We start from the raw sequence: 233,010 nt of genomic DNA on the forward strand, positions 1-233,010 counted from the left end.
TTATAGTGAGATTAATAACTAATCTCTGTTGTTGTTGCATCACTCTTGCACCAGTTTAAACAGATTGGATGGTTTATACCCCAGGAATAATAGAAGTGAATGGGTGTGTATGAAGTGTTTCTGAATCTGCTCTGGTAACAGAGGGAAGAAGTGTAACTGAGATGCTTTATAGAGTGGATAATAATTAAATCAGTTGGCTACTTAATTTAGTATTGAGTGATGATTTAAATTAACTCTGCACAGAAAAAATGTTGTGTGCTTCAGTCAATACCCATCAAACTGTCTCGCATAACCTAGGTACAGTAGGAAAGCACACATAAGCCATATGGTTTCAAAACAACAAATACTTGAGGTGTACATAAGGGGGAACTTTAATTGCATGTATACAATACTATGAATGAAGGATGAATTAAGGGAAGTTGAGCTGAGGGAAGTTTGAGAATGGGTCATGTAGGATATTTGGAGACTAAACTAAATAGCTAGGGGGCTGGCATAGGATGGCTGTCTGGTACCTGCCCTGGGGTGGAAGTCAGTACCCTGAGTCTGTGCCCTGGGGTGACAGGGCACAGTGCCAGTAGCCACCACCAGGGGGCTCTCTTCGCCACCCATCGTATGTCTCCACCTCCCCCTCTCAGCTTTGGGCTCATGCTATGCATGGTCAGATAATGACATGCATTTTTCATATGTGTAACGTGAATTACGTGTCTTGCATATTTCAGCGATCTACTGCGAGGCTCGTCTGTTTTCACCTCAGTGCACAGGGTGGACTGAATTATTCAGGGCTTAGAAATCCCCTGTACCCCCTACACCACTCTTCCATACTGACAAATGTACTCCAGTGAAGAATGTATGGAAGAAATGATACTCCTTGTTAATTAGGTTTGGCTGCTCTATTATTAGCACGGCCGACTTCCAGATGTTCACTCTGAGTGTGGAAAGCTGTACTGAACATTGAACATGGATTGAATAAGAATGTGGGATATAACTAATAGCTTTCTTTTTGATATAACACTGATGTCACTTCCCTAATTCTCTCTATTGACTAACTACAATCAGAGTCACTAGAACATGTAAACACAATTTTTCTGAAGCTGAATTAATATTGGGAAGAACTTCACTCATATTGCCCAGAAGAGCCATTGCATTTCTATGAGAGGGTTGCTTACATTCAATTTTATCTAGCTACAGAACACATTGATGGAATCTGCAGACATACAGTGAATGGTAAATGGACTGCATTTATATAGCGCTTTTATCCAAAGCGCTTTACAATTGATGCCTCTCATTCACCCATTCACAAACACACTCACACACCAATGGTGAAAGGCTGCCATGCAAGGTACCAGTCAGCTCGTTGGGAGCAATTAGGGGTTAGGTGTCTTGCTCAGGGACACTTCGACATGCCCAGGGCGGGGGATCGAACCGGCAACCCTCCAACTGCCAGACAACCGCTCTTACCTCCTGAGCTATGTCGCCCCCAGTGCAACACTAAGCCTGGTTCAATCATAATATAAACATCACATTCCTCAATTATCATATAATTGTAACAATTAGATTTTTAAGCTAAGAAGACATTTCATGTCTCTTTTGCTCATTGGTATATGACGTGGATTTCAGGAAAACGAATATTTGAAACAGCACATCTTTACAATACATAAAATGGAAACATTTAATTGAATATTGTGTCAAAACTACAATAGTACATTTCAAACAAGGTAAAAGCTTTTGTAATCCCTCACTTCCATAACCGCACACTTTGTAATTAGTCTGACGGGGTGAAAAAACGCTATAACATTACATCTGTGAGAAATTGGCTCAAATTTCTGATTAAATTCCACTTATCCATTTTAATGATTGCAGATTTGAAGATTTTCTGTCTCCTGTGATTTCAGTTCGCATTCCTGCATCCTTTGTGTGTGTGTATGTGTGTGTGTGTGCATGTCAGTGTGTGTGAGAGAGAGAGAGAGTGTGCATGCGCATGCTTGTGGTTGAGAGACCGTGTGTGTTCAGCCAGCTCTTTTCTCTCGACCACCCCCCCCCTCTGTCCTGTGTTCTGAATAGCGATGAGGGCGTCCTATTCAAGGCACTGGAGGTGTCAACTCTTGCCTCTCCCAGCCCCTGATTCCCCTGCATTTTGGATGTGTTCCTTTCTCGATGGTGCGGGTGAAGGGAGGGGGAGTTTGGGGTGAACAATGAGCCCCCTTTCCTTGTCCTTGTAGGTTCTATTGATGCTGAGAATGTTGGCACTCCACTCAGGCTCTCACAGTGCCGTGTGGGAACGGCCCTTCGCTCGGGCTCGGTGTACAGAGCTCGGAGGGGAGGGGCATCATGCAAACGAGGCTAGCTGGAAATGCAGATGTAGGGATCGGGAAGGACCAAGGTGAATCAAATCCCTATACATTAGCACTCAATGTTCAATGCACAGGTTCTCTGGCAGTACACCAAGGAGATGTGTGTATATGTGTACATATTTGTGTATGTGACTATATGTTTATACTCATGAGGGAATTGCTGTCTGCCTCCTGTGATGGTAGTTTTTCCTTTCACTTAAATTCATCATCATTTAATCATCAGGAATAATAAAGCCGAAGGAACATCATCCAGGACAGGAATGTAAGGACAAACTTTGGTATCTGTTAGAATAAAAAAAAATCTGAGGCACACCCTGGAGGAAGCACCTTTCAGGTTCAGGTACATGAAGGACAATTAAAATGATGTTTAATATGCCAGGCACTTTGATTCAATCCATCTAATAATTTGCCATACTGAAGACACCTAACATGCTCCATGCCCTGAACTGGTAAATGGACCACCCAGCTCATGGGAAGAGAATCCAGAGGAAGGACACATTTTTATTTACCCTCAGCCACGTATGCTTTATGGGGTTGTTGTGCAGAGACCCCATAGTTGTGGGAGATGAGGATAACATGGCCACCTGCCATTTGTCTAGGTACTGGAGCCCAGTCTGTTGCCCACAAAGCGGATTATAGCCCTCTCACCTAAATACAGGGCTCTGACACCCAGTCCCACTCACAGGAAGGCATGGAGGCTAGACATGTTGTGCCAGATGGCACAGATGTCTTGAGAAGACACAGAATACGTCAGTTTGGCAGAGGGTACACTAACACACAACATCCAAAGGAGTCTCTAATGGCAACTAAGACATGGAATATCTTGTCAATAGACTCCACCCTCCCTGGAAATTGTGTGGCACTGGTTAGCCAGGTCTGGCCTGGCATGGTCAGGATTTGATTGTGACAGCGGCTTGGTGTTCCCTGTCTTCTGAGACATGCGGACTCAAGGCACAGTCCCTTAAATATCCGTGAAGCTATCTGTGAAGCACGCACACACATACATGCACGCATACTCGGATACACACAAACACAGACACACATTATAAACCAAAACGATTTTTTCAATACAGTCTCCGCTTAGACCAGCATCAAAAAAGCACTGGAGTGGTGGACCGAGCGTGCGCACAAGAGAGCTCCAATAGACTCAGCTGAATAGCAATTTATTGAAAGAAAAAACCCTGGGAGGGGATACTGAGGTTGGGGGGAGAGTGGGACTGTGGGAGCACAATTATATTTTCCCCTCACAGGCTCTCACAGGCAAGATCGCATCACTGGCAAGGAAGAAATTTTATATTCCTTGGTGAAGGCGCAACGCTAAACGCCCTGCTCGCGCTTAGTCAGCTGTGGAGCTGTCCGCCCGCGTGTGCGCGTGTTTGACTGTTATTCGGCGGCAATGGGACCGTAGGAGATCGAGTTCCTGTGAATATAGAGGAGTAACTAAGCAAATAAACAGGACAAGAACAAATCTCTCAACGCGGAGTAACTATGGAGAAACGCCAAGAACAAAATTCGTAACGTGGTGGAAACCACAAAAAGGATTTACCACTTGGAATATTTATAGTCCGGTCGCCTTTATTCAGAATATACCTTTTTTTCAAGAGAGATTTTTTAGTATTTTGGAACAACAGTAGGCGCAAGTATGGGCAGGGAGACACAATTTTGTTCAGGATGCTGGAGATGGGTGATGCTGTCCAGTTTTCTCGTTCTGCACTTGATTCCTTTGTATGCACATGGTAAGAGAACTTGGTTTAATTACAAACTACAAATATCCATGGATGTTGCACCAACACTTGCAAACCCAGATGAACAAAACATAATGTATTATAGTCAGTTAATATTGTACTGTCAAATCCGATTTTTGCAGTCCGCCGGTTCAGTATCACAGAGCTCCATACTATTGATAGAGCGCTTCCCTGGAATCATGCCGTCAGATGTAGGTTAAACGCCGTGCAGGGATTTTAAGCTTATCTTGGCGATGTTTTTCTTTGTTTTAATTTTCAGTTGTAGGTGACGTTGGAAATGCAACAGTGTCACGTCGAATCTGACACACGATATTCACTGTGTTAAGTTAAAGAACGATATGATGTCGTTTTAAATGTATGTATAATGCAGTCAAGTAAACCTGCTAGGTAGCCTGTATTTAACCACACGTTGGCACGGTTGCGTTGTGAAATCCAGTTGCCCATAGACAAGCGCTTAGCCAATAACAATTGCCGATAGGTAACGGTGGGGAAACGAGAAAGGCAGCGAGCTGATGCAGTGATTGCTCTCCCCTGGAGCAGCTGCGGTCTCTATAGCAATGATGGGGCGACACAAAAGCGGGATTAGGGCAGCGGTACTGTGTTGAATTATTCATGCTCATGTCTACACTGACATTCTCATACAGCGGCTTTCACACGAGCTTTGAACGAGGCTTTCATGTGGGTGTTACAACAGCAAAATTGTATGTTTCCCTCTTTAACATTTTGCGCGTGGCTAAACGGATGTTTTCTCACAGCCACCGCAAATGTTCTGCAACGAATTATTCCAGCGGCATTACCATTGTCAGATATTTTCTGGAATCATTAGGGGGTTTTGATTTATCTGTTAAAATTATGTTAAAATAAATTATTCGCCGTCAAAGGCACCAAATGTCGTTGCACTGGTTACACTTCTTTTGTTACATCAGTGATTACTGTCCTGGCAGACCAGTCACAGATTACTCTTTTTATCTGCCATTTACCGATGATGCAGCTTTGCAATTAGGGTTACTTCGTTATAGGCAGACATTCCGACAGTGCATCCTGGTCTCGGAATATCAACACACACCAACAAAGCCGAGGCTTGACAATTTTACACGTTGACATCTCTACAATAAAAAGCTGCTCGCTGAAGCCCTTAAGATTCCTGTCGAATTGCCCACTAGGTTGTACTCTCGCCTTTGCGGGTTGGTGCGCTCTGATCCAACCGGCTCCAAGCTCCATTTCTGCACATCGCCGCCCAGCAACAGGATGGCTGGGCGTGTATGAGTGAAGGAAAGAGAGCGCGAGCCCAAGATTCATGGGCGCGCACATACATGGGCATGTCTGAATCGCCAAGACTATGCATAGAGAAGGCTAGATTCACATTTTCCCTACAAATGTATTCCACACAAAATTCTGACTGAGCCTACTTCTGCAATCTTGCAACAACAAAAAAGGTCACTGGGGAAGCTTCCCTGCTGTACAGTTTATACTGCATGGTAGAATCAGACAGGTGATAGTTTAACATATACATTCCAATTTTGTGATTATTGGCCTGTTATTTTTAGGATGGCAATTACAACATAGTCAAATTTATATAGCCTACCATTCCTTCACTTGCTGATATGTCTCTTGGGTGTGGTGTACAATGATGTAATTTCTGTCTCAGAGTTGGGGTGCAACTCATTAACCTCATTTGCAATTTATGTTTAGACAAAGATGTGCTTGTGAAGTCGTGACTTTGGTTGTGTGTTTGAGGTCAAAGATCTCAGTAGTCATACCAGCCTGTTGTTATGTAATTAAACTCAGGTTTGGTGTTTGTTACAGTATTTTTTATCTCACATAATTTTTTAGCTTCCATTTCTTCTTTCTCACAAATTCCTCCATTACATTTGTTGTAGTGGCAGGCAAGCTGAATCCAGAAATTCTCAGTACTGAAGATTTCAATTGCTGGTCCTGATCTCCTTCTTCTATTGTTATGCCTTCTGGACATGGGAGCGAGTTGAAGAGGGACCTGGGTTGTCCCACCAGACATGCTTTGGTGTCATTTCTTATGGTATGGCTAAGCCCTCTCAGTGATACAGTGCTGTTCTGAAGTGGCAGATTGATTGGTTGACTTGGAAGGTGGTGAACTCTGTTGATGTGAATTGAGAGACATTGTCTGTAGTAATTATGCTTGGTAGACCCCAATGGCCAAAGAAGTTACTTAGGCTGCTGACAATGGTTATAGTGGTCACTAACCTCAATGCCATGGATTCAGGCTATATGGAGTGGAGGTTGTGGAACACAAGGAGGCAACGTGAGATGTCCACATCCACTGGCCAGCCATCCTTGATGAAGGACCATAAGTTTGAGAGCAGTTCGAGAGCATCCTGGAGAGCATCGTGTTCTGATGCTTCCCAAAGTGCTGATACTGAAACCATGACACTGGGTGGGCCTTGGAGCATGTGAACCCAGCTCTCATTCATGTCTGCAGCCAACCCCACATCGTCACAGGCTGAGTGGCTCGCAACAGCAGGTTGGGCTTTACATTCTCCCAAACTTGTGTGAAATCAAGACTGAAGTTGAATCCGTTCAGGCAGTCCACCCACCTGAACTGTCTCACTAGTTTGTGTCCTGAACCCTGTGAGGCATGGGGTGGTGAGAACCGTATGATCAGTCTGTGGTGTGAACAGTCTGCCATAGAAGAACATGTGCTATTGCTCTCAGGACAACACACAAGCAAGCACCTCTGCCTCCCACCAAACATTTATACTCAACTGGTGTTAATGCTGAAGATGCAAAAGTCACTGAGTCTATGAATGTCTGACAAAACCACTCGAAAGGCCACACCTGAAGTGCCACAGGTAACCAGCATTGGTGCTGCAAGGCTGAAGTGGCCAGAGTGTGGGAAGGGGTATGAGCTGCTGCTTCATTATAACTACTGAGTGGTGGCCTGTTTGTCTGTTGAGTAGGTCTACTGGGTGCTCTTCTTCAGCAGCTGTCTCTAATGAGCATAACTGGTTGCAAGTGGGAGGAACCCGAAGAAGTTATTTGTCATTCCAAGGAAAGAGACCAGCTACATTCAAATTACCAGGTCACCTACTGCGGTCAGCTGTCATTAACCTCCTGAGGGTCGTTGATCCTCTGCTTCAAGACAATGCAACAGGAGAGCCCTCTTTCTTTAGTCTTTTTTCCACTGTTTCATACAGTTCCAGGGCTAGTACATAAGGTTTGAAAGACTCCGGCCAATGTTTCCAGGGAATAAATGGTGACTTGGCACTGGAAGGAATGGGCCTGGTGGTGGAAAAAAGAACTCAGCCATCCTCATTTGTCAGAAATGTTATATATGTAATTAAGCTCGGGTTTGGTGTTTGTGAGCCACAGTTTTTCTCTTTCTCTAGAATCAGTCATTACATTACATTTCAGATCCCCCAATAACCAATCAGCTCACAGAAATGTGCTGATCATTCAACATACATTAAAAAAATACAATATCACACAGCCCTTCATAAATTCACATATTATCCTTGGGGGTTGTATTAATTTGTTGAGAAAAATCCCTGTCTCCAGCAGTATATTGAATAGTTTTCATAATGGTTAATATTACCCCTGCATTAACTCTGTAGGCAATCAATAAACAATCAATGTGCACCATCTGTTCTTCCACTGTCTGGGAGCACATAGGGAAGTGCATGTGTAGTTATACAGTGGTTTATTTTATGAGGTAATGCTAGTGGATCTCACCCGTGTTTATATAATAAAAATGACATGTTCACATAATGGCGATTGCCACATGAGAGACAGCCATGATGCCCTAGCCAGTGTGAGGGTTTGGTCACTGATGTTTTGGGCTCTCTGAGGCACAGCTATATCCTTTCAGCCCTCTTAGATGCTATCTCTGTGATAACAGCAGGAACAAGTTCAAAGCACACTCACCTCACCCTCAACATTTAATTTTACTGGATTTTAGCAATGTAATAATGCAGGTCAGTGTTTTATATGGATTTGGGCATGCTAAAATAATACTTTTTTTACCACAACTTTCATATATCTCACAAATCATATATATTGTGTGCCCATGACACCAGTCTGAATGGGCACCATCACTATGGTTAATGTTTCTAGCATTTGTCTTATTACCTATTTGTTATGTGGCAGCACAGTTACTTTCAAGGGGATACCTGGGTCCACATTGAGTCACAAGACATTTTCTTTAACGCTGCTAAATAGATTTACCTATGCTTAACTAGTTTTTACACATTGGCCCCTTTTGAAGCTAGAAGTGCAGTCAAGTCCTTTTCTCAGTGATACAACAGCAAACTTCCTCTAGGCACTTCAGCTTACAACCCTTTGGCCTGAGTTTGATTCCTTGACTGCACTACTTCACCATCCGTCTCTGATCTGTCCACTCTGCCCTGCAAATTACATCATAATAACAAATTAATCTGTTCTCAATTAGCCTGTCTTATAAATGCAGTAACTGCCTCCTTCTGGCAAAGAAAATGACCTCTGTTAGCTTATAAACTTCAGAGGAAAAACAATAGGTAATAATATTATGGACAAATTAAGTTGGCCTACACTACCCTTCTTCCACTTGGATGCCTGTTGCGCTTTCCCTTTAAAAAAAAGTAATTTCACATTAGGCTAATTAATTAGATGAGAGTTGACAGTACACATGCTTGTTGATTTGGAGATGCTGAATAGCACCAGAGGAATAATGAAAAAGGAATGGATGAAGTGAAATGAGTGAACAGCAGTAAATCAAAAGGACTGAGCACTACTGTGGTTACAGTCATCACTGAAATGTAGCTGAGAGTCCAAAGTGCCCTCACAGGTTCACAGGTTTGGAAATGTACTTCTTCCAATCACAGGAAAACTGTGATTATCATGTAGGGTTGTCATTAATCAGTCTCTTTGTGTATGATGTAATCAGTGTAAATGGAGAGCCCACAAAGACATGCCATGCAGGTTTTGTGTGTGGATAAGTGCGGTTATGGTCTGATCCATGGTCTACTTATACTTTGGTACCCGTTCAACCTCTGTTTGGGACAAGGCCCACATTGTTCTTATCACATTTTCCTAACCCCCATTCAACCTAAAGTTTGGAAATTTATGAAAATTTTTTAGGTGGAATCCATCTCTCTGACCCCCTACCCATATTCAGTTTCTAGCCTATACTTGCCTGGCCCAGCCCATTCTTTCTATACAATGTGACCGAGTGCGATATAGCACAGTGAATAGCATAGTGCCTCTCTGGTAGCAATGCTGCACTGATGCCTACACAGTGTGAGCTGGTCTGTTCCCATGGCAACTCCTCCCACCTCCATTCCACCACCTGTTGATTGGTGAAATGGGAGGACTTGTGCCAGGGAGAGGAAGATGGTGGGTGGAAATCAATGGTGAAGAATAGCAGAGTAAATGTGAAAGGGGACATATGCACCTCCATATAAATCTGGACATGAATTTACGTTGTGCCATATGCAAAAAAAAAAAAAAAGGAATGAAATAGCAATAAATGTGAACAGGATTAAATGTGCAGCTCTCTGCTTGTGTATTTATAAAAATGTGTGTATTGATGTGCATGTCTTTTGACGAGGAGATGTGAGGAGAAGCTTGTGCTGTTTGTGTGTGGAAGTGAGATGACATCATGATCAAATCTCTCTCAGTCTTTACATTGAAGTCGAGGGTTAACAGATGCAGACGCTTTACTCACTCTCTATTCTGCCCGTGTGCCTGGGGCATTGCTAATCCCTCATTCCTTTAGCCTCAAGCACTAACACAATGAGCTCCTTTCCCCAGATTGATGACATTGACTGTCAGTATCATTTTAGCATATCTGCTCTCTGCATTATAGATAAGAGCAGTGGTGCAATATTCTTGGTTTAAGCACCATAGGCAGGGCTTTAATACAATGAAGCCCCTACCAGCCTCAGGACTTTGGAACTGATCTGCCACTGACTATGCACTTCACTGTGCTCACTTGTATTTATTACTTGCATTTCTGCTCTCCTGGGCAAGCCCTCCCAGTAATTATTGAATGAGTAACACTGCCACATTAACTGTCAATAACAAATCATTTCCTGACAGTAGATTTTCATTCCTGCCTCATCTTTAAGTGCCGCATACAATACAGTATATTTACTGCCCACGGCAGACAAACTGTATGCTGTAAATGTGGTAAGGGAGGTTGATGGCATCTGCCCAGAAGCTTTTCACATTACAAGGAGCCTCAAAAGAGGACAATGCTCCTTTCTCCTCCGTGTGTGTCTGTCTGTGAGTCCACATGTCAATGCAAAGCCATATGAAACTATGACCCAACCAAGAGATTTGGCCCCAATGTGTGTATTCTATCTGGGCGATGTCACAACCCCAGATTTATTATTTTTGGACTGGCCTAGCACGACTCCATTGACTGGAGGCTAATGATACTTTTTGAAATATTATAACATAAGGCTGGTTTGTCATGTCAGGCATACATCCAAGTCTTAACTGACGAAATACATTAAATAGTTTGAAAATGGTGAAAAGTGTAATGGTCCTGTAATGGCCCTGTAATTAAATAATTGTCTTATCCCTGAGAAATATTTGGCCCTATTAATCATAATTCATAATTGATGGTTCAAACTGCTCAGGATGGGGCATGATTACTGTAAATGTTTTGGTCTCCACGGCTACAAACCTCTCCAAAATGCTTAGTGATGAAACGGGTTGACTAGGCAATAAATTCTGGTATTTAATTTTTTTTCATTGATATTTAAATAGCTATTATGTATTATAATAAATAGGTTTATTGCAGACAGCATAGACTGAAAATGTTAAAAGCTTTACTGGGACAAATTCAAGGTTAATGTTCAGAAATGTGATCCATTTCATATCTAAAATACCAAAGAATGTCATAATACAAAGCATAATACCCATAAAATCATTTTCATTTTTATTATCAGTTCACTTATTTGTTGAAGGGGTTTGTTTTATGACTACTACAAGATATGAAGAGGACCATGTTGATAAGATCCAGTCTGAGGCCAGAAAATTGATCTTAACTTTTAGCAAAACTCAATTATCCCCTTTTTTTTTGTTGCATTAGAAATAGGAGGGGGATGACTGAGCAATGTTGTGACTTGCTGCAGATGGGACTTTCGCATGAACTCCATTTTCCTGGAACTTAAGGCTATCCCAAAAGCAAAAAGCTTTCTGAGCAGGAAATCCAAACTCAGAATTTGGCTATGTGATATGTAACGTGAATTCTTTTTGCATCAACAGAACTACCACGTATTGAAAGGGAATATTATCAATCCCCAATCCCCCATCTCCCCGCACCCCATTTTTGCTTTGAAACTAATGTCTTTACCTAACTTTGACCTCGGTGTTTCTGTGTCCCTTCTAAAAATCTCAGAAATATTTCACAGACCCTTCCAAGAAACATTTTTTACTGCCACTCGCATATTTATTACATGCTTTCATTTCCCTAAATAGCAAAAAGGCATTCCATTTCATTCCAAATTACTCTTTTGTGTTCTTTACCCAGTTTGCCCACTCAAAACAGATGAATTTTACCTTGGAATTAGTGAATATAACTATTGTTTCCATTGCTTCCGCTGTAATCCTCTGCTGAGTTCTAAGTGTGCTGATGCGTTATTGAGAAAGTTAAATTGTCTGCATACAGAATTATGGGCTTCCTGCACAGTCTTGGCTCATACTTCAAACAAGGTTTCTCCAAAATATGAATCTTAACTGGCTAAAAAGGCTACTAGTCAATCTGAAGAATAACCAATTTGAATCTGCACAATGTTTGCAGCTAAATCTGCTACTCCTTTATTATATTTTTTGTCCTGATATTTTAACTATTGGGAAGTTAGAAAACTGTTATTTTAATATTTATTTAATTGGGTGTGTTATAGGAAACTTAGCAGAGAAAATGTAATACTGTAAATAACTAAATACAGTATTTATGTTTACTGGTGCAAATGTATCATTCATTGTTAACAGGTTCAGGCTCAGTCCTTTCAGCATCAACTAAGCCAAGTTTTTGAACTTTGCTTGGCCCTAATAAAGCTTAAAATCACAAAAAAATGTTATTACATTTAAAAATGGATATATGGAAACCTTGCAGGAATCCATTGTAGGCAAACAGCATAGTTTGTATTGTCATATCCATTCCAACAAGAATACAGTTGAATGTTAATCTTCATCTTCTGTTTTTAATTTTTAGTCAATCTTGCAAATAAAATATCCCACTGCTGAAATGTATCTCTTATCAATCTTGATTAGGTGATTTTTGGTTTCATAGGAACAGGCATGGTTGTCCATGTACCCTGCAACCGTGTGTCTGACTGTCATTCATACGTCATGAGAGGCAGAAACACGAACAGCTGCTCACCTGGCTGAATACTGTAAAGATTTTGCTCATTCTATCCCTGTGGCAACTGATACAATCCCCATGGCTTTATCTCTAAATCCTAATCTTAATCCCAGTTTCTTGCCTGTGAAGTGCATTAGTAAATTGTAATAATCCTAGGCTTGCAAGAGGCTGTGGATAGAAACTGGGGAAACCAACACAAGTGCATATGATCTGAGACAAAAGGAGCTTAGATTTATTTATTTGTTTTTGTTCTTTTTTGCTTTGTCTTAAGTTTCATCCTTGTCTGGCCTTCATTTTAAATTAGGGTAATAAATGAATTGAGTTTCACTTTTCACTCCTGACATGGAATTATTGGAGGCGTAGGGAGTGGGTGGGGTGGGATTTGGAGGAGGGCCACTCGAGAGGTTTGGGATTGTTTCACCATCTCCAGCTTCGATATCAGTAGTTGAAGGAATTACTAGCAGCAGTTTAGAAAACAAGACAATTATTAATGCTAAATAAAGCTCTAATAACTGTATTAACCAATGCTTGGCTTCCATTTTGTAAAAACTTAACACAATCTGTGTGATGGGAGTTGAGACCTCACGCTGACCGGAATTTGTTTGTTCGTAGGGAACTCCTTTGGGGCCAATGGCACAGAGACGGACAACAAGGTGAATGTGTCCTCACCATTAAACAGGGAGGACGAGCAGATGGCTGGAGTCACAGGGTCCATCAGCCCCGTTTCCCTCCCCGTGAGAGCTGAACGCAAGCCAAGGGGGGGAGAGGAGCTGGGAAGCGGCATGCTGGGAGAGGGTATCGCCCCTGGGGGCAATGGCCATGAGATCAGCCTGGATTCAGCGGAAAACGACCACCTACTTAACGTGGGGTCTGAGGGCATGGGTTCCAACCTACCTACCCTACCTGCACCCCGCGGACCAGCTGACGTACATCTGGATTTCAAGGATGACAAAGACCAACTGCCGCACACTGATCCTCCCTGGCAGAGGGCCAAAGAACACCAGGAAGTCACTGTGTTCGATCTGGACCGTCAACCACACAGCCCCACACCCAGCCTGCCCCACTTCCAACCTGATGCCTTCACTGTGGACTTCTTTGACCCTGCCTCACGCCGTCGGAACCTGGACCTGTCCGACACAGGTGCCCACGAGCTACAGGGAGGCAACCCCAACTCCTGGGAGCTGCCTGAAGGCTATGAGTACACCACCAATTACGAGAACAGCTACTCCACCATCGAGAACCAGTACACCACCGTCGAAAGGCGGGATGAGTCCGTCATGCGCTTCGCAACTGCACCTCCCTCGGTGCACTTTAACCCCCGCCGCCCTGACATCAAGCTGCCAAGTGGGTCTGCTGAGGATGAGGAACCCCCTGCTGCCCCGGGAGTGGTGGATGCTACCAATGGGTCTCTCTGTCGCCAGGGCTACGTGCGCCACAATGCCACCTGCCGCTCTGTCTGTGATTTCTTTCCGAGCTACTGCTTCAATGGGGGTCAGTGCTATCTGGTGGAGGGGGCAGGAGTCTTCTGCAGGTAAGATCAAGCAAGCAGGGAGAGGATTCTTTCCAAATATATCTATACCAGACCATGTCTATAACAGACATCTACTTTAACTTGTGTTTAAATGCTTCCTTCTCCAGACATATATCCAAATGCATTACAGCCAATAGGTAATATAGCAAACTTCTTTAAATATATATAAAGTTTGCAGAAAAAATTGCGAACAATTGTAATTTTATATATTTGGGTGAGGGAGAAAAATGAATGCCCTTGGAAAAATTCAGAAAGATTTCCATCATGACAAGTCACTGGAAAAACTATAATGGGCGGGGCCGAATTCCATCACAATTCTTGTGCTCTGGTTTTCTGATCAATATTTGGTGGCTTTGGGACTTTATATGCAAAGTTGTTCTGCCACCCCAGGCCGCCACTCTACATTGTTGAATATTAAGGGGGGCACACACCGGATGTCGTTCAGCCCGTTTATTAAAGGTGCTAAAATAACAAAATGAGGCAACATACGTGGCACGGCACTGTTCACCTGAAGCAATAAAAAGGGCTACAATAAATGACAGTTTGCAAAGCTGACATATGCTAAGCCAGCAGTAGAAAGCATTAGGAAGCTTGTCATAATAAAGCTGGAAAGAACAGACATTTTTATAGAGTATTGGTGGTGAGAGAATGAGGGAGAGGAGAAGAAGACACTTAGGAAGGCAAGGAGAAATATATGGTTTCATTGACATTTACGAGAGCTGATACAGATATTCTCCACATCTACACATTTCAGTAAATTATCTGACAACAATATCATGCTTGTCTCTTGTTCATTTATTAACATCATTTGTTGCTTTTCTAAGCAACGCATCAATAGAGAAACTACCTGCTTGACTTGTCATTTTAATGGAATAAAGACAGAAGTAGCCTATGTGGGTCTGAGAAATATATTTGCAGTATCACCAGTTCTACCAGTGCTTAAATGCAATTAAACTTTAGCCAACTTGAGCCTGTTTGATCTAAATGTGGAATCAAACACGGCAAAGCCTGCTAGCTAGCAATATAATTAACAATAGTGCACATTTTAGTTTTGTTAGCAGTGTTGATGTGTCTAGTGGTGGGTTTGGTTGTCATTTTTTGGTGATTTCACCATGGTTTCTGGTCTAATCTGCCATTGTGCTCCTGTATTCACACTATGGATACCATCCATGTTCCCCACCTCATCTTTTTTCTGAATTCTTTTTGTGCTGCTATGAGTGCAAATAGTGGCTTAGTGACAAAAGAATAATTCAGTATGAAATGTTAATAGTAAAATTTCATATTATATAAAAGAAGAGTTTTTAACATGTTACTTGTGACCCACCTGAATCCCTCCAACCACCCATAAATATATCCCAACCCACAGGTTCAGGAACCGCAGTACTGTAGGAACCATACCTCAGCCAGAGAGGCCCACATCACAGTTTTTCCCTAAAACAAGTATTAGCTTGATTCTATGCACTGATGGGGTGCAACCATCATCATCCATTAGGTCAAACTTGGGCATATTGGAAATGACTTCCACTTTTGTTGCATACATTGCAACTCCCTTGACTGACGATGTGATAATCTGTAAGCATTAAACAGCTTACTGCTCTGTTTGTGTGAATACCAGAACGTCATCTAAGTAACAGAGTAAACTGCTGCAATTTATATCACCAAATATACTTAACATTTTCCTCATGAACAAGGCAGGGCTATTGCAGAGTACCTGTGTCATCCTGTTATATTTGTGTAATCCTAAAGGAGTGGAAAACACTGTATATTTCTTGTCTTCTTCGCATTTCGGGAGATTATAAAAGCCAAAAGTCAAATCCACAGTGCTAAAGTAAGTATTGCCCCCGAGTGCAGCTAGGCAGTTGGACTTGTGTGGGAGTGGATGCACATCGTTGATGGTTCTCGTGTTTCACCATTAGAAGCCTGTGCATATTCTGAGCCCTCTATCCTGTTTCCATACAGCCACTAACCTACATTTCCACTAGAACCTGCCTTAGTTCCTGCACTGGAGGCATCTTCAGTCAGGAAGCCCAAAATGGACGTTTATCTGTCAGTCTATTTCAGTGTACAAAACCCTTGGCTTCACCACAGTCAAATAAGTGTTTTAAAAACACAACTTGGTAATCTGTCAGTAACTGCACTAGACCTAGCTTAGTTGAACTACTACTACTGACTCTGCAAGACTCTATATCAATATCCCCTAACTTCAGGGTCATCATCTGTACATCGTTTGCCTAGCAGCAGTGTCCCTGAGGGTTCACATGCTTTTTGACATGAGCCCTGGAAAGCAGTGAAATCTACTGTCAGACACAGAGACATGTCGGCCAGTTAGCTATTTCTTTTCAATGTGATGGGCTTCTTAGTTGGATTGAGCACCTTCATGGGGGAACAGCGGTCTCCCCACATTGGCGTGACCACCCTCCTCATTAAAACATTCTGTGGCATGGACCTTGATGTGGTGGGCCCAATAATCACTGTACTCCTAGGTGGCATAAGAACCCTACTGGGCAGACTGTCCCAAACTAAATACTCTTGTTTTGGAAATAAAGTGACTGATTGGGTTAATTTTACTGTGCCAACTTGCTTGGGCATCTCCCCACCCCACCAACGTGCTAGACTTGCCATCGTGTTGAGACACTGTTCACACTCTGGAGATGGTTGTGGATTTTCATGAGCTATCTCTCTCCAGTAGTCATCACTGGTTTTCATCCATTGTATCAGCTAATTGATCACATTGGGACCAATGATGAGATCATCACCCTGACCTGGTACTACTAAAACAGAAACAATGCAGTCCATGGCTGCACTTTCTAGGAGTTCTGAAACACCATCTGATAATCGACTGACATAGCGCAAGATTTGTTCACTGATCATTCTTCCAAATTTTCATAATCTCCTTTGAGGGTTAGCCTACACTACATTTCCAAAAGTATTTTGGGCACCTGAATATCATCACCCATATGTTCTTGTTGAACATCTCGTTCCAAACCCATGGGGATTCATAAGCTGGACCCTCCTTTGCAGCTGTAATAGCCCCCACTCCTCTGGCTCACAGTCGGCAATCCAATTCATTACAGAGGTGTTTGATGGGGTAGAGGTCAGGGCTCTGTGCAGGCCAGTCAAGTTCTTCCCCACCAAACTCAGCAATCCATTTCTTTATGGACCTTACTTTGTACATGGGGGCATTGTAATACTGCAAGACAAATTAATTCTACAGGTGAACGTGTTAGCCACACTTCGAGCCATTGATTTAGACAAAGGTGAAGCTAATTAAGGGTTATTGTTTTCCTACTTAACCATTGTTCTGCAGTTCTGGTTTACCTCCTGATGAAGACCATGTGGCCAAAATCCATTGGGATATCTTATTGTTTCTATTTTGAACCTGTCAATGAAATAAATGCATTTTAACTCCAAATAGGCAGAGTGCCTTGGTTCCTGTTTTGTTTTTTGGAACATAGTGAGGTACTGTGGTTAGCTGTAGACAGTTTAAGGCTCTGCTGCAGGGATAATAAAATCTGTTCCTGTAAATTCTTTCCCTGTAATCAGGGATTTGTTTAGACTTGGGACACCAGGTGAGTCGAATCTCTGACCAATCAGTGAAACAAATCAAACAATTGACTATCAGATAGAAAAAGCAGTGTGCCTTGTGGGCCTTGAGGACCAGATTTAAGTATCTAGGCCCTGCTCTGCTGTGTGTGCCCAGTGAGTGAGCAGATCTCCTGGTCAGAGAAGAGCACCCATCCCCATTGTCTGGCTGTAACCCATTGGGTTAAAATAGCTCAGAGTTGTGGTGGTCAGGTATATTCCAGGAGGGCTTGTTTACTGATTTGCTTATCTGAATATATGAATTCATTAACAACTGCAGTTTAATTATAGCATTATAAAAATACGAGCTGTAGTCATAGCTCTTTTGCTGTTACAATCTGTCTGTAAATGTCTCTTGGGGTTATGCACTCTTTCTTGTGTTTCTCTTCCATCCTCTCCCTGTCTTTGTCTCAGTTTTTTTGTTGCACCCTTGAAAAGAAGGGACAAAGACACAAGCAACCCAGAAAGTCTCTCGCTTATTTCTTTTTTTGTCCCCATATGTCTCTTTCTTGCTCTATCTGTCCAGTAACTCTTTCTCTATTATTCCCCTCTCTCTTTGACTACAGTGTTTACAGAAAAACAATCCTAGTGCCAGTGCTCAGTAAAATAGCACATGCTTACACAGGAGAAAGCTTACACAAAGCACAGCATCTGCACAAGGATGTTAAAGTGCACCTCACATACTCTTCTGTGCCCCAGATGTGTGTTTGTGTATGCATGTGCCTACCTTTGTTTGTGTCTGTATTGTGTGTGCCTGTGTGTGTGCGTGTGTGCATGTGTGTGTGTGTGTGTGTGTTAAAATTTTATTCTGGTTGAGAGGGCTCCAGGAGAGAGTTTTTCATTAGTGATGTTTAACCAACGCTTTAACTAATTAAAGCATCTTTAGCTAATGCTGTTACACATTCCAGGGCCAACATAAATAAACAAACTTTAACACTCATAAAAAATAACCCATGGCTTCTTGCTGTGCCTTTTTCCCAGCTAACACCATCACATGCAGTGAAAAACATTTTTATTCCACCCAAAACCTTTTTCCTTTTTTTCTTATTTTCTAGGGAAGGGGGGTGAAAAATTAAATCTCCAGGACGTTTTGGAAACAAAAGCAGCGTCGAGTGAACGAAGCTAAAGCTTCTTAGGAGACAGAATGAGAGTGACTCAGACATTCCCCGATCTGTCAGTATGGAAATACACTGTGTCAGCCAGGTTGTGTGTGTGTGTGTGTCTGTGTGTCTGTGTGAGTGTGTGTACGACTATGTGTGTGAGTGAGAGAAAGTATATGTTTGTGTGTGGTTGTTAGTTATAAAGAGTGATGGTGTGAATAATGCAGAAGTCGCAGACAGCTTGTTGTAGTTAAAACAAGTTTTGGGCAGTGTAGCAGTGAGATACTGCCTGTCCCAGCCCAGTGAAATCCATCTCCAAATGAACACAGTAAATCACAAGTACCATTGGCCAGAAGAGTAGAGGCATGTCCCTTTCTTCCAATGATAACTTTCAGCTTTCAAAATACTTGCACTACGTTTGCACTCTTAAATTCCACCCGGCGGCCTGCTCAGTTTTACTGTATTTATGTATTATTTAGTTGATACTATTCAGAAATATATGTGTTCTTTTCTTGGTTGAACATTAACACATCAGTGCTGTCAGACCAGCTTCTCACACAGTGTTATATAGTGTCACATAAACCAACTCGATACATAATGTCACATAAGTAGTATGTATGTAGTATGTGACATTCCCATCATGAACAGATCACTCAACAGGGCAGATACGGTACCCAGAATGTGAGTCTTACAGTGTGATACTGATTTGTTATTCATTGCAGCATTGCTGCAGGGCAGCCAATGGCTGCTGTGGAACCAATCTGAATGTGGTGACGTCACAGCCTGTACTAGACAGCTAATGCTTGTTTTAGGAAAAAACTGTGATGTGGGCCTCTCTGGCTGAGGTGTGTTTCCTACAGTACTGCGGTTCCTGAACCTGTGGGTTGGGATATATTTATGGGTGGTTGGAGGGATTCAGGTGGGTCACAAGTAACATGTTAAAAACTCTTCCTTTATATAATATTCCTGTTATCAGTACTTCATAAGTAGTACACTATATAGTTCTGCCACTGGGTGGTGGAGCACACATTGTTAAGTTATTCCTGTATGTCTGCTTACCCAGTAAATAGAATGGACATGGGTGTACTGTAAGTAGATGATGCCTGTTGTAATGCATGGCCATGAGACAAGGGACAAATATTTTAGGGTGGATTTGACAAACATCTAGGATGATGGTGATATGGACTGCCCCATTTCTTTTATGTTCGAGTTCATTTCAGGCTGCTAGCTTATGGCGCCATGGCTAAACACACATTATGGAATGGTTAATGAACTTTAATAGCCAGTGTTTACACTGCCCCCTTCAGTACCTTAGTGGTATGAGAGTTGTTTCCTCAATCTTCATTTTGCACCTACTACATTCAGTTCCAAGTTTGTTATGACACTTACTGGAAACTCAAAAAATTGCTACATTACTGCAATTTTGCCAAACCTTTTTGTATGGACTGTGGATAAGCGCCTCTGCTAGATTATTACATTTAAATGAATAGCAGTGTAATCTTCATAAATTAGGACTAATGGAAGAAGCAAGATAGCACATGCATAGTTACAGACCATAAGCAGGTAACTGAGGCACAATACAGCATTTAAAATTGTGTTCATACATTTTTAAAATTTTATATTGCATTAATGTTGTAAATACAGCCTAATGCATAATTATTTTCATGATTATTTGCCTTACCTTTGATAAATATATATTTTTGTCATGTCTGTTTTTTACTTAAATATGAGTACAAAATAATAAAAGTGAGGGACATTGCAGAGAGCAGCATGTGCTAGAATGGTATAGCTAAGAACACACACACATACACACGTGCGCTTACACACACACACGCGCGCACACACACACACATTGTTCAGCAGACAGCTCACAGTCTTTGCAGTGCTTTGAATTCTGTGACCTGGTGACAAGAATTTTTTCTGAAGAGAAATGGGCTTGTTTTCACTGAGACAGATTGCAGACACCTTTCTGCCAGACCTATGGAGTCTAGTCCAGCCAAAAGCCTGTTGTTTCCGGCACAGCAGAGACACAGAAAGAATGAGACTCAGAATTTTAAACACATCTGGGAGGGTGACTCCCTCTGTCTCCATAACCACTGTTGTCAGTTCTGACTGATGGGAGTTTAGACTGGTTCTGACAATATTCCAAGGCCGGTCCCGCCTTCCTGGCATGACGATTGCTAAATGTGTATGTGTGTATGCGTGTGTGTGTGTGTGTGTGTGTGTGTGTTCAGAAACTGGGAGGTTTGAGAGACCATGCCCTATTCAAATATAACTGAACACAATTTTTCAAAAATGGGAGAGCGGTAGATGGTAATGGTGAACCCAATTGCTTGAGCTGCCAACAGAAATCTGATGTTTAGAATATACTACATACGATACAAATCATGTGAGTGTGAGTCTTGGAAATGGACACTGCAACACCAGGCTTAGCTCAAGACATAGCTGGTGCCTGTCAGCTTCAGTCTCCTCTTCCATCTGCCCGCACAAATCCCTTTGGCTTTTGACTACAGTCACTTGCATCTGGTTCTCAGTCCTCCTGGTTTAGTCAGGCAGCCACCCTAATTGGTCTAAGATGAGACTTTATTTCTTTTGCATATTCTGCTTTTTTATGAGAAGATGGGAAGGAATGGTGTCCAGGATAGTTTATTTCCCCACTGTTAAAGATGATAGACTGTGGTCCTCCAGGACCGGGATTGTGAGGTGTATTCATCCAAAGCTGGTCTTGAATTGACTCGCTCTCTAAAATGGCTATGCAAACTTGAGACAGCACTGTAGTACCTATTGTGTCCAGGGTAGTTTCCCTTTGAAGCCACTGTAAAGGACCTCTAAGGAAATACATTATTTCTTGGACATTACTTACTTTCTTTGCAGGTATCCTATTTGAAACAAGAGTTACAAATCTGCTGTATTTGTGTGGGCTGGTGGGATTCTCTCTGACAGTGTGTTAGAGAGCTGGGTTACTCAGGGGAACTGTGGTCACAACAACCAATGGGGTGTTTGGGTTGGAGAGTTCTCACAGTCTGAATTTTCATATGTTTTCATCCTCTTCCTCTATCTTCTTTTCCTATCCCTCTCTTCCTGTTTCTCTCCCACAGGTGTAACGTCCAGGACTACATCTGGCACAAGGGCTCCAGGTGTGAGTCCGTTATCACGGAGTTCCAGGTGATGTGCATCGCCATCGGAGGAGCAGCACTCATGGTGCTGCTGCTCTTCATGATCACCGTTTGCTTTGCCAAGAAGCTGCACCTGCTCAAGACCGAGAACAGCAAGCTGCGCAAACGCAGGTGAGGGACAGCAGGGGGAATGGGCCAGGGAGAGGGAGAGCTGGACTTTAGAATCATGTTGAGAAACGAAGAGAGAGCAAAGGAAAGACAGACGAAGGCAAAGTAAGAATGAGAGACAGGGAGAGAGAGAAAAAAGAGAGAGAGAGAAAGAGAAGGGTGAGTAAGAGATTGAGAGATATAAAGAAAATAATAAAATTGTATGTATAAATTGAAGGAGAGGGGGTGAAATGTGGATGAGTCAAAGAGTAAGAAGCAGTGGTAGCATGTGAGTTTTCCTTTAAATTGATTGTTGGTCTTGATTTGTGTGCCAGAGTGAGGCAGAATTAACTGATGGGAGGAAGATGGCAGCAGTGTTGTGTTAGTGTTATGAGTGTATGTGTGTGTGTGTGTGTGTGTGTTTGTAGGGGTCCCAAGCACCCCTAAATGTGACACCAGCATGTCTGGAGATGATATTGATAATGATGATGTGACAGAAAAAAATGGGAAGGTTGCAGGACGAACACACAATCCCATGATACAGTCCATCTCTCAACACAATGATGTCATCAACTCCTCCTGAAAGTAGGGCAGTCTGACAGGTGGGGGTAGAGTGGGGCAGGGGGGCGGGGGGGTTGGTTGACCTACATATAGCTGTGTGACTCTGGGGGTGTGGGGTGGGGGCAGGGTTTCCAGGCGGGATTTGAACTGACAGTGCAGAAAGCACTGCCAGAGAAAATCGGGGAAGCGAAGGGAAAATATGAAAGAGAATACTAAGGAGAGTAAAATGGAAGGACGAGATAGCGAAAGGGAAAATACAGCCCAGAAGTGATGCTAGTCTGCACTTTTCTTCTCAATCAAAGCCGGAAACACACTAATTGTAATGAACATTGGTTTTTACCTGCCAATGCTGTGCAAGGGTAAAACTGCTGGCTTGTAATCTTACCTAGCATTTCTGAATAGGCAGAGGTATGACTGTTTCTGCTGCCCTCTGTCTGCTTCTGAGGATGCAGAATTTTGGTTTGTTCTTTAGGCAGAATAGGGGGCCCATGGAGGACTGCTTTTGATCAGACACAGGTTGCAGAATTTTATAACCAACACATCAGCATGAAACTGGCAGGAAGAGGAGGAGGAGGAGGAGTAGCAGGAGTTGGAGGAGGATGATGGGGGAGTAGGAAAGGAGGAACATGGAAACTCATGATAGAGCTGTGTGTGTGTGTGCGCGTGTGTGTGTGTGTGTGTGTGTGTGTGTGTGTGTGTGTGTGTGGGTGTGGGTGTGTGTGTGTCTGTGTGTGTGTGTGTGTGCGTGTGTGTGTGTGTGTGTGTGCGCGTGTGTGTGTGTCTGTGTGTGTGTGTGTGTGTGTGTGCGTGCGCGTGTGTCCGTGTGTGTGTGTGTGTGTGTGTCTGTGTGTGTGTGAATCAGCCCTGCCAAAGGGGTCTTTGAATACATTGGCCGCCCACTGCTCCATCTGCTGTGGATAATTGCAGCCGGCTGCGCAGTCCGAGCGCGCATAAGCTGCTGCTTCAGAGAGCTGAAAGAAGTGCAATTATGGCCTTTCACACTGGGGAAGAGGGGAGGGGGAGGGGGAGAGAGAGAGAGAGAGAGAGAGAGAGAGAGAGAGATAGAGAGAGAGAGAGAGTGAGAGAGAGAGAGAGAGAGATCTTTATTAAGCCTTCTCAAATTATGAAAGCTGTTGTACAAGAGCTCTCTGTCACGTGAACACACACACGAACGTACACACATGCATGCATGAACACACAGGCGCGCAGGCACGCACACATACACACACACACACACACACACCTCCGCACACACACACACACACACACACACACACACACACACAGTGTTAGGAATACGCCACAGTTGAGAATATACAGGGACAGAAGTCTCTGTGCTCTGAGCTTGCCATACGAAAGCAACAAAGAAAGCTTCCAGTTCAGTAAACTCAGACTGAAGTGACTTCTAAGCATGATTTAGCTGCAGTGGCCATGTGTCCACCCTACCTGCATTAGCACTCTATAAAGAGCTGCATACCTCAGCCGTATACAGTAATTCTGTATGAAGTGAATGGCTACAAACTGTTCTGTAAGCACTGCTACACCTGTTTTATAAAGAGCAACTTTTGATTTAGTTGATATATGTCCATTTGCCACAAAATGTTCTACAACCAAGCATAAGCACATACACACACACACACACAATTCACATATATGCATTCCATGCTAAATACTGCAACAATGTATAATCTACTACTGTGAACTATAACAATATGGATCCAGTGTTTGCCAGCATCAATCCATGAAGTTGATTTTTCATTCAAGACAACTATCAACGAGTTTCTTGCTGTATGAAGTCACTTTGTCATCATTTTAAGTCATTTTTACAATTATCATTCTGGCATTCAGCTAAAGTAGTGACCAAATTATTATTGTTGTGGCACATGTTCTGTTTTATCTTTACTGTTCTCAGTGTGACTGGGACTTCAGTGGTGCACTGGGTATATCAATCCATTGCCATGTCAAATCCAACTGCTTTTAAAATAATTACTAGTACAAACAGCCCATCCATTGCCATTTGGGGATGATAAGATTGGTGTTTTTAAGTTCCCCCTCTGCTATTCCCTTCCTCCCCCATACTCTTCCACAGGAGATGGAAAGGAGAGCCAGACTCACAGCCAGGGAAGGCTAATTGGAAGGCGCTCTCTCTGCTCGTTAGCGATGCTTTGATTAGCCAATCATGCTGATGATTAAATATTTATCTTTGAGCCAGACTGTGCAGTGATTACACTGCAGAGGGGAGGAATGGGGAGGGGCCGAAGGGCTTTGGTTAAGGGGGAGTGGCTAAACAAGCAACACAGCATTCAGCCAACAGCTATATTCCCCAGATGTATTGGAATGAGAGCAAACAGTGAAGACAGATGTAGATGAATACTCTGGCTCTTGGTCCCTGATGCTGCCACAGGGCTCAATGAAAGCATTTGGAACTCTTACAAATATGTCCTATAGGACTGGCTCTGACTATAAAGCTGGGACATCTTACTGTCTGCCTAGGTCATGTTGGGTGTTCTGTAGGACATTTTTGCAAGGCTGGAGATGGGGCAGGATGGCAAGTACTGAGAGACACAGCATCCTGGTACAGAACACACATCTGAGCAAAGCAGTCTGTCTAGACTTGTGATCTGCCGTGCTGTATCACAGTGGGGTTCTGTGTGTCTGTCTATAAATTGAGGTGCTGGATTCACACTAATGCTTCTCTCTCTTGATTTTTTCTCTTCTCTTTACCTTTCTTTCCCTGTTTTTGTTCCCCACACCTCGTTTCTTGCTCCTTTACTCCCACGGTACTCCTGTTCTTCATTCTAACTTCCCTCCCTCCTTTCCATTTTTATCATTCCATATACTTTTAATGATCTCCGGTTCTTATACCCTTCTCCTTGTCATCAAAAATGGCACCTTTTCTGTTTTTGCATAACCCCCTCTTTGGACACCTCCCTTTCTGCCATTCTTTTCCTCTTTTGCCCTTCTTTCACCATCCATCTACACATGTTGTTTTTCTGTCATCACTTCCCCACCTCTTCCTTCTGTTTTTCTCATTTTTTGTCTATCCTCTACTATTTCCCTCTCCTCTTCCCCTTCTTCCACTCCTCCCCCCCACTCCCCCCACAGCAGTAAGTACAGGCCTCCGTCGGAGCAGCACAATGATAATTTCTCTCTGTCCACCATCGCTGAGGGCTCCCACCCAAATGTAAGGAAACTTTGTGACACCCCGCCTACCCTTCCTCATGCGCGTGCTTTGGCTTACTATGATAACATTATATGTCAGGTAACGTTCCTCTTGTCTCTCTCTCCCCTTCCTGCATGGGTCTTACGCTTACCATGGGGGAGGGAGGGTTCTCTCATGGGACAAGCTTTCCATGACAACCGTCTCAATAAAATGAGACAGTGCCACCGCAAGATATAATAGGAAAAACACCTACTTTATTCTGCAGTTCAACTGGATATCTGGTTTCATTTTGATGTGAACGTTTCTATGGGGTTGCATTTGGTCATATTTCAAGTGGACGGAGTGTTGGGAATACACTTTCACCATCATCAAAGTGTCCCAAGGTCACTCAGAAAAAGCTCAGGTATTTTCCAGCACAGTCTGCACATTCCAAGTCCAAAATTCCTGGCCTACCCCCCTGGGCCTTACTACAGCCTATTCTGTCTTGTCTCATCCTGTTGACCGGGACTCACTGCAGCCAGTCTATAGCAGCAGATTACTGAGATTTTTCCCTAAATGCTGTGTTTAGGAACCTAAATATATGTACCCATAAGGCAAACCACTTGTCTACTCTTGACTCAAGACATCTGCCCAGGGCAGGGAACACTCCTCAAGGTGAATACAGTCCAGTCTGGCCTCAGCAGGGATGAGAAATCTATTGACTCTGCTGGAGTAGATCAATACCGAGGCAGACATTTGCACATTGCAGTCAACACTCTCTGTAACAGGAGAGGGATTAAGACTCATCAGAGAACCATGGAACAGATAGAGCTTCCTGCTGCTTCTGTTACTGGGGCAACCAGCTCCTGCTAGCTCGACCCTGAGAGAACCGCCCGCCCCCCCCCCCCCTTCTCCTTCTCTTCCTTTTTCCTTTTTTGATCACCTTTGCATTGTTCGGTCACTGCATGCTTGACTGCTCGCATGTGCCCCCATTGGTCATGTGTGGCACTGCAGCATGTTTGTCACGCTGCTGCTATACTGTATCTGTGTGTTTCATGTGTTTATCCTGATAAACAGTTTTGTGATGGGCAGTGAGGGTGTTGTTAATTTGAGTTGTTTGTGGGGGTGGGGTGTGGACGCTGTGTGAAAAATGTAACGTTACAGGAAAAATCCTGGTGGCTGGCCGTTCAGGATAAACATCTGAGATGCAGCACCTCACTGCTCCCGGAGGGGGCGGAAGAGAGCACGCAGTCTAACAGCATCACAAGGCACAATATAACACTCTCTGTAGAGCTAACTTGGACGTTGTCCCCTTGGGTGGGATACGCCTGCCAGGTCTGGTACAACCACTTCAGAACTTGATTGGGCCATGGTGCCCAATCAAAGGAGAGGTGGAGAAAGATTCACTGACCACAATATCTCTGTTCTGCTCAGTTCCCATGATATCAGTCTAGCAGAGTATTTTGTAATATTCCTGAGTATATATGATATTTTTTATCGTCATTTGGATCTCTGCATATCAGACATCATTTTATAATTTCCTGCTCAACAGAAAACACTCATAAAATCTCAGTGTGTTGACATAAGTCTGTAAGTACACAGCCACTCAACGCCAACACTAACACCAATCAGAGCACCACTACCAATAATCTCATGTCGCTTTAACCCTCATTGAAATAGGCTAACACAAAGAAAGATGTAGCGCCGCTCATTCATGTCATTAAGCATTAAGCCATTACATTCAGTGGCTGTGTCTATCATAGGAATGCTGAAAACAGACCCATTCCCAGTAAAGGGCATTATTATGTGAACAGTGATCTGGCCTCGCCCAGCAGGAGTAAATAGTTGCAGACCTGTATCCATTCAGGTTTCAGGACTACCAAGATATCTCAAAAGCGAACATGGTGCAGCCAGATACCACCCTATTGCAGACCATTTCTGAATGAACGGTAAACCGAAAACAGAAATGCTGGTAAAAAGGCTATTTATTGTGCCCACAGTAATTCCCATGATATGGAAATGAGCTGGGAATCAACTGGCTCACTGTAGTGGGTGAGGCGAGGGTGTCTTTTCAGGATGAGCTGGTGAGCGGTGGTTCAGAGCCCCCGCTTCCTCTCCTTTGGTGCTCCCACCCATCGTCTCTCTCTCTCCTTCTCTCTGCCTGTTTAAATATGTTTTTATCTCTGAGGACTATAACCCTTTCCCAACCCCCCCCACCCCCACCCAGAAAACCATGAGCAGATACACCTGGGAGTGTAAGACCAAAGAGGAACCCGAGTGTGAGGTAAGCAGATCTGCAGATGACGCCCCCTCCCCCTGTCCACCCCTCGCAGTACTTGGGCAACATTGTCCCGTTACCTTGTCAACCAACTGACCCCAAGAACCAACACGTGGACCCACCCCTCCACCCCCAGCTTCCCTGTGCAGTGGTGCAGTCCATTTCCTGTTTACTGCAGGTGTAATCAATTTCAGGTTCATCCTTAAACATGCAGTCTGAAATCTAATGAGTTACAATAACTAGTTAAGATGCATAACCAGTGGAAGGCAGAAAATATAAATCATTTTGAATCATGCAAATTATTACTGTTGCCCACCAAGGGTTTAACTGGCAGGCAAAATACCTTACTTATGATTTTAAAAAGATACAAGTTCATTAGTGAAATCTTTATACATTTCTCCACTATCACAAGTGATACTCTCATTAATCATTTGCTGTAATATGAAAAGTCAAGTTGATGGGTTTACAAATGGCATCTTTTCTGGATGCTGCAATTCCTTAAAGAAAAAAAGAAAGAAACGCATGACAGGGCCCTCCTGAGATTGTAGACTTCTGCTTATTTGCTTGTGAATTTTTTTGAACAAACCCTGAAAAAACCATGCCTGATTCAAGTGCTGAGGGCTCGGATATTGATTGTCCTGTCAGCTCAAGGGTGAGTGGGAGGCTGGACCCTGGGAAGGTGCTGATATAAATGAAGTGCTGGCACTGGAGACGCTATCTTTTAAGATAACTGGCTAGTTTGTGTCCATCAGCATCTCTGCTTACCCGTAAGAGCACAATTTATGCTGATTGTCATGGATTGATGCAGTGTTGGCAACTGAATTAAACCACCTAGATCCAGCCAACCGTCATATGTCCCATAGGTCCCATATCTCAGGATTAAATGCATGCTTTAAAAGTGCACACAACAGTAGAGATGTGAGCACATTGCAGAATGTGAATATACATATACAATCAATACACAACTGAAGCAGTTTGCCACCATAAGGCATTTCGGTTCCTGTTTGTATTGACCCCTTAGAGTCAGTTGGCCCTTTCCCACTAGGTTGTAGGAACTATCCGCAACAGGAACTACATGGCTCCTGGAAACACTGTTGTGTTTGCTTTCCACTGCATCTTGAGAACAGTGAAGATTATGCAAAGTGGGAGGAAGTGACAGGAAAAAAGCAACAGTTACATATAAGATGTATTGTTGTCTTTATCTATTTTTTGTAGTCCTGCTTCAGTTTTGAAATGTTTACTCTTTTGGTAGACCTTGTCCTTTAGGGCTATATTGCATTATTGAATCAGTACAAGATGGAGCTTAGGGATGGCTCATTCTTTCAGGGCACCATACTGCGGTGCATGGATGAGCTTCATGGCCTCGGATTGAATCCGGACTTTGCCATTGCCGACTTTGGCCTAAGAAACATGTCAGCACTTGTTCATCTGACCATTCATCTTCCTGTCAGGAGGAAGCTGATGAAGAGGTTGGAAGAAGCATTTGATCATAAATTTGCAAGGTCCAATGGTATTGGGTGCTTTTGTTTAAAATATCACACTGGGATGAAATGTATTCCTACCTGTGCTGCGCTGACAGTCACAGAAGAGCTAAGACTCCAGAACCGATTTTGCGGTGTAGAACATTAAATGGGCCATATCACTGTGTAACTGGACACTGCCTCTGCTACTAGAGCGGAGCTAGATCAGTATTTCTATGGAAAGTACACATAATATGACCAAAATGCAATATGTATTGATTCCTCTGACCTTCTATTAGATGCACAAAAACATCTTTATTAAAGGGAAATAGACGTGTTCCATGCTCCTTTTGTCTGGTCCTGATTGACGGGCTGTTCTGTGCTGAGCCATGTTGTGCTGTGCCAGTGAAGTTCCTTCTGTATTGACTCCAACAACCTTCCATAATGTTCATCTCTGCCATCCCGTCCACAGACCTCCTCCCTGCACCCACCCGCCATTCATCCATCCAACACGTTTGCGCATACAGACGCACACAGACACACACACAGTCACTCGCACACAATCACTTGTGCAGTTGGTGACAAATTTACACTGACTCATAATGTGGTCCATTTGAGTCCCATGCCTTTTTGTTTAAACGTATATTTCTAAAATTAATTTCTTGAGTGTGATGAACTCAAACTCATCTACCATTCAGCAGAAAACTACAGCTCATTATTTCCATGCATTCCAGCAGTTCTTACAACTTGCATTGATGCTCAATCAAAACATTAAATGTTATTGCTTTGGCCCAAGAAAGTCACACCAACCACCTACATTTTAGTACCTCTTTAAATCTGACTAATTAAAATCTAATCTAATTTGCCTTTGAATTAATGACTGCTGAAACAATATTTGGAGAACTTTATTACATTTTTTAACATCAGCAGCCATTGTCTGGCCCTAGCACATACATAATGGCATATAATATGAGTCAGTAACTATTATTATGTGATACACCAGGCTGTGAAAGCTTTAGAGCACATTCAGTTCACAAGACCATACCGGAGAGTTGAAAGGTGCAACACAGTAAAAAAGGACAAATTATCCGTGTTCAAATAAACTACTGTCAATCAAAAGAAAAAGGATCAGGTAGCCCTGTATAAGATGCATTGAGAAAAGTACAGTATTTATCAAGCAGCAGATCACGCAGTGAAAAGAGAAGGAGAGAGACATACTCATTGCCATCTTCCCCTTGATTCCTAATGACTTTGCTGTGTTATTGGGAAAACAGAAGTACTCCCCTCACCCCCACCCTTCTCCAATAAAAGAAAAAAAATTGAAATAAGAAAAGATGCTGAAACACACATTTTCCAGTTTCACGTCGATGGAGGAAAAGAAGCTCCTTATCCTGTAGCCAAAGAGGTCGGTTACACCCACATCCTGCCTGAAGTCACAATCTAGCCATCGCCAAATGGGGTAAATCTGCTCCTGTTTACTACAACTATTCAAAATGAAGGGAACACACCATTAATTCAGCAGCAGCCAGCCCACAGGGCTCCTGTCATACTGTGTGCATTTGATTGCTCTCCTGAGCTGAACGAGAACCATTAGCATGTGATAAAGGCATTTGTATCCTGCTGCAGTGGGAACAGATGACAAATGGATGAACTTGAGATGTCACATGTGCATTTTGGCTCCTTGGCAGGAGAACGCAAGAAGAAGCTGCTTTCATTCCATTGCCTTGTTGTAAAACTGCAAACTTTACAGGCATAAGAGGCTAACCTGGGAGAACTGCTGCCAAGAAACATACACTTGCTCCTACTGTTTTGATTATATGGCAGTGATTTGAAAAGTTGTTTCATCATTACATCACTAATGAGGCTGCCATATTAATTCCAGGTGTTACTGTACTGAGGCTTGCTACAAAGCAGTGCAATGTTTTTCTCACTCCCACAAGAACATTGAACAAGGCAGGAGGGACAGGTCTGAGAAAGGGGGCTGTATTGGGGCCCTGAGGGGTTGTGTATTGCTGGGGGGGAGGCTGCATGCATGCATGAGTTTGAGGGGTGGGGGGAGGGTCTTCTGATGCAGCCCCTTTAACTCTGTCTGTCCGTTGCATGTGGTCAGTTGGTCAGTGACCACGTAGACTTCAATAAGGAAACCATGATTTAAATTCTATGATGAAGGGACTGTTTAATAAGGATTGTAATACATACCCAGAATCAGTCTGTTTTCACAGGGATGTTCTTCATTTTGTGCTGGGCTGCAGTCAGCACAGAGCAGCTTCAGAGGGAGATGGAGATCAGAAAAACTAGCCACTGTGGCTATGTTCCATATGAGCTCTCAATACAAAAAGGCAGTGTCTAACATAGGTATTCTCAGTCACTTTAACCAAACTGAAGTGTGTATGTATTAAAACATACACTTTAAGTGGGCAAGCCAATGGATTGTATGACCACGATGCAGTATGTATTGAATTGTATGACCTTGTATTTGATGCACAAGAACCATCTTTATAAAAGGCAACATTTTTTTTATCTATTCATAGTAATACATTTTTTTTACATCATTAAAATTTGTATATGGTATAGCAACAGCCTCATTTGGTTTGGGTCATGATCATGGGTGGGTATGTGGTCCTTCCAGCGCCTGTGATCAGAATTTGGTGTGTGAGTGTGACGCTAACAGGCTGTCGTCCTGCAGGATGATCCTAACGCCCAGAACAAACTGGAGGACCCAGTGAAGTCCCCCCCGCCCAAGGAGGACGAGCCCCTGAACATCCAGAACTCGCTCACCCCCAAACATGAGAACAACAAGGCGGCGTGCGAGGAGAACTCCTCGGAGGTAAATTCACTACAGAACAACATGATGTAATGCCACAATCCGCCACACGCGGGCGCCTCCGCCCTGCCCCCACCCCAACCTGTCCCCGCCCCTTCGCTGCCGTCTACATCACTGTCACCACTCCCGATCAGCGCCACAGCAGAAACACTCAACAGATCCTCCCCCCCCCACACACACACACCTACTTATGTCCTGCCCTAGTCCAACCCCCTCCTAGTCCCCACAAGCCCAGCCCCGCCCTGTCGCCCTCCCCTGCCTTACTGAATAACGGCATGCGTTGGTGTATTTTGTACAAAAGAAAAAGATTTACGGGAAAAAAGTTACAAAACAAAAGCTACTGAGAGGTTTTGATGTTTGTTTGACTAATTCAGTGAGTATGTATAAATATATGAAAAAAATGCTTGGATTGATATAAAAACACAATGTGTCTTCGTTTTCATTGATGTGATTTCTAATCCTTTGATGTATTTGGGTTTTTTTTGTACTTTTTGGGAATATGGAATACAAACAGAAAAAAAATCAGACTGTTGTTGAAATAAACCTTTTTAACATTAAAGATGCAGTTCTTGTGTGTTCCTGGTCTATTCTGCTCCTCCTTCCCTTTCTCTCTTTATCTCTCTGATTAGTATTTGAAGCTATGGACTGCTTTGAGATATCGCTCCTTCCAACAAATACACACACGCACACACGCACTCTTCTGAAGCCAGTTCACATACGTGTAACTTCAGCTGCAATGTGAATGGAGTTACATTGTTTATCCAGAAGTATGTCATTGAATGATCATGAGTAATTATAATAATATTAATAATGATCACAATAATAATAATAATAATAATATCTTGTGTATGACCTGATGACTGGTACATATCTCAAAGCCCACCGAGACTGATTGTCGGGTGGTATGTGTGTGTGTCATTGTGGCCACAGTCTGGTTGTGTGCGTGTATGTGTCTGTTCGCTGCTGCTAGAGGTGCCCTGTTGATGTCACAGACATGCTCAGTTAGTAGTAGTTAGTAGAACGCTAGGCCTTTGTTCACTTACAGATGCAGATAGATATGTACTCGTGCTATGACTCTTTCTTATATAACCACCAGGAGCACAGCGGCCTGCTTTATATGCATTGCCTCCCACCCCTGACCTTTTTCCCTACATCCCTCCCCATCCCTTCACACCTTCATGGTATGAGGCCAATAGCACTCTCATCTAGAGGTTGCCCTATTGGTGAGTGACAGCCTAATACAGCCTTCTGCCATCTGAGTTAATGAAATCTGTTATAAAAAGTAAACATATGATGGTGTGCTTCTGTAAATCAGCACTTTCTCTCATCTTTTATTCCCTATTTAACTGGTTACCTTGTAAATTCTGACCGTAGTCCTTGTATTGTGATTTGTATCGACCTGTTGCACAGACAGGCATATGGGCACGGCTGTGCACATGGGGCACAGTGTGAGCTGAAGGACTGTATTTAAATCTTCAGCACCCTGGACAGCGGGCGCACTGACTGGACAGCACAGTGCTGGACACTGCCACATGCTCTGTCTGCAATGAAAGTATTCTCTCATTGCCTTTTTTGAAATGAGGTGTCTTGCCACTCAGTGCATGTGAGATTTAATAACCTCCCGAGACGAGGGCGAAAAACAATGTTGTATTTTATTGGTAAAGTACTTTTCTATTTTACGTCCTCTACACAGAACAACAGGCTTCAGCTTAGTAGAATGCAGTATATGATTCTGGAGCTTAAAACCAGAATCATATACTGCATGGGACAAAAATGGCTTTTAGAAGGATAAGTACTCTTAAAACATCTCTTGTTCACGTGAAGAAAACTACCACATGTGCTATATTTAATTTAGTCTTATTTGGAAAGTGATTTAGCATCCAACATGAAAAATATTGTGATTAATTTAATTAACTGTGTCATTGCCTTCAGAAAGAAACTGAGTTCCCAGTTAAGCTGTGTCTCGCCAAAATACACTGAGGAAAATCCCACTGTTGAGCTTGAGGGTGTATTTCTACCCTGGATCTCACCAGCTTTCATCCACACTCCTTCACCAATAGAAACCCACCTGCCTGCATGTCTCCCGCCTCTCTCTGTCCTCATCGTTGCCTGATAGTCTAGTCACCCATGATTTTCCACACACTCAGAAAACAAGTAGACTCCCATGCTCCCACGTCTGGTTATTCACCCCTCACGCTCACGCTTATACTCACACATACCCGGCCATTCTCCCAGTCTTCCATGCTCACACATGACCTGTCGCTAGTGCCCGCCCCTCAAGACTGCACATGTCAGGTCACTTACCTTTCATTTCTGCACGGGCTTACTTGTTCACCTTTCTCTCGTGCTCATATACACAATGTGAAGCCAAAAGCTGTGCCCCTGTCACTCACAGTCTTCCCGCTCAGCACGCTCTCAAATGTTCACGCCCACTCTCTGGCCTGTGCACTATTACCCATGAACCCGCACTCGGCTCAAGCCGCAGCCACACAGGCCCATGCTTTTTTACTCCAGCCTTCCCAGCACACGCAATATGCAATACACTAACTTACTGTGAGCATTTCCTTCAAGGAATTACCATTTCAGTTGATATTATAGGTTTTTATATTTTATATTTTGTTTAATGTGTTTTTGTGATGCTGTAAAATGCTTAGCAACCGCATGTATGATGTGAGCAGAGCTAGTCTTTGTTTCGCTGAGAGAACTGATATGTTGAGAGGACTGGAATAAGATTTGTTCTGTCATTGTATTGTTTCTGCCTTTGATCCCTTTGACAGTTGAAACAATGAGCTCTGGTGCTTTGAACATGCCTCCTACAGAAGCCTGTATGTGGACTATGCTGCATTCTGCTTCCCTTGCCAGGGAGCCTCCCTCCCCACAAACAAACACATGCACATGCACACGCACATGCACACACACGCAGACACACACACACACACACACACATACACACAGAAAACATTCACCACCACCACAATCTATCCCTGAGAGGAAAGCAGTGATGAATATCAATTCAATATCAATTACCTCTCTCACTCTCTCTCTCTCTCTCACGTACACACACACACACACAAACACACATACATGATCTTGTACTCTCTCTTTTCCTCTCTCTCTTGTTCTCTCTCTCTTTTGCTTGCCATCTCCCCATGTTTTTGTCTGTCTATCTTTGTCGCTTCTTGCTGACCCTGCGTTGCCAGCGCACCAGGAGGTCAGGTTTGGTATGTCCCTTATTGTGTCATTATGTGCTTTCTAATGGGGGACACCACCATCTTCACATGACTGTGACAGAGGGGCTCTGTTAGTCCTGGGGTTCTGAGTGGAATGGCAATGGGGGGCTGGGGTAGCTCAAGACCATCTCCACACAGTTTGCATGGTCTCTCATTATAAACATTCCTCTAAATTGAATTTCTGAAGCCCTGTGGGATACCATGGTAACTATGCCTGTGAAAATGGCAGCACCCAAGACTGAACGCACAGGCACTGAGCAAAATGAATATGAAGTAAACATTAGCTGCAGTGGGATGTGTTTGCCCTTAAATTAGCATCAGCAGGCGATATTTGTGATTTAATTAGCTGCAGCATTGTGTTCATGCAGGAGCATCATGATGCAGTGAAAAAAGAAGCCAGAGATATGTGGTAATGCTTGTGGCGTTGGTAAATCTTTGCAACAGGATGAAAACAGTATATGTATCTGAGAATTTGTTATTCTCCAATGCATTCATTTTCATAAACTGTATAAACATCCAATTAAAAAGATAAATAAATAAATAAAAAACAGCAGCAATGTTGCCAGTGCAAAACCATTTAATGAAGGGAAAAGCTGTATAAATCCTCTTATTTAACTGTGCAAATCCTCTTATTTAACTGTATAAATCCTGTTAGTTTATGAGATGGCTGTCAAATAATGAGTTATAAATTAGTTATTTTACATGATTTTTACGGTGTTTTGAAAAGATTTTGCCATAAGAATTGTTGTTTACAGTGTAGTCATTACATTACTCTATTACAATCATGCTATTCACTGTACAACAAGCATTATACATAATCTTGGTACCCCTGTAATGCTCAATAAGTATTGATCATGGATATTACATCTTTTAAGTTACAGCAAGATAGATAGCAATGGATGCAGAGTATAGCCAGCTGTTAATGACATTTGGTAATACATGTTTGGAAAGCAAGGCAATGTTCTCTCTTAGCAGTCACAAAAATACATGCACACAATTCTACAAAATAATTAACAAATAAACAAAATAGATCTACTTCCAAAACATAGTGAATTCAATGCAATGCACTTAGCTGGAGTATAAACCTCAGGTTTAAACCTCTAGATCACAGAACGGCATAACAACCAAAGCAGTGATCCAAAGCTGTGGAATAAGAATGTGTTGTTCCAGTTGAAATGCAGTTGTGTGGGCTAGAGATTTAAACCTGAGGTTTAAACTCCAGCTAAGTACACTGCAATTGACCCGGTGACCCAACAGAGGGCCCTGTTCCTCGCTGCACAGCCTACAAATTGGCTCAGTTCTTGGCTATGAGTTTAGTTGTGTGAGGGCAGTGGGGCAGCCTGCCATCACTGTATAAATGTGATTAATATTTGCAGGAGAGGCAGGCTTGTGCCAGTGAAACTGCATGGTGGGCAGTCTCTTTAAAAGGACCCAGCAGCTGCCTCAGTGCCCTGCCGTGTGGGGTCACTTACTTCTTTCTTTCCCTCCCCTTTTGCTCCTTCTTTCTGACAGCACACCTGGAGAGCTTAAAGTCTTTCTCACTTTGATACACATCTAACCTCTGCCCATCTCTATGTCTCAAACCCTCATCTCGCCCCACCAGTCCATATCAGTACTTTCTGTCTCCCCCTCTCTCTCCCTATTTTTATCTCCCGCTCACCTTCTGTCTATCTGTGGCTTTGTCTTCGCAATTCTCTCTCATGCCCGACCTGTTTCTCTCTCCCCCTTTCTCTCTCTCTCTCTATCTCTCTCTCTCTCGCACACACACACACACGCCACACACTAACTACAGTAGGACTGTTGTCATAGCAACCCTACCTGATGCTGCCAGCCACAGTCATTGTGAAGAAGAATATTCCCACTCTTTCTCTGAGCCTGAATGCGGGGTTATGCTTCCTAACTCCCTCATACCCCCATAAAAGGCATACATATGTGCCTTAACCTAGTGGCGATATGATGATTCGAGAACCATATTCTTTTTGAGTGCTTAAGCTGCTATATTAAAGGAATATCAATTGTGCAATATCTCAAACACATGTACGGTATATTTCATCATAAAGCGTTTTATGTATTTTTAAGTTTAGCTTCATATAAGTGAATATTAAATTTGATCATGAACCTGAACTGATGATTACTCAGTGTTTCTTTTTCCCATTGGCCTGACAGGCAGTAGGACTTGATAAAACTGACTGAAACGTAACACCCTTAGTGTATGAATGTTGGTAATATCTCATCCATATCATAATGCTTCGGGAGTTCTTTCCCTTAGCTTCTGTTTATCTTCAGCAAGGCAGCAGCTCCCATGGGCACAAGGCTTCTATCTGCCAATAGGAGTGAGGCGTGGTCAGTGAAATGAGCGGCCAGTCAGAGGAGTGGCATGACAGCATTCTGCCACGGGAAGCTCTGCGTGTGGAGATTTGGTCTCTCTGCTACCATTGGCTAGGAATGTGGTGGAACGATAGCGTTTGGATTTTACTGAGAGCCTCATGATTGGTTGAGTGGGGTTTGCAGGCACACACAAATACACACACATGCAGACACACGCACACACACACACACACACTCTGCCTCACCTTCAAACAGTCACACTAGAAGTCTGAGAAACCATTACTACAGCTGGGGACTGCACAGTGAGAAAGAAAATAAATTGGTAGAATTGAACAGACTATTGCAACCAAATTCATTCTGAGGAATGCTGACAATTATTAATGAATCCTCTCAGATGTAAATTTTGGGAACAACTGCTGCACTATAGTAAGTGATTTCCCATTCCCATGGTAACGTTCTTTTGCACACTCTGGCATCTCCCTTTGCTGTCTCTGCCCCTACATGAAACCACAGCATAATGCAATGGCACTATGGAGGGATACAGAGCAGGGATACTTACATGTTCCATCAGGGTGGAGTACAGACTCAGTTAGGCGTGGATGTGACTTTACAAAAATAGAGAACAAGCCTTTGCACGTGTGTGTTTGTGTGTGTGTGTGTGCGAGCTTGTGCAGATGTGCTGTTCTTTGCAGGGAGGGGTAACTGTCGAAGTGGAGGAGCGACTCCTAAAACACAGCAGTAAGAAGCCCCCTGCCTCCTCAGCGCTCGACCATGACGCATGCTTCCACAGACACCACTACTCCTCACCAGAGCTGGGGCGGAGGGGCAGGGCAGACAGCCAATTGGAACAGCGGGACGTCCCTCCACGGCAGGTGGGCAGCCCCATCAGCACCCGCTCCCTGCCTACCCTGCCCACCAAAATGACTCGGCCTCGAGGGGGCAAAGCATACACTTTCTGACTTGTGCTTTCCCCCATCTCCCTGACTAGAATACTCTGAAACCAGACTGATGCACTGGAAAACACTGATATAGCAAAAAGATTGATGATTTCATTGGCTGAGACACTGCAAAATACTGATTGATAAACAGCACTACTTACTGACTGCCTGTAATATGCTTATATATGTCTGCATCATACCGAATGAAGTATTGTACTGTACTTTACAGATACTGTTACTATATATCCCCTGACATATTTATGATGTTCTGACAGTTAGACTATGATATATTGACTGATGCAATTCACTGTGATTTATTACCCAGACTCAATTGATACACTGTAACATGATGGAAAGCAAATTGTGGTTTACTGACTGATGAACTTACATACTGGCAGATAAACCATAATATACTGACTGATGCACTTTAACATAATAGCAAATAAACTGTAATATACTTGCTGATATAATGAATTCATATAAATAGTCCTACTCTGGCTGATGCTGATGTATTATAAATTACGATCCTGTTGATCCAAAACAAGTGGACCAACTCATTAGCCACAAATAGGGTAGTCCAGACAGCAATGTACTGAGTGGCATAATAAGACTATAAAACATAACAATCTTAATGGCTCTCTATGAGTGCAGGCTGGGTGGTGGTTTCAGGTGTAAGCTCTGGCTATGTCATAAGCCAGACAGGAAGTCCACCTCATCCCACCAGGGTTAAGATGTGTTTAAGTCGGCCAGGGTTTCTTGTCTACTGCTGCCTTAGTTCCACCCAATAGTGGCTTTTTGTGTCTGCCCTCTCCAGTGCTGCTATGCGGACCACAGGGTGTAAAACATTTCCTAGATTGCGGGTGTGTGCACTGGAGGAGTGCACGTCCATCAGCTACAGTGCTCATAGCATGTATGTGTGGGTGAGACAGTGAAGAGAGGCAAACCATAATGCTGAATTACTTTGACCTGACAATTAAGGGTACCTACACCACGATATCACTGTGAATGTGGCATAATATATTATGAGAAATCAAATATCTGGCTACATAGAAACTACAAGATATATATAATATTTTGACAAACTTTAATATACTATATGTATTGACCTGAGAGAGATGGTGATAGGATATATGAATATGGTGGTTAAACAACAGTTACTCATGCTAAGGAATGGCCACATTCCTAGACAATCTGTGTGCAAAAGCTTTCTGATGTTCATAATCTTGTAATGCTATTTACTTGAAATAAACTTATAAACTTCCTTCATCTTCAAAGGGGTTTTACTGTTGTACTTGCCGTTCATCACAAGGAGAAAGGTCTTTGAAAGGGAAAGGAAACAGAATAGCGTAAGGAGCTGCATGGAGAAAGAAAGGGCAAGGGAGTAGTACTCACCACAGAAATCAGTTAACTAGTAATCTTGAAAAAATGTAGCAAGTGTAGCATTTAAAAATATTGTTTCCCTCTCATTTGAAAGTGTGTGTGTCTATGTGAATTACATAAGCATACTGTGTGCATTTGTATGTGATTGTATGCAGACTGTGTGAGCCTATGTGTGTATGTGTGAATGTAAGTAAGTAGACTGTGTGTGTGTGTGTGTGTGTGTGTGAATGCTTGTGTGCATGCGTGTGTGTGTGACCACTTTTGGCATTTCCGTGAGAACTCTGTGTGTGTGTTAAAGTTGAAAATACATAACTTTATTTAAAGTTGAAATAAGGACCACTGGAAATTAGACAATGAAATACAATTGTAGGCAAACATGCAGATTCAGCAAACTCCTGGCAGTTGAGTGAGCAGTGAGGTTCAGTGGAACAGTAGTGAGGAATGGAGGTCACTGACTGCCACAGTTTGGCTGTGTGACCCAGATTTTCTGAGCAGTGAAGTGCAAGACTGATGCATACATAGTGTGTGCATATGATTACCTATGGCACTGACAATTAATTGTGCTTCTGAATCAAGGTATACTGCTGATGAAAACAGTATTAAAGATCCTGGGGGGAGCTGTTATTGTTGCACAATTGAGAGAAAACAGGCCAGTGGAATAGATTTGCATCGTAAATTAATTAAAATGACTTTGCATGCATGTGTTCTGCAGAGAGGCAGTGGACATCTTTTTTTAAGCCACTTTATTTACACAATAGTCTGTCAGACCTTGATGTAATTTCATCTGCATTTAATTCCATGTGAAATCAACTGAGTCTGGATATCTCAGACTTGAACTTCAAAACGAGATCATTTACAGTGAAAATAATATAATTAACATTACATTAACATTCCATACCATGTGTAGAATACAATAACAGCCTTCACGCAGAATACAATAACAGTCCTTCACACTTGTAGTAAACCAATAAACACCAGCCTGTGTGATATTCATGTATGCTTGTACAATGCATACATAGACATCTGCATTTACGGGGCACTGTGCCAAACATATATATAAGTCAGAGCTATATGTGACCCCCTCTCTCTCTCCCCCCCATACCCATTGCCCCCTGGTCTCCCCATGTGTGAGCAAGGTGGTGCATGGCTGTCACAGAGAAAGGTCCGGGTGGTCTCCCTGGCTGCAGGGCACTGGGCCCTTTTGTGACACAGGGATTTAATTACCATGCACCATTAGCCATCCTGAGGTACAAAGACACTGGCCCGATCTGGGAAAGACATATGCTATTGGCAGGGACGAGAAGCAAGCGAAGAGGCTTATTGCTGAGAGAAACCTCAACCATCACCCCAGCTCTCACAAACCCAGAAACATCGCCGCTAACTCAGCCTGCTATTGTCAAGCTTTGAAAGCTGGCCAAACATGGCAAGGAGATGGAAAAACACCATAATTCAGGATTAAACATTCTTCACACGGGCACTTCCGAGTCTGGAAAGCTCTTAAGTTAAAATGAACCATGCTAGCCCAGACAATTTTATTTGGGGCCACCAATCTTGAATGCTGAAAAGAACAGCAAGACAACTCCCTGTTTATTATACAACTGGAGTGAGCCTGAGGGATGTAGGCAAAGACAATCAAAAACAGGAGGCATTTCATGGGAAAAGCTGAAGCCAAACCAACAGGGATCTTAGGTGTCCTCTGGTGGCAATATAGTGTACTACAGTTTGGGAGGGGCCTGAACATTCAAATCGGTTACACAAGCTATTTTTGGCACATGGTTGTGTATTGGATTTGTTTTGTTTTTAAAAGGTTTTTTTTTTGGGAAAATCAGGAGCCAGATTCATTCACTCAATCATGATGATTCTATTAATATATCATAACATAATGACGAGAACAGGCAATTCAGCCCAACAATGCTTAAATTAGCTTGGCTACAGGCCCAAAACTGCTACAGTAGCTCTTAAAAAATAAATAAATAAAAATAATGCATGACTTTTAGAAAAATTGACACCCTAATTGACATCATACTTCATATGGTTTGAAAAAAATGTAACTGACAAATATGATATTTAGGTTGGATATCTTACCATATGAGATAACTGTTAAATAAACTGTTTTCTTTAACAAAATGAGAAAGGAGCCATGATTAAGCTAAACAAAAACAAAAAAACATGACAAAAAATATGAAACTGATTATATCTGTAATATTTATTTTAAGGTTGTAGCTTACAGTCTTTAGTGTATGGTCTAGTTTCAATCTAATTCAGAAATTGATCCAAAAATATCCCTACAGAAAACAATGTGATGTAAGTGGGTATACATTACAGAGACAGAGTTGAGAAGTAGCACAGGCATACTGAGGGATGATCCATCACTGTTCTGGTTTCCATGTGTTTGCATGCTCAGAAAATGTACAGCTGACTCGTTTCTATGAAATATATGGAAGCTTGAGGAGGTACCATTGTCCTCTGATACGCTCTCCCCGTCCCACAAACGTTGGTGCTGTGCAACCACTTTCACATTCCCCACAAAGAGAACAAACATCTCATTTGCATCAAGGAAGAAGTGAAGTGACAGAATGCAAAGGAAGTGGGGGTATTTGGCCCCCTCTCTGCTTTACAGACCCCTCTTTGTGTGTTCTCTACTCAGCCCTCTCTGCCAAAACCCTGTCCTCCCCTCCATCTCCCATCTCATGTCATTACCCCCCTCCTTATGTTGACAGCCTTGAACAGTTAACCTGGTAATGCAGCAGTAAATGCAGGAAAGTCACAAGGGTCTAATCACAGCCACCTGTTCCTATCACTCTTGTTATCATTCATATTCTCAGTCCCTCTCTTCTCCCTCTCCTCTGATTGGCTCTTGCTCTCCTGCAGCACTGTCCTGTCACACTGTGTTGTCTATACTGTGGATGAATACATAATAGCTTTGAAGTGAATGTTTTGGAGGACTGCACATTCTTCAGCTGGAGTGCCCCTTGGATGCATATTGAATATCAGTCAACTGAGGTAAATGCCAATCCCAAATTGTAGAAAATTGTTACAAAATTGTTTCATAAAAACACTCCATCAGATTTAATATTGAAAACACATGCCCCAGCCATGGCACTATATGCGCCATATTTCTGCTGTATATAAACACAGATTTCCCCAGAATTACTGAAAAAAACCAATTGACTGTTTCTCTGGTACTATTTTACAAATGTAGTTCAATTCAAATCTGCCCTTGATGGGCTCATGGATCTCAAGCAAACAGTATTGGAAAGCTACTAAGATAATTATTATTATTATTGCTGCTATTACATTATACTATTGCATATTCCACTATTAAACCGTTGCTGCATGCAGAGATCTATGTCTGCTTCAGGTGTTCAGTGATTGCTACAACAATGTAACAAGCACTAACACACTCAAAAAAAAACCGAACATTGTTCACATGTTGGTGACGCTGTTGCCCCCTGCTGGTGATCCTTTGCTGCTCACTCGCTCTTCTCTCTCCCAGTGATTTCGAGTCCTGCCTTGATGAGCTGATGATGCCTGAAGGCTTCCACCTGCCTGACCCTATACAAGCTGTGGTACTGCTTAAGAAATGGCTGCTCCTGGTGTGTTGCAAATAGAGCTGGGAGCTTGGTTGCTGGTGTGTAACTGAGCTCAGCCGGGTCTGAGGTATTTATTGTTAACCTTTAATTTAAACTGTGACCAAACTTCTTGGCAGGCTCTTGTTTCTTCTTTTTAAAAATATAATTAGGAGTCAGCCAAGATAGTATGTGCAAGACTTTTTGTTTCTTTTTTTTTGTTCCAGTAAGTCAGATCTCTTCTCTCTGCTCTCAGCAAGCCTCAGCGTAGTTTTTTTCTATTCGTTTTAGGTCACTTTGTTATGTTTACATTTCTGTTTGAATGTAAAAATAAACCTGCCATTTGTTTCTGGTTGCACTCAGTGCATTTCTTAATTTTAAATTGAGCAAGTTAACTGTTTGTCATATAGGGCAAACTTCCTGGTTATTGCTAAACTTGTGAGTATCAGGGGTCACATAACACATACAACGCTTCATTCAACAAGTAACTTTATTGAGATACCCCAAGACGACAGAAGTTACAATTTGCTAATCTGAGTTGTATCTGGAATGCGTGTTTGGGACCTGCTTTGGTCCCTCATGAACAGGCTCACACGATGGTGCCAGAAAGACAGGAATCACTGAAGGAATCCAGACAGCTTTGCCCGGGAGTGGTGAGCTTTCAGCATCAGCTTAAAATGATCTTTTTGGGGAAGAAAATAAAGACAAAAGATTGTCAGAAGGGAAAGTAATAGGAAAATAAAAACAATAAAACCGCACATGGTTTTTCACTTGGCCATCAAACAAAACTGTTCATACGAATTAAGATTAGGATTCACATTAGTATCCTACTCATACCATCCTCATACATCTGGGGCCTGTATCACGAAGCAGAATTAGTGAGTTAGCTCGATGACCGCAGTGAGTAAAACCCAGAACAGCTATTTTTAGTTTGATCCATGTTCCAGATTTGGGAGGGTTCTGGGTTTTACTCCATGCAGTTATCCAGCTATCTCAGTCATCCTGCTTTGTGATACAGGCCCCTGTTCTTGGTGTTTTATTTCGTCAGAACCTATTTGGTAAATCATGCAGTTGTGCATGCATTTTTACACCAGGCCGGCCAGTGGAGGATGGGCTCCCCTTCCATAGCCAGGTTCCTCTCAAGAATTCTTCCCATTGGGGATTTTTTTCTCACCACCATTTAAGGGTTTTCTCCCCACTGCAAGTTTTTTTTACCTCATGTACTTGCTATTTGTGAGTTGAGGCCTGGTGTTTTTTCTGTTTGTTCTTTTTGCTCTGTCGCTTACCTTGCTACTCTGTAAAGTGTCTTTGTGAATGTTCTCTGTAAAAAGCACTATACAAATAAAATTGAATTGAATTGAACTGCATTGGGTGGGGACATAAGGGCACGGCTAAACTTGCAAATATCAGTAGGTTTTAAATCATAAAGGTATCTGCAGCTACCTGCATGGGTGCTGCTTGCATGGGAAAACAAACACACCTATCACATCCTTTCGAGATGTGCAAGTGAATGTTCAATTAAAATTTGCAAGGATGGATTTTTATTGCCCCAAATCTCTTTTGGTTGGCAGTGTTTTGGGCCATTGCCATTGAATGCAGCTCTGATCATTTGTAGTGAGACAAGGAGACTTGATTTGGCCTGGCCCCCAACAAGGAGGAGCTGTACTGTACTCCTCCTATTGTAATTCCAGGTTTGATACAGATGGTGAAGCTGCCTCCTGTTAAGTGCTATGTTTTTTTTTTTTGTTTTATTCTTGCATTACATTCACAGAGTCACATTCCAATCACTTATTTTATCCATCCTAGTCTCCTCAGTCCTCAAGAGGCTTAGGAATTGGTCTGCCATCTTTAAAGACATTCCAATCCGTTAAATGCTCCTAGGAGCAGCAAGGAGACAGGAGGTGCCTGGAGGATGCTTCACCGAGGGTACACGAGCGCAGCCTTTGAGTCTTTTTTCAGAACACGTGACATATAAATGATCCACCAGCGGATCCAGCCCTCCACATCTGTCTGTAATTGACGTGGCTTCATACTGATGCTTGGCTGAACAAGGGCATTCTATTGGTTATAACATATTGCCTTGATTTCTCCATCCTCGTATCTCATCCTTGCATCTCTTCCTCGCATCCTCCATTGGGTGGAGCTAAGATGCGAGGAAAGGACGCAAGGAAGAGATGCACGGAGTGAAAATAACCCTTTGTATGTCAGCTGTTATTGCTGCTGTCATACTGTCATGCGATCTAATGGTGAGTTTGTAACATATTTGTGACTCTTGAGGAATAACAAACAGGTAGGTTAAGTAGTAGTTAAAATAGTGTCATTAGAACAGCAAGTGGGACTATGTGGAAGACAGAATACCTGGTGAGCGCATCTCCAATAAATTTGAGGGGCCTGGGGCGGGTAGTCCCCTGTAAGGAGCCTGCCGATCATAGTCAGCCAGCTGCTCGGTTCTGCTCATTCCTCGAGAGGGCTTCATGGTGTCCAGCCTCTTCAGGAGAGCCTGAGGACGAAATACATCCATACCTTCACAAGCACATGTCAGAACATTAAAGCATGTAGAAGCTGTTTGCTGGTACGTCCAAGGAATGTACAACCTGTATGTGCTTCAGGTAACAAGTAATACTTTCATTCACTTCTTATTCACCAATACCTTACAAAAATATCTTTTTAATTTCATGAATTTCCACACTGTCAGTGTGTGTGGGAAGTGAATAATCCAGCTCCACAAAGGCTCATGCCAAACATGCTGAGGCCTGCGCGTCGGTTCATTCTCAACTCAATCTAAAGCAATTAAAGGATGAATTATGATGGTACAACCCCTTGTGCTTACATTGAAACTGCTTTGTGTTTCAGATCTTATTAATATGTGTACAGACAGCACAAGATAAGAACCACTGTCTGGGAGAATAATGAATGTAACCAACTTCTAGCAATCAGTTCAAAAGTGCGTTGAATACAGTACTCATGAAAGGCAGAGAATAATATTTTCTTGGGCCATGTTCAGTTACCCCGATCCAAGAACAGAGAGCATGGAGCCACAAGACTGGGTACAATGTCCTGGTTAACACAATGCACAATAATGGAGAATTTCATTTGAAACAAATTTAACTACACTGTGGTAATGACTCTCCTTAATCAGTATTTTCTAGGGTATGTGTGCATACATTTATGCATGCCTGCACACCATAAAGAAGCAGTAGGCTATAATGCATTGCTTACTTACCTATTTCCAATGTGTAACCTTATAACTGTTCCAAATTATTACACAAGCCTGATAAACATTATTCAGAAATCGTGAATTCTATTTATAACTGAAAATAACGAGAAAAGTCCAGTTTAAAACAACAGCGTTTAACTAGTATTGAATTTGAATAATTTCTGTTGCCAATAGGCCCGACGTTACGTAAATACACGCCACCCTTGGTAAAATGAACCATATTAGGACAGTTTGCATGGTCCGTCCCGCATTGTCTCTGGATCTTACCATAGCCTACTGGGTTAGCTTATAAGGTTATTTTGTGTCAGCATTGGCCTATTGTAGTTTTAAAAACACATTTGATGATGATGATGATGATGATGATGATGATGATAATATTAATAATAATAATAATAATAATAATAATAATAATAATAATGGACAGAAACAAGCAAACAGAAAAACGACTGAAGCATCCCACTGTGAGGACTAGTAGCCAGTTACCGTTTAGCAAGTGAATAAGACACAATTGCCCTCTTGCCCTCTGGCAATTTTCCAATTGGAGTATGCCTACTTTCGCCTACTCATAGGCTGTTACAATAACTGGAATACGTAACAAAATCCATTTCCAATCCAATGCCTAACCTACACAACCCATCAAAACATCAATGCCAAATATAGCATCAAAAAACCGTTTTACTGAATACCCAAATGAATATCGCCTTAGGCCTACCTGGTTCTCCCTGTCAATTCTCTCCATTTCACGTTTCCTATTGACTGCGCTGTGATAGAGGCGTGTAATGCTGGGCTCGGGGCGTTGTGACCTCTCTTTTGCTTTAGCCTGTTGCTCTTGTTCTCTTGCATTCATATCATCGTCTTCTTTTCCTTCATCGTTGCTGTCAAAAAACTGCTCTGTCTCTCCATCCTGATCTTTGTTGGGAATGGCTGCCTGCCCGGCAGCGTCTGAGTCCGTAGACCTAAAAATAAAACATTACTTCAGTTGGTAGCCTATTAGATGGTTATTGTACCGCATTAACTAATAACAACATCTCACTGCTAAATCAACTTCATACCACTTTTTGTTGCATCTAGACGAGCCTACTATAAATATAACCCATGCAGGCAATAGCGGTCATGGGGTGGCCATGGAAATTTATTTTATCTTTCAAATTATTGTGATGACTCACACGGAGGAGACAGTGGGATTAGGAAAACAGCATGCCATCGTAGTTCGTGTAATCAATCATCCGACTCTGCGCTGGCTACTTCATAAATATATATTATGCACGGCGCTATCATTGTGACGCCACAGCTATCTTGACAATAAGTCGTCAGGTACATTTTTTATGTTTTCCTTGAAACACCTATTTAGAATGTTTGCGGGTAGGGAATTTCATAACAACTCGAATTACAGCGAATATGTCATAATGGAGCACTTATAGAACATGCAAGCTTAAATTATCTCGTAGGCCTACTTGCTTTCTTTCCCCGCTACGTTCTGTGTAAAAACTTAAGTTATACAACTTCGTTTTAGAAACAACTACATGTGAATACACGTTTCACACTACTTGGGCTAACAACAATATTTCCAAGGATAGCCCACTGAGACAACAACAATATTATCATTATATAATATTATGAGCATAATAATAATAGTAAAGAATCATCATTTTAACCCTAATAGCTCAGCATATCAATTTTCATCATAACTTAAAATATCAGTTAGTCTTACATTGCTGAGCCTTCCAGCCCCACAAAATAGGTTTATGATATTATGGCATATTGGCAAATAGTTCGGATATTACTCTGAAGTAGTAGGCTACTAGTTAGTCTGCTTGAACTCTAAGGGTTTAATTTCATTCAGTATTCAGATGCTGAATGTTATGTTTTAGCTTTCATATCTAAGGGGCCAAGGAAGACTATTTCTGTTTCAAATGTAAAGTGAAGTTTATGCTACACAATATGAAACACTGTTTATTTATTTATTTATTTATTTATTTATTTATTTATTTATTTATTTATTTATTTATTTATTTATTTATTTATTTATTCGTTTGTTTGAAGCACACAGCAGCCATGTAAGATCACGTTATAAACATTTATAATTTTTCTCAATTTGAAAGACATTTGGGGTACTATAAACCTCGGGTTGGAGTGCTTGCCACATAGGGCAATATCGAAATAGCTTGAATATTTGATACATGGACCGTTAAGCTTTTTTGGATGATCGCTTTAGCCAGAATTCACGGTTTAAAAACTACTTTTATTTTGGCAGTTGCGTAGGAAATTGCACCGGAAGTCTATTGCCTGGCTTGGAACTACTGCTCGAGGAGCTAGCAAACAAGCTCTGCCACATGGGTTTTGGAAAGAGTGAGACATAATTTGTTATGATAACAATTTATCGATCGTCTTGTGATATTCAAAACTTTTGTGGGATTCATTCTACTTTCTACCGCCCCAAACGCAGACCTCACACAGACCGTGAACGCGATGGCCACACAAGACCGTAAAAACGCTGTAACGTTACTCTGACCATGAGTAAGCATCATATTTGCAGTCAGCTTAGATTCACGAATCGTAATGTGAATCGATTTTTTGTCATTTATTTATATTAGCTTGCTGGCCTAGTACTTGAAGTAGCACTACGGTTAAGTCTGATAGCTCGACAGCTGGCGAATTCCACGTGCGTTAATGGTGATTGCAATATTATTTTTTTCAGCTTCAAAGTTTTATTTTGGACAGACCATCTTCGCCAAGTGGCGTCATCAGCAAGATGTTTTCCGAGCTGGATAGCATCCTTAATATCAGTCCGGAGAATTTCCCGCAGGTAACTACATGGCTAGCTCGTGCCTAGCCACTGGGGTTAGCTAGCTTGCTACGGTTTCCAGGTCGGGTGTTTGAGATGGACGTGCGTTGTTTGCGTTTATTAGCTGCACTAATATTGTTTTTGTGGCTCGGTAAAATTGTATTTATATATTTTTTCAGACGGAGTTTACTCTTGTATCTGACAGAAAAGCGGATGCATCGTTTCTCATTCACTACTTCCTTTCTTTCTATTTGCGAGGTGAGTGAGTTAGAAAAAGGACTCCCACTAGTGTTTTTACAAAATATATTAGTTGATAGAACGTTTTATGAAACAAGTGCAATGCTTAACATGCTCCACAAGCACAGGACTAATTGCACAGGAAATTGACAAATTATGGCAGACCTTATTTAAATGCAGGTCTTTAACAGTCAGGTTGTAATTAATACGTGTGTGCATTTATTTCAGCGGGCTGTAAGGTGTGTTTCCTTGGGCTTGTGCAGTCCTTCAGTCACTATAGTGCTGTCAGCCAGAGATTGGTAAGTACAGTACCAAATGCATCGTAATTTGTCTGTGTGTATGTGTGTGTTAATTTTGTGTGCTTGTGTCCAGGGTGTCAGTCTTATCCAAGCCAGGGAGAAAGGGCAGCTGGTGTTCCTGGAGGGGCTAAAGGGTGCTTTGGCAGTTCTACTAGAGGAGAAGCCCAACCCTTCAGCACAAACACTGGGCTTCCTCAGGTATCACTGACTACTCAAAACAGTTGTGATCAATCTTTCAGCGCTGTTTAGTTGATTCTTTTGCCTGGTTTGTGTACAGCCACTGGTCAGGCTCTACTTTATTTTGCATTGGCCACAATGTGTTTCTATGTCTCTCATCAGTGTCTCTTGGTTGGTTTGCTTTGTGATATGCAATATGACACACTGTGCTGTGCCCCCAGTCCTACTTGATTTTTTTTCTCCCTGTCTTGTTTTATCCCCTACATCCTGTCTCTTCCTTCCCACCTCTCTTCTCCTCCAGGTCTCCACATACTGGCTTGCGGGGACTGTATGAGTTTGTACAAGAATCTTTAATGACAAAGGGTGAAGAGGGAAAATGGGGCCCACCTGTGCTGATTGTAGATGACCTGACAGTGTTCCTGAGTCTTGGTGTAAGAGTGGGAGCGGTACTGGACTTCACACACTATTGCAGAGCTTTTGTGTGCTCCAAGCTGCAGGTGATTGACCTATGGACTGTATAGATTTGTGACTGCAGTACTTATACATAGACTAACAGATTTTACTACACATACTGAAATTAGTACATTTGCAGTAGCCTGCCCAGATACTCTGTAGATGCACACAGAAACCATGATAATTCACTATCCATAAGTTGTGTAGCAACAGTGAGCAGCTCACAGACCTAGCTTGCACATTATCAATTTTACCAGTACTTGTACATAGCCACTGATGAACACCCATAGATTAACGCATGCATAGACAAACTCTCTGTCTTCTGAATAGGTAAAATTGTATTTATTTTTGGAAGCTTAGGGAATTTTCACAGAATTATTAGCTTAAGATATGTATGATGTGTACAAGACTGAGATCTACATGATATTATTATGGAGAAATGACAATGAATTTGTTGTTCTCATAATGATATGTCTGTAATCTGTCTGTAAAATATGGTTTGTCTATCCAGGGCAATGTGGTGATGCTAATTAGAGGTGAGGAGGAGGAAGGTGATGAGGAAGGCTCGGAATTACTGTTGAAGGGCCTCACTCACCAGTGCAGCCTGGCGCTGCGAGTGGAAGGGCTCCCTACTGGCTACTGCAGAGATATCCATGGGCAGGTTAGTGAGTGAGTGTGGAAATGTGTGTGTCTAACAAATATTTTTAAATATGTGTTCACTCACTTCAAGTTTCTAATCAGTAAGAAAACGGCCAGTTTGCCATGTTTTTACATTTTTCCAGATTTTTTTTTTCTGTAAAAATGTTGGGTGAAATTACGTGAGTGAATTTTGTGGAACAATCGCATTGAAGAAACATATTTCCAGTTTCTCTATATGAGAACTACAGAAAGCAAGAAAATTGTGAATGATTATTACGCCGAGCGACCAGGTATAAATTGTAAAATAACCTGAGACTGTGGGTTCTGCCCCAGATGGAGGTGTTCCGGCGGGTCAGTGGAAGTTGTGTTGGAGGGCTGAAGACTCACAAGAACCTCTTCCAGTTCAAGGTCCATGACAAGGGCGCATCCTTCTTTGCCCGGGGCACCTCCAGTGCTGTGCTCTGATTCCCCAACCACAATGGTCCTCCTCCAGAGACCCAACAGCCTGGCTATGACCAGTGCTGGAGGGTAACAGGGACATGTGCTTCCCTGGACACACACACGCACGCACACACAAGATGGCCTTGGATGCTCTGAGAAGAATGCCAGTCCAGTGGCAACAAGTATCTGATAAAAGATACTTTGCCTTCACAAACGTGGAATTATATTGTCAAGAGTTCATTGCCAGGAGGGCTGACTTATTTGTGACAGCTCACTTGTGATATGTTTGCATATGTATGCACATTGGCAGATTTAATTTTTTTAAATGTAATTCAAACTGGTAAATGTTTTATGGAGTAAGGATACCATGCAGGTGAAGGCATTACAGAAGCATAATCAGCATAGTGAAAGTACACTTAATGTGGTATATAATGCAGTATTTAGGCAGAAAACTCCCTCTTTATATTGTATGAAGCTCTTGGAAATGGAGGACTGCAATACAGCAGATACTCAAACACAAACATCCACCTCTCAGGTTACAAACGAAAAAAAGCAGCAGTCTAAGGTACATAATAAATGCCAGGACCAGTGGACTCTTTATTGTATCTGCTTTAATAAATGTGTTTTGCTAAACATCATTGTGTGGAGCAGTGGTTGGAGGTGAATCAGCTGACTTAACACGGGGTGGGAGGGGCGTGGTGTGACTGGGGAAGGTCCACTACTTAATTTATAATAATCCATTAATTCTTACCCATCAAAGTAAACATGAAATAAATGTTGTGTTTATTATTAAAGTCTGATTACTGGTTAGGGAGGTTGTGTCAAAGGTAATAACTGCAAGTGGTAATTAACAGAGTTGAAGAATGCTACAATTATGAATTTGCAAGCTGTAAGGACATATTGGATGAATGGTACAAAGATTTTTGGTTTCTGTCCCAAAATTTGACATGGTATTCCCTATCTTAGAGGTCACCATAAAGACAGGTTTCATGATGATCACCCGATTGCTAAGCTGGTCACATGCCCACTGACAACTGATTGGCTGATGGCTATTAGATATTAGATATGGTAGATCTCATTGTACATCCAGTGGGAGACTGACACCAAGACACTGACACCATAGCATGCAAAGTTTCAGCTTGATTGTTCAAGCAATTGTGGAGTTTGAGGCATTGTAGTCCATCGAAATTAGCATGCTACCTCAGAGGCAGCCATTGCATATGTATTCCAGGTTTTGTGATTGGACAAATCATTCATGTGTTACAGCTGTTTTAGGAAAAATGACCATGCCCACAACAATTGATTTGAATACAGTGGACATTGTTTTGAAAGTTCAACATTGTTTTGATAATTATTTAATTTCAGACTCCACAGATCCTTTCAAGCCTAATTTGGTAATGCTCAGCTTAATGGCCTTGCACTAGTTTGCGAAAGTAGTGTTTTTAAAAATGCTATATTCAGTCTTACAGTTCAAGTTTGTTTTTTGTCAGGAGGGACAACGACTGACATTGGGTTCAAGTCAAACAGTGCAGGAGTTATGATTGTTTAATTGCTTACCATCAGATAACAGAAGAAAATTGTGTTATATCGCCACCTATTGGTGAAATTGCACCTAATGTTCAGAGCCGTCACGCCCAAAGGGTTCTTTTAGCTTTTTACAGTAGAATGGTTCAGAATTTCAAAAATCAATTGAATAGCCATTATCAGGATACTCCCAAGTTTGAGCCAAATTTGGTGAAGATGGGACAATATTTATGTTACAAAAATTTTTTAAATGGCAGAAAATGTAATATGGCACAAATTAAATTGGGAGTATACCTTTTGTTTGGCATGAGCCAAGGATCTGGCGACAAAAGAATTTTAATTGTAGACCACGTTCAGGAATTATGGGCCAAAATTTAAGTGGTTGCGTTGTAGTGGAGGAGGAGGAGGAGGAGGAGGGGGGACGGGGGCGGGGGCGCGGGCGCATAGAGGCCGAAGAGTTCCCATTTCCTTTATTCTAACTGAGAGAGGTTAAATCGTTTTATATCATGTTTTGTATAATGAATCAACCTCACTAGTACCAATTAGGCTAAAATGTGTCAAAAAGAAGAATTATAAAAGAAAAGCATAGGACTAAGTGTTACAGTTCATTTTTGTCTCTTAAATGTCTTTCTTTCATTCTTGTGTGTGAGGGTTTGTGTCTGAGCTTGTAGTTGTGAATTTTAAGGCTTGATTTCAATTTAAAATTCTGTTCCTACTTTTTTGAGCTACAGACGAATTGAATGAACCTTACCATACCATATTTGTATTTTAAATAATTGTTAGGGGGGACCGCATTTTGTAAGTTTGGAGAGTTGTGCGAACCCATTTTCATCTAAAATAACGCTATAGGGATAATAGCCGACACCAATCTACCATTTCCAGCAGAGGCCGCCATATGACCGATCTTAGTGTTTGTGACATGGGGTGAGAGGTCGAAGTGGAGAGGTCTGTCCCCGGGATTTCACGCTGCTGTGTGTAGTGCTTTTATGACACAGTAGCGGAGGGACCCTCCAGTTGCACTGAAGTGCGGAAAGAACTGTAATAAATCCGCAAAAATACCAACTGGGTAGTAGGATCCGCGTTAACCGAGGGCCGGGAGAGGAGCAGTTAGGTGAGTGGATGGACGACTGTGGTTCCTGGATGTTCTGTTTAAGTTTGGAATGATTGCTGTCGAGCTGAGTTAGCTAGCTAGCTCGACAGCTAGCTATCCCCGGGTTTGTGCTTCAGGCCCCGGACTCATATTCATTTGCCAAGCACTTGTCGCACTGTAATAATGCTGGTGGCGCCCGGAAAGTGGCTGAATTGATATAGAGATGTTGTGTTTGGGTAGGGGTTTCTCGTGCTGGTTTTTGAGAGATTAAAGGGCATCGTGCATGGTAAAGAGGGTGAATAGCCGACATTAGCTTGTTAGCCACAGTGCGACTGGACGAGCGCGTTCCAATGAGTATATTTCAGCTAATTTGCTTTGACAAGTAGGAGACAAGCGATACTGTGTCTCCATAGCTACCGAGCCGTCTACTCTATATGCATCTTATTTGCTAGCTACCTAGCTAGCCACATTACCGTCGTAGAGACACCAATTTTGACATAAAGCTAGCTAGAAATCTACAACAACACACAAAAACGTTTTTAATGTCGAAGTATTGCTGCTGGCTCAGCAGAGGCAAGCTATAAGCGTGTTGGGACTTTTGGCTGTCAGTGTCACTTGATATCACAATAAAACCACTTAAAAGTTTAGATATAGTTCAGCTCAGAATTTAGCTGCCTTCAATGTTACCTAATAAGTTATCTAGCAAGTAAAACAGAATTGTAGCGTGTTATGGCTAGCTACTACGCAGATGTCCATGCTTTGCTTACTAGCCAACTAGACTGGAGTGTTAACCAGACTACCTACATTAGTTATACTAGATGATGCTAGCCAAATAGGCTAGCGGCTTCTCGGGACAACAACGTTAGTCTAATCCTGTTTTTGCGACGGTTTGCTACAAATTACAAAATATGTTGACTAAGTTAGCTAATAGTGCTGGATTTATGGTACTCTTTCATGAACGTCGTTAGTTAACTCGTCGTTGAGCAACGGTGTTCCGTAGTTAGCTCGCTAGCTAATACGTTGCAGTGCAGCGGTGTTGCAGCGATGTTGCATCACGGCCAGTGGCGTGCGTTCATCATCTAGTGGTACTGTCCGTGCGTTTTCTTAACGCTTATAGGCGTGGATCACAGTGGAGATTCTTACTTTTCATGTTCTTGACCTTTCACACCATAGCGCAAACCGAGGTATTGATTTATCCATTGGTATGTGTGTAGTCTTTGCTTCTGCCGTGATCTCGCAGTGTTCAGGCGGTCAGGATACACGCATGGATGGTGTTCCGACTTTGTTAGCGAGGGTGGTTAGTTGTCCGGACGGAAGCCACGTCATAAGCAATTCGATACATAACTTAGTTCAAATCATTTGGAAGTTCTTAGATCAACCATGGCCATGCCATTGTTCGAATTTATTTCTGGGTAGCGTATCTTACGTTTCCTGCTCTTTCACCGCAGGTTTCCTGTGTTGTCAGCCTGATAGTTTTTTGTGTATGTCATGATGATATTCATTCACGTCATGACATACACAAAAAAACTATCAGGCTGACAAGATAAGAAACCTGCAGTGACAGAACAGGAAACGTAAGATACGCTACCCAGAAATAAATTCGACGCAAAGACCAAAAAGTTGTATGACCTGCAGCCCTTAGTGGCTTACAGTATTTGGTGGGTGCAGTTTAAAGGTGTATTTTGTCTTTACATTACATTTTATCCGAAGTGACATATTATTAGTGCGTACTGATTATCATTGGAACAACTATGGAACACAGGTCCAACAAGTGAAAATTCTCATAAAGTGTCTGTTATCCATAGCCATGAACGACAAGTGTAGTTCACACAGTAAGCATGTGTCTGTCCATTATCCTAGGCGAAACGATAAAAAGGGGATTTCATTCATTCAAAATATAGCCTAGTCATGTTAGTTAACCATTAGCCTCATGTTTTTAAAACAAGAGAAGTAATTTATTCTTTTTCAGGATCTTGGAGAAGGTAGCTAAGTTCCTCCTAAGAGCAAATACAACAGGTGACCCAGCTGCCATTTTGGGCTGTTAATTAGTTTTTTTTTTGTTTTTTTTTGCAAATCTTATAACACTGATTTGTGCTTAGTGATGCTTGTTGGCCTGATCCATCACTGCAGCAGCCCCTGTTTGTTCAGGAGACCATAGACTGGCATGTGCACCTTCTGAAATTCCCTCACTCTGCCTCTGGGCTATGGAGCTGCTGCATCAGAGCACTGTGCAGCTGATGGAGGCAGATTGCAGTGCGGCTGCTCAAGCAGAGCAGTAGCTGGTGAGAAATGAAGTAGGCGTTGCACTTCCAATTGAAATATTCACTGCCCTGGAGCCACTGTGGAGTATCGTACATCGTCTCATGGCATGTCCAGCTGCAGTTGGTGCTGGCGTAAGTTCAGTACGAACTGCAAACTGTAAATGTAGTGTATTAAGCATTCTGAACTGTATTCCCTTCCCCATTTAATAATTAAGTAAATCATGACACAGATATGACTGCCCCCACATTTAATATTCCTGTAAATCCCAGTTTTGCACCCAGAAATTAAAAAAAGTGTTTTATTTGGTTGTCACAACATTGAATTTGTTGGGATAGAATAAAAGTGAGCCCTTGGTCATGTAGTTTGAGTGGAAGCACCTTTATTACATAGTGCACACAGCATAGTCCAGCACTGATGGGTTAGATGAACTACATCTCCGAGCCAGTGGTGTTCTATTCTGGCTAAAAGAGAGACTACCTCAGTGACCCTGTATGTCTAATCTGCAACTGAAGATCCAGCTCTTTCTGTGGTCAGCATGATGGCAAAGAGAAAACCAGGGCAGAAGCTGCTGATGGGTTCTGCTCCTGCTGTCCAAGCCAGCCATTGGCTCAGTCACACTGTCTCACTGGACAATGAATGCTTCCTGGCTCTGCAAACAAAACGAGTGTCCTTTTCTTTGTTTTAGGTGCTCATGGTTTGGCATCCCATAATTGACAAAGGAGAGCAAACTAACCCTGAGGCTGAAATGTTGCAGTGCTGAGTTTCGCAATATCTGGTCTGCTGGGTGTAGAGTGTGTGGGTGGGTTGGGTGGGGGGAGGGGAGGGGGGGGGGGCAGCGGTTGGATCACAGCTAAGTGTAGGAATGTCAGGGAGACTTATGGTGTTGGGTGGAGGTTGGGGTGGGGCCTGTAAGGGGTTGGTTGATGGGGGGTGGTCTCGGGGTATCTGGGAAAAGTAACCTATTATCCCATCTTAAGCAAGCCTCCTGGATGTGTGTGAGTTTTAGCACGTGCCTGCTTGGTGTCTCAGCTTGCAGAGGCTCACTAGAGTTGTGAGGTGTTGAGTGATCAATGCAATGCCTGTCTGGCACTGAGCAGGGTGCAGTATGTTCCTCAGGCTGCTGAGAGCCTAAGCTTCCTCAGCCGGGTGGCAGGGGAGGGAGAGTCCCGTTTCCAACCAGCCACTGCTGGAGCCAAGCCCTGTTTGCACCGCCCTGACCAGATCAATCCTGGATTAGCTCACTGACACAGACATTGAGCACTTGCCAAATCGCGGCCTCTTAGTAACCCCTCAAAGCACACACAGAGAAATGCGATACCAAAACCTCTTTTGCAGGTGCTTTTGTGACACTTATGGGCCGTGGAGACGTATCCTAGCAAGTCCACGCCCACCTGGGACAGAGGGAACGTCCATGTAGGGAGGGAGTGTAAAAAGAGAGTCCATCGTACTTTCCGATGTGACAGAGACCATGTTATAAACCAATATTTCAATTGGAATGGGAATCATCACTTGGTTTTTGATGTGGACCCAGGAGCGGTGAACGAATTGCAAAGTCCTGCACCCACAGACTCCAGTAGACCCGCTGCAGCTGCTGTCTTTGTCCTCCGGCTGTTCTGTGAAGGTGGTAGGCCTACGTGTTTTATAGTCAGTGGCGCGCTGCTGCCTCTGTTTCTCTGAGGTGATTTGGACTCGGAGAGGAATGTTCTGCTCCTCTCCTGAGCAGCTCTGCGCATTCGCAGATGCAGCCAGCTGACAAAAGGCCTCTGTCTGAACCGCGCACTGCCAATAAAGCCTGTAAAAGCCTGCGCTCTCGGGGATATTAATAGGCCTTAGGAACTAAGTCCAAATTCCCTAAAAAGACGAGGCAGATGATGTCCCATTGGCCGTTGAGAAAGTTGGGAATGCTGGGATGGAGCTGCAGTCTCTCGAGGTATGCATTTGGAAAAAAGAGAGCTTGATTCTGTGGGATAGCTTTGTTGAAAACCTCTTTAGTCATACCCTGTCTGGAAAAGGGCCCAGCCTCCTCTATAAAGCATAATTGATCGAGTTACGTAAACAGCCCGGCTGCTCTGCTGGGCGTGTTTGGTGCTGTGTTGCCCTTGAGGTCTGTTGTCCTGAAGTCTTTGCACTATCGCATTGTAGTGTTGAGGCATAAGTGGCATGTTCATGTTACAGTTGATTATTATCTCACGTTATGTCTCCCGTTTGTGTCCTTTTTGTCACATAGTGTTTTTCTAGCTTGAGTTTGTTTTTACCGTGTTGCAGTTCTGTTTGCTGGCCTGCACTGTGCTGCTGTGTTTTCCTTGTTATTTTACAGTCTTATGCTTTGCTTTGTGCTGTGATGTGTTCTGTTGCCCGTTAGCTACATTTTATTGCCCATCTTTGGGTCATGTTTCAATGTGCTATTGTATTCGCACTGCATTGGGGTCTGCTGTTTTGCACTTAGTGTAATTTTGTTGGGTCCCTGAGTAACAGTGCTTTGTATCGTGTTACATTGCATTGGGTTATGTTGCATTGCCATCGGCTGGCTGAGTTGCGATGCATTGTATCGTGTTTAAAGGCCAAACCCCACTCCTCGTGAGACACCCATCTTCAGTGTTGAATTTTGTTTTGCGCATTTACATGCACGTGCGTGCGAGACGAACGCCCTGACCTCCCCCGTCCGCACACAGATCCCTGGATGCCCCCCGGTGCCTCTCCCTCGGCCGCGCGGTGCCCCCGCCTGATGGCAGCCAGCTGACCCCGCCCCCGAGGATGACGGTTCGAGAGAAGCTGCGTCAGAAGATCTCCGCTGGCTTCTACAGGCACGGCCTGCTGTGCGCCTCCTACCCCGTCCCCATCATCGTCTTCACCGCGGTGTGCATCCTGACCTGCTGGTGAGTAGCGCGTGCGATTTGCTGTGTCACCCTTTTCAGCGTGGACGCCTTTCTTCCAGCCCCAAACCCCACGGCCAGAAATCTTGGTTCTGCTCTGAACGTGACACCTGGTTTGCAGTTGAAGTCGTAATGCCGAAGGTCTGTGGGAAGCAGCAGGCGGCGCGTGGGTGGGGCGTGGCTGGATTTGCGGTCGAGAATAGCGGCTGTGCTTCCCGCTCCTGGAGAGCAGGGTCTGGCTGCCGGACCATGACTAAAGCGTAGCACGCCGCTGCGATAAACAGATGGTCAGAAGCCCCTCCCCCACTTCCCTGCTGAACAGAGGGGAGATCAGAGAATTCTGGAGACCCTAGACCATTAATCATTGGGACGAAGCAGGAAAATTGCCCCTGAAGCGGTCGTTTATATTTATTTAAGAAAAGAGGGCTGGGTGGGGGTGGTTGGGACTGTAGGGTCAGCGGTCGGGCTAACCTTGAGATCCTGTACAGCGGCACAGTTGGATGAAGTAGACCTTTGGTCATGAATCAATGCAAGGTTTCACCTGCCAACATCAAACAGGCCGTACGATGGCATAGATGGAAAGTAGGAAAAAGGAATAAAGCGCGCATACATTTCATTGCATTCGTACTACAAGGACGCTGCGCTTGGTCAGTTTGTGAAAGAGCACTAAAAATGCAGCGCAGGCAAATGCCTGTGAGAAAGTGACCCTGAGAAAATGACCTGGGACTGCTGTCATTTTGGACTGCCTGGAGGAAGGTCTCCTATGCGAACAAAACCCGCTTTTGTAAAGTCACACACTGACCTGAACGCAGTCTGTGAAATGGAGGTCATTTGAAACTATTTAGTCATTTAGAAACCCTGATAATTTGTAGACGCAGCTATGAATGCACAATTTTGTAGGCAAAAATAAAACATTAGAAATGCTTAGAAATTTCCATGACATGCTCACTATTGACATTTAATGTTCAAATAACTCACTTTGTTGCTAGTTAAATAATAGACTACTTTGGGTTCCTTCCCCTCCATTAATCAGAAACTATTATCCTTTTTCTGCATCCCCTTGGTTGACAGAAAGACAGGAAAACATTAATGTCTGCATTGCATTTAGTATGTGTGCTATTTTAATTGTTTGTTGCCCCATTGCTTGTTGTCTGGGGCAGAATACGGCTGGTTACTGTAGATGGGTGTTGTAAGCGCTAACACTGTAACTATACGCTTTACCTGCTGCATGGCCCTAGGGAATAATGAGCTGTTAGTCTGGAGGAAGGGACGTGCCACATCTTTCTGCGCCGTGATTTAGGAGTCCCTCCGGGTAGCAAAGTCGGTCCTTCTGCCCATCTAATAAAAGAATGCAGTAAGTCATACAGTAAATCACGCACAGTGGAACATGAAATCAGCCTCCGTTACCTTACCCCTCCTGCTGGGATGAAATGGTACGGTCTTTTGGGTTTAAGCTATTAAAAGAGCTAGATCAACCCCTTGAGAGGGGGTGCCGCATGTGTTAATACAGGATCTCAGGGAGGCCTGCAGTTGCTCGTGTTGTCTGTTCCCTCCCTCTGCCTCTCTTGTCTACCTTTCTTTTTAGGAGGTAAGAGAAGCCACGCCCCTGGAATGTGGTCTGTGGAGTCCCATTAAGCCTCATCACTTCAGTGTATGATGCAACTCCTGTAACTGCCTGCAAACTGTGGAATATTTCCTTTAAATTCAAGTTGTCATCATACAAAATGCTATTTTGAATTGATGAAAATCCTATTTCTGTTAACCATTTTATATATTATTATTATTTATATATGAAATTATATTCATAAAAAGCATAAATGAAAACAGCTACTTATGGTTCATTCTCATTCACTGAGCTGTGAAGTCCTGTGGAATTTTTATCTTGGGTCACGTATGGTGCACTAAATTCATTCAGAAGACTTCATATTTATTTTCTCAACACTGAGAACATGTGGATGCAACTGCAGGCTAATTCTGATTGGTCCTGTTCAGTATGTGCATTTTCATTGGTTGACTTTGCCCAAGTTCAGGGAAATTGCTATATATCTATGCTGCTGTTGTGATCAGGTGATTTCAGGCATTGATGTAGTCTTTGTGTCTGAGATGAGAGGAAGCCCGTGGTAAGCTTGCCCTTTGTGGAATGGGTGGCTGTTTGCTGTGTGCTGACACTGAGGGAGTTCTGATGAAGGAATGGTGATTCTTCATGGGGCTGTTTGTTTAGGTCTCCTGTAAAATGAACTTCTTCCAGTCTGGTTTTGACGAGCAGGGGGAGGTTTCCCACGTTTCGGGGTCTATATTCATGCTCTAGATCCAGAGACTGGTCTATGGTGTCAGCATTGGCACGCCATTCCCCTCCCCTGGGCTGGTGGCTGAGGAGTGGCGAGGGGGGAATGCGGGACTGAAAATATTCAAAAATCATTTGACAATGCAGCACTGTGCTTACGCCATCTTACTTTTCACGCTGTTTGTTGATGGTACGATTGTCACCGTTCATAAATGGCATTGATACATTCATGAGACGTTTTTCTACATGCTTCTTTGAGCCTTCGGTTGATCTGATAGCTGTATAACTGTTGAAATCGCTTTTCTGTTGCTCCGTGCACCGCAAAGAAAAGCTGGGGCAAGTAGTAAAGCAGGGCTGTCCATCATCTGGATGAGCAGGGCCAAATTGCACACCTGCACAGTGCTCTTCTGCAGTGTTTGGTTATGCATGTCTGAACTTTATTCGGATCATAAAACATGATTTAGTACTGAGCAGCCCTTTCCTCGGTTCGTGCCAGAGCAAAGTTTGGTTTTCTAAGCACAGCGGGACACGGTCGGATACGCATGGTGCCTGTTCTGCACCGCGAACCAGGGCTGTTTCATTATTGATCTGCCAGGCAGCACTTCCTCTGTCTAAAAATCCTGTTCCGCACTGCCAGGCCCTGATTTCCCAGCATGCCGTTTGCAGCTGATGTCCCTCATGGGGCCAGCTGGCCCCGTGATGTGAGGAATGGAGGTTAGTTGGGTTGTGGTGGGGATGGGGGTGGGGGAGGGGTGTGGAATCGGGTCCTCATCACCAGTTTGTGCTCGTGGCCCTGCACACAGCTACCGTATCGTATTGGACGTACACGTTTCTGGAAAGGGAGAGAAAATCATTCTTGCTGGAGGTAACGTTTTACTCTTCCTCTTTTTTTCTCCTCTCCTCATTCCTTTTTTGCTTCCTGTCCCCTTCTCTTCCCTTTCCTCCCTTCCCCCCCCTCTGGCAGTTACCCCCTGCTGAAGCTGCCTCTGCCTGGGACGGGGCCAGTGGAGTTCACCACAGGTGTGCGAGACTACGCTGTCCCATCCCATGAGTCCCAGGGAGACCTCGGGGAGCGTCCAGAGTGGGTAAGCACACACCGCACTCTACAGTACACTATGCACTGTCAACACCCCCAGGCACATTTATAGAATACTGCCAAGGCCAATCTCACCAGTCAGATCAGAGAAGGTGATCTGATGCAAATGATCATGATAGTCTCACTAATGGGAGGGAGGGGCAGGTCTAGTGATTGACACAGGTGTATTCTTCCACCTAGCTAGGGTTGTGCTGGTGTTAACAAAAGAGCTATATCTTAATGGAAGGTGCTGACCCCTAATGGGGAGTAAAGTTTGCATGTCTCATGTCCGCTTGGTAGAATAGCGGTTTGCTAAAAGAATGGAGCGCCCAGTCATTTCACAGATTACACTGAAACAAACCACCTTCCTCTAGCCCCTGCGGTTAACCCGCTTCCCCCCCTGTCCTTCCTCCCCAACAGTATCGGGGCCCCCCGGTGGCCTATATCCAGCAGGTCCTGGTCAAGGCAGCCGTCTCCCCCTGGGACAGCAAGCTGGTTCCAGTCGATGCCTTCCGCTCCCCGCTGGGGCGCGTGTTCACCCTGCTGGAGGAGATCCGCGACCACGTGCACTCGGACGGGTAGGGCAGCCGCCGCACCTGGCCACCCGGCGCGCTCGGCACGCCGCGGACACGCCCTCTGCCCCGCGGCGCTCCTGTTACAATCTGCGGAGTCAAACACTGATGATTTGTGGGAAGCTGTCACTTTAGATGTAGTTAATGCTTGAGGACCAGTGCGTTAGAATTACATTAGTGAAGCACTGCTGATGTCAGCACCCTGCATTCACCGTCACTGAGCCTGAGTGCTGACCTGTCGCTCTTCCACCTGTCACCTCCACCCCCCTCTCTTACTTTTCTTTCTCTGTCTCACACCTACTTTCTGGTCTGTCACTTTTCTTCCTCTCCCTCTCTCCCCTTCTCCATGCTCCTCTCCTGTGCTGCAGTACCGGAGTCCGAAGCCTGGAGGCGCTCTGCCTGCAGGTGACGGATCTGTTGCCAGGGTTACGGCGCATGCAGGCCGTTTTGCCGGAGCACGGCTGCTTGCTGGTCTCTCCCGGAAACTACTGGCAGAACCAGCGGGAGCTGTTTGACTCAGACCCCGACCTCCTGAAGACCGTCCACCAGCATGAACCCAAGGGCCTGCACACCTCCGCCACACTGAGAGGTGAGAGAGAGAGAGAGAGAGAGAGGTGAGAGAGTGAGAGAGAGAGAGAGAGGGAGAGAGTGAGAGTGAGAGTAGGCATAAAGGAACTGGTGGTGGAAGTGAAACTGGAGCAGGTTCCTGTGGTAGTAGCCATTCATTATTGTGAACAAAACCCCAAAGCCACACAGCCTAACTGCATATTTATGGAATCCTGTTTGTTTCTCTAGCTGGGATTTGATTGGTGCGGAAGTGACCCTTTTGATTGCTGCAGGCTGGCTGTCCTATTTGTGTGCGCGTGTCTGTTCTAGTTTGTGTTTAACTCCATTGACTTGTTCATTGATGTTTCAGACCTGCTGTTTGGCGTCCCGGGGAAACTCAGTCTCTACAGCAGAAAGAGGGTGGTCACCTACACCATCACCATTGCACTCAGCAGCTACGACGCCAGGTCAGCACCCACCACATTGGCAGTAGTGTGGCCAATCACATGCTGCCATTTTAGTGCCTGCAATCCTCCTTTTGCCTTCCTCTCTCCCTCTGCCTGTGCACCGATTTGGAGGTAACGGCGCCTGTGTGCTGATTGGCCTTGTAAAAAGTTGCTGTGCGATATTAGCCGGCTTCACGGACCCGTTCCCCCTCCGGCAGGTTCCTGGGCAGCCTGCGGTCCCGTCTGAAACAGCTGCACCCCTCGGCCAACTGCAGCCTGCGTGAGGACCACATGGTGCACGTGCACTTCAAAGAGGAGATCGGCATCGCGGAGCTCATCCCCCTGGTCACCACCTACATCATCCTGTTCGCGTACATCTACTTCTCCACGCGTACGATCCCTCCGCTCTCCCCTTCGGGACCCCAGCCGTCCTGCAGTAACGCAGCTCTCCCCACATCTCTCCTTTTCCCCTCCTTCACTCGCTCCCTCGCTCCATCAGAGCTCCTTTGAATGCATCAGCGTCTCTGTCTGCCTTTCTGATTTCTTCTCTCCCTCTCTCCGTCAGTCCTTTTCACCTCACTTTACCTCCCTTCGCACCCCTCTCTCCTCCTCACCCTCCTCTCATGCATATTCCCTAACCCTCAGCTGCCGTGTCCCTCCCTCTTTCTCTCTGTCCCTCCTTTTCACTCTCTTTATCCTTCACTCAGAGCCAGTGTCTGAAAAGGCCTCATTCTCCCTCACGCTCACACCACAGTCAGCCGGCCACACATTCTTACAGCACTGGCTCGCTGTCCTTTTGTTCTTTCTGTCCCCCTCTTCATCTTTCTGCTTTTCCTCTTTTCTGCCCTTTTCTCTCTCTCTCTCTCCCTGTCTGTGCGGCTGCATTTCTCCCTCGGGTAAAATTTGGACCTGGGGCGGCCTGCTTTCCTGGGTGATGGGGGCCCACCTGGCTGTGGTGCCGGGTACCCCCCGCAGCGGGCTCCAGTCGCCCGGGGAGCCGTGTGAAAAGGGCCGGCCATGCCAAGCGGAAGATTAGGCAGCGCGCTCCCGTTCGGATTGTACCCTGTCCAAGGCTGTACGAGTCTGGCCAAGGGATTAGCTAGAGAACGGGATATTCACCAGCAAGAATTTTTACAGATAAGACCACAGAGTTGCCAGAACAAAGTTTCACACCCAAATTCTTGTGTGTGTGTGTGTGTGTGCGCGCACGTACGTGTGTGCACGAACGTACTGTAACACACTGTCTGTCTTCTCTACCGCAGGGAAGATTGACATGGTGAAATCCAAATGGGGTCTGGCCCTTGCTGCCGTGGTAACGGTGCTCAGCTCTCTCCTCATGTCCGTGGGGCTGTGCACCCTCTTTGGCCTGACGCCCACGCTGAATGGGGGGTAAGAGCCGCACTCCCACCCGTACAGGCTGGCACACTGTGGTGGTGTTGGTGGGGGTGGAGGGTGGGTGGGGTCAGAGAGGACGCAGTCTAAGACTGTGAAAGCACCCTGGGAAAATGCTCCCATATCCAGCACTAGCTGTACAGATTACATTCACAAACCAAAGTCCGAGGTTCTAACCCCTCAGGCACCCCCCAGTCTGTCGTGCGATATTACGCCCCTCCCTTCTGCACTCGAATCACAGCTGTCTGGGATTATTAGCCCACATTTCATGCTTCATTAATTTCAAACTGGTTTTTCTGCTTCGGTATTGACCTGCCGCTGTACGGGTTAATGGGCTGTGTGAGTGGCGGGTTAATGTCTAACCGGGGTTAATGGGGCACTGTGCGAGGGGGCGTGGCTTACTGTGGCGGAGCAGAGGATGCAGGGACGGGAGGCTCCTGGGCAGCCGCAGGCCTGTAGACTGTGCACACACACAGACGGTGCTGTCGCAGGCCTGTAGACTGTGCACACACAGAGCGGTGCTGTCGGCCTGTACGGCACAGCGGTGCTGTCTCAGCCAGACTGTGCACACACCAGAGACGGTGCTGTCTCAGGCCTGTAGACTGTGCACACACAGAACGGGCTGTTCAGCGTGACTGTGCAAACAAGAGTGCTGTCGCAGGCCTGTAGACTGTGCACACACAGAACGGTGCGTCCAGCCTGAGCGTGCACACACAGAGCTGTTGTCGCAGGCCTGTAGACTGTGCACACACACGACGTGCTGTCCAGCTGTAGCTGTGCACCACGGTGCTGTCGCAGGCCTGTAGACTGTGCACACACACAGAGGCGGTGCTGTCGCAGGCCTCTAGACTGTGCACACACAGAGACGGTGCTGTCTCAGGCCTGTAGACTGTGCACACACAAGAGGCGTCGCAGCGGACTGACCCACGACGGTGCTGTCTCAGGCCTGTAGACTGTGCACACACAGAGACGGTGCTGTCGCAGGCCTGTAGACTGTGCACACACACAGACGGTGCTGTCTCAGGCCTGTAGACTGTGCACACACACAGACGGTGCTGTCGCAGGCCTGTAGACTGTGCACACACACAGACGGTGCTGTTGCAGGCTCACCTCACACACAGGTTCAGAGCCAGGGTCCAGCAGGCTGGCTGACTGCAGATGACCAGCAGACACTGACACACATGCACACACAGGGCTTCTCTCTTCAGATAAATGTGTGTTATCTGTTCTCTACGTGTCTGCTGCAATAATGTACTGACATGGGCTCTGTTATGCAAAATAACATTGTAATGTGTTCAAAGTGTAGATTTTGATTATCTCTGACTGTGACCTAATTGTTCTATTGTTCTCTCGCTCTCTCTTTCTCACTCTCTCAGGGAGATCTTCCCCTATCTGGTGGTTGTTATTGGGCTGGAGAATGTGTTAGTCCTCACCAAGTCGGTGGTGTCGACTCCTGTGGACCTGGAGGTCAAACTGCGCATTGCCCAAGGTGAGCAGGTGTTGGTGCTATGTAGACGGGCCTTCAGATACAGGGATTGTTATAATCACCAGCGCCATGTCCCATGATGCACTGCTCTCTCTGCAGGCCTGAGCAACGAGAGTTGGTCCATCATGAAGAACATGGCCACCGAGCTGGGCATCATCCTCATTGGCTACTTCACTCTCGTGCCTGCCATCCAGGTATTGAACGCACACACACACCCACACACACACTCACACTCACACACACACACAAACATGTACAATAATATTTAATGTGACTTTCTGTCTGTCTGTCTGTCCTCAGGAGTTCTGTCTGTTTGCTGTGGTGGGCCTGGTCTCTGACTTCTTCCTCCAGATGTTCTTCTTCACCACGGTGCTGTCCATTGACATCCGTCGCATGGAGGTTAGTCATTACAACCAGTATAATTATCCCATCAGAACCAGCTGTACGCAGCAGTGACCGACTGCCTCTCTCCCTACCACCCCCCCCCACCCCCAACCCCTCAGCTGGCAGATCTGAACAGGAGGCTGCCGGCCGAGGCAGGGATGCCCCCCACCAAACCGGGTCCCCTCCGCCCCCGCGAGGCCCCGCCCCCTCCCCGGCCCTCCCCCCACACCATCACGCTGCAGACCCCCGCCTTCCGCAACCTGCGCCTTCCCAAGAGGCTGCGGGTGGTGTACTTCCTGGCGCGCACACGTCTGGCGCAGCGCATCATCATGGTAAGCCGCGCACGCAACTCCGTAAAATGGACGCGTCTCTGACCCCCCCCCCCCCCCTCCCCCAGGCTGCCCATCCCCAGCCCAATTCTTCATTCTCTCAGCCCCCAGTGGTTTCTGTTCATTACTGTAGATGCCAGCCGTCTGCCCTACTTCCACTGTTTTGCGCCGCCTGTGCTCGTCCCAGGAGGAGTCTCTGACATCTCTGGCAAAACGCAGGAGCTTGTTTAGTTCAGTGAGGGCAGCAGATATGCTTCTCATCGAGTGGTTTATGATGAACACTGTCTGTAGTTAGCCGTCTACTGGCCTTTTTAGGATTCTAACAAGGGAATGTTTTAGCAGCATCATGTCAGAATGGATTAGCTACTTCATACTTTCTCAGCGATTTGCCTTTTTGGTAAAGAGTTCTGATACACCTCCATCTCCCCTGTTTTGCTAAACTTTGCTAAATTAGGTGTACCTCTGTGAATTGAAATGGAATTCATTGAATCCTGTCAGGAGTAGGAGGCTGGTGAGGGAAGTCCATGTCTGATGTTCTGACTGTGGGAAGGGGGCTACTCGTGTCTCAGGTGTGCTTGTCCTGCGGTAGGTTGGCACGGTGATTTGGATCGGAATCCTGGTCTACACTGATCCGGCGGGGCTGCGCACGTACCTGGCAGCCCAGGTATCCGAGCAGAGCCCCCTGGGAGAGGCGGGGCTTCCCCATATGGGCGTGGCCCCCGTGTTCCCCGGAGGGGACCCCACCAGCACGCTCAGCGTCCTGCCCGCCCCCGAACCCACCCCTCTCCCTGAAAACCAGTCCCAGGGCCACGGGCCCCCCGGACCCGCCCGTGCTGTCCCTCCCTACGCGCAGATCAGCTGGGGCCCGGAGGACGAGGAGGTCTGGAGGCGCCTGTCCTTCCGCCACTGGCCTTCTCTCTTCAGCTATTACAACATCACTCTGGCCAAGAGGTGGGTGGGCAGCGGCATCTGCTGGGTTTATGTGCTTCTGTCCATTAGCACTCAGCTAAGACCTCAGTGATTCTGTTCTGTGTGTTTCTGTTGCTCTGTGTGGCTTCGGTCTTGGTGTGTGTCATTCTGTCCTGCACATGTTAGTATTCTGCATTAATCTGTGCTTTGTGCATTGGTGCTCTGTGTTAGCCTGCGTTACATGTGCTGGTGTTCTGTCTTGACCTGTGATTGATGTATTGGTGTATTGTGAGCACTTTGTGACTCTGCGAAACTAAGTTTTTTTCTCTGTATTTTAGCTGTGTGTGCAAACTGGAGCTCTGTGTTGGTTTATTAGTGTGGTGTGTCCGCCCAGTGGGTCCGTGGCACGTATCCAGGGAGAGGCCTTGTAAGAGGACTTTTAGTTGGCCCCAAAGTGGTTCTGGAAAACCATTCGGCATCTCACGAGGGGATAGTGAGACACCATCCATGCTGTTCTCAGCAAGGATAGTGAAACTCTAACATCAACTGGGGATATTGTCAGAAAGTGGAAGAAACACTTTGAGGAACTCCTAAATCAGGCAGACAGATCCTCCGTTCAGGAGACTGAGCTGGAACAGTCGGGGATCAGAGCCTATCTCTGCGGCAGAAGTAACTGGGGTGGTTCAAGGGCTTGTCAGTGACAGAGCACCAGGGGTGGATGAGATTCATCCAGAAATGTTGAAGGCTGTGGATGTTGTTGGCATGTCGTGGTTGACACGAATCCTCAATGCTGCATGGAAGTTGGGAACAGTGCCTTTGGATTGGCAGACCAGGGTGGTGGTCCCTGTCTTTAAGAAAATGTACCGGTGGGTGTGTTCCAGTTGTCAGGGAATCACACTCCTCAGCCTTCCTGAGAAAGTCTATGCCAGGGTGCTGGAAAGGAGGCTACGACTGATAGTCAAACTGCAGACTTAGGAGGAACAATTCAAGTTTTGCCAAGCCACCGAACAGCCAGCCAGCTTTTTATCCTCTTGCAGATATTTGAGAGGGCGTGGGAATTTGCCTATCAAGTCTACATTGTGTTTTGTGGATTTGGAGGAGGTATATGACAGTGTTCCTCGGGGCATCTTTTGGGAGGTGCTGCGGGTGTATTGGGTGCCGGAGTCGCTATTGCAAGCCTGTACAGATGGAGCCTCACGGTAACGTTGTGTGTGGCAAGAGTCGTGTTTACAAGTTGAACTTGTTCAAAGTTGGGTCTCAGACTTTGCCAAGGGTGCGCCTCTTATCCTCTCCTTTTCTTGGTATTCATGGACGATTTCAAGGCACAGCCGAGGTATGGAGTGAGTCCGGTTAGGGAGAGAGGAGTGGCATCTCTGCTGTATGCGGATGATGTCGTCCTCATCGTGCTGTGACCTTTCATGAGCACTGGAATGGTTTGCAGCTGAGTCTGATGCAGGCGGGATGAGGATCAGCACCTCCTAGACTGAGGCCATGGTCCTCTCCCGGAAAAAGATGATTTTACCCCTTCAAGTGAGGAGAGACCAGCTGCCCCAGGTGGGGGAATTGAAGTATCTTAGGGTCTTATTCACAAGTGAGGGAAAAAGAGATTGAGAGATCAACCGGCGTCTAGGTGCAGTGGTCGCAGTGATTCATTTTATTGGACGGTGGTGGTGAAGAAAGAGCTGAGCCGAAATGGCAGAGCTGTCTATTTGCCAGTCGCTTTTCGTCCCTATTTTCACCTGTGGTCAGGAGCTATGGGTAGTGACCGAAAGGGTGAGATCGCTCATACAAACGACCAAAGTGGGTTTTCTTCCTGGGGCGGTGGGGCTTACTCTCCTTGATAAAGTGAGAAGCTCAGCCCTCTGGGAGGACCGCAAAGTAGATCCGCTGCTCCTCCGCATTGAAAGGAGTTAGTTGAGGGGACTTGAGCATTTGATAAGAATGCCTCCTGGGCGCCTCCTTATGGAGGTATTCTGGGCATGGCCACCTGGGAAGAGGCCCAGGGGCAGACCTAGGACACGCTGGAGAATATCTACCGGCTGTCCTGGGATTGCCTTGGGATCCCCTGGAGAAGTTTGAGGAGGTCTCTGGGGAGAGGGACGCCTGGGTTGCTCTGCTTGCCCTGTTGCCACCGCGACCCTGATCTGCATGAAGCAATTAGAAGATGGATGTATGGGCGGATATGTGTATTGAGCTGTGTCTATTAGAGTATTGTGTTTTTATGTGTATTCGGGTTGTGTGTGTCTGTGTATTTGAATATTGTGTTTACATATGCATTGAGCTGTGTGTATTAGATTATTGTGTTTACATTTGCATTGAGATGTGTATTAGAGTATTGGGGTTATATGTGTATTAGAGCTGCTTGGTGTATGTGTATTAGAGTATTGTGTTTACATTTGCATTGAGCTGTGTGTATTAGAGTAGTCTGCGTATGCGTGTATTAGAGCTGTTTGTTATATGTGTATGAGTATTGTGTTTACAATTGCATTGAGCTGTGTGTGTATTAGAGCAGTGTTTCTCAACCTTGGTCCTGGGGACCCACTGCCCTGCATGTTTTAGATGTTTCCCTGCTCCAACACACCTGATTCAAATGAATGGGTCATCATCAAGGTCTGCAGAAGCCTGATAATGACCCATTCATTTGAATCAGGTGTGTTGGAACAGGAAGACTTCTAAAACATGCAGGGCAGTGGGTTCCCAGGACCAGGGTTGGGAAACACTGTATTAGAGTATTGTGGTTATATGTGTATTAGAGCTGTGTGTGTATTTGAGTATTGTGTTTTATGTGTATTAGAGCTGTTTGTTATATGTGTATTAGAGTATTGTGTTTTATGTGTATTAGAGCTGTTTGTTATATGTGTATTAGAGTATTGTATTTTATGTGTATTAGAGCTGTTTGTTATATGTGTATTAGAGTATTGTGTTTTATGTGTATTAGAGCTGTTTGTTATACGTGTATTAGAGTATTGTGTTTTATGTGTATTAGAGCTGTTTGTTATACGTGTATTAGAGTATTGTGTTTTATGTGTATTAGAGCTGTTTGTTATATGTGTATTAGAGTATTGTGTCTATGTTTATTGGGCTGTGTGTCTCTGGCTGTGCTGCAGGTACATCAGCATCCTACCTGTTATCCCTGTGACGCTCCATCTGAGCCCCCAGGAGGCCCTGGAGACGCGTCACCCCCAGGACACCCGCCACTCTCCTCCCCCCGAACTGAAGCTGCCTCGTGGCCCACATGGGACCATCCTACAGACAGACCTGACTCTCTACAAGTCAGTATCTGCACTATAGAATAACACTGCAGTGTTACGCCATTACACCATCTCACACTCACTGACATGTACATACATGCCCGCTCTCTCAGATACATGCACACAGACATACAAAAATCTTTACTGTCACATTGACCCAGAAAGAGCTCATTCTGTTTTAGTGGTGTGGATGAGGCGACCATTTATGAATTGTCTGGGTGATATTTCTATATTCACTACACAGAACAAAGTCCCTTTTGCGTAAAGCATTGTGTTTCTGGCTTTTCTTATCGCTGCTCAAACTTCCTGCGTGTCTACAGATAACCGCCCCCCCCCCTTTGAGCTGCGCTGGCTCTGCCCCGGGCCGTGGCGGTGCGATGACTCAACAGGCTGGAAACAGGTTATTGCGGCTGGGGGGGTTTTGAGAAGGAGGCGTTGCGCTCTTTCGGCCGTCAATCTCAGTGCGTTAGTAGACTGCTTTTACAGCCGCCGAGGCGTCTGGAGGCCAAGCGTATCCCACGCTTCCTATACCGCACCGGCCCATTATGTGCTCAGTGGAATCTGACCTCACGGTCCGATGTGGAAACGCTGTCCCGCTAGTGAATACGCCGAGGTTTATCAGAGAGCGAGAGCGTAAGCGCTCTTTCTTATCTCGTCTGTCTTCTCTGCGCGCTCTCCCTCTCCCTCTTTATCTGTGAGGGCGGGATATGTTTTCACTATTGACAAATATTGACAACCGTGGCCAGTGCCCGCCCACTGCTGCGGCTGATTGGCTAATGGCCTGCTCGTAAGATACCAGTTCAGTCGGTGATGTCACTCCAGGAGTGGGAGATGTTTTCAGCATGTGTAATCATCAGGGTGAAATTCAAAAGCACAATGAAAGCCACATGTTTTTTCACCCTGCTTCCCACATGTAGACCAATGGTATAGCTTTTACAATACAAAGCTTGTTTTATATAGCTGTTTTCAATATGTTGTGTATAATGAGTGTACTTGTGGGGCTTGGAAGATCAAAGGACTCTTCAGAATGTAATTTCAATGTTTATTTTCTGTTCTAAGATGAAGGTCATTTAAAGTGCGTTCTTGGATATTATTTCTGAAGGACAGATGTGGGAGGGTCAGATTTTCAAGGCCGCTGAAGTACACTATTATTACTTATTCAGCTACGGGTTTCCAGGAAAGGGCCAACGCCAACATTGCTCTTGTTAAAGTTATCTTTGACCCTTAACCAGCCGTCGCTCACCATGGGAAAATTGATGTTTGTTGTGCTCTAATGCTCTTGGCTAACAGAACTGCCTTCTCTTTCAAACATGCTTTGAAACATTATTCTTGTAACATTAGAAGTCTGCATCTTAAGAAGCTATTAATGAGTGCACTGCCACTGACTACTGCCACGGTCATGTCTGGTTCATATTAAGATGAAAATTAATAATAGTATAATTGGATTATTTATTATTTATTTCCCAACATGAGTAATCAGTGCTAAGAGACATTATCAGAGCATTTGAGCATTTGTAGAAATAGAGCAGTTATTTATTTTGCCATCATTCCAGTGTGTCCAGCTGGGTACATTGACCCAAAATGGTTTCAGCTATAAAACCGCCATCATCCATGGTGCATCGTCAGTATAATCTAAAATCCATGCAGTAATCATTTCAAATATCAGTACCAGAATTAGACAAACACCCAGCAGGATGTTTGTCTGTCGGTTAAGTGAGTTTGTGTGAGTTTGGGTACTCCTGTAGGGTTGTATGTGTCATTGTGTGGCTGTGTTTGTATGTGAAAGAAGTTTGTCTGTTTTTTATCAGTCTGTAACTTGCTGACATTTCTTCTGCTCTTTCATACTCCCTGAGGCCTGAATTTGAGCCAACACCTCCCAGGTCTGAGGGTGTATCATTGCTGTTTGCTGATTTGCCACAAGAGGGCAACCTTATCCCACCTGCAACAAACAAAATACAGTACTCTGCATTCAACCTGTAATGCTGAGCAGATACTGGACAGGACTTTTTTAACAATACCAACCATGCTAACTAACTGCGATTCACATAGATTGTGTATTGTTTGTTGGGCAGGGAGCTCCTACCGTAATGGGATCCAGGAAATTTGAGCAAGGTTTCATCTGTGGTTGGATGAGAATGAATGGGGCTGAACAGGGTGATGTTTCTTTTGGGGACAGGGCTATGTTCCTCGTGCCCCAGGCAGCTGAGTCTAAGGCTGTGTCCCGTTGTCCCTTTTAGGGTGGCGGCCCTGGGTCTCGCTGCGGGGGTGCTTCTTGTCCTCCTGCTCTTCTGCCTGTACCGGGTGCTGTGTCCCCGCAACTACGGGCAGAACGGGGTACCCCACGGCCGCCGTCGTCGCGGTGACCTGCCCTGCGATGACTACGGGTACTCGCCTCCTGTCAGTGAAATCTCGCCTCTGCTGCTTCGTGGGCACAGCATGGTATGATACTTCCAGACGCTCGCACACACACGCACACACACACACGCACACATTTTTTACATTTTAACATTTTTAATAGCACTGCCTGTTGAACAGTATTACGAATGAAGTTTATTGATGTTCGGTTATATATCTCACTGTTCAACAGTAGCCGTACAGCACATTTCTTTTAATGTAAATGCAAGTCTGTAGTTCACCATTTCCCTCTTGTGTTCAGGATATTGAGTGTCTGGCCAGTGATGGAATGCTGCTGGCCAGCTGTTGCTTGGCGGGACAGATCCGTGTGTGGGACGCACAGACAGGGGACTGTCTGACGCTCATCCCAAACCATGGGTAACAGCCTTTTATATGAACTATAACCCTAACTCTAACCCTAATTGTTACTGTACATTCGCAACAGCCCAGCCTGGTGACCAGGGCTTAAGCCTGGAACTCAGTTGGTATCTGTTATGTCTGGCTGTAGCCACACTAGTTTAACATATTAACAAAGCATTACAGATTGTATTAAATTGTGTTAAATTGGGTAGTATAAGTCCAACTTTGTTTTTTAGTTATTGTGGCTGTGCATTGTCAGCTTGTGTGAGTCCCATAGTGTGTCTTTCAGTGTGTCTCATAGTGTCTGTCTTTCAATGAGTCTCATACTGTCTGTCTCTCAGTGTGTCTCATAGTGTCTTTCAGTGAGTCTCATACTGTCTGTCTTTCAGTGTGTCTCATAGTATCTGTCTTTCAGTGAGTCTCATACTGTCTGTCTCTCGGTGTGTCTCATAGTATCTGTCTTTCAGTGTGTCTCATAGTATCTGTCTTTCAGTGTGTCTCATAGTGTCTCTCAGTGAGTCTCATACTGGCTGTCTCTCAGTGTCTCTCAGTCTGTCTTATAGTGTTTCTCTGTCAGTCTGCGCAGGTGTAGCAGCAGTGGATGCTGGGAACAGCAGAACTGCTGGGATGCTGTGGGTATGGCCGAGCCTGAGAGTCTGGGTGGGGTGGATGAGCTGGAGATGGTCGGAGGCTTGGTGGGGGCGGACGGAGCGGGCTACCCCCTGCGGAGGAGAGCCACCCCTTCGCGCCCCACTCTGTTCGTAGACCAGCCTGACCTCACCCCCCTCATCGACACCAACTTCGGCAAGCAGCCCCCGTCCCAGGCGCTGACCGACTCTGGTTTCGATTTTGGGGGTCTGGTGGAGCGCGCCTACCAGGAGCACGAGCCTTCGCCCACCCTGGGGTTCCCTCCCTCGCCCCCGCCCGCTCAGCTGAGACGCCGCAGCCTGGGGGACCCCCCGATTCTGCCGCCGGACCGCCCCTCCCCCAACCCTCCCGACTGGGACAGCTCTGTGTGGGCCATGGAGCTCAGGGGTAACCTCATCGCAGCAGGGAGGAGCAGCGGCAAGCTGGAGGTGAGAGCGTGTGTGCGTGTGTGCATGTGAGCGTGTGCATTGCCGTGTTGCTCTCTGTGCTTGAAGTGATGGACCTAATGTGTCATTTGTGGTGAGTTTCTGTCTGTATTGGTGTACTGTACTTGCGTGTAGCTGTGTATAATTACACAGTGTGTAATTGTAGTGGCTATTTGTGTGTCTGTGCCTGTAGTTATAGTATGCATAGCTTTATTTTGTTTGTTTATAGTGTGTATATAGGTGTAGTGTTTGTGTGTGTAGTTATGCCCTGTACATGTGTGTAGTTGCTATGCGTGTAGTTGTAGTGGATTCCTGTGTGTGTGCACTATGTGTAGTTTTAGTATGTTTGTGTTGCAGTGGGTGTGTATATGTCTGTAGTGTGTGTGTAGTTGTAGTGCTGTCGGTAAGTGCCCTCCTGTCTGTTCCCTGTGGCAGCTGTGGGATGCAGTGGAGGGCAGCCTGCGCTGCAGTAATGAAGATGGTGTATCAGGGATCACAGCGCTGGCCTTCCTTAATAACCGGTAAACAAGCCACAAACACCCGCACGAATACACACACAGAGACACACACAGGAACACGAACACACACAGACACGCACACACAGGCACGCACAGGAACACACACAGGAACAGACACACACAGACACGCACACAGACACGCACACAAATACACACACAGACACGCACAGGAACACACACACAGACACGCACAGGAACACACACACAGACACACACACGAACACACACACAGACACGCACAGGAACACACACACAGACACAAAAACAAGCACATGAACACCAGACACACACCACACACACACACACACACACACACAAACACAGACACATACAGGCATATACACACATGCACCACACAAATACACTTGAAGTACACAGTAACATACACACGTGCATGGCAGGGGATATGATGGTCTATGGAATGCAGGCTTGGTCACCTGATGCTGCTGTTGTGCTGCAGGATCGTAGCGGCCCGGCTGAACGGCTCTCTGGACTTCTTCACCGTGGACATCAATAAGCCACTCGGCCTGCTGCAGTACCGCGGTGAGTCCAAGCATTCACTTCTCTGTGTAAACGCCGTGCTAGAACAGTTTTGCTGTCCAAATGTGTATCCGATTCCTGAATGAGAGGGGATAGCAGGCTGTCTGTTGGACAGTGTCTCTGTCTCAGTGTCCGTCTGTCTGTTCTGTATGTGTCTACCTGTCTTTCCTGCCAACGTATCATTCTGTGTTTTTATCCCATAACAAGGCCTACTCCTTCACTGACTTCCCCTGTGTCACTGCTCTTCCCTCTGTCTGTTTATCTTCTTGTCCGCCTGTCTGTCCTGTAAAGTGCCCGTACGGGGCTCCTGGTTCAGTGGTCTGAGTGTCTCTGCAGGGACCCCAGGGCGGGTGTCCTGTAAAGTGCCCGTATGGGGCTCCAGGTTAAGTGGTCTGAGTGTCTCTGCAGGGACCCCAGGGCGGGTGTCCTGTAAAGTGCCCGTACGGGGCTCCAGGTTAAGTGGTCTGTGTGTCTCTGCAGGGACCCCAGGGCGGGTGTCCTGTAAAGTGCCCGTATGGGGCTCCTGGTTCAGTGCTCTGTGTGTCTCTGCAGGGACTCCAGGGCGGGTGTTCTGTAAAGTGCCCATATGGGGCTGCTGGTTCAGTGCTCTGTGTGTCTCTGCAGGGACCCCAGGGCGGGTGTCCTGTAAAGTGCCCGTATGGGGCTCCTGGTTCAGTGCTCTGTGTGTGTCTGCAGGGACCCCCGGGCGGGGCAGCATGCCCCCCTCTCCCTGCTACAGCAGTGAGGACGTGATCAGCTGCCAGCTGACGCGCTCGGTGCAGTGCGCCCATCAGAAACCCATCACTGTGCTGCGGGCCGCCGCCGGCAGGGTGGTGACGGGCAGCCAGGACCACACTGTCAGGGTGAGGGTGTGAGCGCACATGTACGCATACACAAATCACACATACACACATGACGCATACAGACATACATGCATACATACATCACACATACAAACATACATACATACATACATACACACATACAGACATCACACGTACAGACATGCATACATACATACATACACACATACAGACATCACACGTACAGACATACATGCATACATACATCACACATACAAACATACATACATACATACATACATCACACGTACAGACATACATGCATACATACATCACACATACAAACGTACATACATACATACACACATAGACATCACACGTACAGACATCACACATACAGACATACATGCATACATACATCACACATACAAACATACATACATACACACATACACACATACAGACATCACACGTACAGACATACATGCATACATGCATCACACATACAAACATACATACATACATACATACATACAGACATCACACATACAGACATACATGCATACATACATCACACATACAAACATACATACATACATACACACGTACAGACATCAGACATACAGACATAAATACATACATACACACATCACACATACAGACATACATGCATACATACTTCACGCATACAGACATACACACATCACACATACAGACGTCACACATACACACATAACACATACACACATACACGCATAGAGACATCCATACATGCTGTATGGTATTTAATGGTATATGATTCAACCAGGTCAGTTTTAAAACCGCAGAGGCATTTAATCATAAAAGGTGCTATCACAAGCTAATTTTATGCTTTGTGTACTTGACGATGGTGTTATATTATCATCTAAATTAACAATTTATAACGATTATTTACCTTTAGTTTGTTCATTTTATGAAACAATAGAAGTTATATCAAAAAATATCAGAATTGACATATGGAACCAAAATCATCGTTTTTGATGGTGGTGCCTCCCCTTAAACCGCTTTAGAATGCTGGATTTTGTAGCACATTGATTTTAGAACTGTTAAAAGGCCGAGGTGTCCCTTTACTGAGAAATGACTTGTTGCAAAAAAAAAAAAAAAAAAAAAACTGGAAGAAAAAAAAAACCTGGACTGGAAGAAAAAAAAACTGGACTGGAATAAGAAAAAACTGGACTAGAAGAAAAAAAACTGGACTGGAAGAAAAAAAAAAAACCTGGACTGGAAGAAAAGAAAACTGGACCGGAAGAAAAAAAAAAGCCTGGAGAGAAGTCAAGAATGCCCAAACGAAAATCTAAGGTCGGTGGAGCCCCGGACTCCAAACGTAAGAAAAACTTCAGTAGTTCTGAAGTGGAGGTACTGCTGCAGGAAGTTAACAGCAAACGACATGTCATATTTAGTAGCGTCAGTAGTGGATATAAAATAACACAAAAAAAGATGCATGGGATGCTATTACTCGTTCAGTGAACGCTGTATCCGGAGAAGGGCGCACAACTGATGAAGTTAAAAAAAAATGGTTTGATGTCAAATCTGAGGTAAAAAAATACTGGTGGGAGTGGGCGCAAGGAATTGCGTGTTATGCATTCAAACGACAAAGCACTTCTCATCACATTAATACCGCAAATTAAATCAACCGGCAGTAAACTGCATCGGAGAAACTAGCTGTTTCAACCCATCGCGGCACAAAACACATTTTGGTGTCACTGATGTCTCTGATGGTTTCCCCCGGTGCGGTCCGCACCCCCCGCACCCCCCTAGTGACTCCTCTGAATAAGTGTTCTCTTCTACATCACATATACAGACATGCATGCACACATCACACATATTGACATACAGACATGCACACATACACACATTACACACACAGGCATACATACAGACGTCACACATACACACATCACACATACAGACATACATACACACATATATACACATCACGCTTGCACACATCACATATACGGACATGCACGCATACAAACATACATACACACATACACATATACACACACACTAATATGTGCAGTGTTTTTGCCAGTCTATATGTATAACAGTGGCAAACTCATTTCCTCTGTCTCAGGTGTACCGCTTGGAGGATTCCTGTTGTCTCTTCACTCTGCAGGGTCACTCTGGGGGTATAACTGCCATCTACATCGACCAGGTCTGTCCCCTTCCCTGCCGCACGCAGTGTGCCATTTTCACTTTAGGGGGCGTGCTCTTTTTCCGTTGGTTTTAAAGGGTTTTAATCCTGATGGGTTAAGATGCTGGAACAGAAACCGTGCGCTACTGGGCTCTAATGCCCTCCCTTCTGCCTTTGTCTTTCAGACCATGGTTCTGGCCAGTGGGGGGCAGGACGGGGCCATCTGCCTGTGGGACGTCCTGACGGGCAGCAGGGTCAGCCACGTTTACGGTCACCGCGGCGACGTCACCTCCCTGGTCTGCACCACCTCCTGTGTGATCAGCAGCGGGCTGGACGACCTCATCTGCATCTGGGACCGCAGCACGAACATCAAGCTCTACTCCATACAGCAGGTGCGTGGGACCGCGAGCGCGACCGTGAGCGCGTTTACGCGTCTGTGTCACAGCGTTCAGCCTGCGCCGCTTTGCCGGTCAGGGCTGCCTTTCGGCGCTCACTGTCCGTTTCCCCTCAGGAGGTGGGCTGCGGGGCCAGTCTGGGCGTGATCTCGGAGAGCCTGCTGGTGACGGGGGGCCAGGGCTGCGTGTCCTTCTGGGACCTGAACTACGGGGACCTGCTGCAGACGGTGTACCTGGGCCAGAGCAGCGAGGGCCAGGGCGTGCGGCAGCTGCTGGTGCTGGACAACGCCGCCATCGTCTGCGACTTCGGCAGCGAGCTCAGCCTGGTGTACGTGCCCTCCGTGCTGGAGAAGCTGGACTGAGCGCCCTGGCTGTGAATCGGCCTCCCAGGCCCCGTCCGCCCACCCCTTCGCACCACCCCCCCCCCCCAGAACAACTGTTGACAGCAGCTGACTCCTGGATTCCATCGTTTTCTCTTTTATTTCCATCCCTTTGTTTTCCCCCTCCTGTAGACCTCTTTAATAGCCAGAGGGGTGGGGTTCCGTTTCCATAGCAATGTGATGTCAGACTCGGTGGACGGCGGGAGAATGGGCTGGGGGCCGGCCCAGGGCCTGGTCAGGACCGGCTCTTCGGGGCGGAGCTTCCGCCAGCCCTCCGCGCATCTCGACGTTTCCGCTGGCCCCTTGGCTTTGATCATAGCTGGTGTCTTTAGGCGAGCTACCCCAGGCGACGTCGCGTCTGATGTCACCGGGGCTGTGGAGACCCCTCCCAGGAGGCGGGGCCAGCAGGCGCGGCGATGAGGGCAGGCCGCGGGGTCCGCAGGCCGCGGGCTTCACTGAAGCGGTTATAAGCTACAGCGTGCGCGTATCTGTGCGCACGCGTGCGAGGTAATATGAATGTGTGTATATTCAGAGACTGGACAAAAAGAGGTGTGAACAATACTGACTAAGTAGAATTGGGGGAGAAAAAATACAAACTGAAAAGTTTGTGCCCGTGCGTTTTGTGTGTGCGCCTGTTCGCCTGCTCTTGAATGTATGTTTGTGTGCATGTGCGTGCGTGCGTGCGTGCGAGTGTGTGTGTGTGTGTGTGTGTGTGTGTTCGTTTGCTAGAGCAGCATACTGTACTTAGCAAAACCTCCAGGGGGGGTCATTTTTTAATGTCTGAATTTATTATTTATTAGATAAATTTTAAATAACAAAAAGAATTTGTATGAAATTTAAAAAAAAACTCAATATTTTAATGGGGATGAAAAAAGCAAAATGTGCAAAGCTGGGATGTAAGGTGTATAACGATTAAAATTGGCAGTTGTGATTATACTAACATTAATATTTATGTCAAAGAACTGACAGATGTTTGTTTGTTTGTTTGTTTGAAGAGGAGGGAGATGATGAAGGGGGAGGGAAAAAAGAAAGCAGAATCTTTGCACACGTCCTCCAGAGACCCAGCTACTGGCCTTGCCTAATTAGCCAGTGTTCCATTTAAAACAAACTCCAGTTCATTCATCACAATCGTCCATTTACGACTAAATTTCCCGATTAGTGCAATGGTCTATTCATTGGATCATTCCTTTGTTTGTTCATTCACATCAGCCAACGGAAAAATTAAAGCAGAATTCTCAGTCGGACACAAAAGGCTTTATTGCTGCATTGAGTACTGTCCATTCACATTGTCGGACATTTACGCTAAAGCTTTCCGTTAGGACAGTCACGCATTGGCTGTATTCATTCGTTCACATTAGGGGATGATTGGTTTCTTTCGACCTTGCAGATCACTGATAGGCTGGAGGCCCGTGCGCTGCTTAACGTTAACCTGCTGTGGGCTGTGGTGATGCTCAGGGCGTCTTACTGTGCAGCTTCCCGTTCTCCTCCTTCAGAAGGACGCCGTCCTTGTCTTGCACAACTTTTTTTTTTTTTTGGAAGGAAAAATGTAATGTTTATAGAACTTTTTGCTATAAATGTTTACTGAGCTCTTTTATTATCATGGTTATAATGGATTGGGTTTTAAAGATAAATAGTAATGTTTGAATATACTGTAGATCACAGGTAATTTAATGAACGTCCCACGTAGACATTCTTGGATGTTTACCTGTGTCTGTGTGTGTGTGTGTGTGAGAGAGAGAGAGTGTAAGGGAGAGATAATGGCCGTTAGAGACAGACGTCCGAATGGCTCTAGTAGGTTCTAATCTGCCACATTGGAGATCTGTTCAGTAGTTTCTAAAGGCAGTGCGTTGTCTCATTTTCCTGTCTGTTGTCAGAGAGGTCTTCAGTTTTTATCAGACGTCTGATGGTTTTCTGGAGGATACAGGGTTTGTTGTGGTGTGACAGTGTTGCCCTTGCTTTCTTTGTTGTTGACTCACTCCACAAATACTCTCCCCAGCCCAGTATGAGTGTGTGTATGTACTACAGCAGGGCCTGCCCTGCAAACACACACACATGCAGATTTAAGTGTACTCACATACAGACACGCATGTTAACCGCAAATCCATACGTATAAGGGCACACATCCACACGTTTTTTTATTCGTTTTCAGCAAGACAAGAATACACTGATAAACCCATGTATATAAGGACATGCTGTTCTGTACTTAGTGATGCGCAAATGTAGGCAGTTGAGACGAACATGGATGGACAGAACACGTACATACAAATGTTAGGCATTCAAACAGGCATGCAAGCAACAAACACATTTTAAACCTGTTTACATGTAAACATAAAGCTGAAATTGGACTCACTTGGTCAGACATGTATGCTTTTTTTTTTTATTTTTTATTTTTTACATACACCTGCAAATAGCAATTTGAACGAGTAGAAATGCACACCAGACAGAATGTCTTATGTAATGGTTATAATTTATTAGTTTTTGGATGTAAATATTAGGTGAGAAAGCTTTAGAAATGCTATTTGATTTGAGTGAGTTTTTATTAGATAAAAAATGTGATTCTTTTTTTAACTTTATACTTTTTCAGACCCGGTTGTAAGTTTGGTTTCATAGTGAATTTTATTGGAAGGGTGGGGCACTGTAACTGTGCTTAACCTGTTACTGTGGAGGGTTTTCATGCAGTCTACCTGATATCCGAAACCAATATCTGTTATCCAATTAACACTGCTTAGCCATTGCATGATTGTCCAAGGAATCATCGTCATACATCTGAGCTCCTCTTCTGGGGCTCGTTGTTCCCTGGGTATGCTGTTGATTAGCCGATACTTAAATGGGTCACAGTTGGGCTGAAATCATAGCCTGTTTTGTGATCCACTGTTAAGAGTGTGTGGCCATTGTTTATATTCAACCTTTTTTTGAGGACCACAGATGACTGATTGCTTGCGAAGATGCGGTGTGTTGCGTGTTTTATTACCGTGCGTTAAGGTCTCTCGTGGAAATGCTATTGGACTCTTGCTTGTAGACTCTTGTCTAGCCCTGTAGCAGTTTGGCTGCGAGAATAAAACACGCTGATAAAATCCTTCATTGACTTGCTCACCCACATCTCGATGGTCGGGCCAGGTCCAGTGACTGGATGTGTTGGCCAGGTCTGCGTCTTGGATGTGTTGAAAACCCAACTTCCATTTGCAGTGCGGAGCCATTCCCCATGCATCTGTAGCTGCGCATGCCAGCTATGAAGTATCAGGCGTGCATGTGTGAATCTGTCTTCTTTCCCCCAGCAGAACCTGGGCCACTTTTCCTCCCTCACTTTTTGAGTGTGTGGTGAGATGTGTCGCATCCCAGGCACAAAAGTAGACCTGCAGCAAGGCTGATTAATCGAAACCTGAGTGGCTCTAACCAAAGCTTGCGGGGCTCAACCTTCATACCCAGGCTCTCAAATACCACAGGGGGGAGCCGGGGCTGTTGAGTCATACGGTGTGTCAAGCTGTTGTGTGCATGCGTACACGTGTGTGCTTGTGCATGAGTGTTTGCGGGTGTGTGCGCATGTGCTTGTGCATGCGCAGTTGCGTTTGTGTGTGTGCGTGTGAGTGTACCTGCTCCTTGACTGCAGGAATACCTGTAAATTGAACGAGTGGTTCAGTTAAAGGGAGAGGGCGGGGCCCTGACCTGACTCCTCCCCCGCATTTCCCATGAGTCTATACTGTACATTTGTCCGCTTGTTAGACGTCCGTCTTATTTTCTAATTCCTTTCTGAATGTGCCCTGTGGGTGGTGGGTGTGGAGTAGGGTGACTGGGTGTAAATATTGTGAGACTCTGAAACCTGCCCCCATTCCACCTCCACCCCACCCTTCCATTACTATACAGTGTAAACATACTGCAGAGGATGAAACTAACAATCTGTAATATTTTTAACACAGGAGCAAAACTTTATACTAATTTGCAAATAAAAGGCTTTAATACCTTGGAGCAGTCTACTGTTTTTTTTCAGTGTTTATTCAGCAAATTATAGTGTAAAAGATTTTTGCTGCTTGCAATACCACTTGCATTCCAGTTTTGGAAATGACTACAATATGAAAAAAGAAGACAATTTTGCCTTAGGTTCTTCCCACCATTAATAATTAAGCAGTTTTCTACTAATGTTAACATTATTGGCTTAGCAGTGCTGTTTTCATTTTGCAGGATCAGTTTGTGCAGCAGGATGTTGAAGTGTTTCTGGTTGAACATCTGACCTTGCTCCTGGGCACGTTAGAAGCATCTAAAATTAGTCTGGTAATGTATGTGAACATCTGAACTTCAGAAGCTGGGTTTACAGGTTCAAATGTGGCTTTGGGGCTGTATTAACTGTGTACATAAAACATTACATTTATTAGAAGTCTAGGTATTAGTAAAAAACATTTTCTCAAGTATATTTATAGTACTTTTTCTTCCCAGTTTAGAATGGCCAATCATATTTAACAGTGCCCGGTGTCAACCTCTGCTGTCGATTTGGGAAAGGACAAATGAGCAGGTGTTCTGTGAAGCATGTGATGTCAGCCACACTATCACACCACAGTTTGCAGACATGACTTGGAGGAGTCTCTTCTTGTGCAGCTAACAGACGGACTTGCAGGTGCCCAATCGACCAGCGTGGGATGCTAGTGCGTGATGAGGTGCTGTAATTCTGGCCAAATGAAAGCCTCCATTTTTCATTTAGATAAGTGGCCTAGTGCTCCAAATACGGTTAGGTATTCTGTAAATTACTTCACATACAGACAGGTGACAAATTAAAGGAAAAACCTGATTAAATGAGTGAAGAAACAACAAATGCAGATTCTTTCATACAGGTGTACTGCTTGATACAATTAAACAATGAACATCCTATGCTCTGGCATGTATAAAAATGCTGAGCATGCCCAGTTGGACTTGGTTGGTTTGAAAGGGTTCATTATTGGGGCATGGATGGCAGGAGCTTCAGTCACACACTGCTGCACTGGCTAGTGTTTCAATATAAACAGTGACATCTGCATCTATGGGAAAGACGTCAGTAAGTAGGGTCGGAAAATGTGGACGAAAGTGCACATTTGATGACCGAGATGCTTGTGCATTAGTTCATTAGTGCATTAGTATGTTGGTTTTTCCTTTAATTTGTCACCCGTCTGTAGATTCTGTAAAACCTTGTGTCTGTTGTACACACAATTTAGACATCAAACATTCAAAAATTTCTAATGATCATCATAATAAATTTTGTAATAAGTTCTGTAGTTCGACACACCACAAGACCATCAGCACCCAATTTAATATTCCCCCACCAATCCAGAGACTTAAATAAAACACAAGGACAGTGAGTTCCAGGTTTATTTTAATTAAGACTTATTTACATTGTTACAGAAAGGAGGAGAATAGTCACTGCATTAAAAAGGTGCGTTATTATTCAAGGTCTGCTGATAACGTGTGTGTGTGTGTGTCTGTGTAACGCCATTAAAGTGAGAATATGTGGCCTATTTCATTACTCACTACACTTCCATTCTACATACATACATACAGATCAACACAATCTCAACAGCTCACACGTGGGATGCTGTAGTGCCAGTGTGTACAGTAACTGTTATGATAGGCAAGCTTCTGATTCAGGAAGCCAGGTGGACTCTGGGATTGCTCCACTGACCATGCTGATGGGATGGGAAGCTGTTCCTCTTTGTTTTGTCATTGTTAGTGCACACCGATGCGATGGCCAAGTGCTTCTTCATCCCAGATGTCCGAGATCCACAGTCACCGTCATCATCAAGCAGCTTTGGTGAACTTAACTCTGTGGGGTCCCACACCCCGAAAGGCCGGTATCCAGGAGGCAGGAAGCGTGCTGCAATTGTGCATTCACATGCTCTCAGTACTGAGACAATGTGTTACTGTAGCAGGATAGCATGCTGGGATACGGGGTATGACTGGACAGACTCAAACTGGAGGGGAGAGGGGGCTTATGTTTGGTGGCACAGCTGGAAGAAGACTCTTTTGGACACAGAGACAGACAGACTGACACTGAAGTGGTCCCACGCGCGCAGGCGATTTCTGGAGGATGAAGGATAATAGTGGGCCGACAGAACTGGACCGATCCTGCGCTAGAAGGCAAAGAGCGAGAGAAAGAGCGAAGGAGCTGAACCGGACCTACGGGGCCGGCTCAAGTCTTGTTCAGCGTCCAGAGCGGATCCAGGCTGCTGAGCGGATCATCTTCTGACGGCACCCCCTGCAAGCCCTGGCCCTCGTGCGGCTGGAGAAAGCTCTGCTTATTGATGCGCTGCTTCCCCCGATAGGCGCTGTCCAGCGTGAACGCTTCGGGGGTCATGGAGGCCAGCAGCTCCAAAGATGAGGAAGAGGAAGAGGAGGAGCCTAGTGCAGGGGGCAGGGCTGGAGCTGGCATTTGGGTGGGATCAGAATGGTGATTGGCGGTTGCAGGGACAGGCCCATCCAGGCCATTGCCATGCTCCTGATTTGGGGGAGGAGGGGACTGCGCCTTCTCAGGAGAGGAGGGTGGGGGGCTGAGCGACAGGGGCAGGGGCTCACTGAGGGTGGGCTCTGGAGGTGACAGAGAGCTGGGCTCTACATCCCCTGGAATTAGGACATCAGCTAAGGCAGGAGGCGGCAGATCCTGGCCTAAATCAAGCCCCTCAGAGGCACTGGGAGGCCGGATGCTCAGCTTGGCAATGGTGGCCTGGATGGAGCTGATCGGCATGTCACCCCCAAGAACGATGTCCTGGGACTCCTGCCGCGAGTAAGTCTGGGACAACAGGACAGACAAACAGGATTACACACAGGACAAACAGGCAGGATTACACACAGGACAAACAGAGGATTGCATATAGGACAGACAAACAGAAAGGATTAGAAGTCCTTGGTTCTAAGTGAGGAGTCTTGGAAGCTCAGGCCAAGACTGTTATGGGGTTGAGTAAGAGGCCGACATGATGGCAGGTCCTACCTTTGGGGCTATGCTGTTGTTGCTCTTGCTGCAGGGGGCGGTAGAGACACCATGGCGCTGGAGGACCTGTTCAGCATGCTTCAGGACGGCCTCATAGCAGAACTTAAGGTGCAGCTGCAGGGAGACAAGCCGGTCCTAGTCAACAACCGTCAATGTAGCAACCGAACAAATGGCTCAATGATTGACAGACCTAAAGCAACCTTGTGGAACTTTGTGGCTTAATAACAAATGAAGGCTTCACAGCACAAAGCCTTCTGCGCGGCACTGAATGGACCTCCCCGTGCGTCTGCTCATTCCCGCGGCAGTCCTGCTCTCACCTTCTCCTGCAGCATGTTCTTCCTCTGCTGCCTCATCTTCCTCACCAGCAGCGGCAGGTCTGGGATGCCGTTCCCCGCCTCCAGCTCTTGCAGCGCAGCGTACAGCAGGCAGAAGGCACCAGTTCTGCCCACGCCCGAGCTGAGAGGAGATCGCGTGACTGTGAGAATGCTGCCACTCAGACACACTCCTCACTATGATCTCAAAGAGTTGTGTAACACAATAACATTCATATCAATGTTAAAATAAATGTGACCGCTAATCCTAAGATATGTATATGCTGGAGAACATATTTCTTCTGAACTATAAACATCTCAACGCATCTCAATGTCTTCACAGCATCCTGGCAGTATAACCACCAGCATCAAAAATGACAGGAAAGTGCTCCCTGTACCTGCAGTGAACTACGATGGGCGTATGCAGCGGGCGCTGGTGCAGGTAGTGCCCATGAACCTCCTGGATGAAGCGGATCAAATTGCTTTTGCTGTCTGGAAGGCCCCTGCAGACATACAAAGATTGAGATTGGTCAGGGTTTGTATGCATGAATGCATTTGTGTATATACTTGTCTGAACCACAGTGCACTTCTATAGTAGCAGAAACATTCCAGGTATGGCAATGCGTTTACTTAGGGTAAAGTAACAGGAATTGCTTTATTGGGGTGTTACAAATGTAGGTTAGCTCAAAGCGATGGATCTAAATCACAGATTTTTAGTGTAGCAGCATTCTAAATAGGGGCCAAGCACCAATGGTGCACAGGCACCTATTGTAATTGTTAGTTTTTTTTTTCTCACTATTATTGTTTCCGTAATAGTAATCTTTGGCAGCCCATAGAACCACTTGGTGGATTTTTGTGAAATTTGGCAAGTTCATAGACGGCAGGCCATGGTATCCAGGTACCACATTTCAGGTCCGTCCATCCACTCCTCTAGCACTACCAACTGGCCAAATTTCTTCTTGTAACTTTTGAACTATTTGGCCTACAGTCGCAATTCATTCACCCTTGTTAATTTCTGCCATACTGGATTTTTCACCATTTAGAATAATTGGTATACCATGATTGGTATTTCATCATCTTGAGAGTATTGTAACCAAAAATTATTAAAAGATAGTTGCTAGGTCAAACATTAACGCCGCTGTAGCCAAACACAATGGCAATGAATTTGGTGATGAAGTCACCAGAAAGGATGAGTGGCCATATATCTGTAACCCTTTTGTCTATTGACATCAAACTTGGTACACATGGTTATCACAAGGCCTGGGGAGCACAGAGAAATTTGGCTACTTGGGAGTGTTATACCAAAAATGACTCTGAACTGAAAGCAGATACTTTTTGGGGGAACATAACAGCAATTGGTCAAAATTTAGCAACCAATCTGGTTGCATGGTGGCACTGTAGTGCTCAGCTCCTTCAATACTGCTTGCAGCTGTGAATGTGTCAGTTTTTCAGTAGGGTTGTCTCTGTTATTCTGCCTGTGTCAGCTGAGCATAAAGTATACCCATCTGACACAATGGCTACATGTGGGGCTGCTGGACTGCACAGTGAAAGAAACAGTGCCTGGCAGCACAGGTTTTGGAGCACATATGGGCTAATCTGTGCTCTCCTTAGAAGGTGCTGAAGGGATGAGATCAGTTTAGGAAAAGGTTAGGCCAACCCGAATTATGAAAAAATTACAACAAAAGAATCTCAGCTAAAACAGGCTTAAGAAAGGACACTGCATATAGAATGTGAATGAGGAGAACAATCAACAGGTCACCACGGCATAATTGGACTTACAGTTCAGGCCAGGACGTGAACTGCAGGTGGATGACTGTACGCTTCAAGCTCTGGTCACGGAACTGCAGACCGATCATACGCTCCACGTGAGTGGGCGTGGTCTTCTGGGCGGTGAGGGTCAGAGTGATGGGGCCCTGGGAGAGCTGTTGGCCCCGCTCCAAGGGGAAGTATGGCAGCACTTTTTGCTGGAAGGGGAGAATAAAATTCCAGGTTGCTGATTTGACAGTGTAACTGTATGCACTCTAGTCCCTAAAAACATTTTTATAAATTTGCACCTCAGCTGGACTGCAGGCCTGTATAAGTCGGCTTTAGAGTAAACGTACCTTCTCCAGCTCTTGCTCAGACACCAGCATGACGACCAGAGACACCTTCTGCTCGTACACCATGAGCCAGAAGTCAGCCGCAGTGCCCGTCAGCGGCGCCTGGGTGGCGATGATGCGCGGGCAGTACGGCGACAGGTCCTCAATGGCGCTGGCGTTGATGTAGTCGTCCTTCCCCGACTGCAGCACCACGCGGTTGCGGTCGTAGGGCATGATGTCCTGGTTGCGGTTCTTCATGCTGTAGCAGCGGGCGATGGCGATGGACAGCTGCCGGGCGTCCCTCTCCTGCTGATCCTGCAGCTCTTTCCAGCGGGCGTCCAGCTCGGACAGCCCCCCCGACTCGGCCTGGGGCCGCTCCAGGGACTGCACCGTCTCGCGGAAGCGCTCCAACTCCGCGCAGAGCCGCGAGACCCGCTCGGGCGCCTGGTACGGGTCGCCCTCGATCAGCCGCACGGCCTCCTGCTTCCTCCTGCGCTGGCCGTCCTGCGGGTCGGCCTTGGTGGGCAGCAGCACGTTGGCGGCGGCCTTGACGCCCCCGTGCTGGCTCTCGGGGCTGGAGGACAGCAGGTCGTCAGTGCTGGAGGTCTGGCGCTGGAACAGAGAGTCGGAGGAGCTCGGAGGGGAGGACGAGGCGGAGGAGGAGGCGGCGGCTGGGGGCAGGTGGGCCCCGCCTACGGGAGTGAGCGCAGGGGAGGGTCTCTGGGGGATCAGCCCCAGGGAGGGGGTCCTGGTGATGGGGAGGGCGAGGGGGTCGGCGAGGGTGGGACGATGTTGGGTGGCTGCGCGACCGGCGCAGAAGGGAGGGGGGATCATGTGCTGTGGGAGGGGCTGGGGTCCTGGGGGCGGTGCCATAGGGGTGGGGTGCTGCAAGGGACCGGCCTGGACAGCAGCGCTTGGAGGGGGAGGGGTAGTGTAGTTCGTGGGGCCAGTGGGGGGAAGTGCCTGGGGCTGCTGGGGAGCCCCTGGTGCAGCCTGGTGGGGCATCATGGGAACACTGCCAGGATAGCACACCGTCCCTGAGTGAGGGGGGAGAGGCTGCTGGGGCATGCGGAGGGGGAGCTGGGGGTGGAGTGGCTGACCAGGGACCATGTGAGCCTGGGAGACTGGGGGCATTTGGGGATTAAGGGCATGAGGGGGTAACTGAGCCTGGGAGACTGGGGGCATTTGTGTATGAGGGGCATAAGGGGGTAACTGAGCCTGGCAGGTTGGAGGCATCTGTGGATGAGGGGCATGAGGAGGCAGTTGAGCCTGGGAGGCCGGGGTCATTTGAGGATGATGGGCATGAGGAGGCAATTGAGCCTGGGAGGCCGGGGGCATTTGGGGATGAGGCACATGAGGGGGTAACTGGACCTGAGAAGAGGGGGGCATTTGTGGATGAGGGGGGTGGGGGCCAGCCATCATGTGGGACTGTGAGGCATGTGGAAAGTACCCGGGCTGGGGCTGGGGCGGGCCAGGGAGCACCTGAGGTGGGAGCTGTCCTGGAAAGGCAGGCTGCTGAAAGTGGGGAGGCCCAGGCTGTCGGGGCTGGGGCATGTAATGTGGGTACTGGGGCTGTGGGGCGGGGAGGGGTCCCTGGGGCCTGGACAAGGGCTGCTGGGGCCGGGCAGGGCCAGGGGCGGGAGTGGGGCCGAGGCCGGGGGCCGGCTGGTATTGAGGAAACTGGCCGTGGGCCTGGGGGAAGGGCTGCTGTGGGTGTACGGGCACCCCAGGCTGAGGGGGGTACGGGGGGAAGTGGCCCATCTGTGAGGGCACAGCGTACCCCCCAGGCACGGGGGGGTTGGGCTGACGGGCGACGGGCTGCCCTGAAGCGGGGGTGTAGCTGGCGATGGGCGTCTGCACGCTGTCCACTGTGGTTGTGGAGGGGCGGACGGGGACGGCTCCCCTCAGTGGGCCAGCCTGGGGCTGCGGCGGCCCCCCGTAGCTGGAAACAGCGGTGTGCTGCGGGCCCTGGGGAAAGGCCTGCTGGGGCGGGTGTGGCTGCTGCTGGGGCAGGTGGGGCATGTTGGGGGGGAAGCCCGGGTGCTGCGGGGTGGGGAAGCGCGGCAGCCGAGCCAGGTGAGGGGGGAAGTGGGGCCAGTGGAGGGAGGGCCTGGCCCCGCCTCCCGGGTGGAAGGCGTCGGGGGCGGGGGGGCGAGCCCCGCCCGGGTAGGAGAAGTCGGGGGGCATGCTGCGCAGCTCCTCGGGCAGGTCCCCTCCCAGGCTCAGGATGGCCGCGCTCAGCTGGGCAAGTTCCGGGTCCTCCAGGCTGGAGGCTGGGTCCATGTCGGAGGGCTTCTTCTGCAGGGGGGGCTTGGGGGCAGTGGGGCGCGGTGGCGTCTTCTTCTGCACCTCTCTGACAGAACAGAGGGGTAAAGACAGAGGGAGAAAAAAGGACAGTGAGGGGATAAACAGGGTTTGAAGACAAAGATAAAATGGCTGAACAGTGGCCTGATTCTAGAAATGATCATCTCCAAAACACGGTCTGTCCAATACACAATAATGGACAGCACCTGAAAGCGAGGGTTCACCTGTGTCTGATGTCAGGTGAGAATAGTGTCAGGGTGTATCTGTGGCAGGTTTCTGGGTGAGGAGGGAACCTGGGTATGACAGTACCTCTCCAGCAGTGCCTGCCTCTCCTCGTCCCGAGCCTTGCACAGGGCTCTGGCCTTCTCCAGCAGGAGCGAGGCTTTCCCCTCCAGGTCCTCATAGAACTCCTTCCCCTCCTGAGACTTCTTCATCAGGTCCTCGTAAGCCTCATAAGAAGAGACCAGGGTCTGTACCGTGCTGTTCCACCTGCAGATACACAGCAACAGGCAACAGGCCTGATTCAGAACAACATAAGCCTGGGCAATCTTCAAAAAAGTCATATGACTGAGAACGGCTGGGGTAAACACATCTGCCCTGTAGTGCTACTCAAGGTTTTGATGTCCTTCTGAGGAATTTCTTTTCCCACAAGAATTTCTAGTTTTTGTTTGTCTAATATCTCCCCATGTGGCGATCTGTTAGGTTGTTGTGTCATCTGGACTGTATCTTAGCATGTTGTGGATGAATCGGGACAGTTTGTGTCACTGGCAAGTCACTGCGTGCCAATGTATGCTTTGTGGACGACCCAGACCATGCCGGGCTTCATGACCATATAAGGGTCCAGACATTTCCCTATTGGGCAGTTTCTGGCTCAAATTTGTACAACACGGCGAAACGAAAACTGCACTTCCGCGGTTTCAAAACGCTTTTCACAAGCCCATGGAAAGTCAATGGGTGGCGTCAGTCATTTTGTCCATATGTTTTCTACAGTCTATGCATTGGAACTCAGTAAAATCACAAGCCTATGGCTTTAAGTGTTTGTTGAGCTTCTGGTCTTGGGTACTTTGGTTTTGTTTAGTTTGGTCAGTTTTTCTGTTCTTGGCTGTAGTTCCTGTACGTGCGGGTGCTCACTTGTGCTCAGTCTCTGACAGGCCTTTGCGCACAGAGGCGTACTGCACGTTAGCCTCCGTCAGAGCCTTCAGAATATTCTCCTGCGCCGCCAGGTTCTGGTCAATGTACACCTTAACCTGCTCATACTTCTTCAACTGTTCCTCAAACAGCCTCTGGAAGAGAAAGACGAAGAGAATAGCAAGGTTAGTGAAGATCATTTAAAATGGATATAAGATTTCTGCGCATTACCATTTCATGTAACTATTTGTACTCTTACCAGTGTCTGGAGAATTTAAGCCCAGGTTGCACATCTAAAGTTTGTGTCTTACATTATATGCATGGTATAAGTACTTGCAACTAGGTCTGCAAATTTAATGAAAGTTATAATGACCACTAAGCAAAGAGCTGCGTGTTCTGGATAGTGGAGGAACTGAACTGCACCATGGGAAAAGCAGTCCATGCCATAATGTAAGCGCACCAAACTGCAGAGTGGGGCAGTTTTTGGGAGCTTGGCATCTACCTTCATGTCAGCACGTTCCGTGGTGACCAGAGCGGTGGTGATGTCATCCTGGTGAATGAGGTCTCGTAGCTGTTTCTCCAGCGAGCTGCGCTGGTCCCTCATCTCCTGCACTTTCCCCAAGATCCGCTTCATGCACTGCAGCCCCGCTACCTCTTCTGAACACCAGGGGGCATAAAGGAGCAACATCTCATGCACAAATTCACCAGCACATTCACGCTTTTTCCTGAAGTCATATAATGTCTTCTCCTTAGCCCTCCTGTCCACGAGGAGGCATAGCTGAGTCTCTCTCGGTCACGTTCTGTTTCTCTCTCTCTCTCTCTCTCTCTCTCCTCCCCATCTCTCTTTTTTTTCTCTCTCTTTCTCTCCTCCGCATCTCTCTCTCTCTGTGTCTCCTCCCCCATCTTTCTCTCTCGCTCTCTCCCTCTCCCTCTCTTCATGCATGACACACAGACGTCCACACGCACACCATTTTCTCCATCTATGCCAGTTTCCTGGCCTCCCCAGCCCAGGACTTTGAAGCAGACCCCCCCCCCCCTCACCCTCGCTCAGATCGGGGCGGGGCAGAGCGTCTCTCAGGGCGTCCAGCGGTCCCCCCAGCAGGCGCAGGTTGCTGATGTGCAGGTTCATGGCTCGGTGCAGCTCCGTGTTGGTGAAGCTGGCCTTCTCGTGGGCCTCCAGGTACTTGTCCAGGTCCCGGCGCACCTCCGCCAGGGTGGGCGGAGCAGGGGGCATGGCCTGCTTCCCCACCGCGTCCTCCAGGCTCCGCTCACCCGCCTCGTCTTCATCCAGGACGTCCCGGATCTCCCTGAGTGAGGCCTCCACATCCGTGAACACACCCGACAGAACTGCAGGGGAGAGAGAGTGTGGGGCAGGGCTCGGGTGAATGGCATTACCTTAGCGAGGCCTTTACTCTGAGTGCCTTTAATAGCCCGTATGTGTGTGTGTGTGTGTGTGTGTGTGTGTATACTCACTCTGCATGGACTGGATCAGGCTCTTCACAGTATCAGGTCTCACACTTAGGGCTGCACACTTCTCCATCAGCACTGGGGGGATGTGGCTGTACATGTCCAAATTATCCACAGTGTCAGGGTCCAGACTGAGAGAGTCCATGAACTGCCTGCAAAATGCACCCACACACACACACAGGGTCAGCGTGTCCAACTGTGTAAGGCAATGGGATCTGTTCTCCCTAAGTTCACCAAGGCACATGCAACCAGTTAAAATCATAGGTAATTTTGCTGTTACCCAGCTTTTTTATCACCACACACGCACGCACGCACGCACAGTTAAACATATAGACACAAAAATACAGTGCTTGTTGCCCACCCAGCTCTCTCACACTTACTCCAGTGTCTCATTCTTGCTGTCAATCTTGGCCATGACATCCCGCAGCAGCTTGGCTTTCTCCTCACTGGAGTGAAGGGTTAGAAGAAGAAAAGAGGAAATGGAAGGAAATCATTTAATCAAATTCCAGTTTTACACTCATCAGAAATATTCAAAATAATAGTGCACAATGGTCCTTAAAGATTGCCTACACTCAGAACTCTTGTGGTCATAAAGTCAGAATGCCAAAGAATATTCTAGAATTTCTGTCATTTTATGTAGTTTTTCCATAGGTACTCCATCAGTAAACCCCATGGTACTCCACAGTCCACCAACTGAAGAGGACAGGAACCTTCAAAGAAGTTAAAAACAGAAAAAAGTTGTGTCTTGCCAGCCTTACCAAAATTAGGGAGGGCAGTGCCTCATACCTGTAGAGAGAGGAAGCCTCATGGGCAGCCATGGGAACCAGTTTGGAGAAGATGTCGGGACCGGTGACACTGGGGTCAGTGGGGTTTACGGGCAGGGCCTTCACCAGGGGGGCACCTGTAGCGATGCAGGGGGTCCAGTTAACTTAACAGTATACAGACACTGCAAAATGGACTCAGAGTGGCTCAAATGAACAATTCCAACATCCTCATATAGGGCCGAGCAGGTCTAACTGCAGTCTGGCTCTGGACATGAGGGCTGGGTGCCCCACATACCTTTAACAGAGGGCAACGTGTCCAGTGCAGGCACAGACTCATGGTAAATAAAGTCATTATCCTTTTTGGCAGAGTTGAACCTGGAAGAATGAGGCAGAGAACAGAGATTAGGATCAAACACCCACACAAACCTAATGCAGGGGTTTGCATGATTACTGTTGTAAAAAACCATTACATACGTATTAAGCCTAGTGCTCTTAGGCTGAGCAGAACATAGCATTGTTCCCCTATCAATGGAGCTTAAATCAAATGGCTCATATTATTCTGTCATGCATTATAATTATATCTGACCACAGATGTAAAACCTACATTCAAAACGCAAGATTTGTGTGCAGTGTTCTGAAAATGTAACCACCAAACGTTTAGGTCACTTGTCATTGGTCACCTATGTGACGATTGTTCTGCAGAGAGTGATTCAAAAGGAGATGGATGGAGTCTTACTTTCCCCCAATGACATCCATGGTGAACTTCAAGGCCTCCTGCACACTGTCTGGCTGTCCCTGCAAAGAATGGAAAGGGAGCGAGGGGAGAAGATGGAGAGAAATAGGGAGGGAGGGAAGAAAGGAGAAAAGGGGTGAATATTCCAGGCTGCAGAGGGTTCACTTTTCAACTGACGTACTGTGCAAAATCCGTGAAGTGTCCGAGACACATCAGGGCCCTTCATAGAGAGGAGAGGTAGAGGAGGGCACATTGTGACAGAGCGCTGCGTTACCTTGGCCAGCTTCACCGCTTCACTCAGCTTGTCTAAAGAGCTCTGCAGGTATGCCAGCTATGTGAAGAGTGAACACAGGGTACACACAGGTTAGAGAGACAGGGGGGACTGAGAGGAAGAGAAACAGAGAGACAGAGAATTCAGAATATTTGAACTGTAAATAAAAGAGATGGCACTAGTGTAGCAGGGCATCCAGAACCCTACAGATGCAGACTCTAATGAATAAAAATGACAGAGACATACCCTTTCACCATATTTCTGTTGCTCTTCTGCCTGTTTGCCCATGTGCAGCTAAAGAGGGGGAAAAGGCGAGTCATTTTCCAAAAATACCATGCATACGAGTCACTTGCGTTTGAAATACGGACTTCATCATGAAAGCATCACAGAGACATGCCCCAAAATTTCTGTCACTCAGTGGTACTGCCGCCTGAAACTGCTGTTGCAAGCGAGTGGTGACTCACATGAGCAATGGCTGCAAAGTAATAGATCTTCATCTGAACCAGCTTCTTCCAGTCCTTCTGGATCTTCCCCAGCAACGAGGCCGTGTCAGAGTTCTCCAGCGCCCGGCATGCCTCCTTGTAGTAGTCTACCACCTGCAGGGGTCCATGAGTAAAAAAAAACTCAACCAACTGCGCTGTGCAAATGAGCATGCGTATGCGCGCGTGTGTGTGTGTGTGTGTGTGTGTGTGTGTGTGGGGGCATGTGGGGGGGGGCAGCGGAGTGGTGTGGAGTGAAAGCTTATTCTGACCTGTAAAATAAAATTTCATTTTCTGAGGTCACTTTGAATCAAAGCGTCTGCCAAATAAATGTAATGTAAATGTAATGACCCTCGCTCTAGCTGGTAATATTACATGTGAGGCAGGATGGGTACCCACCTGAGCACTGATGCGTGCCACAAGGAAGCTCTTCCTGTTATCCAGCATGGACTTCTCCAGAAGACACTCCTGTGCTTGTCCCTGATCCACAAGAAAAGAGGGATTATCAGCAGAGCATAAGACCCCAAGTCAGGAAACCTCATGGCACAGCAGAGCACGTATTACAACACACCAGGTAACCATAACAACCTTAGAAATCATCATAGGCGTCATTACCAGCATGAGGTTGATGTTGAGGTTGAGAATCTGGTGACTCATGTCCACACTGAAGTTGTGGCTGAAGTGGTCCCTCAGGTAGGAGAAGGCTCCAGCTGAGCACTGGAAGTGAGTGCAGGACACCTTCATCCCCTGAGAATGGAGAGAGTGAAACAGAGAAGAAGGGGAGGGAGAAAGACACGGTTGCTGAAAGTATAACATATGCAGTCACTCACTGTAAGACGGGAAAGATAGAGACAGAGGGGAAAGTCCTCCACTGTGGAAAATATTCAGGTATAATGAAAGTGTGTCTCAATAAATTTACAAATTTCCTTCTTCACTAATGAAAAAAAAATGCCTCCAGTCATATTAGTGGAAGAGCCAACAGCCCCACAGCGTGTCAGCCTGTCACAGCTTGAATGAGAATTCAGTCAACATTGATTACTGAAAACTAACAGAATAGAGTCATGCATCAGAAATACAGTATAAGAATTTATTTCAGGCTTATTTTAAAAACTGCACCCTGATGAAGGCCGTTTAAGGCCACAATTCATCGGGCCAGAACGTTTTTTCAATCATCTTGCCATGTTTAAATAAAAGCTTTTAACTTCACTATTAAGAGTGCCTCGGACTCCCACTTGTTTGCCATGGTTACCATTTCATATTTTTGACTGGCAAAGTTAACCTCTTTTTTTATACACTTTTTTTATACATTTCCTCCCCTTTTCTAAGCGCACCTTTTTAATACTATTTTTATCTGTGCAGCACTCCTCGCCTTACTTTTTAAAAATCTTTTAAGATTTCAGCTATCATTATCATGATAGCATTGCTTACTTCTCATGGTCACTGACTAAAATGTATACTTTAATGTTAAGCTTTGAGAATACTGTCATTTCATGCTAATAAAGTCAACTGAACTGAACTGACACAGTGGGAGACAGAGGGAAGCTCTATGAGCGATTCAAGCTCTGAAGTACACTTCCTACTGACTCAAAGTCCAACTGACCTCCTCAGACACCCTGTTGTCCATAGCTCCAAGCATGGAGTGAAGAGCACCTACAGGGAGGACAGCACAGGGGGCATTATCAATACGAACAGCCAAAAGCAGTCAACACACTGAGGTACTTTATAATAGGACACCGCACGCTGTCAGTACAGTGAAGCCACTGCTTACCCAGATTGTAGAGAATGCAGGCCTGCTCATAGCTGATATCATCATGGGTGACAGTCTTTCCAGAGAAAATCTCAGTCCTGTGAGAGACAGGATGAAGCAGAGAGAAAGGGAGGGGGTGAAAGGGAAAGAGAAAAGAAAAGAAAGAAAGAAAAAACCCTTTCACATACACAGTACAACCTTATCCTAAAATGCTGCAGAACTTCACTATTTAGGCGTCATGTGTGAATGAGAAAATGAGAAAAGCTTCTTGAGCAATGTGCCAGCTTGAGGCATAGTAACATTAATGTAAATGTTGAGGTTAAACATTAGTGAGAAGCCACAACATGAATGGAACAAGAAAGCAAATCTCTGCTTGTTTTGCCAAGATATCTATCCAGCTACGTAGTTTCTCGCAACTGCAAAAAAATAATAATGTGAACAAAAGGACTGTTGAGTATCTCACTCTGTAACAGCACCGCTTGCAGTGTGCGAGTGAGCACCACAGTCTCCTGATCAAATCCGGCCCGGGGCTGTACCGACTGTGGCCGGCAGCCCTGCAGTTGCGCTGCACAATTGGCTTTGCATCGCCCGAGGGATGTATGGGTGGGATTCAGTCACCAGTTGCCCGTGGCTTGAGCACATGTGCGATTGGGTCTCCTCTGCCTCCACTCTGCGTGTGCACAGCTTGTGGCTGCGGTGTGAAAAGAAGCAGCTGGCTGGCACCATGTGTGTTTCGGAGGAGAACTGCAAGTCGTCTTCAATCTCCCGAGATGGCAGCAGGGGGTTTGAGCAGGTTTGTGCATAGTTAGTGAACTGGACATTCCAAACGCAGGTGGGATTGGAGATGCCAAATTTAACAACAAAAAAATTGAATCCAGAACGTACACCCTGCCTTTGACGTACTTCCATCCTGTTGTTTCCTCATTTTGAGTATTTGACAGCTGCTGTTCAAACAACAATCACTGGCACTGTCGTGTGTGAATGCCACCAACCCACAGACTGACGAATAGTCATGAGATGGTAAACAAGAGCAGCCAGTGCTGCTGCCAGAAATGTTAACACAGCAACATTCCATACTAAATTCCGGCTAAAGAGCAAACAGTGCATCAGGTCCAGAGATGTTTATTAGGGAATACAGCAGAAAGCTCAGAACAGCACATGCATCCTCAGTAAGAACAATGCAAGTGTGATGCCATTATACCCTGCAGTTTCTTTTCACACAGAGAATACACAAATAGATAGGTGAATAGGGCAGGACTGTGTCAGGTGCTTGTTTCCAATGCAGGTGTCTGAATGACTTGGCTTGTGAAATCTGAGATGACAGCAAGGATCTGTGTTTGCGTGTGCATGTGTGTGTGTGTGCGTGTTTGCGTGTGCGTGCATGCACGGCATGATTGTGGTCCTCACCAGGAGATTGGCACCGCGGCCTCCTGGCCTGTCCCCAGGGGTACCCTGCTCTGAAGGTAGTGCAGCTGACCAAAGTACTTCCGCAGCGTGCTACACCCCTCAAAGTCCCGCGTCACATTGACCGCGCTCTGTAGGGGACACACAGAAGGCTCAGCCAGGAGGCATGCAAAAACACACAGCCTGAAACTAAACCATCCACTGTACCCTTAATTAATAATGATCAGATATGCCCTATTTTTACAATGTAGAAAGACTGGAAATAGCAATGTCCTGGGGCCTCCTGCTGGGGGACTGGGCATCTCCACTCCTCTGCTTCCTGAACATCTTTCTCACCATAAATATGCGCGTCTTCCAATAAGGAACACTATGCTCATAACAGAATAACGACACCACCTCCTCTCTTACCGTTAGTGTGAGAATGTTTCCTTGCTGCCTCCCTACCCTTGTAGCTCAAGGCCTCCCCCCTCTTGTATTTCGCCATAAACAAACCACCTTCACCACAGTCCCTCCTGAACCCGGACCACTACCCTTTCCCATTCCTCCATCACTTACCAGGCGCAGCTGCTCCAGCTTCTTCAGCTGCTCATTGTAGTTTTCTGGGTTCTCGCCATAGTTCTTCAGGATGAACTGGGACAGAGAAAAGAGGAGAGATACGAGTCACTGAGCCATGCAACTCCCAAGGGGGCCCTGAAACCAGTCACCCACACCTCCCCAGAACCATTCTGTTTCTGAGATCCCAGCCCTCCTCAGGAATGAGATTTCATTTAACTCACCCCTTTAATCATCTCACGGTGATAACCGTATAACTGCTGGTATTTCATAATGACCTTCAGAACTACAATTGTGCTTTAGCATTGGGCATATGAACAGAATCAAACAGTTTCTACAGTGATATAAATTACGGCATTACAGTAAATCTAAAATTAGAAAACAGGGACAAAACACAGAAAATATACAACTGTTTTATAACTATAGCATGTGTTTGTCAATACCTGGTACTAGATGCACCAATACCATTTCCTTTGGCAGATTCTGATACAGAGCATACTAACACACTACATTATATCAAGAAAATTTTGCAGACAGGCTGAGCTCTATCAATATACATTGTGATTATGTATACATTAACTGACTATGATTGCTGCGCTTTTCCCTGTTTTTGCCTTTTGTTTTTATTTTTCCTGTTAAGCACATTGAGCTGCAGTCTGTATGAAAGGTGCTATACAAATAAAGTTATTATTATTATTATTATTATTGTCTGTGAAGCACTTTGTGTGACATGCTAGAAATGTGCTATATAAATAAATAAATAATCTAAAACCCCAATAAAAAATTCTGGGAAAAAAAAAAAAAAAACTAAGTCAGCCTTAAGGCACTGCTCACAACCTAAGATAGATTTTCCTCTACACTTTCCTCTTCCTCTGCCTTTTGACGCCGTGTAGAAAAGCATTATACAAATAAAATTGTGTAGAATGAAAAACAAAGACCTACAGCTGAAGTTTGCTATCATCTTGATTCTATTCAATTGCACATAATTAACTAAACCAATGCTACCTAGTCTTGTGTTCATTTGAACAGAACTGTAACGTTCTCAAGAAATAGAAGCATTCCTGCTATGTCGAATGCCAACATATTTTTCTGTTCATCCACAACACGTGAGGCTGCACTGAAGAGTCATTCGTCATTGCTAGGTGGAGAAAAGAATTTGCACGTCATAGCAGGGAAATCCCACTTTTGGACTTCCCAATACTGACAATGAACCGCATCAGTACAACACTACTTGATACATAAAATTTTCAGGCCTGATGAAGTTGTTTTACAAAAACACAAATCCAAAATTGCCCTTGATCTTCATTTTTGGGCTGACAGCTTGACCACAGTGAAAAGTGACTGAGCAATCAAAAGAGATTGTAAATGTCTGTCCAGAAGATGACCATGATCATAAATTTACTTTTATTAACTTTTGTTTAATGATTTTGTCTTTCAGGTATGATGGGAGATGCAACCACACTGTCCAAAACAGAAAAAAGTTACTTTTCATGAGAAGCCTTATAGTGTAATACAAGGGTGCACAGCAAGGGCTGATCTGTTTCAGGATTTTGTGCCAACTCATGCTCTTAATTATTTAATTTGTTCAACCATATCTCAATCTGACATTTGTATGAGCATCAGCTACAGCCGCAGACTGCAAGTATATCCTAAAAATTTCACAGTGCTCAAGAACAGGAGTAAACTAGTGTAGTTTATAGATCCATCAGAAAACTAAAACCAAGGTAATTTGTTGGAACAAAACCAACACGCAGACCAGCCCTCCAGGACTGGAGTTGTGCAACCCTGATGTAATATCTTGCACAGAGGAACGGATATTTTGCTAAAAACTATTACATGGGCATTGACAGCAAAGTCTTATGACACTGGTAAGTGGGTGAATGTTCAGTGAAGGAAACAAAACATTTTGAATTTTTTTAAAAATCAGGCAAGTCAAAAACCTAGTGCTTTGTACCTCTAGGTTGCACAACTGAGATCAGGATCAAAGGTTCTGGAAAGTTAAAACAGTGCTTTTAGGACCAGTGTTTAATTTTGACACCATCCCTCACACCACTATTTTTATGGATGTTACAACCATTTTCCAGACTGTCCTAAACATTAAATTCACTCCCTGTTTCTCATTCCCAGGCCCTCTCATTCCTCCCCACCCCCACCGTTCCCTTCATAAACTCCTCCTAACTCACACAATTATTTCTGGGTATGAGGGAACCTGAGGTGAAGCCAGTTTGCCCAGAGCTTTCTAGAACTTTAAGACCAGGAAGTACAAAGGGTATTATTTATTTGAAACAGGAAGGACAAAACAAGCTATTTATAAGTCATCAGCTAATTATAATACTTTTCACGTATGGAAATAAAGGTTAAATTCCAACTAAGAGCAAATGACAAAAGATACCGCGCTTACTTATAGAAACATCAGTCTGGCAGGTAAGCTCAGAAAAACTCCACGCATTATAAATTATCAAAATACAGAAAAGTCTTGGCTTTTCTCTTACAAACTGGTCCAAGGCATGTGACAGTGACATCATCTGAACACATGCCCCCAATTGGAGCATGATGACATCAGCAACCCAGGCTGCTTCCAGTTTACTGTAAGATAAGTGAGAAATAACAGAGCACAAGCCAAAAACCGAGGGAGTGGCAGCAAGTACAACACACACACACATTTACTGTAAGAATTCCCTCCCTCATAAACTGCACTGATAGAACATTCATGAACATACTATCAACTGCACAAACACCATATTTTCTACTTTCCAGATTTTATTTCTGGATTAACCAAGTGGTGGTACTTTGGTGGTCTATATCATGTAACAAATCTCACCTGCTAACTTTGCTATCTACCTTGCTATCCTTTACAATCTAAACTGCCAAGAATTTTTGTAAATTAGGTTTTGAAATATTATATTCTGGATACAGGCTGACTGTATGAGTCCACAAGACTATTTGAGGCAAACAGCAATGTGGTGCAGTCTGCAGGCTAGCACAGGACTACCAGATTGATTCCACAATGAGAAAAATGTATTAAATGGGATACAACACGTGATAGATCACTACAGTGGTTCTGTAACAATCTGCTATCCCTACTGTGGGTGGGTGTTGCCCTTTTAACAACACAGGAGATTTTCCTATCAAATTCAGACTCCAAAAATTAACATAGCATACAAGACAATGCCTCTGGAGAATGATAGAGAATTTTTTTAAAATCCCATGTGAAATAGGCTAAATCTGATATTAGCCCCATGTGCAGTGCAGGGTCCTTGACACACAAATAAAATGATATGATTTGGCTGAGGGAAATTTGAGATGAATGACATGGATACCCAAAAGTATGTCTATATGATCTGAATGGCACACAAACACATTTGACCAGAAAGGGTAGGCCACAACTAATGGACTTGACCACAGTATTCAGTTGCTGGGCTGAGATGCTGCAACTTGTAATACAAAACCTTTTTTAGGTGTTTGACATTGATCAGTAGAAACAATGATAAAGGAGTAGCCCTCACTGTAGAGAGAGGGCGTGGGTATGGTATTCTTCCTAGACATTTTAATTTCATTTACAAATGTCTGCCTTGAAAGCTGTATTCACCATTTCATAAACTGACTGATGGATTAATATTCATGGTCTGTCTTGAAGGTTGATAGGAATGTTCCCAGGCGTGACTAAATGTGGGCCTATTTAAAATCAGCTGTGCTGACTAATGGGAGCTGATCTTTTCACAAAACGTTTCGGGCAGTATGGTAGCAAAGCTTTTGCCAAATTTGCCTAAACAAATTTCATGCAAATGGCCGAGTAATACTATGTAAAGTCTCAGTGTCTGCATGTTTGTAAATAAACTGTTTTATATACGTTTGAGCTCTGGTAATCTTTTCAATCTTTGGTTGTCCAAAGAACCGACGAGCTTTGTGGCAAGGCTAATGCTTTACTTTTTTCTATACATTTTTCTGAAGCAGTGTGGTGCAACTAGCTTTCTAGTGACATTACTAAAGGCAAACTATAAAAAAAGCAGGTGCCAAATTAAGTTTGATAGCCATTTCATATTTAACACTAGCAAAATGTCCATGTTGTCTCAACCTGTATAGCTAGAATTATACATGCCAACAGTGACATGTGCGGTTACAAAATGTAATATTTGTAGTACACTGGTTAGATATTTTTAACAGGTTGAGATAAAAGTCAATATCTGCTCTCAGTCAACTTGTTCATTATAACCCATTGAGCTTATATAGTCTCTTAATTACCTTCACTGATAAAAGCTTTGGTCTTATATCCCATGGGACTCTGTGTTTATACCTTGGATACTATCAAAGAAACATGGATAAGAATAAGGAGGTCATATGTAAGTACCGTAGGTAAAACTTATTCTTAGTTGGGTAGAAATAATGGACTCTACTAATCATGCCTGAAACCACTCGGGAACTTTAACATGAAAAATGCCTTTTCCACAGTACAACGAAACTAATCAGCTTATATGGTAGGTTACAGGTAACTCTGCATGGTTGCATGATCAACTAACTGCCTGTGATGTAGGATAGTTGCACTCAAGGGTGCCTACCAGGGGTGGATTTTCCAAATAAGACTCTACAACAGATACTGAACTCAGTTAAGCCACTATCTTACTTAACCTCTCCACCAAACACTCAAATCCATCCAGAAACAAGTAATAGCACCACCATCCATAAGCATTCATTTCGCAGGAAAACATTTTTTCCCGGACCTGAACCAAATCTTGCGAAATGTGTTTCTTTGGAGACCTCCCACAGATTTATGAGATGCTGTCCTCATAGGAATTGGGCTCACCCCCAAACAATACAAAAAGGAACACTGCAGTACAATGCTCAACTTTTATTTATTTTTTAAATTTGCACCATTTAATTAACCAGGGACATGCCAAATTAAACTCAAATGTCAAATAACATTAAATGTATTTAAGCCATTACCAAAATACTACAACGGCAGGATGCCAAAGCAGAGTCACTGCTTGGACTGGGTTCGGTAGGGTGGTCTGGAATCCAGCCATACAAAAGCCACCCAACTCCGGCTGAACATGACACAGTGGCCAATGCTTCCTGTAAATGCTGCGTAAGCACACCATCAGCAACATGGGGCTTAGAGTGGCCCTTGGAGGCCATGACTCTGTATCTGCTAAGGGGTGAGAAGGGGACACCACTGCACCCTTGCTGACTGACTGCCACGGAGACTACTGTAGTCACTGAGCCTGGGCCAACACAGATGTCGGCAGCACAACTGACCAGGAGGGTGGGGCATCAGCACAACAACCAGTGCCCAATTTTTATTTTTTAAAGATGAACTGTGAGAGAGAGCGCGAATTGCAGAGAACCGGGACCACTCCCTGTCCCCCAATTCAATGAGACTGGGGAAACGGACCTGTTTACAGTACAGACAACAGAGACCAACTATATCAGCGCTGATTTTTATATAATGCACCGGCAACCCTGCAATCATGTAGCTAAATTCTAATATTCCACTGCTAAGGAACTAAGAATATCTCACCTGAAGCCATGGAGGCCATAGTTTTATTTAACTGAAACACTACACTAGCATTATAAACGTAATAAATTTGATTATTCAAATAACCCCGGTGCAACACTGGGAAGTTAAGCTAACTAGCCAGTATTTATTAGCCTACAAACCCCAAACAAGCAGGAGGCTTCCCTTTAAGGATGGCTACCTACATAATCTCGACAGCTAGTTACACAGTCAGAATAGCGATTAGAAAATAAAACAGCCTAGTAACGATTATTATTTTTTTTTTTGTTTACATTAAGTTATGCAGGCAGCTAGCTAGCTAACAAACTAACTTAAATCCACACGGCCTTGTCTGACTCTAGCTAGCTCAGCTAACACTAACCGGGTAATTTTCTAACAACAAACTAGCAGCATATTGATAATAGCTATTATATATAACATTAATTGTCGATAAGATACATCCGATTTGAGGCAGAGACAGGCTACATTTAATAACAAATAAGATTTCACGATGTCCCGTAAACCTTATCCACTTCCGATTGCGCTCGCTCTGTGACGCCCTGTTGCTCCGACCATGAATGCTCCGCTCACCTGCTTGACAGACGGGCTGAACTGGAACTCCCCTGCCTCTTTTAGATCGAGCCATATCATGGGCATTCGAGGCACTGCCTCCATTGCGGCCAACTACTTTGTCGTATCCTCTGACAATGCTGCTTTCTTGTCCAATCTAGTATGCAATATGGTTGTTTAATCGTTTCCGCAAGAGTTTCGGTAATTGTTTTTATTTGTGCTCCCTCAATGTCTGTGTCATATCCCATACAGTACTCCAACAGGAAACTAAGGACATTAAGGAGGTGACGTTCATAGAACTTTGCCCGCAAGTACACATGGGAAATGTAGTCACAAGCCTAGCCAGCAGGTTTAGTTAATGCTGTGGATTGTGGAATTGAACTAACACAGCTTGCGGATAGTATGGTTTTCAATGCATGCAAAGTATACTTACCTATAGGCTAAATGAGCAAAATTCAAGAACATTTATTGCGACTCTCCTCTATTAAAAAAAAAAAAAAAAAAAAAGATGACACATTACACATATCTTGCATAAACTCAAAATGTTTATTGATTGATTAATTAATTCATTCATTGAACATGGACACTGCACACTGATCAAAATTTTCCGTCATTACATTAACTTAAATGTGCCCACACAACAGCCAACTGAACGTATCACGATTTAATGTATCGACAAATCTACCAATTAGCCATGCAACACGATTATGTTTTTAACAAATAATATGATCAACTAGAGAAATATCGCACAGAAGACTAGACGTAGGCAACATTGTATGCATTCTGAAAACCATACGATCCACAATCTCAGCTATCAGAGGACCTACTGCGGCCCGTGGCTAAATCTATTATTCTGAACCATTTTTTGAAGTTTTGGGCGCTGCAATGTCCGTTCTGGCTGATAAAGTCGTTATCTGGGACAAGAGCGCCACCCAGGGTAAAAGAAGGAAATGTGCTCTGCTTCGTCTCCATAGGAACAAGAATAAACACGGATGTGGAACAACAGCTTTGTTGTAGCATGTTTCCGCAATAAATCCACGCATCACGAACAAGGTGAGCACATTTTTCGTAACAGTTTTTTTATTGCATTGTCTTTCCAAATATCCTGACGAAAGAAAAAAAAAAAAAATACTGTCGGGTCGATGTTTGCTTTTCGCAAAAGGATGGGACAAGATTGCAACAGATTGCAACTAAACAAATGCTTGCATAAAAAAATAATGCAGCAATATGCTTTGCTTTGATTAAAACCAAGTCTGTCACTCATTCATTGCAGTCACACAGTGATTATGACTAGTTAATGCTAATTAATTCATTCACAGCTTCACAGTAAAAAAAAAAAACAACAAAGAAAACTAGCACTCTCGAGTCATTTGTTTGCTGTGGGTTATAAATGCCCTCAGTATGTACCAGCTAATGTACCATCCCAGTACAGCTGCCAGACACAAGTAGACTCTGCCACAGTCAATCTCCACCGTTCTCTTTTTCATTTCATATTGATTCTGAAAACATGGGTCAGCAAAGACTAAAAAAATAAATAAAATAAAGAAACTGTATGGAGCACAGTGTGTGTCCTATAATATGGTGACATGGGAGGTGCATGCGTCATATTTCTGCCTCTTGAGTGCAAAGAAGAAATCTGCATTTGAAATCTAAACATCTAGACGTTTGGGATTTTTTGTGTGGTGTGATTGTATCTCATGGAAACACCAGGGAATAGCAAATCCCCAGCTAACAGTTTGAAACATGATCCTCTCATGCTGCTTCTCACAAGACAAGATGGTCTCACCTTACTGTAATTTTGCAGCACACACAAAGGTATATTCACCCTACAGTGGGAGCTGTGAACCTTCATGACAGTGATTTTATGTATATTTGTGCCCACATGCTAGGCTAATTACCAATTACTGTCCAAAAATAAGCCAAAATAAATAGAAAAATAGCAAAGCAGCTTGTGCAAAACTGACCAGTTTATTTTTTGTAGTCATTTGTTAAAACTGTAAAAGCTACAGGTGTAATAAAGCGTTTTGTCCTGTGGTTTTATATTTACCGCAGTCCCCAGAGATTTAGGCTTGAAAGTCCTCTTACTGGCAGCCTACCTTGGTGAAGATGCCCAAGTTCCGGGAGTTGGGAGCACGATCAGCTTCCTTCCCTGTTTCCTCGTTGACCGCTGACCCCAGCAGTCTGATAGCTAAGAGATACATTATCCAGCAGAGACTGGGCCGTGGGAGTTTTGGCACGGTGTATCTTGTGCACGACACCAAATCCAGAGAGGGAGAATACTTGTAAGTGAACCTTCTTTTAGACATTTATAACATGCTGTAATGAATGCAATGATTCAGGTCTACGTACAGCCACATTTCCCTTTTCCCATTACATCAGAAAAGAAACATCAGTTAATGTTACACTTTTTCAACTGTCTACACAAAATTGTTTAAGGTCAGTTGTTGTCAAATTCATACGTAGATGTAAATGCACACCCCCCCCCCCCCAACATAATTTAATAATTACTAATATTAATCTCACTCAGTATTTTGTGCTGAATGATCAAATGCATGCTCTATATCTCTCATGTGATTAGAGGAAAATAACCTGCTCCTGGTGATAAAAAGTGAGGTTTTATGTTCAGCTATAATGAGTGATTGCTTGTGCTGATAATAAGAAAAGTTGTGTTTAATTTGGCATGTAGTGTCGATATATCTATTGTCCAGTAGCCGCATGCTACTAATCATGGCTGTGAAAGGCTGAATGCTTGATTTTAGACCACTTTGAAAGCATACTAGCCAGCAAAAATGAAAGCCCAGACAAATTATAAACAAACCTCATTTAAAAAATAAATAAGCCTCATTAGATCCACAGGGTTAGTATGTGTGGGTTACATTCACTGATACACGTATCTCAGGCTTTAATTTTAAGCATCCAGAAGCATCCAGTTTTGGTGCCAAGGAGACACATGCTCACATATAAAAGGATTATTGTGCTGAGGAATTACTAATAGATTTTCAGAGAACGAAGCAGGGTGGTTTTTTAAGATGATGGACTGACAAGGGGGCGCAGATAAATGTTTTATTATAAATGTAACATGCAGTCAGCCTTGAAATGTACAGCCAATTTTGCTTCTTGAAGACATAACAACATGGCCAAACTGAGTGGTACTACCTAATTACTGTCTTTTACTGTCAAATGTCATTTGTTCTGTTCCATGCCACAGGCGTTCAGTATTCTGATTCATCTGACTAGTGATTTTGTTCAGCATAGAGACAGTTTTATCCTTATCTGGCGTTGATAACATTTATGCAATTAAAAATTTAAGAATGGTGTCTGTTAGCAGGTTGTCAGTTTGTCATGTGTACTCAGGCTGCATAATAACTGTGCACTGTCCAGTGTATCCAGTTGAGCATGTAAGATCATTTCTTCTAGCACTGTGAAGGGAGTGTAATTTGGCAACAGGGCTTGAGGGTAGCCACATCTTACCAGCTCCTAAATCTGAAGACTTAGTATCCTCGCGATAAAATGACACCTGGGGAATTTGCAGCTTGTTTCTGTTTCCAGTTAAATTAGCTTCCTGTCAGATGTCTTTGCTGTGGTTCATAGAAAAGTATTGCCTTTTGCAGCACTTTTATGTTTTGCCCAACACTCACAAACAATGTGAAACTAGGCACACAAACTGGACTGCATATGATAAACAATATGGCTGAAATGCTATATGCATGTTGATGGTTATGAAGCATAGCTCATGGCGTACCGCTACCTCCTGAGGCCTGTACACTGCTGCTTATTACTTGCTCAATGGATCACAACTGCTGGGGACTTCGCTACCCTCCCCACGTTTGATTATTGTCTGCTGTGCAGAAGACTAGCAACTCGTTCCTCAACTTAGTCAACTTTTATTTGAGCAATTCTGCAAATGGCCATTTGGTGGCAGAAATGGTCTATGTCAGGGGTGTCCAATCTTATCTGAAAAGGGCTGGTGTGGGTGCAGGTTTTGCTTTAGCCCATCACTACAACACCTGATTCAACTGATTAACTAATTGTGGTCTTCAATGAAGATAATTCATTGGATAATTGGATAATTAGAATCTGTTGTCTTTGTGTTAAGCTCAAACAAGAACCTGCACCCACTCCGGCCCTTTTCAGATCAGATTGGACACCCCTGGTCTATGTTTTTATGGCCCCCAGTTTAAGGCTGTAACATACTGTAGCCTATATGTCACATACTGCATACTGAATATAGGAATACACTTGCTTTGGAGAAATGGCAGTACTGGCAAAGTAGCTAAAATCTTGTTGCATAAATTATTGTCTGTAAACTGAATAAGGAAAACAACTAGCCTATTTAAACTGAGAAATGTTAGCCAAGAGAAGGAGAAGTTAGAGTAGCATTGCCGAAATATTATTTTCCATGAATGATGTGAGTAGAATTCATTCAAAAATAGCATACAGGTTATTGTATTTTGATTAAATAGGAGTGCGCCTGGTTAGCAGATGCATGGTCATGTCCTGAGGTTATATTTTCAGCGTTTGAGGTGAACTTTGATGTCATGATTTAGGTTCCCAAATACCTTAAAATTACCTGGAACAGCAGTGATCATGTTCTGCTCTCTGTCTGCTGTCTACAAAACCAGGGCTCCTGAGCCAAATGTGAAAATAGGAGCCTTATATCACAAGAAACACAACAAGCAGAATGTGTAAATAAACTGAGCTGGACTGCCAAATTACATCACCATAAAACTCAGTTTTAACCATCAAACTCTTGTACTTGTACAGTCAGGCACTCCATCAGAGGTTTACAACTAGCCCCAATACAAATGTGGCTCTGCAATATTATAGTATGTCGTTCATTATGTAGATAGGAAGGTAAAATGTCCCTCTTTGGTTTCGAAAGATCATGTTTATTATCCTACTGTGTGCTGTTTTGACAAACATTTCCAGGGGAACTTCTTTGCTGTGGCAGATTTGTTCCATAATTGTCGAATATGCCTGCAGAATTAGCATCGGCATCACCATGCATCCCTATTGAGTATTTAAAAGCAAAAGGGCGTATCTCTACACAATAAAAGAAGAAGAAATGGCAACCAATTAGACCTATGGTCTATTCACTGTCTTGGTGCTGGGAGATGCCACGCCTGGGGTCATTATCTGCTGGATACTGTACTTTATTTTCCATTCATCACCACATCCCTGAAAGACCCTCACAGACGTGCTGCCCAAAGCACCCTGGCCTTGCTACAGAACACTGATGCGTCGAAGCACCTCTCACTGTCGGAGCCGCGCACCTACCAAGCGTCATTGTGCATATCTCCTTTTTGTTTTCTTTAAGCTGCATTTGATAAATGCCTCCCTTTCATGACTGAGAAATGTCAACGCGCCATGCGACTGAACAGCCCACTCCAGCTCCTTCAGCGCCTCATTAGCTAGCTCTGTGGCCTCCTCTCTGTGTTTTGGCCAGTGGGGCCACAGTGAGCTCCAATCCACCAGAGAGTTGCATTATGGGTACTGAGCATTTGGCAATATTTGCTCCCCATGGCATTGCGCTGTACTGTGTTATATGTCAGCATATATTCAGCAACCATCTGTCAATTTTCTGTCAGCTGTAAGCCAAAACACTTTTGGTGTTTTTTGGCTTTTGGGGCTTGTTAACAATGAATATATTTTTGTGCTTCCATTTCTCTCAAAGTGGCTGAAATTCTTATATCCAGTTTTTTACCTTTTCGTCATGCAGCTTTGTAGAACTGCAGGGCCGCAGAAGCATATGATTTTTTTTTCTTATGGCAGGACCTTTAACACCAAATTGTATTTAAAAGAAAACCTGAAATACAATTTTTAGGTGGAGCTGGTCTGATATCCTACAAATTTTATCACTAGAAAAGATTTCATACTTGCTTTGACAATTGAGGATATAACATTAGCATCAGTAATTTACTAGAAAATCATTTACCATTTCAATGATTTAAAACAACAACAGACTCAAATAAAAGTACCAAAGCTTTATAAATGTCTCTGCTCCCAAGACAGCATTTTGATTCCAGCAATTAGTTTGAATGGGGAAAAAATTGTAAAATGACCAGATGCTGATTCTTAATAATACCTTTCCACGGTCCTCCATTCAAAATACTAGCGATAAAGCAATCATATCATAGAGCATGCTGAACTAAACACAAACCTTCATACGGTCTGATTTTAATATACACACGGAAGTAATATTTCTGACAAATATGTCCACATAAATGGCTAGGCCAGCTAGTTTAACATTTGTGAATAGACGTAATGGAAATTGCTCAACTGCTTAGTAAGAGTAGAATGGTGCGTTAAAGTAATTAATTATATAGTGACAAAGGAATGGTTATCATCCAATAAGGCTGCAAAAAGCTGCTTATACACCTATTTTGTTAACTTATAGCAGCAGGGGAACTGAACACAGTCATTTTGACTTTTTGCAAGTGCCTTCTTCAGTGTGTTTAAAATTGTCTAGGTGCATCTGGCTATTAAAGTGATACGGGTATTGACTTAGAGGTGATAAATAGATGATTGACATTAAGTTAAGAAAAATAATAGAATGGTATACACAAAAGGCATTTGCAGAATGGTCTGTGTGTTCTGTTCTCCTGCTCCTATATGTTAATAAAATAGCTATGTAGAGAAAATCGTTACAGCCTTATTGTTGTCTGTGAACCATTCCCTCTGTACTGGATACAAGTCATGGACAAATTATCCAAAACCTTCAGACAGAGCTTCTGTCTTTCTCTGCCCTTTGAATCATGGGAGATCTGACCAAACCCACCATCATCACATCACAAAATCGTGCTAATTGCAAAAGCCATGAAAAATATAGCAGAAAAATTGACTGATGAAATGATGAAAGCTAACCAGCACTAGCTAAATCTTATGACTGAACATGTCACTTAAGATTTTTAAATAAACTGAGTTCAGATCCATCCACAAACCCAGCAATGCATAGAGCCCAATTGCTTCCTTCTTTTGACTTTTTTCTCAGTACTCTACAGTCACAGCCAGCTGCTGGCATAGACGCCCTATGCGGTTATTTTAGGGCCACAACTATCTGTGGGACACTTTTTAAATTTGCAGCATTCACAGGGTGTGAATAGCTTTATCGATGCTACTGCTCTTGCACTCACACGACCCTCCCCCCAGGTCCACAATCACTTCCCCCTCGGTTCATTCTCGTTTAGGGCCACCAAAATCCTACAGCCAGCTCTGTCTACATTGCTCTCAATTTATAGAAGTATATATAACTGCAAAAATAATTTAGGAGCACATCTACTGGTTGAGATGAATTTCACGTTCTCATACATTTTTCAACTTAGTAGCACATGTGCTCCTTGGAAGAAAATGCGTCATAATTAACACAATGGCACTCTGTTCCCTGAATTTTCATAATCACATGTATAGTTTGCCTTCAAAATATATAACCATATCTACGTTGTCCATTTCCTACTATACCACTAATTTTCCACCCCAGTTTTATGTTAACAATGTTCTTATGCTTAGGTAATCTTTTGTTCTAGGGTATGATATCACATGGGTATTTTTGGTATTATAATGAAACAAAGGATAGTCACGCAGGTGCGAAATTCAGTCCTAGAAAAGGAACTGAGGAGCAATCATCTTTATTGCCGTTTTACTGATTGTTTGGGTCAAATCTGTTGTAGTATACTGTAGCTCTTTAAAAATGTTACGAGTGCATTAACTTTGCCGTGTTTGCTCTCTTGAATTCATTAACTCAACGGCTTTGTTCTTCACCAGTAACATATGGTGCTTGTTCTCCAGGTGGTTAGTCAGTCTGCTGTTTTACATTTTTCAAAGCGGGGCACATTTGGGACGACCCCTTAGTGATCACATCATTGATCTGTAGTCAGTTTTTTTAAACTAAGGACGCTGTGGTGAGCATAAACAAAAGCATCAGGAGTTGAGGGCACCTTTTCATTGAATGCTTTGTCAGTTTCTGTCACTATTTTATGATCTTTCACACTTTCCCATTGCTACAGTATCGCTGAGAGAGGGCTCTGTTATTCAAGAGTGTGTAAGTATATATATATATATATATATATATATATATATATATATGCACTTATATATGCACTTATGATGCATGACACTCAAATGAATTCATATGGATAATTTCATAGGAGATTGGCAGTGCATGTATGCACTGCTGATAAGGCTGATCCACTGGGGCATGAAGAATCAGACACATGTTATTGATGAGTAGAAACCTTATTTGCACAGACCTTTACATTACCTTCTGTGTAGTATAGCAGATTGGATGTGGACCATCATAAATATGCTCGACGTGAAGGATAGGTTTGAGTGACCTACCTGTACATATGCGCGGACAGGAAGATGCACACACAAATGAACTTGCTCGTAACCTAGAGCAGGGCTGCCAATCCAGGAGGTGTATCTTGTTGAGGTGCTAATTAGTAGAATCAGGTGTGCCTAATTAGGGTTGGAATGAAAAAATACATTTTTTCAGACAGTTACTCTCCAGGAACACAAAAAGAAGCACACATGAATACTTTTCGTGGAACATAAAACATACATGGAAACATCCATTATGTACATCTGTGTACTCACAAAGACGCAGATGCACATGCACACACACACCCTCACTCTCACACACACACACACACACACACACACACACACACACACACACACACATAGCAACAGTTGACAGTTCCTTGCTCTGAAATGTGGAGGGAAATGTGCACTTTTTCATGCATGGTAATGTGCAGACTGACCTACAGACAAATATATTTGGGGAACTGGCCCATGGTCAACTCTTGCAACTGAAATCTTACTTCCATAGGTAAGATTTAGAGTGACGCTTTCAAACACACAGCACATTCTTTGGTTGATCATTTCATCATTTGTATATGTGAAGACTGGGCTCAGCGACGTGTTTATTGCAGATTCCTATTTGCACCAGATGGTGATCATGTTTGTGACCTTTTACTTGGCTGAATTTCCTGGATAACTGTAACAGAAAACAGCCAGAATAGTGAAGATGTCAATTGTCTCAATGATGACAATGTATCTGTGAAGTGAACCTTGTGTCTCAGTCAGATTGAACATGGAATTGCCCGAGGTATTTGGTTACTAACAGCCAGGCTATATTTTGCCAAGAAGCTCTCATCTGTTTTATTAAAATAGCTTGAGCGATGCATTTTCCTTGGGGGGTCAAAAACACTGCCCCCAGTTGGAATCGGTATCCATGACCCACTAGTTATAACTGATTACATATCCATCACTCCAACAGGCTTAAGTGGAATCGCGGGCTAATGAAAACAGATACACTGGCACAAAGAGAAATGTGGGCAGAACACTGCTCCCCAGGGTGGCAGATAATTTTCCCTAATGACGGCTTTTTATGCTGCATCAAGATTGAAAGCCAGGCCTCCTGCTTGTCTTTGGTAACTAATATCTGGTAGCAGAACATAATGAATGCTTATTTCAGCCCTAGTGATAGCCACTTCATTGTGGTGTCAAAAAAGCAGGGTTGGAATGAACAGCAATACGTTCCACCACTTGTTTAATAAATAAAAGTGACAGGCAATGTAAGAAGGCAAGACATTAAATGGGAGCAGTACTTATATTTGTGAGTAGCGCTCACCATTCTGGATAAAGTAATAATTGTGTCTTTTTTTTTCTCTCTCTCATGTTCTCTCCAGCCTCTTCCTCCTAGCAATCAGCAAACCCACTATACGTCACCCCAGTGCTTCAAAGCACATTAAGTCACATCAGAGCATTTGTAGAAACAGTCATTATCAACTAATTAGCCTCTTGAAATTTTTATTTAGGCAATAGCTGGTTGTTTACAAAGATGGACACTGACTGAAAAAAAAAATACTTGATAATAGTTATTTTCGGTTTTCTGGAGCCAATGTCCTGTGACAAAAACAACCTCCACTATAGCGCTGTGAATTGGACCAGAAATTAAAATTTGAATATTCCAAAAAATAACAGAGATTGGATTTTTTTTTCAGATATTTGAATTGCTACAAAATTTATAGGATCCTCTAAACATGGCCTATCATGCATTGTAAGTCCACCAGTTTGTTAAATTTCTTTTTATTATGCAATCAAAAATATTTTATACAAAGCAAAAACCTTAGGCAAAACCTTTCCTGTTGAAATTTTGATTGCATTTTTAAGTTCTTGCATGTTGTAATTTTGGTTGCATGTTAATGTTTCGGGGAGTTTTTGTGTCTTGAAATTCTGGTTTCCTGTCAAATACAATCTTGTGGGTGGAATCCATATGGAGGCATAGGCCAGTCTCAGTATCAGTTCCATGTACTCCATACCAGGGCTGCTAGGTTTTTGGTTTTCATGCCAAATTGGGCTACATTTTAGACTTAGTAGTAGATTTAAAATCACTTGCTGTGGGTCACGGTTTTTTGGGCGGTTATTTAGCAAATGCGGTCACGGAGGGACAGATAACTACATCAGAGTTCAGAATGGAGTCTAGGACAAGGGTATTCCATCAGCTTTGACTTACGAATAGAGATTCCTAACATTCATGACAGACTTAGCAAGAATAATTGATGTTAGCTGACATTATTGCTACAACTAATATTACCTGGTCTTAACATCAGTCTGTATTGGCAATTGCATGTATTGTGCACTCTGATGTAGTTATCTGTTATATTGTTCACTGTAGACATATGACAGGACAGGGAGCAATATAATGCATAACTACATCAGTTATCCATTGCAAAGGCCAGTACAGATGAAATGTGAATTTATGTTGCATTGAAACAATTTACCAAGACTTGGTAGCATTTGCTGTAGCAATAATATGTATATATATATATATATATATATATATATATACATATATACAGTTTATATATATATATAGTTTAACTTCCCTGTCTGAAATTCGGAGAGATCACTTAGCTGTGAGTGACATTAAAGGTACCTATTAACTTTGGCTATAAAAATATATGACCCCAGTTTCCTTAGCTCTGTTGAAATGTTGTTCTTTACTGTGTATATTCAACAATGAAATGTGTGTATATATATATATATATACTGTATAAATATATATTAAACACACACAAATATCCCACTGTACGTCATCCAATTTGGGTCACATTGGTTTACAAGTGCTTCCCAGGGTTTCCCCCCATCCAGGAGCAATCCATCTCACCCCTCGCCACCTTTACTTCTTACCTGTCAGCACAGCCCCCTGAGATGCCTGCTAGCGGCAGTTATTTTTACCTCTTCTCAATCAGGGCCATTGCACAGCCCCAAGGCCCCAGAGATGTTCTAGTGCACTGGCGCACCCCTGCAGTTCCCCTGAGTTCTTTTTATCCAGCCTACTGACATATCTGGGGCTCCCCTCGTCCCTGTTTAATTGGCGCTGCTGCTTCATCCAGCCTGATTCAAGCCATCTCCATAAATGGTGATGCAGTCTAACTGACCTCGATCAGCCATCATGCGGAAGCAGCTGATATATGTGGCTCATTTGGTTCTGTCAGTTTGATGCTTAATTGGAGTTTCGGAAGGAAGGTGGATTTAGATTTTATGGAAAACTAGTGAATCTTTGTGTCGCTACAAAAGAAATGGAATGGCTAAAGAGTCTGAGACATGAATATGGCTGTCATGAATATTGTAGTAGAAGCACCATGAATACAGAAGTACCAGGTTGGTGCCAAGCCAGAGTGGAGGAGGGATGTGGTGGAGTTGTTTATTGTAATGATAATATAATAAATATAAACTTTATTTATATAACACCCTTCATACAAAGAAACAAACAGTGTAGAGTGCTTCATCCTGGAATTAAAGACAAACACATACAATATGTGGAACATCACATGCAAAATCAAATAAGTGGCTAAAAAAAATAGAAAAGGTGAATAAAATCAACAGCAATTATGTAAAGCCATCCCAAACAAGTGTATTTTTTCAGGAAGACTGGGACAGTCAACGGACACGGAAATGGATAGCAGGTGCATAAGCAGGCTTGGGCTCAGTGGTGATTTCGCCATTCATATTTATGCATCTTATTACACTCGTGCAGGTGGAAATGCATGCTGAGAGAAAGCAAGCCCAGAGCTTCTATAGCATGTAGGTCCAATGGGGTCCTTGCCGTCCTCATAGATGTTCCTGTGTTATACAGTATAGTTCCATGTGGGGTGGACATAAGTTGAATTACTAATGGAATTACTGATTGGAGAACTGGTTGTTTTTTTTTTTTACAACAGTGCCATTTCTTACTCTGAGTTAGTTGGAGATTTTTTTGCTATCATTTTATTCTTGATACCAGATTTGAGTTGGTAAGTCACTCTGGTTAAGAGTGTCTGCTAATTAATGTAATGTAATGTAGCACAGTGTTTTATGATCAAGGCTCTTAGATCACTGGGTACCAGGCTACAAATCATAAATCATTTGTGGCAGTAGCTATAGCATATTTATTTGAGTCCAGTGTTGACTATAGAAAAGAGGTTTTTGCTGTTATATTTTGTTCTATATGACATGACATGCATCAAAGATGAGACAGAGATGTCCTTTACCAACTTCCTCAGCCAAGAGAACTGCTTTGATTCAAGGCCCATCTTTTTTCCTATCAAGGACATGAGAGAAGGGTGAACACACAAGTTAATTAATGGGGCTCATCTGATATTCGACATAAATGGTGAAATAAAGGGGTAATGTAACACCTGGTGCACAGGCTTACTGGAGCTCCACGCTCCCCCTCTCCCCCTATCCCTGACACTGTTGGTGGAGAATGGAGACACTAAGATCTTGTATTTTCACACTGCAGACCTCCTGAACTCCGTGTATGGGGATTCTTTTTCTTCATGTATCTTTGATGTGAGGATTGAAGTTTCAAGTTAAAATTTTTCAATTTTTACTAAAATCTCAAAATGTCTGTAGTAATACTCACAGTAAAGGATAAGGTGAAGTCATTAACATTTCCCTGCTACACTCAACGATTCTGGGGGACATGTTTATTTACTGAACACCATTAGAGAACTGACGGTGGGACTTTTCAGTGTATAACTATGCAAACTAAACTATGACTGTACATGAAGGAATAAAAACTGAAAAATGAAGTACGTAGCATATGCTGTAAGGATGGATTTTACTCTGAGCTGTCTAGCCCAGAGTAGTTTTTACAAAAGTTATCAGTGAAAGTCTGTTTGTTATCCAGGACTACAGCAAGATGTTAGTCTGGAATGCAGACATTGTTGTGTTAGAAATGGTGACAGATCCCTGAGGGGGAGAATGTAGCTGGTAGTTTGAATACCTCAGTTTTGGCAAGAATGAGTTTCAGATGCTGACTGATCATCATTAGAAAGTATCATTTAGACAAACTTTGGTTTATGTGACATTATGTTCCCCTGTGGGTGGACATGGGAAAAACAGTTGTGTGTCATCAGCGTCGCAGTGGTGGTAGACAGCATGTGAAGATATTGAGTCAAGAGATTTGGTGTATAAGGAATACAGCAGGGGGGAAACAGATATCCTGGGGGGCTCCTGTGGCAAAGCTGCGTGACTTTGAGATACAGCCATGCCAGATGACCTGATAGGAGCAATCAGAAAAAAATGTATGAGGATAACCATTTGTGGGCATTGCCTGAGATTAGTTTTCTGTTGAGAAAGTTCTGTTCAGTTTCCAAAAGGACCTGATGGCCAGCTTATAATGTGGTGCCCTGAAATGAAAAAGCTCTAAATGGTCTGCCAAAAATATAATATAACATTATTATAACCTCCAGTGATTTACACTCAGGAAATTTTGCTATCCCAGCATTCAGTTGACCTGATTTAATCCTGAAGTGCAATATCTTGATCCTGATTGACTTGGAGAACTATTAAACTCAAATCTTTTTTCAGAATTATAGCACATCCTAATTTTGCCACAACCTTAATTTAATCCTGTCTTAAATGGTTATTTCCCCATGTATACTACTTTACTTTAACTGGGTCAAATTTAATTTGCCAGGTTTCTGTCCAGTCCTGGATTCTGGATCAATGATTAATTTAGGGTTATTTTTGTGGATTCCAAATGGTTTGCCAATCCCCAAAGTATTGTGTCATTTACAGATTTTGCTGCTAATGTCAAGGCATTCTAAGAGCAGAAGTCCCAACATTGATCCTCCGGGGATAGCACCTTGCTCAGATGTACATTATGCGCACTTTCCTAATTGCTACCTGAATGTGCACAGATGCAAGTAAAAAAGAATAACTAGCATTGGTTTTCATAGGGTGTAAATTCAAAGTGGTACTACAAAGTAGGGATGTGAACAACACACATTTCTGTCTGTCAAGTAGTTGCTCACCGAAAAAGGCAATTACGACTAATCATTTTTGTACCGCTTGATGTAGGATATCACTCAAGGGTGTAACGTTTCTTGGAATATTGGCGGGGCGGTGGGGGGGGGGGGTTGAAATGCATAGGCCCTGAGAAGTGGGTCCATAGGGCATGCGCCGCTGGAACACATTTTTTTTAAGAGCTGCTCTTAAATGATTAATTCTGGTGGATTATATGGGGGAAATAGGCTGCTGCAGGTTACTGATCATTACGGCTGGGTGTTTGTTTGGAAAATATCTGTTTTGTAATATTGGGGAGGGTTGTAACTCCTCTATCCCCTCTGTAAAGTATGCCGTTGATACCGCTAATTAAATGAATCAGCACTGATCACAAAATTAAAGTGTTTATTGCAAATATAAACATAAGTCTAGCTATATTTTTTCCAGAATGATTTTATGCTTCTTTGCTCTCTGCACAGGTTAACACATGGCCCAATCTTCAATGAAGTGGCAATTTATAATCACGTTAAGACTTAGTAGTTAGTGCTGTCCACTCATAGAGGCGGCTGTTTCACTACATTCAAGCCAATCTGTGATAGTTTTTTGTGCAATAGTAGACTATAACGCACAGGAGTATATTTGGGCTCAACAAATGCCACAAAGTCCTGAAACCCATTGCCTTCTACCATGCTTACAGACAGAAAGTCTTTTGTTATTATTTTCAGCTGGACAGCTGTCACAGTGACAAGGTCTCTCTATGAAGTTGGGTGCTTATTTGCTGTGATCCCTTGGCCTCAGATGTTCGGTTCTTAGGTGGGTTAACATCATAAATGTTGACGTATGGTACGCAAATTTGGCAGCACATATTTTTCACTGAACAGAGTTTTCCTTGAGCTTTTCAAAATCATTCCACACGGCACTGTTTTGTAAGCTGGCCATCTTTTCAGCTGATGGCAAGTAAAGAGAATGACAACAAGCCCTGCCCACCCCCTCTATTATCCATTTAGATCAGAAGCCTAGGTAAGATTTGGTGATATTTTATTTGAATGGTTTGCAAATTTAAAAACCAAAAAAAAAAAAACAATTTTCACTTATTTAGCATTTGACATTTGAGCTTGCGACTCACAGTCACTTGAATTGACAAATTGTTCACGTCCCTACTACCAAGTTTGTCAGAGTTTGACAGAAAATGTTCTGATATCTTTTACTGCTCATCTCTAAGAATTACTGTCTAGTCAAGGTGTCATGACAGGCTTGCCATCTTACTGAACCATATCTTGCGCCTGTACATAACGGAAATTACAGTTTCATGGGGAATCAATGTGTTGTGGGTCATTCTGCTCTGACAGGACTGTAAAAGAAGCTCTAACTTGTCACTAAGATGGCCCTGGAACAGCATGTTGCAACCCAACTGTAATTGGCAGGCGCAGAAGAACAATGCCTTACAGTTACTGAGACCATAAAAAAGCAAACCCACATTTCTCAAGCCTTCTGGAGTAATCACAGTAAAGAGCTCAGCTGAAGTGTCAAAGCACCCTGTCAGGTTTCGTGATATGGCATTTCCTGGCTCCCTGTGGGTCAGGGACACATAAAAAGTATGATTAGCGGGGTCCCTGCTGGGACTGTGTGTGCTATCCAAGTACGGCTTCGGGCTTGCTGCCGGAAGGTTGTCAGTGCTGTCATCGTGATGCTGCCACTGTGCTCTTCCTCTTCCTCCTCATCCCTAGATTGATGGACAGGTTGGATTGTGTTATCACCAGGCAAATGTGAATCACATACAGGGGAAGTGTGTGTAAGAATGATAAAAATGCCAGTCAATCCTCTAATCCACACTAGTCGTTTGGGTAATATCACCTTAATATGCTGCATCTAATGTTACTTTTTCTCTCCTTTGAAATTTTGCTGATGTTACAGTATTCCAAGACAGTGACAAGAGTCATGTCTAAGTTACAATGCTCATTATGCAAATTATTTAAGTGAGCATGCCTAGCATGATACAGTCAGTAAAAACCTGTACTGCAAATCAACTGTACTGAAAACCAAAAACGGCAAACCAATAGGTGAGATCAATCAGATTAGCCTAACAAGGATAGTGAACTAAGAATTGTTCCAGTGGGCAAAACGATGGTTTTGGGCTCACTCCCTTATATTGGGCTCACTGTTTACTTGGGCTCACTGTTTACTCATTGTCATAGGCAGGGAGCATTTCTTCAAAGCAGGGAAAAATGAGAGCTAAACAGAATGCACCCGCATCACCTGTGAAGGCTGTTGCTATGGCTGACTCACACAGTCTAAATATTCATGCTGGAGCAAGAAAAGCAAGAGCCTTAATGATTGCCTAGCACCTAGCTAACAATGGCCTGAAAACCAATTAAAACCTTGACAAGAACCCTGGAACTGCCTATGGTGTTGCAGTCATTTCCTGTAGTGGTCTTTGATTAGTTCCCTGAAGGCTGGAAGGATGAAGACATAGCTTTAAAATGTCATTTAATATATTGTTTCATTTCATTCTTGAATGGTCTCTTATTGCTGTTTGAAGGAAATAACTGCCATTGATTTAGACTTTGGATTTTAAAAATGCATGACGTAATTTAATTTGTTTTTCTTTATATATCCTGGCTAGCTGTCATTCATTGCAGTTAAACCATCACTAAGGTGGACCCCGATCCTATTGCTAACATTAAGAAAGGTATATTTGATGTATCGGTCTCACATATGTTCTCTATTTGAAAGTGCATAAAATCCCAAGTGCATAAAGCATCTTGATGAATCTCAGCCTACTTCTTAATCTCCAGCTTTGGAGTTAGTCTTCAGGGACTTCTCAGTAGTGCGTCAGGGTGACCTCAGTCATTAGTCACTGTTATCGTTCATTTACTGGGCTGCAAGCACATTCATCAAAGCGACACTGCAGCTCACTGAAACAGGCAGGCCTTTGCTGAAGGAAACCAAGCTAGGATTTCAAGTCTTACTGTACTTATATTATATTGACTTATATAGTCCAAAACTTATATTCCATGGCATACAGCAGCTGCCCTCAACCTCAAAAGTGCCATATCATCAGATATAATCATTGGAATGAAGAGATAAGCTCTGTAGATAATATATTCAGTTGTATAACAATTTAGAAATGACTTGGGGCTGCAGGGTGGGTTATCCTGTTTAAGGCACTGTTCCAATGCATGGATGGGCTGCATAGTCGGGTTTTTAATCAGGCCTGTGCCAGTGCTGACTGTGGCCATTAGCTACAGGGTAACGCACAATTCATGCTGGTGTGCCCCAGGGAAGGAGGGTGTCAGATGGCAAAGATTACAATGCCTCATTGCTCACTAATGACCCCTCCCGATTGCATGGGTGCCTGTGCTCTGCTAGTTCAGCTGCACATGACGTCTGCGTGGTCCCGACTTGTAGACTCTGGTGTGATAAGCGTTGATAGCTGCGTTTCTTCGCCTTTTTGTGTTGGATGCAACTTTTACTAGTTTATACTTTACACTATTGGTCATTTATACTCAGTCCAATGATGTATGGAACAGTATGTCATCTTGTTGATGCAGAGCTCCTTGGGGTGCCAAAAGCCCTTCTGTCCCTTGCGTCTCAATGCAGCCCTGAGTCAACATCATTAGAGGTCTAATGACAGACTGTATCCATAGAATGGACTCAGCCTTAGTCTCACTCTGTTACTTTAAAAGGTCAGAAACCCAATCTATTTCCTCAATCACCAATAAATGGCATTCCTCAGCCATTTTTGTGCCAGTAATTGAGGAACACACAGCTCATACATATATCCGGTCTTCACATGACACCTGTGTTAGGTGCCAAACAATGGGAAATTGAAAAGTGACAGCAGAAGATTGAAGGGACGAAAAACAGCTGACAGTCTGGAGTCTTCTGTGACCTTTGATTTTGTGTACATTTAATCTTGTCAGGGGTGATGATGCTATAAACTGAAATGGGAATTCTTGGTGCTCTTTCACATGCATGCATGCATGTATGCACATACTCACATCCTCACACACACTTATAGTTTTATGTTAACTGGTCCATGTTATCACTAGATGTTTTTACCGTCATATAATTTTAAAAATTTTTTTTACATTGGCATTCATTTTGCCCTTACATTCTACAACTTAACACTGGTCATTGAGGAGTGCGATGGATACAGTGCCATGAAAAAATATTTGTCTCCTTCCTGATTTCTGATTTTTTCTATTATTGCATATTTGCCACACTGAATGGTTTCAGCAAAATGTAATATTAGAGAAAGGAAACCTGAATGAACACAAAACACAAAAAAATTATGATTTTTTTTTTAGCAAATACCCATATCACCCATGTGAGAAAGTAATTGCCGCTTAGTTACTCAACTAATTATCAACTAATTAAGAAAATAACCAAGACGGGAGGTCACCTTAGCCTGGACAAGTAACTGGGTGGAGTGCGTGGTCAGGTATGGTTGAATCCTCCTAATGTTGCACAGGAAGAATCTGCAGGACCGTGACGTTGCCTTGATGTGCATCTTGAGGTCTATCTGGTCATCCAGGACCACCCCCGGGCTCTTTGCAGAGTGAGAGGCAGTCACTGTGGTGCCATCAACAGCGATTGAGAGCTTGCGTAGTAGGGAGTCTTGCAGGGGATGCGGCAGCTCAGTCTTGTTGAGGTTGAGCTTTAGATGATGCCTGGCCATCCAAGTTGAGATGTCAGCCAGGCAGGAAGATATTCTCTCGTTGACCTGTAAGGGAAAGAGAAGAAGAGTTGTGTATCATCTGCATAACAGTGATAGGAGAAGCCATGTGAATGAATGACTCTACCAAGAGATTTAGTGTATGTAGAGAACAGCGGAGGCCCCAGTACAGATCCCTGCGGGACTCCTGCAACAAGGGGGTGAGGTGCAGAAACAGATCTTACCCAGGTGACCTGGTAGGACCTATCTGCAAGATAGGAAGCAAACCAAGAGTGGGCAGTCCCAGCCAAAGTGGAGATGAGTAGTAGTAAAATAAAACTGAATTGAATTTAGCCACCGCAGTGTGCACTAGCAGGGATGTTGGTCTAAAATATTACAGGGGTGGCTGCATTGGCTGTGTCCTGTCTCCTCATCTGATTGAGCGAACAAACTTTCCATCTTTATCCAGCTAAATAAACTAGTGACTGAAATAATCCAGGTCCATCTGTCACAGTTTCTGCTTCTTTACGGCAGCCATTGTTTTCTGTGTTTGGTGTGGCAAACATTGTCGCTTCAGTGTTTCCCGTTATTATCACAACAGCAGAATCCAAATCTGCACCCCCTGCTGGTGTGGAGTGACACTAAACGAACAGTTCAAACCCGTAATTTGTATACATGCATTTGTATGGGGCGCTGTGTTCAGCTGTGGTTTCAGTCAAGTTTGCCTTCTTATCAGGTATAGGCTACTCTCAGCTTTAGAGTAATTCAGTAATAGATGGATAAATTGTTCTTTATTATATACTGACAGAACAGTCATTAGAACCTTTGAATTTAGCATATGGCTGTGGGTGTGAAACCATTACCAGTATTCAGTGAATATAATTGCGTTCTCATGTAATTACTTTTCTGAAAGCAAATAGGTTTTGTGAAGCAGCGACAGGTTCAATCATTGTATTTGTCTGCTGATCATAATGTAATATAGTACTTGAAAAATGAAGCTTTGATATTGTCAAGAACCTCAAATTCACACATTTGCCCTGGTGCCCCATTGCGGGTCCTTGAAAACTTCAAAGGCAAGAGATAAGAAGCAGGAACTGGGGGGCTTGCTATTTGATGTGGGTCTGTGTGTGGGTGTGGGTCTGTGTGTGTGTCAGAGTGGGTGCCCATCCTCCTCAACCCCCTCCTCTCTTTCACTAGATAAAATATGTGGCTTTCTTTTCGTCAGCAGTCAGTTTTAGCAACTTGGCAAGAAGAAGTTTGTAACTGTGACTTGGGCATCTGCGTCCTACATCTAGGTCTGGTGTTCTACAGTTAATCTCTGGTTTTTTTGGAATAGTGAATTTTGGTCTTGGCACATACTCAGATTACTTTAGGACAAACAAGCTGTGGTTTGGTATCTTCTTTCATTCATATTTTGTGTGACTCTCTGTGTCTGTAACCTTTGTTAATTGTTTTACGATAGTTGAACATCATCTTTAGATTAGACGGAAATATTTGTTGTAACTTAATCTTTAACTAACAAAAATCTTAATCTGGTTGTTTGATAAAGGTTGATCCAGTAGTTTGATCTGCTTATCAATGAATTCTGCAATTTAATTGATAATCGATATCATTCAGAATGCTGCGGCTCGTCTGGTCTTCAACCTCCCCAGACACTCCCACGTCACTCCCCTGCTCACTACCCTGCTCACTACCCTCCACTGGCTGCCTGTTATAGCTCGCATCAAATTTAAAACATTGGTCCTAGCATACCAGGCAGTCAAGGGATCAGCCCCAGCATACCTCCACAAGATATTCAAACCCTACATGCCAGCCAGATCCCTCCGTTCTGCTACCTCAGGACGCCTAGCACCTCCCCCTCTTCGCACCTGCACTTCCAGAACACGTCTCCTGTCTGTTCTGGCCCCACGATGGTGGAATGACCTCCCTGTGGAGACACTGACCCATTTCAAACGACGACTGAAGACTCACCTCTTCAGGCTGCACCTCTCCCCATCCCTCCCTACCCCCCTGTAAATGACTGTAAGCTTAGGGTTGTAACTAGGCAGCTGTTTCGTAGGTGACTTAGGTGCATTAACTGTCTTAACTACTGCTTGTATTTTTTCCATAGACTGCGTTGTTGCCGTTCTCGATGTTAGTGTTAATCAGTTTAACCTTCAGAGTCCAAGTTGAACTATGCGGTTGTTCCCTGCACTTGGACCGGTACTTCTCTCTAGGGGTTTCGTCATACTTGTTCCTGGTTATGGTTATACACTTTGTTGTACGTCGCTCTGGATAAGAGCGTCTGCCAAATGCCTGTAATGTAATGTAATGTAATGTAACATCTTTGATGATAATTAGCTAATTAAATCAGATACATATATTTTACATGTTGGATAAGTGAGGTGTTTTAACTGTTGATGCACTTGTGTTTGTTATTCAGAGTGCTGGATGTCAAACAAGGGTGTTAACGATTAAAACAGCTGGGTTCAGAAAAATTGTACATATTTCACATAATCCTCACTTCCCTGACAATATTTATAAGGTAACAGAGGGTTTTTCCTGTGAACTGCCTATTTGTAGTTTCTGCCGCTCTCAAAATTTGCACAACAAAAATCAAGTAAACATTGCAGAAGCTTGCAGGAAAAAGAAAAAGAGCAGACCCATCCAATGTCAAATAATCTTTCTGAATATTTACTTTTTACATACTTGTATTTAATGTACATCTGTAAATGCTCAGTAAGCACTAATACAAATTCCAGCATGAATGTCTGTGTCAAAGAAAGTGCTTTATTATAAGTAGCTATTACAAATTCAAATGTATTTTTTTTTAATGGAATAAAAGTTTTCTGAAGATTCCAAAACTTTGTGCAACCATGACATCATTTTGATTTGTTTCAATTATATTATTCATAATAATAAAGCATATAAATTATGCATACTTTTAATGATGAGAAAAGGCCAATGAGCCTGCCTTGGCTTCTTGTTTGCCTGTGATTTAGAATGAATCTATCACTGTGTCCAGTTATCTGACAGGTCTCTTCACAGGCAGCACTGGTAGAATGCCATTTATTACCAGAATGTTCCATCTTCCAACAGGCAACTTCATGAGCTTCATTCCACTTTACAAATTCCAAAATTGCATTCACTGTATAAAGCACCATTCACTGCATAAACATGCATAGATATGCAGCACTGGTGCATTGCAAAGCATATAAAGTATGGTACACATCACAAAAACAGAAGATGCAATATAGTGTGTTTGTTATTTATTAGATCTCTCACAAAATATTTTATGTCTCATTATAAATAAATGCACAGCAGTTCAATCATGCAATAAAAAATTGACATTTGAAAATGGAACCAGGCTCCAGCACCCCCATGATCCTAACCAGTATAAGCGGGTATTGATAATGGATGGCTGAATGGATAATAGAAACCAGGGAATGTATTCAGTTGGCTACATTGTACCAGACCCCGATGAGGCTGATTTTGGGGACAGCTCATCCCTTTAGCTCTTCGCTGTGGTTTTGACTCTGCAGGAAGGTGCTGAAGGAGATTCCTGTTGGTGACCTTAACCCCAATGAGACAGTGCAGGCCAACCTGGAGGCCCAGCTCCTATCTCAACTCCACCACCCTGCCATTTTGAAATTCTTCTCCAGCTTCCTTGAGAGGGACACTTTCTGCATAATAACAGAATACTGCGAGGTAAAATGCCTTTCGCCTTCTGAAGTTCACATGATTGGTTAGATGTTGCTCCACATCAGTGGGAAAAGCCCCGTGTTGTCTTGGCAGGTTGTTAGAGTTTCTGCTGCTGATGAGACAGTTTTACGAGACTTCTTTCTCCTGTAAATAAGACGACATTTGACAGCAGTAATATATTTCCACTTATGGATATTTTCCTGCAATACTAATATTGGTCTGTTCAGCTTCATGTTTATACATGCATTATGTTATTTTCTCTGTTTTAGTTACACACTATCAAGTGCCATTGTATTCTGTTGCAATTTAAATGCATTCAGTAAAATACTTAATAATAGCCATTTTGGTGTTCCTCTTTGTGGCTCCAATGGCCATGGGTACCACTTATCTGAAGTATAGAGCAGTTATTGTATCATACTGCACTTGAAACTTGTTTTATACATAATACCATTCAAAACACTCTATCCAGTACAATACAGTTACTTGCAAGTGTTCATACATGATGTGAAAAGGAAATCTGCATAGTACCGCATAAATCTGTTAATAAGTGCTGCTATATGGCTTTATAAAAATGGTTCTCCCTAGACCTCAAATAACTATATGAAAAGACTTTGTACTGTATGTACTGTTTGATGAAAATTTGTGTTTGGCACGTGTGGCTTCACCTTCATCTTTCAAATGCTTTTGATTTCCTGAGGCTTCCACAGCATGTGAAGTGCAGTGTGAATGATTGATCAGTGCCGCTGTCTCCTGCTCCTATTCCTGCTCATCAAGCAAAACTGAGCTCCTGGAGTTCATAAAAGAAATCTGAAAAAGGAAGAAAGCAGGTCCCTTTCCTTCTCTTTACTTTTCAAAGTGTTTGGCATACAAATTGTTTTAGGCCGATTCCCTTCTCATGCTAATGACCTGGCAGTCCTTGATCGACTCCCTGAAGTTCAGGAATGATGTACTGTACACGCTGTGGCTCTTAAAGTTGTGTAGTCCTTACTTTGAAGGGTAGGTTCACATGCTGTTCCAAACATGATGCAAAACCCTTGGTGTAATTCCCATGATAACAGCAACTGCTGCTGTCACCAGATGCTTTAACCACCCATGTCACTGAAGATCTCCCATTGACAGTGGTTTGCTTTACACCCTTTTCCTCTTTGTTTCTCTGCTCAGTAGAGTGACTCTGCCTGTGACTAAACTAACAGTGAGCAGCTCAAATCCCAGAGGTCTTTGTTACAGAACAGCTTTTGTCAAACCTCAAGTTTTTTTTGTTTTTTTTTTCCTTTGAACAATTTGCTTTTCACAGATTGAGGGAAAGCAGCTCGGTGCTCCTTCTGACCAGCATGGATTGCGGTCATTAGTGTAAGGACATCCATTGAAGTTTCAACATGTCATTTTTGCACAGCCACACATTAGGCAAGAACTCAACTGTACTAGGTTAGACAATCCCTATGATCTCTATGTACTCTTCACCCGAGTGGCCACCCTGCAGAGACTTAACTGACAATGATAAAAGGGTTATGTCACTCCAGGTTTTACTTCTAGCTCCAGGAGTCACTATCATCAAAAATTGTTTTGCCCGCTATAATACAATCTTGTTCATTGAGATCATATAGTCACGAAGGGTGGTGGAAAATGCTCTTTCAAATGTTGTTCTGGTGATTGGGCTCACATGTGACAAGGCCATATGGATAACATTACTGTTATGGTCAATAGACCAATAGGTTACCACACGTGCTCTGTGGTTAGGGGCACTGTCATCCTGGAATAAACCCCTTCTTGCAGGAAAGAAATGTGGCAACTTGGGATGAAGGTGATCACTCAGAATCATTAAGTAATGATTGGCATTTCCTCTTACTTCTATGGGGATGAGTTCACCAATCCATACGAGGAACATGTACTCCTCACCGTTTTTGTATGTGATCATGTCCATGCTGTGATGCAAGAAGCGCTGTGCAAATAAAATGCAATTGAATTGAATTGGCTGTGACTTCCTTAATTAACTAAGGAACCATGCCTGTGTGGATGTATCAGCTTTGAATGTACATTGTGTTCTTCATTTAACCAAGTGTTTCCAACTTTTTAGCCCCTGCTTGTATGTATACTGCATGTATTCATGCATGTGCAAATATTTCTGGGGCATCAGAGTATTGTATGAATTGTGTTCAAATTTGTATTATGAAATTGTGTGCATGATAAATGACTGTCAATAACTTCAAGGCAACAAGCCTCAACTATAATTGTTATTACTCACATGGACTAAAAAAATGAAAATATGTCCTTACACAGGACATTAACAATACACTGTATGTGTTTATGTTATCTAAATTGTCTATTCAACACATTAGTACCAGTTACTTGGTTACTTGTTGTCTTATGTGGTTGGGTGTTCACCAGGATGCCCAACAAGAGTACGCATCACTGCTGGCATGCATGTGTGTATTGCAGGACAAGGATTTGGACTATAAGATCCAGGAGCTCAGAGAGACAGGAAGGACACTCCCAGAGCAACAGATCACAGAGTGGTTCATTCAGTTACTGCTGGGTGTCCACTACATGCACCAGAGGTGGGTGTGTGTTGTTCACCTGGATACAGCCAAATTCTAGTCCATGAAAAGCATGAATCCTTTGGGTTACCTACAGTGAGTAAATATAAATGAATTTCTTGTTAAAATAAACCATACAAGTCCAAAAAGTTTTTAGTTGTTCAAGGAACATATTTAAAGCATTTCTTATTTTAGTATTTCATGTAAAGTCATTTGGATTCCCTATACATTGTTCAGAAGGGAATTCTGTATTTTCTTCAAATGAAACCACATGTAATGCACTCTAGAGATTAAATACACATTAGAGTATTTTAAAAGTTCTTATTTCTCAAAGGCCATCTACTGTTTTAAAGAGCAGACCTGGTTGCTACTGTAGTGGTGTGCTCTCACATTCCTGTCTTTTTTGTATTTTATTTATTTATTTATTTTTCTTCTTTTAGGCGAATACTCCACAGAGATCTAAAGGCTAAAAACATTTTTCTGAAGAAGAACATTGTTAAAATAGGTAACAATCTCTCCCTCAGTTCTTGGGAATGGCTGTGTTTGATGTTCGTGTGAAATCTCAACTTAGACTTTTGTGGAGCTGAAAAACTGATTTCCTTTCAGTATGGTAACAAGGACTGATCTGTAGAGACAGGATTACTATCCAGATGCTAAAGGACTCTTTAAGTCCTTATTCAACAATGGGCTTCTGTGCGCTGGTCTGCTCGTTAAAAATTAATTTAGAAATTTATACAAGTAAGTTGTTTTATTGTAGTCTATGGAATTAGACACACTGATTTCCCTCAACTTCTTATTGATCCACACTTGATACCAGTCACACTGTGTCAATTTTGTGTAAAACAATGAGCCATTTAGTTATGACATATTGATACAGTGGTCTGTATTGAAATGCAGGCACCACAGATAAGTCCACAAACCATTATTGTGGTTTAATTTACTGCATGTTGTTTCACTTCATGTCCCAAGGATAGACTAGTAAGGTTTGGGGTGCTGCTGCCATGCATTTATTTTTCTTCAGGTGACTTTGGAGTGTCTTGTCTTCTCATGGGGTCACGTGACTTAGCCACCACCTTTACTGGGACACCATATTACATGAGCCCTGAGGCTCTCAGCCATCAGGGATACAACTCTAAATCTGACATCTGGTGAGTGACAGAAAGATGGGCAAAGAGACGCATACAGTATATGGGTGCCTGTGTGATACAGCAACTAGTTAATTTGGTGAGAACTGCATGTTCAAATCCCATGCGGAACACTACTGTTGTACTCTTGGTAAGTTGCTTTGTCTGAGTAAATATCTAGCAACATAAACATAGTATGCAGTTGGTAACTTGTTGATTAAACTTGTGGGGAGAGAGGGTACTTGGCCTACTGATGTATCCAGTTACTTGTGTCAAACTAGAGGTAAAATGCCCATGTCATGTTTAATAATTAAATAATTACAATAATTACATCGTAGTCTAAATAGTTCTGTTAGTTCTTGGATGTTGCTTGCCATCCAGACACTGATACTTTTTGGGCCCTCAGATGATAAACTCCCATTGGAGCCATTTTCGAATATGAGCCAAGTCTCATGCTGGAAGTTTTTGAGCAATCAAACAGGGTTTGGAAGTGAAGCACAATTGAGTCATGGTATTTACTTGAGAAAAAGTGCTGGTACTATATGTGAGAAGACTGGCTCACGACAAAAAAACTGCCTGTTTCATAGAAAATGTCTGTACTTGAGACTATTCATTCAGTTTATACACTGGCCTAACTTCCTGTGCTTAGGAAGCATTTCGGATAAAATTGCATTCTGGATCAGATATCGCACAATCTCATTTTACATTACTCTCATCTCACAATTGCACTGATGTGCTTGTTAAATGGAGGAACATTATGGCAATGGTGGCACTTAGAAACTCCATATTTTGCATATTTGTCGTGTATCATCTACTAATAAAGCTAGAATTCAGAGTTTGTTGTTTCCACTCATAGTTTGGTTGCAGGAGCACAGAATGTCTGAGTCGAGAAACCACAGGATGCTGGCATCCTGGCCACTAGAAGGCTTCCGCAAAGGGGTTAAGAGGAGGCAATATAAACGGTGTCTCTAGTACACTGAAGTCCCATTGATGATGGTGATGAATGATTCCAATAAAACACCTGTAGACAACCTTTTTTATTTTTATTTCACCAGGGAAGTCATTAAGAACAAATTCTTATGTACAATTGCGGCCTGGCAGAACAACCTTGTTCTTGTTGTACAACCTTGAATTGTTGTATTTTTTTTTTATGTATTCGTTCTGAAAGTCCAGGGGTCAGCAAACATCCTGCCATATGTTCTTCTACCCATGAACTCAGATAATGTCACTAATTAGTCCTACCAACTGGCTGAAGATTTGTGCTAATTAGCAAATCCGGGTGATTGGAACAAATTACTGGGGAGTACTTTTACTTTCTGAACCTGGATTTTCCACCTCTGTCCGGTATATTGTTCTGCACAAAGACTTTGGACAGCATAATATTTCCCTCTCATTTAAGTGGTGTTCCCTGCAACCCATTGTTTCCATTCTAGCTGAAGCATATATGATGTCCATTAAATTATATTGATATTCAAAATACTGATGCATCCCATTTCATCCATAGCAGTAAGCAGATATCTTTTCAACAGAAACAATTTTGTAGGTGGTTGCCATGGAATTCATGTCCTGTTTCCCATTAACTGAAGCCTGCTGTACACGTCCAATTTCATCAGTTTTGTCTTGGCTGGTCAAAAGATTTTTACTTCTTAATGATTACACTCATTTATCTGTTGCCTGTCTTTTATCAGCATTATTAATCTGCTGACATATATCGTCATACGATGTACCCAGGATTTGAATGGAATGCTTTGCTTTTAATTTGCATTTTTTTGCTTTTAATTTAAATTGACATTAACAACTTAAGTTGTTATGATTTCTCCACTTAAGATAGAATTGTATACATAACTAACAGTTTCTGTGCACCCCACCTGACACATAGCCAGCCATAAGAAAAAATGATGAACCAGTTGAAATTGTAATTTTCTGAGAAACAGGAACTGGGTAGGTCTCCTGATTGAGGCTTCGTTTCAGTTCATTTCTTCCAAATAGGATGCTGTTTTTTCTCATTTCAGAGAAGGAGAGAGAAGGACTGGGGTAGGAATGCAAAGAGATTACAAGTGAAAGAAAAGGGGAGAAAGGAAAGGAGAGAGAGAGTGTACATGAATTCATGTTTATGTATGTGGGCAATATAAGTCTGTGCATGAATGTATTTGTATATGTGAGTATATAATGCCCTATATGCATATGAGTGCATTTGTACTGTACTTATTTGTGTATTCGGCATGTGTACATGCATGTCTGTACGTGTGTCTTGGCAAGTGCACTTGTGTGTGCAAGTGTGTGTGTGCATGTATGTGTATGTGGTTGCCTGTGACAAAGTGAGAGAAAGGAAGAGATGGGCAGAGGGAGTGAGATGATTGATATATATTATTTCCATTGAATTCTATATCACATCAATCTTAGTCACTGAGTTGTTCTCGTTCAACATTTTCTTATTTATTTATGTTCTCAGTGACTGTCATGGTTAGGAAGTAAATGACTTGCAGTGATGAAAAATGCAATTGTGTTTTGATGGTATGTCATGAACTTCAGGATAAATAAATAAATAGGAGTGAAACACGCTCTGTTTTACATCATTAAAAGGTTGGTTTGATCAGCCCAGCTCTTGAAATTATTTCTGTGACATTTTTAAAAAACAATCTACAGATACAAAGTTTCATTAATGCATTCCATGTTCTGTCGTTTTGCCGATACCCAGCCAAACAGGAAGATAAGGAGTTTTCGTAGGGAGTATCTCCTTAGCTAAAGACAATGGAAGTTCATTTGCAGTTAAATATTAATCTTGTCCGTGATTTACAAAAGCCAAACCTTGGTGAAGCTGACACAAACTTCCCTGAAGAAGGGGGATATTAACCCCTTTATCAAGCTAATGAAAGCTGTTTGTGGTATGTTTGCTTTTTCTGGCCATAGTTCATAAAAACTGTATTGCAATGATCTTACAACCAAAATATATGGAATGCATATCAGACTGTATAGAAGGGTTGTGGGATTGGTATGGTATAGAACATAATGGTGCCTTCTAAGCAAATAAGTAATACAGTGTAATGTTACAGGTCCTTGGGTTGCATCTTATATGAGATGTGCTGCCTGGAGCATGCCTTCAACGGACACAGTTTCCTTACAGTTGTTATGAAGATTGTGGAAGGGGGAACCCCAGCTCTCCCAGAGAAATACTCCAAGGAGCTCAATTCAGTATTGCAAAGGTACCTTTAATCTGTGAACACTGCAGACAGCGATATCACAAAAAGTCTTGTTTTCCTGTTATTACCTGTTTGTGAGCTTTTGATTGACGCTGACGTTTAAATTTTCTTATTGAGCCAGCGGCGTTAGGTGAGATCGAGACTTCAGTTGGCCTAATGATTTGATACCAGGCTGTCAAAAAGGACCCTTTTACATTGGTCACTGCATCCTGCACAGTCAATCAGTTCTTCAATTCCCAAGGAACTGACTGTGAGGCCAGCATAGGTCATCTAAAGTCAAACACAACTAAAGCCTTTGTTTTACCTTGCACAGTCTCTTGGGAAATATTTAATTTGCAAATAAAATCATTCTCTTAAATTGGCTTGTTATACCCTTCCGTCGGTTCATTATAGAATACTTTGCCAAACTGAAAGATGGATATTTTCCCAGTGAAATGCAGTTTTTAATTAGTATTAAATGTGAATATACAAAATGGGTGAGGATGAAATCTGGAGGAACAGAACTGGATTTTGAGCCACACAAAGCAGCATCAGAAACAAAAATATGGCTAAAATACTTGGATGATGCAGGGCAGATAAAATGGTGGAAGAGACATTAACCCAAAGAAAAACAGAAAAAAATACGACAACAACAGCTGGTTAAACAAGTAATAATAATTCCTAAGCAACACCCTCCTAACAAAAGCAAATTAGAATAAAAACAAGAATAAGTTGAGAATGAAAAATTGCAGATATCCAAAAAGAAGAAAAAAAATCTTTGTGAAGTGACAAAGTAAGAATGTTCCAGTCAGTGGGGGAAAAGCTCAATCAGTGAATCGAGGTAGGTAGAAATTCTGTTTGAGGATATTTCTAAGTGAAATATATCAATCCCATAATTGTGTTTGTTGATATAAGCACATTTATGTGATGTATGCTCTGTAAAATACACTGCCTAGGAACTGGTTCTTAATAATGGGTTGAGTCAGGACCTAAGGATGCTGCTATACCCTAAGTCATGCTGCTATACCCTAAGGCAATCGCCTTTGTTCCCATTACTTCCCAGTAGGAAATGCGTCACACACCTGTTAATAGATTTAAGCATTGTAAGTCACTGAGGTTCATGATGTCTCCTAAACTAACAAATGACTATGGTGCCAGAGGTGACATCTAAACCTGTGTCTTTCTCTGTGTGGTTAGTATGCTGAATAAGGACCCAGATCAGAGGCTGTCTGCAGGGGATATGCTGAAGATGAAGTTCATTGAGGAGAACATGCATGTAAGCGCCCTCCTCTGCCTAACCCATGAGAAATGATCAATTAGCACCCATTACCGACTCACTCCTCAGTAGGATTGATTACCTCTCTCAGAGCAGCTTTGCAGATTTGTGCAGTCCAGATGTAAGCCCTTGTCAGGCAAGGAACCTATAGCAGTGTGATCAAGATTATGAAGCTCTTAAAATGACAAGCTACCAGAGCCAAAAAATGCTCTGGCACTGAACAAAAGCTGGAAGGGTTGAAAGCGTCACTGTGCATGTGCTTTGATGGCCCTATTGTATGATACACTGAAAGTATGAAGCATATGTGTTGTATGCATATCAGTGTGACCTTTAATATGACTAAACCAGCATTCACTTCAGTTTCATGTACAGTAACTATTCACTCTGCCATGCAAAATTGCTGAGGTAATGCTGTTATCGTCAGCCAGGCTGATGGAGTGACAGTGATAAATTGGTACTGATATGATAACTGTCGTCATGACCTTGCTGGTGCCCAGGTACCCCACAGTATCAAGTGTTCCTTGTGATGAAGTGGGCACAAAAGACCTTGAGTGGGAATTTCCTTCACTCCTTCACAAAGTTTTTACGGCCTGTGTGTTGACTCAAACTCAAGCTGAATTTGACCGCGTCCTGCCTCCCAGCGTCAGATAGGTGCGTCTGATACAGGCTTATCAGACACCTTTATAACCTCACTCATGGAAGTACAGCAGAATTCTCACTTAAGTCGAAAATAATTTGTGGAGGCTCAGCAGGCATACCCTGCTTTGAATGATACCTTTAGCATTACAGGTGCTCAGACTGGAGAATCTATGAGGACTGGGAGCTACCATTTACAGGAGTCTTGATGCGGCGGTGGCGACCTCCACCGGCAGAGGAATGGAGCGTGGTTGACTAGGTCGTGTCACCACTGGTATATTGGGAGTGTGTGTTCTGGATGGCTCATTAGGCGCCTGTGGAGGGTCATGGTGATGTGTGCCAAACATTAGCCCGGATTGGGCACCGTTTTTGGTGACCGGGGCTGAGTGCAGATGTTGTGAAATTCTGCCAGTCATGTGATACGTCAGCTGGCTGGGAAGCCCAGTCATGCACCACCACCGGTTTCCCTGCTCCCGCTACATATGATTTTGGAACAGTTTTCTCGATTGCAGCCTGGCCGGGGGAAGTAATTTCACCTCTGCTGTGCTTCAGGCAGTTATGCATATGCTTGGTATACAGCGAGTGAATTCCTCTGCATATCACCACTAGTCCCAGGGTGCTAGTGAATGTTTTCACCGGGCTGTCCGTCCAATGGTATGGTCCACTGGAGCTGGCCAGGCGATGCCAAAGAGTATCTGCGTGAATTCAGGGCATTGGTATGGTAAACACTTGCTTGAATGTGTTTTGTCTCAAGTCAGAGGATAATTCTTACTATCTTGTTCATTCTTGTTATTTTGGATCAAAGGGAGACGCGTATGAAGTGTTTGGGCCTGGCACATGAGATTTTTCAAAGCGATAATACTGTATCTCCTAGACATAAAACATTGCGTTACCCACATCTTATAGTTTACATTACTGTTGCCTTCAATAGCTTGACAAGGGAGGCTTTATATCCACAAGTTCCTCCAATAAGTAATTATTGCATTCTCTTAAAAATACACTATTAGTAGGAGTGTAACGATACATCGATTCGGATCAGTGTATCAGTTCATAGGGCAACAATCTGATCCAATCGGATCCAATTGATCCGATGTGCAAAAATCGATCTGTATCATTATGAATCATAGCAAGATACTTATTTAAATGTTCATAATCTTACACACTGCCAACACTGCGGACATCACAGTTTATGTTTCCTACTGAACCTTATCATTACTTGTGCTAGTGCCCTTTTTCCTTAAAAGTGCCATTAATAGGTTTTTGCACCCTCAGACTCATTTTGGTTACATGTGTACGTTGTAACAGGATCAGCTGGATCATATATATTGACCTACAGTATATCACTTTGGATTGTATTATAGCAAAATTTATGATGTTGCCAAATATCATTGCCTCAAGAATCAAAATCGTGTTCCATCGTGCTGAAGCCTGAGGTTTACTACCATAATTATTTGCATGGTGTTTGTATGGCATTCCAGGACATATAAGTGGGAGTGCAAATATTGCTCTTTGTGTTTTTCTTTTTTCTTCTCTTTCTTGTATATTTTCCAGAATATGTTCCTCCTTCACTGGAACTACGCTTGCTTATGCACAGTACTACTTATGATGTCAGTTTCTCACTTTTGTGAAATGCATTCTCTTCTCTCTTGGAGCAATCAAGTAGAAAAATGCTGAATTCCTCTAGTGACCTATATTCTGTATCCCTTTAAAGTGAAATCTCAGAGGGGCCAAGCTTTATCATTTTTCACTGTTTTATTCACCCTTTCATCCTTACAAACCGTGAAAATTACGGGAATTTCGCATTGACTAACATCTTTTCTTCTCACCGCAGAGCATAAAACACAAATTTTCCAGCTTGACGCTGAAAGACAAAACATTGAAGAGTGAGAGAGATGCTGCAAAGATCATGAGAGCTCTGTAAGTGTGCCAGCATTTCCAGGAGGATAACCTTCACCTCTGCACATGAAAATCACATGACAACAGCAATGTGGGAGATCTTTTTTTTTCAGATGCAGTCTGTCGATTGGACCTAAAAATACTCGGCCCTGTATCACTTGTGTAACATCTTGTGTTTGGAATGTGTTAATCAGCCCAGCCATGATGTCTGCTTTTAATTGCTCCGTTGTCATCTTATGTGCCACATCACCGGCCATTGCAGAAAAGAAAAGAAATATAGCTAGCACTTTTCTGACATGCAGAAGATGTATATTTGACATTTATATTGCTTCACAGATTTTCATCTCTAAAGCTTTATTGCTGTATGCTTTCGCCATTTCCTTATACTGACAAATGCAATTCACTGCATTGTGTGTATTTATTGGTTTCACTGTGAATTCTGCCTTCCATTTTACCTGAATCGCATCCCCACTGCAGTAAGTGAGATCACATGGTGGTGCATTCAAGTTTTATTTGTGGGGTAGTTGCTTGTATTGCAGCCCCTTTAGGCAAGTAGACAGAAGCTTTGCTGCCTTGCTGTCCGACCATTTTACCTGGCTCTCCTGACCCCACCCCTCCCATCTTATATTTCCCCCCCCCCCCCCGCAGCCAAAACAAGGTTCACCTGCAGACCCTGCGGGAGAAGTCGGAGTTCCAGAAGATGACACCAAGGGAGCGCATGAGGCTGAGGAAGCTGCAGGCTGCGGACGAGAAGGCCTGGAAACTGAAGTAAAGGGATCTCACTCCTGTTCAGATCTGAGCGCTCACATTAATGCTGGTCTCTGAGAAGGTTCCACATTGCCAAACGGCCACCTGTCATCTTTCCAGGTTCCACACTATTATCGCTTAGGCTCCAGTCTTTCCTTTACAAAGGGAGAAACCAAAGGCACCACAAGTCCTGGCAAGGATAATGAGTGGTGTGTTTGAAATTGATGTTGTTGTTATTTGTAATTATGGTAACAGTGAGTAATTGCATTTAGACTGATCTATATTCCACATGCTGGACTACTCCTGTATCAGAATGGAGCCTCCGGGCGGTGTTAAATCTTTCAGCAGGAAGCTGATATAACACAGACCGTAGCTCCACTGAGAGTCCTACCAGTCACTCGGGCACAAGCTGTTATTTAAAGCTCTGCTTACAGATGTGAATTGTGTAGAGAACATAAAACTGTAACACATACAGCAGCTGTGACAATTTAAACTGTATTTTAAGAGCACTGCATGATAAATTGACTTTGGAACACAGAGTTTATGATAGCTTACCCTCATCTCCTGTCACACAACAGGCAGCTCGCTGAAGAGAAATATGAGGAAAACTACCGACGGATGCAGGAGCTGCGGTGCCGGAATTTTCAGAAAGTCAGTTTGGATGTCCTGAATGTAAGGCACTCTATTCTTATAAGACTGGAAATAGCCTGCATATAATTGTGGGTATAAGCACACAATGTTTAACTGCAGATAAATACAATGTGCTCCATAATGTTTGGGAACAAAGACATGTTTCTTCTTGAACAATTATAGGTTTGAAATCAACAATTCATGTGGTGTGGAGAGAGTGCAGATTCTTAGCTTTTATGAAAGTTTATTTTTATACATTTTGGTAGAAATTACTGCACTTTTTATACATCGTCACCCCATTTCAGGGCACCATAATGTTTGGGACAAATGGCTTCACACGTGTTTCTGATTAATCTGGTGTGTTCAGTTGCTTTCTTGGTGCAGGTATAAGACAACTTTTAGTATCTAGTCTTGATTTTAGGCATTTGATTTGCATTGGAGTCTGTTATTGTCGTTTGTCACCATGAGAACCACTGAAGGTCAAAGAAGCCATTATGAGGCTGAAAAATAAGAAGAAAACTGCCAGGTGATAACATAAGAATTCTCGCAGTAATTAAGAAAAACCCCAAAATACCTGTCCGGCAGATCAGAAACATTCTTCAGGATTCTGGCGTGGTTGTGGCAGTTACTACTGTGCACAGAAGACTTCACAAACAGAACTGCAGAGGCTACACTGCAAGAAGCAAACCACTATCTGTGGTTGGCTGCAACAACAGGGTGGCCAGGTTATAGCGTGCTAAGAAGTACCCTAAAGAGTCTGGACAGATATTGGGCTATTTTGGACAGATAAGACCAAGATTCACTTGTATCAGAGTAATGGCAAGAGCAAAATCTGGAAGTCAATGGAACTGCCCAAGATCCAAAGCACACCCCCCCACTCCCCCTCATCTGTGAAATATGGTGATGGGGGTGTTATGATTTGGGCATGTATAGCTGCCACAGGTACTGGCTCTCTTCTCCTCATTGATGAAGTAACTGCTGATAGTAGTAGCAGAATTAATTCTGAAGTGTAAAGAAGTGTCTTATCTGCTCAAATTTAACCAAATGCCTCTAAACTCATTGGATGGCGTTCCATCCTACAAGACAATGATTCCAAACATACGGCTAAAGTAACAAACTGCAAAAAAACTGGAAATTTCTTGAGTCTTGACTACCCAAGTCAGTTGTCCAATTGAGCAAGCATTTCATATGCTGAAGAGAAAACTTAAGGCAACTATCCCCTGAAACAAGCAGGAGCTGTAGGAGATGTACAGGCTTGGCAGAGCATCACCAGAGAAGATACCCAAATGGGTCACAGACTTCAAGCAGTCATTGCATACAAATGATATGCAATAAAATACTGAACATGACTATTTTCATTTACATAACATTAATACGTCCCAAATATTATGGTGCCCTGAAATGATGTGGCTATGCATAAAAAGTGCTGTACTTTCTACATGGTGAGACCAAAGTATAGAAAAATACCCTGAAATAAAAGCTGATAATGCACACTTCAACCACATTTGCATTGTTTGATTACAAATGTAAAATTCTGTACAGAGCCAAATCATGAAAAAATGTCTTTGTCCTAAACAATATGGAGCTCACTGTATATTTAATAATGATGTGCAAATGCAATTAGCTGTGAGTTTTCTCATTCAAATTTTTTGTTGTTGTTTTGTTTTCGTTAAGCTGCACAGAGATTTCTTTTGCTCCAAAACTTCTGCTGTGGCATTGAAATATACTACAACACGAGAGCGTTCATTTGTGTATTTCCATTTCAGCAACGTGTATTTGCCAGTTCCATCAGATGGTCATAATTGAAAGACACCTCCAGAGACTTTTCTCAATTATGCTTTGCAGGAGAGCATGGCTGAGGTAGCCAGCAAGACCCAGCCAATAACAGCGCGAGACTACCAATCTCTGGGATGCCCACAGCCAACGGACAAGCAGCACCCGGACAGACTGTCAATGTCTGAGCCTGGAGAACAAGGTGAGTTGCTGTGCGGTGTCACCACAGCCAAGAGAATGGGATCTGGTTCACTGGACTGCTTGGAAACTCAGCTGGTGCCTTTGCATCGGCCACAAGGACAGCTGCTGCGAATTTACCATCAGTTGCTGGGCTTTTCATGGAAACCATAATGTTCATAATCCCAGTCACAATGATACTGAGTTCTTCTTCCTTTTTTAGTCATCATTTTTTGTGAAACTCAATGGCATTACAAAATGGGGTAAAACATACAGCTGAAAAATAGTATATAGTGTAATATGAGTGAATATACTGTACAGACAGCACATACAGTACAGTATGGCGGATTGTACAGTCTGGAACATCTGTCTCAGAGCTCATAGGCCCTGCTGAGGGAGTCTTGCTCTGCCTGCTCTCTCTTTTGTTGTGTTCCCCCTTTTAGAGAATGAAAGGGAAAATGAGAAATAAAAGTAGTCAGTTTGGTGAGACATTTGACATTCCTTTTGAGGAGGGATTTAATGGTTTTTTCTTGTATTCAAAGCTAGAAAGTCTCTTTACTGTGTGAAGTCTCATTCACTACCACAAAGAGAATTCGGGGAAATGTGATTCCTCTGATAGTTTGTATTTCATTATAAATGTTCCTCTGGACATTTTATATTAAATCTCAAATTAACCCAAATAAAAAAAGACCACCAACCCATGCACTCACACACACACAAACGCTGTGTGTGCCTGAAAAAAAAAAAAATAAATATAGTATATTTAGTATAATGTGATATAAATTGTGTGTGTGTGCGTGCGTGTGTGCATATTTGTGTGCAAAATAGCAATTACAGGTTCACTGTTATCAAGCAACAGTTTATTCAGGTGAAATAAAATAACACACATTGTTAGACACCTCTGAGATTGAGAATGACATCCCTGCCTGGCTCAGGATAAATCAAACCTCTGACCCCTGTACTTACAGCAGAAACACAGAATATGAGCTTGATATAAATTCCGAAAATCTGGGAGAAAATGTGTAATGTTGTTTTGCCCTGGCAACCTGCTTCATGTGTAGATTCCATTAGACGTGGCGGTGGGGGTGGTGCTTCTCCCTGTGGGAGGGGGGTAGATGAGAAGAGGAGAGACATTCTTCCCATTAGGCACCATAGTGAGGGAGTGAGTGGAGGCTTGAGGCGGTGGGGGTGGTTTTGCTCTAGCTGCCAGGCTCCAGCAGAGAGGAGAGAAACCTGCTTCTCAGGGGATGTGTGGCTGCTGGGGGGTCTGTTGGGCATTACCCTTCTCTGCATACAGCCAATACAACCCCTCATTCCCCCTGGCACACCCTGGGGTAGAGGTGAGGGGATGGTGGTGCTAATGTAGCTTCAGGACAGCCCTGAACATAATCAAAGACATGAGACAAGCTGTGAAATTCAATGAGCGAACAGACGTCCCTTCTTATGTATTTTCGCACTTATATTCAGACAAGGGCAAAGCAGAGAGGGTTACAGATAACGATTAGTATTGAAAGTGCAAAGGTGATTGATGGCTGCCAATGACAACTCCACTGAAATAAAATGATTGCAACAAATACTAAGCTATGCAATACTGAAATGTGTGACATTAACATTGCTGTAAACTATTGAAAAATAAAGAATGATAGCGATATAAAATGACTATATATCCATTTTATATCGTGTGACAATGGTTTCATAGGAAGTATATAGCAGAAAACACAGCCATACAGAGATATTTGAGGGTGTTCAGTGGGAGGAGCTGTTAAGCTTGTGTGCACAGTTTTAGGATGATCTTCGATTTATAAACAGATCATGTGTAGGAAGGATTTAGGAACTATTTTGCATATGGACATTTTCTGAATCGTTCATGGGAGCATTTTAGCAAATGGTCGTATGCTCATGTTTACATAGGATTCATTCCAAAATGATTTTAGAAATGAGGCCTGAAACCCTGATAATTTTGCATTAAGAAAGTACGCTTTTTTGTGTGCAGACAAACCTCAAACTGCCCAGTGGTGAGTTCATGTTGTTTGAAGTACAGTAGACATATACAGAGCTGTAGCAGTTGTCAAAGCTCTGGGCTGATACACCTTGATGGAGAGTAGGCTGATGTTAGCGTTAGGGCAGATAAATTTAATTTCCTGTCTTTTGAGGCTTTTGGCAAATGCAAACATTTCAGTTTTACAGTTTTTTGTGATAAATACATGGATGGCTTCTGTTAATGGTTTCCTTTATCGCTTCTGTTCAGGAGACTACTCTTTTAGGTGGATGTTAGTGCCACTTTTTTTAGTGGACGCAGCTCTTCACTGGAAATGAACAGAATGTGGAGCAAATTCCTGTGTATAATGGCATCTGTAAAGAAAGGAAATGGGATTATATGCATGCATTAGAACTAGTTGGTTGTAACACTGTAATGCCAGAACAAAGTATAGGATTATTAATTTTATAATAGAAAAATTAAATAGTCCCCACAATGGTTTATATTGGTCATAAAAAGGTGGGTCATAAAAAGGTTGGTAATAATACACATCAAATATTTAGTTTTTTAAAAACACCTTTATATGCACTTTGGATGTTGTGCTTTTGTTCAAATAGCAGTCCTTGATCAGGCACAGATAGTACTTTTTTGCTGATAGATGCAGTACTTTAATAATGATTTGCACTAATGGCATGATTTTCTGTGCTTATCTTTAATTGTGCTAATTAAATAATGTACTAGCATAGGACATGTTTTTCCTCTTATCGATTTAAGTGGGTCGTAACTTTTTTCTGCACATTACTCATTTATATTTAGCAATGCAGAAGCATATCTTGTTGCGGGGTACAATCATGGAATGGTTGTATTGGTGCAACATGGGCTTTAAACAGCTTATCAAAGTCATTTTGGTTTCAGTTATAGAAATGAAAGGGATTAAAAGAGATTACCAGAACAGACCTTGAGACCCACACATTTGTATGTTTGACTTCTCAGCACTATCTGAGCTTGGTGCAAACAGGGCAGTTCATGTTCGTGTTTGAAATCCCAAAGGATTTTCCTCTATCATTTTCAGTGAAATTTATTTAGAATCTCCAGGAAGCAGTTTGTAAGTATACTACACATTTTAAGTTTTAATGGCAACTACAATTCTGTTTCCCTTTGCTGCTTGCAAAGCCCACTGGTGCCCATGTTGTGAGTGCTCTGACCTCGCATTCCTGTGTAAACATCAAATGTATACTCATGAATTGATCTTTGATTTGCACAGTGTCGGTGACAGTTGAAGATGTGGAAATAATACCAAGAATTAAGTTTCCCTGGCCTCGATTCAGTTAGTTTACATTACCCATTCACATCAATGAGTTAATGGGTAATTACTGATAAATTTATGGGTCTGTAATTATGTGTGAATAAAATTTGAATAATCTGAAACCACAGAGCAGGCCAGTAATAATGTGAATATTTATATGGTGCTTCTCATAAATTAAAAATATAAATGTAACAATGCAGTCAGCAGCACACCCTAGGCATATGCTTGATTTGCACATTGAGTTGCACCCGCTGTCGGAAGTGTGCTTTATAAATAAAGTTTGATTGCTTGATTGATTGATTAATTTTCTCATTTGGCTTTAATGTCATGTTATCATTTTTCATGTTTTACCATATTTACCATATGTTTTACCTTATTTTTCATATTTTACCATATGTTTTACCTTATATTTCATGTTTTACCATATACAGTACACTCAGCAGCTCAGCAAATAGACAGCTCCTCCAGACAGCAAATCATGTGGCTGCAACTCAATATATAAAGCATGCAGACATGATGAAGAGATTTAGTTGTTTTTGACCAAACATTAGAATGGGCAGATGCATGATCTAGGCAACCGTGGTATGGCTGTATGTAGGTGGTAGGTTCAGAATTTGGCGTAAACAGCATGAATATATGGATCCATCCAGCCTTGTGTCAACTGTGCAGGGTGATTGTGGAGGTGTAATGGTGTGGAGAATGTTTTCTTGACACACATCAGGCCACACACATAATACCAACTGAAAATCATTTCAGTGGCACAGCATACCTAAGCATTGTTGCTGACCATTTGCATCACTTTATACCCTTTTTCAAATCAATACTTCCAGCAGGATAGTGCACCATGCTGCAAAGCACACATCACCTCAGACTGATTCAACAAACATGGCAGTGACTTAAGATTAATGGCCTGCAAAGTCCTCAGATCTCAATCGAACGGTACCTTTGGGGTGAGGTCGGACGAGAGGTTCGCAGCATAAATGTGTGACTGAAAAATCTGCAGGAACTGCATGATGCTAACAAGTTAGCTTGGACCCAATGAATATTTCCTGCACCTTGTTGAATCCATGCTGTATTCAGGTATTCTGGCTCTTCTGGAGGGAAAAGGGGGTCCTACCCAGTACGAGATAGCTGTACCTTATAAAGCGGCCACTGAGTGTATATTTATTTTTCATAATGGTAAAATCATATGGGTTCTGAGTGTTTGGGAATGGCCTTAGTGGCAGGGATCTGATTGCTGTCTTTTTCCTGCTTTAATTAAGTCCTTCAGCAGCGTATGCTAATTTAAACTTCATAATAAGCCCACTTGAGACAGAAACTCTTTCCCTTGAACTGAATAAATACAATACCCATTGCACATTACTGCTCACAACTGTGGATCTCTTTGTAGAAATTTAAAATAAATGGTAATTTTTTTTCTCCACACCCAGCATGTATTCCTGGGTCAAGTGGTCTAGTTTCTGTATGATTAGTAAAAGATTGTGGACTAGTAATTGAACTGGAAGGAGCAGAGGCTATGCCTTTACTCCTACTGTATGTGTGTGTGTGCATCCATGCATGCTTGTATGTGTCTTCTGGGAGGTTTTTGGATAAAATATGATGTAATGTTTGCCTGCGAGATTTGCTATAAATAAATTTGGTATCGCAAGTGGCTTAATGTTAGAACTGAAATTAAAACAGTTTGGGGTGGTTGGGTTGCAGTCAGGTCTTTTCGGGGCATATAAGGATAAATAACTTATAGATAAATAACTGTTATTCTTATGTTGTCCTCTTGCATCACTAATGCCAGTATCAGTGTCACAATCTATGTAAAATTGTATGTGATGAAAAACACGATTTCAACGTACAAAAATGCCTAGTTACTCACACATACAAAGCACTGTCTATAAGTCATTAATTCAAACTGGTAAATCTAGGCCTGCCATTAAAAGTATTGATATCAACAGTTACAAGAAACAATATTGGCTTTCTTACCTCACATAAATTAAACAAACTATGTTCCAAAGCAATGCTACCCAATATTTCTTAAGGGGTTGCTATGTGATTTTGTATTTACTATTTACTCACAGATATTACACTGATTCTAAGGACTCTTAGAATGTAAAGTGCATGGGATTTGTAGAAAGAATGCACTTTCATTGGGTGAGGTCAATATATATTTTTTTTTTTGGGGGGGGGGGGGGGGTTCTACCTGTCGCTCCCACCTCAGCTCATAAAATATCTGTCAAGCAGTCTAGGACAGTCCATTATTTATAAGCTCACTGAAGCCTGTCAACCACTGCTTCAAACTAAAGTATTCTCCAACTCATGCTGCCCAATTACCTTTGCTGGCTTACCCACAGTGGCCCCCATTCATTAGAAAGAATCTGGAGGGAGGCAGTGTCTGACAGTACCTGGTATGTGGTCTGTGTGCTTTTGATTTCTGTCCACGTTTGCATTATTCACAGTGAAATTCACACTATATGGCCAAATGTATTTAGTCACCCCTTGGTCTGGGGCTGTTTTTCATGGTTTGGGCTGGGCCCCTTAGTTCCAGTGAAGGCAAATCTTAATGCTACAGCATACAATCATTCTCAATTATTCTGTGCTTCCCCAACAGTTTGGGGAAGGCCCTTTCTTGTTTCAACAGGTGAGGGCACAGTGAGGTCCATATAGAAATGGTTTTGACGAGAACAGCATGGAAAAACTTGACTAGCCTGCACAGAGCCCAGACCTCAACCCCATCCAACACCTTTCGATCAATTGGAAAGCCAACTGCGAGCCAGGCCTAATTGCCCAATCAGTGCCCAACCTCACTAATGCTCTTCTGGCTGAATGGAAGCAAATCCCTGCATCAGATAATGCCCAGATACTAGATGTTGGAGCCTTGCTTCCTAGAACAGTGGAGGTTGCTATAGCAGCAAAGGGGGCACCAACTCCAAATTGATGCCCATAATTTTGGATGAGATGTTGGTTGTCAGGAGCCCACAGACTTTTGGCCATGTTGCCTATATCCATGCATAATTTTGCCCCGAAACAAACTTTCTATTTGTTTGGGATCATGCAGAGGAAGTGGTTATGATGGCATTATTGGGACTGAATTTTTGTTTTTAATTTACTTTTAGTACATTGTTGCCTCCTTATCTACTCATTTTTGTGATGCACATGATGCATATGTTCACTGATTACAATCTCGGGAGACCTCATTGATTATCACTTCATGTTAAAGATAAAATTGAGATTTGTTATTTTGAATCTGTCCAATTTTCCAATTTAAAGAAACAAAATCTGTTTGTCCTAATCCCTTCCACTTCCTTTCACACATTCTCAGTTCTCACTCAGTCTGTTATCACTTTCTCTCTCTCCAATACAATATATTTGAGTTCATTTAGCTTCCTACCAGCCCCCACAACCAGCTGGCTATTTTGTCCTCTTTCTGTCCGACAGCTTTGCCAGTTACCACCTCACCAGTATAGTCCCACACAGACTGCTCTTCTTCATTTCTAGAACCTTTGTATTAAGGCTCAGATTTGCAGATGATGATTTCTGCTTTCCCTAATCGGCTTGCAGACTTGCAGTCTGCTCTGTCTGGACTCCTTAATTTGATTACATGGACAAGTGTGTAATCGTGAATGAGATGTCTCCAAAAGCATGCAGCACGTGTGCAATTGATTACATGAGCAGAGGTATATATGCCAAACACAGCATCTGATGCCTGTCTATGACAAATAAAATGCCATTTTTGTCTCATTTTAAGGACGGCAACATATCCATATTGTCCTCAAATCTCCTTTTCTCACAATTCTGTGTGAGAGAAGCGCATAGTTTTAAAAAACAAATTTATAACTGTGTCAGCCACTTCAGAATATCTTAGAGATATATTTGGAGAAATATGGAACACAAATAAATTCACAAAGCAATTCATGTCAGAATTGAATTCTTCATTGTAATGTAAGGTCTCCCATAAATGCATAAAGAGATGAGCTGTGTGTTTTACTGAGCAGTTGTATCTTAAACGGAAGTGTATTTGAGTTGTAAAGTCAGGTTACCATCAATTGTTTGTGCAAGTAGGCTACATGACCTTTCTGAACTGAACAGACAATGGCAAATTCATTATTATAGACATAATACATTTAGCAGATTTACTGATATTTTAGACCAGTACTTCTTTTACAAAATGAAATATGACATAAAAATCTGTTAATAAAATGAAACACCTTGGACATTAATCACTAAGCTTTAGTGCTTGGATGTGATTGAATCCCTCTCCCAGTTTCAACATTTTTCTTGGTTTTTCAGACAAATTTTATTTTAGTCAATCTCATTAATAACTGAAACATTGTGCTGTAAGAATTGAAAAAATGTTTTTGGGTAGTAAAGTTTCCTATTCTTTTTCCTTTTCAGAGATCCCAGAGGATCCACTGACTGCCGAGGCATACTATTATGAAGATGGATTTGAATCCTGCTCCGATGAAGAAGAAACAGGAGAGGAGGAGAAAGACTTTGAGAACTCTTTGGACACTCTCCACAGAACGTGTGGGCAGGTGAGAGGTACACCTTTCTGGTGATTCAATAAAACCATCAACTTTCTGATAAGGAAGAGAATGAAAATTAGTCAGGGTAGCCTCACTCACCAGCCTCAATTATGTGTTAGCTGGTACATGGAACCATTGACATTAGCAAAATTTCTAACTGAATATTAGATTTCATTCAATAAATAGTTAATCACAAAAAATGATGTTTTAAGTGAAATTTAAAGAAAGGAAATTTAATTTATCAGCCATAATGATAACATCAGCCTGCACCCCAACAAGGTCTATCAATACAGCTGTTTTGACAACTGCTACAGCATGTGTCTACTGTTTTTCAAACTCACCCCTGGGCAGTTTGCTTACGATTTAAACCTTCTCTCAAGTAATCAACCACACATAAGAAACAGAATGTTTTATTTAAAAACGTGTTTTTACTTTTGCGGATCAACTGTAATAGAATTTCCCATTAATAAGAAAAACCGCATTCACATTAGTTATGTTTCTTATTCACGAGGACATGCTCCTATGTTACCTGCACAAAACATAATGGAAAATTCACAGTAACTTAAACCATAACAGTTACTGTAGGTATTCCAGAAGCAAATACTTGAAGGCGAAAAACTGGGATACAGTGTAACAATACGGTAGAAACAGAAGCAGTTGTATTATTTCAGAACATAACTTAGTTCTTCTCAAGATGGGCATACAATTATCTAACAGCATTAATTAACCTCAAAAATGTTTATTTACAAAATATGTGTAATATTTTTATACATTTACATCTAGCTCGACCTGAAACTGTGACATGTATGTAAACACCATCCATTTAGCTAGCTAGAAAGTTAGATCACTGGATGATTACTGTATAACACAGGAGACCATGTTGAGGAGTCTCCACAAACCATTCCACTTTCCCCTTATATACCCAAGGATCAAAGAAAACCCCAAGTCATCTAATAAAGTGATAATCAAAACAAAATCCTTTGTGCTATCTCAGTAAGCCTATCAGACCAGGTTAACCTTTGTAGCTGGCTGCAGAATCATAACGGCTTTTGAATGGTGTTCGTTATTCAGCACCCACTGTACCACACTATCAAAGACACAAGCTTAAGGCTGGCATAATGCTGATCCAGTAGAATGTTTAGCAACTGCCATTTCACTTTTTATCAAACCCGGTTGACTCCCTGTCAGCACAGTTATCACTTCTGTAAACCACCTGACAGACTCCCCTCCCCTCATATTCTACTCTGTCATTACTGGTTTTCATTACTCACAAAAGGTTGTAATTACAAACAGCATATGAAGAGATGATTATGCACAATGAATTTGATGATTGTCAGAATTAGAATATAGGAGAGTCTCATTGTGGCAGCTGAAAAATTGCACCTATCCAAAATCCCTCTTCATACCCTCCCCTAGCAGTACCAGTAATGAAAGTTTGTCAATACTGACAGCTTACTAAGATGGTTATGCATGGTGAATTTGGTGATTGTCAGACTTTGCATGGTAAGTCTGGAGTCAGATTTTGGCAGCTTCAACATTGCACCTTGCACCAGAATTTGACCCCCCCAAACCTTGTCCTGTTTCTATTAGTAGCAAATGGTTTTAAATATTAACAGCATATAGAGGTGATTATGCCTGGTGAGTTTGATCATTGTCAGACCTTTTATTTTTTATAGGGGAGGGTATGATTTTGGCAGCAGAATGATATGGCTATGAAAACTTTACTATGTCTGCTTATTACCTCCAATGAAAAAAAAAGTGTTCATCAGCGTGACTGTTTGCAATTATTTTATGGTCCACAACAAGCAATAGAGGAATTTACAAATCATGGTTTATAGCTATGCTCCTATTACAATATGTTGCAACTAGTGAGGCTAAGTAAAGTATTTGTCACCTTATATTTTAAACAATAGTTTGCAATTGACTTTTTATTAATTAAATCGGCACAATATTTTCCTTATGTAGGAAATTTCATTCATGATTTGTAGTTCAAGCTGGTTCTATTTAAACTATTTTGGCTACTTAACATAAATATTTACTTAGTTTAGATATCTGCTTCCTCACCTTAGATGGGAAATATTCTCTTAGTAGTCTATAATTGCAATAGTCTTATACACAGATTAAATCCAGAGCTGAAACCAAGATGCAGATGCCATTGCAAAGCACTTTATTTCCGAGAGAGACTAGGCTTTGCATTTTCAAACTCAGGCAGATGCAGAACAGGCAGATTTGAACCTCATGTAAATTTGTTTCTGTCTGAATAATGCCAATGCATATTATGTAGGGAAATGCAATTCAGGTGCAATACAAACAGATTTAGCCTAATTATTACTTCAGTCACAAAGGTTAGAACATAGTAATATCATGGACTGCATTTTTTTATATAGCGCTTTCATCCAATCATTATTGAAATTGATGTACCTTTTCCTTAGACTTAAAAAATAACTTTTTCACATCACAGGCCACAATCTGCTGAGATTCCTGTGGCATACCATTGTAGTCCTGAATGTCTCTGGGCTGTTTTTCCTGCTGTTTTCTCTCCACTCAAATATTAGTCCTGACAAGCTGAGGTAGATTAAAACTATTTGTCATTGTGACAAAAGTGGGGAAGTAGAATCTTAAAACCAAACCAAATTAGAGAGAGGGATGAGGTTGACTTCTGCCCAGCAGTAAGTTAGAAATGAAAGTTCAGAAGCAGTGCACATTCAGAATTTTATTCTATCTGATTCTAAATGGCTTTTCTTCTTTCAGTTGTGGAATGGTTAGAAAAGTATTTTTTTTGCACTGCTGAGTATTTCTCTTTCTCTACCTGCATACTGATCATGCTGAACTCCATATCTGCTAGAATCCAAGGCAGAGTATGTTGGTTAATTAATGTAAGATTGTGTGAGGCGCCCCAAATTAATGTAGCTAAAACTGGTCAGATCTCTCGCTTCTCAGATTAAGTTAGCTAGGCAATAGTTTGGGTATCGTGAATAAATGGAAGTGATGGTGCCAGTATTAGGGGCGGGACGTTTACGTAAACGAGTACACCAGCACTCGCCGGCAGATTATTTAATGTTTAGAACAAAATGTAAACTGAATATTTGATATTTTTTGTCTGGTGAAAACAAGGTTACAAGGTGCAACCAATATAGAAAAAAAATGCTAATATCACATTGTGTTTTATATATACAGTGAGCTCCTTAATGTTTGGGACAAAGGCATATATTTATTATTATTTTCTAATATTGACATTATTCTGACTTGAACCCGGGCTTAAATGTCAAATAACATATACAAAAATTATTTTTGCTTGTTTTTATAACCGTTTGACTATATATTTATTTGATTATATATTTTGAACTGATGGGCCAAAAAAGAGTGCCCTATTCAGATTTCTACTACTTTTTTTTGACTGCAAGGTCCCCTCGCACACAGACACCCTCCCACAACACAAACACAGTCATATTCACGCAATTGTTTAATGGTCTGTGATCATAGCATTCTTGATTATTCTTTATGTCTTTGTTCCCAGGGATAGTTAAATAAAATATTTATCAAACAATGTCTATAGCCCGATACTGGTTGGAAAGGAGACCGATAGCTGTTGGGTGCTTGTTCACTTATTCCTGTCCTGGTATTCAGCGTGAAGTAAAGCCAGAGAAAATGGAAAATGCTCTGCAACACCTATACCTGTAAGTGCATCTGCTGTTGTAAAACAGGCTTTATGCACCCCCACCCACCCCCCCTCCAAAAAATAATATAAATGAAAAATATGAAGAGTACTCAAGAAAACATGTGGACAAATCAGCTTGTCATCATTTATAGAAAGCTGTAAAATCTTCCACCCCTAGTCTGCCGCTACATGCCTTTTTCATCTCCCTACCATGCTGAGGGGAGGAACCAGGTCCCTGGTTTCTGAACCCATTAAGTTAACCTTGATGATGAACTGATCTCTGTCAGTAATTGTTAGGAAACATGGTGTGTCTCCCTCTTAGGTGTACCCAGGGCTGTGTGCAGGATTTAAAACTCTGCCTGTCATCAGGCAGCCAAAGAAAAGAGATCAGCGAATGCCGGGGCAGGGGGCGGGGGTAATTCATGATTGCAGGTAGCAAGAAAAACAATGCTTCTTGACTTATCCAGGTTCTGGTGTTCTTCTAAATTCAGTGTCTGTTTCCCCTGCATATTGCCCTGGTAGCCTATACTTTGCATGTTAGCTGCTGATTTTGAAAAAATGTTTGCAACATCTCACTGATTTTTATGGTTTAAAGATAATGTAACGATAATTTAACGTAAATGCAACTATATGGGCTAGCTCACAACAGAAAAGTTCTAAAAAAAAAGTTATTCTAACGCTATATATTTTCTATAGCTTTACAAAGATGAAAGTTAAATAAAAGAACCAGAAACACACATTAAATTGTTGATGATCAAGTCTGCCACATTCTGATGGCCAACCAAGGTGATAAACACTTTTTGCCCCAGGCCAGGATTGCAGGAGCATATTATTTTGATTACAAACATGAAGTGTGTCTTTTAGCCAGCTGGTGTAGTTGCAAAAACAGTGAACCTGCAAAACTTGTGTCAATCTGTTTCCGGTTCAAATGTCATTTAGACGCATCGACCCCTCCCCTTAATGGATACAAGTCTATGTCATGATTGTGTACTTCAGCCATAGACCGTTGCGCATGCGTACATACAAGTTACTGGTATGGTGGTTAACTTCGTAGCTTCGTATGTAGCTTTCTTAGCCATTAAGGTAGCTAACAAGGCTCTGTAACTGGCTTTATCATCTCAAAGACTAGCAGATAGACAGCTAGCTGCGAACTTGCCAGATGATAAAGCCACATTAAATTCAGTTCAATTCATATCGTGGAAATGACACAATTTCTAGTTTAACAAAGTCAGGATTGCCAGGCTGGAATTTGTGCAGATTCGGCCTGGGGTCCCTGGGTATTTGGGTAGCTTGATAGCCTAGTAGCTACAAAAATGTTTGCTTGCTTTCACTAACTACTTAGCTTGGAGTGCTTTAGCAAGCAGGCTAATAACAGGCAATAATGTCCAACACGGCTCCTACGTGAATAAGCACCATTTAGCTACTGATACTGCTTCCATGGCATTATCACTAGATGTCTGCAAGGCCTGCCTTGAATAACAGTGAACGACGTTCACAGGATAGTTAATTGAATGGCTAGCACCCCCACTAATAAAAGGAGAAAGTAGCCACTGACAGGCTCTGCTGACATGGCACTACATAGGCTACATTTTAAAACCGTTTATACCGTCGAGTTAACACATAGATGGATATTCTACGAGCATATTTTTAAAATCAAATCAAATTCTTATTCTTTTTGTGGATAGCTAATAAAAAAGTAACTAAATAAAATGGGGACATGGTGATTCATGAGAATGGAATGGCACCCCCTAGCGTCATTGACTGCACGCCTCTTGGTTGTGCCTGTCCCTAGATTTCAGCTGCTTATATCCTGGAACAGATGTCAGGAGACAGAGATGCAATACAGTAGAATTGATAAATATTGAATTTACAGTTGGTTTCCAATCCTGCTGGAGCCACAGGCTTCCTCTGAAAAAATATATTTTGTATTGTTTTTAGTTTTTTGTATTCAGTCATTTTAAATAGGACCATAAATCTCACTATAATGACCAGCATTCTCTGGATGTTTCATAGATAGCTAGTGCTCTGTGAACCTCTCCTATTGAATGGATGAATGCTCTCCACTGCCCCACTGATCAATTCATTTTTCTCTCTCATATCTTTTTCAGGACAGTGACATGGAAGCCATGGTGAAGTACATGGAGAATGTTCTGGACACTGAGTCCAGTGGTGAGTACATAGCACACCATCCATTAAATCAATGGCTAAAGTATACCCTGCATCTAAGCTTATTTACTATTACCAATAAACAAAATGTCACCAATTTATAGGGCTGTATTTTTTGGCAGAGTATTCAAGGTAAAGTGCCTGGGATACTGGTTATGGCAGCTCTACCCTGCCCAAGCTGGGATTCCAACCCAAAACCATGAGGTCTTGTAGGATCTGTACACAGTAAAATACTCAGAGTTAAGTCTATTGTAGAGTACATACTGGTCTCCACTGGACTCATATATACTCTGTTAGAGTTGAATAAATATTGGACATTTTTTGCGTAGCATTTCAGTGCTGCAACCACTTTTCAACTTGGCTACACTATCATTCGATTTGGTTAATGGGGCCTATTTTTTGTATCAGTGATGAACAGATTCACTGATATTCTGATCATCTGGATGGTTGATCCTAATCACTATTACGTCTAATGCATTTGTTGTAAATATCAATGAATTTGTTCACTGGTGTGGCAATGATGCAAAACATCAGTTCATAGACAGTAGGTACAGAAAAATGTGGAGCAAAACGATAATACAATGAATTTGTGACAACTCTCTCGACACCCACCCCTCTCATTTCCTGTTAACATACTCCAAACAACCTTGACCTTTAAGGTCCCATGTTTAAAATGACATTTCTATCCATGTCTGACTGAATAATTGCACACGGGAGGTGGAGTCAGAAGATGCATTTCTCTTGTCTCTGAAGGTCAAATAAAAGGATAAGCTGGTACCCCAAGCCAGAGTCCCAAGCAGAGAAACGGATTAACTGTATAACTGTAACTTTATTTAATTTTATTTCATGCACACACAATGCACGTAAACACAAGAGTATATGCAGGAACGCACACATACACATTCACATACACCTGCAGCACATTCATATGCACAGACACATAGCCACACATGCACACAGACACACAGACCCAATGAACCATAAGCCTCATGTCAACCTGCCAGAGATGGAGGACATGGCTCTCTGTTTGCTCACCTGAAACACAGCTTTCAAATGTTAGAATTTATTTGGTCTGGGCTTGCATAATATTCAAGGAAGTTTGAGAATCCCTGTAGAACATGACCATTCAAGTTTCTATGCACATTTTTTGGTGCTTCTGATGCTCCCTTCCCTGTAGGAATCAGTGGAGAAAGTGAAGTTATTGTTATTTATTAACTTTTAGTACTATAGATCAATTGTACAGACTGCACATACATATTTGCATGCTCATGTTTCTGCATGCCAATCCTGTGTTGTGACCATTTTAGAAAATGTGGATAGGATTACAGATCAAGTGGATTCAAAGTGACCACTGTCATTTTCCCCATGTAATATTTTTCATTATAGTTCCAAAAATTGTAGAGACTACAGATGAAAGGAGAAGCACAACAAATATGCCTAATGTACAATATACTGTGATTCATAGGCTCAATAAGGATGTTTTAAGCATGACATTTTAATACACTTCCGCAGGATTCTTTACATAAATCTATGCTTTAATAACTCGAACAGCTGAAGCACTGTTATAGTATAATTTGTTAAATGGTAATTACCCCTATTGCTCTCCAAACACAATGTGGAAAGAGAGATGAATTTCATTTTATTCTAGAGAAGGCAGCAGAAGACTTAATTGTAAATAGACTTCCACGGACAGAGATAAAGTCATAATCTCAGCAGTGAAAGCAAAGAGAAAAGAAAAGCACCTTACATCTGGCACATGGTTTTGATAGGTCTTACAAAATATCTTTAGATGGAAGCTTGGCAGTGCCTTTTCACTGAAAAGTCAAGTGGGCCTGGGTTGAGAAAAAACATGGCTGGGGCAGGAAACTGGACAGGATTTCCTCTATTATTAAAACACATTTTTTAAATGATTCCATTTATTTAACGAAAAAATATATCAAATACCATATCACCCATGTGAAAAATCAATTGCCTCCTTAGTTACTAAATCAACCAATTAACCAAACATAATAATTTGATTCAACTGATGGAACGCAGCAAAGATCAAAGCAATTTCAGATGAAAAAACAGTTGTGTTACACATATCAGTCTGGAAAGGGTTACAAAGCCATTTCTACGGCTCTGGGACTCCACCCAGCCATCAGGAAGAGCCATTATCTCCAAATGGATAACTCTTGCAACGTTGGTAAATCTTCCCAGGAGTGGCTGGCCTGCCAAAACTTCTCCAAGGGCACAACAACTAATCCAGGGAGTGACAAAAGATACCAAAGGAACTTGCAAAGAAATGCTGGCTTCTCTGCAAGTCCACATCTGGATAGCTTAAAAGAAACAAAATTGATATTTTGGAGTATCCTAGTCCAGTCGTGACTTGAACCTAATAGAGATACTGTGACAGGACCTGAAACTTAACATTCCATTTTAAAAAATCTACCAGTTTCTCTGTAGTTAAGGAGTTCTGCAAAGAAGAGTGGGGTATATTTCCTCCACAGCAATGTGAACAATGTGAAAGACTGATATCAAATTACAGGAAGCATTTTGGTTGCAGTTATTGCTGCTGAAGGTGGTGCAACCAGCTACTAAGTTTAAGGGGGCAATTACTTTTTCACATGGGTTTTTAATAACTTTTTTCATTAAATACATGAAATAATAATTAGAACTTTTTTGTCTACTGTGGTTCCCTTGATCTGCCATTACATTTTGTCAAAATATCTGAAACTAGTGTGACAAATGTGCAATAATAGAGGAAATCAGGAAGGGGCAAATACTTTTCATGGCACTGTCTGTATGTATGTGTATGTCGTGCATGCGGTACATATTTATGTATATGTGCATGAGTGTGATTGTCTGCCTATTCCAGGGTTAGAGCGGCCCTAAGATATATGTGGCCTTCTGTTTGTTTGTTTCAGGATCAGAAACGGTGACAGAAGAAGCCCAAGTGGGACCCCAGGGGCCCGGTGTCATCAACTGCACAATGGCTGAGACCAGATTGCAGCGTATGAGGGAGTAAGTTTGGGAAGAGAGCTTTGTGATTCAGCTCAGCTGCAGTAAACATACATCGTCACTATTATCAACCTAATGTTCATATTGCCATATTTAGAATTCTCTCTTCCAAGTGAAACACACCTATTTCTTGCTGTTTCTTCTTAAGTATTCAGCAAGCAAACCCTCAGAACCCAGCATTCCTCAGATGCACCTACTCTCACCTCACTGTCAAAGTGAGCAAGTCCTTTGTTTCTGACACCCGCCTCCCCAGGCTGGTCTTCAGAGCACCACTAGGATTGGCAGCCAGAAAGCTCCTGTCATAAGGTCTGTGTCCCCTAGCCCAGTTCTGTCAGGGTCTGGTGCCCACCTCTCATTTGTTGATTTCCTCTGGGACTTTCAACCAACGGGCTCAGAGGGAACCGCTGAGCAATGTCTGCTTTGTCTATGAGCATGAAAATCTTGGAGATTCCCATTCCCATCTCCTACAGGACCAGCTAATATCAATTTCCATGGTGCACAAAAACACAGTAAAGATTCAGTTAAGCAAGCCCAATGTGCTCTGATCCAGCAGTGAAGAATAACCCAAAATCCTCAGAAAATGGGTTAGGACCAAACTGGGTTTCTGAGAACAGGACACATAATTAATCATCAGCAAGGGATAATATGCAAATACCACAAGTGGACTACAATTATATTACCAGTGCTAGAAGCTGGGGGGCGGGAGGGCTTAGATATGATCTGAGATTTTTGCCTTGGTTGCAGTTGCCAGTTGGAAATAATATAAATCCACTTCTGGTTGGGGACAGTCTTGGTTGTCAGACGTCACCACAGTAAACAATGTGACCTGGCTTTCTTGAACGTTGCAGGCCTGTCTGCTTTGGTGTCATATCTTGCTGTATTGCTTCGCTGGAGGTACTAGCTCACTATGAGGAGCAATTAACTGTTCCTCCTTCGCATCAAGCCTGGCCTCAGAGACGAGAGGCTTTTTATTTTAATAAACTGGAGCACCGTCTTGAGGGGTAAGTGATGCGGAGCGCTAATTGACTCGTGCTGTCTCTGGAGGAGGGCCTCTGCTGCTGCATCTTTGATTATATAAATCTGCTGCAGTTTGTGGGCACCAGCTCTGGGCTGCTTCAAGTGAGGACTGAAGTGGCCTTGTAGACGGGGGAGTGATTGGATGCTTTCACTCTGTTCATGGCTGAATACACGTGACTCACGGCCCGGGAGGGGGCAGTAAATGTAAAGTGTGAACCCTTATTCTCAATATAAATCCACTGTAAATATTTTGAATGTTTGATGTATCTGGGAGTCACAGACATTATACACTGCTCTCCAAAAGTATGGTAATGGTAGAGGGAAATTAGTTATTTTTGCTATATACTTATGACATTTGCATTTGAGATCCAAAGATGAATATGAGACAAAACTACAGACAAAAAGCTTTTATTTCATGATATTTACATGCATATGTGTTTTACCATTTTAGAGAAACTGTTTTTTGTGTTGAGTCCCTCCAGTTGCAGCTGTGCAAAAGTAAGTTAACAGATGACTAATACCTGTAGGTGTTAACTGTGTCTCAGGTGTTTACTTTTGCATGGATTGTTCACACATAAAAGAGCACCAGAGTGGCTGGTCTTGGTTTTACCCTTTTTTTCTTCTGTGGAGACTGCATTTGTCAAAAGGCGTATACTGTACCATTATGAAGATGGGAGAACTAACTGGCTGAAAAACAACTAATTCGTAAGGATGAGAGAACAGAAGAATTCATTAAGAAGGATAGCTCAGAAACTTGGTACAGTATATCAAATACAGCAGTTTGGAAAGTCTTTGAAAAGAAGCCACTGGTGGTCTTCGAAGTATACACCTTACACGTCGGCCAGAGAAGAGAACAGCTGTTGATGATTCATGAATCCTAAGGAAAATCGTAAAACTACGGTCAGCAGTCTCCAGAAGTCAGGGGTGACCACAAAGTTTTATGGACAGATGAGACCAAAATTAACCTTTACCAAAACGACAGAAAACTGAATGTGTGGATAAAAGAAAGAACAGCCCAAGGCATACCGCCTCATATGTGAAATACGGAGGAGGTGGTGTTTTGGCTTTGGCCACAACGCATTGGGTTCATCAATTTTAGTTTTTTTATTAGCCTACCTCAACTGCAAACAATTTCATCATTATAAATAGCCTTCTTCATCTATCATTTTTGTGCAGGTGATATAATTTCTCTTCATATGTGTGTTGGCTGTTCATAATATAGTCTACACCTGCTTATGTGTGTGTAGGGTCCTTTCCATAGATAAAATAAAAAACAACAATATAGCGCAACACTAAAAATACAACTGTCGCATGTTTCTGGTTTAACATTCATGCCAATCGTACTTCAGTGGCAACTGACTTACAACTCAACATGGATAACTGGGGAGGTGTAATGTGAATTTAATGTGATAATGTTTGATCAATGGCTCAAATAACCCCATGCTGAGGTATGACTGCAGGTGGGAAAACAGGAAAAATGGTGACCTTAATGACATGCAAAAGGAGCCTGTTGCATTCAATGTGGTGAGCTCTTCTGCGGTTCCTGCAAGGGAGTTGGGCTAGTGTATAATGGCAGAAAGCGTAAGTGCAGAGTGAAAGAAAGGGTCAGGTTTGAATTGGGTTTTCAGAAGTTTGGGGGTTTTTTTTAGGTCTCAACTGTATGCACAAGAGCTGTAGCATAGTGTCTTCCTCATCTGAGAAAGGCTGCAGTTATAGATTCAGTCATGCCTAATTCATAGACTTCACAGAAATACCTTGGTTTATTGTTGGCACATGGCATTACAGTGGTAGGCTGGCATGACCTCCGCCAGTTAGGTTTCAAGCTGTTGATGCCTGCCCCGAGCACTTTGTAGTGTCATGAACAAAACTGCTTTTACTTGCTTTTCAGACAACCCAAAGTGCTTGTCCTGCAAATAATTGCACTTCCTGTGGGAAATTGAATTGCCACCTGCCAGTTCCCACACTATTAACATTGAAAGAGATAAAAAAAACCTTTTGTAACAAGTTGCAATTTACAATGGTAGTGGTTTTGTTAAAGTTAGAGCAGCCCGCTGTGGACTTTGATTGTGGCAAGTGGTTTGGTGACAGGCCCCTGTTCTGCCCAATGCTTTGTGAAGGCCTTTGTTGTGTTTCCACAGTAACCTTTATTTCTCTTGTGATTAACATTATTATTGCAATCTGTTATGCATAAATTTAAGAGCTAATTTGATTTAGGATATTTTCTATGGCACATCAGAGGACAGAAGGTGATGATGCACTCCATCAAATGCAAAATTCCTCTAAAAGGCAGTGAGATGGGCTGCTGAGTGACTTATTCTGTTAAGGGTCTGTTTCAGTGCATGTGGATGGGCTCCACAGTCTGGTATAGACTTGTGCCCGTGCTGACTGTGGCCAGCAGCCCTGCAGTGTGATGCAGAGTTGGCTCAAGCATTGGCCAGGGATGGTAGGGTTTCAGCCTGATTTGAACTGCGGTGTCATGAAAAGCAGTGCGTACTCTGGAGGAGAACACATGCACGTCTATACTCTCCCAAATCTGTAGTGGAGATTGCTGCAGCGAGCAATGAGGAATACACTTGGGCATTCCGAATAGAAAAAAACAAGGGGATAAAGACATTAGAACACAATGCACTGTATATTTAAGGAATGAGAAAACATGTATATAGAGGAAAGCCGACCTTTTATCTCGACCATTCATGATGAAAGCGGTGGTGCTTTATGAAATTACAAGTAAAAATGTTCAGCCTGACTGGGTGTGTGACAGTGGGTCACAGGGTGTGCAAATCAACTACTACACCCTCCTTATTTTGGTCTTCCATCTGATTTGTGTACTTTTTAAGAGGTTTTGGTGAATCTAGGCTGATTACAGGCCCACCGTCACTGGGCCAGGAGATGGAGGAGGGTGTAAATAAGCCTGGATGATTGCAAAGTTCTGATTACCTCCACTAATCAATCCAAAACCCCTCATGCTAATGGCTCTGATTGTAGTTTCAGGCTGTAATGTGTGTGTTTTAGTCCCAGTCTGTTAAAGGCTGCAATTACACTTGCATGGGTTCATTGAATTTTTTGAAACTGGAAAATGCCAAATGGCAAAAACAAATCTTGTGATTTAACTGCCACAAATTTCACCTGGATGCCATGTGGGTTTATTTAGTTCTCATCCATGGAAAGTCTCATCCAGACCTCAAACATAGAAGCAGTGCAGCACTTTGTTTATCTGTTACCTGTTTGTTTCGCATCTCTTACACTCTTTTCTGGTGGGTATATTTTTTTATTCATTCCACAATGAACTTGGTGGTAGTTTGAGAACTTGAAATTGGTGAGGCTGAACACATCTTTGAATACATCTCATCCATTGGAAATTGTTGTCTCACATGGTACTGTTCTCTTCAACCCCATCAAATAATTAAAATACTGTAATCGGTCTGATTCAAAAAATCAGTTGAGTCATGGAGATCACCCCATTAACATCCCAAGCTTTGAACAGCATATGCAATAACGGCTTGTGGAATCAGTTGTTTTAATGTTTTACTCATTAATTTCTATTGACCCTTGTTACAAACCCTGAGAATGAAGGCATATGAGAAGAAAGGCTGAGAGCAGCCTCCTGTATGAACTCAGAAACTATCTCTTCTTCCCTTCACTTCTCTGTCATTTATTTTTAGTCTAAAACATTCCAGGATATCACTCTAAGCTCTATGTTCCCTGATTCATGGAGCGTGAGACAAAGCTTGCCCTCTTATTGAAATACAGGTATTATGTACCTGTGATTTATCTTATATATTGATTTATATACAGTACAATCTACCTCATTTTCTTGTCCTAGTTTGATTCATTGTGCTGTACCGTTACAGTATATGTTATACTTTATCGCTTATGAAATTACTGTTTACTCTTTCAAGCTGGACATTAATCTCTATTTGAAAATAATGATCTCACCGACTTCTGTAGAGTAGCCATGCCTATATAAAATCATATGTCTTTGTCATTTCATGAAAAAGCTATTCTCATGTTCTGTTCATCAAAAAATCTCAATGTTTAAGGGGAAAACTCTCAAGCATTATTTTTCAGTTGTGTTTATTATGGGTTTTGTTTCGTAGAACTCAAACTGGTACCTCTCTTGTCCTCTTCGCCTACTACATTTCTTTACCTCCTTGTTAATGTTAATAATAAAGATAGTCATACTTATATAAAACATGAATAAAAATACATTGCATCTGAACAAAGCAATTCACTGATAGTTATCACAGAGAATAAGAAACTATCCTACAAATTAGAGCAAGCTGAGTAGCAAGAAGAAGTTGAGAAGATTCAAAAGGAAAATGTTTTATGTACCCAAAAGAATTGAGAGCAGCTAGAGAGATGGACGGACCCTTTACTTGCCCCTGTCTGGTGATTCTGATAGATTGGTTGACAGCGTCTGAGCTGAGGAATAGTTGATAACAGGGTGTTGGAAGTTTTCACACTCACCCTGTACAGGGAGAGTTTCTACGAGTGACATATTTTAGGTACTATATCTGCCAATCTTCAGGACTGCTAATAGATCATTTGAAACTTTATTGTTCCCAGCATATACCACCTCCCAGATCTTCACCTACTTCACAGCAGTGTCCACTTTTGTATGTGGACTCAATCAATGCTGTGTCTTTACATGATTCTCTGTAATTAATGTTTTGACGTGGGAGGCAGTTCATTTATCGTTCAGTCCCTAGAGTTCTCTGCAAGCGAAAACAGGGCATTTAATAAAACTCACTGGCTAAAGTGCTGTTTGCATATCAGCAGACAGGGAGCTGAAATCATCCACGGGCCCAGAAGATCACTCCCTCCCTGTGTTTACCCATCTGTCTGCATTCTAAAATTCACAGAACCATATTTCATTTGCACAGCAGCCTAGAAAGAGGAAGAGGGAGACAGCATTTATCTCATGCTAAACAGGGCATAGAGCACAATTCAATTTAATTCCAGACTGCCTTTCCTCGCCCTTTCCTGTTCCGCAAGCGTGGCAATTAGAGGATTATGCAAACACTTCATCATGACAGTTACAATTCCCTTCAATGAAACAAACCCGCTGTATTTTCTATGCACATTTTGTGCATTGTTTTTTTTTTTTTTTTTGACAACCTGGAACTTGTTTTACCTCATAATTATATTGCAGTTAATTTCACTTCCCAATTGTGCCTTCCAGATCATTCTCATTTGTGTTTTTGAACAATTATTTTCTCGCTCTTTTATTATTAGTTTTGGATCCTTCCCAAAACTAATATTCAAAGTCATTACAGTGCCATTGCTATTGAAGTGTGCCCTTTAATGAAATCACCCAGGAGCCCAGTGAACATTTTGCAACCCACAGGTCACAGTTGGAAGAGAGGCAATATCTCACTATTGGCCTCTTCCTTCCAGCCTCTTCCTTCCAGGATAAGGCCGATTATGTCCCACCATTCATCCTGTATGATTCCTAGACATGCTAATGCAAATCTGAGTATAGCATACATGTCATCTGAGATGCATGTAACCACTTTTCTTGATTTCAATCAGCAGTCAGTCAGCTGAGCTGCGTAGTCCTTGTGCAAGGGGACTGCACTACCTACACAATGGAGGCAGACCAGAGGAGTTACTTCTGTACAATTAAGCAAATCTGCAGATTGATATTATATAGATAATTACATAATACAATTTTAGAGAGCCTTTAAAGATCCAGAAACTTGGTATAATTCAACAAGTTCTGCAGTTCTTATCAAATCACTTTTATTGAAGTAGTATGGGGTTTGGAAACTGTATTGTTACAACTAGTCCATTAAACTCCACATAGTAAAGTAATAGGGCCAGATAGACAGTTGTAGAAGGGCAGTCCAGTTATTAACATTCACTGCAAATAACCTATTTTACCCTTGGGTGGACAGGGAGAAAAATAAAATAACCAATGAATAAACTAAACACTGAGCAGTTTCAACCTGTTATCTCTACCATTTAGGTCAGAAACAGTTACAGTACTAACTGTGCCATTTTAGCCATGTGCTATGCTTTTCCAGGTATTTCAATAATATCTTGCCTGAGAGAATTTGTTAATTACTCTGTACCAATGCAGCAATTGCTATGGTCTTTGTGAGTTGTTTACCCTAAGCTATGGACGAGGAAACAATTACTGTCATTTTAAATTACTGTAAACTACCAAGAAGACCTAACCCCACTCTGAAAAATCTGTCACATTCTTCTGTTTGTGAAATACTGTTTTGTATCCTCTAGTTTATGGAATACATGTTATGGACACAAAAAAATATAATTTTTTTTTTAAAGTCAATGTTCTAGAACTCCATTGCTTTCAATTTAGAGAAGTGGTTGTTACACCACCATTGGAATTTTCAGTTAAGAACATTCTAATCACACATTTGTGATCTCACACTTTAATGGGGTAATGGCTTTATCCTCTGTGTATGTCTTCTGTATATGTAAAAAAATAAAACATGTTGAAAACATTTGGAGTTTGCACAAAAAGCATTTATGTGAGCATAAAAGCCTTTGAAACAAGTAATAAATAGTGTCAGCAATGCTTGTGTTTCAACACCTTAATTTTGAACATAAATCCTCACTGAAACAATTTTTTAAATGTAGTCAAGGTTTTTTCTACCTTTAGAGATGCACAACTTCGAAATATGCATATTCTGGCTTGTTTTGAAGTGTTTAATGCATTTTAGCATTTCTTTTAAATCAAGATAGATTTATCTTATTTCTATTTTAAATTCATAAGATTTTGTTTAATCTGGGGTCCATGTAGAGGTTTCCCTTAATAAATTTTGGTTTACACTGCTAATGGCAGAGTAGTATAATGGCTAAGGAGTTGGTCTTATAACCTAAAGGTCATAGGTTCGATTTCCCCGGTAGTACACTGCTGTTGTACCCTTGGGCAAGGTACTTAACCTGAAGACACTGAGGGCAGCTTAGGCCGAAACATGTCTGTCTTTTTGTCCGAATAGGAATAAAAATGAAAATGATTTTGTTGCGTAGACATTCATAATCTATATCTATTCATTAAGAGTGCGGGCTCCCATCTTTCCTTTCTATGATTATATATGAGAAGCCAACGCACCATTTATTTGTTATATAGCCTAGTTTGTTAAAAACATCTTTGAGCGCATGGGCTGGTAATTCTTTTTTTGTACAAGGTACTTAACCTGCATTGCTCCAGTATATATCCAGCTGTATAATTGGAGACAATGTAAGTTGCTCTGGATAAGGGTGTCTGCTAAATGCCTGTAATGTAATGGTTGTAAATAAACCTTAAATCGCGACATGAATTGTAGCGATGTATTTCTTGTGTCTCGAGTTGTGAAAGATTTTTGTAGCAAACACAGAGTTGACCTTGTTGTGGCGGTTTACAATTCTCCCCATAATGATTCATACCCTTGATAATGATAAACAAAGAAGGTAGCACAAGTGAAACAGTAATGTTCATGAGATGTACTGTATGCTCAGAAAATTGGATAAAAATATTTTATAGTAATATAATTGTTCAGAGGAAAAGATTTTGCTTAATCATTTAACAATTTAGTTTTTTTCTGCGACCTGAATAATTATTCGAAACAAAATCCATTTAAAAATAAATTTGCATTAACATTCTAGTTTTTAAAAGTTCATCTCGATCTTAGCCAATTGTTTTGTGACCTCCCATGGATTCCTGTTTTACTGGGATATAAAATGAGATAACACTCGTGTAAAATTCATCAACTGCCACAGGAAATGGCAAAGAACTCTCAGAACTAAAAACAAGACAAAGGGTTGTTGGCCTTCATAAGTCAGGAGATGTTAACAAATAAATACAAAAACTAAAGCTACTACCTTCTTCAATTCAAACCACTAATTTTCAATCAAGTTCATGTCCGGGAACTGAGATGGCCATTATAAAGTAGTAATTTTGTGGTGGTGGTAATTGACCACTTTTTGGTCGATTTTGAGGTACGCTTTGGATCACTGTCTTGCAGTCCATTTGCTGCCATGCTTGAGCTTCCTGGCAGGTGGATACTAGATTTATGTCCTAATTATCTTGGAACTTGTTGGAGTTTTAATTCATTTTACCTTAACAAGAGCCCTAGGACCAGTAGCTGCAAAACAACACTGTAACATCAAAGACCCACCCCCTTATTTCACCAAGCCAAACTCTGGTGTACCTGGCCAAAAAATCCTATTTTGGTCTCATCTGTCTAAGTCATTAACAACTGTTTTGTCTATTAGACAAACTTTTTTGACTTAGCTTTAAGTGAAACAAGCCAATCATTTTGGAGATAAGTGCATACAGTATTTGATAGTGTTTGTATTGTGCGCTTATACTGGGTAACTACACTATATGTAAGCATGTATTATATAGATATTGTGTATATTGTTTATCTGAATGTGTTTGTTTGCATTCATATATATTGTAATGTCTATGTATGTTATGTGTGTGTATTCTGTATACAGTATGGTATGTGAATGTGTGTATATATCTTATTTGTGAGTATATTGTACATATATCTGTGCATGTTCATGAGTACGAGCCTTGCTGGGGTCTGTAAGGGTACATGTTTGGTGGTTACATGACCCTGATCCTCTCCACCCTTGTGCAGCCTGTACTGTAATAGCGGAACTGAATGGTGATGGATCACTGTACTGTCCTTTAAAGACAAGTGGTTTGACTGATCACCACTGTTGATGAGATGACATTGATTCTTAATCTGCGAGCTGCCAGTAGCCTGCACCTCCATGAAAGTGGAGAATTGAATGAGCCTGTCCGTCCTTGCTCGTCCATAATTAACCAGAGGAGATGCATAATTAATGCCACCATAAGCAAGAAATGTCAAAGACAGTCAAGACTTGTGTGGACATGTTGAAAGACAAAGTGTATTTTACATGCATATGAAATAAGGTATCTATTGTGTTTATCTGAGTCAGGGATAGTTTCAGTTTCAAATGCTTCAATGTTGAATGGTACTTCAGGCGAGGGAAAGATACAGTGTGCATACTGACCTACTGTTTAATTAGTATATGTCTTGGCTTGATTGCCACAAGTATTGGCTTGCTGAAATATTGGCTTCTAAGAGAGACAGTGAGAGAATGGCAGTGGGGCAGAGATAATGATGCAGTGACTGCATAGAAAGAACAAAAGATGGAAAAAGAGCCTGAAGAAGCCGATGAAAGAGAGGATTCACCCCTACCTTGGTCTTATATTAACACCACTAAAGTGTCTGCAATAAAGCTTTGGGCAGTTTTATCACAGACCCATCCATGTCCTTTGTATCCCTGTTCTTGCAGACTAAAATGTGGTGTCTTTTCTGTTCTTCCAAATTCATCTTTCCTCAGCAGAAAATGATTAACCACTGTCAATTCGTTCAACTCCAAACAGCTCAGGTTTCCAGTTTGGGTTAAGGTTAGGGTCTACCCTTTATGTACTGGTTTGATTGGTTATACCTGAGAAGGGCAAAGGTCATTGGGGCCTGAGAAACAAAGACACAGCTCAGTGTCACATGTTTCAAAGACACATGGAAGTGGAGTTGTACAGAGTTATCGAGTGAACTGGCCAGTTTATATTTCCTTTGTAAGGGATATGGGTTCATTTTTCATTCCTAAGTATTTCAAATCCTTCAAACAATGCAATTTTGGGCAATATAATGATTCATAGTGCCAAAAAGTACTATTTCCTATTGGAGGGTCAGTTTCTGTGGGATCATCTAGGCTATAGTCATAAATCTTTACTCAGCCTTGCAGTAATGACTCCACAGCCCTGGTAATTCGACCGGCTGCAGTCTGTGATATTGCATATGACCATTCTCTAAGATGCGAAAAAAGAAAATGCAAGTCAAAACGATGAGTATTGAGTCTTGAAATGGAACAAAAAATGTAGTGTGGAATTCTTGCATAATGTATACAGGGAAAAGATTTTTGTATTGTATACATTAATAGGCCATGTTGTGTGATAATATAACTTACTGCAGGTTTGGCATATTTCAGTTGATACACGGGCACTGTGCTCAGCAACATATTACTATAACCGAGTCCATCTGAAGGCACTGATGCAGAGCTGATGGATGAATAGTGAGCGAATGGAGTGATTGACGAGTGTTCTGGTGTACGCTGTTGATTGAGTCCCTGATGTACGATTCCCAGTCAGCTACTACCATTAACTGATGATGATGATGAATCACCGTGTTCTCATGATAATGTACCACAGTTACTATATTTAATGCGTAGACTCCAAAATGCAAGTGATCCATCACAAAATCGCCATATTTAATGAGTGAGAACATGACAGGACTCCCATCATACATGTCAGGTACACCAGGCCTGTATTACATGTCAAGCCCGTTCTGGCATCAACTCAGGGATAAGGCCCCAGACTTGATGATGAGCCTCAAGGTATATCCTCTTTTAGACAATACTAGGTGGGCTGGATATTAAAATGTGATTGGTGGAGGTGATGACTGTGCTACTGTGGTGCCATCTCTGTGACTGTGGGGCATAGAGAGGCCTTTGTAATGGAGCCCAGCTGTGGGATTGCATATATACTGTTCTCTCATTGGTTAACACCTGTCAGGCAGGGCTTGTTCTTTTGCTGCCTGACTGAATTTTTGTCACAGAACGTCAAAGTAACACATGAAATCTGACCTTCCTGAAACGTGCCAAGAATTTCTCATGTGCCCTGCCCACACTTTTGATTCAGAACTGTGGTTAACACATTCATGCTTTAAAAACTTTTCCCATTATGTACATAAAATAAAAAGTGCTATAACAAATACAACTTGATTGAATGCTTGATTAAATTAACAACAGGTTTTTTTTGTTACTTTTTAATTATCTTTCTGCCTCTGTAAGATATTCGTTGATATTGTCGTACATGTATGGCTGTGTTATCTGTCATTATTGTTATCATTATTGCTAAATATATCTTTATTATTTCATTCCTCTTTTGATTTCCTTCTGATACCTTATTCAAAGCAAAGTGTTGTGGGAATTGCGTTTATAGTCCACAACTCTTCTGCACAGGATGTGTCATTGTGTCCTTCACAGAAAGAGCAGATTTTCTTTTATTAAATAATTCATATTCCCAACCATGGCTGCCAGTTAACCCCTTTTGGGTCACAAGGAGAGGAGGGGACAAAGAAGGAAGAATGCATTTTTAATGTACGTCAGCACTGACTGTTCCAGGGAAGCATGTACCATACTGCCCCATAATGCACCTCGCTAAGAGACATCAAAACCAGGGGGCTTAGCCAGAAAAGCCTCCCATGTCAATGGCTTGTTCTTTGCTATCATCTCATCTGCAGAAGAGATTTTTCGTGCCTGCAATATGCATCTGCCTCGCCTCTTCCTACAGCTGTTTACACGACCTGAATACACAGCCTCAACAGGCCAGCCAGGCCAAGGACCCTGCAAAGCCTTTGTGCATCTCTGTGCACTCTTCAGCTGCGTCCTTGGTCCTTATCGATTGTCCATCTACTTCTGCCCACAGATCCAGCAGGGAAAAAGGCCACACGAGAGCCCTTCCTCACTGTGGGCTGCACTGCCCTACCAGTGTGAGAATGGAGAAAAAGTTTTTGTGAAAATAAAATATTGACATTTGGCAGGGCTTTGGACTGAACTTATATTGCTCATGATGTACCTGCTGCTATTTATTGATTGTTCCATGGATAGGGGGTTTGCTGCAGATGAGACAGCTAAATCTGGGTTGAATGTGGCTGAATTCACCTGGAGAGCAGGACATAGGGTAAGTGGCACAAGTTAACTAAGCCTCCTTTTCTGTGATTTAGGTCAATTATGGACAGACTGGGTGCAGAGGTGTTCCAGAAAGTGTATGACTACCTGAAGAAGGCAAGAGAGCAACAGGAGAGTGAGTCTGACATCAAAGACTTCTTGGGAAAGTTGGTGGAGAAGCCCAGTGACTGCTTTGAGGTGGACCAGCTGCTGTACTATGAAGAACAACTTCAGAAGAGTCGAGAGGGTCAGGAATGACAAGCTCAAGCACACATACATGCACTTGCATACACACACACACACACACACACACCAGCATGCAGGCATGCACACATTTATACATACATATGCAGTTTGCACACATCATTTTCTTCCTATCACACACATAAAAACATTCAAAGCTGACACACATTTATGAAGAACACTACATAACTAGTGAAACAAGGGAACAGAAAAAACTGACCATGTGTCCTAAGGTAGCCAGTGGATGCCATACTGTGAATTCCCCCTTATCCCTGAATGTGTGCAATAGAATTCTCATTTCTGAACTTTGTAACTTATTTTATATGGAAACTTCTTTGCATGGCCAGCAAAGATCATGGTTCTATGCTAGTTTAAACAGCATAATCAACTTTTCTGTTGTTTACAAAGGCTAATTCTGATTACGCTTTAGATTTACACTCCGAAGGAGGGCACAGCTAGCTTGAGACTAATGTGTAATAATAATATTATGAATAATACTGAATGTTGATTAACGCTTTGCGGCATCTGCATCAGGGATTTTTGTATTATCTGTATTATTATCTGTAATGCATTGCAATCATGTAGCAGGGGTATGGAAGAGATGATTAAATAAAAAGCCTGAGACTATTTTAATTGCACATAATTGCATATTTTGTGTCATTTGCATTCTATATGCAGGGTATGAATGTCATATTTTTCCAGCAATAAGCTTCTCTGTAATTGACATTCAAAATCAAAAGTGCCCTTTAGTATTTCTATCATTTGATTAGAAAAAAAAGAAGAATATTGAATGCCACTGTCAGTGAAGGTTTTATTGCTTTTTATATTACTGATATTTGTAGTAGCAGTGGTATACTACAATTCATTAATTGTATGTATAGTGACTACTGTACTATAATGCAGTGCTGTTATGTTAACAGTTAGAAATGCAAGTAGTAAATGCATTCAAGAATGCCAACGCTACCCCTGCACTATGGACATGCTATGCAATGATATTAATATTTAATGTATTGCATTGCACCAGTAAAGTGTAAACACCAATAAAATGTGATTCAGTAGTGTGTTGGGCCATCATGCAAGGAGGCTGGCATGCAGACAACAAGTGTATGGAGCTGTCATCCAAGAATCTGCTCTTCCACAAGGATAACGGTGGTAGATAGTCCTAGAAATGCTCTATGGGATTGAGGTCTGGTGATTGAGAGGGCCGTGGCAGATGGATAAGCTAATCTTCATGTTCCTCAAGCATCCTGTTGAAAAATGTGCTCTGTGGAACGGAGCATTAGAACACTCCACTCCAGCTTGGAAAACATTCTGCATCACAAGGAAGCAGATGACAGCTCAGAATGTTAATGCTTCACACAGCATCAACTCTGCTTCCTAGTGTAAAATGTAGATGCAGGGCTTGGCAGGGAAACCATTATGAAATGGCCAGAACATTTGACTGTTAGAAACAAACACTTGAAGGAATAGGGGTCTGTATGTTGTCACCGGATATGAGAATGTCACTTGACAGATCATATCCCACTGATAAGCTCAGAATCATATTGCCTATGATCCTCGGACCATTTGTAACTGACATTGGAAGGGATGAGTGTCACTGAGGTCTCCATTTGTGACTATAGTGCAAGACTCAAAGTGGAGCCTGTTTTTAAATATGTACACAAAGATGTGCTAGTGCTTGGTGGAGGAGATCTGCCCATATCACACTGCACATACTTTGCATGCATGTTCTAAGGCCCTTGTATCTGGTCATTTCTATTTTTTTTTTTTGAGCACAGCCTGTTCTGGTCATCTTGCCATTTTGGCACTTAAATTGAACCATATCCTTTGAGCCTCGCCTTCATTTCATCACAAGTCAGCTTTGCGATAATAATCCCGATATTGCCATTTCAAACCATGGCAAAATTGTAATACCAAACACTCATGAAGCTTACAGTGTATGTTCAGTGTGCTGTCAGGCTATGTTGAAGACAGCACTAAAGAGATTGGATCAATGGTCCTGTTGCAGACACCCGTCATTCTCAGGGGTGTAAAGCACTGGTCCAGAAGGCAGTTTCACTGTAAAGAATATAGATAAGCTTCAGTTATTGCACTAAATCATCCAGCACTCAACATGGCTTCCATATTACATTTTTTTATGAAAGAGGGGATTTGTCGACATATGGCAATATGAGTAGCTAAAACGAATACACTGAAATGTAATTGCTTTTGGATACATTTTTGAGCTCTCTGATAATGAAAGCTTTGTTATGAAGTATTATATTGCATATTTCATATGCGTATTATTATCAAGAATATAATAATAAATAATGTTATTTAAATCCAATCCTCACCTTTGATGGAAGGAGATAAAAGAGTCTCTCTGGGGTAAAATGATGAAAATGGAGGTTGCTTTTGAGTTTGCTTGATGTACCCTCTAGGAGCAGAGGAAAATTTCAGAAGAAAAAATAATTTACTTTCCTTTTGAAGTTGGTAGCTCACACCTTTGGTTCAGCAATCAGTAATTATTATAAGGAAGGAAAAAGAAGAAATCCAATATGAAGATCTGATGCCCAAGTTATTGGTGCTTAACATACAATCATTGCCTTTGTATTAGAGAGGACATTTGCTTTGGTGCTTTGCAGATATATACAGTCAGTTTTGGAGAATATTCAGCATGGGGATGAAAGGTATGGTGTTAAGATGTGACTACAGAGGGAAATACAAAGCTTAGCCACATTGTTCCATCACTGGCCTCCAAGACAATAGCCTACCCCCACCCCCCACAAAAAAAAAAAAAATTTTTAGAGAACTTCCTAATGGTTTTCTACTGGCATTTATTTTTGCACCCAACCATTGTCCTTTCTTGTTTTTTCTGTATCCCTTTATAGGACAAGAACATCGCTCTAGCTTTGAAAGGACTATTGCTGCTTTCATACCCACTCCCTGAGTAATATACACTTTTGCATCACCCTGCAGAACTCCACACAAGTTGGTACTGGCATGGTACAAATGCAAACCAGGCCATCAAGAACGATATTGTGACTATAATGGCAATGACTAGAGCACAGTCACTGACCTGTATTTGCATCTATGCCTTCCTTTAATATAGTCGGCCCTATAAGCATTTGCTAATGGGTAGCATATGGCATGAACTAATCCAGCAAACTTGCTAATAACCATAGTGATTGAATGACTGCCAGAATAATTAATTTCTCCCACTCAACCCATGTCCTCTCATTTTCATGGCAATCAAGGTTTTTAAGAACTGATTCAGCATATGAACCACGTGTCTTCAAACACAGAAATATTCACAGGTAGTCACAAATGTATCAGCTTGAAAAAGGCAATTAAACAACCTTTTAACAATGACAATAATCGCCCTTTAACTGAAAATGTCTCCAATCTAATTATAAGAGAATAAAAACAACCTTAATACTGCCTTTCATTTGAAGCAACTGCAGGGCTAATTGTACAGTAACTTCTGTCGCCTTGACATTCTAGAGGTCCAGGGATTTCTGTGAACAGGAAGGGGTGACAGGGCAGGAATATGCTACAACAGTGAATCTTAATGGCAACACAACCTCCCTTCCCCCTCCCTCTTCTCTGGTCCACTGGAGTTTAAAATGCTGAACAAAAACATATATAGTAGTTGTGTTAAACCAGGGTTTCCCAACCTTGGAGACGCGACCCCATGTGGGGTCGCCTGATATGCAAATGAGGTCGCAAGAAAATAGAAACACATAAAAAATAAATAAATAAATATATATATATATATATATATATATATATATATATATATATATATATATATAAAGTTTTTTAGTTTTTTTTTATTTTATTTTATTTTATTTTACAAATATGAAGTTAATTTAAATCAAGTTTGTGTTAAAAATGTTTAATTTAAATTTAATTATTAAACACGAAAACGTGTTAAAAATAAATTGCTTGATTTACGGGTGTGCTGCATGAACCTTGAACTTCAGGTACGTTGACGCAACCTGTCATTCAGCGCACAGGGAGCCTTCCTGTGCAGCGCGGGTAGCAAGTTAACAAAATGGACCGATTTGTTAAGCTGCACCATCCACATCATCAAGCGAACCTGATACTGAACATTCAAAACGGTCTCGAAAATATGATGAATCATTTCTTCGGTATGGATTTACGAGCGTCATCGTGAACAACACGGAAAAGCCCAAATGCCTCTTGTGCGGTATTGTGCGGAGAGTATGAAACCAAACAAATGTAAAAGACACTTTGAGACAACACACAAAGAATACATGGGGAAGCCAAAATCATGTTTCGAAAGAAAACGTGATGAGCTGAGCAGGCAGCGGATGCACTTTAGAAAAGTTCCCTTCGCAAGCACTTATTTGTGCGAAGCAGGACTTAGCGCTCTTGTTTGCATGAAATCAAAGTACTGTTCCAGGCTAGACGTGACAGATGAGATGAGATGCGCGCTCTCGACTACAGCCCCTGACTTTGATAAGCTGCAGCGCGACCATCTCAATAGACATGGTGAGTTCAAATGAAAGATCAGTGGCAACATATTTTGCTTTACTGGACTCTTAGCAGTGATTGTGTACTAAAATGTAACTGTCATATGTAAGTCTTTAAAACTTTTTAATATTTAAAAAAGGATCCAATAGCAAAGAAATATCAATATTTTAAATGGCTGGGGTCAGTAAAAATTTCAGACCTAAAATTGGGGTCCTGAGCCAAAAAAGGTTGGCCCTGCCAAACCTGCATTGGTATCAAAATACTGTGCATTTTAGTTCCAGAAACAATGTACTGCTGGGTGAACAAAATATGGTTGAAGCCACCTGAAAGAAGGAATCATGAACATTCTGTAGGTCTGCTCTGCCTATGTGTGGGGCTTCTTTCTGACAATGGAAAAGAGGGTAACAGGGGGTCAGCTCTCACCTGCAACAGGAGAAAATAGAAACATCATCAATCATACAGATGATGGAATGATGGTGCTGAAGCACCAAGACACACTGCTGCATCTCCAACAATCATCCGTTTGGGTGATAATAGCAATGACAGCTATGAAACAGGCAAATAAAGGTGACAATTAAGAACGGCAATGGCAAAACGTTTTATAGCTCTTCTTTATTTTCATCCTCTATCTCTCAGTCTCCATTTCAATCTTCCTTTCTGCTATCTCAAGCAGCAGTAGGCCAGCTGCACTGGTTTCTCACTGCAGGGGAGTGCTAGCAGGACATGCTGTACAACTGAGTGCACATCTGAAGACACAGAGCAGCAAAAATGATACATGCTACTATTTTCTGTGAATATGAATGTATCTACATATAGCTGCATTTTATTGTGCGATTAATTTCACATGGTGAATTGAACTTTACAAAGTCAGAGGCAAATGTTTTTCAGCATAACACAACTACTAGAATGTTTCTGGAATCTAAGCATTGGCAGGTTTTCAATATAAATCCTTCATTTAAACAGTCAATTTCAACCAATTTCTTGGCTTCCAAATCTCCATGATGGTAACTCTAGCTGCAGGCACTGTGTAAATTGCTTGAGTACCAATTATTTTCCTATCCTTGCTGACTTATGTTACAGGAGTCATTTATATGCTGACATGTCCCTGTGAAATGTCTTACAGGACATGAGACAAACTAAATGAGCACTTAAGATTCTTATAGCAAAACACAAAGCTGCAATCAGAAAAACAAATGTTGACTACTTGACTGCAAAACATTACACTAATGCAGTACATGGCTCCTCCCCACACACTTTTATATGTAATGATGGTATAAACAGGGTATAGCTGTCAGAGAGGATGAGATGATCTTGTCACATCTTGTCAAATCCAATATGACTTTTGAAATCTAATTGTTTTTTTGTTGTTTTTTTTTCATGTCATAGCCAGTGTGTTAACTACAACTTTGTGTTCTGCAATGATATAAAAATATGTTAAGCATTGATAACTTTCAAAGTTCTGTGCGTTTGTGTTACTGTTAGGCTACATCAAGCTTGCAAAGTTTTATATATTTAGTATTTGTGTATATTTGTGTTACTTTCAGATATACCGTATTGTATATATCTGCATTAATTTCATTAGCATTAATTTCAGGTAAAATGAGCAAAATATGAGACATGAAATGAACAATCGATGATAATGACTAAGTTTAATTAAAAAATATTTTAAAAAAACACAGAAACAAAGAGCTTGGGCATAAACTACATTATAGGCTCAATTTTAATGATGAATTAAATATAGTTGTATTAAAGATGTTTTAAGTTGTATCGCTTAGTGTTGATGCTGGGCATGAATGAATGACCATTTTTTCTGTGTTGAAATGTTCAATGAGTTTAAGTGAATCAAACAGACTAGGACTGCATTGATAGTCCCAGTCTACCACTAGTTCCATTAGAAAATGTTCAGTTAGTCCTACTGCATTAATTCATTTCAAGGTTATACCACAGCTGGTTGTCTGTGTTTTTATTATGTTAAAATATTTATATTTAATTTTAAAATATTAAAATATAAAATAAAATATTTAATGGGGTAGTCTTGTTTGGATCACTTATGGGTTTAAATGAAAATATGTGCATGTCCGGGCCAGACTTCAGTTCACATAGGTTCACAAATAAATTCACCTTTAAGAAAATAGGAACAAAATGTAAGTTAAATGATAGATACAGTAAGAGATCAATCTTCCATTCTATCTTAACCCGCCTGCTAGAAATCAAATCTAGTAGGTGTATATGAAAACTTGTCAAAATGTAGAGGTAGTCAGCTTAATTGGCATGCTTACCCGAAGCTCGCTGGGGATGGGGTTAGGGGGTGGTGGAGACTATTGTGATGCTTAAGTCCGATTATTCAGAATAGTACAATTGTACATTGTCTTTTCCTCATTGTCAATAGCAACACATGGATGTAAATATGCAAAACAATGAAGGTATGCACCAGTGTCTACACAGTAAATAGGCTATGGATAGGCATGCCAATATTCTTCAGCTCTGAATAGGCTTGCCAATAATCTTTAGCAATGAATGGGCATGCCAGTATTCTTCAGATATGGATAGGAATGCCAATATTCTTCAGCTAGGAATAGGCAAGCCAATATTTTTTCTTCAAATTCCTGCTTTGCTCAGAACACATTGTTTAAGCTGATCCCAAACTGAGTATACCTTTATTTTCAAGAAGGATTACATACACCAACCAATTTGACAATCAGGGAATATCTGGAAACGACATGTTTCACCAAAAAGGTCAGAATGTTCTATCACATAGGAATAGTGGAGAGAAAAGCAAATCTGGTGATCAAAAGCATTAAACATATTGGATTCATGGTAGTGAAGGAACATATGCAGATTTAGAGACAATAATAAAGCGAACTGTATTAAGCATGGGACATACAATGTACAAGAGATTTTATTGAAATCAAAACATGGTTTTGTAAGAGGGTAGTGAAAATATTGCCTTTGTTGCTGAAATTCTGGGGGGACTTTGCCTTTGGGTATTCATGCAAGATTGAAATTTGGAAAGCAGGACTATTATTCCCTGTTAATCCCTTACAGTTTTAGGAATTATGGCTTTAATAATCACACATTGATTTAGTGTTGTGTCTGTAACAAATGATCTCTGCGTATAACTGCAGCCCTTCATTAGGCTTCTGGTGCAGCTATCCTGTTAATGGTGTCTAAATTGTCCATACATTGATCCCTGAAAAAATTCAATAAATCATGAAAAAATAAGAAGAATATAATGATGACTACAGCAGTTGAAAAAATTCTCAATTTAACCAATTTAAGACTCAATTCAATATCAACCAGTCTTTCCGATGGAATAGACCTTAATTCCATCAATTAATGTTTTAAGTTTATTAATAAACACTTTCTGCCTGCTGGACAGAAAAGTGAATTACATATTGGCATAAGAAGGGTAAAGATGCAAAATACAAGCACCTTCATGTAAAATCTGGCACGCAGGTTTTATGGTATGCATTTTAATGTGACATACCATAGTGTATTCTGTGAGAGTGCTTATCCTAGCCCTCAATTTGATACAAATATACAAATATAGTCATGCACATACACAGATGAGACACCAGGCAACGATCCCTGTGTTTATGCTCGTATAATTATATTTGTGAGTGGCGGGAGATGATTCAGAATGATATTTCACTCTTTGACTTTCATCTCACGGCTGAATCTTCCAGCGATTGAGCTATACATCACACCATCTTTTACAGTAAGGTAATATCACATATTTGTTTTGTTACATTTTTTTTTTCCATCTCCCAGTTCTGGTATATAGGCCGATTTTTTCAGCATATATGGGAATGACAAACATAATATTGCAGATTGAAGGATTCTATTAACTGCATATGTGCCCCTTACACTGCAAATAAGCAATAAACGTATGACATCATACTGCCATGAAGAACCCCCAACAAATTCCACTTATTTCATCTGAAAAAAAAAACAGCAAAGCCTTATTGCTTTTCCATCCCTGTCATTGACTGAAGCTATGATTGTGTTATTAAGATGGAAAGAAGGGAAGTGAAGCATAATCTGTTTTACTCTCCGATATCGTTGGGGTTTATTTCTGTACCAGTTTAGCTGCAAATGGGTGCAGAAACAGTGCATTTTAAAGGTGCACATCCTCTGTTTCTGATACTTACCTTGAAATATGCATTTTCATATGAAAGATCCAATTAAAATGTAAGAATCCTACAACTGTAATGATATCAAGACTTTATTTCTTTATGAAGATACATTTTCTGTCATTTTTTCCTTTTGACTCGGTGTAGTTTTACCTTGATCAAAAGGTAGGTGGAGGCTAAATTATAAATAGGACATTTATGATTTGGGTGAAACTGACATGTTAGCGAAGCTTCATTGACATTTATACCAGTTTTGTTCCCAGTCTTCTGCATAAGCGTTACTGTACTATGTTCATTAGGGTGATTTGCAACTCAATAATTTCTAATCACATATAACACCACCAATCAGTAGAATGACTTTGTGCGATACGATCTATAGATAAGATCTTATGGTACAAAGAAAATGCAAATGTTTAAATGTTACTATCAAAATCTGAAAGCTTTCTGTATGATTGTCTTCAACTGACAGATCACATTTTCATTAAATGCTATTTTTATGAAGTATTTGTGTTATGTTGTGGCAACTATTTTATTACAATGGCAGACAGCTTCAAATAAATGGCCAATATGCTCTTCAATTAAATAAACTTTCAAGCAGTCGTATTTAAAGGAGATTGGGCTGATGTTTTGTCTTCTATATTAAAGGTATTTCATATTTCTTTTGATCTTTTCATTATTTTAAGCTAGACTGAATCAAGGCCAATGTTTGGCCAATTTCGCCTTCATAAAAACAGAGGGAATGTTTGCATTCCCTGCAAACATTTATCTTGTCAAATAGTTATTCTGCGCTTATTAAAACCTCAATAATAATAATAATAACCAACCTTATATTAAAATAAACATACTAAAATGTTTATTTTAATATAAATAAATAAAATAAAATGGAGGACAGAGTGTAGCACAGTGGGTAAGGAACTAGACTTGTAACCGAAAGGTCGTAGGTTCGATTCCCGGGTAGGACACTGCCGTTGTACCCTTGAGCAAGGTACTTAACCGAAATTGCTTCAGTATGTATATCCAGCTGTATAAATGGATACAATGTAAAATGCTATGTAAAAAAAAAAAAAAAAAGTTGTGTAAGTCGCTCTGGATAAGAGCGTCTGCTAAATGCCTGTAATGTAATGTAAAATGTCTTAGATTTGTATTTTTAAGCATAAACAACACATCATTCCAGTTATACAGTCATACTACATACTATACTAGATTTAATTACAATCAATAAGGTGATCTCCAATCCACTACTTCACATGGCTTCTGCATTTCATTGTGACTGGTAAACTTGCTTCACTGATGAAGACAATTACTCAAACATGTATATGCGATTGATTTTGAAATAATCCTAACATACACTAAAATAATGCCATGTTGACAAGAGAATGAATGCAAAACTTTTAAATCATAGTTTTTCCCAACTACATCATTGTATTTTGTCAACCTTTAGGAGTCCTACCTTTTAAATCAGGCACTTATCATGCTTTGATTGATTGCATGCAGATAGTGGAAATACAAGATAATTTTTTATTTTTGCAACCTTATTTATTGCAGTTTTTTTGATTTGATCCCCTCCTGCTGCCATGAAACAGGCAGCTATATTATCTGTATGTGTAACACAGTGAAACCTGAATCGATCACTCAATGTCACCAAATTTAAATGTACAAACTGTCCACGGTTTTGCTAATGCTATCCAGGTGTCGCGCACTCAGTGGTGCGTCATTAGTGCAGCAAGCACGAACACTGTCACTGACACTTTGGAACTGGTCCAGCGATTGATCCAGGAGGCCTCATACCATCTCAGTGAAGCTCACATGGAGGTCAAGCTGGCTAAACAGACCATGGGGATCCTGTCTAGATCCTCATCACGCTCAGCCCAGTACACCTACACCTGGTGGGATTGGGTCTACGGAGGGTGTGTCATTGCCAGAGTGCTTGTTTTCACCAGCACACTCATCCCGTGCTGCTACCTCAAGCGCCCCATCGCTTCCCTGCAATTAGCCTTTAGCACTTTTGTTGTGTTTGGCCCCTGAACCTCCCAGTGTTGCATGGGGCCAGAGAGGGGAAAAATGAGGGTGGTCTACATAAGTATGCCCCTTATCAGACCCCTAAAGGAAAACAATTTACTGTTCTGACAGCAAGATAGCAGGGTTTGATAGAGACAGTAATTCTTACCACTGCCTACCTACTGTAGCAGTTTAAGGTCCTAGCATACACATAGAACTCAGGAGATCTCACCTTGTAGTCACTCGCCCATACACTAGTCTTGCAGAAAGATACACAATTATATATATGCAGGCTACACATGCAGCACATCCGCATCTATCAAGATAGACAGCGATCCATATAGAGCCACACTACTGGGGGAAAGCAGTCTCTTTCCATCATAAATGTTAGCACAGTGGAAAGGTTAACATGCTATTTCAGAGTCAGATAATTGAGATATAATTAAATGAATCCCATTCCATTAGCACCGGGTAAGACTACAGGCGTTCTTCGCCACTCAGTTCTGCCATTTGGTGTGTCTGAGGGGATTCTGGATCTGCAGGACAGTGGTTATAATGAAGTTGCCTACCTCTGGTCTTCCACATATGGATCCATTCCCATGAAATGCCAACAGATGGCTCCTGTTCCTTGAATGCTGCTTGTGTGGATTATTAATGAAAAATGTGTTCACAGTACAGTAATGAGCTTCTATGCCTCATTTGTATGCTTACTTGGCTCTATTATATAATTGCATTTTTACATCAATGCTGGCATAGTTTCTGAGAATACATAAGTGAAACTTGCAATGTAAAGCAATTATTCTCAACTGCACATGTGCTTGCACCCCCCCTCCCCACCCCCCACCACAACCACCTCACCCCCCTTCACACCTGCCTACATACAGTATGTACAAACATAACTACAGTTAAGATACAGTTACAATACAGTACAATCAACAGCAAGGATGCAGAGTCACCAGCTTTGTGTCTGATAATTTCAGTTTCTGGTTGTGCCATTCCCTTTTAAACCCTGTGCAGCTTCCATGCACCAGAGAATTACTGTAATCACTCCACAGCATAAAGGAATAATCTAAAGAATGGGACACAGAGCCACCCGCGAAAGGGCTATGAGATAATTACAGGCTTTGATAATAAGGACTCTGGAGCTCCCCACTGCTGCCCTCAATATTAAAACAGTGTCAAGGCTGCAATAGGATCAGAGCAAACGAGGCAGCGTGGTGGTGGGGGCTGAGAAGCCGCTTTGTTCTGCCTCTCTCTGTTCTACAGTCCTCTGAGGACCAAACCCAGCAGGAGTGACACAGTGACACTGCTAGCGAGTCAGAGAACACACAGCCACAGACACAACTACACAAGGCGAAGTGACCCCATCTAGCGTCAAAACAGGAGTCCAGTTGTTCTCAGAGGCAGACATCAAATTGATGAAGCTATTTTTTTCTCCCCGTCAAGCCTCAAAACCTGACTTAATGCAAAATTTGAATGACTAAATATAATGTCAATGCTCCCACTTTATGCAAATGTCCTCCCTTGTTTCCATGACACCCACATTTTATGCAGGTCACCTGTGATATGTATGTGTGCTTATTCATACAGTCAAAGTAATAATATCTGTAATAGTCTGTCAAATCACTGTGCCCTTCATATATTAAAGACTTTGACAGTGCCCTCCAAAATGTTTCACTTGATAAAAATTAACAAAAGAATAAAATAAAGAATACAAGTACAAAGCTATATATTTTTATTCTCAAACATGGAAAATATTCAACTTTAATAATGATTCAATGGACTCAAACAAAATAACATCATTCTCAAGTTTTAAATGCGTTTCCCAAACAATATGTGCAGAGTTGAGTAGAGTGAGTGTACCACAGCCACATTCCTTGTGATACTGCTATATTAGTTCCCTCAAACAAGACAAGCCCCCACAGGTTACAGATTGTTCTGAGTCAGAGTGCACACAGTTTAATTAAGGATTTATGGATTTATGCGTTTAATATTTCCCCCTTTTAAACACAATTTGAATTTGCCAATTGTGCCTCTCAAGTTACTGCTACTGTAGCATAAAAAAGTATTTGCCTCATCCTGATTTGCTCTATTATTGCATATTTGTCACACTGAATGGTTTTAACTTTTTTCATTAAATAATTGTTTTGTGTTTACTAAAGTTCCCTTTGTCTAATACTACATTTTGTCTTGAGATCTGAAACCGTTAAACTGTGTTCTAGGACAGCCACAAAAGACAGCATGTGCCTGCTCTATCTCAGAGATTATTAGTATTTAATGTATTTACGGAACTTTAAAACTACCTAAAGATACTGTAAAGAAAGTGCTTTATACTGTCATAAATTAAATGTATATGCATTATGAAGTGTGGAACCATTAAGATTACCATCCTGGATTATCTGATGATGAAATGCTATTTTGGTATTTTGAGTATTACAGTTTTTTTTACTTTGAAGCTGGTTTTTTTTCAATGCTGACTATGGCCAATAGCCCCAATGTGCTAGAAATTTGTGATGCATTTCCTCTACTCTGTTTTATGTGCTTATAAGAATCAGGATGATTATTTATTAATTTCTTCATTTTTTGCACACATTTAGCATGTGATTGTGTCTACAGAGTACTTGGTTGGTGTGGATAAACTCTTAAATTTTAGTCTTACTGTATATCCAGATTTGATGAAAACACACAGACACCTAACATACACTGTGTCACATGTTCCTCATCTAGCTTACAGGCTATCTTGACACACTCTCAGAAATAGATACAGAGGAGGTGCTTTTTTGTTTAAAAAAAAAAAAAAATTTTTTCCAAATGTACCCTGAAAAGTACCATAATGCTCTTTGGGTACTAATAAGTGCCTTTTACAGGCAAAAAAGGCATACATTAATTATTAAATCCATGACTAGCGGTACAATATTTTGCACTTGTAGGGTACGACCCCAGTAACAAGTACTGTACCTTTTATGGCACTTTTTTGTAAATTAAAGTATATCAGACAAATCAAAGCTGCAAGTCCACTGAGGCTTTTAGGAACTGCCATTAAAGTAAAAGAATTGGCCAGTCTGATTGGCCACAATGAAAATAAACTCCACAGATAATTTATTGTTCTTAAACCAACATCTGCTGCGCATATGCTTTACTGTAGCAAATCGTGGAATGTAGAACTTGTATCTTGCTTTGCATCATAATATTTTGTAACATTTTAGGTCTCTAGTCATGAGTTGAATGAAATTGTGTTGGATGGACACACCTTAATTTACCACAGCTGTGAGCACTAGTGTTTCACAGTTGTAATCTGACTGCTAAAACAGAAACCTAAATATATTTGATTGAATCCTGACCTCACTGTCCTTCAGTTCAACATCATTAGCTAAGAAAAGCAGAAATGTTTTATTTATTGCCTCGGCAGTTAAAGTTTCCCAGTTCTGAGAGTATCCCAGTTTTTTATTTGTTGATCTGGGAAGCGAAGTCAGAATCGATTGTCAGACAGTTCTGAAAGGAGCCAGATGCCTAAGGCACCTCACTGCCTGTTGCAGTTTTACTGTCTGTGGACCCTCTCTGTTCAGTCTCTCTGGGATTATATCGATATTCAGGGTGACAGACACTTTTTTGTTCCGCTGTCACTGGAGAAGTTCATTGATGCAGTGATGATACCTGGACAGCAACCATTCCTCGCAGAAGAGAGTAGAACTGGTTGACCCAGTTTCCCACTGCCAGATATTTTTATTAATTTCCTCATTGTGTTAATTGTTTTTCCCTTATACGGGCATTTTTCTTGCATCTCTCTAAAAAAGAACAAGCATGGAAAAAATGAATATATCACAGAAACAGGCCATGCAACAGCAATTAACAGACACAGACGGGGCCACAAAACAGGGCGGCTTTCTTTGGTTTAATTTTTTATAATAAATAAGAATATTAATACCAGAACTAAACCTATCAAGAGGTCTGTATATTTATAAGGCTGCAGCATCCTCTTTTGACTGGGCTGTCTGGTGTTTCAAACTAGGAAAGTAAGTTATTGAGGTTGTTGGCTGTTGTCACTAGGTTACTGCAGCTGCACTGCTATGCTGATGATTTTCTTCCCAGCTCCTCATTTGTTTAACACAGTTCTGTGTTCAGATGGATTATTGTCATTGAACATGAGTTCTATTTTCTGTTCACCCCTGAACCGCTGTTCAATGTCTTATTGCATGTTCCTCATTAATGAAGTGCCCCCTGCAGCCATTGCCCTGCTGTTTTTCTTCAGTTGAGTTATTATCTCTGTGGTGATCCTTGATATTTTTAGGCTTGATGTTTTTTTTTTTTTTTTTTTTTTTTGAGATGACAATATTAATGTATAAAATATACAGAAGCGCCTTGCTTAATCTGCCAGATCTCTCCCATGACTATACCACCCTGGCTGATTTCCCCTTCTTATATAGGCCTAACCAGCAGGTAGACTGTGAGTACAATCCACAGTATACAATATACTCATTTCAATCTCATTAACTGATGAACACCTTTTTCTCCAATTTAGATTCAATTTGATTATTCTCCAACTTAGATGTGTGATATTCTATATCTATTATACTTGCCCAAAAGCCTGTGACTATGTACACTACAAGCTCCATAGAACACTACATGAGAGCTAGTGCTGTTTCTGTGTGGAGGAACATGAATCACTGTTGAAACCTGGTAACACAGGTACTAGATCAGGTAGTGGGTATTTATGCAGAAATCCTGGCTGTGTAGTACAATCTAGGGACAAAGTGAGCGACTCCCAGTCCTTTTTTAATACAAAAAATTACGAATGGCCTACATACATGTTTTAATCATTGTAGAATAGTTAATTAAGAGGAATTAATAAATGATTACCATTCTCCCTGCTAGAGAGACAAATGCTAAACCATGATATTACCAGTTTATCATATGCTTATTATCTATTTATTAATGAAAAATGCCTACATCTGTATTTTTTCCCCTCACATAGACACCGGGGGTTTTGAAAGAAGTGTAACCAGTTGTTATTTATCATTAATGAGCGGCACTACTTCTGTAATGAAAATTCTGTAAGGAAGTTGCCCTCAGATAAGCCATGTAACTGCTGGCGAGAATGCTTGAGAAAATGGTTGCTCTATTTTGCAATTGTGAGGAAATAGGGGGAAGAATTTTTTTTCATGGAGATAGATTTTCATGCCAAACATTTATTTCACCATAAACTAAAGTAGGGCGGGGGCTTCCTGAACACCAATATCCCTTGGCATTTGGGAAGGATCAAGAATTTAAAGGGTAATTGCATCTCTCGTGGCCGCTTCAAGAAATAGATCCTGTTTTCAGGTCAAAGCTGAGAAAACGGATGGGAATATTATGCATATGACCAAAAACGCTTGCAAATACAGTGTATGTTTCCGCACTTGAATATCAGCACAAAAGCTATTGTATTTGTGTTACAACACAGGTGTGAATGGATAAAGAGGGAATTTACCAATTGGCATATTTTTGTCACAAATTACAAGCAAGTCCATTTATTACTGAAATGTGTATCCTTTAGGTCTGAGTGATTTGTTTAAAACCTCCCATCATCCTCGTTGTCATGGAGAATGAGCCACCGAGGGGGAGAGAGTCAAACTTTTAATCTTCTTTGCCATCTGTCCTCAACCTGCACAATTACATTTAATAATATCCCAGAATGGACGGGTGTGCTGGGCACAATTGAAATAACTAATGAGACCTCCCTTGGAAAGCACTGTAAAGATTGCATGATTCATTCATTAATCTCCTCCAAATCATATCTACTCTATTACCTGTCACATTAGCCTCACAGAAATTTATTAGAGGGAATTTTAGGATGTAACATTATTCAACAAAAATCCCCACTAAAATTTGAATAATAATACTTAACTATATAATTCCTAATGTACTAAACGACTGTAAGTCTCTTGATGAGTTGACTGTTTATATTAGAAAATACAGGACACCACACTGGGAACATGTATCTTAGGAAAACTATTTCAATGAATACTTGTCACTCACTTCAAAGTGTACTCTATACATCCAAAAACATGCATACTAAAATATGCCTGTCAACAAATTCATTGATATCAAAATGATGGCAAGTTACAAAAACCATATAGAGTGATATGTTCCCTCAAAATAAAACAAGATTTCTTCTGAAGTAATGCTGCCCATATTTTCAACACACTGATTCACGTAACTTGATTCTTACTATAACATTGTAACTATAACTATACTGTAACTAAACAATTGTAACTATATACATTGTATGGGCATGAATGCAGCCTTTCCTACAGTGTTGTTGCATACATGCCTTGATAACTTGTGTGTGAGTGTGTGCAGGGCTGGCTCTAGCTCTGTAGTGTGTTATGAGATTGGTGAACATACTGGAGGATACATTCGTCCATACAGAATCTCTTAAGATCCACAGGAACTTTGGTCTGTGTTTATGGATTGCTGCCCTCTTCACTTCAAATCATACTTCAATTGGCTTAAGTCTGAGATGGGCACTGCAAAACAGCAGTTTTGTGGACACTTCACCAGTTCTGGCAGAGAGAACCAGGCTCTTGCAAAACAGAGATACAAAAAACCCCATGGCATCAAAAATTCATCACCATATTTCACTGCAGGTATGATTTCCTTTCCAACATAATTGTCCTTCTTCTGAGGCCAAATCCACCGCTGGTGTGTGTAGCCAACAAACTCAATTTTGGTCTCATCTGACCATAATACCCAGGTCTCATCAAAGTTCCAATGCTCTTTATCAAACTCCAGAGGCTTGTTTTTCTTGATACGCCTCAATAATTTTTCTTTGATCAATAGCCATCTGCCACGCAGTAAATGCGGGCAATATGCACTTGTGGCCTAACCAGACAGACTTACCGATGGTCAAGTGGTTTCTTAATAACTGACTTGATAGTGTTTTAGTTCTTAGAGTAATAGGGTTCTTTGCCTTCCCAAATGGTGGTTGAAGATAACATTAGAAGGTAAGGTGTGTTACCTCATTTATGTAATGAGGTAAATAAAATAATTTTCTCTGAGTTATTGTTTTAGTATAAAAGACTAAATAGCGATAGAGGCTTTAATCTGTATCATGCTTTTTTAAAAAAAAATTCCTTCCAGGTACTTCTATATTCCCTATGTCTCTGCAGCATTGCTTGGTCTTGTATAAAAAAAGCTCGCTTTTTAAAAATTCATCTCGCAAGTGACAACACAACAACTCTTCATCATATCAATTATGGGGTTAGGTACTTTCGCCTCTTCGTCGCTGTGGCTAAAGGTCTCAGAGCTAAGACCCAAATGTGCGACGACTTCCACCTGACCATAACTTTTACTGTAATCTTGAATTTTGTGTTTGCTTCTGTGGCCTCAGTGGGAAGACGGCACATATATTATAATGGAAAACTGCCAATATTTTCCCCTCACTGCAAAATTATTTTTTAACAAATAAAATACACACAAAATTCTGCCTTCGAGAAATTATGCACTATACCTAATTATTTCCCAGGATATTACGTGTTGTGAGTCACCTCCATGTACAATGATGATTGTAACTAACTTTGATTAAAAAAGCATGCATTGTGTGCATACGTGCGTGTGTATGAAATGGTTTGTGTGAAATAGTCAGTGCCTGTCTAGAGCTGGACTATGTTTTCTCAAAAATCTCATTTTCTAAAACAAAAAAAAAATTACAAAAGCATTTATCATATCTGGTCTTAAACAGTAGCTTGCCTGGGCAGTTTTACATAAGCTCATCCTGATTTCTGCTTCAGTTTGATGTGCTAGCACAGCATGTTCCCTGGAGAGGATGCTAATGCTTTGCACAGTTCTTACTGCTGATCCAGCTCTACAATAATGCCAAGCAAAGGGGGATGTCCCTTTTTAAATTACGTTTGGCTGGAGATTGAACCCACAACCTACTGCTCTAGGGAGAATATAATTCCCAACGGAACCATGTGAATAGAATTCCATGGTTTCATCTGCATGTATTCCATCTTTTTTTTATCATTACTTCAGGTATTTTTCAATCACTATGTATGGGAAATTTAACTTTGTTGCGAAGTAGTGGTATTTTTTATTTTGAAGCTCTGATCACTGGGAAGAACTTTGAAACAAGACTGGAGGATGGGAGTTACAGATCTTCAGGACCTCAATACTTCCTCCAGCGGAGGCACATAATTATTGTATTTTGTTCAAAGAGCTTGCAGTACTTATTAGTTATATAATTAAATAAATAAATAAATGTCAATACTCAATTCTGTATAACATCACAAATGAGGAAAACAACTGTGTTTTCTTTTTTTAACAGCTAAAGATTTATCCCACAAAGGTCATGCTCTGGTAGTATCTGACGTTTATGGCAGGTTACAGATTTGTCTTCCCTGCACTTTAGAGGTTTGTCCAAACTCATTTTACTTTCTAAATTCACAGTTTTCTCTGCATTCTTCAACTCTAGAATATTGTCACAATTCAATTGTTTGCAATTTTGGTCTTTGCAGCATTTGCCTGTGGTTGTTTATGTAATCTGGGACTTGGCACAGGTTTAGGTAACATGCATTTGTGACTGTGTAACTCCTGTTTGCGTTTAGAGTGATTTGGCTTTGGTTGAGTAAAGGCCTGTTTAACAGCCATCTGTTATTTAGCCATTTAGAGCCAATAGCCAATACTTTTAAAGTAACTCCCTGGAAACAGAGGCAAATTTATTCAATAATGATTCTGCAATGAGAACTGAATTTCAGAAATTGCTAAGATTGTTATTACTGTGGTAAGCGATAATGTATTTGTACTAAAGTTCTAAGCAGCCTAAGCAAATGGATAAAAATGTAAGTGCGTAGTTTATTCCTGGTAATAATAAAAGTCCACCTTTGTGGAGTAGATAATTACATTTTGCAAGGGTCATATTTTCCATACCTGTGTGATAAGAAAATGCTCATGGCTAATGGATAAATATAATAATTAAATTATCTCCACAATTTAAAGGGCAATTTAATTCTACCCACATATTTTTTATCAAGAAAGCACAAACAATAACTCAAACATTAGGGGAAAAAAAAGTATGGGGAATTTGGATAGAAGTTTGAAAGGTTTACTGTAGTTCAACCAATAGGAAAGTGGGGGTGCTGCCAAAGAAATGCTAAAGCATGATGTCACTATTTAAATATTACTTGCTGTAATTGTATTTGTTGAACTAGTAGGGAGGGGTTTAAATTAGATAGTTTTATTACATTATAAATTCATACACATGATGACATAACTGTGAAAAACCCAGACCCATACTACATAAAGTTTGAACAAATGCAAAGCATAATGTTCCTTCACAATACAAAATAAACAGAAGGCCATGCACATACCTCTGCACCTTGCATGCAGAATGAAAACAGGCTGGGTCCAGAGAGATTTGTGACTCTGAACAAAACAAATACACGGCAACTTTTCTTAACATAAGAACTCACAAGAATAAAACCCACAATGTCTGCTTTTTAAGCAGGCTCAAGGATTCAGAAATCTGTCATGTACTGGTATAACTGAATGGAACTGAACTATCTTAACATAAAAGCACAATAAAAATAGCTTGCATGCACATAGTTGGCTGTACTGAGGCTTACAAAGCAAAGATGACCAATTTAGACGCTATAAATTATGCTGCCACAATAATTTTGTTTGTATACACACTGCTACATGTGAATTTGACAAAATAACACAATAATACACCAAATCACAACCATTGCCTCTCAAGTTCTTACCACACACATACATATTCATACACTGTCTGGGTCATTGTTGACATCTGCCTCTCAATCTTTTCATAGCACGTTAAATAGTAGCCCAGTCAATCTCTACAATACAAAACATTGCCAATTCAAAATTCTTCATGGTGGCAGCGGCAGTGTAGTGAATAAGCAAGGCCCCGAGCATGGCCTTGAACTCTGGCGTGTTGCTTATACTGTGATTCTAACGAGGGGTTTAATGTTCAGTGTGTTCAGAATGTCACTGTCTGTGCACAGCCAGGTACATGTAAGTCAGCTAGGTATGTTCTTCTTTGAGTCATTAAGTTTCACAGCCAGGTTTTTTTGACAACAAAGGGTAGAAGAAAGAACTCTTCAGTGAAATGACGAATGACAGAGAGACAAGTGCAACTAACTTGTCCACTTCTCTGAGAAATTTGATAGATTGCAAGACTAGTTCAGCTAAACTTGTCCATTTCTTTGAACAGTATGATAGCAGAGCACTGATTAACAGCTAACACATATACATTTAAACCTTGTAGTCACTTTTTGCCAGCAATCATTCTTAAAAATATAAATGATTGTCATTTCAAGACTTCTATCTAGTTGTTTGGGTCACAAATGTAATTTAATTCGCTATTTGTGGAGTGTAACTAAAATGTTAAGAATCAGTGTCTGACAAGGTATTTTCTGTATTGCAACTATGATGATTACAGTAAGCTACCAACCAGCAAGGGGTGCTGTGGCAAATCCTACTTCCCACGGCTGCAGGAAAGAGGGATGGAAATCTGTAAGTTTCCAAATTTCCACAAATAAAGGTGACTTGACTGCCAATACCAGAATCTGTTATATCACTGTGTGTGTCTGAATTTGAAAACTGAGATTGTAAGATTATGAAGTACTACTTGCTTGTTTCAGGGAACCGTGAAATATTGACTGGATTAAAGATCTTCTTGGGCTGTCTTATGAAGTGATGGGCCTCATTAGCTTTCGAATGGCTGTGTGCTATTTTAAGCGCCATTTGGTTTATGATTGACAGCAATTTCTTTGCCCAATCTGTCTGTGTTGAAAGCAGGTATGAATCAGGGTCAAGGATGACAAGGCATAGAGAGGTCCTCTACCACGGAATGCATCCACTCCTTGTTTACTTGAACGGCGGATCCGTGTCAAACCATCCACATGCTCGCTGTTATCTAAAACAATATTCTTAGCAGTTAGTTATATTGCTGAGATAGAGCATATATGCAGTCAAGATTATCAGGTAGCTGTTGTGAGCTCTGTAATGTTTTTTTGTTGATTTGCCTCTGCACTCATGATGACCTGGGCCCCTGCCTAGGCTATGGCTGGCATTTCCTGGAGGAGTCAGAGGAGGAAGAGGACTGGGACGGGCTGGATGGGTCCAGATTGTGCAAATGTGTTGGAACCTTTGCCACTGTGGGTACTGTGCCCTGCCTGGGGAACCCAAGACCGGCCACACGCTATCCAGAGGTGCTGCTAGAAATGAGTATGAGTGTCTGAGTGAATGGTGAGGGAATGGTGTGTGTGTGCTGTGATAGATTGCTGACCTGTCCAAGGTGTTTTCCTGCCTCTAGCCCAATGCATGCTGGGATAGGCTCCAGCACCCCCCGCGACCCTGATCAGGAATAAGTGTGTATAGATAATGGATGGATATATCCAGTATATATAGACACACACTGACCATATTGGCAATATTCACACAGATATATACAATACTTGTGTGTGATATGTGTAGTTGTCTGTTCATGTGTGCAAGTGTATATTTGCATGCATACGTGTGTATTTGTGCCTACAAATATCTTTTGTCATTTTAAGAAAACCTATGAATAACCATAATTGAGCTTTGACCTGTCTGCTGTTCTGTTAGTAAAACACATAAAGGATTTAAAAGCTGTGTAGTGCTTGAATACTCCCCTCAGTATGTCTTGTAGGGCAAAGCAACTACTGTTGGAATCTTCCCAAGCTTTTAAAGTAATGTCTCAAATGCACTGTAGGTATCTGGTGTCAGAAGCAACACATTATCCTCAGATCATTAGCGTGTGTACTGTTTCTAGTGTGAATCAAAGAAGCTTGCACCTTTTTAGACATTTGTTCACATAGCTGGTTCTGTCCAAAGGACATCTGTGGAGATCACAGTGCAGAAACTAAAAATGAGAATTATCTATTTATTACAGGCACAACAAACACAACTTGGGTCACAGCTATGGGAAAATGGGCAACAAGTTATTCAAAAATGTGATTGTCTCCCACTCTGAGGACTAAAGCAGACACCATCTGGTGATTATTGATGTTGAAAACCAAACGTATTGTCAAGATGCCATCAATTACGAAAAGTGGAGTGAATCATGCAATATGTGTTGCAGCATTGCATAATGGTGATGTACTGTCATTTTGACTGGGCAGGCACCCTCACTGTACTGATAGAAATCTGTCAAAGCGATATTAGTGCTCTGACTGTCACTTTCAGATTAACCTTCAATTTTATTTACAGTGTAGGTCAATCGCAATCAAACATGTGGTTTCGAGGGAACAGTTATATCAGAACTCTGTGAACCTTACCAACATGCTGATGACCCTGCATTGAGCATACAACACTGCATTCCGTGGAGGATAACATACCACCAATGTCATGAAATTCCATGTCTGCTCCCTCAAGTGTGATGTCCCTTGCATGCTGCCATCATTTAACCCCCAGAATGCCCCCCCCCCCCCCTTTGTCAAACATGAATGTAATGGCTGACCAGGCAGCTTAGTCCTGCCTTCCTGCATGACGTTATAGACTCACTACTGATTTCAGATGCTGCAGCATAATACTAGGAACACTTTCAACAGAAAAAAAGAACAATACGAGACAGGGCACTACCCAGTCTGTATATTCACTTGAATTAAGTCATATTTATTAGTAATACCTTAAACCTACGACATGTAACCATAATAATACGGTCATAATTCCTGCATGAGCTGATGATAATGTCAAGCAGTAGAGAAGTGCTGGTATCAGAGCAAAAAAAGAGAAATACTGCCATATGATAGGAAAAACCGAAACCAAATGAAACTAAATACATGAAATAGATTTTGTTTCCGCCCATCCTATTTCTGGTCATTTGTATTGATCAAGGATACCAGCTATTGAAAAAAATTTAATTAATTTCTACTGCATGCACTTACAATTCTTTAGAAGCCAGAAGCTTCCTGTTCATTAACCTTCAGGTGATTTTTCTGATCTTTCATATTTTCCCCATTGGTAGCATTTCAAGGAGATGAGCTTGTATTTGAGTCGGCTTGAGGCAGCTTCGTTTGTCAGGCTTTTGCTGTTCTATATCCCAGCAGACATAAAGCCAGGCCAATAAGGCTCTGTTTCTGAGGATAAGCCTTCCAGGGAGGAGTCCAGTTAATCCTCCTGTAATTTTATATGACAAATTACAATTGGGGATGGGAAATTCAGAACTGGTTCAAGTAAAAACATTGCTGTATTGCTGTAGGAATCAATTGGAGGGTTGACCTGCAGTAATGTCACTCCAAAATTGTCCCTTGTTAAATAAAGATTTTTTAAACTAAAATGTCACGGACATTACAGAAGTAAAGATTGAGTTATTACTTGATGACATTTCAGAAACTGGTCTCTAAACATTGTACACTCAGCAGCCTATAGGTACAAATCTGCAAGAAAATATCTGGAATATTTATTAAATGTGACTTGGACTGCAGAAAACTGAAATATTATTCTTACCATCACGGCGTCTGAGTGAGATTTTCCAGTTGATCTGATTAAATGCTGGCAAAAAAAAATTGTGAACCCCTTCCCTTTTAGACATATTGGCCAAGAAAACCCCTCAGTTTACCAGTCACTATTTCTAAATGGACTGCCATATACAAAATATTCTCATTCATGTTCAAATACTTCACTTCAGTCTTTAATAAATAATAATAAAGACAGATCAGAAAATTCTGTGTGTATTCTGGACAGTTTCTTTGGTAATTATAGCTTGCAAACTATCATAATTTGGCAATGGATATTCGATTTCTTTAATAAAAACCCAGCTTAGCTACATTGACAACGAACATGGATTAACTTTCACGAAGTGAGAGTTTCAGAAACTCATGAAATTCTGAATAAATTTGATAAGATGGTAAACTGTGGGGTGGGCATGGGGGAATTAATTTTAACACCTAGTCCTGGTTTAATCCTTAATTGATCCTTAATTGATCCTATCCTTCAGTTTTTGGGATGCTGTTCTCTCAATGCCCTGCTTATAGTGCCATGAAAAAGTACTTCCCCCCCTTCCTGATTTCCTCTATTATTAATCTATTATTGCATGTTTGTCACACTGAATGGCTTCAGATCTGTAGAAAAAATGTAATTTCTGGACTACACAGTCCCATTATGTGTGGCATAAAGCAAATACAGCATTTCATCGTACAACAGTCAAACACGGTGGTGGTAGTGTGATGGTGTGGGGATGTTTTGCTGCTTTGGGGCCTGGCCAACTTGGCATTATTGAAGGAAACATGAATTCGGTCCTGTGCCAGAAAATAATTTAGGAGTGCCCAATTATCTGTCTGTGAGCTGAAGCTGAAGTGTAATTGGGTTATGCAGCAATACAATGATCCAAAACACAAAAGAAATCCAGACCTGACTGGCTAAAAAGAAACAAAATAAAAGTTTTGAAACCTAGTCAAAGTGATGACTTGAACCCAAGAGAGAGGCTGTGGCAGGAACTGAAATGAGTATGTTGTGCCTGAAAACCTACCAATTTGTCTGAAATAAGTTCTGCAAAGAAGAGTGGGCAAAAATTCCTTCACGGTGATGTGAAAGACTGATATCAAATTATAGGAAGCCTTTGGTTGCAGTTATTGTTGCTAAAAGTGATGCAGCCAGTTATTAAGTTTAAAGTGGTAATTTTTCACATGGGTGATGTGGTTGTTTGATAACTTTTCTGATTAAATAATAATATAAAATATGTGTTTTCTGTTTACTCGGGTTCGCTTTGTCTGTACATTCTGTCTAGTCAGTGAGACAAATATGCAATAATAGAAGAAATCAACAAGGGGGAAGTACTTTTCATGGCACTGTAAGCAGTTATTGAATGGGATCCCAAATCTCTATGAAGTCTTCCTGACCCAAAGGCATTTTTCACAGCTTTGTAGATATTTACAGAGACAGGCCTTATATTTTATTTAACATGACCAATGTCTGTCATTGTGGTGTTTCTGAGAGGTATCATTTGAGATCAAGGACAATGAGCTAGCTTGTAACATGTCTGATACTTACAATTCCCTGGTTAGGCGTTTATTTCACATTCTCATTTAATGATATGATTTCTTCATGGGAAGCTTTGCCCCTTAAATTGTCAGTCTGTCCAAAGGCACTTCAGGTGGGCTATGCTTCGAAAATGTGGATTCCTCTCATTCAAACAGGCAGACACTATCACCATGCTGCAGAGGCTGGGACATGAACTTCTGCAGCTTCTACATGATAGCAGATGCCAGTGTCTCATTTTGTCTGCTGACATGCATTCCCCCAAATGAAGAGCAAAATTTAAGCAGCTATAAGTTACATAAGCCTGTATAAGGAAACACTCAGAAGCATGCCTGATCACCATTTACAAGCCGTTAACTAAGCCATCAACCAATGCATTAACAGACGTGCATTGCCTACTAGTGCATTAACTTTGCATTAATAAAACTCTGGTGCTGCTGCCTGCAGGGCTACCAGACACAGTCAATATTGGCATACCCTATATTCAATCCAAGACCATGGACCCGATCTATGCACAACTAGAATGGAGCCTTAACTAGATGTGCACCCAGCAGCCCCCAAGTTTAGCTATTTATGGAGCCAGAATTTTATTAATCAAATAATGAGCACATGATCAATTCTGAATTTAATTTCCATAAGACTATACAATCATCTTCACAAAATCCAGTTAGTCTTGTACAAACAAAACCTTCATTTGGATTGTGCGGGTTATCAGATTTGCCATTTGCTTTATTTGATCATATACTATAAATAATGAACACATATTCTGTCTTCTTTCCAGAATACAAATTGCATTTGTGTTTCAGAAAATACCCTTCGTTAAAGGGAATATCCTCCTTAACCACACAATGATTTTAAATTACAAAGTTCATCTGGATATTCAGTATTTGGAATTGGAATGTTTATTTTATTCAGGAAGCATAATGCTTTAATATTTTTTCAAGTAGCAATGGGCTTGTTTATTTGTTATTGATATAAACAATGCTATAACTACATAAAATGGGACCTTATTACTAATGCAAGCAACACTTTCAAGGACTCATATTTAAAAAAAATTGTGTATTCTGATGCTTAAAAAAATTTCAAACACCCATTTCCATTTTTGATGCATATTAGGAATGAACTTAATTCCTAATAGAATAATAGTACAGATCTTCACGAATTTGAATTGTAGCAAGACCATTTACATGAGAAACTGGCCTTCTGTTAAGAACAAAAGCAAGAATTTAAAGTGTTTCCTGCAACACAGTGTTTTTTGGCTTTGGTTCAAGAATAGGATACTATTTTTGATTAGTTTCACTCTGTTTCATAGTGCATTTTCTGTTCATTTTTTCAGTTGCAGGAGATCTGATTTATTGATTCAGCAAAGACAAAGCGCAGGAGGAAAGAAATGAAGAAGAACATGAAGCTACAGGATTCAATCGTGGGTTCAATCACAATTCCACTCTAACAAGCCCTCTCCTTCTTCCTGTCACCCAGGTCCAAGTCATTTATGCCAGGTAATTTTGATTTTGCACAGAAAGCGTTTAGTGTCCTGAACTAACACAATGACAAACCAATCATCATTACTACAATCGAGGAAGCCAGGGAGGTTACAGAAGGTGGACAGAATGACAGCATGTAAGCAATGACAGGAAGAGAACAGTGATGACAGTACACACTCATGTTTTTTCCCTGACTTTTGTACTAGGACACAATGAATATACAACAAGTTCAGCAGCCCTAGCAGCTCCTTCAGTTTCACCCCCAGATCTCTATGTACTGACTGAGCTGGGCCTCATCATCTTATATTAACAGGTTTTTCTGCTAATAGCCTTCAGGCAGCATGTGTTGACTAATGTTTTATTCAATATTATTATCCAATATTATCCAAAATCCAATATTTTACACACCACTGTGTACAGTCAGTTTTTTTCAGTAATTTAATACCACTGGAGTGTGCACCATGTTTCAGAACCAGAGTACACAGAATTCCAGACCCATGCGTTAGATCCATATTCAGTTCACTTCTCTGTCTTTTTCATGGCTTTGTGAAGACAGAGGGCAGTGGGAATAAGGGTACAGTTTATAAACCATTGCTGGCTTATTTAGCCAGCTATCTAGCTAGGTGTGTATCTAACCACCGCATCATATTCTCTCACAAATGACATGCATAATTTTTCTTTTTTATTTGAACCATGTAATCTGCTCATCAAAAGATATTAAACAGAGGACTGTTATGAATTAAATTGCTTGGCTTAAAAGCTACCTTTTTGTTTTGGTTTGCTGTATCAACCATTCTATCCGTCACTGAGGTATAGACATAAATAATGAATCACAAACGTTCTAGATTATGCATTAACAGTAAGCATGTTCCAAATATTTGTGTCATGCTGAATCAGCTATAGCTCTATCATGTTGTTACAGGAAGCTTCTGGATTCAGCAATTTCCTAGAATGGATAAGGTGTGATGTCAGGCCACAGTTCTTGTTTTGGAAAGACTGAAAAAGATCTAAACTCTGGACCTCGGTCATTGAATGTGTTGCCTGTTTGTACGCTGCTATAGTAGCAAAGATGAGTGATGACATTTCTTGTTTCCCCATTTCCTCATCTATTTCAACAGCGCATGCTTTTTATGCTGTTGCACTGAAAACAGGAGGGTATTCATTTAGATCAGATTGACATTGATTGATTTCACTTGACTCAAGCATGTAACTTAATATAAAGACTTTTTTCCTTCAATGATTTATAGTAAAGAAGCAATAAAATTACTGAGGTCTGTCTGTAATTGAACTAAAAGAAAGAAAGAAAGAAAGGGTGCAGAGTATTCTTTCAGTAATGGCTCCTTGTGACTGAGTGCAAGTTTCCCATTACCTAGCATTAGAGGCTTCAGTCTCAATGAATGGGGAGCATCGGCTGTTTAACGGACTCTGTTATGTGAAAGTCTACACATCAGTTAATTCATTACAAAATTAAATTTAAAATCCCATTTAAAGTTACTATGAAAAATGGGATGATCTTTACATTAACGACTTTCTAAGATGAGGCCTTTACCCAGGGTGACTTGTGTATAATATATACTGTATATCTTTACACATTTCCCATTAGCACAGCTTGATGATTCAATAATGAACCTGTGAGTGTAAGTAGTCTTTTCCAGACCAGAACAGCAGTGCACTGATGAGGGATTCCATTCGAACCTCAGGTTTCCTGGCCACTGTTCTATGACTGAATCACTATCTGTGGATCCAAGTTCCATTTCTTATGAAAGTCTCTTCCAAGGACACCAAAAGGGAAAGGAGGGAGGGGCTTTCAGCCAAGGTCTTTCCCTGGAAAACAAATACAGGCAACAGTAGCTTTAATAGAAGGCTATTTAACCATGACTTTCATTTAATGGCTGCGATGGAAGCCCAGCCTCTCTGTCCTCCCCTGAGCCACAGCAAAGTGTAAGCGACTGGACATTCTCGCTCTCCACAGAACTTCATTTGCTCTCTCCCAGGTTTACTGTAAATGAAAGGTGGCAGAGGCTAATGATCTCCTCGCATCTCCATAATTTACCATTCTTGGGTGGATGAGCTGGGATGTTGGAGAGAGGGGGAGGCTGACAGCCCATTAGTCACTGCTAATGGAGGTCCCTTCCACCAGGGGAGAGCGGAGGAGGGTCCAGCCCACGTTTGGGTCCCAGGGTGGGAGCAAAATGCCTATGCTTCAATTTCCCTCATACAGCAAATGGAGTGATGTGGGAGCACAGTTCAAGAGAGCAAGCAAGTCAAATGTAACCCCTATAAAGGAACAATAACGTCTGCTACAGTGGTACAGTAAGAAGTCATTGTTTAGATTTCTAATATTACAAAGAAGCAGGGGAAAGCCTGACATTTAAAAGTACAAAATTTACTTGAGTTTGAAAAATATTGTGCTGGGGTTAGAAGCAAAAAATATAACAAAACAAGACACAACTATATAGTGGAAGGCCAATGCACATTATTCAAATACTTCAGAATATTACAAGATGTATTATAATAAATTAAGCATTGTTGAAAACAATTTTTGCAATTTATGGTTGCTCAAATAAGATGCAAATAATTAATAACTTTGGCAGCTATTTTGTGTATAATAAATAAACCCACTTTCTCATACAATCTATATCCATTGCCATTCTATATCCAGGATGTCTAATATTGCTTAAATTCAACATTGTATTTTTCAGATAATGACTTCTCACAAAGTGGCAATGTAATAATTTGAAAGCTTGCATGAGAAATTACAGGCTGCCAGCTCAGATGGAAGACTCACCATTAGACTCAAGTACAGCACTTCATGCTGCTGCTTGCAATACTATCTACCACATTCTTGAACCAATTCCAAGGCAAAAGACCTCCAGCACACTGGCTCATAACCACTTCACAGGAATGACTGAAATCAATGCCACCACAGCACTTCTGGGTAGACATCATCCCCTGATTTTCAGTCAGAAACCTTCAGCTTTAATACAAAATCAGACCTTTGAGTCCTATATATCATATTTTGATATGCATGTTAGGACTTTTGCTAAACAGTCATTTAGAAATGTCATCTCTCATAAACTTTTTTTTCTAGTCTAACCCTTAAAAGGAAAGATTAACTGTACATTAATAAATTAACTTTTGAGACTTATTTACAAAACAGCAGGCATCAGTGCAATAAAAAGTTAATATCAACCAACTTCTTTTAAAAACTTACATCACTCCATGAAAAAAAGTTTTTTGTTTTTCTCTTTAGAGGTACACTGGAAGAAATTGAACATCCTTTGATGCCAAAGTGATATTAATAAAAGTTCCTCAAAGCGGCAGCCAATGCAGAGCCTGACTAAGATTACATTCAGCCAACTTTCCCTGCAAACCTTAATATACAAGCGATAATCATGATCCCTGGGATACAGCACAGTCAAAATGGCCTCAAACCTTTGGTCTGGCTTACAGTGATGTGCATACCCCCATGTTAACTGTTTGTATAAACTGCAGGACATGCTTGGACATCGCAACCACTAATTAAAATTCAAATCTCAATCAATACTTTTTGATCAATACATACCAAGCTGCTGACATGAGATTCCTGGAGGGGAAACACAATGACTAAGAATTGCCAAGGGCTTACGGCATGCTGTATAAGGTGTTTGAGGAGGTTGGAAAAACAATGTCCCACATTCAGCAGAAAACAGAGTGAAATTATTGAATGACCCCTTCAATTTGTATTAATGGGGCAGAGAACCCTAGTTTGATACCCAGCATTTACTGATGACTGCAGGCCCTAGCTGAAAACATTGTTCCAAGATCAACACCAGATATGAAGTTCCTCTTTCTAACTGTGATGTAAATTGTTACATCAGCGCACAAGGAATTTCACAGCATTTCCTATAAGATGGGGAGGGGCTTCTTGCTCATTCCATTTGGTGCTCAGGGAAGTATTTCATCCAGTACAATACTTATGGCATTGTGATAGCTCAGTGAAACCCAAGGTTTCATTTGGCCGATTAAAAAATGTATGCATGAGACAGCATCACACCACAGGGCCAACCCATAAAACTCATTACATACATACAGAGAATGAGGAAACTTTAATAACTATACAGATAACAGGGAGAGGTGCAGCAAATCCATTTGCCATCATCCTTTAACTAATAGCTAAGTATCTATCTAGGAATCTTTACACATCAGAAGTGCATACTGTAGGTAATTAGTCCATGGGAACTTCCCCACACATTTGCTGCTAATTACTTCTCCAGCACATATCATAGAAGTGGGTAAGAAAGTTGGTCTTATTTTATTGTGCACTGACAACTAATTTCGTGAGGAATGGGGTGGAGAAGGTGTTTTGGAACTGATACAGCCATTTTGTGCTTTGAAAATATTCAAGTACTCAAGATTCTATAATATCCATTTATAAGATTTTTTCTCCTTCCACATGGCCCTCATTAGCTTTATTCATTTATCATTATATTGCAATAGTCATTAAAAAAAGAAAAACATCTTGTATAGTCACCCCGCTGAGAAGGCCAGTCAAGGACCCATGCGCTTCTCCCTAGGAAAACAAAACTGATCTGTTCTTTATCATGAATGAATAATTTGGAAATAGTGATACTTTTTATTATGCCAAATTTTAAAAAACCATATAAATAAATTCTAGCCCTGTGAGGTCACACTTTTGTCAATAAAAATGTTTTCTCAATTCAGAAGCAGGCTTGCACCCACACTCTTTGGGATTATTTTTGTAATATGGATGTTGCTAATAATGCATTTATTTGAAAATAATGAGAAGTATGATGATGTGGTGTGTTTGTCACTAATTGACAGCAAAAATCAGACTATGATAAATAATTGCCATCCAGCTTGACTCAAGGAAGCTACGGGGAACTGAGCGAGTGAGAGGTCAACTTGATCTCAGATTCTCCGAGGAGAAATCTGAAAAGATAATCTGGAAAACGATGGCTGGCAAAGTGGCAATTAACACTGATCTTCTTTGAGGTTGTTGCCTGACCGAACACATGACTTGCGGACTGGTGTGCAGATGTGTCATTATGATTACTGACACTCAAGAATATGTCCTCGTTGTGACGTATCTCCCTTTCTTCAAAACTCTGGATTATCGTACAGGTGATTAAAGTGATGGCCGCTAGTCGGATGCCAAGGACTCCATCTCATTAAAGAATGAATCCTTTCAAGATTCAGCACAAGGTTGCTGTTAGCTTCACAATGTAGCTCATAGTCACCCAAAATAATGGCATTGTTAGACTTTGACATTTAGCATTTTCTGGACAGGATGCTAGATGCTAGCATGAACCATAAATAGTCTGATACTTTCCACATAAAGATTCATTTGGTAATCTATGCATAAGAGTCCATTACAAAACAACTGTGCCGAAGGCCAAAATTGGCAAGTGGAAATATTGTGGCTTAATTAGTCATCTTTTTCAGGCACAACAATAATTTCACATTCCTATGGAACCCGAATGGATCTTCTAAGTATACTATGGCCTGACTTATTCCAGTGCTTTCAGACAAACAACAAAAAATAATAATAATGCTAAATTATAATAATATAACGAGAACAATATCCTTTAGAACATTTAAAAATATATATTTGTCAGTGCATGACAGCATCATGATATGTGTTCATCAATGCCCTTGAGGACCTGAGGACATTGTGGTCAGCACACGGTAAGCATGAGAAGGGTAAATCAGTAAGCTGAGAATTGCGGAAGATCAAATACAGCATCATGTATTAATACGCTATGGCTATTTCCTCTCATTTTCAACACATGATATGTGCGCCACGCCTGCATCTTTGCTGCGATGAAATAAATCAGAGCAAAATAAAGACATTTTGGACAGTTTGCATGCTGGTGGATAACATTTACAACTGAAAAAAAACAACAAAAAAAACACCTGACAACATTGTATTGGCTGATCTGCATATTCTAGTGAATCAGTGAATGGGAATCTCCTATCTGAAATGTCTTAATGTAATCAGCTCCCAGCTCGCACATCTTCTTGTGTTACAGTCTTGGATTAAGTTTAGTGCTCTTTGGGATCCACGTTAATGCTTGAAAAACTTTTTATCTTATATTCAATATCATAGCATACGGTGCCATACAAAAATCTCTTCCTTGTTTGAAACAGCTGTAGTGAATGATAATGATAACAGTGACAATGACATAGCTACATTTAATTTAGATTTACAAAACTAAGCGAGGAAAATGGAAAGTACTTTCACTTAGTAAAAATGTCTTTGGATTAATTTTGTGAGCAAATTCTTATGCTGCAAAATGATGTGAAAGTTAGATAATGCTTGTACTCAGCACCCTTTACATGCATACATAAGTGATGCCTTCAAGGGACAAGCAAAAAGCCGCCTCGCTAAAATAACTGTGGGAAAAGATTAAAGTAACAAAAAGATATATGTGACAGTTATGTGCTGCCTACTGCAACAAAATATAGTACTGAATCTGGCTCTTATTATCCTGGCTCTCAGTGTGTGAGCCATAGGACATTTAATGAACATGTAATGAACAAGCCTATGCATCCCAGGCCTGCCCTAATAGATTGGACCAGTTTAACACCCTAACAGTAGAATGTAACACCACCAAGAGCTTACAGCTAATAAGAAACAACTTATCCTCCGGAAGAATCTGCACAAGCATTATTGTTTAGTAGCAAATGCAGATTCCTTTTGGAAAGTACAGTATGTCAGTTTATCTGCCCCTTACCATGCCATGCTATGCCCAAAAGGTACACACACATTAATGCATGTACGCTTCATTTAAGCATACATGTCTGGCCCCCAAGCACTGACAATCAGTGCACAGGTAATTTGCATGCATTATTCAGAGTGTTAATGTATTCCAAATATGTTAATGCAGGCTTTGTAAACCAGATACCATTCTGTCTGTCTGAATGCACCTTAAGCAACAAGGCTTTCAGAGCTACAAAATCCACAGTTACTAGTGACAACCAGTTTTGTACTAAAATCAAAGACTAGATGGCAAAAAAACTTTATTTTACACAATGCCCAAAAAAAATAAAAAATCAGAAATGCTCATTCTTGGTCCAAAAAAAAAAAAACAACACCAATCCAATTTTTACAATCTAACCCTGAGACTAGAAGGCTCTACAGTTACACCGAAAAACCAAGTCAAAAATCTTGTGAATCTTGAATCTGACAACCTGAGTGGGATATGCAGCAGTTCCAAGAGAGCATCATTGGTTGCCACATGGAGAAAGAGTGAGCACACCCACACCAACATAAAAATAAATAAACGCCTTCACCTTTTTCCCCTCACGGGTTCCGGGCACAAGCAATGAATTTAAACAACAAACTAAAATAGCAAAGACAAAAGAAAGTAAAATCCAGTCACTTTTCAGCTCACCGCTGGCTCGTGCTGGCCAACTTCTCAGCTGCCCGGTTTCCTTCTTTGTCTTTTTTCTGGGACAATTGAAACTTCCTCTCTCAGTGTGTGCTCTCTGTCTAGGCCTCAAACTGTGGAGAAGAACACAACTTTAAGCACCGGGACTGGATTAGCTAATGCATCACCGGCCAGTGTGGCTGAGACAAATCCGCTTCTGAAACAGAACAAATATCACAATGTATTTGTCACATCCCAGTCCAGACTATTGTAATGTACTGCTGTTCAGCACCTCAAATACTACACTTAATAATCTACAACGTATCCAAAACTTGACAGCTAAATTTCTGACTGGAACTAGAAGCAGAGCATATTACTCCCATGCACAGCAGCACTGGCTCCCAATATATTTTTTGTTTTACTTCAAAGTCCTTCTTCTGGCCTGTATGGCCTTATATGAGTTAGTCCTGTCCTACTTGACCGACTAACTCAAGTTTTGTATTAAAGCCTGTGCACTACACTACAATGATGCTGGCCTGTTAACTACTCCCACCATTTCCAAAAAGTCAGTGGTAGGTCCTTCTCTTATCAAGCCCCCACTTTATGGAAAAGTCTTCCTGTCATAGCTAGAGAATCACAAAATTGCTATTTTTAGCTAATGACTGAAAACACACCTATATAGCCCTTCCTTCACCTAACTGCCCTCATTCACCTCAGTGTTGTAATACACCTGGCAAGTTCTAAAATCTAAATCTAAAATCTGTTTCTCCCTGCTTTAACTTTCATCAGTATTTGTGTTTTCAGTTTTATCTGTATTCGTATGCTCATTCTCATTTACTGTGTTATTCCATCCATGTTAACACTGTTTATTTAACACCTTTTCATAGCCTACATGTTCCCAACATTTTAGTGTCTGCCTCTTTTGTTCTTATTTTTACCCCTTAATTTGTAAAGTATGTTGAGACCTTGTTGTTAAATGCACACGCACACACGCACACACGCACGCACGCATGCACACACACAAACACACAGACACAGACACATGCATATGTACAGGATTCCAAAAAGAGAAAATTCTGTTAAAATGTGATCAAGCAGTGTTAGAGTGTTACTTCACAGGAGTGTGTGCAATGCAGAAATGAAAGAATGCACAGACAGGAGTTTGCTACGCAGGAGTTCCATTATGCTTCAATTATCAGCTTGAAAAGTGTGTTGTAGCAAAGCTTTAAGTTGAGACTTTCTGTTTTTTGAGTGACAACGGCTTTAACCACAATGACCTACCCACATGATCCTGCTCAACCCACCAAGGCAGGTGCACTGCTCCCTGCCCCCACCCCCAACTAGCCATTACTTTTCCAGACTGAGTCACAAAACGGAGGTGGTGAAAGATGTACCCCATTCAGTGGTTACATCCAAATGTGAGAGAATGACATTTTATATTCTAACAGGGAAAAGCGACATGTTGCAGAAATACAACCGTTATTTTAGACTAAACCTAAAAACTGACTGAATGCATTGCATGCCTGGAATTGCAAGGGAATGGTTAAGTTCCAATCTGACACATGGACAAGTGGCCTGAAGAGACGCAGCTGCTTTTCTCCAGCATCCTTATATTCAGCCATTTCTGCTAGTCTCACCCAAACACAAATAACCGCTTTTCCAAATAGACAGATTCCTCAACAAGTTAAACCTGAAATGTCAGATTCACTGGTGTGAATGTGTTTGCTTGCTCTGCGTCCATTTATTGTAGTTGCGGGAGAGAGTTTCAAATGATTAACAATAAATCTGTCAGCATGAACATCAACTATGGCAAAGCTAAAGGGAGAGACATCTTACCAGCATCCAGAGCAGTCTCCAGACACGTCGTTGATGTCTAGGGAAAAACCAAACAGATTACTGATGAGCATTGAGAGGTAAGGTAAGGATAATTTATTTGCTAATTTCACCACTGTCACCACTGATCTATGGACTGAAGAGAGGGCTAACACACCCTACATTACCACTTAAAAATCCTCTTTTAAGAACCAATGGCCTGGCAGCCATTTTATCATCACTGCCAGTTCCTAAGGCAGGTTGCTAATCTTCATATTAAAAAGGGACTAATTCTTTTATGTTCATTATGTGGATGCTTTGATTACCCTGGGAAATTAGCCATATGACCAGCAATATGTTATCACTAAATCAACAGCACATTTTGCCATATTGTTAATTTCTCATATATCATGTTAGATTAACTCAGATCTATTTTAAACTTTTTAGTAAAAAACAAATAGTCACAAACAACTTCCCAACCACCCCATCAAAATATTGAAAGCAAAAGGACAAAATGGCCACAAAAATGAATGCCAATTTACAGAGAAGAAAAGAAGTGCCATATCAAAGTTGGTACAATAACTGAGAGAAGGGATCTTCTCTTACATTCTGACCTGCACTGTATCCTGCGTTAGAAGTTTGGCAGCCTGTGGAAGGAGGTCAATTGCATAAAAGTTTTGCCACAGTTTTCTTCCTTAATTGGACTTGTTGAAAACCGCTTACCCTGAACGAGCTGCAGACACCCCCCTCCCCCCTCCTGTTGTTCTGTATTCTGCGTTCACGCCTCACCGGCTCCCCTACATTACTCCAGCAGCTGTCAGCGTTTGAGGCACACCGTTTGCATTAACATTTACAGGACTGCCGTCTGCATGTGCCAATGCCCTAACGACGCACCCCCACTGACACACTCCCATGAAGCTTAGCTGCGTTTCCCTCTCAGAGATGGGTATGCGCAAGCCGCATGCTGTGGTCTTTCAGCTCTAATTATCAGAAGGGAGGCAACTCCCAGTGAATATATGCGTGTGTGCGCGCAGATGTGAGTGTGTGCATCAGCATGCATGGGTATGTGGAGGAAGGGAGCATGCTAGTGGCAAGCTTAATCTATGAGGCTGTCTTGTTACCTTGAGTGTCTTGGACAGAGCAAGACTGGGTAATAAGGAGATAGGGAGATAGACTTCGGATGTCACATGAGATGTTGTCATGCCAACAGGCCAGGGGTTATCCTGCCTTTGACTGAATCCAGCAGTGGGCCATGGCACAGAGATGTGTTTTTCTGGACTGGACAAGTCAGACTTTCAAGATTTGAAATGAGGGACATGGATTTTTTAATCTATCCACATTTTCCCATTAATATTAGACATCTGACGGCAGTCCAGTGGATGGCTTTTGTGTTCTTGGAGTAAAATTGACAGTGAGCTAAGAATAGACTGTTGATAAGATTTGAATGCAGGCTATCAAATATAAAAATGACATCCCCAAGGTGGAGCCTGCAAAGCAGTTTGCCAGAGTGGAACTGTTCAGGCACATACAGCTTGTCAAAGGCCTTCCAAAAAGAGAGAAGTGCTGAATGATTTCTGGCTATAATGGATGTTGTTTTGGCAGTCAGATCTGCTGCAGTGTTACTGCTATGCACACTTGTAGACTGAAGCTATAAGGCATGTTGAATGTCGTGCAGGACAGGCAGTGGACTTTTGCAAATGACTGATCAGAACAGAAGATCATATTAGAAGATGTTGATTTGAAAAAAGGAGGAGGGTGCTCTTAAAGAGAAGCCAGAAAAAACACAGGGCCCCCTGTCATGGCCCTGCATATTTTCCATGGATGAAGTGCCAAAAAAGAAAATCCTAAAAATAAAAAAATAAAACATAACTAGAAGACCACTTGAAATCTGTGATTTCAAATCTGAAAATGAGACTCGGGTATGTAGCCCACCTGTTAATCCCGAGACAGCTGTCCATAATATAAATCTTTCAAATCCCCTGTAATAACAGGGCATGAGCACATTAACTAGCTACAGTTCGAATAGCTGTATAGATAGGTACCTGGTATCTGGCAAGCAAGAAAACAAACACCAACTGAGTTAATACAGATGCCTATGAGTTGACCATGCTAGAAAGGTATAGCAGCTTGCACAGATTTATTCAGATTAACCAGTTTTTTTCTCCATTGTATATTTTTGTAGCTATTCTGTTTGTTCTAGTTCTATTGAACGGTGTGAATAGTTCAGTAGAACTAGAATTCCTGTAATTCCTCATTGTACTTTATACTTCTAAAATACATAAACACAATGTGTTTTATGTGGACAAATCATTTGGGTTTACCTGTATAGAGCTTGTTGTTGCCTTGGTCTCGCTCAACATTGAGAGGGAATAATCTAATGGCAGGTTGACCTGATTTGGTGGTTTGAAAGGCATGGCTTCAGAATGTACAAAATCTGCTTACAAATGAATATCACTAACAGATGAAAACCACTCTCAAATGAATATCACCTACAAATGCATGTTGCTTACAAATGAATCTCGAGCACTGGCTCAGCAGGTACTCCACTCAGGCATATCTTTACATTACAGGCATTTAGCAGAAATGCTCTATAATGCTGTAATATACAGCTGGATATTTACTGAAGCAACTCAAGTCTCAATTCAAGCTATTCAAGTACCTTACTCAAGGGTACACTAGTAGTGTCCTACCAGGGAATCGAATCTGCAGTCTTTAGGTTACAAGACCAATTCCTTACACACATAGCATTTAATGAAGTTCCAGGGGTATATTACAACTCTAATCAACTCATGTTTCTGTGTCTCACAAGTCTCTTAAGGTTGCCAGGATTTTTGATCCCATACAAGTATATAGACTTGGTGTGACAACTCTCTCACTAGGCTCAAATTCAAGTTTTGATGAAAAGTGTAGATCCACTGGGAAATAAAATATTTGCACAAGAAAACAGCACTGCTGTGTCGCTAGGTGAATTCTGGGATAAATAATCATCTACGCTTAATTAGTTGTAATTATATATAAAATAGATTATTTATGGGTGGTGCAATGTGAAGGACTGGATGACTGAATTGTGTGTGAAAACACAAATGGAGACAAACAGGTCGGCCTAATCATGACAGCACATCCCAGCACACACTGCTTTTCTTTTTGGTACACTACCGTATGTAGCTGAATGCACTCAACATATCAGCGGGTGGGGTTTCTGAGGATTAAACCCTCACAGCTTTGAATATTACCTTGGAAATTTGTTTTCCCATTTTAATAGAAATACATCTAAGCAGGCAACCACAACTATTACACACCTGAACAAAGATAACATGTTTTCACTGAGATGGCTAGGTTGCTTCATAGTGAGATATCTCACAGCACACCTTTATCAAAGCCTAAAAAATGTTCAAGGGCAAGTCATCTCCCCGAGGTCTTTTAATGAAATCAATCAGCCAAATCAAAGAATTATCAGTGGAGATGAAGATGCCCTAATTATAGAGTGAACACAAATGTGAGAACAAACAAATCTGTACAGCTGAGGGATCGAGGCCAGCTGTGGAGAACAAAGTGCTTCAAGGAGAAATGAGGCCAAAACAAAATTCTGGAGGCAAAGACCAGGGGGCATACTTACTGTATTCTTTTATTTTTCCCCCCCATTTAAACCAACACTCTTTGACAAATTCCTTTGGGACTTTGATGAAACCGTGGAAGAACGGAAATAGATGGCTTGAGGCAGCAAGCGCCTCAGCTATCAGTGCTGGCGGCCCGTTGCTCAAGTCTCGTTTTGTCTAGTGTTCCCTTTGATTGCAAGTTAATAAATAAGCACAAAGGTTCAAATGCAAAATCTGCCTGGTCCATCCCGAACTGAAATGGCTACAATATATGGCCAAGTCTTTATCCAAGGTTTCATCAATGCCTTGCTGTGGTGGCAAAATCAGCTTCCTAATCACGTCATTTCGATTCCCAAACTACTTGAGTGCAAACCAGTCACAACAAAAATTCAGGATGGAGAGCATTGATTGGTTAAATTCTGTTAGCCACTGCTCAGACAAGAATATTTTCTTGCTGGAAAGTTGGTTTGATTGAAAGTAGGTGAGGATCTGGAGTTTGATGTTTGTCTTTTTAATTTGGTGCACTATGTATAGTTTAATGCATGTGCTGGCTGGTTAAAATGCCTTTAATGCAACATCATTAAATGGATAGCTGTTGCAGTTTAAAATGCACCAGATTAGTCAGCGGTGACTGTGTTGACCAATGAAAATCGACCCTGAACATGCTCAAGTAGTCTGGGAATCGCCCTAATCAGTTTGCCAGCAATACCAGCATTACCATCTTGTGAGTTTCATTCTGCACAGCAGTATGTCAAACACACAAGATTATTATGGGATGCCTGCACTGCAGTCCAAACTAGCTCTGAGGCTTGTTCATCAATAAGAAGATCCACAGCCTGGACATATCAGACTGTGAAGTGCATACCCACAATGGAACTGTGGCTCAACGTCCTGTTTAGGGAAGCATCAAAACATCAAGCAGCTTAATACTGATAGTTTAACTGATAAGGTTACTGATGAAGTTACTTGACCACTACATAATCCCCAGTAATTCAGAAAAATCTATTGCATGTACTGCAAGGAATTGCAATATGCACATTAGCCTCACCAAAGTACCTGTCACCTGTAAACAATGAAAATCATTCAGTGCTTAAGAAAACAGTTTACTGAATTCTTGTTTCTAAACACATTTACCAGGCCTAGATGAAGGTGGCTTCATGTTTGTTCACCCGAAATTCCTAAACTTTATTTTTACTCAGGTTTATCTCATTACACTTACAGTATAAATATGATGCACAAACACACACACACACACACACACACACACAAGCACGGACACACACATACACATACACACACACACACACACACACACACACACACACAACTGCACATCAATTATCTGATTGAGACTTCATTATCCAGGTTATGCTATATCCTTCCTATGAGGCATTAGTATTGCAATTTAGATTAATTATCATACAAGGGGGTTGGAGTTTTACGGCCCGTCTTACAGTACATCAAGCTGTGATCTTCTGGTTACTATGATCAGTTCAGCTTCCAGTGGTGCCGTTATAATCAAGTAATGTGAGTGGTGATGTGCAAAAGGAGGAATCTTGGAGCCATAAGTAAAAGAAGGTGTATGACTCCTTACGTTGAAAGTTAGCTTCACTGTTTGTTTCCTGCCTATTCCCAAATGAGGTGAGCACCCATCCAGAAAATGATGCTCCTGTGATCTGAGAGCCAATTTCACACACAAGTGCCACTTGCATAAGGACAGAGAGTGTGGCGGCATTCTGTAAGGCAGGCAGAGAGAGAGAGGCTGTGGATTTCCACATAGGAGGGGACTTCAAACAAGGCTGAGAAACATGGGCTTGCCAAGCCCAACCAGAAATCAAGCAAGTCCAGGTACACACACTATCCAATTCCTGATTGTGTTGTAAAATGGTACCTCCTGTTTTAAAGGAAAATCCATATGTTGAGCATTCTGTTAAGTTAAATGCATCAAAAAGCAGAGTAAATCATTAAATCTGTAATGTAATACCAAACATTGGAAGCCGATACCTTTAGGCAATAAACTCCTTAAATTAATCTTGAAATAAGAGTCATTTAATGCCTCACAACAAGAAAGTCCTTGGTTAGAATCCTGGCTGGGGCCTTTCTGTGTGCAGTTTGCATGTTCTTCCCATGTCCGCGTGGGTTTCCTCCAGGTACTCCGGTTTCCTCCTACAGTCCAAAGACATGCAAGTTAGGTTAATTGGAGTGTCTAAATTGCCCCTAAATATGAGTATGCAAGTGAATGGTGTGTGTGCCCTGTGATGACTGCTGGACTGTCCAGTGTTTATTCCTGCCTCTTGCCCAGTGCATGCTGGGATAGGCTCCAGCACCTCCTGCAACCCTGACTAGAAATAAGCAAGTAGAGATAATGAATATGGATAAAAGTCTATAGGCTGTGTGGATGAATTACACCCATTCACATACATGTTTTAAAAAGGTTTATATAATGTCAGTAGGGTGCAATAGTGTTGTAAAATTATAAGCATGGCTTCATTGAGCAGTCAATAAATCAAAATGAGTCAAATTCCTTAGATAGCTCCGGAAAGAGTAAAATGATTTTGTCAACTTTGAATAGCAATTAATTATGCCTCCTGTTTCGAAGACATGTGTCATCATTTAAAAACACGGTAATCCCTGAAGTAGGCCTACTTCCCAAATGACTCAATTAACTGTGGCATTTGGGTATAGAATTGATTGGCATAATTAAGGTACTTTGTTACACCATCAGTAGATGGGCCTCCTGAAGTGTCCACAGGCACAGCTATAGCCAACTGGTGGACACATTTGGATCTAGAGCAATTAGCATTTCTTCCATAAGGACATTGTTATTTAAATTAATTCATGCTCATATGTTAATACGAGTCGAGCTCCTGAGTGCTGAATATGATATTTTGTCTCTCTTGGTTTGTGAGGGAAGTGTGGGTCTGCTGATCTTGTTTTTCCATAACATAGATGTTTTTTCTCTTGACCTGCTGATCTTGTTTTTCCATAACATAGATGTGACATTTCACATGCCCAGTTGGAGGGTCCACGGAGTGTTTTTTGGTGGTAGACAGTGCCTGTATTCTACAACAAAATCAACAATGTGTTTGCCTTCTTTTTGTGTGTGGCCAGGGTTCTGTCTCTTCTACGTTACGCTTTATCTCGTACCAATGTGAATCTTGTACTGTCCCAACTTCTACTCAAAAATAAAAATATTAAAGTTTTAATTGCTCTGGGAGCGGTGGGGCACTGACTCCTTTATGGCTAATGAGGCAATGGCATAGCACATTCCAACTTCTGCTGGAAACCTCCACCACCAACAAGCTGGGATGGCATAATCAGCATAGGGTTTCCCTCAAAGAGGCCTCTGTGGACAAATACAAATCACTCTCAGTATGAGTGAAGATGGCCTGTGGTCTCAGTGCTGTTTAATATGATATTTTGTCTATCTTGGTTTGTGAGGGAAGTGTGGGCCTGCTGATATTGTTTTTTACATAACATAGATGTGACATTTCACACGTCATGGGGTGCAATAAAACAAAATGGGAACCATTTCCAACAAATAAAGTCTATATATTTTTTGTTTTGTGGGCACCTTATTTTTTTTCCAATGTACACACAAGGCAAAAAAGACCTGTGGCTCAGAAATAAAAACAGGGATACACGCAATTGCTCAGTTCAGTCAGATAAACTATAGTAAGATGATGCATTTCTTCTCTGTCCTATTACCTGCGAGTGCTGTCAACAATAGAATAGAAATGACAATGGTTTTTTGATGTGGCAGACAGTGCCTGCATCCTCCAATAAAATCAGCAATAAAACCCATCTCCCATCGAAGACAGCTCTAATTCCTGCTATATATCTCTATAACGAGAAAGGGACTTTCCTCCCAAGTATTTTTTGCAGTATATTATTAAGACAATGAAATGTACACACCCCGGAGATGTCAGTAAAATCAGAACGGTAGACATTACAGATGGGGCTTCAGGCTTTGCCCTTTCAGTTTAGGTATCAACACATCACCCTAAATGTCATCAAGTGCGATCAGTGGTGATATATGAGAGGGAGGACTTTTTATTTATATGCTCACCAGTTAGATATGCCCTGACAGTTTGCACAGATGCTATATGCTGTGAACATACTGCTCACCGGTTAGCCATGCCCTTATGGTCGGCACATAACCTACATGCTGTGAACGTCCTGTTGGTGTAAAACCGCCTGCACTCCCTGGCCAAGTGACTTAGGGAGTGGCCCACAGACCGCTGCTGCTTACTCAGTGAGAACATGTGTTGTATAATCACAGTTATTTCAGCTATGCCTTCAGTCCAGCTCCTTTTAACAGACATAGGCACAGTGTTTAAGGACTGTTGGAGATTTTCAAGAGTGGGATCCCCAGATGGTTAAAAGGGTGAGCAAGTAGTCAGGCAAGATAATAAGACGCTAACTTACCCTGTGCAACCAGACCTGTAAAGATGCATTATGTAGATTTAAGGTTTTAACAGGGAATAGATATTTATTTGGCGATGCAGTGCAAGTATAGTTTGAAAAATGTGTTAATAAAATGCACATATAAAATTATTATTTTTGTACTTCATCATATGTAACACTTGCCTCGCGGGTACCAGCAGAATTAAAGAAATAATTCTTAACTAGTATTTAAATTTGAACTGCTACATCCAAACTTGGTTATGACTCATATCTCTAGAGGCCTGGCCCAGCAATGTAGTTGTTGAATTTGCTATGAGCTGCCCTATAGCAAAAAAATTACCATATAGTTAACTTTGGTGACATTAAAATAAAACACACGAGCCCCCATACATATCACAAAACCCACAAATCAGATAACCCATAAGTGAGTTTTACAAGAAACTGTTTTACTACACGTAGCCTTTGTTACCAATAAAAAAATACTTCCATAATACGCATATGTCCCAACACATTCACAAAATAAAAAACGTACACAAATGGCCATTAGAAAAAAAAAACTTGTTGTCGCGGTTCTCTGTGGCGTTGGAGCAGCTGTGGTCAGCGTAATCACGATTCCCTAAGTTCTGCCGAGAATTGGTGAGGAAGAACTTGGACATTCCAGCATTGGAGACAATCCTTTGAGAAACGCCTGTGTCAATCCCACTCATAGATTCTCTCCAGGGTTCAAGCACAGTCCTCAGAACTATAGAACTCAGCTGCGTATTCACTCACCATTAAATCTCACCAACCTTCTTCATCCTTCTCCCAACTCCCTCCAACACAGACACCAATTTAAAACAATGTAACAAACTAAAAATCGCAGCCAATCACGTAACAGGTCAAACAAAAAAACATGCGTGATCACAATCAATTAACCAATAGGAATACAGAAAATAAACATGACCATTTGGTATCAAAAGTTCAATATAAAAAAAACACATTGAGGACAAAGATTTAACCCTGTGAGTTCCTAACAAGTGTTAACCTTTTTTATGTGGGTTATATATATTATATTGACTAATGGCCAAATATTCAGACATGAAATAATACCTCATAAAGCTCTCTTTTTCTGATAACATATGTAATTCAGTTAGCTTCAGTCAATCAAAATATATCATATTTATCATAATATTAATAAGTACCATCGTCAATGTCTTGTTATTTTTTCAGATGAAGCAAACAATTTTGTCCATTTATGGTTCTTAAAAACACACAGGTCTGAACTTTTCAAAGTGTACTGATTGTGGTACTTTAACATGAAAGCTATTCATTGCTCATTGCTCATCTAAAACAAAGAGTTTTCCTGATAATTTTACTTTGAACAGGAGCAGTGAGCTTGACTTCATAAGTCATAGATCGAGCTGAAACCACTTAAAAACATTCTTCATTCTTCTTGCTTGCATTCAAACTTTTAGCTCTTTAACCGTGTAGTGCCAATCCTTTCTCCACAGACAGATTCAAGAAAATGTAAACTAATTAGCGTTGGTGCACTGTGTTTTGGATATAACAATCAGATTGCTCTTGGCAATGCAACAAATGTGAAGAGAATTTGATAATGAGGCAATTTATATCACATTCAGTGGAGTGGGACACAGATAATTTGACTGCATTGCTAAAGAGTCCACAGACACTGTCGTGAATCTAAATAGCCATTTTGTATTTCAGTGGGAAGGCAAACCTGGGACAAAAAAGCCAAAGACATGCGTCACTTTTCTAACAGGTATAGAGCGAAGAGAAAATGAAATATTTTTGTTATCTCATTGAGATCTGTAAGCTCAATAGATGTCCATGAGTATGAAATGAGGCCATGTTTTTACAATGTAAAAAAGCCTGCACAGAACAAACATTCAGTTAGTAAACAGAGATTGTATTTTTGTCACCTGCTCTTAACTGTCCTCCCTGGCTCGTTCCTCTCTGGTCTCCTCAGATCCTCTGCTGGGTCACAGGAGGGTGCCTCTTCTTGATGCTCACCCTGGGGATAACCCTCCAGTCCTGGGCATTCCTGTGTGCTACGTTTTTCTTACCTTCAGAAATACTGGGTTTAGGAGCACTGTGGTGCTCAAACCGGCTTTGGCTCCCTCTTGATAGATATGGATGGAAGGATGAGGACACCAGGCTGTGAGGACCAAGGAGAGCCCTTGTACCTGGCTGAGAATGGAGCATGTGAGCAACCTCAGCAGGCAGCTCCAGTTTCCACCAAAATTCACCAGCACTTCACTGCCACCTGACATTGTGGCGTGGTCTGCCACAGTCAGGACTGCCCACCTCAGCGAGATTTACCATTCTACTGGTAACAGGGTGCAGGCCTGTCATTGGTGGAGATGGGATGCTGAGGCTTCAGAACCAAATGAGCTCAGCATCTTATCAGGAATATGGGAGTGATGTGGGCAGGGCTAAGGCACACATAGAAGGAATTGGCTGAGGAGGCACACAGAAGAAGTTTCAAGTTGTGGCTGAGGAGGAAGGACAGAAGTTTGGCAGCAAGTAACCACCAAATATGGGCAGTTCTTGCACCCTGTTCTCAGAACAGGCTGAAATATGTAAGCATATGCTCCTTAGAGCAATATACACACAAAAATATGATATATTTTCACTCAAATCATCTTAAATAATTTGAAGAATTTACCACATACATAAATTGAATATGCCTGAGCTGAATAGCAGCTGCAGGTAGATAGGTGGAAAGTTTTGTTTTTCCAGTGTTCTTGTGCTGAAAGCATGACATGCACACTGATGTAGGTTACTGTTTCAGGGCATCTAATTACTCACCAGGGATGTCAGACCTCAGGGCATCTTCATTCTTGGAACGGTGATTCGAGACTTTCTAAGGAGCAAGATAAAAAGATCTAGCAATTAGGGATATAAAGATTAGGAATCACCCCATATAATTAATTTGACAGGTTGATGCAAACTGAAATGGTGACAGTGTGCTCATGGATGTGAAAATAAATGCCCAAAGCTGCCAAACCCTTTAATCTATATTCAGTTCTGTGGACATAATTGAAACAAAGATGTGATACAAGACATCTGTGAGGGCCATCCTGTATATGACTGTGATTTAAGTACCTTAATATTTAAACAGAGACTACAGGGTACAGTTACATCCAAAACCTCCCTCGATGACGGCAAGCTTCCTGCGGTTTGTTAGATCTGGCATAAATCTTGCTTGAAATCTGTGTTTTTTGCCTTTCCTGTCATTTAAAGAAATCCAGATTGCCCAGTGGAGCTATTTATCATATAAGGGTCCAATTTATTGATGTTATAGTGAATCACAAAACAAAATGGCACATAGTCCATGTTATGCCATAGGCAGGAACTACAACAAAGCTTCAGAACTTCCTATCTTTGGCAGGCAATAGCACATTGCATTATTGAGAGCATATTTTAAATTCTTAGCATGCCTTTCAGATGTTCGAACAGTTTGTGCAGAACTGAAGAACCATGAATGCCCCTAAAAAACTTCTGTTGTTTGGCCTTCATTTAAAAGCACACACCTGCCATCACCCACAAACGACAGTATGAATATAACAAGCTTCATTTCAGTAGCTGTTTCTCAGATGATTAATCATGAATATCCTGTCAGATGTTGTGCTGCTTTGGCCATCTGCTTCTCTGTATATGTCTGAACCTTTACTGAGTGTGTTTACTGTGTCCCCTGTAAAAACATATCTTAGTCAGGATATCACTGCAAATGAGAACTGGTTTTCAAATTCCATATTTTTAAGCATTTTGGTCAGAATGTCACTGCAAATGAGAACTAGTTCTCAAGTCTTTGCAGTAAAAGAAAGGATAAATAAAATAAACTGAACTGTACATATTGCTTATTATTAGGTGTTAAACAATGGGTGTGCCTCGCAATGGTAGGTTGCAATGGTGACTTTCTTATCAGTCATAATTAATGCCCATTGCCAAGAATAATAATCAGCAGGACTGAACACAACCCTGCCAGCTGATAAGCACATGGACCATTATCCCACAGACATTCAGGAGACACCAGGAAATGTGTGGTGCTCCTTAATTAATTAAAACATCACATCTTTAAAAAAAAAATTTTAAAACACAGACACATGCAGGCACACACGCACATACACACAATTCCACAATTTTTTGGAATACACGGCACATTAAGCAGATTCTATTTTCCATTTATTGTCCTTCCAGGAGGAATTTAGTTTCATGCGCAATATGTTGACACTTATAAATGCACAGTACAGTAAAAGCACAATTACCAGGAATAAAGGGGCAATGCTGAGGTCTTACATCATTATTGCTCCTAGTTTGAAAGATAAATGTCTCTTGGTGTAAATTGCATGCGGGAAGGGGCTGGTCTAGCTTTATAATGCCTACATCCTAATATGAATAAAACAATAAGCAACAGCACAAGTGTTGTTCAAGACATTAGGCAAGATATTGTCTTGTGATACATGGTCATGACTCGTTAAATAGCGATAAATTTGATAAATAGCAGGCACTCGATTGAATAGTGCGAGGACAAATTACACCTCGGCATACTTCTGGGGAAATGAAGTTGGTGTCTCTGCATACATCACTGTGTGCTGTTCTGCCAAATTCAATTACATATGAATCTTGAAGGGAGAAATTCAAATGAGAAGTGACCAGCCCTATGGGGAAAGGCAAGGAGAATGAGCTGAGCTTTGACTCAGGAGGGCCCAGTTATGGAGCATGACTCCATACTCACTCTTGTGCAAGGCTGAACTGAGATGTCTCAGACAAAGCTTCCAGTCTTACAAAGCTCACAATCACCAAACAGCCATTGCAGCCCATCAGTACTTACAGTATGACAACTTATAAGAGTGTTTTGTGCCCAAGTCCATCACTAGCTCCACCTAGATTCGCATTGTGTCTGCTTAGACATCCACGTAGATGTTTATGTATGGCACAGAGTCATCTGCTGACAATGGAGCAAATGTATGCTCATCTGGAGAATGGTATATAAATGCAAGATTTGTGGAAAAATACCTTTCCCATTGTCATTGTGATGTTCTGTGCAAGGACCCAAACGCAGACCAGGGAAATCCAAAAAACGTTGTCTTTATTCAGTGCGAGGTTCGAAGCCAGGTAATCAGAGAAAGGACGGTGCCGAATCGAGTTTCCAAAAGAATAGTGAAAAACAGGCCAAAAATCAAAAACCAGGAGATCAGAGTGGCGAAGGTACAAAGGGACAGGCAAAAGAGAAATCAAAGCAAAGCAAAGGTCAAACCAGAAGCAAACAAACCAAAAGGGGCAGGCAAACTCGAAGTCGTACAGAAGGGGTGTCTCAGGAATCTCGATAAACAAAGGCTTACTAAATATCGGCATAATGAATTCGATCAACGTTCTGACCCTGAGCTGGTGGAAAAGACTGACATTTATACACTGGGGAAGGTAACAATCAAGGAGGGGTTAAGTGAGTGAGGGAGGAGTAACAAACAACATCCAGGTGAAGAACATTAGGATAACTAATAAAATGACAGGGGACTGACAAAACGCGGACTGGAATCACATAGACCACAATGATAATAGACGGCCTGGGTTAAGCAGGTACAAACGCGTGCAGAGAGAGAGAGGTGCAGTCAGAGCAAGAGACAGGTGCAGGCAATTGCAGAACTCAGCGTTAGAGCAGGCTAGAAAGAAAAGGGGCGGAGCTACAGCGCAGCATGGAAAAGGGGAGACTGGTTAATGTATTAGTATAGTGATCTAAACTATCAAAAACCCAAAACTAGTGTGTGTTAGTCCATTAGTAATATTCACATGTTAGTATATTAATGAGGTTAGTACTTTACAATCTATAAGTTAGTAAGGATTAGTAGAAATTAGTAAAACTAGAAACAAGCAGGAAGTAAGTAAAAACGAGACTGGAAGGAATGGGGGGAAACCACGAAAACCCGGAACCACCCGAATAGTGAAATCACACAAATACAGGGGAGTGAAGCAGCTCAGGGAACACAGACACAGAGACAGTACTGGGGAGACAAGTGACCGGGAAATACAGACTACAACAGTCATAGCACTATTTTTTTCTTCTTCTGGAAGACATGCATCATTTTTAACTGTTCAGACACAGGACCACAGGAACAGCCAGACTATTACAGGTGGAAATGGGTAATAATGGGGGTTAGTGATCCCAGAAACGAAATACAGAGGAATCACCATTCCCATTGAACTCCTGAATCATATTTTACTCTTATTTTTTTCATGAGGTGCAGCTGTAACAGCTTCTGTGTCTGTAATGCATAATGAAAGCCCATGGAACCAATCACAAACTGCAGTGACCCAGAGGATAGTGCCGATTTGTTAGATCAGTGAAATACGAGTCACTTACTAGTCAATTGCTTGTCATTTCCAAAGTACTGTATGTGCTACAACTATAAACTCTTTCACTCTTATGGCTCTAAAAGTTTAAGTTGTATCATCTAGTGAAGATGTACAATCCCTGTTTTTTCTGTATTGAGATTTAAGTGAGCCTAATGTGGCTCCAAAGGTGCTTTTTTGTAGTTCTGCTGTCACAGTGAGTATATCGGCTCTGGCAAAGCTTGAGATGTTTTAGTTTTCATGCATGAAATGTTTGTCTAAAGTCAAAACTGCTTCCTAGCTAAATGGTTCCATCTGCTAGCTTGCTACATTGACTTCCTGTGTCACATGGCTAGCTTCCTGTTACTTAGCCAGATAACTTTGCTCAATAACTTTAGTCATTTGATTTCACAAGTTAAACAAATCTTTTCTAAACCAGCGTGTTTGTGTATTATGGGTCAGTGAGCTAGTCAGTTATTCAATTAGCCTGAAAGGCACGTGCTTGTAGTACTGTATATGATATAGTACAGTTAACTGGCTATCACTAGCTAGCCTAGAATTGGCCACATAGCTATTACTTCAAGGGTATTAAAAATAAGGTTTTTAATTAAGTTTTACATAAAGTTTCTTAGTCTCTCACTCACATTTGATATGTAAGGAAAACTACAGCACGACTAATGACAAACATTTTTCTGCAAAAGTGCTTGTTAAGATATGGACTTAATTAAATACACAATTAAGTTAACTAAATAGTAAAAAAGTGTTAATGAAGCAGGCACTCATTTACATGTGCAGCTGCACTTCAATTTTCTTTTTTTGTTGCTAATTTTGTTCAGTGTGTGAAGTGTTTAGTGCAGTAGGGAGTGTTGTTGTGGTGACAAGTATAGAGGAAAGAAACAGAGAAGAGAAGAATGATGAGAGGAGGAGAAGAGTGTAGATAGAATGAACCAGTGGGTAGATGGAAAGGTAGAATAAAAGGAAAGCTGTGCATTGGAGGATAGTAGAGTGTGGAGAAAAAAAGAGGAGAGAATGCAGAGAAGATATGAGAAAGAATGCAGAGGAAAAAGGAACATAGGAGAGGAGACGAACAGTGAAGAGATGGAAGAGGGGAGAGAAAAAGTACAGATGCGATTGTGTAAAGAAGAGAGTGCAGACAGAAGAAAAGAAGAGAGGAAAGGAGAGGGGAGTGGAGAGGTGCAGAGGGCAGGTATGCTTTTCTAAGGATTTGTATTTGTCACAGGAAAGAAAAACAAGTTTATTTGACTCCATTTATTTAAAAAAAACCTGTAACCAGAATGTTTATGACATTGTGTTAGTTTGTGTGGGGAAAGGTGCTATAGAAAGAAGATATGCCCAAAGATAACCATATGCGTACGCTTTGGTGCTAGGCCACATACCTGCATCACAAAGTCCACGCCTGGCACCAGCACCCCCTCTGGCATAGTCTTAAAGGTCGGGGGACTTTTTAAACTTTTTTAACTTGTGACAAACTCAGAGGTCTAAAACTTGTAATGGATACAGATGACATTGGCCTGAGCACCCAGTTCTATCATTTCAGAATTTCAGAAGTCCCATGACATGATACGTTGCAATCACAGAGGTCTAGGCACAGGTTTGTCGGGGAAGCAAGAAAAATTTCAGAGAATTAATTTTCTGAACCCAGCAGTTTTGACCGCTTACACCCTTGTTTAAATGTCCAGCACTCTAAATACTAAACACAGGCTCATCAACAGTTAAAACCCCTCACTTATTCAACATTATTTACTGAGCTATGATGGACACAAACTCATGAATAACAACAATCCACCTGCATAAATGACTTATGCTGAGTCCATTTTTCATCGTTTATCCCTCTCAGCATCCAAGCAAGCACTGACTGAACCCACAAGTAAAATGTTAATAATGTTTATTTTCTATTCAAAATGACTGATGGCTTTATTACCTTATCTCTACTGACAAAGCGATTAAAACTAAAGTAGTTATGCTTGTTTTCAATGAATGTTATACGTGGACATCTTTTGAGATGACTGTAAAAAAAAGTAATCACTTAAAAGTGGCTTAGCTATAATTACAGGTCATGTAACCAAGTCCCTGTGGCAAAGGGGTCATGGAACCAGCAAATTTTTAATTCTTAGTCACCTACAAATTAAGTGTGTGACTTTTTACCGTTCGGAAATGACGGATGTAAGAAAGTGACCTCCTCCTCCCCGCAGGTCGATGAGCAGGCTTTCTGTAGAGACACACTTCTGGGAAGCAGAGAGCTCTGTAGCAGGTGTCTGAGCTGAGACTGTAAAGAGAAGCGAAGGAGCAGTAACACACAGTCTGTTGTGTTAAGATTTCTCCAGCTGGCCCAGCTGCCACACTCTCTCCTGGAGATGAACATCCTGCCATTACCATTCCCATCAATGCACCCGGCGCTTTTCATCTTAACTAGCATCAGGCATAAGGCAACGGGTCTCTTCAACTCACCAATCAGTTCAACAATGCTGCAGTAAAAGTGCAACAAAAGTAAAATATAGTAAACTGTTTCAGCAGACAATGCATTCATTGTCCTTGACCTGTGGTTAGCCCAGAACTTTACAAAGTGTAATGCTCTACTGGTACAGATAAACATGTACACTGTTGTGAGGTTTGGTCAGATGATGTTCAGAACAATTGAGTTCAACAACCAATCTGAATTCTGTACATCTGTAGATCGCAACTTATTTAAATAACATACACGCCAATGGTTTGGAAATAGAGGATATATATTTATTGGCTATGATAATGAATATACTGTATGAATAAGCTAATTGAAAACACTAATTTGCTCAATATGAGGAATAATATTATATGATTCTTAATCAGAGGAAATGATAATTTCAGGGAATTTACTATTCCAGACTGATACATACATCGCAAAACAACAAACAGCAATAAAATGACTTAATCAGGTGTTACAAGTTTTACGTTATCCTATGGTTTGATGTCAGTGTTAAATAAAATGCGTTTCAATACTTAACGGCAATAAAAGGGGAGGCCACACTTTAATTCCGTTAAGTGATGCATCAGCTCGTCAGCTGGTCCAAAGTCTGTGGCAGGTGTGCAGGGACTCTTGAGAAACTTCTTCTTTGAAGTCGGGGTCGCGATGGGTTCCAGTCAGGGCGACTTGGGATGTGCACCATGTTTCCACTTGGGTCCAGCCACAAGGGAGGTACAGAGGAAAAGTATGTAGGTACTTGTTCCAAATAGCTGTCAGAGGGAAATAAACTAGCGTGGTCAAGCGAGGTGCTTTGGGGCGTGCAGCGAAGTTCGTCAATTTCCCTGGTGGCGTCTGGTTGGGTCGACAAGTGTCTTAACTTTCAGAGCCCCTCTCAGAGCCCAGTTGTTAAGCTTTTTTGGTTTGTTTTTATGCTCAAAAAGTCGCTGACGTGACGGAATCCCATCTGTGTTTGCTGGAATCTGGTTGATGGATTATTTTTGGCACATAAACATTTGATTGGCACATGGTATTGACCAAACAGAGAGTTTATTGCTGGGTCACAAGAGGAATGGGACAGGCACGTCATTATGCCTTGGTTGACCAGAAAAGGTTAACGTTGAATGTGACTCAGCAGAGTCAGTCCCATGGTCAGGAACCCAGAGGCCACAAACATTCCTGGGTTACATTGTTACAACACTACAAAACTAGAACAATGCAGTCATGTAGCCTGTTTTTGGTATTAATGGTAAAAAAAAATTAGTCATCTAAAGGCATACATAATGTAAGTGAATAAAGCACACACACACACACACAACTCACGCAGCACATACACAAGTGGGGTGGCCTATACTCAGTGAAAGGTCCCTGCTGCAGTGGACACTTTTCTATGTCCACAATGTAGACATTTGTCTGTGTCTACATTGTGACATTTGGATAGAAGAATTTGTATTCTTGGTGGATTTTATTTGAATTCAGTCCGATTTAGAGCAATTATGTCCTCAGTGTAGGTTGTGTAGGCATGCCATACCCTTTCCCAGACCTGAGGCAGCATTACTGCTGCAGCCTCACAGCCCACACTAAACCAGGATTTGAAGCTCAAATTAATCATTACCTTCACAAGACTAATGGAGCCCATGCTTTAAATGAAAAGTGGAAAAGTAACTCTCCATCTTTGTATTCTCAACCCAAGATTCTCTCACAGGTTGCCCCTAGGAAAGGATTCTTTGAATATTTGAATGTCTTTTTGTGGATCCTGTGCAGGACTCCATATCCAAATAAAATCAGTCAGGACTTTCTACTTTCATTTATAGAGTTCTGAGCCAGATGGATATGCAGCCAAATTACATTTCTGTATATCAAGAAGCGAAATGTACGACAGAGGAATACAAAGACTAGAATTCCCACAGAGACAATGATTCTATATGAGAGTTTAAACAACTTCCTTGATTCCACCTTTTAATGAACACTAAAAACAACTTTCTACAATAAAAGCTTTTTCTAGCTGATGTAAAAAACCAAGTGAACACTGGTATAATGTCAATATTCTGTCACACAGTAACACCTTTAGTGACAAAAGCCGCGTTTCCACCAAAAGTACCCGGAACTTTTTGTCCCAGGAACTACTTTTCAAGGAACTAAAAGGTTTCTTCAGCCCATTGTTGTCTGCGTTTTCACCGCGGTCTAAAGTCCCGCGAAGATTAGGCAAATTAGCCCATTGACGTATGAAAAAGCAACGTTGTCGTCGGTCCATCTGTCCTATTTCTTCTGTAACCCCATACTACCACCGAAGTAGCCTACATTATTTTCTAATAACCGGGACAGCCCAGAGGGGTTTATTCCACTTATATACAACGGGTTACCAACAATGACTATATATGGTTACTTTTGTATTTATTGATTTTTATCGATTTAATCACCTGGAATTGAAATATTCTTCTGCAGCCGTTTGGGCATATTTTACCGTTGTCAAGCAAAACTGTCGTTGGTAGTTGAACTTGGACCGTTGTTATGCAACAAATAGGATATAACAGGCCAATAGTCAGATTGTAACTGTTTTATATATCTCTCAAACACATTCATTATGTTTTTATGCGAACATTCACTTTCATGTCTTGACATCCGAGGCGACAGAATGCATTCACATTTCCAATATAACTGCCAACAACAGCAGAAAACATGCACACGTTGTAAACAATTGTCAGGGTTCTGTGTCTTCCCCCTGTTATTCCTGGTTGGGCCGCCAGATGGCGGCACCTCTGCTTTGTGTCCTGTTTAATTGTTTTATTGTTTTCAATCTTCTAATTATTGGTTGCTTATTGTCTCGTGTTCCCTTCCCTCTCTGTGGCCTGATTGTTCATTGTGCCCTCCTGTGTCTCGTCTGCGTCGTGTCTATTTAAGTCTCCCTTCTCCCTGACTCAGGTGCTGGATCCTTGCCTGCCCGTTGCCCGTTGCCCGTTGCCTGTTGCCTGTTGCCTGCGTGCTTGCCTGCCTGCCTGCTTGTTGCCTGCTTTTGGAGTTTGTTGGTTTGTTTGATCGTGCCTTCGAGCGTTTTTCGGTCCTGAGGGTTCCTGCCCCTGTTCTGTTCTTTACGTGTTTTCGGTCTTTTGTATTTTCTTGTTCCCCGCTTTTTGGAGTTTTTTCTTTGTTTGTTATAGCCGCCCTGCAAGGCTTTCTGTTCCCTTTGTTCCCCATTTGTAAGTAAAGTCTTTGTTTTGCCTATTTTGGAGTTTTGTGTTTTTCCCTGCACTCTGCATTGCGAAGTTACTGCTAGCCGAGCAGCGAAGTGTGCCCTCCAGATGCGAACCATGCACCATAAATTAGTCCATAGTCTTCCTGGTCTTTTTGTGGAATTGAAGAATGGCAGAGTAAAATTACGGCAGTCTGAAAAAGCTAAAGGGACGATTACTAGAATTAACCTGTTATTTTACCCTGACAAAAAATGCGGAAGGTGATTTCCAGTTTGCTTTTACTGTATCACCAATGTGAATTACGCAGAACTACCGCATACTTCACATAACTGTATCAAATGTTTTGAGTCAATTACAACGGGCTAACAAAGAAAATCCGGAAGAAAATATTCAGCAACCGAATTAATCCGTTTGAATGTTTTGGTACGTAATATGCTGTCCCAGCACGAATGCTTAGCATTTTATAAAACGAATAGGCCTACTAAAGCAAGAAAAGAACAGAAGAGCACACGTTATAATTCCAAGACGTTGGCAGGCTATAACCAAAACTAGGCTACTGCGCCGCATAACATACAAGTTTGATTTGAAATTATTATGAAAATAAATCGGTTTGCGGCTGCAGATTTTTAAACATGGCGGTTGAAATAAAACACTGCAAGTAGTCGACCAATCAGAAATTTTCAGCACTTGCGCCCCACCCCAAAGGTTCCGGTACTTTTGGAAAGTACTACCCCCCGAGCAGGGACTTTTTTGGGGGTAAAATAAAGACCCCGGAACTTAATTTAGACCCTAGTTCCTGCGGTCGAAACGCGGCTAAAGTGGAATGGCATCTGTATTCATACACATCCACACTAAAAACTGAACAGCAGTTCAGTCTTGGTTAAGGCTAAAGCTAGCGAGCAAGGATTTAGTCAAGAATGGCAATTACGAAGAATAATGACAGGGAGCTGAAAGGCCCAGGAGAATTAATCCTTAAGGACTAGGCCTACACAGATACCTGTCCTTACTACGAGAGTGCTTGTTCAGTGAAGTTAATCAAACTCACTGACCAAGATTCTATTTTGGTGACACCCTCATTAGATTAATTCCTATAAATTACATTAAGGCAATTTGCATTGCATTAGCCCTGTAGCAAATACTTGGTTTTAGACCTCTTTAAATGCACTGTGTTTACTTTAAACACAAGTCTGCCTTGAAAGAACCAGCAATGCAGAAAATACATGTGTTTACTCTGAATAATTACCATGTGCAGCTGATCTTTTGCCAGATCTGCACCCAAGCAAATGCTGGGTATTTTTGACAGCATTTTCCTCTTCCATCAAATAAGCGAGAGTTGATTGACTTTCTCATGGAAGCGTGGTGTCAATACTGCTAATCTGTTTCAAATCCAGATGGGTTTCTGACAAGGTACATTGCATCAGTAAACCTTCAGCTGTCTAAATGTGTACATGTAGTACGTCATGTAAAACTGTGAGCTGGACTCAAAGACCATCTGCTAAGCTGAGTAATGAGTTTCCTGACGTAAGGGCATCAACTAAATGAACTGAGGTTATGTGTTTTGGGCTGGGGCCACTCTTATCTTTGTTACTCTTTGTTAATATTCTGGTTTTGCATTTATTTATCGTTCCGTTCAATGTGTGAAAGTTTGCTTAAGCTAATTAAAGAAGTGTGTTTTTAAACTCATTTGGTACTACACAAATACAACAGCATATTGGCTACTAACAGATGAGGCAGTGGTGAATAGGCTGTAGCAACGCAGTCCACCGCAGCTCAGGAAAGTAGGGGTGATTCAGTATGCATCTCAATACATGGTTTACAATATAGGAAAGACACTTACTATATGAATGCAACTATTTGATCCGATTCAACTCTGATTTGGATTCAACTCTGATTCAGTTCAATTCAAACCAGTTCAAGTTCGATACTATTGAGTTTGATATGTTCAATTTAATTTTTTTTATTCTAGTAATCAAATGCCATGTAAAAGCTGAAGTTTAAAACTGCAGATTTAATTTAAAGATGTTTGGCATGTTAAATATTTGCTGTATTTCTGGTATCTTGCCTGGTTTGGTTATGCGAAATGTACGCAGACTTCTTATATTCTCCAATCCCATGGACGTCCTTCATTGTGCCACACTTAGTATGTAGAGAATTTGAGAATCGATTTCCCGCTGTTCATGACAGTGTAGTTCATGGTTTTAACATGGCGAGAACTTAATGAAGCTGTAGTTTATTGATTTTAGAATATTTGTTTTATTAGGGGTGACCTCCAGGTAGTTATCAAACACACCCTCTAAGTATATTAATATAATCTCCAACCAGTTTTAAAAATAAAACCATTGGAAGTCAGAAGACAGTGATGTGACATTATTTATTTGACTATCAGATCCTCTAATGTGATTAAAGGAATTTACAAAGTTGACATTTTACATATTACACAATTGGATATTTACCAAATGAAACTGAGGTCAGGCACCCTCTTCAATTGTGCAAAGGCAGTGCTATACCTGGGAAATTAACCTGTAGGCAACTGGTTACAAGCTCAGCCTTGACTACTACACTAATACTGTATGCCATATGAAACTGCTTCTGTATGACATATAACCAAATACTGACAAAGGTAATTAAATAACTATTTCCCCCATAAACCATGATCAAATATCTACCCAATACAAACCCATTCATGTATGCATTAGTTTAGTCATTCATACAAAGTAGACCAATATGTGTTCTGAAATGGACAAATTATAACAACAGCAGCAAATTATTCCAGATGTTTTTTGCAGACCAATGAAAAATTAACAATATTAAATTGCCAGGGAAACTTAAGTATTCAGTCACAGTATTTTTACTAAAAATGTGAAATGTAAAGTATGATTTTACAGCTAATTGCAAGAACATTGAAGACCCAATGCATGTGATGCAAAAGATTCCAGACAAAGTGTATACAACATAATCTTTGCAAATGAGCATACAGAATAAGACACATTTACATTGGCATGGTAATTAACAGGAAAAAAATACAATGATCTGAAAATGTACTGTATGTCCTGCCTTGATTTGTTTTTGAAGTGAAATAAACAAATTGTTCCTCTTTGCATTCTATACTGTGTGCTCAGTCTGCAAATTCTTTGAGAAAATCCATAAAAATGTATTTGCATATATATTATATATAATTTCAAAAATTGTGTTGAGTTAAAATGAAAAATTAAACATTTTAAAATGAACCACATTTCATTAAATTTATTCCACTCCTCATAATTATGGCAAATAACTCAATAAAGCGTGTGGTAATACATTAAAAAACACATACCCCAGAAAAGCACACTGCTAAACAGGTGCTGCCTCTCATAGTATAATAAAGGAGGCTGTGATTTATAGGCCAGCAGATGGTTCATGGCAGAATGT

General features: G+C 41.9%; 6 protein-coding genes and 1 long non-coding RNA gene across 18 annotated transcripts; 5 read left to right on the forward strand and 2 right to left on the reverse strand.

Moving 5' to 3' along the window:
- Positions 1–3,444: 3,444 nt before the first annotated feature.
- LOC135259749 (chondroitin sulfate proteoglycan 5-like) lies at positions 3,445–39,867 on the forward strand. 9 transcript variants are annotated; one of them, XM_064344485.1, is made up of 7 exons: positions 3,450–4,087; positions 13,032–13,950; positions 21,731–21,919; positions 25,565–25,640; positions 27,826–27,882; positions 32,023–32,163; positions 38,411–39,866. In XM_064344485.1, exons 1-7 carry the CDS (start codon positions 3,994–3,996, stop codon positions 38,675–38,677), a joined length of 1,743 nt encoding a protein of 580 aa, XP_064200555.1. In that variant the 5' UTR covers positions 3,450–3,993; the 3' UTR covers positions 38,678–39,866. The 9 variants fall into 9 exon arrangements, with proteins under 9 accessions (XP_064200540.1, XP_064200532.1, XP_064200555.1 ...); XM_064344476.1 differs by having other exon boundaries at positions 3,452–4,087; positions 25,562–25,640; positions 38,411–39,865; XM_064344470.1 differs by lacking the exon at positions 27,826–27,882 and having other exon boundaries at positions 3,445–4,087; positions 25,565–25,718; positions 38,411–39,867.
- Positions 39,868–44,077: 4,210 nt separating this feature from the next.
- Positions 44,078–48,214, reverse strand: LOC135241955 (cilia- and flagella-associated protein 97-like). The gene is made up of 4 exons (XM_064312769.1): positions 47,989–48,214; positions 47,535–47,778; positions 45,964–46,105; positions 44,078–44,287 (listed from the first exon to the last, which is right to left on the reverse strand). The coding sequence occupies exons 1-4, from the start codon at positions 48,024–48,026 to the stop codon at positions 44,223–44,225; spliced, it is 489 nt and encodes a 162-aa protein (XP_064168839.1). The 5' UTR covers positions 48,027–48,214; the 3' UTR covers positions 44,078–44,222.
- An 819-nt stretch (positions 48,215–49,033) lies between these two features.
- On the forward strand, positions 49,034–52,488 carry elp6 (elongator acetyltransferase complex subunit 6). 3 transcript variants are annotated; one of them, XM_064344545.1, is made up of 9 exons: positions 49,051–49,171; positions 49,269–49,339; positions 49,521–49,628; positions 49,787–49,865; positions 50,073–50,143; positions 50,217–50,341; positions 50,622–50,817; positions 51,285–51,434; positions 51,746–52,488. In XM_064344545.1, the coding sequence occupies exons 3-9, from the start codon at positions 49,575–49,577 to the stop codon at positions 51,875–51,877; spliced, it is 807 nt and encodes a 268-aa protein (XP_064200615.1). In that variant the 5' UTR covers positions 49,051–49,171; positions 49,269–49,339; positions 49,521–49,574; the 3' UTR covers positions 51,878–52,488. The 3 variants fall into 3 exon arrangements, with proteins under 3 accessions (XP_064200625.1, XP_064200615.1, XP_064200606.1); XM_064344555.1 differs by lacking the exon at positions 49,269–49,339 and having other exon boundaries at positions 49,034–49,171; XM_064344536.1 differs by having other exon boundaries at positions 49,098–49,339.
- A 1,620-nt stretch (positions 52,489–54,108) lies between these two features.
- scap (SREBF chaperone) lies at positions 54,109–84,876 on the forward strand. The gene is made up of 23 exons (XM_064344578.1): positions 54,109–54,488; positions 59,402–59,605; positions 62,851–62,971; positions 63,382–63,539; positions 63,902–64,122; positions 64,450–64,546; positions 64,744–64,916; positions 65,788–65,914; positions 67,294–67,406; positions 67,503–67,597; positions 67,704–67,802; positions 67,907–68,119; positions 68,706–69,067; positions 72,133–72,297; positions 74,514–74,715; positions 74,933–75,048; positions 75,608–76,106; positions 76,539–76,624; positions 77,082–77,164; positions 77,858–78,024; positions 80,081–80,161; positions 80,326–80,532; positions 80,652–84,876. Exons 2-23 carry the CDS (start codon positions 59,484–59,486, stop codon positions 80,895–80,897), a joined length of 3,753 nt encoding a protein of 1,250 aa, XP_064200648.1. The 5' UTR covers positions 54,109–54,488; positions 59,402–59,483; the 3' UTR covers positions 80,898–84,876.
- Positions 84,877–86,232: 1,356 nt separating this feature from the next.
- Positions 86,233–107,430, reverse strand: ptpn23a (protein tyrosine phosphatase, non-receptor type 23, a). Its single transcript, XM_064344567.1, is given in 27 exon segments — positions 86,233–87,660; positions 87,859–87,972; positions 88,176–88,314; positions 88,568–88,672; positions 89,949–90,133; positions 90,272–90,982; positions 90,985–91,057; positions 91,059–92,600; positions 92,861–93,040; positions 93,683–93,834; positions 94,182–94,336; positions 94,721–95,026; positions 95,153–95,298; positions 95,527–95,592; positions 95,933–96,047; positions 96,206–96,285; positions 96,647–96,705; positions 96,918–96,974; positions 97,161–97,208; positions 97,379–97,510; positions 97,793–97,873; positions 98,009–98,140; positions 98,994–99,043; positions 99,162–99,238; positions 100,548–100,675; positions 101,100–101,174; positions 107,179–107,430. Coding segments are annotated over 27 exon segments (5,589 nt in total). The 5' UTR covers positions 107,263–107,430; the 3' UTR covers positions 86,233–87,063.
- Positions 107,431–108,084: 654 nt separating this feature from the next.
- Positions 108,085–174,402, forward strand: nek11 (NIMA-related kinase 11). Its single transcript, XM_064344591.1, has 16 exons — positions 108,085–108,210; positions 109,210–109,439; positions 129,613–129,778; positions 132,209–132,327; positions 132,747–132,811; positions 133,328–133,454; positions 136,484–136,633; positions 137,807–137,885; positions 140,353–140,438; positions 141,066–141,185; positions 141,743–141,836; positions 143,640–143,769; positions 151,412–151,551; positions 157,309–157,369; positions 160,273–160,369; positions 173,155–174,402. The coding sequence occupies exons 2-16, from the start codon at positions 109,264–109,266 to the stop codon at positions 173,354–173,356; spliced, it is 1,812 nt and encodes a 603-aa protein (XP_064200661.1). The 5' UTR covers positions 108,085–108,210; positions 109,210–109,263; the 3' UTR covers positions 173,357–174,402.
- Positions 174,403–177,300: 2,898 nt separating this feature from the next.
- Positions 177,301–195,703, forward strand: LOC135259825 (uncharacterized). Of its 2 annotated transcripts, none has more exons than XR_010331388.1 (3): positions 177,301–177,838; positions 194,390–194,491; positions 195,010–195,703. It is a non-coding gene; the product is annotated as an uncharacterized LOC135259825 (long non-coding RNA). The 2 variants fall into 2 exon arrangements; XR_010331387.1 differs by having other exon boundaries at positions 194,390–194,463; positions 195,010–195,702.
- Positions 195,704–233,010: the final 37,307 nt, after the last annotated feature.

This window comes from Anguilla rostrata, chromosome 1 (genome assembly GCF_018555375.3).
Source record: "Anguilla rostrata isolate EN2019 chromosome 1, ASM1855537v3, whole genome shotgun sequence".
In the NCBI taxonomy this organism is placed as follows: domain Eukaryota; kingdom Metazoa; phylum Chordata; class Actinopteri; order Anguilliformes; family Anguillidae; genus Anguilla; species Anguilla rostrata.

Bases quoted from the DNA above. Each gene is read 5' to 3' on its own strand.
- LOC135259749 (XM_064344462.1), top strand. From the start codon at position 3,994: ATGGGCAGGGAGACACAATTTTGTTCAGGATGCTGGAGATGGGTGATG. The intron at 25,719-32,022 runs GTAACGTTCCTC...GTCGTCCTGCAG, and splicing joins ATGATAACATTATATGTCAG to GATGATCCTAACGCCCAGAA. The intron at 32,164-38,410 runs GTAAATTCACTA...TGTTCTTTGCAG, and splicing joins GCGAGGAGAACTCCTCGGAG to GGAGGGGTAACTGTCGAAGT.
- LOC135241955 (XM_064312769.1), bottom strand. From the start codon at position 48,026: ATGGCATGCTGTTTTCCTAATCCCACTGTCTCCTCCGT. The intron at 47,779-47,988 runs GTGAGTCATCAC...TTTTATTTTTAG, and splicing joins AATCCCACTGTCTCCTCCGT to GTCTACGGACTCAGACGCTG. The intron at 44,288-45,963 runs GTATTCTGTCTT...TTCCCCAAAAAG, and splicing joins ATTGGAGATGCGCTCACCAG to ATCATTTTAAGCTGATGCTG.
- elp6 (XM_064344555.1), top strand. From the start codon at position 49,575: ATGTTTTCCGAGCTGGATAGCATCCTTAATATCAGTCCGGAGAATTTC. The intron at 50,144-50,216 runs GTAAGTACAGTA...GCTTGTGTCCAG, and splicing joins GTGCTGTCAGCCAGAGATTG to GGTGTCAGTCTTATCCAAGC. The intron at 50,818-51,284 runs GTGATTGACCTA...TTGTCTATCCAG, and splicing joins TTGTGTGCTCCAAGCTGCAG to GGCAATGTGGTGATGCTAAT.
- scap (XM_064344578.1), top strand. From the start codon at position 59,484: ATGACGGTTCGAGAGAAGCTGCGTCAGAAGATCTCCGCTGGCTTCTAC. The intron at 64,123-64,449 runs GTGAGAGAGAGA...TTGATGTTTCAG, and splicing joins CACCTCCGCCACACTGAGAG to ACCTGCTGTTTGGCGTCCCG. The intron at 67,598-67,703 runs GTATTGAACGCA...GTCTGTCCTCAG, and splicing joins CTCTCGTGCCTGCCATCCAG to GAGTTCTGTCTGTTTGCTGT.
- nek11 (XM_064344591.1), top strand. From the start codon at position 109,264: ATGCCCAAGTTCCGGGAGTTGGGAGCACGATCAGCTTCCTTCCCTGTT. The intron at 140,439-141,065 runs GTAAGTGTGCCA...CCCCCCCCGCAG, and splicing joins GCAAAGATCATGAGAGCTCT to CCAAAACAAGGTTCACCTGC. The intron at 141,837-143,639 runs GTAAGGCACTCT...TATGCTTTGCAG, and splicing joins TCAGTTTGGATGTCCTGAAT to GAGAGCATGGCTGAGGTAGC.